Source organism: Dendrobates tinctorius, unplaced genomic scaffold (assembly GCF_039654945.1).
Source record: "Dendrobates tinctorius isolate UK_male_01 unplaced genomic scaffold, ASM3965494v1 ptg000160l, whole genome shotgun sequence".
NCBI lineage: Eukaryota > Metazoa > Chordata > Amphibia > Anura > Dendrobatidae > Dendrobates > Dendrobates tinctorius.
Genome location: NW_027361827.1, coordinates 9,353,449 through 9,641,806, shown reverse-complemented (window position 1 = coordinate 9,641,806; position 288,358 = coordinate 9,353,449). Strand labels below are relative to the sequence as shown.

General features: G+C 45.0%; 1 protein-coding gene and 1 long non-coding RNA gene across 2 annotated transcripts in view; both read left to right on the top strand.

The window, feature by feature from the left end:
- LOC141052424 (uncharacterized) overlaps window positions 1-17,681 on the top strand; it is a 19,463-nt gene extending 1,782 nt beyond the window's left edge. Inside the window, exon 2 of the long non-coding RNA XR_012220811.1 lies at window positions 16,568-17,681. This is a non-coding gene — a long non-coding RNA (uncharacterized lncRNA). The remainder of the gene's footprint in view (window positions 1-16,567) is intronic.
- Window positions 17,682-146,011: 128,330 nt separating this feature from the next.
- Window positions 146,012-265,188, top strand: TRIM14 (tripartite motif containing 14). The gene is made up of 6 exons (XM_073549652.1): window positions 146,012-146,826; window positions 211,096-211,191; window positions 228,295-228,528; window positions 235,139-235,301; window positions 254,887-254,979; window positions 263,730-265,188. Exons 1-6 carry the CDS (start codon window positions 146,218-146,220, stop codon window positions 264,263-264,265), a joined length of 1,731 nt encoding a protein of 576 aa, XP_073405753.1. The 5' UTR covers window positions 146,012-146,217; the 3' UTR covers window positions 264,266-265,188.
- The last annotated feature ends 23,170 nt before the right edge of the window (window positions 265,189-288,358 follow it).

Here is a 288,358-nt window from a genome sequence, read left to right as displayed (position 1 = left end):
TCACAATTTCTTCCTGCAGAAAGCTTTCAGTTGTCACCTGAGTATCTTAGTCATCGTTCTTCACCTTGCAAACCATCTAAGCAGTGTGAGCCCTAAGGCTGGAGTCACACATAGCGACTCACCAGTGATCCTGACAACGATATCAATGTATCAGGATCGCTGGTGAATCGCTATGTGTCAGACAGCTTCACCAGCGATCAGCACCAGCGACGCCGAGCGCCCAGCGTCGCTGTGCACGTTAGTAACCAGCGTGCTGATGCAGGGAGCTGGTAGATACCCGATGTGTACGTTAATTAAGGGACGTGCGTCCCTAGATACCAGATGTGTACGTTAGTTACCAGCTCCCTGCATCAGCGCGCTGGTAACTAACGTACACATCGGGTATCTAAGGGACACCCATCCCTTGGAAACCCAATGTGTACGTTAGTTACCAGCAGATCGCTGGTCTGGCCTGTCACACGCAGCGATGCGTGCTGGCCAGCGGGAGACCAGCGACCAAAAAAAAAGTCCTGGCCTTTCCTGCAGCGATCAGCAATACCGGCAGGGTGGTGGGTCGCTGATCGCTGTCACACACAGCGATCTCGCTGGTGAGATCGCTGTTGTGTCACAAAAATTGTGCTATGTGTGATGGGGCCTTAAGTCATGCAGCAGTCTCTTCTCCTGCTTGGTGAGTCTGCTGACTAGGGTTCCGTGGCCCATCTAACTGACCTTGCCTCAGAAATAGTAGAGACTGAGTGCACTGATGCCCAAACAAGCAATCTGTTGGAGGATGAGTATGTGGGAGGGCCAGTGCACACAGTCAGTGTACCATCGCAGCACATTTCTGGGGCTGATTTAACCCAATAACCAACTGCTGTGACATTCTGCAGTGTGCCAACCGTGAAGAAGGGCAGGGGTCAGGACTGGGCGGAAGATGATGCAGGGGACGATGAGGTCCTAGACCACGCATAGATTCAAGGCCATCCGAGTGACGTGGTCAGTTTGGAGGACGAGAACGTAGTGACACTGGCCCAGCAGCACACCAAAAGGGGTAGCAGGGTGGAAAAGCACAGCGACTGGTCCATAGCCAATACATCATCTGCTACTGCCGCCTGCACCTAGGGGATGAGCCCCCAAAAGCCAGCTCAAAGGCGCTCCTGGGTGGGATTTCTTCACACAATGTACTGACAGGCGGTTTGCAGGCTGTGCCATCAGAGCTTCAAGCCAGGCATAAATATTCTAAACCTGAGCACCAACTGTATGATGAAGAATCTCAAATCCAAGCATGAAGTGCAGTGGAGAACACATTTTAAAAAGCATGACAAATCTGAATCTCCTCCTGCTCCTGCTGCGCTCTCTACCTCTTCCTCTCGGTTACATTCAACATGTCCACCTGTCTCCCGTTTAAGAGAGGATGTGACCTAAACACCATCACCACCACCAGCAGTGTGACCGACTATATCCACATCGTCACACGGAAGTTTTCATCTCTCCATCTCCCAAACCCTAGAGAGAGAGAAAATTTCACCCTAATTACCCACAAGTCATGTGCCTGATTGTCAGCATGCCAGCATTTCTAAATGACTGGCTTTTGAAATGATGCCATTCGGGCTGGTGGAGACTGGCAATTTAAAAAAAAAACCCAAAAAACTGATGTTGGGGACTTCCAGCAGTACAGTGTTCCCAGCTGCTACTACTTTGCTGGGCATGCTATCCCTGCCCTGCACACACATGTTTCTGACCAGATAAGATGTGCACTGCACAACGCCATCACTGGCAAGGTCCATGTTTCAACAGATACATGAACCAGTAAACACGGGTATTGAGGTTACATCTCCCTAACTGTCCACTGGGTCAATGTAGTGGCGGCAGGGACAGAGATGGAAAGCATTCAGCAAATGTCCTACCACAACTGAGGATTTCTGGACAATTCCCTGTCCATGTTGCCTCCTCCTCCGCTTCCTCCACCACCTCTTCATCCGGTCACAGTGAGCCCTGCACCATCAATTTCAGTACAGCAAGGGAGAAATGCCATTAGGCTGTTCTGCCCCGCATTTGTTTGACAGATGCGCACGCTTTTGGCGTTCTCACCCTGCTGCTGATCGCCTGTCTGAGCTGCTGCGTCACTTCTGCCTTCAAGCTCACCACCTCATATGTGACATATCAACAAGGTGGAACTCTACCTTGCATATGCTGAAGAGACTGTGCAAGCAGAAGCAGGTAGTAGTGGAATTTCAGCTGCAGCACGCACGCTAAAGTCGCTTGGTGGAACACCACTTCACTACAAATGAGTGGGCCATCAAGCTGGACATGTGTGCCATGTTGTGCTGCTTCGAGTACTCCAAAAACATGACCAGCGCTGAGGACACCATCATCAACGTTACTATACTACTTCTATGTCTGCTTTAAAAAACATTTCAGGCAATGATAGATGAGGTGGTGGCACAGGAGGAGGAAGAGGTGTAGGAGAGGACTAGGCAATGTTCACACCTTTATCAGGCCTATCATTCACACATGGCTTGGAGGGTGGTTTCCAGTACCCACAGCGACCTGGTATGCAAAGGTCCAGCCAAAGGGCAGTTTTGGAGGATGAGGTGTAGGAGGGGGAGATTGAGGAACCGTGTTTCCAGCAGGGTGGCACTCCAAGTTGCTCACGGGCATCACACGAGCGTGGCTGGAGTGATACAGAAAACCTCTCACTGTCGCTGCCTCTCGGCAGCCTGGCACACATGAGCCAATATATGCTGCAGTGCGTGCGCAAAGACCACCGAGTTGCCCGTATTATTACGAGTTCTGATTACTGGTTTTCCACCCTGCTGGATCCCCGCTACAAGGACAATCCTTACTTCCTTCCTTGGATAGGGATTGCAAAATGTGTAATTATAAGCGCATGCTGTTAGATGCACTACTTACGGAGTTCCCACCAGACAGCGGGGGCTTGGTGGAAAAACAAGGAGTAGGAAGAAGTCGCCATGCAATTGGGGCACTGCCATCACCTCGGAAGACAGGGTTAGCATGGCCAAAATGAGGAAACCATTCCTCCGCACTCCACAACATCCGGCCATCTGATAAGGCCCATATAAGCAGGAAACAGTGTTTCCACAGCATAGTCGAAGAGTACCTGTCCACACATCTATTTCTGCTCTGAGAGGAAAGGTCTCTTTCCCTTGCTTAGTGCTAAATTTTTGACTCCTGCATAGACCACAAGGACACATGGAAGTAGGGAGAGGAATGGACTATTAGGCCGGGATCAGACTTGCGAGAAACTCGCACGAGTCTCGCACGTCAATACCCGGCACTGCTGGTGGCACTTGGATCAAAGCGTTCAGCTGCATGTATTTCTATGCAGCTGAAAGCTCCGATTCCAGTGGTGGCGGCAGTGCCAGGTACTGACATGCGAGACTCGTCCGAGTTTGTCGCAGATGAGTATGAGCCCTATCACTGATGGTTCTGCCCCATTTAACTTTTGGACACATGGGCTGAGCTTTCCCTTTACGCCTTGGATGTGCCGGCCCGCTCTGAGGCAAGTGTACTGTCGGAACATGTGTTTAACACGGCAGGGGGTGTCATCACAGACCAGCGCATCCGCTTATCCATAGCCAATGTGAGCAAGCTCACAATTCTAAAAATGAACCAGGCATGGATCACAAAGGACTTGTACACACAGCCTGAGCTTGCCCTTTACACCTTGGATTTGGTGGCTTGCCATGAGGCAAGTGTAATGTCGGGACATGTGCTTTGCATGGCAGGGGGTGTCAGCACAGACCGGCGCGTCTGCCCATCCACAGCCAATGTGACCAAGCTCACATTTCTAAAAATTAACCAGGCATGGGTGACAAAGGACTTGTCCGTCCTTTTGGGTGATGGCTAGACAACTATACCAAGCTGCACACAGCCATGGTTACTCTATTTGCCACTCACTTAATTTTAGGGTCTCCCCCACCCAAAAAAAAACCCTAAATCTAAAAAATGTGTTGGCTACCTCCTCCACGTCCTCCTCAACTTGGACTCTGGCCTCCTGGTTCAAGATAATACTTTGTATTTTATTTAATTTCTGTTATTTTCATTAGTTCCCCTTATAAATTAAAAAAAAAAAATACAAAATTAGCAAAAAAATAAAAAAAAAAGTGTTGGATAACTCTCACTTAAACTGTTAAGTCTACATAACAAGATCTACCTCATCTTCCACTTGGACCTCGGCCTCCTGGTTCAAGATAATTGTTTTTTATGTATTTTATTCTTTATTTCCATCTGTTCCCCTTAAAAAAACTAAAAAGAAGATAAAAATAAAAAAAATAAAAATTTTGTTGGCTAGCTCCTGCTTAGCCACTTACACATCACCAACTCCACCTCCACTTGAACCCTGGCTTCCTTTTTCAAGATTATTATTTTTTTAATTTATTTTAAGTCAGTGCCCTATCCCCATTTGTAAAGGGGTGCAAGAACCTTCGTCTCCCTCATCACAACAGAACCCAGCCTGTTGTGAACTCATTTTCTGGTCTGTCTCTGGTTTCTTGTGAGGGAGCTGGTTGTGCTGACAGAGTTGTTGTGGGTCCTCTTTCAGGGCTCCCTCTGGTGGTGGCAGGAGGTAGTGAAGCTGATCTAGTTAACAGAGACCTGCCACCTGATAATGAGGAAGAGGATTGGACATCTGGAGTCTCAGACTGGATTTAAGGCAGCCGACTCCCTATTCCCATGCTGGTGATTTTTTTCCTGCCTCCTGAGGTCTTAGTTTCCAGCTCTGTTGCTGCCTTCTCAAGCTAAGTTGCCTTTGCTAATGTTCACATTTGATTTGGTTTGGTCTATTCAGTTTTTTGTGTGGTCAGCCAGCCCTGGCTGGGGCTGTGCTGAATTTCCACTCTTATGTCACTGTATGTGCCAGTTTGCTTTTTGTCCCTTATTAGATTGGCCTCTTTTTGCTCTGTTCTCAGAATATGCCAGAGTGCTGATATAGTGGGAGAAGTCTAGTGACTTCATGGTATTTTGTGCTATCAGAAGTGTTGGACATTTTTGCAGGATTTTTTAGCATGATTGCAGACAGTATCTTTCCTTTCCTGTCCTTTCTAGCTAGTATGGGCCCCATTGTTTGCTCAGCCTATTTTTCTACCTGTGTTCATGTTTTCATCTTGTCTCACCGTCAATACATGTGTGTGGGCTGTCTATTCCTTTGGGGTCTGCTCTGGGGCAGTTTTAGATTTCCCCTTTTCTTGCTTTAGGCTTATTTAGTCCTCCGGCTGTGACGAGGCATCTAGAATCATCGTAGGTACGCTCCACGGCTGCTGTTAGTTGTGTGGTTAGGATCAGGGGTCTGCAATCTGCGTAGTTACCAACCTCTCTGGTTTTCTGTGACTTGGCTTGGTCTTGTTTTCCTCCTTGGTGACCCATTCATAACACCAGCCCCTTTAAGTAGTATTTCGCTATCCACATTTCTTTGCAAGGCAATTGTCCTGTTCTTACCCCCATTTTGCCTCCTGTTGCAGCACCTTACCCCTTACTACCACCATTTTACAGCACAAATTTTCAGGCCCCCATTACCTCTAGGGGTGAAATTTGATTTCTCCTCTGTGGTGGTATTGTTCTTCATGCTCTGGGGTTTAAATTTTAAAGGGCCCAACAAAAATCTTTTGTGGGGGTATTGTCCATTTGGAAGACCCATTTCCGCCCAAGCTTTACCTTCCTGTCTGGTGTCTTGAGATGTAGCTTAAGTATTGCCACATAATCTTCTTTTCTCATGATGGCATCTATTTTGTGAAGTGCACCAGTCCCTACTGCAGCAAAACCACCCCAAAACATGATGCTGACACCCCCATGTTTCACAGTTGGGATGGTGTTCTTAGGCTTTCAAGCTTCACCCTTTTTCTCCAAACGTAACGATGGTCATCATGCCCAAAAAGTTTCATTTTACTTTCATCAGACCACAGGACATGTCTCAGAAATGAAGGTCTTTTGTTCCTGTGTGCATTTGCAAACATTAATCTGGCTTTTTTTATGTTTCTTTTGGAGGAATGGCTTCTTCTTGACAGAGTGACCTTTCAGGCTATGATGATACAGTACTCATTTCACTGTGGATATTGACACAATCTTTCCAGCTTCTGCCATCATCTTCACAAGGTCTTTTGCTTTTGTCCTTGGGTTGATACGCACATGTATGATGGCTGGACATTCCCATCTTGTTTGTACTTGCCTGTTTGTACAGATGAATGAGGCACCTTCCGGTATCTTGAAATTGTACCTAAGGGTGATCCAGACTTGTGCACCATTCTCTTCTTGATTTCTTGTCTGATTTCTTTATACTTTCCCATGATTCTACACAAAGAAGCCGTGTGTTTCAGGTGTGCATTAAACTACATCCACAGGTGTGTCTCTAATTAACTCAGATGTTGCCGAAAAACCTATTAGAAGCTTCAAGCACATGACATCATCATATGGGCAGTCCAGAATTGTTTAAAGGCATAGTAATCTTAGTGTATGCAAACTTTTTACTTTGCAGTAAGTAATAAAAATGTCTTAAAACATTCTCTCTCTCTCTCTCTCTCTCTCATTATTCTGGCATTTGGGAAATATTAATAATTAGGATTAACATAATTGACCTAAAACAGGAAAGGTTTATTCTGATTTCATGGCAGATATTGTGAAAAAAAATGTATATGTGTCTTTTTATATAGTGTATGTAAACTTTTAGTTTCAATTGTATCTCCCCTCACCTACATTACCATTGACCCTGTCACAGTCTGTATAATGTTTTTGAATGTTTTCTATTGTCTGGTTATATTACCCACATAAGTAAGTAAAATATATACAGTGAGTTGCATACTGTAGGAGTTGTTTTTTCTCGCCTGTGACTCCACTGTATCCTGAAGAACACTCCTCGGTACACGACTTACATGCTAAACTAACCCCTTGCTAGCTAATTCACACGCTATTTGCATTCTTTACTCCAGAAATCTTATTCAAGTCCATTACTGGAGGAAATCTAGTGGTGAGGCACAGACCCTCCTAATTCATTAAAAGGCATGCACATGTGACTCCAACACCCCCCCCAAAAAGACCACTATAACCAAATGCCGGTCTTGATTAATTGGGGCATATGTGTCTAAAACACATAATAAATGCAGTGCATAGAATTTGCGCCACATTTTTTGTGCATGGTTCTCTTATTAAATCTTCTCCATAGTTTGATAAATAGCAATAGTTGCATATACTTATACAATAATTCTTAAGTTATGTCTTTATCGGCTGGATATCATAGTTACATAGATAAATAGGTTGAAAAAAGACCTAGGTCCATCAAGTTCAACCTTTCTCAACTTATTTTACATTTCGTCACTAATTTACCTTTAATCCGCAATGTTATGTGTATCAAGGAAATCATCCAGCCCTTTTTTAAAAGCTGTTATAGTGGCTGCCATTACTACCTCTTGTCTTAGGGCATTCCACAGTATGACTGTTCTAACTGTAAAGAACCCTTTCCTATTTAGCTGTCGGAAATGCCTTTCTTCCACCCGTAATTAGTGCCTCCTAGTACAATTTTTCCAATCTTTCATCAAATGAGAGGCCTTCAATCCCTTGTAATAATCTACTTGCCCATCTTTGAACTGATTCTAACTTTTGAATATCCTTTTTAGAATATGAAGCCCAAAACTGGATTCCATATTCTAGATGTGGCTGTCACAACACAGCTGTCGGGTGACCCGGGACCAGGGGTTCCTTCCTTATTGTGCCTGACACTAGGGGGTGCCCTAGCTCGCCTTATTCCCCAGGATACTTCTGAAGGTGAAGATGCCGGGGCCGCCACCCTTGCCTTATCTCCTGAGTTATTCCACCATCTGTTCTCTTCCCCCACCCAGGAACAATCAGAAGCTGCTGTCTTCTGGCTCCTATCTGTTGCGGAACTCCTTTGACAGTACCCACCCTTCTACGAGAGACCTCCGGAACTTCAGGACTGGGTTTATCGGGGTGTGCCATGTGACAAACCGGACCAGTCAGGCAGCATGAACTTCAAATGCTGGTACCTACATCCTCTTCTCAGGACCGTACCCCCTCCAATGTACCAGATACTGAAGCGACCGACGGACTAAACGAGAATCCATGATTTTTGCTATCTGAAACTCCAAGTTTCCATCGACAATGACAGGAGATGGTGGTAGTGATGATGGTATTGAAAAAGTAACACATTTTTTGAGGAGAGATTGATGAAATACATTATGCGGCAAAACAAGGCAGAATGCTACGGGATTGACGACGGCTATGGTCTTAAAAGGACCGATAAACCTGGGTCGCAGTTTCCAAGATGGAACCTTCAACTTAATGTTCCTAGAGGACAACCACGCCAAGTCACCAACACACAGGTCCGGACCCACCAAATGTCTTCGATCAGTCACACTCATATCTGGATCCCATCTTCCTCAAAATTATTAATAACCCCCTGCCATGCTGATGTAATAGTTGATAAAAACCGCGCCTCCTCAAGTAATCCAGAAGGACAATTTTTATTCAATGAACTGAAATGAGGATGGGAACCCATATGCCCCGAAAAAAAAGGGACTTACCAGTAGATTCATGACAACGATTATTTACAGCAAGTTCGGCTAATGTAAGTAAGTAGCCCAATCCTCCTGATTTTCAGACACAAAACACCTGAGATACGTATCCAGATTCTGGTTAACCCGCTCAGTCGATCGGTGATACAACTGACCGACAAGTGAGTCCAAGGTCTTCTGGGATTCTCCAATGGTTGGAGAGCCCCCCCGACGGACGAGTATGAGAGATCTTGGAACACGCACAGACACTGCAGGCGGTTATATACTCCTGGACATCCTGATGAACACTTGGCCACCAAAAACGCCGAGTAAGAATGTCACGGGGTCCTTCTCTGGTATCATACAATCAACAGAGCAAGGGAAGAACGAACAATCCCAAGACCTTTATTTTAAGCAAAAATACGAAAGGTCCATATACAATCCACCACACAAAGAATAAGAGAGTCCAGAACCCGAATGCAGTTCAGTAACAGGATAAAAGCCCTGGAAAATTAGAGTCCAACAATCCAACAGAGGATAAAATAGTCCATATACTCTCTGAGGTGCTGTGTTCACATCATCGTCCCACACAGGGTCTGATCTCTTCTCTCCCCTCCCTGATAATTTAAAAGTCCCTCTCCTCATTCCATGGTCAGGGAGGGAAGATTGCAGTAGCTCATTGTTTCAACATGCTAGTTCAATATGTCATTATCATATTAGCCAACAGCATTATTCAATGACCCTGTGGAAAGATAACAGTACAGTACTGTGGAGGCTGATATCAGATGGCAACAACATCCATTCATCAATTAGCAAATAACAGCTCATCCTACAAGGAAACACCATGAAAATCAGTAAAATATTAATGCAAACAAAATGATACCCACATACCATATCCCACCATCACAAAGAATATCAGAGAGGTGGCTTTATTACCAGGATGTTCAGCCACAACTGAATTGTGTGTTACAAGGTAGCCTGGGGTGGTAGTCCCAGCCGAGTCAACTAATCCACAATCAGTAGACACCCCGGTTACCTTGCGCAGAGATGGACCGGACAGACACAATCCTCAGGCACAGCTTGCAGTCGAACAGGGAACAAAGTTTAATAAAACAGATGAGAAAAAAAGGTACAACACTGGCTTCCTGCTCTCTCCCTAGCAAAGTCCATGGCCATACCCACGACAGCCACGGTATCCGAAATTAAGCAGTAGTCCACATGCTGGAATCTGGATGCTTCAAGTCCCTTTGTCGTGGGGCCAATCCGTAGTCCTGGGGCCTGTGCTATGGTTCTTAAGTCCTTGAATCCAAGGGCAACAGTTCCTCTCTCCTTCTGAGGTCTGGCAATGCCCTCGTTAGTGTCCTTCAGCAGGGGCAACATAGTTTCTCTCCTCCTGAGGTCTGGCAATGCCCCGGGTGCTGCTACACTCCTACCCAGGGCCAACGTGCCGGGGCTACTCTTGGAGCAGCAGATTCCTGCCACCCTTTTCTGAGCTGCTAATCCAGCCCACTTTTAACTACCATATATACTCGTGTATAAGCCAACCAGTATATAAGCCAACCCCCTATTTTTGCCATAAAAAACAGGGAAAACTTATTGACTCGCGTGTAAGCCTAGGGTGAAAAATGCAGCAGCTACTGGTAAATTTCAAAAATAAAAATAGATACCAATAAAAGTAAAATTAATTGAGACATCAGTAGGTTAAATGTTTTTGAATATCCATATTGAATCAGGAGCCCCATATAATGCTCCATACAGTTCATGATGGCCCCATAAGATGCTCCATACAAAATACGCTCCATATAATCCTGCACAAAGGTTAATAATGGCCCTATAAGTTGCTATGCTCCATAGAATAATATGCCCCATATGCTGCTCCATAAATGTTATGGCTCGATAAGATATTCCATAGATTATACCCCATATGCTGCCCCATAAAATGCTCCATAGATTATGCCACATATACTGCCCTATAAGTTGCTCCATAGACTATGTCCAATATACTGCCCCATAAGATGCTCCATAGATTATGCCCCCATAAAATGCTCCATAGATTATGCCCCCATAAGAAGCTCCATAGTTTATGCCCCCATAAGATGCTCCATAATTTATGCCCCTCATAAGATGCGCCATAGTTTATGCCCCCATAAGAGGCTCCATAGAATAGACCCCATATGCTGCCACTGCTGCTGCAATTAAAAAAAAAATGACATACTCACCTCTCATCGCTGGGAACCAGGTGCCGGTGTCCCGGCACTGGCGATATTTACCGATCCCCGCTTCATCGCTGCGCGCCTCTGTCTTCTGGCTTCCTCTGTCAGTGACTGTTCAGGCAGAGGTCGCGGCGCGCACTAACTACGTCACCGCGCTCTCTGACCTGAACATCACAGACAGAGAAGGCGAAGGACAGAGCAGCAATGGACCAGGGACAGGTGAATATCGCATATATATAGTGCCTTGCAAAAGTATTCGGCCCCCTGGAACTTTTCAATCTTTTCCCACATATCCTGCTTCAAACATAAAGATGCCAAATGTAAATTTTTGGTGAAGAATCAGCAACAAGTGGGCCACAGTTGTGAAGTTGAATGAAATTTATTGGTTATTTTACATTTTTGTGGAAATTCAAAAACTGAAACGTGGGGCGTGTAATGTTATTCGGCCCCTTTTACTTTCAGTGCAGCAAACTCACTCCAGAAGTTCATTGTGGATCTCTGAATGATCCAATGTTGTCCTAAATGACTATTGATGATAAATATAATCCACTTGTGTGTAATCAAGTCTCCGTATTAGTGCATCTGCTCAGTGATAGTCTCAGGATTCTGTTTGATGTACAGAGAGCATCATCAAGACCAAGGAACACAACAGGCAGGTCCGTGATACTGTTGTAATAATAATAATCTTTATTTTTATATAGTGCTAACATATTCCGCAGCGCTTTACAGTTTGCACACATTTTCATCACTGTCCCCGATGGGGCTCACAATCTAAATTCCCTATCAGTATGTCTTTGGAGTGTGGGAGGAAACCCACGCAAACACGGGGAGAACATACAAACTCCTTGCAGATGTTGTCCTTGGTGAGATTTGAACCCAGGACCACAGCAAGGCTGCAGCGCTAACCAATTAACCACCGTGCTGCCCTAGTGTTGTGGAGAGGTTTAAAGCCGGATTTGGATACAAAATGATTTCCAAAACTTTAAACATCTCAAGGAGCACTGTGCAAGCGATCATATTGAAATGGAGGAGTATCATAAAACTGCAAATCTACCAAGACCCTGCCGTCCCTCTAAACTTTCATCTCAAACAAGGAGAAGACTGATCAGTGATGCAGCCAAGAGGCCCATGATCACTCTGGATGAACTGCAGAGATCCACAGCTGAGGTGGGACAGTCTGTCCATGGGACAACAATCAGTCGTACACTGCACAACTCTGGCCTTTATGGAAGAATGGCAAGAAGAAAGCCATTTCTCAAAGATATCCATAAAAAGTGTGGTTTAAAGTTTGCAACAAGCCACCTGGGAGACACACCAAACATGTGGAAGAAGGTGCTCTGGTCAGATGAAACCAGAATCGAACTTTTTGGCAACAATGTCAAACGATATGTTTGGCATAAAGGCAACACAGCTCATCAACCTGAAAACACCATCCCCACTGTCAAACATGGTGGTGGCAGCATCATGGTTTGGACCTGCTTTGCTTCAGCAGGGACAGGGAAGTTGGTTAAAATTAATGGGAAGATGGATGGGGCCAAATACAGGACCATTCTTGAAGATAACCTGTTGAAGTCTGCAAAAGACCTGAGACTGGGACGGAGATTAGTCTTCCAATAAGATAATGATCCCAAACATAAAGCAAAACCTACAATGGAATGGTTCACAAATAAACGTATCCAGGTGTTAGAACGGCCAAGTCAAAGTCAAGACCTGAATCCAATCTGTGAGAATCTGTGGAAAGAGCTGAAAACTACTGTTCACAAATGATCTCCATCAAACCTCACTGAGCTTGAGCTGTTTGCCAAGCAAGAATGGGCAAGAATTTCAGTCTCTCGATGTTCAAAACTGATAGAGACATACCCCAAGCGACTTGCAGCTGTAATCACAGCAAAAGGTGGTGCAACAAAGTATTAAGTTAAAGGGGCTGAATAATATTGCACGCTCTACTTTTCAGTTTTTGAATTTCCACAAAAATTTAAAATAACCAATAAATTTCATTCAACTTCACAATTGTGTCCCACTTGTTGATTCTTCACCAAAAATTTATATTTGGTATCTTTATGTTTAAAGCAGGATATGTGGGAAAGGGTTGAAATGTTCCAGGGGGCTGAATACTTTTGCAAGCACTGTACTTACCCCCTCCTGGCGATGTCTCTGCAGCCTCTTCTCCCATGGTCTCTGGCAGCTATGGTATTCCTTCCTTTAGCAGTCACATGGTACCTCTCATTAAAGTCATGAATATGCGCATATTCATGACTTCAATGAGCGGTACCATGTGACCGCTGAAGGAAGGAGATAAGACCTTGGGAGAAGCAGGGGGGCTGCAGAGACCGCACCAAGGGGTAAGTACGACTTGACACCCCCGCTCTCCCTCCCTTGCCGACCCCCTGGCATATGTATAAGCTGAGGGGGGGGGCTTTCAACCCCCCAAAAATGGGCTGAAAATCTTGGCTTATACGCAAGTATATACAGTATCTCTATCCTACATACAAGCACCAGTTACTACAAGGGACACATTAGCAATTAAAGGGAACTCACACCATGAACCAGTGTTTTCATAATACAGCAATATACGGTAATTTGATGAAATTACATGGCATCTACACTACAAGTTTTACCATATACAGTAAGAACAATGTGAACATGACACATCAAGAACATTTTTGTGTCAGGCGCTTGGGAGGCCCCCACAGCAAGGAGAGAGGGAGCACAGAGGTCCTCCGCCACCTTCTTACAATGTTCACTAAGGACTCTAAGACGAAGATTAACAGGAACAAATATTTTACCAAGTGGACAGGCAACAGGGGCGTCCCCCTGAGCGTCGTCAACCTCTTTTTCCAGATCGGAGCATATAGACGCTATAACCACCCTTTTTGAAGAATAGGTACCAGTTCACACTTATCTCTTCCCCAGGAACACAGCGAGATAAGGCATAAGCCTTAATTTTTTTGTTCCCTGGCCTATATGTGACAAAAAAGTTAATCCTGGTAAAGAACAAAGCCCATCTTGCCTGTCGAGGCATTACACCCCCTCCAAAAAATAATGCTACTCTTCAAAAGCCCACTTGATTGCTAAGAGTTCCCTGTTAACAATGTCATAATTTTTCTCAGCAGATGACTGTTTTTTTTAAAAAAATGCCTTCAAAAATTTTGCACACTACTGATGTCAGGCTTAGTGCACACACTGCGGATTCGCAGCTGATTTGGTCCTGCGGATCCGCAGCAGTTTCTGCTCCGTTGTACAGCACCATTATAATCAATGGAAAATGAAATCCGCAGTGCACACGGTGCGGAATTTTCCATGGTTTCAAGTCCGCAGCATGTCAATTCTTTGTGCGGATTCCGCTGCGGTTTGGCACCTGCTCCATGGCAGGTGTTAAAGTGCAGGGGAAACCTGCAGGCTAAACCGCAGAAAATCTGCAGATAAACCGCAGGTCTTTTGACCTGCGGTTTTATCTGCGGATTTACACAAATCTGCGCTGAAAATTCCGCAGCACAATCCGCAGCGTGTGCACACACCCTTACCGGACGGTAATTGCTTGGATCCACCTTCTTACCTTTCTTAAATATCGGTACCACATGAGACATCTGGCAATCCCATGGCACCAACTCTGTTACAAGAGAGTCTAAGAATAAGGCCAGAATCACCCTAGCGAGAAATACGGATGAGTGCTATGCGATAAAACATCGCATTGCACTCGGACCGCTGTTAATCTATGGGGCAGCTCCCATCACCGTTTTTTTCTCGGCCGTATTATATGTGCGAATGAAATCGCAGCATGCTGCGATTGTACGCGTATATCGTTCGAGTCTCGCCAATGCAAGTCTATGGGTGCTTGAAAAAAATCGGACATCACACAGACTATCTGTGTGACTTGTGAGAAATATGCAAGCATTTTCCAGGTGACAGGAAATTGCCTCATCCATTATCAGGAAGCTTTGGCATGCAAATTTCCCTGACAACCACTATAAAAATCCTGGAAAACGCCTCTACGGAGTCCAGCAGCATGGCCAGACACATCATTGTCGAGATGCTGATAGTTCTGGTTCAGGAGAGGCCAGAACTATGGGACCAGGGTGACACACATTATTCTGTCCGTGCACGTAAGGATGCCGCATGGAAGTGAATCTGCACCCAAATGTTTCCCAATTTTGAGGAAAGCCCTTGTGAGGTCCAGCAAGAAATTGTACTTACCGTATATACTCGAATATAAGCCGAGATTTTCAGCCCGTTTTTTTGGGCTGAAAGTCCCCCTCTCGGCTTATATTCGAGTCATATACACTGGGGGTCAGAGGGGGAGGGGGGCGGGGGTGTCAGGTCATACTTACCCGTCCTGACGCTGTGTCTTGAGCCCCCAGCTTCTCCCCGTGCTCTCTCTTCCTGCCTTCAGTGGTCACGTGGTGCCGCTCATTAAAACTCATGAATATGCGCATATTCATGAGTTTTAATGAGCGGCACCACGTGACCGCTGAAGGCAGGAAGAGAGAGCGCGGAGAAACTGGGGGCTCAAGACACAGCGTCAGGACGGGTAAGTATAGCGATACTCACCTGTCCTGCGTCCATGGCTGCTTGCTGCTGTCTGTCATCGGTCAGTGACTTCAGACAGCAGAGGGCGCGGTGACGTGATTAGTGCGCGCCGCGCCCCCTGCAGTCTGAACGTCACTGACCGATGACGTGGCAGATAGCGGTGAGCAGCCATGGACGCAGGACAGGTGAGTATCTGACACCCAGCGACGGAGAGGTGAGTATGTCATTTTTTTTATTTTTACATGCAGCAGCAGCAGCACATGGGGGCATAATCTAAGGAGCTTCTTATGGGGGCAGCATATGGGGGAATAATATGGAGCTTCTAATGGGGGCAGTATATGGGGGAACAATATGGAGCTTCTAATGGGGGCAGTATATGGAGCTTCTAATGGGGGCAGTATATGGGGGAACAATATGGAGCTTCTAATGGGGGCAGTATATGGGGGCACAATATGGAGCTTCTAATGGGGGCAGTATATGGGGGAACAATATGGAGCTTCTAATGGGGGCAGCATATGGGGGAACAATATGGAGCTTCTAATGGGGGCAGTATATGGAGCTTCTAATGGGGGCAGTATCTGGGGGAACAATATGGAGCTTCTAATGGGGGCAGCATATGGGGGAACAATCTATGGAGCTTCTTATGGGGGCAGTATATGGGGGAATAATCTATGGAGCTTCTTATGAGGGCAGCATATGGGGGAATAATCTATGGAGCATTTCCCACCCTAGGCTTATACTCGAGTCAATAAGTTTTCCCAGTTTTTTGTGGCAAAATTAGGGGGGTCGGCTTATACTCGGGTCGGCTTATACTCGAGTATATACGGTACTAATCATAAAAAAGTCATATAAAAAGTTAAACATGAAGCAACAAATGAACATAACATAATCATATGCAGGCTCAGACTGGCCCCTAGGCTAACAGGGGAATCCCCTGGTGGGCCCCTACGCAGAACTAGGCCCCCAACCCCACTGTATGTGCCAGTACTTGGCATAGTTCACTTGATTCACTCTGTACAGAAAAAAATCAGCATCTCATTCATTAACCAAACTACCCAGTTTATTATTATAAACTGTAGAGATATAGGTAAATTTGTGAACAAGGTTAGTGTAATATTTGTATGCAGGTGAAAAGTGGGCCCCTCACAGTCAATATTACAGGTGGGTCCCTAGCACCCCAGTCCGACACTGATTATATGCGATGTTTTTAATTTCTGTCCTATTTCAGACATTACACTTGGCAAGTAGCATTCCACATTACACTATAGCCTACATTTTGCTAGCCAAAAAGTGTTTGAAAGTAAAAATCTTTATTGTGTTACTTTGCAGTGTCTGATGTAACTAGACAGTTGCGCAGCTGCCAAGACCAGTACCGGCATGAGCGCCAGCAGCAGGCCAGGAGTGGTGATACAGCCCCCAAAAAATGCAAATATCTACTGTATATTATGAAAGACTTATTTTTCTGGCTCCCGTTATGGATCTCAGACCGTAAGTGCATGCATGACCCCACATTTTACACATTGGCTTAAAGCCAAATCTTAATATGTTTTTTTACCACATTGTGCTTAAAAACAGAAAAATAGTTTCCCGACTCAGAAGTGAACATTGACCCAGTTGGTGAAGGTGACGAAGTGGCTGGCCCATCTTCGGCACCATCATCCAGCACCCAACCACTACCACCAGCAGCACCTTCGGCACAAGAGGAGGCCAATCCAGAGGACAAAGACCGGGGCCACAGTAGCAGTCCAACATTGCCACTGGATACATCACCCCAGGCTGCCGCAAACCCACGCCGTGGCCGACACAGGAGGGAGCTTTCTTCCACAGGCAACAGGAGACGAGTGGACACTGGGGTGTTAGACTATCTTTCGCAGACTGTGAATGACGATGGGAAGGAAGCTTATGCACTCATTCTGGCAGGCTACCTACATCCAATTCCATGTGAGGTGAGGCTGCGGGACAGAGGGGTGATCCAAATTTTGATTGATGCTTGCACACCTCCAAATAATCCCATCCAAGTATTTGTATTCCTCGAAAAGTGGCAAATGTCAAGCAGTAACCAACTTCAAATGCCTGGAATACAAGATGATAAATCCAAAGGGAGTTCGTAGCTATATTCCGCGCTGCCGCTTTAGACAAATTCCAGGAGAATGCTGTATGATTGCAGTGGTTTTATTCTACGCGTTTCAGGGGTCTCATGCCCCCTTCATCAGGAAGTACCACAAAATACATACAGGTATCACAGACATAAATAGGTTTGAAAGGACGCTGGATTTCAAAAAAATGAGCGCCAACAAGTCAGATGATGCAGTGTCAAAGTTCAATGACACCACATGGTTAACAGTTCACCTAGGATATATTACAAAAGTATGCGTATTTTAGAAGATTTTTTGATTAAATTTACATTTCCAAAAGAGACAAAGTCAAATTTATGATTTTAACATGGAAAAAAACTGAAAGAAAAAAGAAAGAACTGAACATCTGCTCAGGTGGACACGAACCTGCAAAAACAAGGGGGGGTTATTCCTGTTCAGAGGTGGATGCCTTACAAGAGGACTACCATATGGAAGCAGCAAGCTACTTTTTCTCAAGGAAAGCATTGCAATCTTTATAAAAAAAAGGGAGAAAATAAAAGCATAATTTTAATTCTTTACCAATAAAAAATATAATATAATTTTAGTTAAATGCTGAAAAATTAAATATGAAGTTATTTTTAAGTATAAAAAAAGGAAAATGGGTTTAAAAGATGCTCGATGCAGCAACACACCAGAAACTGTACAGCAGCAGCTCAGAATGAGAACGCAGGACAAGCCGACAAAATAGATTCATTGCTTCATTGATTCACTGTCACTGATATATTAACCCTTTTTTATGTGCCTCATACTAAATATAAAATCTGCCCACGATCCTTGTATCAATGAAGCAATGAATCTATTTTGTCGGCTTGTCGTGCGTTCAGGATTACTCAGGATTACCACCATCCATACCCTACTTCCCAGTACTATGCTCCCCAACAGGATCCTTCCTTGGTCCATATTCCTGGGTCATCATCAGCCATGTCCAGGGTCAAAGTCAGGTTGGACCACAAAATAGCCAAACCTTCGCATGCTGGTCACCCGCCATCACCACCCCCAAGCTACCATAACTTGTAAGGCAAAGTGGCATCGTCACATTTTTTTTTTCTTTTATATAGGCCGTTTTATTGGCCCCACATGCCATATGCTGAAAATATGGTTTATTTGTTATCCCAAAACGTGTTTTGATTAAAACAAGTTAAATCAATGAGTGTTTTTTTGTGTTATGACTATATTGATGATGTGTTTATTTTCAAATTTTATCATTATTAGCCCAACTCAACAGACACTGCAAACATTAACATAAGTTTATTTATGGCCTGCAAAATTTACAAAATCACAACATAGAGACTGCATTGTCTTGCCATGGAGTGTATCCCTCTGGTGAAAGAAAATAATTAGTAAACACATTCCGCAGGGTCTCATGATGCTGCAGATTAATTGAAAGGCCTCATCAGCAACAATCACATAAGGCACCACATCTATTGTAGAGCCTGGGAGCTGACGTGGGGGTGACAGGTCCAACTCATTATTGCGCAGCCTCCGACCCAATATGGAAGAATTGAAGACTCTGGAGTCTCCAGTTCTTCCATAGGCCCCAATATCTACAATTATAATCCTGTATGTGCTATCGACCAGGGCCAACAGCACTACAGAAGAAAACTGTTTATAATTATAATATTGGGACAATGAGATTGGCGGCTTATGCACACGGATGTGCTTCCCATCCAGGGATCCAATGCAGTTTGGAAACTGGCACGTTTCCTCAAAGCCATGGGCTATCCGCAGCCAGTCTTGTTTTTTTGGCTCAGGCATTACTGATTGATGCAGTTGGGACCATATTTCAGAGCACATAGAATGGACAATGCCAGAAATAGTGGATTTCCCAATTAAAAATTCAAGATGAAGAGCCGCATAGGAAAGCCCAGTGGATAGGAATCTATAAGTGAAATGAAAACAAAAAAACTAGATTAACATATCCAGGCCTCAAAAAAACAGTTTAGGACTTCCTAAAAGTTATGGGCAGTGTAAACTAAGCTCTGTCTAACCAAAATACCACACAATTCAATGCCTTTGGAACACTTACAAACAGCATGGAATGTCAAAGGCAAAACGTGACCAAAAAAGTTAACCAAAAAAGGAAACAAACCACTACAACCAAAGGCTGGGTTCACATAGCGTTATGGCAGTCTGTTCAACGCATGCATTAAACGGACTGCGCTAACGCTACTCAATTTTTTATCGCGTTATGCGATCGCGTTAGGGAAGCTGCTCCATCTGCGCTAGCCAATATGGACCCTCGAACGTTGCAGACCGCGTCCGAGGGTTCATCACAGAATGACGGCACATCGCTAACGCATGCCGATTATGACATGCGTTAGCAATGCACTACGTTATGGCAGTCTATGGCTGCATTAACGGATGCGTTGCATCGCGTTATTGCCGCTTTGTAACACAATACGTTAAACGGACTGCCATAACACTATGTGAACTCAGCAAAAGGAATGGATCAGTGTATTTCCCTAAAACAGAAGTAAAAATCATCATCAACATAGAGGAGTAATACATACCGTGAAGTAAGTAAAAGGCGCTCTTCTGCGGAATTACACTTGCGCATCTTGGTGTCTTTGAAGGTGATCCCAGGGCGCACAGCTGTAATAATAATAATAATAATAAATTTTATTTTTATAGCGCCGACATATTCCGCAGCACTTTACATTTCAGAGGGGATTTGTACAGACAATAGACATTACAGCATAACAATAATCACATACAGTAGATTATAACAAATAACAAGAGGAGTGAGGGCCCTGCTCGCAAGCTTACAGTCTATGAGGAAAGAGGTAGACACGAAAGGTGGGTGGTAACAGTTGCCCTGATTGTATGGACCAGCCATAATGTTAAGTGTGTAACAGTACAGACACAGAGGGCTAATGGATGCATAAAGCATGTGGGAGCATGATGCTGGGAACCTGGTTATGGTAAAACTTTTGGCTCTGCCACACAGGGATAGGTTAGGTTAATGTGTTGAGGCGATAGGCCAGTCTGAATAAATGCGTTTTCAGGACACGCTTAAAATTGTGGGGATTGGGGACTAATCGTATTGACCTGGGAAGTGCATTCCAAAGAATTGGCGCGGCACGTGTAAAGTCTTGGAGACGGGAGTGGGAGGTTCTGACTATTGAGGATACTAACCTCAGGTCATCAGCAGAACGGAGGGCGCGGGTAGGGTGGTATACTGAAACAAGGGAGGAGATGTAGGGTGGTGCTGAGCCATGGAGGGCTTTGTGGGTGAGGGTAATAAGTTTATATTGAATTCTGGAGTGGATGGGTAGCCAGTGTAATGACTGGCACAAGGTAGAGGCATCGGTGTAACGATTGGTGAGGAATATGATCCTGGCTGCAGCATTCAAGACAGATTGGAGAGGGGAGAGTTTGGTAAGAGGGAGACCGATTAGAAGAGAGTTACAATAGTCGAGACGAGAATGAATAAGAGAAACAGTAAGAGTTTTTGCAGAGTCAAAAGTAAGAAAAGGTCGAATTCTAGAAATGTTTTTGAGGTGCAGATGACAAGAGCGAGCCAGTGATCGAATGTGGGGGGCAAAGGAAAGCTCGGAATCAAGTATGACCCCAAGACAGCGGGCATGTTGCTGGGGAGTAATAGTGGAACCACACACAGAAATAGCAATGTCGGGTATAGGTACATTAGTAGCGGGAGGAAACACCAGGAGTTCAGTCTTTGACAGGTTCAGTTTCAGATATAGTGAGGACATGATATTAGACACAGCGTTTAGACAATCGCCAGTGTTTTCTAGAAAGGCTGGCGTGATGTCAGGAGAAGCAGCGTATAATTGGGTGTCATCAGCATAGAGATGGTACTGGAAACCAAATCTACTGATTGTTTGACCAATAGGGGCAGTGTACAAGGAGAAGAGGAGGGGGCCTAGAACCGATCCTTGAGGAACCCCAACAGTAAGGGGAAGGTGAGAGGAGGAGGAACCTGCAAAAGAAACAGTAAAGGAGCGGTCGGAGAGATAGGAGGAGAACCAGGAGAGAACGGTGTCCTTGAGGCCAATGGAATGGAGCATAGTGAGGAGGAGCTGATGATCCACAGTGTCGAATGCTGCAGAGAGATCCAAGAGAATTAGCATGGAGTAATGACCATTTGATTTAGCTGTTAGCAGATCATTAGAGACTTTAGTGAGGGCAGTTTCAGTGGAGTGTAAAGAGCGGAAACCGGATTGGAGAGGGTCGAGAACAGAGTTTTCTGAGAGATAGCGGATAAGACGGGAGTGGACCAGGCGTTCCAGGAGTTTAGAGATGAAGGGAAGATTAGAGACAGGTCTATAGTTAGCGGCACAGTTTTGGTCGAGGGATGGTTTTTTAAGTAGTGGATGTATGATGGCATGCTTAAATGAGGAGGGAAAAATACCAGAAGAGAGAGAGGTTAAATATTTTAGTTAGGTGAGGGGTGACAGCAGGGGAAAGGGACTGGAGGAGATGTGACGGAAATGGGTCACTGGTGCAAGTAGTTGGGCGAGAAGATGCAAGGAGCCTGCTTACTTCTTCTTCTGTGACTGGTTCAAAATCAGAGAGTGAGTTAGATGCAGTGGGGGAGGGAGGACAGTGCATGGTATGAGGGGATTTGGAGATAATTTCCTGTCGGATCTGGTCAATTTTTTCTTTGAAGTAATTGGCCAGATCGTCAGCTCGGAGCTCCGTGGTTGGGGCCTGTACTCTTGGATTGAGTAGAGAATGAAAAGTGTCAAAGAGACGTTTCGGGTTATTGGACAGTGAGGTGATGAGGGTGTTGAAATAGGTTTGTTTGGAGAGGTGAAGGGCAGTGTTGTATGTTCTAAGCATAAACTTAAAATGGATGAAATCTTCGTGTAGATTGGATTTTCTCCATAGACGTTCGGCGCACCTGGAGCACCGCTGCAGAAAACGTGTTTGCACCGTGTGCCAGGGTTGTCGCCGTCTGTGTTGTGGTGTTCTATTTATAGGGGGTGCAAATTCATCCAGGGCACTTTGAAGTGTTTCATTGAAATGCTTCAATGCAGAATCAGACCAGAATCAGAGGTCTGAATAAGATCCAGTGGGTCACAAACTGAGACAGAGAAAAATGAGGATGAATGAACTCATGGAGATCAACATCCAACACTGCCGAGACACCATCACATGTTTCTCAACGCAGTGATTCTAAAGCAATGCCCCCATCCCTTATGGGAAATATGCAAAAACATGCAAAACACAAGCCGCGGAGACATCATCACGTGTTTCTCAACGCAAGCAATGACTAGCCAGGTCTTTCCCCGGGAAGGAACAACCACGGGAAGGGCAGTCTCCAATGAAGGAAACCACCTATGCCAAAACATGGTATCCATCCACAGACAGCTGTTTCGGGGTATTGCCCCTCATCAGTGTGGAGTAGGAAACTGGCTAGTAGGAGCAATGCCTAGTAAAAGACTGTGAAAAATGAGGATGAATGAACTCATGGTCAACATCCAACACTGCGGAGACACCATCACAAACTGAGACTGAGGCAGAAATCCTAAAAGAGTCTTTACTCAAACAGCAGATAAAGTAGAACTCAGTATATGGAAGAAACAAATTGAATACCCTTATGCAGTACACTCACTGAGACGGAGCTGATATCACTATGCCAATCCAAGGTTCCCTGAAGAGTGTATTACACATGGACTTGAAATAAATTTACCTATCAGAAAGGTGAATTCAGGTGCTTGGATAACATGTGTATATCAAATTAAGTGATATCATGGGACCCCCTGGAATGGCACACTGAGAATAACCTACAAAAACCTACAATAACAATACATATTATTATTATTTATTTATATAGCGCCATTAATTCCATGGTGCTAAACATGAGAAGGAGGGTTACATACAAAGTTATAGATATCGTTAACAGTAAACAAATTTACGACAGACTGGTACAGAGGGGAGGGGACCCTGTCCTTGCGGACTTACATTCTACGGGATAGTGGGGAAGAGACAGAAGGTCAGGGGTGCAGCAGCTCTGGTGGTTTTGAGGCGGCGGCTCGGGCGGTGGTGAGGCGGCAGAATGGTTATGGCAGGCAGTAAGCTTTCCTGAAAAGATGGGTTTTCAGGTTCCGTTTGAAGGATCCGAGGGTGGTGGATAATCGGACGTGTTGAGGCATGGAATTCTAGAGGATAGGGGATATTCGGGAGAAATCTTGGAGGCGGTTGTGTGAGGCACGAATAAGGGTACCGTTACACATAACGATGTCCCAGCGATCCCACCTACGATCCGACGTGGATGGGATCGCTGGGACATTGTTAGCTGATCGCTGGTGAGCTGTCACATAGACACCCCCTCCAGCGATCAGGACCAGCGAGCACGCTGGTTACCAACATAAACATTGGGTTTCTAAGGGCTGCGGGGCTCTTAGAAACCTGATGTTTACCATAGATACCAGCTTGCACTGCAGGCAGGGCGGGAGGTGGAGGCAGAGAGGCGCAGACAGACCGGCGTAGCTCTGCTATCTGCTACTCCGGTCTGACTGTTTACGTTGGTAACCAGCGTGCAGCGTCGCTCATTGCTGGCTCCTGCTGCCACACGCAGCGATGCGCGCTGACTAGGGATGGGCGAATCTACTCGTTAGGACTCGTTACTTTGCGAGTAGTAGGGGACTCGCAGGAGTCGGTACTCTGCGAGTTTCCAAGCGATTACTCGCACAGTAACGAGTCCAATACAAATCAATGGCAATCCTAGTTTTTTCAGAGTTTAATACAAGCAATTCTAGTTTCTTAGTGATTTTGTGTCCCCCTGCTGACACAAAATCGCTAAGAAACTAGAATTGCTTGTATTAAACTCTGAAAAAAAAAAAATAGGAGTCTTAGGCCTCTTTCTCTTTCTCTCTCCCTCTCTCTCTCTCTCTCTCTCTCTCTCTCTCTCTCTCTCCCCAGCACAGGAATCGCTGCAATACTCGCATCCCCATTCATTAACATTGGACTCGCTAGACTTGCAACGAATAGCGAGTTTCCGACTCGGACTCGTTACAGTCTAGCAATTCCGAGTATTTCAGGATTCGCCCATCCCTAGCGCTGACCAGCGGGAGACCAGTGATGAAAAAACAGGCCAGGACGATCCAGCACGATCAGTGATACCCCGCGGGGGACCGATCGCTGCTGGATGTCACACACAGCGATATCGCTGGAGAGATCGCTGATGTGTCACAAAATCAGCGATCGGCCCTTAACCGATGTAACCGGCCCTTAAGTGTGGAGGAGAGTAGGAGGTCTTGGGAGGATCGAAGATTACGTGAGGGAAGATGTTGGGAGATTAGTTCAGAAATATAGGGAGGGGATAGGTTGTGGATGGCTTTGTAGGTCAGTGTTAGTAGTTTGAACTGGATTCGTTGGTGAATTAGGAGCCAGTGGAGGGATAATGATAATGAGTTCAGTTTTGTCTACATTGAGTTTTAGGAAGTGAGGGGTGAAAAAGGAGGATATGGCTGCTAGACGCTCCTGGATTCTGGACAGCAGAGAGGTGGCATCTGGGCCAGAGAGGTAGATCTGAGTGTCCTCCGCATACAGGTGGTACTGGAAGCCATGGGACTTTATGAGTTGTCCTAGGCCAAGAGTATAGATGGAAAAAAGTAGGGGCGCCAGGACAGAGCCTTTGGGGACTCCAACAGAGAGAAGGCGGTATGAGGAGGTAGTGTGGGAGTGAGAAACGCTGAATGTGCGGTCTGAAAGGTATGAGGCAATCCAGGACAGGGCAAGGTCTTTGATGCCAAGGGAGAAAGAATCTGTAGCAGTAGGCAGTGGTCGACTGTGTCGAAGGCAGAGGACTGGTCGAGAAGGAGGATGATGCAGAACTGTCTGTTAGCTTTGGCTGTGAGTAAGTCATTAGTAATTTTGGTCAGGGCAGTTTCAGTGGAGAAAAGGGGGCGGAAGCCAGATTGGAGGATGTCAAGGAGGGAGTTAGATGAGAGGTGGGAGGAAAGTTAAGCATGGACACATGCTGTTCAAGGAGTTTGGAAGCAAACGGGAGAAGTGATATGGGGCGAAAGCTTGGCATAGTAGTTGGGTCAAGGTTTGATTTTTTGAGGATGGGTGTTATGGTGGCATGTTGAAGGCAGAGTGGAAGGTACATATAAATATAATACAAAGGTTCTTAAGCGCTTTAACTAGGGATACCCGGGTATCTATGACTATGGTACCTTTAACCTGAGGTGAGTCTCCTCTCAGGCATATAGATTGCATAGGCTGCAGCCAGTCCCAAATCTTCGGCGCTAACCAGTTGCAGCAACACACGGTTCCTCGCCTTGCTGCCTGGGGCCGAGCCCGAACGCCGAGGACGTATAGTTCTGTAGCCTCAAGATGCCGTCTCTCCTCCTGTAGTCCTCACAAATTCTCCTAGAAGCAATACGCCAGTTTCTGTATAAAATGTCTATTCAATATTGCTTCTCAGCTCATCACAACAGGGACTCCACAGAGCTCCACAGTCACACAGCTCTCAGGAATGCTCAGTCTTTGTTCAACAGCAAGGTCTCAGGCTCCTAAGATGAAGGGTTGCAGTACACAGTCTCTTACAGCATTCAATCTCTTTGCTACTCACAAGCTGCTCCAGACACACACAGTATCTCTCAGGGCAGTCTCTCTTCATCTTCTGGAAGCTTCCCTTACAGCTCTAGACAGCCGACACTAAGCTCCACCCCCCCAGCACACACAGATTCCTGAGAACTCGCAGCACCTGCTCTTAGCTGCAGCAGGCAAACACCACAGGGTCCTAGTGCTCTCCTGGAGTAATCACAGTTCACCCTCTTACATGCCACCCCACTAGAGGTTGGCGTCCCCAACATACCTCCAAGCAGCTCAGCTGATGCTCTCTCCTCCGCAGGATCCACCACATTCTCAACACTCTCGTCACACGGGGACAGATTGGTCAAAGGTGGCAAGTAAGCAGGCGCAGGAGAAGGCACACAATCAAATTCAAGATCATTAAGAGTACCCATCCCTTGGGACGCGGCCTCTGGCTCCATGGGATTGGGAGCCGAATCTTCAAACCAGCACCGTTGTAGCATGTCCCCATTGGCCCGACCTCGTACACTGGTATTTCAGGATTCACCTGTTTTTTTTATCAGATACAGAGTCACCTCCCATCTGTCACTCAGCTTTCCTGACCGTCGTTTTGCCCTCACCAACACTCTATCTCTTGGAGAAAACAGTCTTGTTTGCATGGGTCGCGTGTCCCTATGGGCCACCTGCCGAATGCGATCATCCACCACCTGATGCACCACCCTCAACCGCTGCCAGTGTTATCGTACCCATTCGGATGCAGTACGAAGGGAATTGGAGGAGGGATCTGGCATGTTCAAATCCTCAATGTCCCGGTTGGGTCTCCCAAACATTAACATGGGTGGTGAATAGCCAGTAGTGCTGTGTACGCTATTATTTTAGACCCACATCAATTCGGGGAGATACTCAGGCCAGCGTGCCTGCTGTTGACCCTCTAATGTCCTCAACATTTGCAACATGGTCCGATTAAAACACTCACATGCCCTGTTACCGTGGGGGTGATAAGGCATTGTTCTCAACTGTTCAATACCATACCGCTGGTGCAGCACCTTTATCCGCGTCCCCTGGAAGCATGCCTCTTGATCTGACTTTATTCTCTGCGGACACCCGAATACTTGGAAGAAATGTCTACACATGGCCTCAGCCGCCGACTTTGCCGTCTGGTCTCTTGTCGGCACAGCTACAGCATACTTGGTAAAGTGATCTGTGATTACCAGGCAATAGGAGTACCCCGACGCAGAATACCCTATCAAAACGTAGTCAATCATGAGTAGCTCTAGTGGAGCGAAAGTCTTAATAGACTGTGTGGGAGCCCGCTGCTCAGAGCTTTTGTTGAACCCACAGACCGGACACTGCCGACATGCGTCTGCCACCATCTCTCCCAACTCAGGGCAATAGAGGACTCGCTGCAACCACTGAAGTGTCTTTTCACTTCCTAAGTGAGCCCCCTTCTCATGCACCTCACGAGCAACTACCGGACACATCCACACAGGGATTATCAGTTGATACCAGTGCTGCAGCTGAGATGGTAGGTACACCTTACGATACAAAAGGCCCCGTTCCACACACAACTTGCTCCATTGTCGCAGTAGTTTAATTCCTTCCATGGACATTTGAGCCTTGTCCTCTGCACTGGGCCAGACCTTGTTTTGTACCCAACGGCACACAAGTGCAATGTCCAGGCACTTGTCCTGGACCTTTGCCCAATCTGAGGGCATTTTACCCAGGACACAGGGTATCCCAGTGGCCACCCCACTTGAGTGTACCACACTTCGGAAGATAGGTATCTGCCCCAAGGCCGGAGTTTCAGTGTCCTCAAGTTGGTCATCAACATCTTCCCCCGAGGACCCAAGGGGTACCCTTGACAATGCACCTGCATTTCCGTTTTCTCAGCCAGAGCAGAATTTAATGCGACAATTGAACTTGGCAAGGTGGGCGACCCACCTCTGCTCCGATGCTCCCAGTTTTGCATTCTCTAAGTAAGCCAGCGGGTTGTTATCTGTCATGATTAGCATCTCAGCTTCTGTTAGATACTCGGCAAAGTGTTCTGTCATTGCCCACACCAGAGCCAGCAATTGCAGCCGGAATGAGCTGTAGTTAGCTGGATTTCACTTGGAATCTCTTAAAGACCTGCTGCCATAGGCAATCACTCACTCTCGGCCATCCTGCACCTGTCATAGTACCACCCTCAATCCATGAAGACTACCGTCTGTGTATAACAGAAAAGCGGTGTCAAACCGGGCATACGCCAACAACGGGGCACTCATTAGGGCAGTTTTCACTTCATCAAATGCATTTTCCTGCTGGGGCCCCCATTGAATGGGGCGGTTTCGAGGACCCAGCGCTGTCCTTCTTAAAAGTTCATTTAGGGGACTCACCACTTGTGAGAATTTAGGCACAAACCACCGATAGTATCCTGCTGGGCCCAGGAAGGCCGTAGTCCTCACGAATTCTCCTTGAAGCAATACGCCTGTTTCTGTATAAATTGTCTGCACAATATTGCTTCTCAGCTCATCACAACAGGGACTCCACAGAGCTCCACAGTCACACAGCTCTCAGGAATGCTCAGTCTTTGTTCCACAGCAAGGTCTCAGGCTCCTAAGATGAAGGGTTGCAGTACACAGTCTCTTACAGCGTTCAAATTTTTTGATTCTCGCAAGCTGCTCCACAAATACAGTGTCTCTCAGGCCATGGATCCATTATATGTCCATTTTGCAAGGCTGCGATAAAATCACGGCATACGCATGACATACAGATGCCATATGGATGTCACACAGATTCATAGATGCAAGGAAATAGCGTCATAGCATTGCAAGCGGATTACATACGAATCACCATACGAAGAACATTGGTGCGATTCTCGGCTGAGAGAATCGGACCGATTTTTCAAATGGCAAGTGTGACTCCAGCCTAAGAGATACAGTGGTCTGTCAATTATTGAGCTCAATTCCCTCAGTATCCGTGGATGAATGCCATCTGGGCTGGGGGATTTGTCAGTGTTTAAATTGCTCAGACGTAGGTGTACTTCTTTTTGTGCTAAACTAGTTATATCACAAGGTGAACTTTGCTTTTTGCCTTGATGAATGATCAGTGTAACGAACAGTTAATTGGTGAACATGGATGAAAAGTGCCTGTTTAATATCTCAGCCTTTTCTTTGTCCTGTATAATTATCTTGTTATTGTCGTCTTTTTAAGGGGCTAATACCATCTGTTTTTTTTTCTTTTTGGCATTGATGTATTTATAAAAAATGTTGGGATTTATTTTAATGTCGTTGGCAATTTTGTTTCTCTGTGGATAACTTTGCTAGCTTGATTTCCTTTTTTACATTTATTATTTAGAATTTTATATTCCAGAAATGCTATTTCAGTATTCACGTCTTTCAAGATTTTGAATGCCTTTTGATATTGTCTTATTAAACTTTGTACTGTTTTATTTATCCATAATGATTTATTTTTATTCCTTGCCATTTTATTACCTTAGGGTATAAGTTTTCTTCAGGATTCTGGTACTATTTCCTTAAAAATGATCCATTTATGTTCGGTATCCCCAGTTACCATTGCGTGGTCCCAGTCTACATGATTAATCTCTTTCCTTAATTTGTTGAAATCAGCTTTCCTAAAGTTCCAGGTTTTGGCATTTCCCTTTTTGAATGTTTGATTGAAAATTACGTGGAATCTACTATGAAAAGCCAAATTTTGCAGTATTAAAATTCGCAGCACTGGTGAATTTGTTTCTTTTTTATCCGCTCTTTACACTCCACTGAAACTGCCCTCACTAAAGTCTCTAATGATCTGCTAACAGCTAAATCAAATGGTCATTACTCCATGCTAATTCTCTTGGATCTCTCTGCAGCATTCGACACTGTGGATCATCAGCTCCTCCTCACTATGCTCCGTTCCATTGGCCTCAAGGACACCGTTCTCTCCTGGTTCTCCTCCTATCTCTCCGACCGCTCCTTTACTGTTTCTTTTGCCGGTTCCTCCTCCTCTCACCTTCCTCTTACTGTTGGAGTTCCTCAAGGATCGGTTCTAGGCCCCCTCCTCTTCTCCTTGTACACTGCCCCTATTGGTCAAACAATCAGTAGATTTGGTTTCCAGTACCATCTCTATGCTGATGACACCCAATTATACGCTTCTTCTCCTGACATCACGCCAGCCTTTCTAGAAAACACTGGCGATTGTCTAAACGCTGTGTCTAATATCATGTCCTCATTATATCTGAAACTGAACCTATCAAAGACTGAACTCCTTGTGTTTCCTCCCGCTACTAATGTACCTACACCCGACATTGCCATTTCCGTCTGTGGTTCCACTATTACTCCCCAGCAACATGCCCGCTGTCTTGGGGTCATACTTGATTCCGAGCTTTCCTTTGCCCCCCACATTCGATCACTGGCTCGCTCTTGTCATCTGCACCTCAAAAACATTTCTAGAATTCGACCTTTTCTTACTTTTGACTCTGCAAAAACTCTTACTGTTTCTCTTATTCATTCTCGTCTCGACTATTGTAACTCTCTTCTAATCGGTCTCCCTCTTACAAAACTCTCCCCTCTCCAATCTGTCTTGAATGCTGCAGCCAGGATCATATTCCTCACCAATCGTTACTCCGATGCCTCTACCTTGTGCCAGTCATTACACTGGCTACCCATCCACTCCAGAATTCAGTATAAACTTATTACCCTCACCCACAAAGCCCTCCATGGCTCAGCACCACCCTACATCTCCTCCCTTGTTTCAGTATACCACCCTACCCGCGCCCTCCGTTCTGCTGATGACCTGAGGTTAGTATCCTCAATAGTCAGAACCTCCCACTCCCGTCTCCAAGACTTTACACGTGCCGCGCCAATTCTTTGGAATGCACTTCCCAGGTCAATACGATTAGTCCCCAGTCCCCACAATTTTAAGCGTGTCCTGAAAACGCATTTATTCAGACTGGCCTATCACCTCAACACATTAACCTAACCTATCCCTGTGTGGCAGAGCCAAAAATTTTACCATAACCAGGTTCCCAGCATCATGTTCCCACATGCTTTATGCATCCATTAGCCCTCTGTGTCTGTACTGTTACACACTTAACATTATGGCTGGTCCATACAATCAGGGCAACTGTTACCACCCACCTTTCGTGTCTACCTCTTTCCTCATAGACTGTAAGCTTGCGAGCAGGGCCCTCACTCCTCTTGGTATTTGTTATAATCTACTGTATGTGATTATTGTTATGCTGTAATGTCTATTGTCTGTACAAATCCCCTCTGAAATGTAAAGTGCTGCGGAATATGTCGGCGCTATAAAAATAAAATTTATTATTATTATTATTATTATTATCCATAACATATGGATGCAATTTAAAAAAAATGTGTACACAATGCTGGTACTGTAATACACTGCAGATTTTCTATTCAGAAAATCTGCAGCATATTTGATCTCCGTGAACGTACTACTACAAATACTTTTAGATATTTGCAGTGAATCATTACTAGAGATAAGCGAACATTTCAAGGTTCAGTGCTGCGAACGTCCTGATGTTTGCCGAACATGTTCTTTGAACAGTTCATCGAACATACCTGAATCCCATTGAATTCAACGTGAGGCAAAACCAAATGCATAGACAGCACCTTAAAGGGGTGCAAAAAGCTTCCAAAACAATTCAAATTAGGGGCAGACACCAGTTAAATGGCATCAATTGACCCAGAGTACAAATAGTATAATAGGGCAGCATGGATGCTTGGGGCAGGGCTTGGACAAGCATTTCTAGCTGAAACATTGATCAGTAACAGGTGGATGACTGACAGGTGTAGGTAGGCCTAGTGCACTGAGAGGCCTGTCAAATTTAAGCAAGATACATAAAGAGTGCCAACTTGGAGTCCAAACATTCCCAAAAATTAGCAGCAGACAACAGGAAAAGTGTCATCAATAGAAATGTGAAAATGGCAAAGCAGCAGTCAGCCATGGGCCATGCATGAGGTATCATGGTCTGGGCCAGCATTTATGTTTTTTAATTTAAGATTAAATTAAGATAATGTGGATGAGGGATCGGTATAAGCCTTCTTTACTGTGAGCCCTGATACCTTGTGCAACAGCTCCAACTGTTTTTCACTCAGCCACACTCAGGTGCCACAAACATCAGTTTCGTAGACTACTATTGGTAGAAAAATGTAAGGACAGTAACGCAGGTAGTTGACTGATGATTAATTCACCCACCCGTAGAAATTTGTTAATGGCACAGCAGCAGTCAGCCATGGGCCATGCATAAGGTATCAGGGTCTGGGCCAGCATTTACAGGTTTGAATTTAAGTTTCAATTAAGAAGAGGTGGGCGAGGAACTGGTATAACCCTGCTATTCTGGGAGCCTTCATACCTCATGCAACAGCTTAAACTGCTTTTCTGCTCAGCCACACTCAGGCGGCACAAATGTCAGCTTCGTAGACTACTATTCTTAGAAACATTTAAGGATAGTAGCACAGGAAGTTGACTGAAAGCAAAGGCAGGCCTGGCGGTCTGGGAGCCCTACTGCTACAGGCAATACACATGAAGGAGACCCAACTTGGAGTGCAAACATTAAAAAAAAATTTCACCCACACCACTAAAGTGGCATCAATGTCCTCAGAGCAGAAATAGTATAATGAGGCTCTGAGACCCCTTCCACTACTGGCAACCCACCAGATGGAGTCCTAACTTGCAGTCTCCAAATTTTATAAAATTATTGGCACACCCCACTAAAGTGGCCTCAATTTCCCCAGAGAAGAAATAGTATAATGGTGCTCTGAGACTCCTTCCACTTTAGGCAACCCACCAGATGAAGATCCAACTTAGAGTCTCCACATTTAAAAAAATTGTTTATAACATTAGCAGCAGTAGCAACAGCAGGCACAGAAGCCATGATAAAGGTGTCACAGACCGCAATAACGCAAGATCAATGGATCACACTAAAAACGACATCATTGCCAAATCTTCCCTGTCTGCCACTGGGGTGCAATAGTCATTGGAGATCCATGACTTGTTCATCTTGATGAAAGTCAGGCAGTCTACTCTGTCAGGGGACAGCGGGATGCGCTTATCCATCAGGACGCCACAAGCAGTGCTGAATGTTGGCTGCCGGGCATGACAAAATCTCCAAGTTGTGACAGGTGAGCTCAGGTTACTCTTCCGTTTTTGAAGACCAAAAGGCAAGAGGGTCCAAATCCTCCCTGATGGCATTGATGTTGAGATACTCCAGCACCATCCTCTTCAGACGTTCACAACTTGTCAGACTTGTACTCTGTTCTGCTGGTGCATGGGCTGGTCTAAAAATGTGCAATACAACTCACAGAATTTGTTTATGCCACTTACACTGCTGCTTTTAATGTTTTTGCATTGATGATTCCACATTTCAGGGTTTGTAAGTGTATAACTGCGCTGTACACTGTGTGCCTTACTGCTGTCTTGCGGAAAACCACTCTTACGACTGTCTGCAAGAGTGTTTCGTCACTCCAGCATGCGTGTGTCACTTTCCAAGGGGGGAGCATCTGGCAAAACTTACTCTTGTACCGTGGATCTAACAGAATGGCAACCTATTAGTCATCACAATTTCTAATCATAGCCATACTGGCATCAAGTTGCAGATAGTTGAGGAAGAAGGTGCTCATGTGTTGGATGCTCCCATGAGGTCCAAGTCCATGGTGTGTTGGTAGCAGGGTAACACTCAAGCTTGCTTATTCTGTATCCTCCTGTGTCACGCTGAAGGATAAGTGCACAACGGAAGAGGGGAGTGGAGACCCCTAGGCAGATCTAAAATCACCCTGTCTTCCCTAAATGTCCCTATACAGGTTCTGCACCTATAACTGTGCAGGAACCTAATCCCTGCCGGACCCTAGCGATAGACCCTACATAGGAAGGGGAGGGGGTAAGCACTAGTCACCCCACTATACCTGAAAACAGAAAGGATAGATGGATGGGGGGAAACACTTAGCTTGAGAAAACAACAGAGTTGTTACGCCAGCAATCCTCCAATGGTCCTCAGGGAAAACATTAACCGACTGCTAGAGCTTCTAACAAGACTTAGGCAAGTATGAGCTAACACCCGAACCATGCTGAAGCAATTGATTATATTTAAACCTTCAGCACAGGTGTGAGATTAGCAGCAGAAGGTGTAGGCAACTATCGGGTCCTAGAGGGAGATGGATATTTCTTCACAATAGAGATGCAAAAATCAAGAAGGTGCTTGAGCTAAACGCACAGACCTTCTACAGCTGGATCCAGGATGACTGCCAGTCACACCTGACACAGCTGTGGCATCCCACCTACCACGGGCAACAGAGCGGGAATCATTATTCTCTTCATCTCCTGACTGTTTTGTGACCATCACCTCTTCCTCCTCATCCTCCTCCATTTGTTAGTCGCCTTCTGCACCTTCACTAACAATATGTCTGGTACCAGAAGCCCCACTCGATTGCTGTAATCCTTCCTTGCATGGCACCCGCTTGTGCGATGACAGTCCAGACCTTCAAGATATTGTTATCCCTTCCACATCCTCCTCTGCTTTTACCTCTTCTTCTGTGACCACCACCTGCTCTAGCAGACTATTCAAAATATGGTCCAGCAGGTAGATGACCGGAATAGTAATACTGATGACGGCATCGTCAGCGCTAACCATCTTAGTAGCCATTTCGAAACTGTGCAGAAGGGTGCAGAAGTCCTTCATCTGTGCCCACTCTGTGTTAGGGTTGCGAATCGCACTAAATATAAAATATAAGAAAGTGCGATCGTAACCCGGGGTCCACCGTGCAGAGATGGTAACCTGCTGCTCGGTAATGGTGGAGTACTAACTGAACACCGACGGGTTAACCACTGACCCTGTGTGTACAGGAGCAAACTCTGTTACCTCACAGAGCCGCTGGAACAAATGCCAGAGCCTGTTTATCTTCACAGAACTCAGCCGGGGAGCGCTAGTGTAGAGACACAGGACTCTGCCCCAAGGATAAAGGGTTAGAGTCCCTCTAGCCCCACTAGCGTTCAGCACCGAGACTGCGATGCCTGGACAGATGCTTATAGAATGCTGTGCCCTGTTAACAGTCACAGGGTGCAGCTGATAGTTGCTTACCGCACTAAGTGCGTACAGCGCAGCTGTGGCGGACGCCACTAATCAGCCTAAACTTAGGACTGGAATGCGCATAAGATGCACACGGCGCCACTCTAACGGATGCTGCTGTACATGCGGAAGCGTAGTGCCTTAGGAAGAGTGGCACACTCTGGCGCTAGCATGTGTGAGGAGCTGAGAGCACTGTGGCGCTAGGCAGTGCTACAACTTGACGCTGACTCTGACTCTAAAAACCCTATCTCATGCACAACCAAGGGAGGGAGTCATAATGAGTCAGTCACCTGTCACAAGCATTCATCTTCACACACACACACACACTTAGCCATATTAGTCTATTCTAGCGCATGGCTGAGTGGCCATGCGAGACTTTTATAGCAGCGTCCTTCCGGGACCTTCCTGATGGTCCAATCCGAGCTGCTTGAGGACCTGAGAATGTGACCTCTGACCTCCAATGAGAGGTCGTCCCAAGGGCATGCTCCGTAGGCTGCAAAAAGGACTTAGCCTCCGGAGCTGCTCGTTGCTGACTAGTGCAGATTGCTAAAGCTGAGCCAGAGGTGGCAGCAGCAACCAACCTGACAGCACTAGCTTGAGCAAGACATCGGGATCGACGCCTTTGCTGAGCAGTCTCCTCTGTGGTCGGGACAGAATGGGAGACCGCAGAAGGCAAGGCTCGGGATTCCTTCTGTGCAGAAGCAGGAACTCGACACCTAACACTCTGCAAGCATGATTTGTACCACATCCGTACTATGTTGGCTCAGGCTATGCAAAAGAACATACTGCACCATGGCTCGTTGTTGTTGCCACAGTTGCTTCAACATGTGCAGAGTGGAATTCCACCGTGTCGGCACATCACATATCAAATGGCTAACCGGTAGGTTGTAGTGATGTATGTCAATGACCTACGGGGTGCAAACAGTGGAAGTGAGCACACAGCGACTATGCTTTCTGCAGCAGCGCATCCAACCTGGGATAGTGGCAGTGAAATTGCTGTACCACCAGGTTGAGGATGTGAGGCATGCAAGTCACGTGTGTGAGGTTGCCTCGGTGTTGCCTCGCACCGTTTTCGTACACGGCTTTCCGTGGCTCCAGGTTCAATGGAGACAGCCATTGCTCAAACTTGGCCTGGATAGCTGTCCACAACTCTTGAGCAGTGTGACTGCGATCTCCAAGGCATGCTAATTTAAACACTGCCCGAATGCTGTGAGCCCTAGATGCGCAGTACGGAGGTGAGGGTGAATCTTTCTGCACTGTTGGAATGTGTGTCTCATTAAGGGAGAGGTTGAGGGTGCAGGTGGAGGCCCTAGAGGAGGTGGAGGAGTCAGAAGCAGTGGAGGAAGGTTTGTCCCACAAGCCTTAGGAATTCCAAGACTTATGGAGCAGCCGCTTGCCCACCTGCCCCCCCCAGCCACAAGAGTTACCCAGTTTGCTCATCCAGGTGTCAGTGGTGAAATTCACCCTGGAAGACATAGATCTTTTCAAGGAACAGGTGGTGTTGTCTGCGATGCTGGTTTGGCTTTCTTAGAGAAGTAATGGCGACTGGGCAACTAATACTGGGGGACTGAGGCAGCCATTAGTTTTCAGAAACTGACTGTATCCACCAAGGAGAAAGGCAGCATTTCTGGGGCCAACAGATTGAAGCTGGTGGAGTTCAAACTCTTAGCTTTGGCATGACCGAAGCCTGGCTGCTCTGCTCATAGAGGGTGGAGTAGGGTGAACATGACAAACTGCTGGACTGTGAGAGCGTTGCAGGCGGATATGTTATGGTGGATTGAAAAAGATGTGGTGTGCTTGGTGAAACAAAAACAGCAGGCATCTCCACTTCCATATCAGCTGACAGACTCTCACTCACCCTGACTGTTGAGGTTCTGCGGCCAGAGATCTGTGTGAAAACACTTGCCAGAGTGACGGAGGAGGAAGAAGCAGCAGTTGCAGTTGATAGGACATCTGGTGCTTGGCAAGGCCTGCTGGTCTGCATTATAGCACAGTAAGATTCCCAGACGAACACGTATTGATCTCGCATGTGTTGCTTCATGCATGTAGCAGTAAAATTATTTCAATTTTTGCTTCTACTGAGTTGATTTTTGCAAAGTCGGCAGATAACGTGAGTTGGTCATCCCTTGCGGTCTCATTAAAGGTGCAAGCTAGGCAACCCTTGTCACCCCAGAGAATTGCAGACTCGTGACCGCTGCTGGTCACAGCCAGAGTTGTGGCTGAGGATGCAGTGCTTGTCTTGGTTGCATCACTCCATGTCTGTGCGGCAAGCCGCAGGGTAACCTCCTTCTCTTCCTGCCCTCACAGCACAGTACAGTCCGCTTTCACCTCAGGTATCTGAGTCTCATCAGGATCACCTACATCCTGGGGGGTTAGCGTCTGGTGACGAGAGTCTGGATTCTGCTTGGACCATTCTTCGTCTGGCCCTGGATCCAACAGGAAGAAATTTTGGGCATCGATGCAGAAGATATCCTCTGGATTCTTTGAATCTTTGGAGCAGACCGCTGATGTCCATGGAACAGAATTTGTGAACAGTTCTGCAGACTCGCCCATCTGTGGTTCTCCACAGTCAGATGGCTGGTTTGAAAGTTGTGACGCAGGGGGTAACAAGGATCATTGGGGTGCCACCTCTGAGGATTGTACTGTGTGTCATGTCAAGGTGGAGGAAGAGGAGGAGAAGCCAATTGAGGTTGTGCTTGCCATCCACTGGAGCACACGTTTTTTTCTGGCCCTCATCTACAAGGCGTACCGCTGTGCCTGCCATAGAAAGGGAGTCGAGTAGATTGTCCAGTAACTGATGTTATCAGTTGTCTTTGGATAGGATGAGACTGTGATTTTTCAGTAGAACTTTTCAGTAACATTAGCACCTAACCCACGTACACGTCAAACACCCAACCTATTCCCCCTTTCACCACGACCTCACTTTTTCCCACTCATGTTGGATGCACCCTTCCCCTCTGTTAACCAGCTGTTTCACAATCCTAAGCCAAGGCCTGTTAGGGCCCCGTCACACATAGCGACTCACCAGCGATCCCGACAAGGATATCAACGTGTCAGGATTGCTGGTGAGTCGCTTCATGATCGCTGGTGAGCTGTCAAACAGACAGCTTCACCAGCGATCAGCACCAGCGACGCCGAGCGCGCGGCATCGCTGTGTACTTTAGTTACCAGCGCGCTGATGCAGGGAGCTGGTAACTAAGGTACACATCGGGTTTCTAAGGGACGTGCGTCACTTAGAAACCCGATGTGTACCTTAGTTACCAGCTCCCTGCATCAGCGCGCTGGTAACTAAGGTACACATCGGGTTTCTAAGTGACGCACGTCCCTTAGATACCCGATGTGTACCTTAGTTACCAGCTGATCGCTGGTCTCCTGCCTGTCACACGCAGCGATGCGTGAGGGCCAGCGGGAGACCAGCTATCAAAGAAATGTCCAGGGCTTTCCAAGAGCGATCAGCGATACCGGCAGGGGGGCCGGTCGCTGATCGCTGTCACACACAGCGATCTCACTGGTGAGATCGCTGTTGTGTCACAAAACTTGTGACTCAGCAGCAATCTCGCTAGCGAGATCGCTATGTGTGACGGGGCCCTTAGTCACTTGACTAACTAAATTAACAATCAGTATTTATTTGCTGAGTTAGTGTGTCTGCACAACAATATTAGCCCAAACGAATTTGATTAGGAATTGTGGCTTTATGCTTTCACTTCAATATTAGCCCAAACAATTTTAATTAGGAAATGTGAACTCCTGTCTACACCCAGATATTAATCCAAAAGATTTTGATTAGGGAATGTGGCTTGGTGCCTGCACACCATTATTAGCTCAAATGATTTTGATTAGGAAATTTTTGGCTGATTCCTGTGTAATACATGTAAATTGGATGCAGTGACACAGGTGCGGAGCAAGGGTTAACTATTATTTACTTAATTAACAGTAATAAACTCCTTGCAGGGAGATAACAGGGAAAAAGTGGATGCAGGGTAAACAGTATAAATGCTATTCAACTATACAGTCTTTATATCAGGTTTAACTTATCGTAGCTCCTCTGTCCGTTACTTTCTGGAGGTCTAACAGGTGATGAGATACCGGCGGAGGCTGGTGCAGCGTCTTCAGGTGTCCTTGCCCAAAACACCATCTCACGTCTACTGGCAGCAGGCATATGTGCCTTTGAGCAGCCGCAGTCACCTGGATATCCACACTGCGATGCTCTGCCCAGCGAACATCTCCCTGCACGCCTGCTGGTACTTGTGAGTCTTTACTGTGCCCGTCCTGGAACTGTGCTCTGCGGCCCTGAGCCTTTCCCAACAAACTCCAGCTCGGGGTGCTCTGATTTGCACGCTCAGCTATCCCGATGGGAAGCCCCTCTCTTTTCTCACGCTAACCTCCTTATACTCCCTGACTCACCACGCCCCCTCTCTGCTGGTCATGATTCTCTTCTGTCCTTCATAAAACACGTCCCCCCAGCTCATCATACAGCACCACTATCCTAGCCAAAGTCCTAACAGAACCATTAGTGGAAACGCGATCATTTACCAAACTGTGCTCGAATTTTGCTAGCTTTGAGGGAAAATACTCGGGAATCTGAACATAAATTTGAATGAGCTACATTGGAAGTGCATTGAGCAGCAGGGTAGTGTGCTGGTAAAAGGGAAAAGAAAAAAATCTTTTAAATCTTCTGCCTGAGCGAGTGTGAACGAGCTGAGTGTGACCTGAGCGTAAGTGCAAACTGTGGTAAGTGTGTGATTTGTGATTCAGTGAAGAGGTATTTGCAAAACCTATAACAAATACCTGTGTGAGTTGCTGAATTGTAGGTTGCTGAGTGCTTTCTACCTGTTCAATTTTTGGGGGGCTTGGGGGCTTGTTTAACCTATTTTTTCTTTCTACAGGGTTAATCTCTTATTTTACTATCTGTGTTTTTAAGGGTTAACTATATCGCATTTAAATCTAGAGGTGTAACTATATTCACAGGGGGTTAATTAAGGGTGGGAGTTCATAATTAAGGGTTTATAAGGGGCAGCTGGTTGGGGCTTAACTCCTTTTGGAAGTGCATTGAGCAGCATGGTGGTGTGCTGGTAAAAGGGGAAAAAAAATCTTTTAAATCTTCTGCCTGAGCGAGTGTGAACGAGCTGAGTGTGACCTGAGCATAAGTGCGAACTGTGGTAAGTGCGTTACTTGTGATTCAGTGACTTTGGATTCAGGGAGTTTCCATGGGAGGTATTACTGAATTGCTGTTATATTTTATTAATACTTTTTATTTATTTTTGCTTATCTTTTTGTCTGGTGCAATCCCCATTAGGATGTGCTCCACTATTGCCAATGCCATCCAGTGCACGTCTTGCCGCATGTATGAAATCCTTGAACAGCCGGTCGAGGGTGCATACTGCTGTGCGAGATGTGAGCACATTGTGCATTTCGAAGCCCAGATACTGGATCTAAATGTGCATCTGGCAACACTGAGATCCATAGACAATATGGAAAGGAGTCTTCTGCTCACTGAGCAGACGCTCAATGGGATAGATGAGGGGGGTGCTAGGTTGGAGCTGCAGGACAATGAAGCAGCTAGCTGGGTGACAGAAGGCGGGGTAGAGGGAAGAGCACCAGGAAGGCTAGTCCTGATCTGGCACACCCCAATAAGTTTGCTAAGTTGGCAGATGAGGGGAGTAGGGTTGAGTTTTCCGATATTGAAATATCGGAAATCGGCCCGATATTTGCGATATCGGAATTCCGATTTCCGATTCCGATATTTTTTTCATATCGGAAATCGGAAATCCCATAATCTTTCAGCATCTGAGTGCTCTGTGGAGCCAATCAGGAGCTGAAGAATTGCTGACAACATTGTGTAACTCCCCTAAGCTTGGTAGGAGGCGTCCAAACTTGCTAGCTAGGGGCTGCGCTGCGATTGGCTGGCTGGATGGTGTGATCAGGCAGTATAAAAGGCTGCGCCTGCCATTTTAGCCTCAATCTACTGTGAAAGCAGATAGGGATAGGTTGCTGTTGGAGATAGGGAGAGATCTCAGATCTAAAAGCGCTAGAAATTGTTTTTCAGCGACTGTAGCAGCCCCTGTGTGTTACAGAAGCAGTCTTTTTCCTCACTGACCCCGCTCAGTTTCATTTTTTGTGCTGTGCAGGCTCTCAGTGAGGTGCTTAGTGAGACAGTGCAGAGCACATTCACTGCAGCTGCTGCAGCTCCTCTTGCTCCAGCACTGTGTGGTGTGTGTCTCACTGCCTTTTCTTTTCATCCCTTAAATCCCCTTCCCCTATTTTTTCCTAAAAGTTAAACACTATATAGGGATTATGCTGTGAGAGACCCAAACAACCTCTGTGGCTGGTGCCACACAGCACCTGGCCCAGTCCCGGAGAATCCTTTTTTTTTGGTATCACAGCAGTGTCATTTACTGCACTGTGACATCCGACCGTAACATGTACATCAATACCACAAACACACGTTACTCTTTGTGTAGGCCACACTAGATTCAAATAAAGTGTAGCAGACACACCATCATCATACAGTGCCATTAGTGTTTCTTATACAGTACCTGTTTGTAGTCCTACAGGAATAAGCACACTAATTCCTAATAATTACTTTCTTGCTGTTCTGAATCCGTCAATAGAGATGAAGAAGGCAGGGAGTAAGGGACGTCCCCACGGAAGAGGTGCATCAGCAGCTAGACATGGTGCACATCCAGAGCAAGCAGCAGGCCCAAGTCACTCAGCACCTACTTTCAACCGGGAGCAGTCATTTATGCGCAGCTTGTTAGGAGAACACAGGGCCATAGGCTGATAAGAGAGGATCAAGTAGAAACCGTTGTTGGTTGGATGGCAGCTGAGGAATCCTCCTCAATGAGCACAGCATCCTCCCAGGACCTCTCCACCACATCGGGTCAGGCCACTGAAGAGCAGCACCCATCTGCTTCTTCACCGCCCACTAAATTGCCCAGACATTCAGAGGGTCAGGAGCCAACCTTAATCCTCTTCTCAGAATCTGTTGGCATGGAATCTGTGTGCCATCCAGACAGCATTCCTGCAGCTGAAGAAGAGGTAGTGTGCACAGATGCGCAACAGCTGTGTCCGTCTGAGGAAGAAGTGGAGGGTGGGCCAGTGCCCACGGTGACCAGACCCCAGTCAGCAGATGATGATGAAACTCACCTGCCAGTTTCTGCTGACGAAAGTGTATTGGATGACGAGGTCCCTGACCCATCATGGCATGCTGAGGGGCAGCAAGTAAGTGGGGATAGCTCAGAGGAAGAGCTTGCAAGTGTGGCGCAGCGTGGCCATCCACGTGGGAGAGGAAGAGGGAAAAATTGGTTGTCGGCTCCCTCAACTTCAGCACCCGTTAGGAGCAGGGCTCTTTTAAAGAACACAAGGGGTGCGCCCAAGAGTTGTGGTGCATGGGCCTTTTTCGACCAAGTTGCAGATGACGTTACAGTAGTCAGATGCAAGCTTTGTCGACAAACTGTGCGGAGAGGGAAGAATGTCAGTAACCTTAATACCACCAATATGTTGACGCATGTCAGGAAGAGGCACCCTGTGGAGTGGCAGCATCACACCCAAGATGATTCGCCACCTGCAGCTGGTTCCCCACCTTCCACCTCTTCAGCCACAGTGGCCACCTTTTACTCCAGCTCGCAAACAGCTGCTCCCGCTTCCTCGCCAGAATGCCAGGGTGCATCTGCAGGCAGTGTTGTACGGCGGCACACTGTCTGTACTTCGTCAGCATCAGCATCCCAATCGCTGGCATCCTCACACTCCCAATCCAGAGTGCAGCCATCTGTCACACAGGTGTGGGAGAAAAGGCGCCCGTACTCGGCAAACCACTCACGAGCACAGGGCACGAATTCTCGCATTTCCAAACTGCTTGCAGTGGAAATGCTACCATTCTAGCTGGTGAGCAAGCCAGCCGTTATCGATATGTTGGGGTTTGCAATCCCACAATACAGCGTTCCCAGCCACTTCTACTTCAGCAGGCAAGCTGTCCCCGCCCTGCAACAGCATGTGGAGCGTAAAATTAAGCATGCGCTACAAAATGCAGTTAGTAGCAAGGTCCACCTGACCACCGACGCGTGGACCAGTCAGCATGGCTAGGGACGCTACATTTCCATCACCGCCCATTGGGTAAATGTAGTTGAGCCTGGAACTGAAGTAGACAGTGCAAGTGCGCGGGTCCTGCCAACTCCACGAATTGCAGGCCTCTCCTCCGTACAAATTGACTCCTCCTTATACTCCTCGTCAGACTCGCCTGCACCCAGACGTACCACAACAACCGATTTCAGCACTGCATCAGCCAAACATCAACAGGCCGTGTTGAAATTGGTTTATCTGGGTGATGTTAGCCACACCGCAACCGAGCTGTGGAACACGCTCAAGGAGCAGAGCGACATGTGGCTTGCGCCGCTCAACCTCCAGCCAGGTATGGTGGTGTGTGACAACGGCCGAAACCTGGTCGCGGTTCTGGGCCTAGGTGGTCTGACTCACATTCCATGCCTTGCCCATGTCCTAAACTTGGTGGTGCAGAGTTTCCTTAGAAACTATCCTGATCTTGAGGAGCTGCTGCACAAAGTCAGATAAGAGTGCTCTCATTTGCGACGTTCAAGCATGGCTGCATCGCGCCTTTCAGCCATGCAGCGCAGATTGGGCCTGCCCGAGCACCGCATCATTGTTGACCTCCCCACCAGGTGGAATTCGACTTTGCATATGCTGCGGAGGTTGTGTGAGCAGCAACCTGCAATTATGGAGTTGCAGCTGCAGCAGGCGCAAAGTAGGCGACACACACCTCAGCCCTCCCACTTTACAACCACAGAGTGGGCATCCATGAAGGACATATGCACCATTTTGAAGTGCTTCGAGGACTCCACTCTGATGGTGAGCGTGGATGCTGCCCTACTCAGCCTGACTAGTCCCCTTATATGCCTTATAGAATCATCACTTAAAGGACTAAGGGATGAGGTTTCTCTGGAGGAGGAGGAGTATGATGAGACACTTGCACCAACCAGGCAATCTTCATCGGCCCGGTTGGTACAAAGCTCTGTGGGTGCCTCACAAAGGTCCAGGCAGGACACAGCAAGCGAGGAGGATGAGGAGGATGAGCCAGAGGAGGAAAGTACACAGCGCTCTACTAGTAGTCACCAGATAGAGCGTGGATGGGGTGATGCAGTGCAGCCAGAGCACATTCCTCCAGCTGGTGACAGCGATGCATGGCCAGTTGGCAGCCTTCAGCACATTATTGACTTCATGCTGCAGTGTCTGAGAAACGACCCACGCGTGGCTCGTATTCTCCACACAAATGACTACTGGGTGGCCACCCTCTTAGATCCACGTTACCAGGACAGCCTTCAAAGCCTAATTACACCGTTGAACCGGGCGCGTAAAATGCAGGAGTACCAAGATGCATTGGTTAATTCACTCATACACTCTTTTCCACCGCATAGCAGTGATGCGCGTGCACTAGCAGGCACCTCAGTGCGTCCTGGGCCCAGCGGAATCCGTTCAGAAGCCGGTAGCAGAAGCAGTACATCTGCTACTGACAGGTTCAGTATACCCAACCTGTTCCAACGGTTTCTGAACCTGCAAACAGTTCAGGCACCATCAGCACAGACAGTGCAACGCACTAGGAGGCAATGTTACCGTGACATCGTGACACAATACCTCTCCACCCCTGTCAGTGTGCTTCAGGATGGATCTGCCCCCTTCAAGTTTTGGGTCTCCAAGTTGGATACATGGCCCGAGCTTAGCCAGTATGCCTTGGAGGTCCTGGCTTGTCCTGGTGCCAGTGTGATTTCTGAACGTGTCTTTAGTGCAGCTGGCAATGTACTAACAGACCAACGTACCAGACTATCTGCTGCAAATGTGGACCGGCTTACATTCCTAAAAATGAACCAGGCCTGGATTTCTGGTGACTTTTGCTGCCCTGGGCCAGAGTAGACAGGTTACATGCATGGTGGGTAGCAGTATGCATGCTCTGTCATGTGCCTATGTTGCACACAGCGTCATCTGTTATGCCAGTGCTCTGGCCTTTACTACCAACATCTAGCACCTGGTTCTGTGACTGACTCTTTCACCTCATACTGTTTTCCATGGGCTCTAGTACCGCCAGCTAGTGCCCATTTCTGTGACTGCCACTTTCACAGCATGCCGTGTTTCTGGGCTCTAGTATCGCCAGCAAGTGCCCATTTCCGTGACTGCTGATTTCACAGCATGCCGTGTTTCTGGACTCTAGTACCGCCAGCTAGTGCCCATTACCGTGACTGCCACTTTCACAGCATGCTGTGTTTCTGGGCAACAGTAACACCAACTGTATCTCGTTAGACCAAAGTGGAAAAAAAGGACGACAGATGCCAAACACCTATAGGCAGAAGCACAAGAGGTGGGATCCAGCCACGCCGGCTGTTTCCTGGCAGTGAAGTGTGGACACAGGTGCCTCCCCTGAGGGGTAAACCGAGTTCCAGCATCGCCAGCTGGTTCTTGGGAGTGCCCAAGGGCACGGGTACCTCCTGCTCCCAACCGTGTTTCGACAACGCTCGCCGTTACACGGTTGTGTCCGCCGCACTGTTCCACGCCCCCGCCGTACATCATTCTGGCTCAGTTTGCTGTTATCCGTGGTGTCAGCAGTGTAGGAGCCCCCTACGTGGACTCCGGGACCTGGCGCTCAAGGCTGGTCTCGACAGTGCCAGTAGGCACTCCTCCCCTGCTGCGACTGCGAAGTAAAGAAGACTGTGTCCGGGTTGCGGGGGCAAATGTGGCTCTTGCACCTTCTGCCGAGGAGACATTACTCTGGTAGAAGACAGGAAGACAGATGCAGAAGACCCAAGACAGGAAGACAGATGCAGAAGACCCAAGACAGGAAGACAGATGCAGAAGACCCAAGACAAGAAGACAGATGGAGATGTCCCCGGACTCCAGTCTTTTTGCTCTTGAACTTGCGTCTTTGTGGGGTTTGTTTGGGCTTCTCGACAGTGCTTTTGGCTTATGTCACTACTACATTGTGGTATCCGAGCTACAGTATTGTCAGCTGTTGCCCAGGACAGCCACTAGCACTTTTACCTTCTGCTGCTTATCTGGGTTCCAGTAACGTCAGCTGGTTCACAGTAGAGTCAATGGCTTAAGTCCCTCCTTTGTGGTATCCGAGTTCCAGTAACGTCTGCTGGTCCTTGATAGTGCATTCTGGTACAGGTTACCTCCTGCTTAGTTATCGGCCTCCGGTAACGTCAGCTGGTGCCCGTTAGTTCCATTGGCTCTTATGCTGATTTCTGTGGCCTATACGGGTTCCAGACTCACCAGCTGGTTCTCTCAAGTTCCTGTGCCTACTGTTACTTCTGTGTATTTCCTCTGGGTTTGGGACATTCTGCGACCAGCCAAAAGCAGGATAACCATAGACAGAGGTTTAGGAAGCAGTAGGAGCAGATGTACATGAACCAAAAGCAGAATATCAATATGCAGAATTACTGAATAACAGTAATATAATCAGCAGAAGAAGACTAAGCATGGTTTAAAGGGAGTGAATCCGTTCCTCCACGTGGTGCTCCTGGAAACTCCCTGCAAAGCAAGGTGAGCTGAACGCGGACACATGTCAGTCAAAGGGCATATTGACACCACCACCGGCAGTTTTAATTTAATAATGTAAAATCACTAACCCTAACTCTAACTATCCCTAACCCCTAACCGTTACACTAACCCTTACCCTAACCATAACCTCTAACCCTACCGCAACTAATCCTAACCCAAAGAAAAAACACCGCTGTTAAGAAGATGGCGACCAGTTTTCCTGCTACAGCTTTCGCTCTGTGCATTTTCTAGCAATTTTTTTTTGCTCCTCTGCCTCGGCAAACTCCTTCCCCATTATCCTGAGGTGTTTCCCTTCCATTTTATCCATTATATAGCACTGTAGTGGTCATTTTGTAATTCCAATTTTTTTCTCCTATTGACTTGCATTGATATCGGAAATTCCGATATCCGAAATTTTTTCAATATCGGAAATCGGAATTCCGATACGATATCGGGCAATATTGCTCATCCCTAGAGGGAAGTGTTAGTGCAGGAGTAGCACTGCTGCAGCAAGGCATGTTCTCTGAAAGCCGGAGGAGTTTCTGCTCCAGTAAGGGGGGAAATAGGAGAGCAGGGCAGGCCAGACAGGTTCTGGTAGTGGGAGACTCAATTATTAGGGGAACAGATAGGGCAATCTGTCACAAAGACAGGGATTGTCGAACGGTGTGCTGCCTACCTGGCGCTCGAGTCCGACACATCGCTGATCGGGTTGACAGATTACTGGGAGGGGCTGATGAGAATCCAGCGGTCATGGTGCACATTGGCACAAATGACAAAGTTAGAGGTTGGTGGAAGGTCCTTAAAGATGATTTCAGGGAATTAGGCTGTAAGCTTAAAGCAAGGACCTCCAAGGTGATATTTTCGGAAATACTTCCTGTACCACGTGCCAGGAATTGGTGTAGGAAGGAGGGGTTTGGGTTCCTGCAGAACTGGGCAGACTTCTCAGTTGGCCACAGGTTCTACGCTAGGGAGGGCTGCACCTCAATGGGGAGGGTGCAGCTGTGCTGGGGGAGAAAATGGCTAGAAGGTTGGATGAGTGTTTAAACTAGGGACGGGGGGGAGGGTATTCCTTTTATAGGAGGGGAAGACAGTGCAGATGGAGACCTGGACACAAATAATTAAATTGGGGGTGGGGGTGGCATGGGGAGTGGGGTTAGAACAGTTAATAATTTAAGAAAGAATAGAGGTACAGAGAGATACATAAAGTGCATGTATACTAATGCCAGAAGTCTCGCCAACAAAATGGAGGAATTGGAGTTAATGTTGTTGGAACATAATTATGACATGGTGGGGATATCTGAGACATGGCTGGATGAGAGCCATGACTGGGCGGTTAATTTACAGGGCTATAGTCTGTTCAGAAATGACAGAACAAATAAGCGAGGGGGAGGCGTGTGTTTATATGTAAAATCATCCTTAAAACCCATCCTTCGTGATAATATATATGAATCTAATGAAAATGTAGAGTCCCTGTGGGTTTAGATAAGGGGAGGGGGGAAAAATAATAAATTACTGATAGTGGTTTGTTATAAGTCTCCAAAAATAATGGAAGCAACAGAGAATATCCTCATAAAGCAAATACAGTCATATGTAAAAGTTTGGGCACCCCTATTAATGTTAACCTTTTTTCTTTATAACAATTTTGTTTTTTGCAACAGCTATTTCAGTTTCATATATCTAATAACTGATGGACTCAGTTATATTTCTGGATTCAAATGAGGTTTATTGTACTAACAGAAAATGTGCAATCTGCATTTAAACAAAATTTGACCGGTGCAAAAGTATGGGCACCCTTATCATTTTCTTGATTTGAACACTCCTAACTACTTTTTACTGACTTCCTGAAGCACTAAATTGGTTTTGTAACCTCATTGAGCTTTGAACTTCATAGCCAGGTGTATCAAATCATGAGAAAAGGTATTTAAGGTGGCCACTTGCAAGTAGTTCTCCTATTTGATTCTCCTATGAAGAGTGGCATCATGGGCTCCTCAAAACAACTCTCAAATGATCTGAAAACAAAGATTATTCAACATAGCTTTTCAGGGGAAGGATACAAGAAGTTGTCTCAGAGATTTAACCTGTCAGTTTCCACTGTGAGGAACATAGTAAGGAAATGGAAGAACACAGGTACAGTTCTTGTTAAGCCCAGAAGTGGTAGGCCAAGAAAAATATCAGAAAGGCAGAGAAGAAGAATGGTGAGAACAGTCAAGGACAATCCACAGACCACCTCCAAAGACCTGCAGCATCATCTTGCTACAGATGGTGTCACTGTGCATCGGTCAACAATACAGCGCACTTTGCACAAGGATAAGCTGTATGGGAGAGTGATGCGAAAGAAGCCGTTTCTGCAAGCATGCCAGAAACAGAGTCACCTGAGGTATGCAAAAGCACATTTGGACAAGCCAGTTACATTTTGGAAGAAGGTCCTGTGGACTGATGAAACAAAGATGGAGTTGTTTGGTCATACAAAAAGGCGTTATGCATGGAGGCTAAAAAACACAGCATTCCAAGAAAAACACTTGCTACCCACAGTAAAATTTGGTGGAGGTTCCATCATGCTTTGGGGCTGTGTGGCCAATGCCGGCATCGGGAATCTTGTTAAAGTTGAGGGTCGCATGGATTCAAGTCAGTATCAGCAGATTCTTGACAATAATGTGCAAGAATCAGTGACGAAGTTGAAGTTACGCAGGGGATGGATATTTCAGCAAGACAATGATCCAAAACACCACTCCAAATCTACTCAGGCATTCATGCAGAGGAACAATTACAATGTTCTGGAATGGCCATCCCAGTCCCCAGACCTGAATATCATTGAACATCTGTGGGATGATTTGAAGCGGGCTGTCCATGCTCGGCGACCATCAAACCTAACTGAACTGGAATTGTTTTGTAAACAGGAATGGTCACAATTACCTTCATCCAGGATCCAGGAACTCATTAATAGCTACAGGAAGCGACTAGAGGCTGTTATTTTTGCAAAAGGAGGATCTACGAAATATTAATGTCACTTTTATGTTGAGGTGCCCATACTTTTGCACCGGTAAAATTTTGTTAAAATGCAGATTGCACATTTTCTGTTAGTACAATAAACCTCATTTGAATCCAGAAATATAACTGAGTCGATCAGTTATTAGATATATGAAACTGAAATAGCTGTTGCAAAAACCAAAATTGTTATAAAGAAAAAAGGTTAACATTAATAGGGGTGCCCAAACTTTAACATATGACTGTAGATGAAGCTGCGACTCAAGGAGAAGTCATTATTATGGGGGACTTCAACTACCCTGAAATACATTGGGGAACCGAAACCTGCAGTTCCAGCAAGTGTAATAAGTTTTTGACAACTTTGAGAGACAATTACCTTTCACAACTAGTTCAGGACCCAACAAGAGGGGGGGGCACTGCTAGACCTAATATTAACCAACAGGTCAGACCGCATATCAAATGTAAGGGTTGAGGGTCACTTGGGTAATAGTGATCACAAACTAATAAGTTTTCATGTATCCTTTAATAAGATGTGTAGTAGAGTTGTTACAAGGACACTAAACTTCAGGAAAGCAAATTTCCAACGGATGAGAGATGATCTTGATGCAACTAACTGGGACGATATCCTGAGACATAAAAATACACAAAGAAAATGGGAGACGTTTATTAGCATCCTGAATAGGACCTGTGCACAATATATACCATATGGGAATAAACATGCTAGAAATAGGAGGAAACCACTATGGCTAAATAGAGCTGTAAGGGGTGCAATAAGAGATAAATATAAAGCATTTAGAGAATTAAAGCAAGTAGGTAGTGATGAGGCATTAAATAAATACATAAAATTAAATAAATTCTGTAAAAAGCAAATCAAGACAGCAAAGATTGAGACAGAGAGACTCATTGCCAGAGAAAGTAAAAATAATCCCAAAATATTCTTTAACTACATAAATAGTAAGAAGCTAAAAAATGATAGTGTTGGCCCCCTTAAAAATAGTCTGGGTGAAATGGTGGATGAGGATGAGGAAAAAGCCAATATGGTAAATGACTTTTTTTCAACAGTATTTACACAAGAAAATCCCATGACGGATAACATGATCAGGGATAAAAATTCTCCATTAAATGTCACCTGCTTAACCCAGCAGGAAGTATGGCGGCGTCTAAAAATCACTAAAATCCCGGGCCCGGATGGGATATACCCCCGAGTACTGCAGGAATTAAGCACAGTCATAGATAATAACAGGGTCTATACCACAGGACTGGCGTATAGCAAATGTGGCGCCAATATTCAAAAAGGGGACAAAAACTGAACTTGGAAATTATAGGCCAGTAAGTTTAACCTCAACTATGGGTAAAATCCTGGAGGGTTTTCTAAGAGATACTATACTGGAGTATCTGGAGAAGAATAACCTCATGACCCAATATCAACATGGGTTTACAAGGGACCGTTCCTGTCAGACTAATCTGATAAGCTTTTATGAAGAGGTAAGTTTAGGACTGGACAAAGGGAATGCAGTGGACTTGGTGTACATGGACTTTTCAAAAGCTTTTGCCACACAAAAGGTTGATACATAAAATAAGAACAATGGGGATAGGGGAAAATGTGTAGGTGGGTTAAGAGCTGGCTCAGGGATAGGAAACAAAGGATAGTTATTAATGGAGCACACTCGGACTGGGTCACGTTTAGCAGTGGGGTACCACAGGGGTCAGTTTTGGGCCCGCTTCTTTTTAACATATTTATTAATGACCTTGTAGGGGGCATAGAGAGTAGAATTTCAATATTTGCAGATGACACTAAACTCTGCAGGGTAATCAATACAGAGGAGGACAATTTTATATTACAGGAGGATTTAGGTAAACTAGAAGCTTGGGGTGATAAATGGCAAATGAGCTTTAATGGGGATAAATGTAAGGTCATGCACTTGGGTAGAACAAACAAGATGTATAATTATGTGCTTAATTGTAAAACACTGGGCAAAACTGTCACTGAAAAAGACCTGGGTGAATGGGAGGATGACAAACTCACATTTAGTGGCCAGTGTCAGGCAGCTGCTGCAAAGGCAAATAAAATAATGGGATGCATTAAAAGAGGCATAGATGCTCATGAGGAGAACATAATTTTACCTCTATATAAGTCACTAGTGCGAATACACTTAGAATACTGTGTACAGTTCTGGTCTCCGGTGTATAAGAAAGACATAGCTGAACTGGAGCGGGTGCAGAGAAGAGCGACCAAGGTTATTAGGGAACTAGGGGGTCTGTAATACCAAGACAGGTTATTACACTTGGGGTTATTTAGTTTGGAAAATCGAAGGCTTAGGGGTGATCTTATTACAATGTATAAATATATGCGGGGACAGTACAAAGACCTTTCTAATGATCTTTTTACTCTTAGACCTGTGACGGGGACAAGGGGGCATCCTCTACATTTGGAGGAAAGAAGGTTTAAGCATACTCACAGACGTGGATTCTTTACTGTAAGAGTAGTGAGACTATGGAACTCTGCCATATGATGTTGTAATGAGTGATTCCCTAATAAAATTTAAGAATGGACTGGATGCCTTTCTTGAAAAGTATAATATTACAGGGTATATACACTAGTTTCCTTAATATTGCGTTGATCCAGGGGGCTAGTCTGATTGCCATATGTGGAGTCAGGAAGGAATTTTTTTCCCCAATGTGAAGCTTACTGTTTGCCACATGGGTTTTTTTTTATTTCCTCTGGATCAACATGTTAGGGCAAGTTAGGATAGGATATGGGTTGAACTAGATGGTCTTAAAGTCTTCCTTCAACCTTAATAACTATGTTACTATGTTAGTGTTGAATTTAAGATTGGCAAACATTTTCTGAGCTGGTATCCGAAAGGAGATAGATGCAGCACTCTTCAATTTTGTTAAAAAACCAACTCCTTTATTTAATTGTTGGACAAGGTTAACATCGGGCTAGGTACATGAAAACATGCAGTGACATAAAGAGGACTATGGCCATTTCACGTTAACCACGCTTCAACGGGTCCATGTGAAGCGTGGATAACGCGAAACGGCCGTAGTCCTCTTTTTGTCACTGCATGTTTTCATGTACCTAGCCCAATGTTAACCTTGTCCTTGAAAAAAGGACTTTGGTTTTTAAACAGAATTGAAGAGTGCTGCATCTATCTCCTTTCGGATATTGGCTTTTTACTACATGTGGTTTCTTTCAAGCACCGAATCAACCGTATCAAAACCACCCAGGTGTCTGGAATTCAGAAGCCATTACCACTGCTAGTGAGTAGACTGTTCTTGGTGCTGTTCTCTTGTTTCTTTTAAAATGTTCCGATTGATTCTAATTTCCAAGCTGATTTTCTCATTTCTAATCATTACTCGTATGCATGTCCCACTCTTGCTGAATACTTCTGAATTGTGTTCTGCATAGTATTCCATATCAAAGTTCATATTTACACTGTTTCCATGTCACCAGGTGTGTCTAACAATAAACTGTCTACAGCCCCAATAAAAATATGAAATGACTAGAAGCAAAAGGCAATGATTGTCATTGAGATGTCAGATATTACAGTAACTTGCAAAAGTTGGCATTTTTTTGTGCTTTCCTACCTTACAACCTGGAATTTCACTGTTTTTTAATTTGAGGGTTTGCATCAGTTCTTGTAAAGAACATGAGGGGGGGGTCTGCTCTTCTAGCACTTAGGGGCTCTGTATCTGGAATTTGCAAACTATTATAGAAAATTCTATAACAGAATAACAGTACTGCTTAGCCATACGCGAAACTCGGGAGGGAAGGAGTGCTATTTGCCAACATGACTAAGCAGTACTGTACATGGGGAAATGCAATGGAGAAATGTCCCTGGTGTTTTGCGGGGGTGTAACGATTATGTAAAATATCATGTATGATTTCTCTGGAACATTCCAGACCCTTCTATTCACATACTGAAATCTGCTATGTCAGTGGTGAGGGTTTGACCCCCCTGTTCTTTTCCCCCTTGTCACACATTGCAGCTTTGTATTCTCCCTCTGCCTGACTGTAATGTGAAACTCCAGTGTGAGCTCCTTCCCCCCTCCTCCACCATGAATGTTAATTAGCAGAGAGAATTCCCTTTTGTCTGACAACATGTGCTCTGAGACCAAAATGGATATAGTTAGAAACTAATCATTCGATATAACTTGACGCCAGATTATGATAGAAATATGACAATTACATATCTGGGACATGCGCCGACAAGGCTTCGTGGCCCGTGTTTTTCACGGTTCCAGTTCCAACAGAACCAGAGAAATGGATTTGGCGCAATCATTATATGTCCATATATACATTATACATAATTTTCTCTGTCACTGCAGATACATTGCAAATTTTTCCAAGAGAGCAGTCTGGGTAGGTTTTATACCTCCTTTTTTTCTTTTTCACAATTTCCCTTTCTTCCCTTATACCTCAACCCGTCCCACCTATCACTAGTGCACTATTGTAAATTTGTCGTGTTATTCGCTGTATGTTATCTTAAATGACTATACACTATGTAGCCTCTGACTTGTATTGTATATTTGTATCTGATTTGCAGTTTACTGATGAAGGCTTGTTTGTAGAAGTCGAAACGTCTAATTATTGAGACTGCAAATAAAAACCTTCACTTTGCAACAAGTTGAGTGCCAAAAATTTATTATATTATTGATACTGGTGTGGGAACCTTCTTTTGTGCACCAACTCAGTAGTGCCACGATATATTTGTTGAACATGTGCTCTGAGACCAAAATGGATATAGTTAGAAACTAATCATTCGATATAACTTGACGCCAGATTATGATAGAAATATGACAATTACATATCTGGGACATGCGCCGACAAGGCTTCGTGGCCCATGTTTTTCACGGTTCCAGTTCCAACAGAACCAGAGAGGTGGATTTCTCCTGAACCGAGGGGAACAGACAGTCAGTGTTCGGAGTCAGCGGAAAGCTGATTTTAAGATAAGCTAGGTGATGTGTCTGCAATTATTCTGCTAGGTTCTCAAGCCAAGATATGATTAATATAAGTTTTCAGAACCAAGTCTGTACTCTGATAGAAGGGGAGGGCGGCCATAACTCAGCCCCTTTAGTGATGTCACAAGCCCAGACGTATAAGGCTGCGACTGAGCCCCCCCCCAGACAGTTAATGCCTGGACACTGTTGTCTCAAGACCCCCTCAATGCATTGGGACATCTGGGTCCTCCCCCCAGCATGGTTTTGCCTGGAATGATCTAAGTACCATGTGAGTGTTTTCTTCTTTAACCCTGTTTTATTTTTAATTGGCAGTGCATATTTTAATTGTCTCATATTGTAAAATCTTTTTATATCTTCTGTAAACCCTGCCTGTCTTTTGGGAGTAAAATATAAAATTATTAGTTCCGTCTCCTTGCTCTATGACGAATTCACGTGCCTAAAAGTTAATTACGCTACTAATTTGGGTTGGCTTTGGACCCCTTTATTAATTATTATTAATTGAGTAATATTAATATAGAAATTAGAACTTGTGGCGGCGAAGTGTGTTCTGGGCTGGTAGGTACCGCTGGCAGTGATGGAAGGGGTTTTATAAGCTGATTGTGTGGCTGCAGCCAAAGCATTTATGATACCCTCGCTGCAGCACGCCTGGAAGCCAGTCCACATTGAGGCAGCCTGTCCGGCGACTAATTATCGTAGGTGTAGTTCCCTGACTAACCTGAGGGTAAGGGGGGCACCGGAGAGGGGCAAGTTCCAAAGTGGAACTGAAAAGTGGGATATACATAAATCCCGGCAGCTTGTAACCTATTGTGGCAGTGGTGGGATAACCAAAATAAGCCCCCTGTTGTAAATTGTTAGGGCAAGACTAGCTTGCTATTTTTCATCACAGTGTGGCAGTGGAGGGATAACTAAGATAAGCCCCCCTGCACATGTGATGGCTGTGTGCAGCCAAAGGTCACACCCCTGATCATGACAGGGGGCTTCTCATATTTTTGTGTTGCTATGATGCTAAGAATACCTGCATCCTGAGTACTGAGTGTTTGTGGTTACTGGAGTTGTGACCATGCCCTCTGTGATGCGTATACATGTGACCGCAAGTGGTCCAGTCTGATTGGCTGGATTGTACAAGCGATCAAATTGGTTCTGCAGTAGTCGCGTCAGTCTGGGAGGGGGAGTTGTTTATAAATGACAGGCATCTGTGCCGCTGCATGCGGCTCATATCGTGGCTGCCAGGGTCAACATTAGGACTGTAGTACCATATCTACAGTAACAGAAAATGTGTCTCCTGATGTGCCCACCCAACATAGGGTAGGTGAAACATGTAGAGATGACAAATAGTTATAGGATGGTATCACTGCACTGCAGATCATAAGCAGTGTTGCCTATGGAGGTGTTCCTTTAGTATACAGTCTATGAAGTGAGACTCACATTATAGAGGGGATTTTATATATACCTACTAACCGGGATGTGCAATAATATAATATAGTTCGATTGAGTTAAACAGCATTTAAACAGATAGTAGTAAAACAATAAAGTCTGGTCATAACACACTTGAGATCTTTCAGTTTATGTCACAGATGATAGCTGCGAATGACAGCAAAAAGACAATACACAGCAACAATTGCTAATAGTATACCAATAGGCAGTTGTTACTTTCATAGCTGGTGTGGAAAGTATTAATAACTATACTATAGCGAACTGACCTTCACACTTTCACATATACCAATACTATGCAGAAATTATATATATGAGTCTTTATTTATATCTGAAAAATATAAGGAAATATTTAACTCTCTGGACGTGTCCTTTATTGGATATTCAAATGAGTCCAAAAATGGGGGGTAATCAACCTCACAAAATATGTATTTATGCACAAATCTCCAAAATCTGGTACTGGAAAAAATATATAGGCTTACACAAGAAAAAAAATCCAAATATTTTATTTATCATTATATTAAAAGAAGGGTTACATATAAAATTGAAACATGGTGATTGAAATGGGGTTGAGGGTAACAATGTAAAGTAAAACCGGGGACTTGGCAGCTTTAAAATGGATTTTTATCAGAAAATGTAAGTGAAATATCTGCCTGAGCATCAATAGCCTGGGCTAAATGTAGTCTGAAAGTAAAGTGCAATGTGCTGTACTTAAGCAAAGTTATAAGGCAAGTGACTATACATGAGAAAAGTGCTGCAAAGTAATCACATTAGTGGCACAGTACTTACAATAGTGTGTGCCAGGCTTATAGTACCACAACTATCGCCCTGACAGCACCGTTTCACCGACTGGCTTCTTCCAATGGGGGCATGTATGTGAGTGGCATGTAGTACGGGCTTAAATATGGTCACTAACAGCTGTTTGGCATATCGGCAATTCAGCCTCTGCTGTGTGAATAAGACAGCTCTGTGTCACTGATGTCTTCACACAGCAGCAGATTTGGTGCAGTGTATGTGTGAGTACTGTGTCTCTAATGACACAAATACTGCAGCTGTAACAGTGTGAAGTGTTGGGGGGTGTATGTATGTATGTATGTATTGTGCTGCTTTCACAAATACAGCATCACTGCTGTGTTCTTTCCAATGCTGGAATGATGATAAAGATGAGTGCTGGTGCATTTTACTGCCAGCCAATGAGTGAGCAGTGGGTGGTGCTGGTCACTGGAGCTTGCTGGGAGTTTGGTGGAGCTTCGCACGTACACTGCACCAAATCTGCTGCTGTGTGAAGACTTCAGTGACACAGAGCTGTCTAATTCACACAGCAGAGGCTTTGTCACAGAACAGATTACATCAGTGACTGCCATCCCCTGTGCAGATTAGACGCTGCAGACCCCCATCACTGGCCATCACACAGTCTGTTCTCACTGCTGCCAGCAGCCTGGGACAGTGAGGGAAGGAATTACTGATAATGAGTTATGTATTGTAATCATGGAGTGGCCCAGAATACAGGACAATTTTCCCTCCTCACTACTTTCACTTTCCATAGTTCACTGTTCAGTGTGTGTCTGGGGGAGGAGCAGCTCTCTGCTCTCTGCACTGAGGCTGCTGGAGGGAAAGAATTCGTTACTGTGTGATGAGGGCTGCTTCATGTGGATGGGGAGGGCCTGTAGCTATGGAGGGTGGGGTTGTTGCTATAGAGGACATGTTTGGAGTAGAGTAGGAGGTTACGACTAGTTTTCATTCAATGCCATAACACCCCCCCTTGGACGTTCTGTTCAGAATATCTAGAAAACCGTGCAAACTAGTGACAGAAAGTAAATTACTTATTGTCATAATTCTGCAGCCCAGATATGCACTGAGATTATGTGAAAAGCCCGGACAACCCCTTTGAGTAGTACTGTACAGCCACATATGGGGAATTTCTACATTCAGCAGAAATTGTGGCACAACTTTTGGTGCCATTTTTACCCATTTCTCAATATTAAAATCTAAAATCTGAGGCTAAAACAAAATTTTGGAGTTAAAAATGTAATTATTTTTTTCTTCATTGCCCAATGGTATTGTCATGGCCACGCGTGGCTGGACACAGTGCCTCCAGCAGGGCAGATTTAGATGACACGCGTGACCCTGGATACACCGCCTCCAGATGGGCGAATTTAAATAATAAAACGTGCAGCTGGATATGCCGCCTCCAACAGGCCAATTTCGGAAATGCACGTATGTCTGGAAACCCCGCCTCCAGTAAGGCAAATTTAAACAATAAAAGGGAAAACCTGGGTAATAACAATAACAATGGTGGCCCTGCGATAGGGAACGGGGAAGTGGAGACCTCCTGCACTCCCCTGAGTCAGTGTCTCTACACTCCTAACGTTCCCTAGGCCGGTTCCGCACCGGGTGTCGATCAGGAACCTAAAAACCCTGACTCACCCTGCTCCTAAACCCTCACTAGTGAAGTGGATGGTGCAGAAACTAATCCCACCACTGCACTAAAACACACATAAGGAAAAGAGACAAAACAGGGAAACACCACTTAGCTTTGCTCTGTTGCTTACGCTCCCAGCAACAGAGCCCACCACCTGCGTGCATCTTTTCCTCCGACCAGATCCAACACCATAGTGCAGCCTTGGAGCAAACAGAGTCCACCACCTGCGTGCAGCTGTCCAGAAACAGAGTCCAGCATATGAGTCCAGCTTTCCAGCAAAAGAGTCCAGCATCATGAGTGCAGTTCTACACCATAGCTGCCACTCCACCAAGCCATGCAAGAACTCCTTGCTGACACCATAACTGCAACTCCACCAAGCCATGCCAGCCCTCCTCGCAGACACAATAGCTGCCACTCCAGGATTCTCACTGAGCTGCCCGGGACTCTCCTTCAGCTCCATCCTTCACCCAGGCTTGCTTGTAACTGAGGACTATCACCAACAGTGATTACTACACCTGACACTCTTTTATAGAGCAATCACACCTGGTTTATAATTACATGCACAAAACTAAAGTAACCAAAGTGCAATGACCCTAATGGCCACTGGGGGAAAACTAGAACTGAAACCACCACAGTGCAATGACCCTAATGGCCACTGGGTGGAAACTAGAACTGAAACCACCACAGTGCAATGACCCTAATGGCCACCGGGGGAAAAACCAAACTTTAGCACACAGCTAAAGGGGAAAAAAAGGTTACTTGTGCATTTTCTCTGTCATATCCAACCTGGATCATGACAGTACCCTCCCCTTAATGAGGGGCCTCTGGACTCTCAAGACCGTTCCTCATTAGGGAACCACCTACAGCGGGGATGCCCAGATCCAGAGTTCACCCCAACCACTACCTGACACTTCAGGTTAATGACAAACGCACCGCTGGTATATGCAATGTATGTTCTGGAGGCACCACACATCTCCAAAGAGCCGACCTGGGGAACGAGTTATGTATGTGTATGTTCGGTATGAGCTGGTAAGACTCCGCAACACACTTCCACAGGATGTTTTTTGGTGGCCTCCCATACATGCTCGTTCACACACAGGTCCGGACCTGAATGTTTATTGCCACACATTCGTTTGTCATAATTCAGTGAACTCATTCTGGGATCGACAATAGACGCATACCCCTGTGTCACCACACTCACACCCCCGCTATTCACCAAGGGAACACCACCCTCCAACCCTTTACACCACGAGGTCTGCACCTCCCAGGGTTGGCTAATGGCGAGGGTTGAGATTTGCCCCTACTCCCCCCGCAGCGCACCTGCTGCTTACACTGGAGAGGAAGGGGTCTGGGATATGGAGGAAAAATACACTCCCTGGTCACCTTCCTCCACATGACCAGGAGGGGGCGGCTTCTTCGGAGGAAGATTTGGAAGATTTGGAAGATTTGGCATGAGCCCCACGGACTATAACACCAGTCTGCTCACTACCGGGACGTACCCCTTCACCTCGGGGAACCCCAGACAGCACCATGGGGACACCAACTCCATCCACCTGTCTGGGTGCGTCCACCTGTATGAGCAAGTCCCGCTCCCCAGCAGCGACTCTAGGGACTTCATTGAAAGCCACTATTTGATTTTCCGGCTGAGTCAGAGGGAAGGCCCCAGACCCTGATTACTGGTGCTGGAACTGCTTACACACCATGCAGCTCCTCACTCACCTCAGTGAGGCCCAGCAGCAAATGCTCACAGGTCTGAACATGGCCCGAGACTCACCAGAAAAAAAATGTATTGGTTGGTGATAATGTCATGGTTACGCGTGGCTGGACATAGCGCCTCCAGCAGGGCGGATTTAGATGACACGCGTGACCCTGGATACACCGCCTCCAGTTGGACAAATTTAAACAATAAAACATGCAGCTGGATACACTGCCTCCAGCAGGCGAATTTCGGAAATACACGTATGTCTGGAAACCCCGCCTCCAGTAAGGCGAATTTAAACAATAAAAGGGAAAACCTGGGTAACAATAACAATGGTGGCCCTGCGATAGGAAATGGGGAAGTGGAGACCTCCTGCACTCCCCTGAGTCAGTGTCTCTACACTCCTAACGTTCCCTAGGCCGATTCCGCACCAGGCGCCGATCAGGAACCTAAAACACTGACTCGCCCTGCACATAAACCCTCACTAGTGAGGTGGACGGTGCGGAAACTAATCCCACCACTGCACTAAAACACACATAAGGAAAAGAGATAAAACAGGGAAACACCACTTAGCTTTGCTCTGTTGCTTACGCTCCCAGCAACAGAGCCCACCACCTGCGTGCATCTTTTCCTCCGACCGGATCCAACACCATAGTGCAGCCTTGGAGCAAACAGAGTCCACCATCTGCATGCAGCTGTCCAGAAACAGAGTCCAGCATATGAGTCCAGCTTTCCAGCAAAAGAGTCCAGCATCTTGAATCCAGCTTTCCAGCAACCGAATCCAGCATCGTGAGTGCAGCTCTACACCATAGCTGCCACTCCACCAATCCATGCAAGAACTCCTTGCTGACACCATAGCTGCAACTCCACCAAACCATGCTAGCCCTCCTCGCAGACACCATAGCTGCCATTCCAGGACTCTCACTGAGCTGCCTGGGACTCTCTTTCAGCTCCATCCTTCACCCAGGCTTGCTTGTAACTGAGGACTATCACCAACAGTGATTACCACACCTGACACTCTTTTATAGAGCAATCACACCTGCATTATAATTACGCGCACAAAACTAAAGTAACCAAAGTGCAATGACCCTAATGGCCACCTGGGGGAAACTAGAATTGAAACCACCACAGTGCAATGACCCTAATGGCCACCGGGGGCAAAAACCAAACTTTAACACACAGCTAAGGGAAAAAAAGGTTACTTGTGCATTTTCTCTGTCATATCCAACCTAGATCATGACAGGTATGCAATTCTGTGACACAGCTGTGGTGTCAATGTGATCACTGCACCACTAGATGAATTCATGGAGAGGTGTATTTTTTAAAATTTAGTCTCTTATAGGGGATTCTGTTGTTCTGGCACCTCAGGGGGTCTGCCAATGCGACATGGCACCCTCAAACCAGTCCAGAAAAATGTGAACTCCAATATGTTGCTTCTTCCCTTCTGAGCTTTGCACTGTGCCTCAAAAGTAGTTTTCGACCACATATGGTTTATCGGCGTACTCGAGAGAAATTGCACAACAAATTTTGGGGTCCATTTTCTCCTGCTGTGAGGCAACTGGGGGTTCAAGGTGCTCACCACACATCTAGATGCATTCCTTGTGAGGTTTAGCTTCCAAAATGGTGTCAACTGTGTTTTTTTTTTCATTGTTTAGACACATGACGGGCTCTCGAAATGAAACATGAGACCAGCAGACTATTTCATCAGTCTGTGTTTCGAAATGTTACTCCTTTTCTGAGCCCTGCTTTGAGCCTGAACAGTAGTTTACCCCACATATGGGGTATCTGCATACTCAGGAGAAATTTCACCAAAAATGTGGGGGTCAATTTTCTCCTGTTATCCTTGTGAAAATAGAAAAACTGAGGTTAAATATTTTTGTAGGAAAATTAGATTTTTTTTTATTTTCACGGCTCAGTGTTATACACTTCTGTAAAGTACCTGAGGGATCAAGATAAGTGAGGGCACAAGGATCTAGTTTCCAAAATGGTGTCACTTTTAGGGTTTTTTCACTGTTTAGGCACACTAGGGGCTCTCCAAACACCACATGGCGTCCGCTAATTATTCCGGCAAATTTTACATTCAAAAAGTCAAACTGCACTCCTTCCCTTCCGAGCCCTGCCATACGCCCAAGCAATGGTTTTCCCTCACATATGGGGTATCAGCATGCTCAGGAGAAATTGCACAAGAAATTTTGGGGTCTACTTTTTCCTGATACCCATGCAAAAATAAACATTTGCGCCTAAATTAACGTTTTTGTGACAAAAAGTTAAATGTTTATTTTTTTCTTCCACATTCCAAAAATTCCTGTGAAGCACCTGAAGGGTTAATAAACTTCTTGAATGTGGTTTTGAGCACCTTGAGGGGTGCAGTTTTTAGAATTGTGTCACTTTTGGCTATTTTCTGTCATATAGACCCCTCAATGTTACTTCACATGTGATGTGACCCCTAGAGAAAATGTTTTTTGTTTTAAAAATGAGAAATTGCTGGTCAACTTTTAAACCTTATAACTTCCTAACAAAAAAAAAATTATGTTTAAAAAATTGTACTGATGTAAAATTGAGGAAAATTTTATTTATTAGCTATTTTGTGTGATATATCTTTGATTTAAGGGCTTCAAAATTAAAAAGTTTTGCCAAATTTAAATTTTTTCACAAATAAACACAAGTCATATCAAAGAAATTTTACCACTATCATAAAGTACATGGTGGGCCATTTCAATGGATACACCTAAATAAAATGGGAATGGTTGGTGATATCAACTTCCTGTTTGTGGCACATTAGTATATGGGAGGGGGAAAACTTTTCAAGATGGGTGGTGACCATGGCGGTCATTTTGAAATTGGCCATATTAGATCCAATTTTATTTTTTTCAATGGAAAGATTGTCATGTGACACATCAAAATTATTGAGCATTTCACAAGAAAAACAATGGCGTGCTTGGTTTTAGCGTAACTTTATTCTTTCATGAGTGATTTACAAGTTTCTCTTAGTTTACAGCCATTGACATGTCACAGAGGTTAACACGTGAAGAGCGGATAGAAATTGTGTTGATGTCTGGTGAACACAGTACCCTGGTCACTGCAGCAGATTTCAATGCAAGACACCCTACGCAATAAAACTGTCACCATTCCCATTTTATTTAGGTGTATCCATATAAATGGCCCACCCAAAAATGTTTGCCTCATCACTGAGGGTCCAATACCAATTTTTGTTTTGCCCATTCTGCAAATTCAGCATGCCGATCTGGGTCACCAACCATTCCTCTTTTATTTAGATGTATCCATGTAAATGGCCCACCCTGTACAATATGTCTCGAAAATCCATTCTCAGAATCAGTTAGAATTGTTGAAGCGTTACAGAGTTACTTCCACATAAAGTTACACTGGTCAGAATTGTAAAATTTGGCCTGGTCATGAAGGTGAAAACAGGCTCAGAGGTGAAGAAGTTAAACCACTCGAGTGTTTTTTAGCAGTATGCTATGGGTCATTGTCTTGTTGGAAGGTGAAGCTGCGTCCCAGACTCAGACAGTCGGAAACAGGTTTTGCTTAAGAATATCCCTGTATTTGTATTCTGCATCATCCATCTTCCCCTTGACTCAAACTATTTTCCCTGTCCCTGCTGCTGAAAAACATAACCCACAGCATGATGCTGCCACCACCTTGTTTCAAAGTGGAGATGGTGCTCTTGGGGTGAAGAGGTGTATTGGTTAGGTTACAGTGAGAAAAATAAGTATTTGATACACTTTAGATTTTGCAAGTTTTCCCACCTAAAAAAAATGGAGAGGTCTGTAATTTTTATCGTAGGTACACTTCAACTGTGAGAGACAGAATCTTAAAATAAAAACACAAAATTACATTGTGTGATTTTTTATTAATGAAATATCATTTTATTGCATGAAATAAGCATTCGATCACCTACCAACCGGAAAGAATTCTGGTATTTAAGAATACTTCCTGCTCTGCACTCATTGCCAGTATTAATTGCACACTGTAACATTTACAATGATGGCCAAAAGGTTCAATTTTGGTGTCATCTGACCACAGCACCTTCCTCTATACATTTGTGGAGTCTCATACATGTCTTTTGGCAAACTCCAAATGAGCCTTACAATTTTTATGCTTAAGTAGAGAATTTCTTTCTTCCCACTCCTCCATTAAGGCCATCTCTACGGCATGTGCAGCTTATTGTAGTTGTATGGATAGTTACTCCATTCTCTGCCTGGGAACTCTGCATCTCCTTCAGGGTTGCCTTTTGTATCTGTGCTGCCTCTCTGATTAATGCTCTCCTTGCCCGCACTGAGAGTTTTGGTGGGTGGCCCTTTCTTGGCAGGTTTGTTGTGATATTGTAACAGGAGTTGTGGAACTACTGTGCCATTCTCCAAGGACAACCTGGAGGGGCGTGGCTAGGTGAGCACTTGACTTTTCACTAGAGCCCCTGATCACCATCAGGGCTTGGCTTCCGATGATCTCCAGGTGCTACTCCAGGACAGACCCCCAAGCGACTGACAATTGGAACAGCCTGGAGGGAAAGAACAGCTGATACAGGCAGGCACAAGCAGGTGCGGACTGGTACAGCTGGCATGGCAAGTGCTGGCAGTTCCGGCTGATATACAGACTGGCACGGTTGGTGCTGGCAGGTCCAGCTGTTATACAGTTTGGCACGGCAAGTGAAAGCGGGTCCAGCTGATATACAGACTGGCACGGCTGAGGCAGGTGGGTCCAGCTGATACACAGGCTGGCACGGCAAGTGCTGGGTTCGGCTGATATACAAACTGGGATAACAGGTGCTAGCGGATTCAGCTGATGTACAGGCTGGCACGGCATATGCAGGTGCATTTTCCTGATGTACAAACTGGCATGGTAGTTGCTGGCAAGAAGGTTAGGGATGGACAGACACTAGTGGGAACTAGCAAACTAGCACCGGAGAATTAGCAAGCGTGTTTAGGAACAGACTAACAACGTTGCACAGGCACCTTCATGCAGGTGGAGATGCCTTAAATTATAAGTGTCTTCCGCCGTAGGGCATCACGCACCCTTCTTGGCAGCAGACAAGGAAGGAGGAGGAAGATCGGGATGGGGATCGGGACCACAAAAAACTGAGATTTGCCGGAGGATTCACTTACATGGTTGTTCTATGAGAATTCGACCCAAGGCAGGAGTTCAGTCAAGTTATTATGGTGAGCTTTAACGATGTGCCACAGGGAGTTGGTCAGGATCTGATTGAACCACTCTACCTAACCAGTGGATTGGGAATAGTAGGCCAAAGAGAAATCTAGAGAGAGATTCAGTAACTTGCAAGGTGGTTTTCCAGAAGCGAGAAGTAAACTGGATGCCTCTATATGAGACAATATAAAGCTGGAGACCATGGAGGCTGAAAATATGTGAAAATATGTATAATAAACCTCTCTGCAGACACTGAAGCATATTAAAGACTGGAGAGTGGAGTGAAAAGAGCCATCTTGGAAAAGTGATACACAACCACCCAAATGACAATATGCGGGCCGATACTGGAAGAGCAGTGATGAAATCCATTGCAATATGCTGCCAAGGAGCAGATCGTACGGGCAAAGGAAGTAGCCTAGTGGTCGGAAGCTGTTTCAGAGTCTTGTTCTGGGCACAAGAGGGACAGGAAGAGATGAAATCCGCAATATCCTTGCACAGGGCTGGTCACCAATAATGTTGGGAAATGAGTAGAAGTGTTTTCTTCTGTTCAGGATGACTAGTAAAGTTAGATGATGACCCCACAGAAGAACCCACTTCCTATCTGGTCCAGCAACTTAAGTCTTTCTTGAAGGGAGCCAAGACAAATCCAATGGAGTGACCATAATAATTTTGGAGAGTTCAATGATGTGTTGAGGCTCCTCCTGGTCTGAAGACAAAAAGATCTAGAGACCATTCGCCTTGACTTTCCTATCAGCCAACCGGAAATAGAGACTAGAGTTGAAGAAGGCGAAGATCAGAGACCACCTGGCTTGTTGTGGATTAAGCCACTGTTTGGGCTGCAGATAGGCTAGATTCTTGTGGTCAGTGTAGATAACCACCGGATGCATAGCTCTTTCAAGCAAGAATTGCCACTCCTCCAGAGCCAGTTTAATTGCTAACAGTTCTCGATCGCCTATCGAGTAGTTGCATTCTGGAGTAGAGAAGGTTTTGAAAAAGAAGTCACATGTCACCATGCAGCCAGAAGGAGACTTCGAGGTAAGAACGGCTCCAGTTCCAGAGGAAGATGCATCTACTACCAGGAAGAACTGTTTATTATTGTCCTGTCAATGCAGTACTGGAGCAGAGGAGAAGGCCTGTTTCAAAGACACAAAGGTGTTCTCTGCCTCAGGGGTCCATATCTTAGGGATGGCCCTCTTGCTGTCAAGGCAGAAATGGGGGTGGTCTGAGAGGAAAAATGTGGGATGAACTGGCGGTAGTAGTATGTGAATCCGAGAAACCATTGGATAGGACAGGGTCACTTCAAGACGGGATCCATTTTCAGGCCGGTCTAAGAGATGATGTACTCAGGAATGGGAAAAGAAGTCTGCTCGAAGACCCACTTTTCATACTTGGCGTGCAGACTGTTCTTCCTTAACCTCTGCATAACCTGGCAAATATCCCTCTACTGTGTGGGCAGATCGGGAGAAAACCAAAATGTAATTTAGGTAAACCACCACACACGTGTAGAGGAGGTCCCGGAAGATGTCGTTAATCAGTTCTTAAAAGACTGCAAAGGAATTACAGAGACCAAAGGGCATTACACGATACTCATACTGGCCATAACGGGTATTAAAGGCCATCTTCCAGCTATCCACCTGGTGTATTCAGATCAATTTGTACTGTAAGGGAGTAACAGAGGCTGCCATGTGCCTCTCCCTCTCTCAGAGGTGTATCTAGGCTTTCTGGCACCTGGGGCAAGAATTCAGTTCGGCGCCCCCCCAGTACATATGCGATTTCCACACTTAGTCATGTACCAACAAGCTGCTCTCCCTAATTCTCTCAACGTTCAGTGAGAAACTGAGAGAAGCAGGAAGAGAAGCCCGTTGTCAGAGGACCATAAGTATGAAAGTCGCATATGAGTAATGTGTTCATGTGATGACTAGAGTTGAGCGAAACGGGTCGAAAAAATTCAAAAGTCGCCGACTTTTGGCAAAGTCGGGTTTCATCAAACGAAACCTGACCCTAGGATGAGGTCGGCCACGAGGTCGGCGACTTACGCGCCAAAGTCGCGTTTCAAAAGTTTGTTTTGCGCTCTTTTTCAGCCAATCAGGATCCACGGACACTGTGGGCAACGTGATGACATAGGCATGGGTCACCACCATCTTTCAGAAGGGCATGCAAGTGATTGGCTTGCTTTGGTGGGCGTCACAGGGGGTATAAAAGGGCGTGCACGCCGACCGCCATCTTACTTCTGCCGATCTTAGTATAGGGAGAGGTTGCTGCTGATTCTGTAGGGAGAGCGTTAGGCAGGGAAGAAGACAAAAAAACTGCTTCTGCTGCTAGCGATTTGGCCTGCACAACACACCAGTCACTGTGTGTGCAGTGCAAGGGGAGGCTATATAGTGGTGTATCAGTGGTGTTGGTTGTTGGGCTGCCTTTTAAGGCTTCCTGACAGGCTGGCATTGCTGTTTACCCACTGCTCCGCAAACTGCTTTTTTAAAAGCAATCCCAATTTTTTTTTTTGTCCTGCTGAGAAGAAAAAAAAACTGCTTCTGCTGCTAGCAATTTGGCCTGCACAACACACCAGTCACTGTGTGTGCAGTGCAAGGGGAGGCTATATAGTGGTGTATCAGTGGTGTTGGTTGTTGGGCTGCCTTCTAAGGCTTCCTGACAGGCTGGCATTGCTGTTTACCCACTGCTCCGCAAACTGCTTTTTTAAAAGCAATCCAATCTCCCTTATCCTCTAGTCACTTTTGTCACAGCTGTGCCATCGAGCCTGTCACATAGCGCTCAGATATTCATTGGGCCTCACACAATCCAAAAGTGTCCAGTGTCCAAAAGTGTGTGCAGAGATTCAAAATCTCCCTTATCCTCTAGTCACTTTTGTCACAGCAGTGCCATCGAGCCTGTCACATAGCGCTCAGATATCAGTGGGCCTCACACAATCCAAAAGTGTCCAGTGTCCAAAAGTGTGTGCAGATATTCAAAATCTCCCTTATCCTCAAGTCACTTTTGTCACAGCAGTGCCATCGAGCCTGTCACATAGCGCTCAGATATCAGTGGGCCTCACACAATCCAAAAGTGTCCAGTGTCCAAAAGTGTGTGCAGATATTCAAAATCTCCCTTATCCTCTAGTCACTTTTGTCACAGCAGTGCCATCGAGCCTGTCACATAGCGCTCAGATATCAGTGGGCCTCACACAATCCAAAAGTGTCCAGTGTCCAAAAGTGTGTGCAGATATTCAAAATCTCCCTTATCCTCTAGTCACTTTTGTCACAGCAGTGCCATCGAGCCTGTCACATAGCGCTCAGATATCAGTGGGCCTCACACAATCCAAAAGTGTCCAGTGTCCAAAAGTGTGTGCAGATATTCAAAATCTCCCTTATCCTCTAGTCACTTTTGTCACAGCAGTGCCATCGAGCCTGTCACATAGCGCTCAGATATCAGTGGGCCTCACACAATCCAAAAGTGTCCAGTGTCCAAAAGTGTGTGCAGATATTCAAAATCTCCCTTATCCTCTAGTCACTTTTGTCACAGCAGTGCCATCGAGCCTGTCACATAGCGCTCAGATATCAGTGGGCCTCACACAATCCAAAAGTGTCCAGTGTCCAAAAGTGTGTGCAGATATTCAAAATCTCCCTTATCCTCTAGTCACTTTTGTCACAGCAGTGCCATCGAGCCTGTCACATAGCGCTCAGATATCAGTGGGCCTCACACAATCCAAAAGTGTCCAGTGTCCAAAAGTGTGTGCAGATATTCAAAATCTCCCTTATCCTCTAGTCACTTTTGTCACAGCAGTGCCATCGAGCCTGTCACATAGCGCTCAGATATCAGTGGGCCTCACACAATCCAAAAGTGTCCAGTGTCCAAAAGTGTGTGCAGATATTCAAAATCTCCCTTATCCTCTAGTCACTTTTGTCACAGCAGTGCCATCGAGCCTGTCACATAGCGCTCAGATATCAGTGGGCCTCACACAATCCAAAAGTGTCCACTGTCCACAAGTGTGTGCAGAAATTCAAAATCTCCCCTGCCCTATAGACACCTTGTACCTTGTTTTACATTACTATATAGTTTGTTGGATTTTGTCTACATTTCTACCAAAAATGAGGAAGGCTGGTGGAAGAGGCCGTGGAATTGGGCGGGGGTTGGCAGCTGGTAATGATGGTGTTGGTGGTGGATCTGATGGTAGTGGCAAGAGCAAAATAGGACCGAATGCAGGAGGTGCTGACCCTGCGTCATCGTCTGGCTACATAAGGCCTCGAACGCTTAGTTTTCTAGGAGTTGGCAAACCGCTTTTAAAGCCAGAGCATCAGGAAAAAGTTTTGTCTTACATTGCTGACTCAGCCTCCAGCTCTATCGCCTCCTCTTCTTCAGTTGTAAAAAGTAAAAGCACTGAGTCGTCATTGGAGGCTCATGTTCATGAACCACACCTTTCCTTGTGTCCTTCACCCCAACCAAGATTGAAGGATGACGCAGGCCATACTACTGATTACTCCATGGAGCTGTTTTCACATACCATGCCTGGATTATCAAGTGAAATGGTGAATTACCCAGGCCAAGATGAATCTGACATGGAGTGCACTGATGCACAGCCGCTGATGGATGATTCTGCTGGTACATTCACTCAGAGCACTACATTGTCCTCGCAGTGTACAGAGCCAGATTCTGACCCTGATGAGACTCAGGTGCCCCTTCCCGCACACTATACCACCATACACGGTGACACAGAGGAAGGTGCACATGACATAGAAGAGGAGGTGATGGATGACCCAGTTGTTGACCCAGATTGGCATCCATTGGGGGAAGAGGGTGCTGCTTCCAATAGCTCAGATGAGGAGCATCCACAGCAGACATCGACATCGCAACAGCTGTTATCTGGCAGGCCCGGAGCACTCCAAAGACAGGTTCCAAACATCAAAAGAGTTGCTGGACAGCTTGTCCAGAGGGTCAAAAGATCACAGCGTGCTAGGCCGCAAAATGTCTGCCAAAGTAGGAAGAGTGCAGTGTGGCACTTTTTTGAACAAAATCCTCATGATCAGGCCAAGGTTATCTGTAAGAAGTGCGCAAAGACCTTTAGCCGAGGGAAAAATCTGAAAAATTTGAATACCAGTTGCATGCTTAGACATTTAACCAGCATGCACTTGCAAGCGTGGACACAACACCAAACCTCAAGTGCCACATGTGCAACTGATCACAACAAAGGTAGTCAGCAACGCTACATTGTTTCCCCCACTGTAAGCCCACCGGTTAGCACAGCAGCAAATGTTGAGGTGTCGTTGCAAGACCACAGCAGTCAGGGAATCCCACTGTTATATCAATGAAATACTGATTCTAGGCCATCAGAAAGAACACCAACTCCATCACCATCATCAACCCTCTCTCAGTCCGCCCTGTCCACCGCTACTTCCACCATATGCAGCTCTCAAGTCCAGCTCACCCTCCCAGACACTATGAGTAGGTCAAGAAAGTACTCAGTCTCTCATCCGCGTACACTGGGTTTGAACGCCCACATTGCCAAACTAATCTCGTTTGAGATGATGCCCTTTCGGTTGGTGGAAAGCACAGCTTTCCGCGAACTCATGGCCTATGCAGTACCACGCTATGACCTACCCAGTCGCCACTTCTTCTCTCGCAAAGCCATCCCAGCCCTCCACCATCATGTGAAAGACCGCATTGTCCATGCACTCAAGCAGTCAGTGAGCGGAAAGGTGCACCTCACAACTGATGCATGGTCCAGTCGGCATGGCCAGGGCCGTTACGTGTCCATCACTGCGCACTGGGTTAATGTGGTGGATGCAGGGTCCACAGGGGACAGCGGTGGTGGGACAGTGCTGCCTAGCCCACGGTATAGGAAACAGTTGGCTGTAGGCGTTCGACCCTCCTCCTCCTCCACCTCCTCCAGAAGCGAAAGCTCGTCCACAGAGCGCAGTCGTACGAGCACTCCATCTGCAGCTGCCACTGTTGCACACGATGTGTCCCCCTATCGAGCAGCTAGTGGAAAGCGTCAGCAGGCTGTGTTGCAGATGATGTGTTTGGGCGACAGACACACCGCCGAGGTGCTGGCCGAGTACTTGAAGCGACAAACTGAGTCATGGTTGGGCAGTGTACATCTTGAGGCAGGCAAGGTAGTTAGTGATAACGGCCGTAATTTTGTGGCAGCCATAGCCCTTTCAAAACTCAGCCACATACCTTGCTTGGCTCACACCTTGAACCTGGTGGTGCAGTGCTTCCTCAAAAATTATCCGGAGTTAACAGCCCTGCTCCAGAAGGTGCGAAGACTGTGCGCGCACATCCGCCGGTCGCCTGTACACTCCGTTCGTATGCAGAACCTGCAGCGATTGCTCCACCTTCCCAACCACCGCCTCATTATCGACATTGCAACAAGGTGGAACTCCACCCTGCACATGGTGGAGCGGCTGTGCGAGCAGAGGCAGGCCATAATGCATTTGTGGGAGGATACACGGCCAGGCACTTTGAGAGCAGACATGGAGTTGACAGGTGTGCAGTGGTCGAAGCTGAAAGACCTTTGTAAAGTCCTTCAGTGTTTTGAGGAATGCACACGGCTGGTAAGCGCAGACGACGCCATCCTAAGCATGAGCATCCCACTTATGCGTCTGCTCATGCAAACTTTGACGCACCTTAAGGAGCAGGCGTCTGCAGCCAATGTTGATGAGGAGGAAGAGGAGGAGGGAATCCTTGATGACATTCAGCCATTGTCTGCTCAGGGACCTCTCCTGGACGAGGTGGAGGAAGAAGAGGAGGAGGAGGAGGATGATGGGGATGATTACTTAGGGGAGGAGGATGCATCTCGTGGGGCAAGTGAAAATGTTGGCGTGGCAAGGTCTGGTACAGGGTTTGTGCGTGATTGGAGGGATGTGGATTTGCCAGAAAGTGCTCCTCCACCCAGCACTCGCAGTGCATCATTGACACCGGGAACATTGGCCCACATGTCAGATTATGCCTTGCGGATCCTAAAAAGGGACCCCCGCATTGCCAAAATGATGAACGATGACGACTAGAGTTGAGCGATACCGTCCGATACTTCAAAGTATCGTATCGGATGGTATCGGCCGATCTTTAAAAAAAGTATCGGTATCGCCGATTCCGATACCGGAAGTCCCATTCAAGTCTATGGGACTTCTGGTATCGGAATAAGAAAAACCCTTTCCTGCCCTTGTACAGCCTCTCTGGGGTCTGAACGGGCCTTTCGGGGGGCTGTGCCGGCCTGCCAGGGGGTCTGTGCAGGCTCCGGTGGTCTGTGCCGGCCTGCCGGGGGGCTGTGCCGGCCTGCCGGTGGTCTGTGCAGGCTCCGGGGGGCTGTGCCGGCCTGCCGGGGGGCTGTGCCGGCCTGCCGGGGGGGGGCTGTGCAGGCTCCGGTGGTCTGTGCCGGCCTGCCGGGGGGCTGTGCTGGCCTGCCGGTGGTCTGTGCAGGCTCCGGGGGGCTGTGCCGGCCTGCCGGGGGGCTGTGCCGGCCTGCCGGGGGGCTGTGCAGGCTCCGGGGGGCTGTGCCGGCCTGCCGGGGGGGCTGTGCAGGCTCCGGTGGTCTGTGCCGGCCTGCCGGGGGGCTGTGCCGGCCTGCCGGTGGTCTGTGCAGGCTCCGGGGGGCTGTGCCGGCCTGCCGGGGGGCTGTGCCGGCCTGCCGGGGGGCTGTGCAGGCTCCGGGGGGCTGTGCCGGCCTGCCGGGGGGGCTGTGCAGGCTCCGGGGGGCTGTGCCGGCCTGCCGGGGGGCTGTGCCGGCCTGCCGGGGGGCTGTGCAGGCTCCGGGGGTCTGTGCAGGCATCGTCCGATGGGACTACAAGTCCCATCGGGCGATGCCTGCTACCATGACAGTGATTGACACATTAGCCAATGATGGGACAGTAGTAGTCCCATCATCCGGCTAATGTGTTAAATGTAAAAAAAAAAAAAAAAAAATTACATGCTACATACATACAACATGCATACTACATACATGCTACATTCATACTACATACTACATACATGCTACATTCATACTACATAAATACTACATGCAACATACATACTACATGCATGCTACATACATACTGCATGCTACATACATACCACATATATACTACATACATACTACATGCATACTACATGCATGCTACATGCATGCTACATGCTACATACATAACACATATATACTACATGCATGCTACATACATACTACATGCTACATACTACATATATACTACATGCATGCTACATACATACTACATGCTACATACTACATATATACTACATGCATGCTACATACATACTACATGCTACATACTACATATATACTACATACATACTACATGCATACTACATGCATGCTACATGCATGCTACATGCTACATACATAACACATATATACTACATGCATGCTACATACATACTACATGCTACATACTACATATATACTACATGCATGCTACATACATACTACATGCTACATACTACATATATACTACATACATACTACATACATACTACATGCATGCTATATACATACTACATGCTACATACATACCACATACATACTACATACATACTACATGCATGCTTTATACATACTGCATGCTACATGCATGCTACATACATACTACATACATACTACATGCTACATACATACCACATATATACTACATACATACAATACATTCATACAATACATACATAGACATACAGTACATATAACATAGAGTAACATACTTACCAATACTTGTCACATTGTTCCCCGAAGCCATTGTCTTTTCCGGAATAAATATTAACATAACAAACCACAAAAATACTCACCCACGATCCGAAGCAGTCCACGAGTGTGGCCCACGACGATCTTGGGTAGAGAACTGCAGCATCAGATGATGCTGCCGTTCTCTACGGGCTGCAGGAATCCAATGACGGAAGGTAGGTATCCTTCCGCACTGTATTCCTCCGCCACTTAAAAAAAAAAAAAGTCCCTAGTCTCACTTTATGCCATTGCTGTGTGGGAATTTCCCACGCAGCAATGGCATAAAGTGAGACTAGGGACTTTTTTTTTTTTAAGTGGCGGAGGAATACAGTGCGGAAGGATACCTACCTTCCGTCATTGGATTCCTGCAGCCCGTAGAGAACGGCAGCATCATCTGATGCTGCAGTTCTCTACCCAAGATCGTCGTGGGACACACTCGTGGACTGCTTCGGATCGTGGGTGAGTATTTTTGTGGTTTGTTATGTTAATATTTATTCCGGAAAAGACAATGGCTTCGGGGAACAATGTGACAAGTATTGGTAAGTACGTTACTCTATGTTATATGTACTGTATGTCTATGTATGTATTGTATGAATGTATTGTATGTATGTAGTATATATGTGGTATGTATGTAGCATGTAGTATGTATGTAGTATGTATGTAGCATGCATGTAGCATGTAGTATGTATGTAGCATGCATGTAGTATATATGTAGTATGTATGTAGCATGCATGTAGTATATATGTAGTATGTATGTAGCATGTATGTAGTATGTATGTGGTATGTATGTAGCATGTAGTATGTATGTAGCATGCATGTAGTATATATGTAGTATGTATGTAGCATGTAGTATGTATGTAGTATGTATGTAGTATGTATGTGGTATGTATGTGGCATGTAGTATGTATGTAGCATGCATGTAGTATGTAGCATGCATGTAGTATGTATGTAGTATGTATGTAGTATGTAGCATGTATGTAGTATGTATGTGGTATGTATGTAGCATGTAGTATGTATGTAGCATGCATGTAGTATATATGTAGTATGTAGTATGTATGTGGTATGTATGTAGCATGTATGTATGTAGCATGCATGTAGCATGCATGTAGTATGTATGTAGCATGCATGTAGTATGTATGTAGCATGCATGTAGTATATATGTAGTATGTAGTATGTATGTGGTATGTATGTAGCATGTATGTATGTAGCATGCATGTAGCATGCATGTAGTATGTATGTAGCATGCATGTAGTATGTATGTAGCATGCATGTAGTATGTATGTAGTATGTATGTAGTATGTATGTAGCATGCAGTATGTATGTAGCATGTATGTAGTATGTATGTAGTATATATGTAGTATGTATGTAGCATGTAGTATGTATGTAGCATGTAGTATGTATGTAGCATGCATGTAGTATGTATGTAGTATATATGTAGTATGTATGTAGCATGCAGTATGTATGTAGCATGTATGTAGTATGTATGTAGTATATATGTAGTATGTATGTAGCATGTAGTATGTATGTAGCATGCATGTAGTATGTATGTAGTATTTTTTTTTTTTTTTAACATTTAACACATTAGCCGGATGATGGGACTACTACTGTCCCATCATTGGCTAATGTGTCAATCACTGTCATGGTAGCAGGCATCGCCCGATGGGACTTGTAGTCCCATCGGACGATGCTTGCACAGACCCCCGGACATCAGCACAGCCCCCCGGCAGGCCGGTACAGACCCCCACAGGGTGCACAGACCACCGGCAGGCCGGCACAGCCCCCCGGCAGGCCGGTACAGACCCCCACAGGGTGCACAGACCACCGGCAGGCCGGCACAGCCCCCCGGCAGGCCGGTACAGACCCCCACAGGGTGCACAGACCACCGGCAGGCCGGCACAGCCCCCCGGCAGGCCGGTACAGACCCCCACAGGGTGCACAGACCACCGGCAGGCCGGCACAGCCCCCCGGCAGGCCGGTACAGACCCCGGGCAGTCCACACAGCCCCCCGGCAGGCCGGCAGAGACCCCCGGAAGGCCCGAAATGACAGCGCATCATGATGCGCACACACCGCGCATCATGATGACGTCAGTCTGTCAATCAACTTTGAACTTCCGATTCCGATGCCGAATTCCGATATTGAAAAAATATCGGAAGTCGGTATCGGAATTCCGATACAGCAAGTATCGGCCGATACCCGATACTTGCGGTATCGGAATGCTCAACACTAATGACGACTACTGGTTGGCCAGCATCCTGGATCCACGCTATAAAGGCAAATTACAAAACATCATGCCACAGGAGAACCTTGACCTAATATTGGCTAATAAACAAGCAACTCTGGTAAATCGGTTGCTTGAGGCATTCCCAGCACACAGCAGCGGTGATGGTTCTCACACGAGCCGTACGGGCCGGGGGCAGCTTGGCAGAGGTGTTCGTGGTGCACACAGCAGAAGTGGCGTTGGAGACAGGGGTTTCATGACAATGTTGTGGACTGATTTTTCAAATACCGCTCACACAACTGGTAATACTGCATCGATGGAAAGTGACAGGAGACAGCAGTTGTCAACTATGGTAACAAACTACTTTTCCTCCCATATCGATGTTCTCCCACACAGGTCATTCCCCTTTGACTATTGGGCCGCTAAACTGGACACCTGGCCTGAATTGGCCCAATATGCCTTACAGGAGCTCGCTTGCCCAGCTGCAAGTGTGCTATCGCAAAGAGTCTTCAGTGCAGCTGGATCAATCCTGACAGAAAAAAGGACCCGTCTGTCAACCCAAAATGTGGATGATCTAACCTTCATTAAAATGAACCACGCATGGGTTTCCAAGGATTTTGTCCCACCTTCCCCTGATGACACATAGGGTGACAGAAAAATGGCTTGCTTTGGTCCACCTCATCCTGGTACTTCACCTATTTCGCCTTTTGCATCAGCTGAATGTCCAACATCAACATATGCCACTTTCTAAAACTCCCTAACTGTGCTGCCTCCCCCCCCATGGCCGGGGTCACCACCTACCGCATGACACCGTGCGAGTGCCGTTGCCCTGGACAGGTGGGTAGGCCGACTCTTGGGCGCGGGCACTGGCACAGGGTCCCTCATAGTGCAATCAAGTGTCTCTGACGGTGGTGGTGCACACCCGCCGTCAGACACACCGCTGTACTATGAGGGGCCCAGTGCCAGTACCGACGCCCACGAGTGGGCCCCCCTTGCTTGGGCAGGGCCCCAGCATTTGCAATCTTTACCTCTCCCTGCTCCTCCGCTGTGTAATCTGGGCCGTCAAATCCATACTGTGCCTGACACCGTCTGAGCCTGCCTGCTGAGACATATATTTTGAATGTGTACGCTATCCATACATGTTATCCAGGGATACGGTACCCTTTCTAACCTTTGTGCAATCACGTGCAATCCATACTGGGCCTAACACCGTCTGAGCCTGCCTCCTGAGACATATATTTTGAATGTGTACGCTATCCATACATGTTATCCAGGGATACGGTACCCTTTCTAACCTTTGTGCAATCACGTGCAATCCATACTGGGCCTAACACCGTCTGAGCCTGCCTCATGCTGTATAGACATATATTTTGTATGTGTACGCTATCCATACATGTTATCCAGGGATACGGTACCCTTTCTAACCTTTGTGCAATCACGTGCAATCCATACTGGGCCTAACACCGTCTGAGCCTGCCTCATGCTGTATAGACATATATTTTGAATGTGTACGCTATCCATACATGTTATCCAGGGATACGGTACCCTTTCTAACCTTTGTGCAATCACATGCAATCCATACTGGGCCTAACACCGTCTGAGCCTGCCTCCTGAGACATATATTTTGAATGTGTACGCTATCCATACATGTTATCCAGGGATACGGTACCCTTTCTAACCTTTGTGCAATCACGTGCAATCCATACTGGGCCTAACACCGTCTGAGCCTGCCTCATGCTGTATAGACATATATTTTGAATGTGTACGCTATCCATACATGTTATCCAGGGATACGGTACCCTTTCTAACCTTTGTGCAATCACGTGCAATCCATACTGGGCCTAACACCGTCTGAGCTTGCCTCATGCTGTATAGACATATATTTTGAATGTGTACGCTATCCATACATGTTATCCAGGGATACGGTACCCTTTCTAACCTTTGTGCAATCACGTGCAATCCATACTGGGCCTAACACCGTCTGAGCCTGCCTCATGCTGTATAGACATATATTTTGAATGTGTACGCTATCTATACATGTTATCCGGGGATACGGTACCCTTTCTAACCTTTGTGCAATCACGTGCAATCCATACTGGGCCTAACACCGTTTGAGCCTGCCTCCTGAGACATATATTTTGAATGTGTACGCTATCCATACATGTTATCCAGGGATACGGTACCCTTTCTAACCTTTGTGCAATCACGTGCAATCCATACTGGGCCTAACACCGTCTGAGCCTGCCTCATGCTGTATAGACATATATTTTGAATGTGTACGCTATCCATACATGTTATCCAGGGATACGGTACCCTTTCTAACCTTTGTGCAATCACGTGCAATCCATACTGGGCCTAACACCGTCTGAGCCTGCCTCATGCTGTATAGACATATATTTTGAATGTGTACGCTATCCATACATGTTATCCGGGGATACGGTACCCTTTCTAACCTTTGTGCAATCACGTGCAATCCATACTGGGCCTAACACCGTCTGAGCCTGCCTCCTGAGACATATATTTTGAATGTGTACGCTATCCATACATGTTATCTGGGGATACGGTACCCTTTCTCACCTTTGTGCAATCACGTGTAATCCATACTGGGCGTGAGAACGGCTGGCGAGCTGTTAAGCAAGCTACAGCACCTGTCCAGACAAGTACAGGGATTCCCTAGCGAGGAGACTTATTTGATTGTTTTCAATGTTGGGACAGCAATTTTTGGGGAGCACTATACTCTGGAGAATGATAGATGGGGCCCACCATACACTGGAACATTCCAAAGGTGGACATCAGACACTGGAGCAGCATTTACAGGGCCCATTATACACTAGAGCATTAGAAATGGGGCCCATTATGTTTGGAGCATTATTTGGGCCCATAAGACAGTGGAGCTTCATCCATGGGGACCAACATATACTGTAGCATTATGTGGAGCTCATCATATACTGTTTCAAACATTATATGGGACCAATGATTCTGTATGGAGAAATAGATGGGCCTCGTCATGAGATGTAAAAAGTGAGGTATTTTTCATTGTACTATACCGCTATTTCTCTGCCGTATCGGAGCATGATGAGTTGTGGTATGTGTTAAAGGGGCGCTCTTTCGCCCAGGGCACATGAAAACCTGGAGCCAGCCCTCCCCCCCCACAGTTTGTAGCCAAATAACCCCCATTTTTCAGTGCGTAACTTGTATTATGAAGTTAATTAAGGTTGACAAGCTTAAGAAAGAAGAATTGATGCTTTTGGCATTCAAATGGGCACTGTAGGTGTGTTTCCTGTCCTCCTCTCACTGCCGACTTTTATTCCCCATTGACTTACATTGGGTTTCGTGTTTCGGGACGACCCCGACTTTTCCCTATAATCGGACGATCTTGCTCGACCCGACTTTTGGAAAAGTCGGGTTTCACGAAACGAAACGCAACCCTAAAAAACCAAAAGTCGCTCAACTCTAGTGATGACTACTGAAACCTGCAGAGCTGAATCCTGATATTGCAGGCTTCTGAATTCACACAACTAATGCACTGCACACTTTTAGGATTCTCCATTACCGGTGTCAAGAGTACACGGTCATGTCAGCACAAGCATGTGATTTATATACTTCTGGCCACATTCCGACAAGATGTGCCCATCCTCGCTCCGTTCATTTTCATTGAGTGAGTCCACACATGTCTAGTCAGCATGTGATGGCATGTATGTAAATTACCGGCACGATAGAATCTTAACAGTGTTCAGTGAGCACTGTGAGAATTTAGAAGTCTGCAGTCACATAGAATGACTGCAGACTCAGCACAAACCTGGACAACCTCTTTAATGTTCCTAATGTTCCTACATAAATAAAAACATGAGAATAAGTCAGTTTCACAAATAATATTTACATCCAGGTACCTTATAGATGATGTCATCTCTGGAGTAGTTCTTCTTTTCTTCTTCTTGTCCAGACCCCATGATGAGTTTTCTCATCCACATCTCGTCTCTGCAGACTTCCATCTTCTCCGGTCTTCTGCAGCAAATCTCCACACGATGCCCTTAAAGATAGAAGTGTCATTATAATGCTCCTGAATAAAAATATCTACAGTACACTGAGCCCCTGAACAAATAATTGCCCCTCACTATATTGTCTGCACAAAATATGACCAAACACTGTGCCTCTTTTGGTACATGCTCTTCGCACTGACCTCTCTTTTCCAGACTTGGATACCTTTTCACACTGCCGTCTCACACTGTGTCTTCCCTATTGGGCTCACTGTACCTTTTCATCACACTCACCCTCCTTGATATACTGTCCCCTCCTGGCTGTACCCTTACATTGTCCCCCCATACTACACCCCTACTACTCAGTCTCTATTCTGTGCCCACTCACTTTTCTCCCCTTATACTGTCGCCTCACACTATTCCTCTCCCTCCTCATACTGTCTCATTTAACATCCGCCCTGTTCACCATACTGTCTCCTCATAGATTTACCCCCTCACTCTCTATACTGTCTGCTCTCACATACCCCTGACTCCCCATACTGTGTCTGCACACATCCCATCACCTTCACTCTCCATACTGTGTCCATACATTTTTCCCATCGCTACTCATACTGTGTCCACATACATTTACCCGTTTGCTCCCCCTACTGTCTGCACCCATCCCCCCACTCACCATACTGTGTCTGCACCCATACTGTTTCCTCATACATGCCCTCATACATACATACTCTTCATTTTCTGTCCTCAAATCTCCTCACACACATTAAATCCCCCATCTCCACTCACTCCAAATCTCCCCACAGACAATAAATCCCCCCATCCCCAAGCCAAATCCCCCACACATTAAGTACCCGCCATCCCCACTCCAAATCTCCCTACACATTAAATAACCCCCATCCCCACTCTAAATCTCTCCACACATTAAATAATCCCATCCCTACTCAAATCTCCCCACACATTAAATAACCCCCGACCCTACTCCAAATCCCTCACACATTAAATAACCCCCCATCCCCACTCCAAATCTCTCCACACATTAATTAACCCCTATCCCCACTCCAAGTCTCTCCACCCATTAAATAACCCCCCATCCCACTCCAAATCTCCCCACACATTAAATAACCCCCATCCCTACTCCGAATCTCCCCATCCACATTAAGTACCCCCATCCATACTCAAAATCTCCTCTCACATTAAGTACCCTCCATCCACACTCCAAATGCCCCCACACATTAAATAACCCCCCATGCCCACTCCAAATCCCCACACTCATTAAATAACCCCCCACCCCCACTCAATCTCCACACACATTTTGTACCCCCATCCCCACTCCAAATCCCCCCACACATTATGTACCCCATGCATCCCCACTCCAAATCCCCACACACACATTATGTACCCTGTTGTGAATGGGTAACCGAGGAGGATAGCAGGCCCAGGGTAAGCCACAGAAAGCCAGAGAGGTTGGTAACTAAGCAGATTGCAGACCCCTGATCCTGTCCACACAACTAGCAGCAGCCATGGAGCGTACCTACGATGATCCTAGATGCCTTGGCACAGTCGGAGAGCTAAGCCTAAAGCAAGAAAGGGGAAATCTCAACTGCCCCGGAGCAGACCCCAAAGGAATAGATAGCCCCCAAACATATATTGTCGGTGAGACAAGATGAAAACACAAACGCAGGCAGAAAAATAGACTGAGCAAACGATGGGACCCACACTGACTAGACAGGACAGGAAAGGAAAGACACTGTCTGCAATCACGCAAAAAACCCTGCAAAAAGTCCAACACGTCTGATGCACAAAAAACACTGAAGTCGCACGACTTCGCCCCCATTATATCAGCACTCTGGTATAATCTGAATGCAAAGTAAAAAGAGACCAATATAACAGGGGACAAAACAAACTGGCACATGCAGTAACATATGGATGGTGATTTAGCACAGCCCCAGCTGGAGCTGGCTGACCCGCACAAAGCAGAGATAGACAAAACCAGATCAAATGCAAACAGAATAGCAAATGAACCACTTAGCTGAACATGCAGGGAAAGAGCAGGAGACATCAGACCTCAGCAGGCACAAGAAGAAAATCACCAGCAGGGATAGAGGGAGTCAGCTGTCTTAAATCCCAATCTGAAACCTCAGATCTCCAGTCGTCTTCCACATTATCAGGTAGCAAGCCTCTGTCAATCAGATCAGCTCCACTACCTCCAGTAACCACCAGAGGGAGCCCAGAAAGAGAACTCGCAACCCCTCTGTAAATCTGACCAGCTCCACTACCTTCAGTAATCGCCAGAGGGAAGCCAGAGAGAGAATTCACAACAGTACCCCGCAATCCCCACTCCAAATCCCCCTTTCCCCTCCTTCAATCTTTGGTGGTTTCTTCAGCTCCAGAGTGGAGTACACTTACCACCGATGCTCTTCCCTTCTGGTCGCTGGCGAGTGACGTCAGCAGTGTGATCACATGTCTTGATCACGCTGCTGGCATCACTCTGACCCGGCGGTCAGAGCTTCAATTGTACTGGCATCTCTACAGATACCTTCCAATATCGGGAAATATCGGATCGGATTGGATCGGACCGATACCCCAAATATATCGGGTATCACCGATTCCGATACCCGAAACCCATGCAAGTCAATGGGGCACAAATATCGGAATGAAAATAGACCCTTTCTTTCCTTGCACATCCAGTTCGGGATGGGGGAAGAGTGTGGGCGGTGCGTGGGCGGAGACTGTGCGTGTGTGTGTGCGGGCGGGGTCTGTACGGGCCTCTCGGGGGTCTGTGCGGGCCTGCCGGGGGTCTGTGCGGGTCTGCTGGGGGTCTGTGCTGGCCTGCCGGGGGTCTGTGCGGGCCTGCCGGGGGTCTGTACGGGCCTGCCGGGGGTCTGTGCAGGCTGCCGGGGGTCTGAGCGGGCCTGCCGGGGGTCTGTGCGGGCTGCCGGGGGTCTGTGCGGGCCTGGCGGGGATTGTGTGTGTGTGCAGGCATCGTCCGATGGGACTACATTGACAGTAGTAGTCCCATCATCCAGCTAATGTGTTGAATGTAAAAAAACAAAAAAAAATACATACTACATACTACATACATACTACATATATACAACATTCATGCAACATACATACATACATACTACATACATACTTCATATATACTACATTCATACAACATTTATACATACTACATACATACTACATATATACTACATTCATACAGCATACATACATACTACATATATACTACATTCATACAACATACATACTATATACTACATTTATACAACATACATACTATATACATACTACATATATACTACATTCATACAACATACATACCACATACTACATACATACTTCATATATACTACATTCATACAACATACATACATAAATACATACTACATACTACATACATACTACATATATACTACATTCATACAACATACATACGTACATACATACTACATATATACTACATTCATACAGCATACATACATACTACATACATACTACATATATACTACATTCATACAACATGCAAACATACTACATACATACTACATACAGTATATACTACATTCATATAACATACATACATACTACATATATACTACATTCATACAACATACATACATACTACATATATACTATATTCATACTACATACATACATACATACAACATACATACTACATACATACTACATTTATCCACAACTCGGGCCTGAAAACACATGGCACTCCCCAACTGCTGTATATACCAAAAAGATCAAAGAAGCATAATGCCATAAAATGTGATTTACTTTATTAAATGACGTATAACAAAGATAGATACTACATTGTTGTGAGCTCATTTTCTCGTTCACCTTTGATGTCCGATGAACTCCCTCTGCTGGTGAAAGGAGGTGGTGAAACTGATTTGGATGGGAGAGACCTGTCACCTGAACAGATGGATTGCGATTGGACATCAGGAATCTCTGAGTGGATATAAAGCAGCCGACGCCCTGTAGGGTTGCTGGTGATTTCTCTGCTCTGAGCTCTGGCCTACAGTTCAGTTCTGTCTTCCAGTGCTTCATGAATGATATTTTCCAGGGCTTTGTGGATAAATTTTTGATCATCTATCTGGATGATATTTTGATCTTTTCCAGGGATTGGGACTCTCATGTGAAACATGTTCGGACTGTGTTCCGAATTTTGAGGGAGAATTCCCTGTATGTTAAGGGATCGAAATGCCTGTTTGGTGTACAGAGGATTTCATTTTTGGGATTTATTTTGTCTCCGTCAACTATTGAAATGGACCCGGCCAAGGTACAGGCCATTTATGATTGGATTCAGCCCACTTCTTTGAAGGCCCTCCAGAAGTTTTTGGGTTTTGCTAATTTTTATCGTAAATTTATAGCTAATTTTTCTGGTATTGCCAAACCATTGACTGATTTGACTAAGAAGGGTGCTGATGTGCTGAATTGGCCTCAGGAGGCTGTTTCTTCCTTTCAGGAGCTGAAGCGGAGGTTCACTTCTGCTCCGGTTTTGCGGCAACCTGATGTCTCACTCCCGATTCAGGTAGAGGTGGACGCTTCTGAGATTGGTGCAGGAGCTGTTTTGTCCCAAAAAGATCCGGTAACATCTAAAATGAATCCCTGTGCTTTCTTTTCCCGAAAGTTCTGCCCATCTGAACGCAACTATGATGTGGGGAATCGGGAACTGTTAGCCATGAAATGGGCATTTGAGGAGTGGAGACATTGGTTGGAGGGAGCTAGACATCAAGTCGTGGTCCTCACTGACCACAAGAATTTGATTTACCTTGAGCCGGCCAAACGCTTGAATCCTAGACAGGCTAGGTGGGCCTTGTTTTTCACACGTTTTAATTTTGTGGTCTCTTTTCTTCCGGGCACTAAGAATGTCAAGGCAGACACCCTCTCTAGGAGTTTCTTTGCTGAGTCTCCTGTTGTGGCCGAGCCTGTTGCCATCTTAGGTGAGGGGGTAGTTCTTTCTGCCATCTCGCCCGATTTGAGACGTGCTCTGGAAGAGTTTCAGGAGGACAAACCTGAGCGTTGTCCCATTGGAAAATTGTATGTTCCTGACCAGTGGAGGAAGAGAGTGATGTCTGAAGTTCATTGCTCCGCATTGGCTGGTCATCCAGGTATTTTTGGTACTAGAGATTTGGTGAGTCAGTCTTTTTGGTGGTCCGCCTTGTCTCGTGATGTCAGTAATTTTGTGCAGTCCTGTGGGACTTGCTCCCGGTTTAAACCTTTTTCTCGCTCTAGTGGGTTGTTGATGCCTTTGCCGGTGCCCAGGAGGCCATGGACCCATATTTCAATGGATTTTATTTCTGATCTGCCTGTCTCTCAGAGAATGACTGTTATCTGGGTGATTTGTGATAGATTCTCTAAGATGGTCCATCTTGTACCACTCCCTAAGTTGCCATCTTCCTTAGAGTTGGTGCCCTTGTTTTTGCAACAGGTGATTCGCTTGCATGGGATTCCTGAGAACATTGTATCGGACAGAGGAGTTCAGTTTGTCTCTAGATTTTGGAGGACGTTTTGTTCCAAGCTGGGAATTCAGTTGTCCTTCTCCTCTGCGTTTCACCCTCAGACCAATGGGCAGACGGAGAGAGCAAACCAGACTTTGGAGTCTTATTTGAGATGTTTTATCTCTGCTGATCAGGATGATTGGGTCTCATTTTTGCCCTTGGCCGAATTTGCTTTAAATAATAGAGCTAGTTCTGCCACTTTGATGTCACCCTTTTTTTTGTAACTTTGGGTTTCATCCTCGATTCTCTTCAGGGCAAGTGGAGTCTTCTGCCTGCCCAGGTGTTGACACTGTGGTGGAGAGAATGCACCAGATTTGGGACCAAGTGGTGGATAAGTTGTTTCTCTCCCAGGAAAAGGCCCAGCGGTTTTCCAACCGGCATAGGACCATTGGTCCCCGGTTTAAGGTGGGTGATATGGTTTGGTTGTCATCAAAGAATATCTCTATGAAGGTGGCTTCTCCAAAGTTTAAACCTAGATTTATTGGACCTTACAATATTTTGGAGATTCTTAATCCGGTCTCTTTTCGATTGGCTCTTCCTGTTACATTTAAGATCCATAACGTGTTTCATAAGTCTCTGTTGAAGAGGTTTGTTGAGCCAGTAGTTCCTGTGGTGGCAGCTCCTGACCCTGTATTGGTTGAAGGTAATGTGGAATATGAGGTTGAGAAGATACTGGATTCTCGTCTGGCTAGACAGAGACTCCAGTATTTGGTTAAGTGGAAGGGTTATGGCCAGGAGGATAATTCTTGGGTCTCTACATCTGCTATTCATGCCGAAAGATTGGTTTGGGCTTTTCATCGGGCCCATCCTGATCGGCCTGGTGGCGTGGATGAGGGTTCAGTGACCCCTCCTCAAGGGGGAGGTACTGTTGCAGCTCATTTTCTCGTTCACCTTTGATGTCCGATGAACTCCCTCTGCTGGTGAAAGGAGGTGGTGAAACTGATTTGGATGGGAGAGACCTGTCACCTGAACAGATGGATTGCGATTGGACATCAGGAATCTCTGAGAGGATATAAGGCAGCCGACGCCCTGTAGGGTTGCTGGTGATTTCTCTGCTCTGAGCTCTGGCCTCCAGTTCAGTTCCTGTCTTCTAAAGCTAAGTTTTGCTCTGCTATTGTTCCATGAGATTTTGTCTGATTTGCTTACTTTTGTGTTCAGCCAGCCCCGGCTGGGGCTCTGCTGAATTTCAATTTTTGTCCCTGATCAGTTAAATCTCTTTTGCTCTGTCTTCAGAATATATTGGAGTGCTGATATAGGGATTTTGAAGTCTAGTGACTTCAGGGCCGTTTTTCCTATCAGACGTGTTGTTGGGACATTTTTGGTAGGGTTTCTGCGGATTGCAGCCAGCATCTTTCCTGTCCTGCCCTGTCTAGTTAGTTTGGCCCCATCGTTTGCTCTGCCTGTCTTTCTGTCTGTGTTTGTGTTTTCATATGTTTTCAGCGACAATACATGTTGGGGGCTGTCTATTGCTTTGGGGTCTGCTCTGGGGCAGTTTAGATTTCTCCTTTCTTTCTTTAGGCTTATGTATCTCTCCGGCTGTGACAAGGCATCTAGGACCACCGTAGGAATGCTCCACGGCTACTGTTAGTTGTTGCGAATAGGATCAAGGGTCTGCAATCCGCTAGCTACCAACCTCTCCGGTTTTCTGGGCTTAGCTTTCATTTTTGTTTTTTCCTCCTCCGGTGACTCATTCATAACACTACATACTACATACAATACATTCATACAATACATACATATAGACATACAGTACATATAACATAGAGTACATACTCATCATCACTTGTCACTTTGATCCCTGAAGCCAGTGTCATCTGTAAAAAATATTAAAATAACAAACAACCAATATACTCCCTGATCCGCAGAAATCCACGAGTGTCCCACGACGATCTCCCATGGAGAACAGCAGCATCAGCTGATGCAACTGCTCTCTAGGGGCTCCAGGAATACAATGACGGGAGGTAGGTATCCTTCCGCAATGTATTCCTCCGCCACTGTAAAAAAATAGTCCCTAGTCTCACTTTTGGCATTGCTGTGTGAGAAAGTTCCCACGTAGCTTTTGCCATAAAGTGAGACCAGTGAACTATAGTAACCTCTCAGTGATGCACTGCAGGAGATCGTCGTGGGACACTCGTGGATTTATGCAGATCAGGGAGTATATTGGTTGTTTGCTATTTTAATATTTTCTACAGTGAGATGACACTGGCTTCGGGGATCAAAGAGACAAGTGATGGTGAGTATGTACTCTATGTTATATGTACTGTATGTCTATATGTATGTATTGTATGAATGTATGAGCGTATTGTATGTAGTATGTATGTAGTATGTATGTAGTATGTATGTAGCATGTTGCATGTATGTTGTATGTATGTAGTAAGTATGTAGTATGTATGTTGTATATATGTAGTATGTATGTAGTATGTATGTATGTTGTATGAATGTAGTATATACAGTTGGGGCCAAAAGTATTGACACCCCTGCAATTCTGTCAGATAGTACTCAGTTTCTTCCTGAAAATGATTGCAAACACAAATTCTTTGGTATTATTATCTTCATTTAATTTTTCTTAAATGAAAAAAACACAAAAGAGAATGAAGCAAAAAGCAAAACATTGATAATTTCACACAAAACTCCAAAAATGGGCCACACAAAAGTATTGGCACCCTCAGCCTAATACTTGGTTGCACAACCTTTAGCCAAAATAACTGCGACCAACCGCTTCCGGTAACCATCAATGAGTTTCTTACAATGCTCTGCTGGAATTTTAGACCATTCTTCTTTGGCCAACTGCTCCAGGTCCCTGATATTTGAAGGGTGCCTTCTCCAAACTGCCATTTTTAGATCTCTCCACAGGTGTTCTATGAGATTCAGGTCTGGACTCATTGCTGGCCACCTTAGAAGTCTCTAGTGCTTTCTTTCAAACCATTTTCTAGTGCTTTTTGAAGTGTGTTTTGGGTCATTGTCCTGCTGGAAGACCCATGACCTCTGAGGGAGACCCCGCTTTCTCACACTGGGCCCTACATTATGCTGCAAAATTTGTTAGTAGTCTTCTGACTTCATAAAGCCATGCACACGGTCAAGCAGTCCAGTGCCAGAGGCAGCAAAGCAACCCCAAAACATCAGGGAACCTCCGCCATGTTTGACTGTAGGGACCGTGTTCTTTTCTTTGAATGCCTCTTTTTTTCTCCTGTAAACTCTATGTTGATGCCTTTGCCCAAAAAGCTCTACTTTTGTCTCATCTGACCAGAGAACATTCTTCCAAAACGTTGTAGGCTTTTTCAGGTAAGTTTTGGCAAACTCCAGCCTGGCTTTTTTATGTCTCGGGGTAAGAAGTGGGGTCTTCCTGGGTCTCCTACCATACAGTCCCTTTTCATTCAGATGCCGACGGATAGTACGGGTTGACACTGTTGTACCCTCGGACTGCAGGGCAGCTTGAACTTGTTTGGATGTTAGTCGAGGTTCTTTATCCAACATCCGCACAATCTAGCGTTGAAATCTCTTGTCAATTTTTCTTTTCCGTCCACATCTAGGGAGGTTAGCCACAGTGCCACGGCTTTAAACTTCTTGATGACACTGCGCACGGTAGACACAGGAACATTCAGGTCTTTGGAGATGGACTTGTAGCCTTGAGATTGCTCATGCTTCCTCACAATTTGGTTTTTTAAGTCCTCAGACAGTTCTTTGGTCTTCTTTCTTTTCTCCATGCTCAATGTGGTACACACAAGGACACAGGACAGAGGTTGAGTCAACTTTAATCCATGTCAACTGGCTGCAAGTGTGATTTAGTTATTGCCAACACCTGTTAGGTGCCACAGGTAAGTTACAGGTGCTGTTAATTACACAAATTAGAAATGCATTACATGATTTTTCGAACAGTGCCAATACTTTTGTCCACCCTCTTTTTTATGTTTGGTGTGGAATTATATCCAATTTGGCTTTAGGACAATTCTTTTTGTGTTTTTTCATTTAAGACAAATTAAATGAAGATAATAATACCAAAGAATTTGTGTTTGCAATCATTTTCAGGAAGAAACTGAGTATTATCTGACAGAATAGCAGGGGTGTCAATACTTTTGGCCACAACTGTATGTAGTATGTATGTATTATGTAGTATATATGTATGTAGTATATATGTAGTATGTATGTATGTATGTTGTATGAATGTAGTATATATGTAGTATGTATGTAGTATGTATGTATGTATGTACTGTATGTTGTACGAATGTAGTATATATGTAGTATGTATGTATTATGTAGTATGTATGTATGCTGTATGAGTGTAGTATATATGTAGTATGTATGTAGTATGTATGTATGTTGTATGAATGTAGTATATATGAAGTATGTATGTAGTATGTATGTATGTTGCATGAATGTTGTATATATGTAGTATGTATGTAGTATGTTTTTTGTTTTTTTTCCTACATTCAACACATTAGCCGGATGATGGGACTACTACTGTCCCATCATTGGCTGTGTCAATCACTGTCATTGTTGCAGGCATAGCCCGATGGGGCTTGTAGTCCCATCGGACGATGCCTGCACACACACACAACCCCCAGAAGGCCCGCAGAAGACCCCCGGCAGACTGCACAGACCCCCGGCTGGCCCATACAGACCCCCTGCAGGCCCGCACAGACCCCCGGCAGCCCGCACAGACCCCTGGCAGGCCCGCACAGACCCCCGGCAGCCCGCACAGACCCCCGGCAGGTCCGTACAGACCCCGGCAGCCCACACAGACCCCCGGCAGGCTCGCACAGACCCCTGGCAGGCCCGCATAGACCCCCGGCAGCCCGCACAGACCCCGGCAGGCTCGTACAGACCCCCAGCAGGCCCACACAGACCCCCGGCAGCCCGCACAGACCCCCGGCAGGCCCGCACAGACCGCGCATCATGATGACATAATTTCAGCAGCCAATCACAGCCATGCCATTAGTTAACATGGCTAACACAACTGGCTCATTGCACTATGGGAACTTCTGATTCCGGTATTCGATATTGTTAAAATATCGGAACTCAGTATCGGAATGCTCAACACTAGAGTGTTCTACTTGATATCTATCACATGCAACTGACAGGACTTTGTGTTTCCTTTGTGGGATGCCAGGGTGTGGCGAAACAGCAGCTCCTCGCCATGACTACCACCCTGCCCTCCTCACAGTACAACACCCAGAGGTCGAGTTTTGTGAATATTCGAGAGCCTTTAAGATCAAACAGCTCAAAGATGAGGTGCAGAGGATACATATTTTTGATTGTTATTTGGCTGAGACCCCTATAATCGATACAAGGTCTTAACAGAGAAGAATCCTGCTCCGGACAGGAAGGAAGGCTTCTGGATAAATTCCCAGGGTAGATTCTCTTTAATGTACTCAGACATGGCTCGAGTCTCAGCCTGAGACAGGGGCTAGATACGGCCTTTTGAGAAGAGAAGCCAGGGGGAAAGTCAATGAGACAGTCGTATGGCATATGAGGTAGTAACATGTCAGCCTCCTTCTTGTCTAAGATGTCGGCGTACATCCAATAAGCAGCAGGCATGCCAGGTAAATAAGATTGAGAAGACAGGGGTCGAGCAGGACGCATGTGAACAAGGCAATTTTCTTAGCATTCCTGTCCCCAATGGAGTACTCCTTCAGATTTCCAGTACATGACAGGCTCGTGTCTCTGCAGTCATGGCAGACGTAGAAGCAGAGGGTGAGATAGACCTGACAGCAAGTAGAGAGGAATCTTCACTGAGTGTAGTATTCCTACCCAAAGTTCCACGGGCTCGGTAACCAAAAAGATGGTCTCTGAAAGAGGTTTTCCATCCATCGATGAAACCACCTGTAGATCCTGTAGATGTTGGATTGGGATTTTAAATTGCTCCATAGCAGCCTAGTGGATGAGATTACCTGCAGTACCAGAGTCGACAAAATGGATGTTGCCACAGGAGATAGATACTGTCAGAGTCAGCGATGGAGAGGAGTGATTTTTTCCCAGGGTAGCCTCTCCAACAGACCCTAGGCTTTGGATTTTCACGGTTTCTCTGGGCAGGATTGGATTGCATGTTCAGAACCGCCACAATAGAAGCATCTTCCCTCTGCATAATCTCAAGGGGAGGTACCAAAGCTGAGGCTTGCTGAGTGATCGGCCTTTGGAAGGTTGGAGTTAGGTGAACAGATATTCTGTCGCAGGTCACCTCTTTGGAACGCTCCTGAAACCTGATGTCTATCAGGGTTGCCAGGGACACCAGATCATCCAATGAGGTGGGTATATCATGACCGCCCAGCTCGTCCTTGATCCATCCAGAAATGCTCTCACAGAAGGTAACCACTAGAGCCTCATTATTACAGGTTAGTTCGAACAACAGTGTATGAAAACGAACAGCATATTGTCCCACCGTGAGGTTACCCGGGCTTAGCCTGAGTAGAGAAGGTTACTACAAAGGACTGGAGGTTCGACACAAGAGGGTCTCCTCTCTCTCATAGGGGATTGAGCCATGTTAGAGATTTGGCAGTGAGATGGGACATGATAAAAGCCACTTTAGCTTGGTCAGAAAAGAACTGGTGAGCCAAAAGCAAAAGTTCAAAGTGCAGCATGCACTGACTAATAAACCCCAAACATAGGACAGTGTCCCTGCCATAGTGTGCAAGAGCTGTCAAACGGGGTCCAGAGAAGGGCTTATAGTCAACAGACTGTTGAATCACGGCTGAAGTGGTCGCAGCTTGGGTAAGTGCAGGCGCGACCGGAGTTGACAATCCATCAAGATTGGTGGTTACTCTCCACAAGTAGGAGAGAATTTTATCCTGCTGATCTTTCTGGCAGGAGACCTCCTGGTATGGCCGGGATCACACATGCGAGAAACTCGGATGAGTCTCGCAATTTAATACCCGCCACTGCTGCCGGCACTCGTGGAGCGTGCGGCTGCATGTATTGCTATGCGTCCACACACTTCGATCCGAGTGCCAACGGCAGTGCCGGGTATTAACAAACGAGACTCATCCGAGTTTCTATAGGTCAGAATCCAAGGATGCTTGAGAGACATCAGATTCCATGGTCTGTGCAAACTGTAACGGAAGTGGTGGAACCACTGTGCCGTGGTCTGAAAAGAGCCTGAAGGGGCGTGACTAGGTGAGCACCTGACTTTTCACTAGAGCCCCTGATGGTGGGGTTAGGCTTGGCTCCCGAAGAAGAGCAGGTGCTACTCCAGGACAGACCATGGATGCACAGCAACTGACCCCCAATGGACTGGCATCTAGAATGGCCCAGAGAGAAAAAACAGGTGTTGCAGGCAGGCACAGGCAAGTGCGGACTGGTATAGCTGGCACGGCATGTGCTGGGGGGGTACTGCTGATATATAGACTCAAACAGCTGCTGATGGTGGGGATGGCTGTTTTACAGATTGGCACTATTGTTGAGCGATACCATCCGATACCCTAAAATATCGGATCGGATGGTATCGGCCCGATACGAAAAAAGTATCGGGTATCACCGATTCCGATTCCGGAAGTCCCATTCAAGTCTATGGGACTTCCGGTATCGGAATAAGAAAAACCCTTTTCTGTCCTAGTACAGCCTCTCGGGGGTGTGTACGGACCTTCCGGGGGTCTGTGCCGGCCTGCCGGGGGTCTGTGTGGACTGCCGGGGGTCTGTACCGGCCTGCCGGGGGGCTGTACCGACTGCCCGGGGGTCTGTGCGGACTGCCGGGGGACTGTACCGGCCTGCCGGGGGGCTGTGCCGGCCTGCCGGTGGTCTGTGCCGACTGTCCGGGGTTCTGTGCAGGCTGCGGGGGTCTGTGCAGGCATTGTCCGATGGGACTACAAGTCCCATCGGGCGATGCCTGCCACCATGACGGGGATTGACACATTAGCCAATGATGGGACAGTAGTACTCCCATCATCCGGCTAATGTGTTGAATGTAAAAAAAAAAACCATACTACATACATACTACATGCTACATACATACTACATACATGCTACATACATGCAACATACATACTACATACATGCTACATACTACATACATACTACATATATACTACATGCATGCAACATACATACTACATATATACTACATGCATGCAACATACATACATACTACATACAGTATATACCACATGCATGCAACATGCATACTACATATATACCACATATATACTACATGCATGCAATATACATATATACTACATATATACTACATGCAACATGCATACTACATATATACTACATGCATGCAACATACATACATACAACATATATACTACATGCATGAAACATGCATACTACATATATACCACATATATACTACATGCATGCAACATACATATATACTACATATATACTACATGCACCATGCATACTATATATACCACATGCATGCAACATACATACTACATATATACCACATGCATGCAACATGCAAACTACATATACTGTATACCACATGCATGCAACATGCATACTATATATATATACCACATATATACTACATGCATGCAACATACATACAACATATATACTACATGCATGCAACATGCATACTACATATATACCACATATATACTGCATGCATGCAACATATATATATAGTACATATATACTACATGCAACATGCATACTACGTATATACTACATGCATGCAACATACATACATACTACATATATACCACATGCATGCAACATGCATACTACATATATACCACATATATACTACATGCATGCAACATACATATATACTACATATACTGTATACTACATGCAACATACATACTACATATATACTACATGCATGCAACATGCATATATACTACATGCAACATGCATACTACATATATACCACACGCATGCAACATGCATACTACATATATACCACATATATACTACATGCATGCATCATATATACTACATGCATGCAACATGCATACTACATATATACCACATATATACTACATGCATGCGACATACATATATACTACATATATACTACATGCAACATGCATACTACATATATACTACATACATGCAACCTACATACATTCTACATATATACCACATGCATGCAACATGCATACTACATATATACCACATGCATGCAACATACATATATACTGCATTTATACTACATGCAACATGCATACTACATATATACGACATGCATGCAACATACATACATACTACATATATACCACATGCATGTAACATGCATACTACATATATACTACATGCATGCAACATACATATATACTACATACAATACTTTCATGCAATACATACATATAGACATACAGTACATATAACATAGAGTACATACTCACCATCACTTGTCACTTTGTTCCCCGAAGCCATTGTCATCTGTGGAATAAATATTAAAATAACAAACCACCAATATACTTACCCCTGATCCACAGAAGTCCACGAGTGTCCCACGACGATACTTACATGTATGTTGCATGCATGTAGTATATACGTAGTATGCATGTTGCATGTAGTATATATGTAGTATATATATATATATGTTGCATGCATGCAGTATATATGTGGTATATATAGTCTCACTTTATGGCATTGCTGTGTGAGAAATTTCCCACGCAGCTTTTGCCATACAGTGAGACTAGGGACTTTTTTTTTACAGTGGCGGAGGAATACAGTGCGGAAGGATACCTACCTCCCGACATTGGATTCCTGGAGCCCGTGAGAACGGTAGCATCAGCTGATGCTGCTGTTCCCCACGCAAGATCGTCGTGGGACACTCGTGGGGTAAGTATATTGGTGGTTTGTTATTTTAATATTTATTCCACAGATGACAATGGCTTCGAGGAACAAAGTGACAAGTGATGGTGAGTATGTACTCTATGTTATATGTACTGTATGTCTATATGTATATATTGTATGAATGTATTGTATGTAGTATATATGTATGTTGCATGCATGTAGTATATGTAGTAATAATAATAATAATAATAATCTTTATATAGCGCTAACATATTCCGCAGCGCTTTACAGTTTGCACACATTATCATCACTGTCCCCGATTGGGCTCACAATCTAAATTCCCTATCAGTATGTCTTTGGAATGTGGGAGGAAACCGGAGTACCCGGAGGACACCCACGCAAACAACATACAAACTCCTTGCAGATGTTGTCCTTGGTGGGATTCGAACCCAGGACCCCAGCGCTGCAACGCTAACCACTGAGCCACCGTGCTGCCCTAGTATATATGTAGTATGCATGTTGCATGCATGTGGTATATATGTAGTATGTATGTTGCATGCATGTAGTATATATGTAGTATATATGTAGTATGCATGTTGCATGCATGTGGTATATATGTAGTATGTATGTAGTATGTATGTTGCATGTAGTATATATGTAGTATATATGTATGTTGCATGCATGTAGTATATATGTGGTATATATGTAGTATGCATGTTGCATGCATGTAGTATATATGTTGTATATATGTATGTTGCATGCATGTAGTATATATGTTGCATATATGTATGTTGCATGCATGTGGTATATATGTAGTATGCATGTAGTATATATGTGGTATATGTAGTATGTATGTTGCATGCATGTAGTATATATGTAGTATGCATGTTGCATACATGTAGTATATATGTAGTGTATATGTAGTATGTATGTTGCATGTAGTATATATGTAGTATATATGTATGTTGCATGCATGTAGTATATATGTGGTATATATCTATGTTGCATGCATGTGGTATATATGTAGTATGCATGTAGTGTATATGTAGTATGTATGTAGTATGTATGTATGTTGCATGTATGTAGTATATATGTAGTATGTATGTTGCATGTAGTATATATGTATGTTGCATGCATGTAGTATATATGTAGTATGTATGTTGCATGTAGTATATATATATGTTGCATGCATGTAGTATATATGTTGTATATATGTATGTTGCATGCATGTGGTATATATGTAGTATGCATGTAGTATATATGTGGTATATATGTAGTATGCATGTTGCATGCATGTGGTATATATGTAGTATGTATGTATGTTGCATGCATGTAGTATATATATGTAGTATGCATGTTGCATGTAGTATATATGTATGTTACATTCATGTAGTATATATGTGGTATATATGTAGTATGCATGTTGCATGCATGTAGTATATATGTTGTATGTATGTTGCATGCATGTAGTATATATGTGGTATATATGTAGTATGCATGTTGCATGCATGTAGTATATATGTTGTATATATGTATGTTGCAAGCATGTGGTATATATGTAGTATGCATGTAGTATATATGTAGTATGTATGTAGTATGTATGTTGCATGCATGTAGTATATATGTAGTATGTATGTTGCATGTAGTATATGTTGTATATATGTATGTTGCATGCATGTGGTATATATGTAGTATGCATGTTGCATGCATGTAGTATATATGTAGTATGTATGTTGCATGCATGTAGTATATATGTTGTATATATGTATGTTGCATGCATGTGTTATATATGTAGTATGCATGTAGTATATATGTAGTATGCATGTTGCATGCATGTGGTATATATGTAGTATGTATGTTGCATGCATGTAGTATATATGTAGTATGCATGTTGCATGTAGTATATATGTATGTTGCATGCATGTAGTATATATGTTGTATGTTGCATGCATGTAGTATATATGTTTGTTGCATGCATGTGGTATATATGTAGTATGCATGTTGCATGTAGTATATACAGTATGTAGTATATGTAAGTTGCATGCATGTAGTATATATGTGGTATATATGTAGTATGCATGTTGCATGCATGTGGTATATATGTAGTATGTATGTTGCATGCATGTAGTATATGTAGTATGTAGCATGTAGCATGTATGTAGTATGTATGTTGCATGTATGTAGCATGTATGTAGTATGTATGTAGCATGTAGTATGTATGTAGTATGTATTGTTTTTTACATTCAACACATTAGCCGGATGATGAGACTACTACTGTCCCATCATTGGCTAATGTGTCAATCACCGTCATGGTAGCAGGCATCGCCCGATGGGACTTGTAGTCCCATCGGACAATACCTGCACAGACCCCCGCAGCCTGCACAGACCCCCGGACAGTCGGCACAGACCACCGGCAGGCCAGCACGGCCCCCCGGCAGGACGGTACAGACCCCCGGGCAGTCGGCGCAGGCTGGCACAGACCCCCGGCAGGCCGGCACAGACCCCCGGGCAGTCGGCACAGACCCCCGGCAGGCCGGCACAGACACCCGGGCAGGCCAGTACAGACCCCCCGGAAGGCCTGAAATGACAGCGCATCATGATGCGCACAGACCGCGCATCATGATGACGTCATTTCGGCAGCCAATCAGAGCCACAACAGTGGCTCATTGCATTATGGGAACTTCCGATTCCGATATCCGATATTGAAAAAATATCGGTACTCGGTATCGGAATTCCGATACAGCGAATATCGGCCGATACCCGATATTTGCAGTATTGGAATGCTCAACACTAGTTGGCACTGCAAGATGATATACAGACTGGCACAGCTAGTGCAGGCGAGTACGGCTGATATACAGACTGGTACAGCTGGTGTAGGCTGGTCCAGCTGATAAACAGGTTGGCACAACAAGTGCAAGTGGGTCCAGCTGATATACAGACTGGCATGGCTGGTGCAGGCGAGTCCGGCTGATACACAGGTTGGCACGGTAAGTGCAGGTGGGTCAAGCTGATATACAGATTGTCACGGCAGGTGCAGGTGGATCCAACTGTAACACATACTGACAAGACAAGTACTGGCAAGAAGGTTAGGGATGGACAAATGGAGAGTCCGCCAGGGCCGTGGGGATATTCAGTACTGGGCTGGTTCTTAAGGGGATGTGTCACAGCAGCAGTGACCCAGTCCGTGGCCCTGGGCATCCAATGAAAAATGATGATTAAAGGGGAAATAAAGTTTATAAGAGATGGTTTGTGATGCCACCTGTGGTACTCAGCCAACGATGGCCGACGCTGCTTAAAGAGACCGCTGGGGCTGATGGTGATGCAGCAGAGTTGATACAGCTCTCCACAGGTAGAGCTTAGTCCCAGGGCAATTATATTGTTAAAGATGGTGATGATGGATGTAGTGCAGGGTGGATGGCGCAGTAAATTACTCCAAGGACACAGCAGGGTGCAGTTTCTACACTTTTAGTCACGGTTTCAAGTGCATGCCGGGGCACTAGTTACAGATGACAATGGAGGTCTGGGGAGCCTGGAAGCAACTTAGGATCCACTAAGCCAGATGGGTTTTGAGGCCTCCTTATTGCGTTGTCCTCTGAGGTCCTTGTTGCCTAAAGCTATGCTCAGTCCTCTTTTCCTTATTGTTTTGAAGTACTTGCCCATATGGCAGGCAGCTTGAGCCTATTGCAGGTGTCGCTCCTTTATGGCGGCTCCGGGTTCTGGTCTGCTGCTGTGCCTTCAGGTGTTTGCTGGTCCAGGAGACCTGCAATCCCCTGCCCTCCAGATTTAGCTGCTGGGACTGCTGTACTCTGGGGTGAGCTTGGTCACAGCTCCACTCCCCAGGTTCTCTTTCACTTCTCCTCTCTCCTCTCTTCACTCCTTTCAGTGCCAGACACTATCTGACTAGTGATGTGTCATTGGTGAACGAACTGAGACAAAGAGCCGGCTCTTTCATGTGACCGACGGGAGTTGGCTCACCACTGGGAGCTGAGCCAAATTTTTTTTTCCCCTGCTGTTTGGGTAGCTTCTTCCTGCCTGGCTGGGGGCTGGGAGTGTCACGGAGTCAGCATTCGCTGAGTCGTTTTCTTTAGAGTGGACCCCTCTGGGTCATGGCACCCACCCACCTAGGGCGAGTTAACCTTGTGAGGAACCACCCACTATACAGGGAGTGTCAGAGCCATGACCAAGGGGGTGAGCCACCACGACTGCTGGAACCAGACGGCCGGCTCAAGGAAGACACGAGTGTCTGATGACAAAGGACATGCAGGAAACAAGACAAGACAAGACGTGAATTCAAGGTATCTTCATTAAGGCAAACTCAGGGTAACAACGGGGCAAAACGTGATAACAGAAAAACACAGCAAGGTGCGTGAATGGCACGCCAAGGTCCATGGCATAGTACGTGCTAGATGGCACGCCTAGGTACAAGCAAGGCTCAATGGCATCTGACTCCGGACAGCTGGCAATGATCGATAGGATCAGGGCATCAGGCTGCGGACATCAGCTCCGGACATCAGGCCACAGTCGTCAGGCTTACGATCTCTGGCAGCGATCGTCAGGTTCCGGGCATCCGGCAGGCAAACCAGGGTTCAGGCAAGGAGTCACGACAGATCTCCAGACATGGTGTGTGTTAGGGAACATGCCAATGTCCAAGGCAAAGTTCCAGGAAGGGTGCGTGCTAGGGGCACACCAGGGTCCAGGGCAAGGTGCAAGGCAAGGTGCGTGTGTAGGGGACACGCAAGGATCAAAGTACAAAACATGGTGCGTGTGTAGGGGACACGCCAGGGTTCAAAGTTCAAAGTACAAGACATGGTGCGTGTGTAGGGAAACGCCAGGGTTCAAGGTCCAAGGCAAGGTCCTGCGCGTGACGAGGGACACGACAGGGTCAGGGTACAAGGCAAGGTCCTGCGCGTGCCAAGGGACACGCCAGGGTCAGGGTACAAGGCAAGGTCCTGCGCGTGCCAAGGGACACGCCAGGGTCAGGGTTCAAGGCAAGGTCCTGCGCGTGCCGAGGGACACGCCAGGGTCAGGTTCAAGTCAGGGTGCATGCTAAGAGACACGCAAGGGTTCAGGCTAGGGCCTGTGCATGCAAGAGGGCACGACAAGGTACAAGCTAGGGCCTGTGCGTGCAAGAGGGCACAACAGGGTATAGGCTAGGGCCTGTGCGTACAAGAGGGCATGACAGGGTACAAGGCAAGACCTGCGCGTACTTTTACAGAAGCACGGGGAGGTATGCCAAGGAGCAGGCTAGGGCCTGCGCGTGCTATTAGAGAAGCACGCAAAGCACAGTGCAGAGACAGCGTGGGTACAAGGAAGCACAGAGAGCACGGCTGAGGCACTGGCTAGATGGTCGGGCTGAGGCACAAACAGACGGGCAAGACTGAGGTGAACGAGGCTGGGGCATAACAGGCGACACATCCTGTCTCTGGCCGACGAGCACGGCTGAGGCACAAACAGGCGGGCACGGCTAGGGCGGGCACGGCTGAGGCACAGACAGGAGGCTAGGAAGGCCAGGCGCATGCAAAGGGCACACGAAGAAACAAGGCAAGGCAAGAAACAAGGCAAAGCTAGACTAGGTACAGAACAAGGAGCAGAACATAGGCAGAAGCACAGAGCGGGGTCAGAGAGAGAAAAGGGCTAGCAGCAGAGCGTAGGCCAAAGCCCAGAGCCGGGTCAAGGGAGAACCTTGAGACTAGCCATGAAATGTGGTAGAGAGCACGATAGGACAGAGTCTAGCAGCGGAGCGTAGGCCGAATCCCAGAGCCGGGTCAAGGCAGAACCTTGAGACTAGACATGGAATGTGCAAGAGAGCACCATAGGGCAGAGTAAGGAAAACCAGGCAGTGACAGAGAACGTGGAAGTACTACGAGCCTCAGAAAAGCAAAGGCCAGACATGGCGAAACAGGCAAGGCAGAGAACAGAGGAAGGACTACAAGTCAAAGAATAGCTAAAGCGAGACATAGCAAAACAGGCTAGGGCAGAGAACACAGGAAGAACTACAAGTCTAAGAATAACAAGGACAAACATGGCACAAAAGACAACACAAGACATGGCACGAGACAAGAGGCAGAATACAAGCACAGAGCGTGTGCAGAGAAGCACTACAGGGAAGAGTGCAGGGGCACAGAATACAGGGAGCGACCGAGCAGACCAAGCAGCCATGCAGGGAAGCAACACGATACTCAGGACCTGACCATAAGGGGCGGTCTGATATAGCACCATAGCACCTGCACTTCCGGGTCAGGACAAGGGACGGACTTCTGGTTCAGATCCTCCAGGATCATAGAGAGCGTTGCTAGATCAGACTGGGCTGGACCATAGAGAAGGTCACATGATCAGGGGCTCCAGAAACACTGAGAGGTTAGCTGGGTCAGACAGTGCTTAACATAGAGAAGGTCACATGATCAGAGGCAGAACCACAGAGGCAACCACAGCAGGCAGAGCAGAGACGGGCGCGCACACAGCAACGGCGTGCAGCCATGAGGTACGCGTGCGCTTACACACTGCTCCAAGAGTCACACGGCACAGCAGTCATGAGGTGCACATGCACACTGCTCCAGGGATCTTGCAGTATAGCAGACATGAGGTGCGTGTGCACACTGCTCCAGGGATCTTGCAGCATAGCAGACATAGCGGGCATGACAGGGAGGAGCTGAGGAGGAGACTTAGAGCAGTGAGTGTGAGGCTGGAGCGCTCCAGGAGTTGAACCCTCAGGACCACGACGATGAACCTCCCTCTGGCGAGCTGGCCAGGTGTACCACCCCCTATACAGGGAGCGTTAGGGGCAGGCCCAGGGGAGACTATCGCCGCGGAAGCTGATACGTGGGGACAGCTGGAGGGAAACACAGGTGGGGAACATGCTGGCAGGCAGAAGGGAGAAGGTGACGACCACAGGGGAGACTGCTGTAGCCGCGGGGACGGAGGTAGATGGCAAGGGAGGAGGCAGGAACGGGCTCTGGGGAAAATGCTGGAACAGGCGGACACAGGCTGGAACGGTCTGGACCTAGAAGGGAACACTGAGAGGTCACAGGTGGAGGACCTGCGGGAGCCAGGAGAGGTACAAAGTGCAGGAACAGAGGAAACGCAGGAGAACGTGGACCCGAGATCAAGCGTGAACCACAATTGATAATCAGGCTCAGAGCATGGGGTGAGATTGCCTGATATAGGGCACGCTACAGGACTTCCGGGTCAGGGTGAAGGCCAAGGGATAGGACGGCACAGTCTAGGAGAGGCGTGCCTAGATGTGCACCTGCGTACCTGACAGGGGGGCAGAGGCCGGCCGCAGGACAGGAAGGGAAGCTGATTGACAGGCCCCTGCAGTGGGGGTGGGCCGAGAGAGCCGGGAGCGCTGGGAAGCCCTGGGCGGCGTGGAGACATGGGAGGCTGCAGGAGCCGCCGGCGCTGTGACAGGGGAAGCTGCGGCAGAAGCGGCCAGAGCAGCGGCCGCAGGAGCAGGGACAGCGGGAGCTGCGGCAGAGGCAGCCACAACAGAAGCCGCGGGGAGAGCGGGAGCCGTGGAATGGAAGGTAGGCATCACAGTACCCCCTCTTACACCTCCTCTTCTTAAGACAGGAAAGGAATTTGGCTAAAATACCAGGAGCCTGGATGTTCTCCCGGGGTTAGCAAGATCTCTCCTCAGGACCGAAACCCTTCCAATCGATTAGGAAGAGAGTTTTACCTCTAGATCTTTTCATGGCGAGAATGTCTTTAACTTCAAAGACATCCTGTGCGGACACAGGCGGAGGTGGGCAACCAGCGGAAGGATGAAAGCAGTTAAGTATGACAGGTTTTAAGAGGGAAGCAAGGAAGGAATTTGGAATCCGTAGGGAGGCGGGAAGTTTTAACTCGTAGGCCACATCATTGATACGAGTTAAGACCTCAAACGGACCTATGCACCGAGGACCTAGTTTGTACGAGGGTTGCTTCAGACGGACAAATTTTGAAGATAGCCATACTTTATCTCCGGGATGGTACAGTGGAGAATCCAGGTGTTTTTTAACGGCATGTCTCTTGATCCTGCCTTGAGCTCGTTCAAGCACGTTTTTTGTCTCCTGCCATACCCTGGAGAACTCCTCGGTCTGAAGATCGGCCGTCGGCACACCCGAGACAGGAGGTACCAGCAGAGGAACACCAGGATGTTGCCCGTAGACAATAAAGAAGGGTGACTTGGAGGAGGATTCACTGGTGTGGTTATTGTAGGTGAATTCGGCCCAAGGGAGCAAGCTGGACCAGTAGTTCTGGTGGGCGTTGGTAAAATGCCGGAGATAAGTCACAAGGATCTGATTTGTGCGTTCTGCCTGACCGTTGGTCTGGGGATGGTAGGAAGAGGATAAGTCCAACGTTACTTCCATCATTCTGCACAGGGCTCTCCAAAACCGCGAGGTGAACTGAACTCCTCTGTCGGAAACAATGTACTTGGGGAAGCCGTGAATCCTGAAAACATTGGTGACGAAGATCCTCGCCAACTCTGGAGCAGAGGGTAAACCTGGCAGAGCAATAAAATGGGCCATCTTGGAAAATCGATCCACCACAACCAAGATGACGGTGTGGCCAGAAGACCAAGGCAGATCAGTAATAAAGTCCATTGCGACATGCTGCCAGGGGGCCGAAGGAACCGGAAGCGGGTGCAAGAGACCAGAGGGTAAGTGCCGGGGGACTTTGCTTCTGGCACACGACGGGCAGGAGGCGATAAAACTTCGGACATCTTGAGGAAAAGATGGCCACCAATAGAAACGAGAGATGAGAAGGAACGTTTTCTTGAGGCCCACATGGTCGGCTAGCTTGGATGCATGACCGCAGCGTAACACTCGCTTCCTTTCACTTTCTTGCACAAAGGTCTTACCCGGCGGTAACAAAGTCAAGCTGATGGGAGCGACCACGATGACTTTATTGGGGTCTACAATGTGTGATGGCTCTTCCTCATTATCGGAGACCAGAAAGGACCTGGATAAAGCATCTGCTTTGAGATTCTTGTCACTGGGACGGAAATGAAAATCAAAATCGAACCGGGCAAAGAATAGCGACCACCTGGCTTGCCGGGGATTAAGTCTCTGTGCTGACTGGATGTATGCCAGGTTCTTATGGTCGGTGTAGATTTTAAATGGATGCACAGCTCCCTCCAGAAGATACTGCCACTCTTCCAAAGCCAATTTGATGGCGAGTAGCTCCCTGTCACCTATGGCGTAGTTTCTCTCTGCGGTGGAGAACATCTTGGAGAAGAAACTGCAAGTGACCAGTCGACCGGAGGAAGATCTCTGGGAAAGAACCGCCCCGACTCCGATGGCAGATGCATCTACCTCGAGGATAAAGGGTTTGTTAACTTCAGGATGATGGAGGACGGGTGCTGTAGCGAAAGCTTGTCTCAAGGTTTGAAAGGCATTTTTGGCTTCTGGGGACCAGAGGTGCGGGTTAGCTCCCTTACGGGTTAAGGCGGAGATAGGAGCAGTTAAAGTGGAAAAGTGTGGGATAAACTGCCGGTAATAATTAGCAAAACCAAGGAATCGCTGGATAGCCTTGACTCCCTGGGGACGTGGCCACTTGAGCACGGCGGACACTTTTCCAGGGTCCATACATAGGCCAGAGTCAGAAATGGCATAGCCCAAGAATGGCAGGGAGGACTGCTCGAAGGCGCACTTCTCGAGTTTGGCATAGAGATGATGCTCTCTCAAATGCAGTAAGACTTGGCGGATGTCCTTTCTGTGGGTAGCCAGGTCCGAGGAAAACACAAGGATGTCGTCCAAATACACCACTACACAGGAGTAGAGAAGATCACGAAACACGTTGTTGACGAACTCCTGGAACACTGCGGGAGCATTGCACAGGCTGAAGGGCATGACCAAATATTCATTGTGGCCGTCTCGGGTATTGAAAGCGGTCTTCCACTCGTCTCTGGAACGAAAGCGGATTAGATTATAGGCCACTCAGAGATCCAACTTCGTGAAGACCCGTGCTCCCGGTAGATGGTCGAACAGCTCTGGAATGAGAGGCAGCGGATATTTGTTTTTGATAGTGATATCATTGAGACCCCGGTAGTCAATGCAGGGATGGAGAGATCCATCCTTCTTCTTGACAAAAAAGAAACCCGCTCTTGCAGGCGACCACGACTTGCGAATAAAGCCTCTGGCCAGGTTTTCTTGAATATATTCGGTCAGGGCCTGAGTCTCGGAGGGAGATAGTGGATAGATCCGACCCTGGGGTAGAGTAGAACCGGGAACAAGGTCGATTGGGCAATCATAGGGCCAATGTGGGGCAGGGCCTCTGCCTCCTTGTTAAAGACGTCAGAAAAAGCCCAATAGGCTGAAGGTAAATCTGTAGAGACTGAAGTGGGAGGAGAGGAGTTCTTTAGCTGGATGGAAAGCAGACATTTGTCTTGACACAAGGATCTGATTTGTGCGTTCTGCCTGACCGTTGGTCTGGGGACCGAAGCAATCTGCCGAGGAGTCTCCAGGGATCGGACAGGGATACAAAGTCTCTTAACCGCTTCGAACTGAATAAAGTTGCCAGCTGCACCCAAATTAATGTAAGCCCACTCAGAAGAACGTTTGGAGCCTATATGCAAAAGGACGGAAAGAATTAAGGGATGAGAGGAGCCACAATTACCTAGGGAGACCTCTCTTACCTGTCCTAGGCAGAGGCATTTCCCGGGCGTATAGGACAGGAACGAAGGAAGTGGGATGCACTCCCACAATAGAAGCAGAGCCTCTGTTCGACCCTCTCTCTCTGGCGCTCCTCCACTGGCTTGAGACGATCTACTTTCATGGGTTCCGGTGCAGGGGCCGCAGAAGCGACACTGGGCGGGAGCGGGGCGGACTACGAGCGGCCAGAAGAAAACGAGAAGGTCTTCTCTTTCTAGCTACCTCTCGGGATCGCTCCTGAAAGCGTAGGTTGATGCGAGTGGCCAAGGAGATCAGATCCTCCAGGGAGGTTGGTGTATCTTGACCCGCCAACTCGTCCTTGATTCGACCAGACAGGCCCCGCCAAAAGGCTCCCACCAAGACCTCATTGTTCCAACCCAACTCTGAGGACAGGGTGCGAAATTGAATGGCATACTGACCTACCGAGAGCGTGCCCTGGTTTAGATTAAAAAGCGCCTCGGTAGTAGAGGCCAAGCGACCTCGTTTATCGAACACTTAACGAAAGGTGTCCGAAAAAATAGAAAGTTGGGAGACAATGGGGTTGTCCCACTCCCAGAGAGGGTTTACCCAAGCTAGGGCCTCACCCTCCAAGTGGGACACAACAAATGCCACCTTGGCCTGTTCAGTGGGGTACTGCTGAGGTGACAGCTCGAAGTGTAGCTGACATTGATTTAGGAACCCCCTGCACAATTTGGGATTGCCATTATACCGTGGGGGTTTCACCAAATTGGGTTGTGGGTGGGAGGTCGCAGCCAGGGCTGGAGCGGAAGCCACGGTCTGGAGGGCCAGGAGGCAGTTATCCACTGATGCCATGTAATTTAAAATATGGGCCTGAGTGTCGCGCTGCTGTGCGAGCTCCTGCTGGAGACCTGCCATCTGGGGAGCGCTAGCAGGGTCAGAGGCCTGTAAGGATGACAGACGGGATTCCATGAATTTGAGGAAGGACATTATCCTCGTCTGATTCTCCCGTAAGAACGGGAGTTCCTTTTGAGTCGGGGATGAGGTACCAGCGGGGTCCATGGCCTGATAATACTATGAGGCTGGAGTGCTCCGGGAGTTGAACCCTCAGGACCATGATGACGAACCTCCCTTAGGCGAGCTGGCCAAGTGTACCACCCCCTATACAGGGAGAGTTAGGGGTAGGCCCAAGGGAGACTATCGCCACGGAAGCTGATACATGGGGACAGCCGGAGGGAAACACAGGTGGGGAACATTCTGGCAGGCAGAGGGGAGAAGGTGACGACCACAGGGGAGACTGCTGTAGCCGCGGGGACGGAGGTAGACGGCAAGGGAGGAGGCAGGAACGGACTCTGGGGAAGACGCTGGAACAGGCGTACACAGGCTGGAATGGTCTGGACCTAGAAGGGAACACAGAGAGGTCACAGGTGGAGGACTGGCGGGAGCCAGGAGAGTTACAAAGCGCAGGAACAGAGGAAACGCAGGAGAATGTGGACCCGAGATCAAACGTGATCCACAATTGATAATCAGGCTCAGAGCATGGGGTGAGACTGCCTGATATAGGGCACGCTGCAGGACTTCCGGGTCAGGGTGAAGGCCAAGGGATAGGACGGCACAGTCTAGGAGAGGCGTGCCTAGATGTGCACCTGCGTACCTGACAGGGGGCAGAGGCCGGCCGCAGGACAGGAAGGGAAGCTGATTGACAGGCGCTTGCAGTGGGGGCGGGCCGACAGAGGCGGGAGCGCTGGGAACCCCTGGGCAGTGTGGAGACACGGGAGGCTGCAGGAGCCACCGGCGCTGTGACGGGAAGCTGCGGCAGAAGCGGCCAGAGCAGCGGCCGCAGGAGCAGGGACAGCAGGAGCCGCGGCCAGAACAGAAGCCGCGGGGAGAGCAGGAGCCGTGGAACGGAAGGTAGGCATGACAGTGAATACAAGTGGGGAGTGACTGGCAAGGCTTTGACTTGCGACTGGGCTCCTCCCACATGAACACATAGCTGTACTGTGATTGCCTGCTCAGTGCAGTGAGTGCACACACATGATCTGTGATAGATCACAATGTGCAGTCACACAGACTGTCACTGTCTGACATAACAGTGGATATCCGGCAGCTGCAGGATGAGCAGAGGCACTGCTCTACATTGGGAAAGTAATAATATAAATCTGAGGCAGAGAAACTCTGTGGACAGATCCGGGGTATATGTATAATATAATGCTGTAAGCATCACTCTGTCCGAAGCCTTTATAGACTGCACAAGTGCGACGCACCTGCGCAGTCTGGCTCCAGACAGAGTGACGCACCCCCCCACGAGTTCACGGTAGATGCACTCCCCCCAGGAGATTGCGGTATGCGTAAGCACTGAACGCATACCGTGATCTCTGGCACAACACCTTACCGATTCGGTGTTGCCGCGGGGTCTTGCGTCTGGCAGTGATGACAGGAGAGGGCGGGTTGTTGGGCGCATGCGCAGTCTGCGCTTTCCGGCACCATCTTGTGGAAGACACACTGCAGTGTGTCTTCAAGAAAGTGTCGCCAGAAAGAGAAGAATGTGCAGGCGCCAATTCCGGCCCAACAACCCGCCCTCTCCTCACATCACGGCACAAAAGATTATCGATCGGGTATTCACTGTGAAGTCAGTAGAGGGCGGGTTGTGGCGCCATGCATACCTGGATAGGGGGGTTAGAGGACCGTGCATACCAGGATTGGGGGGTGAGGGGTAGCATGCATACCAGGATAGGGGGGTGAGAGGATCATGCATACCAGGATAGGGGGGTGAGGAGACCATGTATACCAGGATAGGGGGATGAGGGGACCATGCATACCAGGATACGGGGGTGAGGAGACCATGCATACCGGGATAGGAGGGTGAGGGGACCATGCATACCAGGATTGGGGGGTGAAGGGACCATGCATACCAGGATAAGGGGGGTGAGAGGACCATGCATACTAGGATAGGGGGGGTGAGAGGACCATGCATACCAGGATAGGGGGGTGAGAGGACCATGCAAACCAGGATAGGGGGGGATGTGAGGACCATGCATACCAGGATAGGGGGTGAGGAGACCATGTATATCAGGAAAGGGGGGTGAGGGGACCATGCATTCCTGGAAATGGGGTGAGGGGACCATGCATACCAGGACAGGGGGGTGAGAGGACAATGCATACCAGGATAGGGGGGTGAGAGGACCATGCATACCAGGATAGGGGGGTGAGAGCACCATGCATACCAAGATAGGGGGGTGAGAGGACCATGCATACCAGGATTGGGGGGTGAGAGGACCATGCATACCAGGAGAGGGGGGTGAGAGGACCATGCATACCAGGATTGGGGGTGAGGTGACCACGCATACCAGGATTGGGGGGGTGAGGTGACCACGTATATAAGGATTGGGGGATGAGGGGTACCATGCATACCAGGATTGGGGATGAGGGGACCATACATACCAGGATTGGTAGGTAAGGGGTGCCATGTATGGTGCAGATATCAGAGTTACTCTGTAAGAACCTGGAACATGTCTCCAAGGATTTACTTATAAGTGTATGTGCACATGTTGCGGATTGCTGTGTGGAATTTTCTGTGCGGAATCTGCATCTCTTGGCAGAATCCGCAGGTCTAAATCCGTGAGGTTTTTATGCAGATTTATTGTGGATTTTGTGTGGATTTGGCCTGCGTTTTTACACCTGCGGATTCCTATAATGGAATGGGTGTAAAAGCGCTGCGGAATCCGCACAAAGTATTGACATGCTGCGGAAAATAAACTGCTGCGTTTCAGCTTGGATTTTTCTGCAGCATGTACACAGCGGTTTTTTTCCCCATAGAATAACATTGTACTGTAAATCACTTGTGGATCCGCAGCAAATCCGCAACGTGTGCACATAGCCTTAGAATAATCAGTGCCGGCAGTTGTCACAGCACTGACTAATGTAGAACACATGGACAAATATCAGATATTACAGGAGAACACAAATCAGCAATACGGACAGGTGTGAGGACCTGATCCCAGGAGCTTACACTCTGAGAAAATGGCTAAAAAGCCTTCACTAGACCCCTGTACAGCTGTATAATGAGGCCCAGGCTTTATAGTTAAGAGACTGGAGTGATAAAAGTGGGGAAAGTAGCACTTTTTGCAAGAAGAGACGCTTTTTGAGCTCTTTTTTGGTGCGCGGAGCCAAGTGAGCCAGATCACCAAAAAGAGCCGGACTGCCCATCACTATACCTGACTGACCCCACCTCCAGGCCAGAACTAATAGAGAAGTTCCTCAGAAACCAGGTTTAGAGCTCCCCCTTCTGGTCTGGAGTCAGGAAAAGTGTTGGGTGTAAGTGTTGTCCGGTTAGGGAACCCCTCCTTACTTCTTACTTCCAGGCATGTCATCACGCTCCCCCACCCCCCCGTGAGGGAGGCAATGCCACTGTGGCAACCAGACTCCTGGGGTGTCACATCAATATTTCACATCAGCATCTGTAAGCAAAAACCAGGAGTGGGTGATAAATTCAGAAGTGGTGACGTGTATCTATTATACTTTTCCTCTGATTGTTCCTCTTCTGATTTTAGCTTACACATACTGAGGTAAAATACTGACCAAATACTGAATGTGTGAATGGCCACCAGTTTTCATGAAATCAAGTCACGTCCACTTTTCTTGCACAGATAAATGCAACAGATTTTCTGCACAAAAAATGCAGCAGAAATAACACAGTACTTATATGTGGGAACATGGCCTAAGAGGTTAAGAATAGTATTTCAAACCTTCCTGTTTGATTTTTTTCATATTTTAGTATGAAGCTACCCATTCAGAATTCAGTTTCACCCAGACAATTAATTTCTCGCTAGTCCTGTGTGTACAATCCTTTTTTTTACACACCCATAGATTTGAACAGATGAGTGTTACCCGATTTCCAGAAGGAACTAGAGCATGCTGCGAGGTTTACCAGATTCTATCAGTGAAAAAAACCTGCCCTGCCCTATTAAAGTAAATGTTTGTGTGGAACTACTTTCCAAAGAATTATCTAGCTATCATTTTACTTCACTTTTTTCAGCTTATTAAATATCAATTTAGGCAGTTGGTAAAATGAATAATAAACTATTAAATCTATGGGGACTTCTTTACAATCCTGGTCACCGGGCGCACTTATTCTGCTTACATCTGAAAATGTACTTATATGATCAGTGCGCTGCATATTCCAGAGATGTGAACTTTACTCTTTTCTTATCTTGTTGTGCTGCTTTTTCTGATGTTGAAGCCAAGACTATAAAAAGTTTTTAGTTTGAACTACATAGTGAGAGGCACTATGTAATATTATTTATATAGCATTATTAATGTTGCTTATAAAATATGCTGAAATATACCAAGTGACTGAATTCAGTTCAGGGCATTTTCAATAACGCTGTGAGAAATAACTCCCTTATCTGCCATTGCTTGTGTACATTCCAAATTCCAGTGTTATGTTTTAGGAGTACACATACTGTAGAAACAAACCGAGATGAAAACACTGATCTTTGCGTGACACTGGTATTGTCGAGGTATTGTGGAAGTGAAGGGATGAAACAATACCCAACACCCCTTTACCCCAATTAAACTCACCATTACTTAATAATACCACAAATATAAACAGGGACAAGGATTTTCTTTGGAATGTTATGGCCACAGCAGCCTTTATTTAATACAACAAACAATAAAACATTGAATTTTGAATAACATTTTACCCACTGCGAGGAGTCCTTGAAGCTCCCAAGAATCTGGTGATTAACAAAGCATAAAGTGAACATAAAATACCACCAATTTACCCCCAGCCATTACTACACTGGCTCAGGAACACCAAAACCACAAGGGTTCCACTGTTTACCATAAATTCCAGGGGATCCCACCACCCCTGCCGAAACGCCCCTCCATATTTCACCAGATCCACACCATGTTGAACTCCAAAAACAGAGGAACCATATGCCAATGGATCCCCCCGACCAATTTTCACCAACTTCAAGGACTCCCCCAACCGCCACGAGGGCCCTTTGAACACCTCAAAGGCCTGAGACCCCCCCAGACCGAAAAGCTATGGCCCTTTCGATGCCTTCCTAGATACCAAGTGCCCACCCCTGTAATACATACGGGGGACAGATCTGTTGTATTCAGCCTCTAGGGGGCGCTACACTACATACAGGGGCACAGATCTGCTGTATTCGGCCTCTAGAGGGAGTTACACTACAGCACTACTTACAGGAGACAGGACTGCTGTATTCCGCCTCTAGGGGGCGGTACACTACTGTACTATATACAGGGGGTAAATATGCTGTATTCAGCCTCTAGGGGGCGCTACACTATAGTACTACAGTTGCAGATCTGCTGTATTCAGCCTCTAGGTAGCACTATACTACAGCACTACATACAGGGGGCAGACCTGCTGTATTCGGCCTCTAGGGGGCGCTACACTACAGTACTACATACAGGGGGTGGATCTGCTGTATTCAGCCTCTGGAGGGTGCTACACTACATATAGGGGACATATCTGCTGTATTCTGCCTTTAGGGGGCGCTACACTACACACAGGGGGCAGATTTGCTGTATTCAGCCTCTAGAGGGCAGTACACTACAGCATTAGAGGGAGTTGCACTACATACAGGGGCAGATCTGCTCTATTCAGCATCTACTCTACACTACACTATCACTACCCACCATGTTCAAATGAACCCCATCAGCTAACCAAAAATCATCCTCCCTTTTTCCAATTCAAAATGCCTCACAGCAACGCCCGCATTCCTGGACACGAAAGAAGACACCGCCCTATTAACCTTTATTCTGGCCTTGTTAATCTTTACCAGCGACCTCATGTTCTGCCAGCGTTTACGTGGCACTATTTCAGACCACACGATGGTCATTCCCAGGTACAATACCAACAGCCGTAACAAATCCTGTTTAACATCTTTAACCAACTCTCTAAAAGGCCAAACATCCAAAATCGTTGCCACCCTCATGCAGAACCAAAATATCTGGACCTCTGTCCAATCGAACACTGTTATGCAACTCCCGCAAGACCCTGTTCCAGGCCATCCCCCTGAAGCTGAGCTACCGGATCAACGCCATCTTTCTTGGAAAGCCAAGATGCCTACCATCCTTCCTCACGTCAGCTCGCAAGGCCCCCCAATGGAGATATGAATAGCCGAAAATCCACACCAGTAATGATGAAGAACCTGAAAACACAAACACTAGGCTCTAAACAAACATGATAAACACCACATTTGGACAAAAAAACAACTGTCAGATATTAAAAGTCCCCAACCACCCCTAGCGGGCTAACATAACTATGATACCGTTTGGACCGCCACCTCCCAATATGCTGAATAGCATCAGCCCCTAAGCTTCTCAAAGCCGCCTCTGTTACAGCCGCGATCCGATAAGAGTGAGGAGAAAAACGAGACTCATCTAAACCCAGCAAATGAACAGCCCTCTTAAAAATCACCGTAAACTGATACCTGCATATAAAAAAATCCATCCGCATGACTTAACAATGAGCCCTCCCGGCTGTGCTGAAAATTCCAAAAACACATTAGACAGTTCACCGGACACATAAAATAATCTTTGACAGAGCTTAACACGACCTACCTACCTTTCCCCTCTTGGTCTGATTTTAACTTATGCAACCAAAACTCCACCCGTCTGGATGAAACTGACACATTTCTAGCCAAAAGCCCCCCATCACCTTTTTACTTGGCAAAACAAGTTCCTTCACTCTTAATGCTCCAAAAAATGCAAAAGAAAAGGCCAACCTAAACAGTCAGAGTTCAAAATCCGGCCAACAAAATGATTCCAAACCACCCCAATCTTTCCAACAGACTGAAAGACACTGGACGCCTCAAATCCCCTTGACAATGTTTCCTACGAAAACCTTTGACAGCTTGCTTCAGCAAAAAGGCCTTTGACAAATCCAGCTGGCCCCGTAACTTAAATCCAGAGCTGCCATAACAAGTGACACCTTCGCAGATGACCAACCATCCGCCACCCCATGACTCATCCATGACAACAAAATTCCCACCTGCTCGTCCACTCCCGGACAACTGGAGCACGCTGCTAACAAACCCTCCCAAGAAGACCATATTGCTGGGAACCAACGACGACTTTATCATCAGCGTCCCGGATACCACATTCCAGAGCTCCGCAGGGCACTCCAAGCCTATGACCTCCGCCTCCGGAGCCAACAACGGAGAGCGATCAAACTGTAAACGAGAAAGAGAGTCAGCAATAGCATTCCGGATCCCCAGCATGTGAGATGCCGTGACATAAGAATTCAATGCCAAACATGTCAAGACCAGCTGTTTCAGCAAACAAACAACTAAGGGTGACGACGCAGTCAAATCGTTAATTGTGCATACTACCTCCATGTTGTCACAGTTAAAACGCACTCGCCTGTCCCGAAACCTGTTTCCACAAATGTACCGCCACTAGAATGGGAAAGATCTCCAACAGCGCAATATTACGGAACAAACCCGAAGAAACCCAAGCCTCCGGCCATTTAGCCGCACACCACTGGCCCTTAAAATAAGCTCCAAAACCAATCCCTCCAGCTGCATCCGTGAACAAATCCAAAGTACCACTGTCAATCACTTCCGCCATTAGCAATGAACGGCCATTATAATCCTCCAAAAACATACTGCACACAGTCAAATCCTCCCTATGCTCTGCTGACAGTCGGATAAAATGATGAGGATCCCGAACCCCGCCCATGGCACCGGCCAACCTCCTCAAAAAGACCCTCCCCATCGGCATAATCCGACACGCAAAATTCAGCTTCCCTAACAACGACTGAAGATCCCGCAGAGACATTTTCTTCAACCGAGGTGCCCGTACCACCTCCTCCTTCAACGCGACCACTTTCTCATCCGGCAATCTGAATTCCCAATTAACAATGCCCAAGAAACGTAAACACGTGCTCGGGCCTTCCATTTTACCCGGAGCCAAAGGAACACCAAAGCGCTCAGCCACCAACTCAATCGCTCTCAAAATCCTGTTACAAAGGTCTGACCCTGCCGGGCCAACACACAAAAAGTCATTCAAATAGTAAATGACGGAATCAAAACCAGAGATATCCCAAACCACCCATTCCAGAAAAGAGCTAAAAGCCTCAAACAGGGCATACGATAAGGAACAGCCCATAGGCAAACACCTATCTACAATAAACCCCCCATTCCAATAACAACCCAACAATTTAACACTGTCTGGATGAACTAGCAACAACCGAAGCGCTGATTCAATATCTGTCTTAGCCATGAGGGCCCCTTTACCAAACTTCCTAACCCAAGCTACGACTTCATCAAAGGATGCGTAAACCACAGAGCAAAGCTCCGGGTCAATACCATCATTCACAGACAACCCCCAGGGATAAGACAAATGATTAATCAAACAAAACTTCCCCGGTTCCTTCTTAGGCACTATCCCCAAAGGGGAAACAACCAGATCCTCAAAGGGTGGCTCAGCAAAGGGGCATGCCAATGCGTCCCAAAGCAACCTCCTTACCCAATTTCTCCGAAACCACCTCTCCATACAACACTGTAGGCCGAAGATTCTTAATACCTTGGGGAACAACAAAAGGAGGAGCAGGGATTAAAAAACCTTCCTTAAAACCCGAAAACAACAAGTCCGCCTTTTGCCTATCTGGATATCTATTTAGATAAGGGACCATCCTTTCCAGCTTCACTGGTGTCTCACCCTTGCATATTACTGCCCCCTGATTTTGACTTGGCCTTCTTAAAACTTTTTGCGGGCCCCATGAGAGGAGCCATTGCAATGGGAGCAGAGATGCTTAAATTTGCAGTTGGCTCCACACCTACTCTGTCCATCATTGGTCTGCCAACTAAAGCCCAATTTATTGTCACTACCCTGTCAGCGTAGATGACTTATCGTGGCTGAACAGGGTAACTCACCTGCAGCTACAAGTGGGCCCAAGGTCTGGTGTCACGGAGGTGTGTAGGTGGACAGGACCTGGGGGCCGGGGCATGCTGGGATGTCGTGAGGTACCGGGTGCCGGCAGGACCTGCGATCACATGACAGCGCGTCAGAGGAAGGAGCGGGATTACCGCGAAGCACTGCTGGGAGCCGGCTTTCCCGGAGATATGCGGTGATGGAACAAGAGGACAGACTCAGGTCAGACAAATTGAGGGGTCATGCACAGAAAGGGCAGCGCAGTACAGAAGGGACAAGCAGAACTCTTAACGGAGGCATAACCAAATCAGAACCAGACAGACGTATAGCAGCACAGGCACAAAGCACAGGCACAACAGGGTCAAACAAACTCGGCCAAGGGTCAGAGTATAAGCGACAATGAATGGCCCCACAATGAGGCTATAAGAAGCCTCCCAGAATCCCAGAGTGAGGCTCATGCAGGTTAACCCTAAAACCACCTAATCCCAGAAACTCAGCAGTTTCAAGTACAGGGCAGAGTCAAAGGTTACTCCGAGGCAGCGGACTTCTAGTATGGGGGGGAAAGTGTGATGTCGTTAATTATGATAGATAGGTCAGGTAAGCAAGATCTGTGAGAAGGAGGAAAGATGAGTTCAGATTTGTCCACACTGAGCTTAAGGAAGTGAGAGGAGAAGGAGGATATGGCTGATAGACACTCCAGGATTCTGGACAGCAGAGAGGTGATGTCTGGGCCAGAGAGGTAGATCTGAGTGTCATCAGCATAAAGGTGGTACTGAAATCCATGGGACTTTATGAGTTGCCCCAGGCCAAGTGTATAGATTGAGAAGAGTTGGGGTCCTAGAACAGAGCCTTGGGGGACTCCAACAGAGAGAGGGTGGAATGAGGAGGTAGTGTGGAAGTGGGAGATGCTGAATGTGTGGTTGGAAAGGTATGAGGAGATCCAGGATAGGGTGAGGTCTTTGATGCCAAAGGAGGAGAGGATCTGTAGTAGGAGGCTGTGGTCAACTGTGTTGAAAGCAGATGACAGGTCTAGAAGCAGAAGTATAGAGTATTGTCCTTTTGCTTTGGCTGTAAGTAGGTCGTTAGTAATTTTAGTCAGGGCTGTCTCAGTGGAGTGATGGGGGCGGAAACCAGAGTGTAGATTGTCAAAGAGCAAGTTAGATGAGAGGCGGGAGAAAAGTTCAGCATGGAAGTGCAACTCCAGGAGTTGAGAAACAAATGGGAGCAGCGATATTAGGCGATAGCTGGACATAGCGGTTGTGTCGAGGGTTGGCTTTTTTAATGTTAGACGTGATTGTGGCATGTTTGAAAGCAGAAGGGAAGGTACCGGAAGTTAGGGATAGGTTGAAGAGGTGGGTTAGGGATGGGATAAGTGTGGTGGTGAGGTTGGGGAGGAGGTGGGATGGGATGGGGTCGAGTGCACAAGTTGTGAGATGCGATTTGGAGAGGAGACAACTAAGCTCCCTTTCAGTGATGTTGGAGAGGTAGGTTATGGGGTTTGTGCATTGGTCTGGTAAACAAAGGGATTATGGTGGTTGAACAATGAAGACTTGCATTGTTTGGTCGATCTTATTTTTGAAGTGTGTGGCAAAGTCCTCAGCAGAGATGAGGGAGGTTGGAGGGGGCAGTGGTGGGCGGAGGAGGGGGTTAAAAGTTTTGAATAACTGTTTGGGGTTGTAAGATACGGAAGACAAGAGGGTTGTGAAGCAGAGGTGAGGGCAGATTTGAAAGCGAGTGTTGCCTGTTTGAATGCGGTGAAATCATCTTGCAAATTTGTTTTCTTCCAATGTCACTCTGCAATCCTGGACACTTGCATGAGCTTTTAAGTGGTGTTATTGTGCCAGGGTTGTCTGTTGATACGTCGCACTCTGCCATGAACGAGAGGAGCAACTGTATCAATAGCTGATGCGAGAGTGGCATTGTAGAAAGCAGTGGCACTGTCTGTGTCGTGGAAAATGAGGATGATTGACCTCATGGAGATCAACATCCGACACTGCGGAGACACCATCACGTGTTTCTCAACGCAGTGATTCTAGAGCACTGCCCCCATCCCTTATGGGAAATATGTAAAACATGCAAAAACAGAAGCCGCGGAGACACCATCACATGTTTCTCAACGCAAGCAATGACTAGCCAGGTCTTTCACCGGGAAGGAACAACCACGGGAAGGGCAGTCTCCAATGAAGGAAACCACCTATGCCAAAACATGGTATCCATCCACAGACAGCTGTTTCGGGGTATTGCCCCTCATCAGTGTGGAGTAGGAAACTGGCTAGTAGGAGCAATGCCTAGTAGAAGACTATGAAAAATGAGGATGATTGACCTCATGGAGATCAACATCCGACACTGCGGAGACACCATCACGTGTTTCTCAACGCAGTGATTCTAGAGCACTGCCCCCATCCCTTATGGGAAATATGTAAAACATGCAAAAACAGAAGCCGCGAAGACACCATCACATGTTTCTCAACGCAAGCAATGACTAGCCAGGTCTTTCACCGGGAAGGAACAACCACAGGAAGGGCAGTCTCCAATGAAGGAAACCACCTTTGCCAAAACATGGTATCCATCCACAGACAGCTGTTTCGGGGTATTGCCCCTCATCAGTGTGGAGTAGGAAACTGGCTAGTAGGAGCAATGCCTAGTAGAAGACTATGAAAAATGAGGATGATTGACCTCATGGAGATCAACATCCGACACTGCGGAGACACCATCACGTGTTTCTCAACGCAGTGATTCTAGAGCACTGCCCCCATCCCTACTAGCCAGTTTCCTACTCCACACTGATGAGGGGCAATACCCCGAAACAGCTGTATGTGGATGGATACCATGTTTTGGCATAGGTGGTTTCCTTCATTGGAGACTGCCCTTCCCGTGGTTGTTCCTTCCCGGTGAAAGACCTGGCTAGTCATTGCTTGCATTGAGAAACATGTGATGGTGTCTCCGCGGCTTCTGTTTTTGTCTGTGTCGTGGAGTGAGGATATGGATGCCAGTGGTAGAATTAAGTCAGAGAGCGTGTGGGTGTCTAGGTGTGCAAGGTTTCTGTGGGGGTGCACATGTTGTTGGACATGGGTGACAGAAGAGGAGGACAGGGATGAGAAAGTGAGTAGATGGTGGTCGATAGAGGAAGCGGGGAGGTGGTGAAGTTAGAAAGAGAGCAGAGGCAGGTGAAGAGCAGGTCTAGTGTATGTCCGTCTGTGTGGGTGGCTAAGGAGGACCACTGAGTAAGTCCAAAGGATGAAGTAAGGGACAGGAGTTTGGAGGCTGCTGACTGAAGGGTATCAGTGGGGATGTTGAAGTCACCCATGATGATAGTAGGGATGTCAGTTGAAGGAAAGTGAAGAAGCCAGGTAGAGAATAGGTCAATGAAGGCAGTGGTCAGGCCTGGAGGTCGGTATATGATGGCCACTTGGAGGTTGGAAGGAGAGTAGATGCGGACAGAGTGGACTTCAAAAGAGAGGAGCATTAGGGAGGGAAGAGGTGGGATTAGGTTGAAGGTGCAGTTGGAAGAAAGGAGACGACCCAATCCTCCACCGTGTCTGTTGCCAGAGCAAGGAGTGTGGGTAAAGTGGAGGCCGCTGTAACACAGCGCAGGAGCGGAGGCGGTGTCAGAGGGTGTCGGCAAGGTTTCTGTGAGGCCTATGAAGGCAAGATTGTGAGAGAGAGTGTCACCGTCCAATTCTTGGATCTGTGTGAGATTCGGGATTCCCTCATTTAAACCTTTATTTCCTTTCAGGTCTCTGGGGCTTTAATATGGGTTTTTGCCCCCGTGGTCACTGGGGTTATTACATGTCTGTTGCTTTCCCTGCTGATGTGACCACTCCTTCTTTGCTATATAAGGTCACATGGTGTTATCAGCTGGGGTTGGTTAGAGCAGGTCCTTGGTGGATTCCAACCACGGTGAAGTTAGCAGCTGGATCTGAGGTGTTTAGCCATTGCTGAAAGCTGATCTGGTGCTGAACTCTGCTGCCCAGTGTTTGCAGCAGAGATAGATGGTGAAGGCAGCAGCTGGCTCTGAGGTGTCGAGCCACTGCTGAAAGCTAATCTGGTGATGAACTCTGCTGCCCTGTGACTGCAGCAGAGAAAGATGGTGAAGGTAGCAGCTGGCTCTTAGGTGTTGAGCCACTGCTGAAGATGGTGAAGGTAGCAGCTGGCTCTAAGGTGTCGAGCCACTGCTGAATGCTAATCCGGTGATGAACTCTGCTGCCCAGTGACTGCAGCAGAGAAAGATAAGTCTTTTGTTGTTTTCCCCCGTTTGGTGTATTTTCCTTTGTGTGTATTAGTACAGCGGTGGGACCAGTGTCCGCATTATCCAGTTCCCTAGTAAGGGATAGGTGCAGGGCTAGTGAGGGATTCAGGTATCCTGGTCAGCGACAGGTGAAGAGCCTGTATAGGGAATCTTAGGAGTGTTCAGGGACACTGCCTCAGGGGAGTGCAGGAGGTCTCCACATCCCCGTTCCCTATTGCAGGGCCCACTGTTGTAACTGTTTCCCCGGTGTTCCCTTTTGTCTTGTTGTTTCAGTTACCGACCCGCAGGTCGTGTCACACAGGACAGGTACACATGACAGTTTTGTTGTTTCAGTTACCGACCTGCGGGTCGTGTCACACAGGACAGGTACACGTGACAAAGAGGTCATGAATCACATGAAGCTTATTGCAGATGTAGCGGGCATTCCAAAGTGCTCCAGAGAGAGGTAACAGGGGGATGGGTGTCAATGGCATGGTTTTTACTTTGAAAAGATTGCTGTAGTTCTTATTAGATAGGGAGTGGTAGGAAGTGGTAGTAATGGGGGGTAGGAGCTGGTGGGGGGTCCAGGATTGGGAGATATGTCTCCAGCAGTGAGGAGAAGCAGAGAAAGGGAGAGCAGATGAGAGAAGGAGAGTGGACGGCTTGTTTTATGTTTCATTAGGACGGATTTTAGGTTGAGGAGCAGGTCAGCAGAGGAGGTCAGGTGGGGAGGAAAGAGAGAAAAGGAGATGATTATTTGGTTAGAAGGTACTGGTGTTTGGGGATAGCGAAGAAGAGTGAGGATTAATGGAGCAAACACTGTGAGGGCATATGTAAACATGGTGAAGGAGTAAGATGGTTAATAGAAAAGATAGATCAAAATAATAATAAGTGCTTACTCAGCAGACATGCACAAAAGAGACAGGTACATAGTGTGGTGTCCTTACTCCTGCCGTGACTAACAGCCGTTGAAATAACTGCAGCTTCAAGATACTTATGCTGCAGAAATACGCATGCCAGACCCCAAACGCGTACCCCTTTAGGATGCTACTAAATATATAGGACTGAGTAGAGGATCAGGTGAGATGGATTATGGGAACTCATTTGGGATAAATTAGCAATTGGCTAGCACACCACGGTAGGTTAGACAATCAAAGGCACAGGGCCTGGCTACATCCATATGCTGGTAACACCTTGCACCTGTTAACATCTCTACTGGCCCCAACATGGATATACAGCAGTAAGTATTGAGTACAATACAACAAATGAATTTAGCAAATATTCAGCAGGCACTGTTATATACCATTAAATGAAATGTTGCAGCAGATGACAGCAAGCAGGGATTGCAGCAGAGATTGTACCATTAAATGAAATGTTGCAGCAAATGACAGCGAGCAGGGATTGTAGCAGAGATTGTACCATTAAATGAAATGTTGCAGCAGATGAAAGCAAGCAGGGATTGTAGCAGAGATTGTACCATTAAATGAAATGTTGCAGCAGATGACAGCAAGCAGAGATTGTATCAAAGATTGTACCATTAAATGAAATGTTGCAGCAGATGAAAGCAAGTAGGGATTGTAGCAGAGATTGTACCTGTGTGAAGAAAGGAGATGGATGTTAATTCTCAGCTGTTGAAATAACTGCAGCTTCAAGATACTTTTGCTGCAGTGATACATAGGCTGGTTTCACATTAGCATTTTTTAGCGCAGCGCATCGTGCGCGTCCATGCGCATGTGCCATGCGCCCCTATGTTTAACATGGCGCATGGTCTAGCGCTTGCACGTGCACGTATGCGTTTTCACGCGCATGCATTTTTTGTAGTGTGCGCCTAGGCACGGCCGACGCAACCTGTTGCATTTTTGGGTCCTTCCAATGGTGTAAAAAAAACGCATGCGCACGCTAGTGCACGAAATGCACAAAAATAACACATTGTAGTCTATGGCAACGCAGGTGTGCTCATGGACGTGTGCACGCCTGTGTTTGAAATCGCATGCGTTTTAAGAGTTAGCATGGCTACAAACTGGTTAAAACGCATGTGCCTAATAAACGCAAACACGTGCAAAACGCATGATGCGTTTTTTTGCATGCGTTTCTATTGCGCACGAAGCGCAGTGCTAAAAACCGCTAATGTGAAACTAGCCTTATGCTGCAGATATACGCGTGCCAGACCCCACACCATATAACTATAGGATTTGTAATTGACTTGAATGGATGGTGAAAAAATGCTGCAAATACGCAGGTTGACTTTTCTTGCAGCGTATGTGCTGCAGAAAAGTCAAGGACAGCAGAATGTGACTTCACAGTCAGCTCCACTACACCTAGATGGCAAGCTGCATAATGTGAACATACAGCCTGTCATCCAGCAAAACGGACCTCAACCCCATTCACTTGAATAGGGGGCCCAACAATACAGTGTTTGACACGCTGTCATATGCATGACAGCGCAGCAAACACAGCTTCTGATCGGCGATCAAACCATCCCCGCCAGTCAGAGAGGTGCGATTCCCATGGTGCGGTTCCATGCTTAGCTGTGATCGGAGGTATAAAGTTTACCTCCGGTCACTGGTATCAGCTGATGTCAGCTGATGGGACAACCGCTCCCATCATCTGACACCTGCTGCCATTAATAACAATGAGAGTAGGAACGGATGAGTAGGGTATGTAATGAACCGGGGGGGGTGTAGTTGACCCAGTTCATCAGGGATATAATATATCTCACTTTCCACTTCCGGTTTGGAACTTGCAGCTCTCTGGTGCCCCCTTACCCTCAGGACAGTTAGGGAACTACACCTAGGATAAGTAGCTGCCAGAAAGGCTGCCTTGCTGTTTGCTGGCTATTGGGCACTCTGCAGTGAGGGCGGTATGTATATGTATATCCCCAGTCTCAGGCTGGAAATACACATGTAAACCCTCCGTTCCATCATGGCCAGAATCCCAAATACCCCAGAACACACTTTGTTGCCAACAGCTCCTCGTTCTACAATAAAATCAATATCGGGTAAGGAGCCAACCCACACGGTAGCATAGTTTTAGCACGGAGGACGTGGCAATATGTTTACAGAACAAGGAAAAGAAACTAGTAAATTTTATAGATTTACTCCAGAAAATATAAGCAGTGTTTATAAAAATATAAAAGGTGTTACAAACGAGACAAGTTACATTATATACAGGAAATTACAAAATAAAAATGTATTAAAAGATGGGCTTACATTTATCAGTCAATGGCATGCCATATGGAGGAGGGAGGATGGGTTCCCAAAGGCAAAGATTCAGTCCACAGCATGGATGGTAATCCTCCCCCAGGTACTGAACACCCAGCAAAAGGGCTGTTCCTGTTTTATAGTTGGCCCATAAACTTAGGAACTTCCCATGTGTTGACCTCACCAGGTGGCTGGGTACGCCCACTTTGGAAAGTTATGAAAAACCTTCTATTGGCCATAACTCTTGGGGGGACGCTTATAGAGGGACGACGGAAGTATTATATGTCTGCTTACAAAATCATCTTTCATTTGAGACTAAACATCATATTTCTAGGTATTACAGGGAAGCATATACCCATTTCTCAGTTTCTCGTGAGTGAGGAGATCGCAAAACCTGGTGAATAGCTTTGATCATGCAGATTCCAAATATATATGTTTCCTGCGTCTATGCCCTATCTGCATTATTATATTCAAGTTTGAGGGAACAAAGGAACTTCCAAAACCATGTGTGTTTAAACAAAGGCTGGTTTAGCTGGTACCAAACCACATTCCTGAGGAAGGGGGAAAGAGTGGTATAGAATTATACAGGCAGACAGAGGGGGCATGCAGCTGTGAAGGGGGATGTTGGTGAGCTCAGTGTACTTTACAAACCAATGGGGGGAAGGGGCCACATGTCGTTCAGAAACCAAGGAGCTGCAGCCAATGCTCTGTAGGTGTAATTGGAAAGGAGTACCCTATGGCCAGGGTGAACATTGAAGAGGCACTTGGCACCGAGTCCCATGAAGTTGGCATCGTTCGGGACTTGCTGCATCCTATAATTATAGGCTGGGATTTCAGTCTGTTTTGGGATCTGTGGGGTAAGGGTTCTAAGATTGCTAGCAACAGCAGGGAACCAATGAACCCTAATAAGGTATCGCCACCAACAGAGGCAGACAGGTTTCCTTTATGTGTCCTTGTGTGGGAAGGGTCCCCTGTATCTGACATTCCGGAGTTAGGGGTGGTCGGTGAGAATTTTGGGACTGCACAACATAGGGACCCAACGCTGAAGAAGCCTTCAACAATGTCACCATCATTAATGGGGTTGCACAAGAGCCGGGAGCAGACACAAGGTTTCCCTATTTTATGATGAGGGGGAGTTGTTATACCAGGTCACGCAAATAAGGGAGGGGTTGGTAGAGCAGTTAATCGTACCAGGCCCATATAGACGGAAAGTGTTGGACATGGCCCATTCACACATCTTGGGGGAACACCTGGGGGTGGAAAAAACGCAGGAACGGGTTGTGCAGAGGTTCTATTGGCCTGGGTGTCACCGGGAAATAGTAAACTATAGGGGGTTTTACACATAGCGATATTGCTAGCAATATCGCTATAATGTCACCGATTTTGTGACGTTATAGCGATATTGCTAGCGATATCGCTATGATCACTCCGACCGGCTCCCCCCGCTGTCTGTCGCTGATCGCGCGAGATCGTCCGACTCCATTTCTCGTCGAGCACTTCCTGCTGGGCTTCCTGTGGCACCGTCGAGCGACGTGTGGAGGCGGACGGGAAGACGTCATGATCGTCGCGTCTGAAAGGTAAGTATGATCCGCTGTATCGCTGCTGCATCGCTGTGAGATCTGCCTGTGTGGCAGCTCACTAGCGATCATTTAGCGATGCACCAGCGATCCTGACCGGGTCGTATCGTGGTTGGGATCGCTGGTGCATCGCTAAATGTAAAAGGGCCTTATTGCAGGTCCTGCCCTACATGTCAGTTAACTGCCCCCACCCCTCATTTCTGGAGCCCCCTTGTGCCATTGCCCATTATTGAGGTGCCATTTGAGAGAATTGCCATGGACTTGGTCGGTCCCTTAGTTAAATCAGCCCGGGGCCATCAGTATATATTAGTCATCCTGGACTATGCCACACGCTATCCCCTGAGAAACTTCTCCACGAAGAGTATAGCTCACGAGCTGGTCCATGTGTCTTGCCGGACGAGTTTGCCGAAGGAGATCCTGACTGACCAGGGGACACTTTTTATGAGCAAGGTGATGAGGGAGTTGTGCAAGGTTCTGCAAATCTCCCAGCTGAGAACTTCAGTGTGTCATCTGCAGTCAGATGGCCAGGTTGAAAGATTTAACAAGACACTGAAGAGCATGCTAAGAAAAGCCATAGAGAAAGAGAGTAGAGACTGGGATTGTCTCTTACCGTATCTACTGTTTTCTATCCGTGAAGTTCCCCAGGCCTCCACGGGGTTCTCGCCCTTCGAGCTGCTGTATGGCCGTCATCTGTGAGGTCTCCTAGAGATAGCCAATGAAACCTGTAAAGCCGAAGTCACGCCCCACAGAAGCATCATTGAGCACGTGGCACTGATGCAGCAGAGGATTGCAAAGGTGATGCCCATCGTAACAGAAAACCTCCGCCAGGCACTAGAAGCTCAGGCCAGGGTCTACAACCGGACAGCAAGAGTGAGGCAGTTCAATCCGGGAGACCGAGTTCTTGTACTGGTGCGGTCCTCATGTGAACCAGTTTCTTTGTAACGCTTGATGGTTTTTGCCACTGCACTTGGGGACACTTTTAAAGTTTTCCCAATTTTTCGGACTGACGGACCTTCATTTCTTAAAGTAATGATGGCCACTCGTTTTTCTTTGCTAAGATTACTTTCAGATTTGCGTTTGGAGGCGCAGGCAGGGCCGTCCCTAAGCTCTGCCCCAGCCGCGCCCCCTCCGGTCAGCTCCTCCTCTGATCGCATGACGCTGCATGCGATCAGCGTACCCTATAGTAAGCGTTGGGTATGCTGGTTGTGCGCTGGGCTGATTTTGCCGGCGCTTGCGCCCTTTTGGCGCTGCACCGAGTGCACAAAAATGCAGCACAGTACATTTTTGTGTGCTCTGCGCAGCGCCAAAAGGGTGCAAGCGCCGGCAAAATCAAAGCAGCGCACTGCCAGCGTACCCAACGTTAACTATAGGGTACGCTGATCGCATGCAGCGTCATGCGATCAGAGGAGGAGATGACCGGAGAGGGCATGGCCAGGGGCGGAGCTTATCATCGGCCCTGTGCTGCGCCTCCGAACGCAAATCTGAAAGTAGCCTTAGCTGCCTTTTTCTTGCTATAATACAAATTCTGTCCAAACTTTTGGTCTGTACTGTATATATGTGTCTCACTGACATATATATATATATATATATATATATATATATATACAGTGTGTGTGTATATATATATATATATATATATATATATATAGTGGTGTAGTTACCACTATGTCAGCTAGGGGGCGCTGTGTGGGTGTCCCAGGACGGGTGTACAGGCACATTCAGTGTTGTAACAGGAGCAGGGTCCTAAATGACCATTATGGGTCTCAAGGTGGGTGGCCTTGGGATGCAGGCTCCAGGGTGTATTGATCAGCAGAGGTACTGCTGATCTTTCTGTTACACTTTGTCAGGGAAGCCTGTGTGTGTCTATACAACCTTTAGTGATGTCATAGCCATGTGATCACCTGTGGGTGTGGTTACAGGGCTATGTAATTGAGGTGTTTGGCACATGTGTGAGAGTGAGTCTGTCTGAGTGTGGACAGACTTCCATGTGTCCAGGTGGGACACTACAGAGAGTGTATATGGGGAGGACTACAGCTCCCAGCATGTGCTGAGACTCTCAGTCCGAGTCTGAAGCCACGGACATTTCTGTTCCTTTGCCTGAAGTGAAGGTTACATTTCAGTGTTATGCTGTCTATGGTTTATGGAGTAATAAACCTGGTGAAATTTTAAAGGAACGTGCCTCATGTTTGTCTCCCACTGCACCTAAGCGAGTCGAATCCCTACAATTGGTGGAGACTGCGGGCAGCGATTCCCAGAAGCACGTGTGGCAGCGCTGGCGATTCTGAGCCAGGAGAGCAGACGGTCTGACAACCGTGAGTAATACTGACCGAGGTCAGAGAAAGTGACTGTATTAAAATTTGTGGGATACCTCTGAGGAGAAGAGGCGTCCAGGAACCTGTGTGGCCGACACAGGTAACAGACAGGAGTCTGTGTTGCACTGGGGTCAGTGAGAGACTGTGTTCCTGGAGGGGTCAGTGAGCAAGGTCCTGGAGGGTCAGTGTTGGGAAGAGCCCTGAAGCACGTGCTATGACCTTGGACCTGGTGAGGCGTGTGTTGGGCAGTCTCAGGTGGAGACGGATGTCCTGAAGAGCACTCGCTGAGCCCCTGGACCTGGTGAGACCGGTGTGTTGGGAAACCCTGGGAGGAGGGCTGCTCCCTGAATAGCACCCGGTGTGCCCTGTGTGTTGGACGGTCTCAGGTGGAGACGGTACGTCCTGAGTGGCACACGAACAGGACATGTGAGAGACTGTGCATGTGTTTTTTTTCTTTTCCTCTGCAAAACCTGAAGGTGCTTGCTGTGGCTCAGTGGGGTCACGAAGGTCTCGCAGCACAAGGACCTGGTGTTTTCTTTAAGGGATCTGCCCTGGGAGCATTGGTAGCAGACGCTGTCTGTCTACACCATCCTGCTGCAGCTTTATTGCATGTGACTAAGCGGGTACAGTAGTTGTGGCTTTACACAACTATTAAGGGTGAGTACCCTGTATTATTGCTGCATAACCCATTATACCTGCACTGGTAAGGCCCTATGGGCGCACTTTTGTGGCTTTTTTATCTTTGAGGGTGACAAGCGGCTTCCAGTAACCCGGCGGGGTTACGAAGGTGACAAGCGGCTTCCGGTGGATCGGCGGGTCCACGAAGATGGCGCAGCAGGAGCTGCAGTGACACCAGCCGCTGTGTATGTGTGTGAACAGCAGCCGGAGGTGCCAGTGATCAGTGACAGCAGGAGCTGTGGTGGTGCCAGCAAAGACTTGTGTGGTATCGTTAAAAGACAAACTGTACTGTGTGAACTGTGGCCTAAGAGGTTCTGCAGGACGGACATGGGGAAATCCCAAAAGGGGGCGGTGACCCAAAAGGGGGCGGTGACCCAAAAGGGGGCGGTGACCCAAATTGGGGGCGGTGACCCAAAAGGGGGCGGTGACCCAAATTGGAGTGGTAACCCAAAAAGGGGTGGAGTCCCAAAAGGGGGCGGTGACCCAAATTGGAGTGGTAACCCAAAAAGGGGTGGAGTTCCAAAAGGGGGCGGTGACCAAAATTGGGGTGGCAACCCAAAGCGGGGTGGTGGTCCAGAAAGGGGCCAAGTGTGAAGAAGTGACAGCACTGGGTGTCTCAGTAGGTATGTCTGGAGTACCGCAGTGTATGTGCAGGTCTTTTTCAGAATGTGGAATTTCATTTCCAGGTAGTAATGACGGGCCACAGATGTGTACAGTGATGCTGCACCGGGAAGGAGCCTTTGGTCGGCTGGACTCAGAGAGTCAGGTGACTCTGACAGGAACGCCTCTCATTTTCTCTCTGACCGAGAAAAACGTCAGGGTTCGCTGTAAACACGGGGTCACGGTGAACCACGCAGTAGACACAGTAGTGTTTGAGGGGACCAAAGGTGGTGAGTGCCAAGGTAGAGGGATACCACGGGACTTAGTCTATGCCTGGGAGAGGGGCCGGGACTTTCTTTTGTTTGATGACATTTGGTCGGATGATGGAGATGCTTCGACTGTGGGGCCAGCGGACACTGAGACAGTGACGGCTCCTGACATGGACAGGTCAGAGGTAGAACTGACCAGAGGAAGAAGTACATCTGCCCAACTGACGGACCTGACGTCTCGTGATAAGATAGATGGTGGGCTGGGAGATGAGACTACTGGACTAGACACATTGGTGCTGGACGGTAACTGGAGGGTTCACTCGACTGGTGTGACTGACCCAGTGGTACCCTTTGATGATATAATTAAAGAGGTAGTGGTGAGACACGTGCTGGCCAAAAGAGAACAAGATCATGAGATACAGCTGATAAAGGAGACTGTAACAGAACATGTCGAACAGGAAAGAGTCCTAAGGCAAGCAGCTGAGCACAGAGTGGATGAGCTGGAGAAGGAAGTCTCTGAGCTCAGAGGTCACCTGTCAGCATGTAAAACCATGAACAAGACCCTGTTGGAAGATATGGAGGTGCTCAGAGAGGCCCAAGAGAAGCATCAACAGGAGATTCTCAGGAGAGAGGATCAGCGTCGCTACCTGGCAGAGGAGCGAGATAAAGTTCTGCAAGAACTCAGTGGAGTAGTAAAAGGTCTTCTGCAGAAGAAGTGGATGGGTGAAGACGTACAGCGGCCGTGCCCGACTGATAGCAAGGCAGAACTGCCAAAGCCCATCTTGGAAAAGGGTCCTGAAGACTGTAAATCTCAGGAAGATGGTGAACCAAGAGCTGCACAAGACAGTCACCCGGTCTTGGCAGATACCTTGAGGGAAGTGTCCGTGGGGAACCCAGAGCCATCTGTCCAGGATGAGAGCAAGTCCATGACCTTCAAGTGTGTGATGGAGGTACCCGAAGACGTGCGAGAAGCGTGTGCCAGTGAAGGTGTGCATGAGACCTTTAAAAAGGCAGTGTGAGCTGGGCACCAGAAACAGACCAGTTGGTGATACTGGCAGAAACGGAAGACACAGAGAGAAGGGTGGCTGTCCTGAAGGAGATGCACCTACAATGTCTTCGCACGAAACAGATGCTCGTGAAGCGTAATTGGAAAGCCGCTCGACGTCTGGAGCTTGCAAGGGAAGCACAAAGTCGGCTGGGCTTTGTGGAAGACATAATTCTGGTGCCCAGAAATCTGGTGGGGAAAGTCGTTGGCAGACTTGGAAAGGTTATGCAGGAGATGGTGAATCGATCCTGTGTGAAGAGAGTGAGGATCCCACCTGCTGGTGAAATCCAAGTCGTTATTGAAGATGACATGGTTCCTGTCATTGTGGTTGGTTCGGTGGAAAGCATTGGGAAGCTTCGCATGCTCCTGGAATATCGGGTAGCGTACCTGAAGGAGATTGAGCAGCTAAGACAGGATCGACTGCAGATGAATGAGCAGATAGAGAACGTCAGGTGGCGTCCCCCTCCAACCCAAGGTGTAAGGACCCGAAGGGATCCTCCAAGGAATGAAAGGACAGGTAGTCGAAGGCAAGAACGTCGAGAGTCCGCAAGTGGCCGTTCTAATTGTAGTAACATAGGCACGAGACCCGGTGGTGGACATAGTGACAGAGGGTCAGACTCAGACCAGCCAGTTGGCCCAGCTGGATGTGGGACTCATGACCGTGTGAACTGGGAGAGCCAGCCAGTGAGAGAAAGGTCGCGTGATGAAGCACACTGCAGACAGGTGGAGACTAAAGAGTGTCTGGTCACACTGATGGACGTTGACGGGAAGGCCAAAGCCCAAGGCCGAGATACTGACCGCTGGGGGCAGGGGAGGCCTAACGTAAATATGCAGTATGACTACCGAAACAGACGGAGATGGTCCTCCCGACTGGTAGGGCAAGGTGACATGGGTGCCAGGTCTCAAGATCCCTGGGTGATGTCATGTGTTCAACCCCACAAGTTTGAACAGAGGGGGGAGGTATGTGGTGTAGTTACCACTATGTCAGCTAGGGGGCGCTGTGTGGGTGTCCCAGGACGGGTGTACAGGCACATTCAGTGTGGTAACAGGAGCAGGGTCCTAAATGACCATTATGGGTCTCAAGGTGGGTGGCCTTGGGATGCAGGCTCCAGGGTGTATTGATCAGCAGAGGTACTGCTGATCTTTCTGTTACACTGCGTCAGGGAAGCCTGTGTGTGTCTATACAACCTTTAGTGATGTCATAGCCATGTGATCACCTGTGGGTGTGGTTACAGGGTTATGTAATTGAGGTGTTTGGCACATGTGTGAGAGTGAGTCTGTCTGAGTGTGGACAGACTTCCATGTGTCCAGGTGGGACACTACAGAGAGTGTATATGGGGAGGACTACAGCTCCCAGCATGTGCTGAGACTCTCAGTCCGAGTCTGAAGCCACGGACATTTCTGTTCCTTTGCCTGAAGTGAAGGTTACATTTCAGTGTTATGCTGTCTATGGTTTATGGAGTAATAAACCTGGTGAAATTTTAAAGGAACGTGCCTCATGTTTGTCTCCCGCTGCACCTAAGTCGAATCCCTACAATATATACATATACACCTATTCTATATACACCTATTCTATGTGTACTCAATCTTGTGTATTCTAACATGTCAGTGTAATTTTAGTGTATAGCCGCATATGAATTACCGGCTTTTCATCTATCTATCTATCTATCTATCTATCTATCTAATATAAATACATATATGTGTGTGTGTCACTGACATGTATATATGTATGTATTCTATGTGTATATATCTATTCTATCTATTCTTTTCTGAGCTGTCAGTGTGATTTTACAGTAGCCGCATATGAATTGCCAGCTTTTCAAAGGACACTGGTGCATATAAATCGGACAGCACTTGCATGGTGCGAGTGCTGTCTGATTTTTTTTATCGCACCCATTGACTTGTATTGGTGATTTTCATCTGAAAATCGCAGCAATACGCAGCATGCTGCGATTTTTTTTCTCAGTCCGATTTCAGCTGAGAAAAAAAAAAATCGCAAATGAGAAGTAATCTATTGAATAACATTTTTTATCGGATTGCACTCGTCTGTTTTTTTCTCCAGTGAGTATGAGCCCTTATACTGCTTATTGAGAGAATGTCAGATTCGATATACAGTGGGGAAAAAAGTATTTAGTCAGTCAACAATAGTGCAAGTTCCACCACTTAAAAAGATGAGAGGCGTCTGTAATTTACATCATAGGTAGACCTCAACTATGGGAGACAAACTGAGAAAAAAAAATCCAGAAAATCACATTGTCTGTTTTTGTTTCATTTTATTTGCATATTATGGTGGAAAATAAGTATTTGGTCAGAAACAAGCAATCAAGATTTCTGGCTCTCACAGACCTGTAACTTCTTCTTTAAGAGTCTCCTCTTTCCTCCACTCATTACCTGTAGTAATGGCACCTGTTTAAACTTGTTATCAGTATAAAAAGACACCTGTGCACACCCTCAAACAGTCTGACTCCAAACTCCACTATGGTGAAGACCAAAGAGCTGTCAAAGGACACCAGAAACAAAATTGTAGCCCTGCACCAGGCTGGGAAGACTGAATCTGCAATAGCCAACCAGCTTGGAGTGAAGAAATCAACTGTGGGAGCAATAATTAGAAAATGGAAGACATACAAGACCACTGATAATCTCCCTCGATCTGGTGCTCCACGCAAAATCCCGGTGTTGCCAAGCGAAAAGCCAAAAACATCACTGCTCTAGAGGAGATCTGCATGGAGGAATGGGCCAACATACCAACAACAGTGTGTAGCAACCTTGTGAAGACTTACAGAAAACGTTTGACCTCTGTCATTTCCAACAAAGGATATATCACAAAGTATTGAGATGAAATTTTGTTTCTGACCAAATATTTCTTTTCCACCATAATATGCAAATAAAATGAAAAAAAAAACAGACAATGTGATTTTCTGGATTTTTTTTTCTCAGTTTGTCTCCCATAGTTGAGGTCTACCTATGATGTAAATTACAGACGCCTCTCATCTTTTTAAGTGGTGGAACTTGCACTATTGCTGACTGACTAAATACTTTTTTCCCCACTGTACCAATTACACTATGTACCAAAGTTTTGTCCCTTGGACAATTTTGAGTGTTCCTGATAGATTTTTTCATGCTGATTTCAGAAATGACTTCAGATTTTTCCTATCACATTAGGTTTTTGAGAAATGATATGAAACATTATAATATTCTGTTATAATTCTAAAAACTCATATGTTTTCTGAAACAGTATATTCAGAATTTTCCACTGAAATAACATAAATCGCTGTTCTACGCATATGCAAGCACTTATGCGAATTTCACGCAGGCGTAGTCAATCATTCGGCTGACCGAGTAAGGAGGATACTACATCTCCTGGGCAGGGGAGGAATCAAAAGACAATACTGACATACTTAGAGCATGGCTGAATGGATCACGACCTTCAATGCTGTTCGCTGTCCCAATGATATGGAGAGAGCAGAGAGATCATGTAACAGATTGCTACTTCTGCCTTACAAATGTAACAGGATAGTAAGCAAAGAACAAGAAATCAATAGAATAACCTAATCTTCCTTCAGCCATAAGACCAGTGCCACACAATGAAAGTCTTCGTGTTCCAAAGCCGCCCAAAGTATGGACAATGGAAGATGACGAAGATGAACTAACAATGTCAGTCGAAAAAGAAACTGCTGCAGACCCAGACTTTGAACCTTCTATATCTAATCCACATCTGCTCAGTCAAGCTGATCTGAGTGCCTTGGTCAGAGGTTTGAAATTGACAAAGAGGCAGGCAGAATTATTGGGATCAAGGCTACAAGAACGAAATCTCTTATTACCATGAACAAGAGTTTGTTTTTCGCAGTCATTAAGAAGACCTTAATCATTTTTTCAACCATGTCGACAGTTTAACCTTTTGCAATGACTTCTTGAGGTTGTTTGGTGCTCTTGGATGCGAACATGACCCAAAGGAATGGCGACTGTTCATTGACTCGTCAGTTTTAAGTCTGAAGGCTGTTTTACTACACAACGGAAATATCTATCCTTCTATACCTATTGGACATGCCGTACACATGAAAGAAATGTAGGAGAATATGGAGTTACTGTTGACCCACATTAATAGAAATTATAACTGGAACATATGTGGTGATCTAAAAGTTGCTGTACTTTTTGGACTGCAGCTTGGATATACCAAGTATTGTTGTTTTATTTGTGAGTGGGACAGTCGTGCACGAGAAATGCACTATTTCAGAAATGACTGGCCACTCCGCAAAAACCTGGTTGCTGGACAGAAGAATGTTAAACATAATCCTCTTGTTAAGCCAGCAAATATATTTCTCCCTCCTTTGCATATTAATCTTGGGCTTATGAAGAATTTTGTCAAAGCAATGAAAAAAGAATCGGAAGCCTTTTCTTACTTGTGACAGAAATTTCCAAGAATAAGTGATGCAAAGATTAAAGAAGGTATTTTTATTGGCCCACAGATCAGAGATACAATGAATGACAGTAGCTTTGATGGTCTTTTGTAAGATGCTGAACAAGTAGCATAGAGAGCCTTTAACCCCTTAAAGTCCAATGACAGACACAGTCCGTCATTTGACGTCTCCCCCACTTTGATGAGGGCTCCGGCGGTGAGCCCGCATCAAAGCCGGGACATGTCAGTTGTTTTGAACAGCTGACATGTGCCCACAAAAGGCGCAGGTGGAATCGAGAACCAGCCACGCCTATTAACTAGTTAAACACCGCTGTCAAATGCTGACAGTAGCATTTAACCAGCACTTCCGGCTACGCGGTCAGAAATATGCGCATTACTGACTCCGTCACGTGATCAGGGGTCAGCGATGCTTTGACATAACAGCCAGAGATCTGAGCATTGCCTATATGTAGCAGGGCCAATCAAGCTATGGCAGCTTCTAGCCTCCCATGGAGGCTATTGAAGCAAGCCAAAAGTTAAAAAAAAATGTTTTTAAAAATATGAAAAAAATAAAAAAATATAAAAGGTCAAATCACCCCCCTTTTGCCCCATTCAAAATAAAACAATAAAAAAATCAAACATACACATATTTGGTATCGCCGCATTCAGAATCACCTGATCTATCAATAAAAAAAAGGATTAACCCGATCGCTAAACGGCGTAGAAAGAAAAAATAATCAAAACGCCAGAATTATGTTTTTTTGGTCACTGTGACATTGCATTAAAATGCAATAACGGGTGATTAAAAGAATATATCTACACAAAAGTGGTACCATTAAAAATGTCAGCTCAGAGTACAAAAAATAAGCCCTCACCCAACCCAAAATCATGAAAAATTAAGACACTACGGGACTCGGAAGATGGTGCAATTTTTTTTTAAACAAATTTTGGAATTTGTTTTCACCACTTAGATAAAAAGAATCTAGACATGTTTGGTGTCTATGAACTTGAAATGACCTGGATAATCATAATGGCAGGTCAGTTTTAGCATTTAGTGAACCTAGCAAAAAAAACAAGCAGAAAACAAGTGTGGGATTGCATTTTTTTTGCAATTTCACCACACTTGGAGTTTTTTTCCCCATTTTGTAGTACATGAGATGGTAAAACCATTGGTGTCGTTCAAAAGTACAACTTGTCCCACAAAAAATAAGCCCTCACATGGCCACATTGACGGAAAAATAAAAAAGCTATGGCTCTGGGAAGAAGGAGAATGAAAAATGAACATGCAAAACCAAAAATACCCCTGGTTGTTAAGGGGTTAAAGATGTGTCCTTCAACTTCCTTGGCAACAGCAGGGCACCGAACTTTGAACAATTCATGGACAACTTGCTCACAGCATATCATTTGATGAAATGCAATATGTCACTAAAAATGCATTTTCTACATTCTCACTTGGACTTTTTTCCAGCCAATCTTGGTGCCGTTAGCGATGAACACGGTGAAAGATTTCACCAAGACATTGCGCTGATGGAGAAAAGGTACGAGGGAAAGTGGCGTACGTCAGTACTGGCTGATTATTGCTGGAATCTTATTCGAGAAGCATCTGACACGGATTATAAATGAAAGTCATCTGCAAAACACTTTGGAACAATTGCTTTTGCTACTGACATCGATGCACATGTGTGTAGTGTCTCGGACGTCATAATGTAGACTATAAACTGTTGTTTCTTAAAAACCTTACGTGATAGACTTTTGGAGCACATATTCGTGTTCAGCATATCAAAATCTATGAGACACAATAATATTTTCTCAGGGGACAAGAACTTCCCTGACATTTGTTGCACAGTGTTATAAAATTGCAACTTGCGGAGATTAGCTACAGCACACCAGCAAGCAGTAGTATGCAAAATAATTACGGTAAAGTAACACGGGCGCTACCTATCCAAAAAACTCAGATGCAGCTGGTGAAGAGACAGGACTGTGTCGGCTCCTGTTATAAAGTCTGAGCGAACCGTATATTTGTGTGATTCACCGCGCTATGCTGAGCAGATGTATACAAAAAAAAAAAAAGGGGAAATAAATACTTAACAGCAGTTATACGTACTTACTTAAAAATGAAGTTGATGTAGAATATTCTGTGTAAGTTGAGATGTCTACATGGTAAGTAGTTTGCAGGTTATCTGATGGTAGAGATCTCGTTTTTATAGCTGCTGATGCTATTGGAACAATGATATATTAAGGTACCAATAAAACATACAAAAGGTCACACCACTCCTTGCATGTCCACCATACTCACTGGTTGTATCTTAACGTTTATATTCTCTTCGGAGTGTTCCCTTTATGGTGGATCAATTGATACAATACTAAATATGAAGAGAATTTCAATTACTAACAGTGACCACAACCTTGATATTCAGTCCCAGTTCCTGGGGTACATATGCACTTACTTGTGCTAGATTTGTTATGCTACCCAGGTGTAAATCCTGATAGACTCTCTATAATGGTCTTTGTTGGCTTTATTTAGAGCCAGTGCAGGGACGATATCCACTGTTGAAAAAAATGACAAAGTGCTGGGTAAGGAGGGATCCACTAAACCCACAAATAGTGCTAGCGTTCCAGTAGCCAGTTAGTCCTGGTAGGACTTCTATGCACTTACTTCTGGTAATTGCTCTGTCGCAGTCTGGCTGAGGCAGCAGCTGCTGATAGAGTGATAAGTGATGCAGTGTAAGGAGGGATCCACTAGACACCCTAATTATGCTACCGTTCCAATAATCAGTTAGTCCTAATAGGACTTCTATGCACTTACTTCTGGTGATTGCTCTGGCGCAACCTGGCTGAGGCAGCGGCTGCTGATGGAGCGATAAGCTATGCAGCGTGTAGTAGGGGAGCGGGGAGACGCCAGCACCTCGTGTACTCCGGCCGGAAGTATTGACGAGGACGCGGCGAGAGTGGGGGGGGGGGGCGGAGCTACTGTGACGTCACAGGCAGGGAGGAGGACAGGTGCACGAGAGGCACAAACCAACCAACATGTTTTGAGGGGGGCTTCCCTCTTCGTCAGGGCTATGCTGAATGCCTGTCAGCCCGTCCTTATATAATAGCTCACCCAGCTGCAACCCATACCAATCATTAGTCTTGGGCAGAAATGTATGGGTTTTTTTTTTCTCTCTTTCTTTCTCTGTGTGTATTGTTGCCTCAAGATACGCCTTGCTGTTATAATTGCAATATTATATTGTTGATTTATTAAAATGGATAGTCCGCTTTGTCTCCTAAATAATAAAAGTATACCTAACTTGTGTGCATAATATACTAAACTAAAACATAACTTTTATTTATACCAATTTTAAGATAATTTCAAATAATTTTACTGGAACTAAATAAATAAAACATGAGAACGGAGGGTTACACGAGCAGATTGACCCTCCGCACGTTAATAAAATAGATACCTATATTTTCTAAAAAGTATATGTGTGCTACCAGCACTTTAGCAAAAAAAAAAAACGGAAAAAAGGATAGAAATGGAAGGGGGGAAAGGACTAATTTGACCATATGGTACTCGTCGTGAATCTCTATATAAAGGAAATATGATAAAGACGAAAACTGACGCACGGATGTAGTATGTACATCCTTAATTGTATGTTTCATAAAATGTAGATAGAAATAACAATAAGTGTATTAAAAATAAATAAAAAATAAAAAATAAAAAAAAAAATTATAAAAATAAGATTAATGTTTTAATAATTTTATCTAAAAAGCATATAGCTCAATCTCATGGTTGAGGCATTTTGGGGCCAGGCTGTCAAGAGTGTAAATCCACTTTGACTCCACTCTTGATATAGCTTTCAAATAGTTGCCCTTCCTTGGATTTTGGGGGACCACCTGGATTCCACAATAGGATACCCCCTTGTAAGACTGATTATGTTTGTCCAAAAACTGACGCAATAAGGGGTGACCTTTGAATCCTTTTTTAATGTTATCCAGGTGCTCCTTAATCCTATCCATTAAACGTCTCTTGGTTCTGCCTACATAGATTTTATTGCAAGGGCACCTGAGTATATATATCACCCCCTTAGTTTGGCATGTTATTTCATCTCCAATACTAAATTTATTTTTTGCCATATCTGTGAATGTCGTTTGTAACTTCCTTTGTGTCAACGTTCTATTGCAACATAAACATCTCCCACATGCCAAAAGCCCAGATGGTTGTGTATTTGAATTAGTAAGGAGTGTTTGGCGTAAGGATGGCCTTGTTATGGGTTTGATCATTTTTGTGGTGGGTGCCACTTGAAGCCCTAAATTCTGGGCTCTAGTGTAAACAAATCTAGGACGTTGCGGTAGCAATTCTCCTATGTGTTTATCCCCCTGTAATATCGGCCAATATTTCCGAATAATGTTATTGAATCGTTTATAGCCCGCATGAAATTGTGTAATAATAGGTAATTTTTTAATTTGATCTTGAATATTAAGTGGAGTGTTACTATTCTGAGATTTGTATATTAGAGATGTTCTAGACATGTTTTCCACCTCTTTCTTGGTTTGGTTCAATTGTTGAGGATCATAGCCTTTTTCCATGAACTGGTCTGTCAGACGTTCTGTTTCCTTATGGAAATCCTGGGTATTTGTACAATTTCTTTTTACCCTCATGTATTGGCTTTTGGGTATATTTGTTAACCACACCGGTAGGTGACAGCTATTAATGTGAATATAGCTGTTTGAATCCACTTCCTTGTGGTATCCCTTGGTGATTAATTTATTGTGTTCTAAACAGATCGTTAAGTCAAGGAAGTTCACACTAGACTTGCTATATGAAGGTGTAAATTCCAGGCCGTATGAATTTGTATTTAGACTAGCAATGAATGTTTGTAAGTCTAAGAGTGCGCCATCCCAGACAAAAAGTATGTCATCGATAAAACGCTTCCATAATCTCAGGCCTTTATGAAGGCTGTTGTTTTGAAAGATCAAATCATGTTCCCACATGCCTACGTATAAATTTGCAAAACTGGGCGCAAATCACGTGCCCATAGCAGTGCTGTGTGTCTGTAAATAATATTGGTTGTCGTATGAAAAATAGTTGTGCTTGAGTATAAATTCAATACACTCAACAATGAACGCTATTTGGGAATTATGATATGTTCCCAGGGTGTCAAGAAAAAATTGGGCTGCCTGGCAGCCTTTCAATGGGTCTATGACTGTATAAAGAGACTTAATATCTAATGTTCCCAGAATGGAGTTGCTATTCCACTCTAGCGAATTTAAAATTTGTAAAGTGTGTGTAGTATCTTTTAGGTAGGCTGGTATTAGTGGCATGCATTTTTGTAAGTGTGTATCCACATATCTTGATAAGTTGGCAGTCAGGCAGTTTATGCCGGATATGATTGGCCTGCCTGGTGGTTTTTGTATGTCCTTATGAATTTTTGGGATATGGTAAAATACTGCTATAGAGGGAGTTTTGTTACTTATCTATTGGTATTCTTTTTTATTTAGGATCCCTACAGTTTTACCTTTTGTTGATAACCTATTCAGTTCCTTCATAAACTGGATGGTAGAGTCAGAGGGTATTCTTTTATATGTGATTGTGTCCCCTAGGAGTCTCAAGGATTCTTCGTGATAGAATAAACAATCCATTACTACAATACCCCCACCTTTGTCCGCTGGGCGGATTACAATTTGGTTATTTTCCTGGAGTTTGATGATTGACTGTCTTTCTCCCAGGCTTAAATTATGCATAACCATTTTAGTTGATCGGTTATTGATCTTTCTTATTTCTGCTGTTACTAGGGTCTCAAATGTTCTGAATTAATTTGAGTATTCATTCAGAGGGTTGAAAGTTGAAGGTAGGGACAAGCTGGTGTGGATGAAATTTGTGGGCATAGAATTAACACTAGTGTGAGTGGATTGTTGGTGATTGTCCCCTTTTTTTAAAAAATATTTTTTAAGGGCAAGGTTACGGAGGTATTTCTTCATACTGATATATAGATTAAATGGTTTAGATGTGGCAGTTGGAGCAAATTTTAGACCCTTTTGGAGTAATAATCTCTCATTCACTGAGAGTTTATAAGAGCTTAAGTTAAAGATTTTTTGTGTACTGATTGATTCTGTATGGTTCAATTTATTTATTTTCTTTTGGGAGAGTGACCTACCCCTTTTGCCTCTTTTTGTTTTGCATTTTGTACCTGAAAAAAATCCTTAATTGGTGGATGCTTCTGGAGACCTCCTTGTCTTTTGGGTTTTGTCAATTGGTTAGTGGTTATTTTTGATCTATAATTAGGTTTATAATTTAAACCATAGTTTGAAACTGGTTGCCTGCATGCTGGGTTTTTCCCATTTGAGGGTCTATTGTTAGACAGGGTTTTTCTATATATTGGATTAGTAGATCGTGTCCCTTTGGCCAAATTTGACAGTGTGCTCATAGATCTGCTGGATTCTTGTGTCCGTAATCTATTGCTCCCTGAGGGAGTATATTCTTCCCAATTACTAACATTGTCTGGTTCCTCCGCCAATGCAGCTAGTTCCGAGTACCTGTTGGTGGTAGGAATGTTATCCGTATTCATGAAGGGAGAATCTGTGATAGTGGAGGGATCCTCCTGGCATTGGAGGTGATTAGGGGTATCATCCACCTCCGGAGAATGGTTTTGTACCTGTCTTGAATGAGTGCGAGTTGAGACAGGTGTATATTGTGTTGAGTTACTATATGTAGAAAATACCATTGATATTTCTGATGGATTTTGTATTGTAGACCGATTATATTCATCCAAGGTTATAAGATTGTTATTGTCAATTGGGCTATAAACAGAATCCTCATTATTAATAGGATGATTCTGTTTATATGTCTCGTTTATAGAGATATTATCTCTTGCAAATTTACGTACAGTGGGGCAAAAAAGTATTTAGTCAGTCAGCAATAGTGCACGTTCCACCACTTAAAAAGATGAGAGGCGTCTGTAATTTACATCATAGGTAGACCTCAACTATGGGAGACAAACTGAGAAAAAAAAATCCAGAAAATCACATTGTCTGTTTTTTTTTCATTTTATTTGCATATTATGGTGGAAAATAAGTATTTAGTCAGAAACAAAATTTCATCTCAATACTTTGTGATATATCCTTTGTTGGCAATGACAGAGGTCAAATGTTTTCTGTAAGTCTTCACAAGGTTGCCACACACTGTTGTTGGTATGTTGGCCCATTCCTCCATGCAGATCTCCTCTAAAGCAGTGATGTTTTTGGCATTTCGCTTGGCAACACCGACTTTCAACTCCCTCCAAAGGTTTTCTATAGGGTTGAGATCTGGAGACTGGCTAGGCCACTCCAGGACCTTGAAATGCTTCTTATGAAGCCACTCCTTCGTTGCCCTGGCGGTGTGCTTTGGATCATTGTCATGTTGAAAGACCCAGCCACGTTTCATATTCAATGCCCTTGCTGATGGAAGGAGGTTTGCACTCAAAATCTCACGATACATGGCCCCATTCATTCTTTCATGTACCCGGATCAGTCGTCCTGGCCCCTTTGCAGAGAAACAGCCCCAAAGCATGATGTTTCCACCACCATGCTTTACAGTAGGTATGGTGTTTGATGGATGCAACTCAGTATTCTTTTTCCTCCAAACACGACAAGTTGTGTTTCTACCAAACAGTTCCAGTTTGGTTTCATCAGACCATAGGACATTCTCCCAAAACTCCTCTGGATCATCCAAATGCTCTCTAGCAAACTTCAGACGGGCCCGGACATGTACAGGCTTAAGCAGTGGGACACGTCTGGCACTGCAGGATCTGAGTCCATGGTGGCGTAGTGTGTTACTTATGGTAGGCCTTGTTACATTGGTCCCAGCTCTCTGCAGTTCATTCACTAGGTCCCCCTGCGTGGTTCTGGGATTTTTGCTCACCGTTCTTGTGATCATTCTGACCCCACGGGGTGGGATTTTGCGTGGAGCACCAGATCGAGGGAAATTATCAGTGGTCTTGTATGTCTTCCATTTTCTAATTATTGCTCCCACAGTTGATTTCTTCACTCCAAGCTGGTTGGCTATTGCAGATTCAGTCTTCCCAGCCTGGTGCAGGGCTACAATTTTGTTTCTGGTGTCCTTTGACAGCTCTTTGGTCTTCACCATAGTGGAGTTTGGAGTCAGACTGTTTGAGGGTGTGCACAGGTGTCTTTTTATACTGATAACAAGTTTAAACAGGTGCCATTACTACAGGTAATGAGTGGAGGAAAGAGGAGACTCTTAAAGAAGAAGTTACAGGTCTGTGAGAGCCAGAAATCTTGATTGCTTGCTTCTGACCAAATACTTATTTTCCACCATAATATGCAAATAAAATGAAAAAAAAAACAGACAATGTGATTTTCTGGATTTTTTTTTCTCAGTTTGTCTCCCATAGTTGAGGTCTACCTATGATGTAAATTACAGACGCCTCTCATCTTTTTAAGTGGTGGAACTTGCACTATTGCTGACTGACTAAATACTTTTTTGCCCCACTGTACTTTCTTGGTTATTATCTCTTTTTCTTTTTGCTGCAATCTATACATGATGTTGTCGGTGAGGTTCTCCAGCCCCTCTAGATCATTAAAGGTATTTAATTGATCAAAAAGTGCATTGATTATGCCGCTTGTTTTTTTAAGATTAGCTGCTCTTTTAGCAATAATAAATTGTAGTATTTGGTTGGAAAATTTTACAAAGAGATTATCCCATTCTATTTGTATATCGGGGTTTCCAAAGTCGCCTGCTAGTGTTTTATAGACTACCAGGCCTTTGGGAACCACACCTACTTGGGCATACTTTTCCAAAGATGCAATTTCCCACATATCCCGCATTTCAATGATTAACTGTTTCTCCAGTGATTTTAAAAGGTCCTTGGCTATGTCCAGTTCTTTCCTGGAATTATCATATTCTGGGAATTGTTTATTGATAAATGTGCGGCGAAAGTTTCTATCTTCTCTAAGAGCCTCAATGGCCATAATGGTGCTGCCAACGTGTAGTGACACAGTGGAAGTGAAAAATAATTACGGTAAAGTAACACGGGCGCTACCTATCCAAAAAACTCAGATGCAGCTGGTGAAGAGACAGGACTGTGTCGGCTCCTGTTATAAAGTCTGAGCGAACCGTATATTTGTGTGATTCACCGCGCTATGCTGAGCAGATGTATGCAAAAAAAAAAATAAAAAAGGGGAAATAAATACTTAACAGCAGTTATACATACTTACTTAAAAATGAAGTTGATGTAGAATATTCTGTGTAAGTTGAGATGTCTACGTGGTAAGTAGTTTGCAGGTTATCTGATGGTAGAGATCTCGTTTTTATAGCTGCTGATGCTATTGGAACAATGATATTAAGGTACCAATAAAACATACAAAAGGTCACACCACTCCTCGCATGTCCACCATACTCACTGGTTGTATCTTAACGTTTATATTCTCTTCGGAGTGTTCCCTTTATGGTGGATCAATTGATACAATACTAAATATGAAGAGAATTTCAATTACTAACAGTGACCACAACCTTGATATTCAGTCCCAGTTCCTGGGGTACATATGCACTTACTTGTGCTAGATTTGTTATGCTACCCAGGTGTAAATCCTGATAGACTCTCTATAGTGGTCTTTGTTGGCTTTATTTAGAGCCAGTGCAGGGACGATATCCACTGTTGAAAAAAATGACAAAGTGCTGGGTAAGGAGGGATCCACTAAACCCACAAATAGTGCTAGCGTTCCAGTAGCCAGTTAGTCCTGGTAGGACTTCTATGCACTTACTTCTGGTAATTGCTCTGTCGCAGTCTGGCTGAGGCAGCAGCTGCTGATAGAGTGATAAGCGATGCAGTGTAAGGAGGGATCCACTAGACACCCTAATTATGCTACCGTTCCAATAATCAGTTAGTCCTAATAGGACTTCTATGCACTTACTTCTGGTGATTGCTCTGGCGCAATCTGGCTGAGGCAGCGGCTCTGGCTGATAGAGTGATAAGCGATGCAGTGTAAGGAGGGATCCACTAGACACCCTAATTATGCTAGCGTTCCAGTAATCAGTTAGTCCTAATAGGAGTTCTATGCACTTACTTCTGGTGATTGCTCTGTCACAGTCTGGCTGAGGCAGCAGCTGCTGATAGAGTGAAAAGTGATGCAGTGTAAGGAGGGATCCACTAGACACCCTAATTATGCTACCGTTCCAATAATCAGTTAGTCCTAATAGGACTTCTATGCACTTACTTCTGGTGATTGCTCTGTCACAGTCTGGCTGAGGCAGCGGCTGCTGATAGAGTGATAAGCGATGCAGTGTAAGGAGGGATCCACTAGACACCCTAATTATGCTACCGTTCCAATAATCAGTTAGTCCTAATAGGACTTCTATGCACTTACTTCTGGTGATTGCTCTGGCGCAATCTGGCTGAGGCAGCGGCTCTGGCTGAGGCAGCAGATGCTGATGGAGCGATAAGCTATGCAGCGTGTAGTAGGGGAGCGGGTAGACGCCAGCACCTCGTGTACTCCGGCCGGAAGTATTGACGAGGACGCGGCGAGAGTGGGGGGGCGGAGCTACTGTGACGTCACAGGCAGGGAGGAGGACAGGTGCACGAGAGGCACAAACCAACCAACATGTTTCGAGGGGGGGCTTCCCTCTTCGTCAGGGCTATGCTGAATGCCTGTCAGCCCATCCTTATATAATAGCTCACCCAGCTGCAACCCATACCAATCATTAGTCTTGGGCAGAAATGTATGGGGTTTTTTTTTTCAAGCAGTAGTATGCACTTTTGTTTTCACCTGCATGTGCTTGTTTGATATCTGCCTATATTCTGCAATATGGACTTTATTTAATTTGTACTGTCACTTATGATTTGATATAAAACCAACAAAATGATGAATTTTTTTGTAGCAATGATGTGGATCACCAATGATTGATTGTTTACACCAGGGTTCCCCAACTCCAGTCCTCAAGGCCCACCAACAGATCATGTTTTCAGAATTTCCTTTGTATTGCACAGGTGAAGCAATTATCACCTGAGCAACACTAAGGAAATCCTGAAAAGATTACCTGTTGGTGGGCCTTGAGGACTGGAGTTGGGGAACCCTGGTTTACACTGTACTAATATACACCTTAAATCTTATGCACTAAGCAACTCTATTGAATGTTATTGCTGGGGGAATTTATTATATATCCCTCTGTAGAACAGATTGTATGATCCTATAATTGTTGGTGAGTACATCAATTTATTTGGTTTATTCCTTACCTTATAGCTCATGTCACTCATTTCATTCAGCAATCCTGTCTAGCTTTAAATATGTTTTTATTCTATCAATAAAATACAGTATATTTTTACAAATAACTTTAATATTACTTCTTTATTATCATGGTAAAATAAGATACTTGGTAGTTTGTGTTAAAACTTATTTTATCTTATGCTGACTCTTGTCAGGAATTTTATTCATTTCATGTTCCATTTTAACATGAATTATTTCTTGCCCAGTTGCAGTACAGTTTGTCCATCTGAACTTGATAAAAAATGACAGACTCATGATCAGAATAATGAAATAATAACTAAACAAAATAAATGTATCATTTCTGCATAATAAGCGGCCCAGTTCTGCCCTATAGGTTTCTGTAATGATAATTATTTATGCAAATTGTATTACAAATTGAACAAAAATAAGTGTATCTCCTCTTATAGAACATATTATAAATATCAAATAATCAATATCCCTATTTTATTACCATGGTAAAATAAGATACTGGGTAGTTTGTGTTAAAATTATTAATTTTGGAAGTGTTACCCATGAATTAGGGTGGTTCTTTATACAATTAGGACTTTTCTTTGATATAATCAGACGATGAAGTAAGTAGCAAAGTAAAACTTTGAGTATTGGCCGTTAAGCATAGCACATTTTTTTTTTTCCAATGGAGTCTGGGTATTAAAGGGTTAATCAATGTAACATGTTGTCACGTGCGAGAGAGAATCTAGTTTCATTTCCTGGTGACAGAAATCAGTCGTCTTGTCTTCAGAACAGCATAAAGACAAAGCCATCATCGTTTTCGAAACACGAGTGGATACAGGTTTTACAAGACCACCCAAGACTGCAGAAATTGGAAGCCAACACTGACTGAGGGTATTGGTTTAATACAGCAGACATTCACAATTTTGTCACTTGTAGAAACAGGTGAGTGAGCAGAACATTCAGCACAGGAGCGATAATGGACATTGAAGAAGAAGGTGACATGTTGCAGCAGAGTTTGATGTGCAACACTGAGTCCCAGATGATGCCCACAGCTGCCTCTGGCTTGTGCCCACCAGTTTATCAGTGTGGTATTTGTGACTCTAGGTGCCCAACACCTGTATTAATGGTTTCTTGTGGGCACCGCTTCTGTCTTCGCTGCCTAGAGCATTTTTGGCATAATCTTCCTAATTGTGAAAGAACATGTCCTTCTTGTAAATCACAGAGGCAAGAGAATGCGACAGTACACCCACAGCCAATACAGTGTGACCTGTGTCCACCTCATAGCCCATGCATTGCCCAATGGAGCTGCTTGACTTGTGCACAGTCATATTGTCCTGAGCACTTTCAGCCACATATATTGGAAGAGAGTAGAGCTAACCATCAAGTATGTAACGCAGAAGAAGAAGAGTCCAGGAAGATGAGGGAAAGGAGGAGAAGGACTCATTGGTGTGTGGAGCACAGGGAAAGGCCGGTGGAGCTCTTCTGTAAGGCATGCAGAGTATGTGTATGTACAGTCTGCCCCCTTGTTGGCGCACACAAAGGTCATCCGGTGACATTTATACAACAAGAAGTCACATACAAGAAGGTACCCTATTTTAGTTAATGAATATCATTGCTTATATTGTATTTTAAAATGACTCTGACATCTGGGCACTATTAATCAGTGTCTGGCTGAGTTATTGTAACCGTATGTATTTTACTCTGGCATTTCACAGAAAATATACATGATTATCCTGGCTGAAGACCATGTGTTTCGAATGACTAGTACGTGGCAGGTCCCTGATGGCTTTTGCCTTCCCGAATCTCTTTGTATACCCAGAGGAGTGAAAAAAGAGAAGCCACACATGGGACTTGCATAATACTAGTCATTCAAGATGTCTAATGCCCAGGCAGTTTTTCAAGGTATGTTTTCTCTGGAATGCTTCAGTATTTCAGAGTAATACATATACAGCTGCAATAATTCAGCCAGATTCAAATTCATGCTGATCGTGGTTCAGGCAGCGTGTCAGGTTTCCTTAATATTTTATAATAACAGTTATGCTAATCAATACTGGTATATACACGTTATACTTGGAAAAATTTTAAAAGTATATGGCCAAATAATGCCATGTACACTATGAAGTACTTTACTGGTTTACTGGGCCTTAAAAAGCTTGTCCACTTTGGGGACATTTTCTCTTTTACTTAAAAAGGAACTGTACTTCTAACAAACTTTGCATAAATAAATAATACAGATACATGTCAAAAACTTTATAATGTTATCAGAGAAACAGAACTTCCATCTTCACTTATCACACCCTTCTTGTGCCTCTACCTATTGAACGTATCACCTTCAGTATGGCAAATAAGTACTTGATATGCTGCCAAGTTTGAAAGTTTTCGCACCTACAAAGTATGGAGAGGTCTGTAATTTTTTATCATAGGAACACTTCAACTGTGAGAGACAGAATGTAAAAAAAATCTAGAAAGTCACAAAGTATAATTTTTACATAATTAATTTGCATTTTATTGCATGATAAGTATTTGATACAATAGAAAAACAGAACTTAATATTTGGTACAAAAACTGTTGTTTGTAATTACAGAGGTCAAATGTTTCCTGTAGTTTTTGACCTAGTTTGCACACCCTACAGCAAGAAGTTTGGCCCTCTCTGCCATACAGATCTTCTCCAGGTCTTTCAGGTTTCATTGCTATTACTGGGTAACATTGAGTTTCAGCTCCCACTAAAGATTTTCTATTGGGTTCAGGTCTGGAGACTGGCTAGGCCACGCCACAACCTTGAAATGTTTCTTATGGTGCCACTCCTTAGTTGCCCTGGCTGTGTGTTTCTGTAACGGGCGGCCAGGGTGTCAGTCGTGGTGAGGGGCTTTAACTCGTCCACACCCTGACACTCCGCTACTGTAAAATCAGATTGTCCATTTTGTAATGTGCTGTGTGTGGTGCTGGTCTGCTGACCAGTCCTTTAACTTGTCTTGAATGTCCAATTGTACACAACGGGTCCACTTGACCCCGGTCAATCTCCTGATGGGACCCGGACACACAGACAGTTCACCACAGAGCTTTCCAGGTGCATTAACCAGTCCTTTCGCCTGTCTCATGTGTCCACACCAACGTCATGGCCCACGTGGCCAACTTACTGCAGCTTCACCAGTCCAGGAACATACAGCCCACACTTCTGACCTGACTTCCTCATCAGGTCCTTCCATTTCAAATGGGTTTCCTTGTATATGTCCCCCCCCTCCCTCCTATTTTCAGACCACTGTCCCTTTAAAAATATGTGAGCTGCATTTAACCTCCTGCAAATAAAATTCAGGTTAAGCAAAGACATTTCCACATTTGTTAAAACACTTTAAAGCAGCCACACACAGTCCACAGGGCACCGTCTCTTCAGAAGGGTCTGAGTCCTGCAATCCAGTCGAAGGGATGTAACAAAAACTTGGAGGAGAAAAAAAATTTTCATCTTACTCAACTGCGGCCACCTTGACTGCATTAACTTCTGGGCTCCTGCTCAAGGGACGCAGAACAGTCCCTCACAGCATTACAGGGCTCCTACCCTCAGGGATGTGGAACAGTCCCACTTTTCATCAGGACTCTGTGCAACTAGCACAGCTTTCACTTTAAGGACCAGTCCATATTACTGTCTTTGATCAGCATCATCATCATCAGCTTCAGGGCTCCGTGCCCATGCTCCAGCTATCGATGAAATCCTTCTGGCCACCGCATCCTCTGGTGCGCTAGAGCAAACAGACCTAGGCCTCACCGATTCTGTAGGCCTCAGATGGAGCGCTTCCGCATCCGATTCCATTCCAGGAACGTCTGAATTTCTGCATCATCCACCTTTCCTGCCACCCAGGCCGCCTGCATGGAGGATGAAAACAGGCCCACCTCTTGCTGCCGCTGAGGTGAGGGTCCAGCATGGTGGGTTCGGCACTTAGGGGTTCGGAGCCGTGGGACACTTACTGGCAGTTCCGCTACTGCTGCTCCGTCATCTTTGGTGTCCTCCTCCTCTGCAGCGACCTTTTCCTGAACAGACTGGCTCAGCGTCAGCTCCTCCTTCTGGGAGCTATCTTGCTCCACCCATAATGTCATCGCCCAGCCCGACATGTCTGTTTCTTTCTCCTGGCTCCTTCCGGGCCAGGGCGGCGTGGGCTCTAGCCGCTCCTTCCCTTCAGCATTGGAGGATCTTCTGCTCTTCAGGAATCTGCTGTAGGAGGTGGGATTTCTTTTTCCTTTGCCGTGCCCACCGTGAGCGGGTACCGCTCACAAGGGGATGGGGCCGTGGCAAAAGGCACCCTCCCCACCAGCCGGATTTTCGCGCATTTTCTTCATATGATGCCCACGATGAGCGGAGCTATCGCCAGTCTCCGTGCCACTTTCCGCCATTTCAGTGGTACTCACGGCCACCATTTTTGCCGCTTCACATAACAGGTTTTCTCCAGGGTGTCAGTCATGGCAAGGGGCTTTAACTCTTCCACATCCTGACACACCGCTACTGTAAAATCAGAATGTCCGTTTTGTAATGTGCTGTGTGTGCGGTGCTTCACCCACCTGAAGGCCAGCATTCTCCTCAGAAGACAGGGTTCCTTTTCTTCTCACGCACCCACAAATATTGTCAGAGTCTCTGTTCACTTTCTGCGAAACTTTACTTAATTCGTTCAAACTTGCAGCAGTTACAGTCCAGTATCTTCCACATGACACAGAAACTTCCTTCTCTAGACTCTCCCTAATACTGGCACAAGATTTGGTTCCCAGGTACCCAGTACCACAGCTAACTGAAATGACGGTCCCGCTTCTTCCAGGGGCTCCCCATGCCTCTTCCATTCAGAAATGTCTCGGAAGTTGCTCAAAAGCCTCACCGTTTGTTCCCTCAGGCTGCTCTGTTGTGAGTTCATTTTCCCCTTCGTCACTGGGGTCTGGTGAACTCCCTATTCTGGTAAAGGAAGGTAATGAGTCTGATTATCAGGCACCTGAGTCTAATGAGGATGACTGGCTGAGTGGAGTCACGGACTGGATATAAGGCTGCCGACGCCCTTCTGCCCTGCGGGTGATTTCTCTGTGGACTTCTAGGACACCAGTCTGATTCCTGCTCCTCTCAAGCTAAGTTTTTTGTTTTGCCTGTTATGCTTTTGGTTTTGTTTTTTGTTTTCCTTGCTTTTCTGTATTCTGCCATTCCCTGCTGGGGTGAGCTGAATCTCCTTTTGCCTGTAGCTCTGTCTTCAGTATATTCCTGAGTACTGACATAGCTTTTTTGAAGCCTAGCGTCTTCAGGGCCTTTTTCACTGTCAGTCTGTTGGCTCTTATTTTTATAGGGTTTTTCACGGATTGCAGACAGCAGCCTTCCTGTCCTTTTCTGTCTAGTTAGCTTGGGCCCCTCTTTGCTCAGTCTATCTTTCTGTCTGTGTTAGTATTTTCATCTTGCTTCACCATCATTATATGTTGGGGGCTGCCTATTGCTTTGGGGTCTGCTCTGGGGCAGTTTAGATTTCCCCTTTCTTTCTTTAGGCCTATTTAATTCTCCGGCTGTGATCGAGGGGTCTAGGGCATCGTAGGAACCCCCCACGGCTACTGCTAGTTGTGTTGATAGGTTCAGGGGTCAGCAATCCGATAGCTGCCAACTTCTCTGGTTTTCTGGACTTAGCTAGCATTTCTGTTTTTTGCCTCCTACGGTGACTCAATCATAACAGAATCACCCGCCATACCACAGATCCTAGGGTACTCAATAGCAGGAAAGAATTGTGTTTAAAAAAAAAAAAAAGTGTGTGTATATTCTTTCCTCTATATCTCTGAGGCCGTAGGGGGAATTTTTTTTTTCTCTCTCAATGGAGATAAAGCAATTGTCTGATCGTGTGGAGCAGCTCGCTGCGGAAGTGCGGGGAATTTCCGCCTACCTTGCTCGTTCGCATGCTGTTGAACCAAAGATCCCTACACCTGATGTATTTTTTGGGGATCGATCTAAATTTTTGAGTTTCAAAAATAATTGTAAATCATTTTTTGCCTTGAAGCCTAACTCGTCAGGGAGCTCCGTGCAGCAGGTTAAAATTGTCATCTCTTTGCTGCGTGGCGATCCCCAGGATTGGGCGTTTTCTTTGAAACCAGATGATCCTATTCTGACTAATGTGAACGCATTCTTTCAAGCTTTGGGGTTGTTGTATGACGAACCTAATGCTATTGATCAGGCTGAAAAGACCCTCTTGGCATTGAACCAGGGTCGAGATTCTGCAGAGTTGTACTGTCAAAAGTTCCGAAAGTGGGCGGTCCTTACTACCTGGAATGATAATGCCTTGGCTGCTCTCTTTCGGAAGGGTTTGTCAGAAGCCGTAAAAGATACTATGGTGGGATTTCCTGTTCCCTCTGGTCTGGACGATTCTATGTCATTAGCCATTCAGGTTGATCGGCGTTTATGTGACCGCAGGATTGCACGAGAGGTGTTGCCACCGGTTGAACAGACGTCTGAACCTATGCAATGTGATAGAGTTTTGTCTAAGGCGCAACGTCAGGAGTTCAGAAGGCGTGATAGGCTGTGTTTTTTCTGTGGAGATGCCTCGCATATTATTTCTGTTTGTCCTAAACGAGAGAAACGCTTTGCACACACGTTTTCTGTTGGTGGTGTTCAACCTAAGTTTCTTCTGGCAATTACTCTGATCTGCTCCCTGTCCACATTTTACGCCAAGGCTTTTGTGGATTCGGGAGCAGCGCTAAACCTAGTGGACTTGGATTTTGCTAAACGTTGTGGATTTCCGATGACACCTCTGCAGACGCCTATCCCTTTGAGGGGGATTGATGCTACTCCTTTGGCTAAAAATAAACCTCAGTTTTGGACCCAGGTGGTCATGCGGGTCGCCCCAGACCATCAAGAAAATTGCAGATTTTTGGTATTGCATGGTCTGCATGATGCCATTGTTCTGGGGTTTCCCTGGTTGCAAATTCATAATCCAGTTTTGGATTGGAAATCTGTGTCTGTGGTGAGTTGGGGTTGTCGGTGTGCCTTTAGTGAGGCTCCGGTTTTTTCCACCTCTCCTCAGTCGCATGATGTTCCTGACTATTTGGCGGACTTTTATGATGTATTTAGTGAGTATGAGTCTGCGTCCTTGTCTCCTCATAGGAGTTATGACTGTGCAATTGAACTAAGCCCGGGGTGTAAATTTCCCAAGGGTCGGCTCTTCAATTTATCTGTACCCGAGCACGAGGCTATGCGGTCCTATATTAAGGAGGTGTTGGAGAAGGGTCATATTAGACCATCCTCTTCACCCTTAGGTGCCGTTTTTTTTTTTTGTGGCCAAAAAGGATGGTTCTTTAAGGCCTTGTATTGATTATCGTGCCCTCAATAAAATTACTATTAAATATCAGTATCCGTTACCCCTGATTTCGGATCTATTCTCTAGAGCTAGAGGTGCTTGCTGGTTTACCAAGCTTGACCTCAGGGGGGTGTATAATCTTATCCGCATTAAGCAGGGGGATGAATGGAAGACGGCGTTTAATACTCCGGAGGGACATTTTGAGTACCTGGTGATGCCTTTTGGGCTCACTAATGCCCCTTCTGTCTTCCAGTGCTTCATGAACGATATTTTCCGAGACTTTGTCGATAAATTTTTGATTATCTATCTGGATGACATTTTGATCTTCTCCAAGGATTGGGATTCTCATGTGGAACATATTCGGACTGTGTTCTGGATCTTGAGGGAGAATTCCCTGTATGTCAAAGGATTAAAATGCCTTTTTGGAGTACAGAGGATTTCATTTTTGGGATTTATTTTGTCTCCGTCAACTATTGAAATGGACCCGGCCAAGGTACAGGCCATTTATGATTGAGTTCAGCCCACTTCTTTGAAGGCCCTCCAGAAGTTTTTGGGTTTTGCTAATTTTTATCGGAAATTTATAGCAAAATTTTCTAGTATTGCCAAGCCATTGACTGATCTGACTAAGAAGGGTGCTGATGTGGTGAATTGGTCTCCTGAGGCTGTTGCTTCCTTTCAGGAGCTGAAGCGAAGATTCACCTCCGCCCCGGTTTTGCAGCAACCTGATGTCTCACTCCCGTTCCAGGTAGAGGTGGATGCTTCTGAGATTGGTGCAGGAGCTGTTTTGTCCCAAAAGGATCCTGTAACATCTAAAATGATGGTGTGGTTATCATCAAAAAATATTGCTATGAAGGTGTCTTCTCCTAAGTTTAAGCCTAGATTTATTGGACCTTACAAGATTTTGGAGATTATTAATCCGGTCTCTTTTCGTTTGGCTCTTCCTGTCACATTTAAAATCCATAATGTGTTCCATAAGTCCTTGTTGAAGAGGTTTGTTGAACCAATTGTTCCTGGGGTGGCACCTCCAGACCCTGTATTGGTTGAAGGTAACATGGAATATGAGGTAGAGAAAATACTGGATTCCCATCTGGCTAGACGGAGACTCCAGTATTTGGTTAAGTGGAAGGGTTATGGTCAGGAGGATAATTCCTGGGTCTCAGCCTCTGATATTTATGCCAAAAGATTGGTGCGTGCATTTTATCGGGCTCACCCTGATCGCCCTGGTGGCGTGGTTGAGGGTTCGGTGACCCCTCCTCAAGGGGGAGGTACTGTTGTGAGTTCATTTTCCCCTTCGTCACTGGGGTCTGGTGAACTCCCTATTCTGGTAAATGAAGGTAATGAGCCTGATTATCAGGCACCTGAGTCTAATGAGGATGACTGGCTGAGTGGAGTCACGGACTGGATATAAGGCTGCCGACGCCCTTCTGCCCTGCGGGTGATTTCTCTGTGGACTTCTAGGACACCAGTCTGATTCCTGCTCCTCTCAAGCTAAGTTTTCTGTTTTGCCTGTTATGCTTTTGGTTTTGTTTTTTGTTTTCCTTGCTTTTCTGTAGTCTGCCATTCCCTGCTGGGGTGAGCTGAATCTCCTTTTGCCTGTAGCTCTGTCTTCAGTATATTCCTGAGTACTGACATAGCTTTTTTGAAGCCTAGCGTCTTCAGGGCCTTTTTCACTGTCAGTCTGTTGGCTCTTATTTTTATAGGGTTTTTCACGGATTGCAGACAGCAGCCTTCCTGTCCTTTTCTGTCTAGTTAGCTTGGGCCCCTCTTTGCTCAGTCTATCTTTCTGTCTGTGTTAGTATTTTCATCTTGCTTCACCGTCATTATATGTTGGGGCTGCCTATTGCTTTGGGGTCTGCTCTGGGGCAGTTTAGATTTCCCCTTTCTTTCTTTAGGCCTATTTAATTCTCCGGCTGTGATCGAGGGGTCTAGGGCATCGTAGGAACCCCCCACGGCTACTGCTAGTTGTGTTGATAGGTTCAGGGGTCTGCAATCCGATAGCTGCCAACTTCTCTGGTTTTCTGGACTTAGCTAACATTTCTGTTTTTTGCCTCCTACGGTGACTCAATCATAACACTGCCCAGTCCCACTTGTTTCCTGTTGAGTTTCCATCTTTTCTGTAATGAGAGCCTTCACTTCCCTGTGTCTCCCCCTCTGGCACTGCTTCTGTTCACTTCTCTCTTTATCTCACAACTCTCCACAACTCTTTCTAGAACAATCCAGTTACCACAGAACTAACTCCTCCCATTAGCTAGCTTCCTATTGGGTTAAACATTTAACTATTACTACTCTGGTTAACTATCTTATCTTACATCTAAATCTACATCCCTGCCTCTGTAGTGCCCCCATTGCACTATACTTCACATAATCTCACAATATGCTAAACATTAGGCCTAACTATGTTATTAACTGTCCCTACCTTAATCCTTAACACAGTACAGGTATATAAACATTAGATCACATGTAAATGTATACTATAAATGACATTTACACATAAGCACATTAGTAAAACATCCACAGCCTACCTGGTTTGATCCAGCAGATATGCATCGAGGTGCAGGGGTGAAATCAGCCACATGCACACCCCTTACATTTCAATGCTCTTACTAGAGGAGGTGGTTGGCCAAAATCTCGTGAAACATGACCCCATCCATGCTCATTTCAATATGGTGCTGTTGTTCTGTCCTCTCTGCAGAAAATCACCCTCAAAGTATTATGTATCCCCCACCATGCTTCATGGTTGGGATGGTGTTCTTGGGGTTGTACTCATCCTTCTTCTTTCTGCAAACATGGCAAGTGGAGAGGATACCAAAGAGTTCTATTTTGCTCTCAACCAACCACATGACCTTCTTCCATGTCTCCTTTGGATCATCAAGATGGTCAATGAAGAACTTCAAAAGGGCCTGGATTTGTGCTGGTGTGAGCAGGGGGACCTTGCGTGCCCTTTGGGATTTTAATCCATGACAGCGTAATGTGTTACTAGCAGTAATGTTTGGGTCTGTGGTCATAGCTCTCTTCAGGTCATTGACCAGGTCCTCCTGTGTAGTTCTGGGCTGATCCCAGCCTTTTGGAGGTCTACAATTCGACAGCTCTTTGGTCTAGGCCAAGGTGGAGAAGTTGGCGTGTGATTGATTAAGTGCATTGACAGGTGTCTTTTATACAAGTAATGAGTTCAACTAGGTGCAATTAATACAGGTAATGAGTGCAGAATAAGAGGGCTCCTTAACCCCTTTCTGACATGTGATGTACTATCCCGTCCCCGTGACCCGGGACCGTGGACGGGATAGTATGTCACCGCGATCAGCGGCGCTCACAGGGGGAGCGCCACTGATCGCAGCTGGGTGTCAGCTGATTATCACAGCTGACACCCGGCACTATGTGACAGGGGCGGTCATGGTCCACCCCCAATAACCCCTGGTACACTGCGATCAAACATGATCGCAGTGTATCAGGGCATAGGGAAGAATCACGCAGGGAGGGGGCTCCCTGTGTGCTTCCCTGAGACCCTCGGAACAGCGCGATGTGATTGCGCTGTTCCGAGGGCCTCCTCACTGCAGACCCCCAGATCCAATATGGCCGCAGGGGCCTTCGGGGTCCTGCAGGGAGGAGGCTTTCTCAGTGCCTGCTGAGAGCAGGCACTGTGAAAGCCTTGCTGATCTGACACTTTATAGTAATGTTCCACACTGGTAAAATATAATAAAGTATATAAAAAAAAGTGTAAAAATAATTTTTTAAAAACGCCTAAATACATTTTAAAAAAATCCCAAATTTCTTTTTTGTAAATAGAAAAAAAACAAAAGTACACATATCTAGTATCACCGCATCCGTAATGACCTGCCCTATAAAACTGTCCCACTAGTTAACCCCTTTAGTGAACCCCTTAAAAAAAAATAAAAAACAAAGCAAAAAACAATGCTTTATCATCATACTGCCAAACAAAAAGTGCAATAACGCGCGATCAAAAAGACGTGATTTAAGGGCATAAAAATTCAAAATTGGAAAATTGCGAAATTTTCAAAATTTTCGCCAAATTTCCATTTTTTTCACAAATAATCGCAAGTTATTTGAATGAAATTTTACCACTAGCATGAAGTACAATATGTCACAAGAAAACAATGTCAGAATCACTGGGATCCATGGAATCGTTTCAGAGTTATTACCTCATAAAGGGACAGTGGTCAGAATTCTAAAAATTGGAAAAATGGAAATAAAGACATTTTCTTTTAATTTTAATATTTTTCCCTAACTAAGGGGGTGATAACGGGGGGGTTTGATTTACTATTTATGGCGGGTTTTTATGTTTGGCAGCTGACACATGCTAAAAGACACTTTTTATTGTAATGATAGTTTTTGCATCACCACATATTGAGAGCTATAATTTTTCCGTATTTTGACCCACCGAGTCATGTGAGGTCTTATTTTTTGTGGGACGAGTTGACGTTTTTATTGGTACCATTTTCGGGCACGTGACTTTTTTTATTCGCTTTTTATTCCGATTTTTGGGACGCAGAATGAACAAAAACCAGCGTTACATGAATTTCTTTTGGGGGGGTGCGCTTACACCGTTCCGCGTGCGATAAAATTGATAAAGCGGTTTTATTCTTCGGGTCAGTACGGTTACAGCGATACCTCATTTAGGTTTTTTTTATGTTTTGTCGATTTTATGGAATGAAAACTATTTTATATAAAAAATAATTATTTTTGCATCGCTTTATTCTGCGAGCTATAACTTTTTTATTTTTTCACTTATGATGCTGTATGGTGGCTCGTTTTTTGCGGGACAAGATGATGTTTTCAGCGGTACCATGTATATTTATATGCATCTTTTTGATTGCGCGTTATTGCACTTTTTGTTCGGCGGTATGATAATAAATCATTATTTTTTACTTCGCTTTTTATTTTTATTTTTTAAGGGTTTCGCTAAAGGGGTTAACTAATGGCACCGTTTTATAGGGCAGGTCATTACGGACACGGCGTTACCAAATATGTGCACTTTTATTGTTTTTTTTTTTATTTCCAAAAAATGAATTTATTGGGGGAATATTTGTTTTTTTTTCTAATTTATTTGGCGATTTTTTAAAAATTATTTTCACACTTTTTTTTTTTTAACTTTATTACATTGTCCCAGGTGGGACATCACTGTCCTGTGACAGATCGCTGATCTCTCACATCACAGATCACTGTGACAGATCAGCGGTCTGTCACAGGCAGTGCAGCAGGCTTCCTCGTGCCTGCGCTTTGCAGGCACTGAGGAAGCCGGCTCCCTGCAGGCCCCCGAAGGTCCCCGTCGCCATCTTGGATTCGGGGGCCTGCAGGGAAGGAGCCCCCCGCAGCAGCGCTGCACATTGCGCTGCCGTGGGGGGGCTCAGGGAAGCACTGAGGGAGCCCCCTCCCTGCCAATGCTTCCCTTTAACCCCTGGTACACCACGATCGTGTTTGATCGCGGTGTGCAAGGGGTTAACGTGTCGGGGCGGTCCGTGACCGCCCTTGACACATTATCACAGCTGACACCTGGCACAATCAGCTGACACCCGGCCGCGATCAGCGGCGCTCACCACGTGGGCGCCGCTGATCTCTATGACGTACTATCCCGTCCCTGGGAATTAAGTCCCAGGGCACATGGACGGGATAGTACGTCATATGGGATTAAGGGGTTAATCATACTGCTTGAAAAAAAGTGGAATAAAACGCGATCAAAAATTTGAATGTATATAATTATTATTATTATTTATTGTTATAGCGCCATTTATTCCATGGCGCTTTACATGTAAGGATCGGTATACATAATAAAAACAAGTACAATAATCTTAAACAATACAAGTCATAACTGGTACAGGAGGAGAGAGGACCCTGCCCGCGAGGGCTCACAATCTACAAGGGATGGGTGATAATACAGTAGGCGAGGGTAGAGCTGGTCGTGCAGCGGTTTGGTCGATCGGTGGTTACTGCAGGTTATAGGCTTGTCGGAAGAGGTGGGTCTTCAGGCTCTTTTTGAAGGTTTCGATGGTAGGTGAGAGTCTGATATGTTGTGGTAGAGAGTTCAAGAGTAGGGGTGATGCGCGAGAGAAATCTTGTATGCGATTGTGGGAAGAGGAGATAAGAGGGTAGTAGAGAAGGAGATCTTGTGAGGATCGGAGGTTGCGTGCGGGAAAGCACCGGGAGATGAGGTCACAGATGTATGGAGGAGACAGGTTGTGGATGGCTTTGTATGTCATGGTTAGGGTTTTGTAATGGAGTCTCTGGGCAATGGGGAGCCAGTGAAGGGGTTGACAGAGGGGAGAAGCTGGGGAATAGCGGGGGGACAGGTGGATTAGTCGGGCAGCAGAGTTTAGAATAGATTGGAGGGGTGCGAGAGTGTTTGAGGGGAGGCCACAGAGCAGGAGGTTGCAGTAGTCAAGGCGAGAGATGATGAGGGCATGGACCAGGGTTTTTGCAGATTCTTGGGTGAGGAATGAACGGATTCGTGAAATATTTTTGAGTTGAAGTCGGCAGGAAGTGGAAATGGCTTGGATATGTGGTTTGAAGGAGAGATCAGCATCAAGGATTACTCCGAGGCAGCGAGCTTGTGGGACTGGGGAGAATGGGCAGTCATTTACTGTAATTGACAGGTTCGTAGGGGGGGTTACGTGAGATGGGGGAAAGATGATGAATTCTGTTTTGTCCATGTTGAGTTTCAGAAATCTAGCGGAGAAGGATGAAATAGTGGACAGACATTGAGGGATTCTGGTTAGTAGGGAGGTGATATCTGGTCCAGAGATGTAGATCTGTGTGTCATCAGCGTAGAGATGATACTGAAAGCCATGAGATTTTATGAGCTGTCCCAGGCCAAAGGTGTAAATGGAGAACAGCAGGGGCCCAAGGACTGAACCTTGTGGGACTCCGACAGAGAGGGGGCGAGGTGAGGAGGTGGTGTGTGAGTGGGAGATGCTGAATGTCTGGTCTGTTAGGTATGATGAAATCCAGGATAGGGCCGAGTTTGTGATGCCGAGGGATGAGAGAGTCTTTAATAATAGGGAATGGTCCACTGTGTCAAAGGCAGCCGACAGGTCCAGGAGGAGGAGGACAGAGTAGTGTCGCTTGCTCTTGGCGGTTAAGAGGTCATTGGTGACCTTAGTAAGGGCAGTTTCAGTGGAGTGGTGTGACCGGAAGCCAGATTGTAATTGGTCGAAGAGGGAGCAAGAAGAGAGATGGGAGGACTGTTCAAGGTAGACGTGTTGTTCCAGGAGCTTGGAGGCGTAGGGGAGAAGTGATATAGGGCGATAGCTAGATACAGAGGATGGGTCAAGAGAGGGTTTTTGAGGATAGATGTGATTGAGGCATGTTTAAAGCTTGAGGGGAAAACACCAGTTGTTAGTGATAGGTTGAAGAGATGGGTTAGGGTTGGGATGAAGACTGTGGTGAGGTTTGGTATGAAGTGGGATGGGATCGGGTCAAGTGCACAGGTGGTGAGATGTGATCTTGAGAGTAGAGTGGAGAGTCGATCTTCTGTAATGGTGGAGAAGTTGGTTTTGAAGGTGGAGGGCTGGGAACTTGGGAGGAAGGGCTCTGGGGGTAGTTGACCAAAACTGTCTATTATGTTATCAATCTTCTGCTTGAAAAATGAGGCAAAGTCTTCAGCTGAGATGAGTGGGGAGGGAGGAGGTGCTGGGGGGCGGAGGAGAGAATTGAAGGTGTTGAATAACTGTTTAGGGTTGTGAGACAGGGAGGATATGAGAGATGAGAAGTAGGTTTGTTTAGCTGTGGCGAGTGTGGTCTTGAAAGTAGTGAGGGACTGTTTGAATGTGATGAAGTGCTCGTTGGAGTGGGATCTTTTCCATCTGCGCTCAGCAGCCCTGGAAGCTTGCCTCAGCTCTTTGGTCAGGCTGGTGTGCCAGGGCTGTCTGTTGATTTTGCGAGTTTTGGTATGTGTAAGTGGGGCAGCGGATTCTAAAGCTACAGCTATTGTGGTGTTATATAGAGCGGCAGCGTCATCCGCACTGTGTAAGGAACTTATATCTGTAAGAGGGAGGAGGGATTCAGAGAATGAGTGTAGGTCAAGGTGTTTAAGATTTCTGCGAGGGTGTGAAAGTTTGTGGGGTGGGGATTGTAGACATGGAGTGAAGAGGGAAGAGAATGTGAGAAGGTTGTGGTCAGAGAGAGCAAGAGGTGAGTTAGAGAGGTTAGATAGGGAGCAGAGGCGGGTGAAGATGATGTCCAGTGTGTGGCCATCTTTGTGGGTGGCTGTAGAAGACCATTGAGTGAGGCCGAAGGAGGAAGTGAGAGATAGAAGTTTAGTGGCAGCTGAGAGGAAAGTGTCAATGGGGATGTTGAAGTCGCCCATGATGATAGTAGGGATATCTGCGGAAAGGAAATGAAGTAGCCAGGTGGTGAAGTGGTCAAAGAAGGTGGTGGCTGGCCCTGGGGGGCGGTAGATGATGGCCAGTTGGAGGTTGGAGGGGGAGTAGATGCGCACAGAGTGCACCTCAAAGGAAGGTAGGGTAACAGAGGGTGGCAGTGGGATTGGGGTGAAGGAGCAGGTATCTGACAGGAGAAAACCAACTCCTCCGCCATGTTTGCTGCTGGGGCGGGGGGTGTGAGAAAGGTGGAAGCCACCATATGAAAGTGCAGCAGGAGAGGATGTGTCAGAAGGGGTGAGCCAGGTTTCGGTGATGGCGAGGAAGGAAAGTTTGGTAGTAACAAAAAGATCATGGATGTAGGAAATCTTGTTGCAGACAGAGCGAGCGTTCCACAGAGCTCCTGTTAGTGGGACTGGGGAAGCGGGGGCTGGGTGAATGGGTATATGGTTGGAGAGGTTACGGAAGGTTGTGATAGAACGTGGATGGGAGGTAGAAATGACTGTGGGAATGTGGTGAGGAGGATCAGGATTTGGAGAGATATCACCAGCAGTGAGAAGGAGCAGAGAGAGTGTTAGCAGGTGGGAGCAGGAGAGGGCATGAGAGGGCTGTCTGTGTTTGGAGACAGAGGATTGTATGTTAAGGAACAGTTTTGAGGCAGAGGTGAGGTGGATGGGGAGGATTGAAGAAGAGATGAACAGTTCCTTACTAGGAGTAGGGGTTAGGGGAATTAGCAGAAAATGAAGGATTATAGGGGTGAAAGTGAAAACAAACAGAAACATTGTTTACAGTGACTGTACAGTTACCTTCAGTTCATAATAATGGTGTTGCTGAAAATGTCATCTTGATCGGCAAAAGACAAGCTGTCATACATCTCCATCATTGCAAAAATAAAAAGTTATAGCTCTCAGAATCAAGAAATGCGAAAACAATTATGGCATTTTTTCTATAAAAATGTTTTTATTGCATAAAAGCTCCAAAATACAGTATAAAAAATATAAATGTGGTATCGCTTTAATCATACTAACCCGAAGAAGAAAGCTGCCTTATCACTTTTACCATACGTGGAACGGCATAAAAAGCCCCCCAGAAAACAATTACTGAATTGCTGTTTTTTGTCCCAAAAATCGGAATAGAAAGCGTTCAAAAAAAGTTATGTGACCAAAAATGGTACCAATAAAAATCTCAACTTGTCCCACAAGAAACAAGCCCTCACTTGACTCTGTTAGCAAAAATGTAGAAAAATTATAGCTCTCATCTCAAAAAATGAAGATGCCAAAACTTTGCTTTTCAAAAAAGCTTCTTTTGGTGTATGACAGCAGCCAAACATAACAAACGGTAATAAATCTGGTATCTCTGTAATCGCACCAACCTAAAAAAATAAAGTCATTTAATCACTTATACAGCATGAGGAACGGCGTGAAAAAATAAATAAAACCAATCCTTCACCTGCTTTTGATTGGTTTATTTTGTCTCCCAAAGATCGCAGTAAAGCTCAACACACATTTATCCTGTGCTCTACGCTGAGCGCTTACTGGGTTTTCCATGTAATTCTCTGAAAAATGTGATTCAGACAGAACCCCCGAAGGAAGATTCAATATAAGGAAACAGATGGAGACACTGTGGATGCTGTCTGTCCTAAGATATGGCGGTGTCTGTCTTTTTAGGCATGCATAAAAGCAAGGTCCCCCATAGTTTGTGCACCTCTGAAAAGAAGGAAACCACTAAACAGAGGCCAGATGGAGTCCAGTGTAACTGTGCTGCCTCATTATAGTGAGTGGATCCATCGGGGATTTCATCTGAATCACGTCACTCTGAGATTTAGATAGAAACCCCAATGTAAGTCCTCAGTGTACAACGCAGGATAAATGTGATTCTAAATATTATGTAAAATGTTCCCAACAAAAGCTTCAACTCAATTCCACATTATTGGTAGCAGAAAGGCCCTGGAAAAGCGAAATGGTTCCTTGCCCCCCAAAAGCAATCCAGCAAATTCTGCGCTCCCAAATACAAATGCCCTCCCCTCCCTTCTTAGCCCCACAGTATTCCAAAACCACAGTTAGCGTCCACATCATTGGCATTTCTGTAGTGATGAGAGCCCTCCTAATTTACGGGTGCGCTTCTCCATAAGCATGAGCTGGGCACAATGTATGGGCACTACAATATACTGAGCACTACACTGGCAGATTTGCAATTTTCACACAGCAACATTCACTGCTGCTTGTTTCTGTAATACACCCACGGAGTCAATATCATCACTTCATCTGTAGATAAATTCCCAGAGACGTGTAATTTCCAAAATGGGGTCACTTGAATGGGGATTATGGCACTGGGGGCTCTGTATATGGAGCCTGCAAACTCTTCTATGACATTTTGTTCTCCAAGAATTAAATAGCACTCCTTATCTCCTTGCCATGTGGCTAAGCAGTACTGTACAGCCACATATGGAGTACTGCCACATTCAAGAGAAATTGTATGACAAATTGGGCCATTTTTAACCATTTGCTCTTGTGACAATGTAAAATCTGGGGCTAAAACAACATTTTTGTGGAAAAATGTAATTTTTTCTTCACCGTCCAATGATGTAAGGTTCTGTGACAAACCCATGGTGTCAATGTGCTCATTGCACCCCTATATGAATTCATTGAGAGGTGTAGTTTGTAAAATGAAGTCAGTTATAGAAGATTCTGATGTTCTGGCATCTCAGGGGCTCTGCCAGTGTGACATGGCACCCTCAAGTCATTCCAGCAAAATGTGCACAACAATATGGTGCTGCTTCCCTTCTGAGCTTAGCACTGAACCTCTAAAATAGTTTTCGACCACATATGAGATATTGTCACACTCAGGATAAATTGTCTAACATACTTTGTGGTCCATTTTCTCCTATTATCCTGTTTGAAAATTGAAACTTGAGACTAGAGATGAACGGACTTGTTCGGCAAACATTCGCCAGTTTCAAATTCGGCATAAACGTAGCACATATGGATTTGTGTTCGCGTTCACGAGTATTTTTAAGTAAAGTCAGCAAAAGTCGGTCACAGTTCGATAAATCATAGCGTTTCCACTAATGGTTTTGTTATTACTTTAGCTAGTATAGTGGTACTATATGATGAGTAGGGGTAACAAGGGGATGTGTTTGAAGAGGGGAGGGGCTGTGGAGAAGTTAGAGGAGCGGCGCACTCTTTTTTTCCCTCTTCACTTTATGTGTTTATTCCGGCAGCCAATCAGGGCGCAGAAACCATCCACAACGTCTAGACACAAGGGCTTGTGTCATCAGCTGCCAAAGTCACATGTCCCTCTCCATATAAAGAGTGGACATGTTTTAGCGCCATTTTGTCAGTGTAGCAATGCAGAGAGGCCGCTCGTGCTGCTGCTACAGGATAATCAGAAAGTTATCTAGGTGGTTGACAGTCAGTCAGCTAGTTCAGATACATAGGATCCTGTGTGACTGTGAAACCAACCTTCCAGCAGATCAATCTTTTTTGCTCATTGCGTGTGACACCAGGGTACATTCCAGCATATAACTCTTTTATGCTGCTAGTATTGTGCTTGAGCCAGGAGTCCACATTAGAGAATCTAGTTTGTTTCTTGTAATACTGTCTTCCAGAAAGCAGGCCACATTTCAGTATGTAATCTTTTGTTCATATTTTGGCTCCATCCAAGAGTCTAAATATAAAAATCTACATTGTTTGTTCTAATACAGTGCTCCAGAACGCAATGTATATTTCAGCATCTACTCATGTTGTGCTGATATTTTTGCTACGTCCTGGAGTCTAGATTTGAGAATCAAAATTGTTTGTTTTAACAGTGGGCTACAAAAGGCATTTTTGCAGAAAAATATTTTGTGCTGGTAATATTTTTAGCCATGCATGAGTCCACATTTGAAAATACTAATTGTTGTGCTAATAGCATATTCCTGAAACAAGGCCACATTTCTGGAAAAAAATATTTGGCGCTGTTAATATTATGGCCGAGACAGAAGTTCACATTTGAAAATATAAATTCTTTGTGCTAATATCGTTGTCCTGAAGCAATGCCACATTTTGCCAGAATAATATGTTGTGCTCGTAATATTTTGACCTAGACAGGAGTCCACATTTGAAAATATAAATTCTTTGTGGGAATGCTTTGGTCCAGAAATAAGGCCAAATTTCTCCAGAGAAATATTTTGTGCTGGTAATTGTAATTTTAGCCATGCATGAGTCCACATTTCAAAATACAAATTGTTTGTGCTAATAGCATGTTCCTGAAACAAGACTACATTTCTGGAAAAAAAGTATTTTGTGCTGGTAATATTTTCTCCTAGGCAGGAGTCCACATTTCAAAATACAAATTCTTTGTACTAATATAATACAGGAAAGATGTATATCTTTGTACCGTGTTAGCCAGTAGATAGAAAAATATTCAGAATTGAGAGTTCTCAGTGAGGACTCTCAATTCTGAATATTTTTGTACTAATATAGTTGTCCTGAAACAAGGCCACATTTTGGCAGAAAAATATTTTGTACTTGTAATATTTTGTAAATTCTTTGTACTAATACCGTGATCCTAAAACAAGGCAACATTTAAGTATATAAATATTCAGTACTAGTTTTTATCTAGCCAGGAGTCCACATTTCTGAATCTAAATTGTTTGTACTAATAATGTGCTCCAGAAAGCAGGCTACATTTCAGTATAGAAATCCTTTGTGCTAATTGTGTGGTCCAGCCAGCAAGCCAAATATCTGCATGGGACAGGGCTTGGACCAGCATTTCTAGCTTAAACATTGATCAGTAACAGGTGGGTGAGTGACAGGTGTAGGCCTGGTGGTCTGAGAACTCTGCCAAATTCAGGCAAGACACACGAAGGAGATCCAACTTGGAGTCCAAACATTTTGAAAAATTACTGACAGACACCACTAAAGTGGCATCAATTTATTTTAATTATTTATTTTACTCACTTATATAAAGCCAATAATTCCACAGTGCTTTACAGACATTATCAATTAGAATAAAATAGTATAATGTGGCTCTCACACCCCTTTCACTACAGGCAGCCCACCAGATGGAGACCAAACCCAACTTGGAGTCTCCATATTTCATAAAATTGTTTGTAAAATTAGTAGCAGTAGCAGCAGCAGGCACAGAAGCCATGAGAAAGGTGTCACATATTGCAATTATGTGAGATCAATGCAACATACTGAAAACAACAGCATCGCCTAGTCTGCCAAGTTTGCGACTGGGGTGCAAAAGTCATTAGAGATCCATGACTTGTTCATCTTGATGAAAGTTAGGCAGTGTACACTTGCAGAGGACAGGCGAACCCACACAAACACAGGGAGAACATACAACCTCCTTTCAGATGTTGTCCTTGGGGTTTTAATCCAGGACCCCAGTGTTGCAAGGCTGTAGTGCTAACAACTAAGCAACCGTGCTGCCTCTGCCACTTACACTGCTGCTGCTAATGTTTTTGCCTTGACAACTTGATGTTACCAGGGTTGGAAGTCTATAACTGCAATGCACATTGTGTGCCACGCTGCTGTTTTGGGAAAAATCACCTTTAAGATTGTCTACAAGCGTGTTTCGAACTTCTTCATGCGTGTGACCCTTTCGAGGGGGTGAAGCATCTGGCACAATTTTCTCTTGTATCATGGATCTAACAAAGTGGCAACCCAGTAATCAGCACTATCTTTAATCCTAACAATATGGCCAACAATTATGTTGTAAATAGTGCAGTAAGAAGGCACTCATGTGTCAGGGGCTTCCATCAGGTCCAAGTACATGGTATGTTGGTGTCAGAGAAAGACTTAAGCTTGCTTCCACCATCCTCTCCCGCCAACCATGGACAACAGAGAGAATCATTATCCTCTTCATCGCCTGACTGTTGCGTGCCCATCACCTCTTCCTTGTTGTCCTCCTCCATTTGTCCCTCAGCTCCTGCACCTTGAGCTCCCCTCTCAATCACTATAATCCACCCTTCCTCGGCACCCGCCTGTGCGATGATAGTCCAAAACTTAGAGATATTATCAATTCAGCATCCTTCTCTGCTTCGTCCTCTTCCTCTGTGCCCACCACCTCCTCCAGCAGACTATTCAAAGTATGTAGATGACCATAATAGTGACCAGCAGGTAGATGACCGGAATAGTGATGCTGATGATGGCAATGTCAGTGTTAACCATCTAAGGCTGGTTTCACACTTGCGTTTTTTTCGCGGTATTTTAGCGCTAAATAGCGCATGCGTTTTTTTTCCTATACTTTGCATGGGATGCGCTTATGTGCGCATACACATGCGTTTGTACGCGTTTTACCGCGCATGCGTTTTTTTGCGGTATGCGCTCGGGCGCACAAAATGCAACCTGTTGCATTTTTTGGTGCGTCCGACTTGCCTCAAAAAAACGCATGCGCGCGCAATGCGTTTTTTTTACAGCAAGACACCCATTATAGTCTATGTCTGCGCATATGTGCGCATTGGCATGCTTATGTATGCGTTTTTTTGCACATGCGTTTTTTTTTGTTAACCATGGAATTTAGGGGTTTGGGTTAGAGTTAGGGTTAGTTAAGGGGGTTTAGGGTTAGGGTTAGGGTCAGGGTTAGGGTTAGGTTTAGGGTCAGGGTTAGGGTTAGTTATGGTTTAGGGTTTGGGTTAGGGTTAAGTATGGTTTGGTTAAGGGTTAGGGTCAGGGTTAGGGTTAGGGTCAGGGTTAGGGTTAGGGTTTAGGGTCAGGGTTAGGGTCAGGGTTAGGGTTAGTTAGGGTTTAGGGTTTGGGTTAGGGTTAAGTATGGTTTGGCTAAGGGTTAGGGTCAGGGTTAGGGTTAGGGTCAGGTTTAGGGTCAGGGTTAGGGTTAGTTATGGTTTAGGGTTTGGGTTAGGGTTAATTATGGTTTGGTTAAGGGTTAGGGTCAGGGTTAGGGTTAGGGTCAGGGTTAGGGTTAGGGTCAGGGTTAGGGTCAGGGTTAGGGTCAGGGTTAGGGTCAGGGTTAGGGTTAGGGTTAAGTATGGTTTGGTTAAGGGTTAGGGTCAGGGTTAGGGTTAGGGTCAGGGTTAGGGTTAGGGTTAGGGTTAGGGTTAGGGTCAGGGTTAGGGTTAGTTAGGGTTTAGGGTTTGGGTTAGGGTTAAGTATGGTTTGGTTAAGGGTTAGGGTCAGGGTTAGGGTTAGGGTTAGGGTCAGGGTTAGGGTCAGGGTTAGGGTTAGGGTTTGGGTTAAGTATGGTTTGGTTAAGAGTTAGGGTCAGGGTTAGGGTTAGGGTCAGGGTTAGGGTTAGGTTTAGGGTTAGGGTTAGTTAGGGTTTAGGGTTTGGGTTAGGGTTAAGTATGGTTTGGTTAGGGTCAGGGTTAGGGTTAGGGTTAGGGTCAGGGTTAGGGTTAGGGTTAGGGTCATGGTTAGGGTTAGTAAAGTCATGGTTTGGGTTAGTGTGAGGGGCCACCTAATGTTGGAAAAAACCGCAAACGCGGTAAAAACGCACTAAAAACGCATACAAACGCATAAAAACGCAGCGTTTTTTTCATGCATGCTCATAAAAATGCTTGAAAAAAACGCAGCAGTTGTATGCTTATGTATGCGTTTTTTCAATGCGTTTTTTTGCGGGAAAACGCGCTGCAAAAAAAAGCAAGTGTGAAACCAGCCTTAGTAGCCATTTTGAAACTGTGCAAGAGGGTGCAGAGGTCCTTCATCTGTGTTCACTCGGCAAGCGTGATATGTTACACATTTGCACTGCATTGGGCCAGACCATGCAAAATGTCATACTTTACCAAACTTTTGCAGAGTGGAATTCCACTGTGTCAGCACAGCGCATATCAACCAGTTAACCGGTAGCCCGAAAGACCTCTCTAGCAATAAAAGTCGATGACAAGAGTGGTGTAGATGCCAGATATGAGCACACAGCAGCTGTGCTTTTTGCAGCAGCGCATCCAGACTGGGACAGTGACGTAGAAACTGCTGTACCACCAGGTTGAGATGTGAGCCATGCAAGGCATGTGTGCAAGGTTGCCCTGGTGTAGGTCAGCCACCAGGTTTGCACCGTTATCGCACACGGCTTTCACTGACTCCAGGTTCTGTGGAGACAGCCATTGCTCAAACATGGCCTGGATAGCTTTCAACAAAGCTTGAGCTGTGTGATTGCATTGTCCAAGGCATATTAATTTAAACACTGCCTGTTTGCAGTTTTCACTGGCTACGCAGTACGAAGGAGAAGGGGGATTGTCTCTTAACTGTTGGAAAGGGTGTTTCATTAAGGAAGAAGTTGAGGGCAAAGGTGGAGGCCCTACAGGAGGTGTTGGAGGCATAAGCAGTTGAGGAAGGGTTAGATACAGAAGCCTTGGGGATTCCAAGATTTGCTGTCTAGTGACACCTTGCTGTCTAGTGATTTTAGTTTACCATCCCTTGGTGTGTACTGGTTTACTTCTCCATCTTCTGGTATGTAGTAGTTTAGTTATCCAACTTTAGGTGTTTAGCAGTTTATTTCTTCAAGCCCTATTGTCTAGTAGTTTAGTTCTCCATCTTTTGGTGTGTAGTGGTTTAGTTATCCTACTTTAAGTGTGTAATAGTTTATTTCTTCAAGCCCTGTTGTCTGGTAGTTTAGTTCCCCATCTTCTGGTGTGTAGTGGTTTAGTTATCCAACCCAGGGCGTTTAGTAGTTTAGATCTCCAACCCCTGTTGTCTAGTAGTTTAGTTTCCCTTCTTATGGTGTTTAGTGGTTTAGTTCTCCATCCCCAAGCACCCTTCAAGCCTTAGGGATTCCAAGACTTGTGGTTCAGCTCCTTCCCCACCTGTCCCCACAGCCACCACAGGCACCCAGTACCCAGTCAGTGAAATATAATGCCCCTGTTCTTGCTTGCTTGTCCAGGTGTCAGTGTTGAAATGCACCCTGTCAGACATATATTTTTTTCATGGAACAGGTGATGTTGTCTGTGACATGCTGGTGTAGAGCAGGACCATCTTTCTTAGAGAAGTAATGTTGACTTGGCAACTGGTACTTGGAGATTGTGACGGCCATCAGCTTTCGGAAACCACTTGTATCCACAAGGCAGAAAGGCTGCATGTCTGTGGCCAACAGATTGGATTGACCAGCCAAATTGTCAAGGATTTCAACCAATTATCACAGAGATCACAGACCAGGAGTCAGGCAGAACCACCTGCTGTGATCTTTTGAGTGAACAGCTTTCATCTGGCCCCTATCGTCCAGACAATTACTCGATTGGACGATGATCAACAGAGGAGGCCCGCAGGCTGTTCCCAATAATTAGTTAGTGGAAAACTAACAGTGAGCACACGGCATATACACCTCTGGATTACAAAGCATGGAATATGTGTATATACCTCACAAAAAATGAGGAAAGTAGCATGCAACAGTGATCACAGCTTAAATAGTATCAAAAGAGTATTTACTCAAATGACAATAAAACATCACTGCAAAGTTAAAAACACTTAAAATTGCATAATGCAAAAAACTATACAATGACCCGCAATAGGGCTGTGCCTTTGCCCATCCCCTAATAACTTGTTCCCTTCTAGCTACACCAAAAGCACATTAATCATAACAAATTTGATCAAAACAAAAATAGCACAAATAGATAATGAAAATACACACACTGATACTACACAAATACAGCTGTGTAATTCAAAAGGTGCTCAAAAAAGGACAGAACAGAATGAGGGGGTCAAAGGTGGCCCACCAACGACTAAAATGGTGTAGCAATAACCTCTCCCAGGACACAGGGTGAGCTTGTACTAAGCAATACAAATTACCCAAATGAGTGGCCAAAGAGTCTCATACAACCTGGACCTGGAAAGAGTGTAACCCACATGGAGCAAAATGCCGATAGAGGATGAAACGAGTGAAGGAGGCAAGGGCAAAGGAATGCCCGATGCGTATTGCCAGAGGGACTGGCTTCTTCAGGGGCACTGACTGCAGTGCGGTTTAGAGTGTCTTATATACCTGTATATAATCAGGAGGCCGTGAACAGCTGGGGACAAAGGACCCAGGTGCATTCGAAAGTCCGGAAATGACATGTGCGTGCTGTAGTACCGGAAGTAGGCAGAGCGCATGTATGAATGTGCACACGCGCTATGAAGGTGGTAAGGTTTACAAGAGCGGTGCACAAATATGGCCACCGGAAGACACACTGCGCATGTGCGAGTCGGCAGATGGCATGTGTGTATTATAGTACCGGAACTAAACAAAGCGCGTGCGTGAATATGTGCACTTGCTGTGATGGTGGTGAGGTTTAAGAGCGGTGCACAAATATGGCTGCCAAGCACACACAGCGCATTCGCGGGTCGACGCATGCGCAGTGGTCATAGATTTATGGAGGCGGCGCACCATTATAGCCGCCAGACATCGCCGTTCTGCACATGTGCAGTAGCAATGATGCTGTCCCTTATACAAATGAAATAGTAATGGTGGTCCAGACATTACGCTCATAATAACAATAGAACGGGGCCTGGAAAAAATAGGGCCAAAAGATGGGACTCAATGGGTAAACAATAGAATTCACAGATGGAACCTAAGGAAAAAGAAGGGAAGTAGAAATGAAGATAAAAAATCATAATAATAATAAAAATAATAATAAAGAAAAACTAGTGTGAAATACATATACATAAACCACTAATTGGTAAGGGAAATATACATATGTATAAGAATAAGAGAAACAAAGTAAAAAAAAATGGAGTAATAACACTGGTAACATAAGTAATAATAATGAAAAATAATACAAAACGAGTAAAAAGTTTTTGAAAAACATGAGGGGGGGGGAGGAGAAACTGCGCAAGATGAAAGACCTCATCAAAAATATGAAAAATTGTTATGTCAACATTTATGTCAGTATCATGTGCAGGAGACCATGGTCTAAAGCAGATAAAAACCAGTTCATCTGCTATGCTAATGTCAGAGTATATACATGAAAAATGACTGTGGAAAATAAAGGGGGGGTTAGTACAGCAGACACACAAAGGTATGCAAAGAAAAACAAACATACAGACTTTGCAAAAAGATTTTATTGTTAAAAAAGTGACTGAAATAGTCACCAAAAGATTGCAAACCCAAAAGAAGGGGGGGGGGGAGGTCCCAAATGTACAAAACTTGCCACGATATCAAAAAATGGCCAACGATAAATAGAAAAAAAGGTATCAATCAAAATGGCATTCCTATAGGTAAAAATATACACCCGCAATAGGCCACAAAGGTGGAAGGGAGTAAATAGAGAGTCCCAAAGGGGCACCAAATACAAATATTATCAATACCAGACTACAAGTAAACACATGAATAAAAGAGGAGATGGATAAAATTCGAATCACAGATTCAGTGATAAAGAAGGGGAGAACTGAAGAGAGTGGTCCAGATCAAAATAGGGTATGTCAGGATATCTCGAGGCTCAGGAAACCAAGATCGCACCAGAATAGTGGGGTTAATCCAAGGTTCCAGAGGATACTTTTTGGATTTTTGAATCTATGAGGAAGGAAAAAGGTGAAAAAATGGAATAAAGGCCAAACATAGTCCAGAAACTCTTGCCAGAAGCAAACAAACAAAATTAGGTTTGTTTATAAAAGCCTGTAAAAAGCAGCTCCTCCTTGAGACCATGGGGAGCAAGGCTATTCAGGTCTTGGATCCATTTAGATTCACATCTAAGTAGTTAAGTAGATTCTTAACCACGTCCCCCCTCTGATATTCAACGGGACCTCCTCCAGACCCATCACTTTAAGTCCTGTAGAGCGACCATTATGAGCATCCAAAAAAATGCATAGCTACTGATGTTATATTTTTCCCCTTTTCAAGGTCCTTTTTAGCTGTAGAGATGTTGGAGAGATGTTGTTGTGTCCTTCTATGCAGCTCCTGTGTGGTCTGTCCCACGTAGACATTGGGGTGATCACAAATCAGGGCGTACACAAGGCAGCGAGTCTTGCAGTTGAAGAAGGTCCTCTTGGGCCTGATCTGGAAAGGGAAGATGGTTAACGGAAGCCCATCCTGGGCAATCATGTACTGGCACACATTACAGCTCCCACACGGAAAAGTGGCAACAACCCTAGTACCTATATTCAGTTTTATTGTTGGGCGCACATAATGGCTATGACATAGCAGGTGTTTGAGGTTTTTAGCTCTTCTCGCTATCATACTTGGTGTCTTAGAAATGTGGGGTACCAGTTTGGACTCACTCAACAAGATTCCCCAACTGCGATTCAGCATTTTGCCATTGATTGTTGTAGGTGGTGATAATGCCCAGAGGCTTAGAGGACTCATGTGTGTCTTTGGAGAAGTTCTGAGCGTGTGCTGGTTCTAGCCCTTTGATAGGCGGAGGAAATGATCCTCTTAAGGTAGCCATGATGTCTAAAGTGATCCGTCAACTTTTTGGCTTCAGACTGGAAATCAGACATGACACTGCAGTTGCGCTTCAGCCGGAGGAATTAGTCTGTGAGGATACCATTTTACAGGTGTCTAGGACGGAAACTGGAGCAGTGATTAGTAGCTGTTGGTTTACGGTATAGGGTGGTAGAGACATACGAACCCTCCAATGTTAGTTTGAGATTCAAGAATTCCACTGAGGTGTACAAGATATTTTAAGTAAGCCTGATGTTAAAGGAATTGTTATTCAGATCAACAATGAATTGTTTACAATCCTCTACCTGTCCAAAGCAACAAAATTTAATCGATATACCTGAGCCATTTAAGTGAATGTGTGTCAAAATTTTTGTGCTTGTAGACCACCGTTTCCTCCCACTACCCCAAAAAAAAGTTTGCATAAGAAGGTGCGCAGCATGCCCCCATAGCAGTACCAGTGACTGCCTGTAGAAATTTCTATCGAAGACAAAATAAGTTTTGTCCAGGACGAAGTGTATAGTTCCGGTACTATAACACGCACATGCCATCTGCCATCTGCACAGTGTATCTTCCGGCAGCCATATTTGTGCACCACTCTTGTAAACCTTGCCACCTTCATAGCACGTGCACACATTCATGCATGCGCTCTGCCTACTTCGGGTACTACAGCACGCACATGTCATTTCCGGACTTTCGAACACACATGGGTCCTTTGTCCCCAGCTGTTCACGGCCTCCTGATTATATACAGGTATATAAGACACTCTAAACCGCACTGCAGTCAGTGCCCCAGAAGAAGCCAGTCCCTCTGGCGATACTCGTTAGGCATTCCTTTGCCCTTGCCTCCTTCACTCCTTCCACCCTCTACTATTGGCATTTTGCTCCATGTGGGTTACACTGTTTCCAGGTCCAGGGTGTTTAAGACTCTTTGGCCACTCATTTGGGTCATTTGTATTGCTTAGTACAAGCTCACCCTGTGTCCTGGGAGAGGTTATCGCTGCACCAGTTTAGTCGTTGGTGGGCCACCTTTGACCCCCTCGTTCTATTCTATCCTTTTTGCAGCACCTTTTGAATTATACAGCTGTATTTGTGTAGTATCAGTGTGTGTATTTTCATTATCTATTTGTGCTGTTTTTGTTTTGATCAAGTTTGTTATGATTAATGTGCTTTTGTTGTAGCTAGAAGGGAAAAAGTTATTAGGGAATGGGCAAGGGCACGGCCCTATTGCGGGTCATTGTATAGCTTTTTGCATTATGCAATTTTAAGTGTTTTTAACTTTGCAGTGCTGTTTTGTTGTCATTTGAAAGACTCTTTTGATACAATTTAAGCTGTGATCACTGTTGTTTGCATGCTACTTTCCTCATTTTTTTGTCATGTATCATTTTAGAATGTAACGGGAGATCCCTATTAGTGGTGCCCTCCAGTTCTTGTGTTCATGTGTATATACCTCTGGATGATCACTGCTAATTCCACGATAAACCTACACTACACGCTGCCACCACCAATACATTTTTTTAAATAAATACAGGCCGATTGGATGCCATATTTCCTTTGAGGTCTTCACCATCAGGGTCTTCCATTCCTCCATCTCTTCTCTCTCAGAGTAGTAGTCATATACCGTCCCCCAAGCTCACCCACCCACTTCTTTGACCATTTTTCTGCCTTGCTGCCACACTTTATGTCCTCAGAATTGCCAACCATTATCCTGGGAGACATCAACAGCCCCAACTTCCCAACTGCATCCCAGCTTCTGTTTCTACCCACTTCTCTTGGCCGCTCACAACTTTCAACCTCTGAGGCACACAAATACAGTAACACACTTGATCTGGTCTCTGTCCAGCTCTGGTCAATCTCCTACCTAGATAACTCACCTCTTCCCCTCTCTACCTCAAGAAATTAGGACTAACCACTAGTTACACAATTTTAGGCACTGCCTACTAGAAACACATCTGTTTAGGGCAGCCTGTCACATTCTCTAATCATTTTTATATATAGCCCATTCTCTACTTCTCTGAACATAATTCTCCATCAAACTCAACTGAACCAAAAGCACTACAACTATTATTATTACTGTTATTATTTATTTATATAGCACCATTGATTCCATGGTGCTGTACATAAGAAGGGGTTACATACAAATTACAGATATCACTTACAGTAAACAAACTTACAATGACTGATACAGAGGCGAGAGGACCCTGCCCTTTCGGGCTTACATGCTACAGAATGGTGGGGAAGGAGACAGTAGGTCAGTGGGTTGCAGCAGTTCCGGTGTTGGTTGAGGTGATATCTCCAGTAGTGGTGAGGAGGTAGCGGGGTCATTGCAGGCTGTAGGCTTTCTCAAAGAGGTGGGTTTTCAGGTTCCGTCTGAGGGACCCGAATGTGGTTTATAGTCGGACATGTTGGGGCAAAGAATTTGAGAGGATGGGGGCTATTCGGGAGAAGTCTTGGAGCCGGTTGGGTGAGGAGCGAATAAGTGTGGAGGAGAGAAGGAGGTCTTGGGATGACCATAGATTACGTGAGGGAAGGTATCGGGAGATTAGTTCAGAGACATATGGAGGAGACAGGTTATAGATGGCTTTGTAGGTCAGTATTAGTAATTTGAACTGGATACGCTGAGGGAATGGAAGCCAGTGAAGAGATTTGCAGAGGGGAGAAGGGGAGGAGTAGCGAGGAGAGAGATGAATTCGTCGGGCAGCAGATTTAAGGATGGACTGGAGAGGTGCGAGGGTGTTAGCAGGGAGACCACAGAAAAGGATGCTGCAGTAGTCGAGGCGGGAGATGATGAGGGCATGCACAAGCATTTTAGTAGATTGAGGGTTGAGGAAAGGACGGACTCTGGAAATATTTTTGGGTTGGAGGCGACAGGAGGTAGAAAGAGCTTGGATGTGTGGTTTGAAGGACAGGGCAGAATCAAGGGTTACTCCGAGGCAGCAGACTTCCGGTACTGGGTAAAGCGTGATGTCATTAATTGTGATAGATAAGTCAGGTAAGGAAGATCTGTGAGATGGAGGAAAGATGATGAGTTCAGATTTGTCCACTTTGAGCTTGAGGAAGCGAGAGGAGAAGGAGGATATGGCTGATAGACACTCCAGGATTCTGGACAGCAGAGAGGTGACGTCTGGGCCAGACAGATAGATCTGAGTGTCATCAGCATAACGGTGGTACTGGAATACATGGGACATTATGAGTTGACCCAGACCAAGGGTATAAATTGAGAAGAGTAGGGGTCCTAGAACAGAGCCTTGGGTGACTCCAACAGAGAGAGGGTGGGATGAGGAGGTGGTGTGGGAGACGCTGAATGTGCGGTTTGAAAGGTATGAGGAGATCCAGGATAGGGCGAGGTCTTTGATGCCAAAGGAGGAGAGGATCTGTAGTAGGAGACAGTGGTCAACTGTGTTGAAAGCAGAGGACAGGTCTAGAAGGAGGAGTATAGAGTATTGTCTGTTTGCTTTGGCTGTAAGTAGGTTGTGAGTAATTTTGGTCAGGGCTGTCTCAGTGGAGTGATGGGGGTGGAAACCAGATTGTAGATTGTCAAAGAGCAAGTTAGATGAGAGGTGGGAGGAAAGTTCAGCTCGAGAAGTTTGGAAGCAAATGGGAGCAGTGATATTGGGCGATAGCTGGACATAGCCGTTGGGTCAAGGGTTGGCTTTTTAAGGATAGGCATGATTGTGGCATGTTTAAAAGCAGAAGGGAAGGTACCGGACATTAGCGATAGGTTGAAGAGGTGGTTAGGAATGGGATAAGTGTGGTGGTGAGGTTGGGGAGGAGGTGGGATGGGATGGGGTCAAGTGCACAGGTTGTGAGGTGCGATTTGGAGAAGAGGTGATTAAGCTCCTCTTCAGTGATGTTGGAGAGGGAGGTTATGGGGTTTGGGCATTGGTCTGGTATACAAAGGTGTTGTGGTGGTTGAACAATGAAGACTTGCCTTGTTTGGTTGATCTTATTTTTGAAGTGTGTGGCAAAGTTCTCAGCAGAGATGAGGGAGGTTGGAGGGGGCAGTGGTGGGCGGAGAAGGGAGTTGAAAGCTTTGCATAACTGTTTGGGATTGTAGGATAGGGAAGATACGAGGGTTGTGAAGTAGGCCTGTTTAGCAGAGGTGAGCGCAGATTTGAAAGCGAGTGTTGCCTGTTTGAATGCAGTGAAGTCATCTTGCGAATTTGTTTTCTTCCAATGCCGCTCTGCAGCCCTGGACACTTGCCGAAGCTTTTTAGTGGTGTTATTGTGCCAGGGTTGTCTGTTGGTACATCACATTCTGCCATGAACGAGAGGGACGACCGTGTCAATAGCTGATGCGAGAGTGGCATTGTAGAAAGCATTGGCACTTTCTGTGTTTTGAGTGAGGATATGGATGCCAGTGGTAGAATAGTCAGAGAGCGCGTGGGTGTCTAGGTGTGCAAGGTTTCTGCGAGGGTGTGCATGTTGCTGGACATGGGTGCCAGGAGAGGAGGACAGGGATGAGAAAGTGAGTAGATGGTGGTCAGAGAGAGGGAGAGGGGAGGTGGTGAAGTTAGAAAGAGAGCAGATGTGGGTGAAGACCAGGTCTAATGTGTGTTCATCTGTGTGAGTGGCTCTTGAGGACCACTGAGGAAGTCGAAAGGATGAAGTAAGGGACAGGAGTTTGGAGGCTGCTGACTGAAGGGTATCAGTGGGGATGTTGAAGTCACCCATGATGATAGTGGGGATGTCAGTTGAAAGAAAGTGAAGAAGCCAGGTAGAGAATTGGTCAATGAAGGCAGTCGTCGGGCCTGGAGGTCGGTATATGACGGCCACTTGGAGGTTGGAGGGAGAGTAGATGCGGACAGAGTGGACTTCAAAAGAGGGGAGGATTAGGGAGGGAAGAGGCGGGATTTGGGTTAAAGGTGCAGTTGGAAGAAAGGAGAAGACCCACTCCTCCACCGTGCCTGTTGCCAGGGCGAGGAGTGTGGGTGCAGTGGAGGCCGCCATAACACAGCGCAGCAGGGGAGGCGGTGTCATAGGGTGTCAGCCAGGTTTCTGAGAGGCCGAGAAAGGCAAGATTGCGAGAGAGAAAGAGGTCATGAATCACATGAAGCTTATTGCAAATGGAGCGGGCATTCCAAAGTGCTCCAGAGAGAGGGAGCAGGGGGCTGGGTGTCAATGGCACGGGTTTTAGGCTGGAAAGATTGCGGTAGTTCTTATTATCAGGGCTGGCTGTTGTGCTGACAGAGGGTTGAGAAGGGTGAATACGAAAAACTGCTGGACTGTGAGTGAGGTGCAGGTGGGGATGTTATGGTGGGTTAAGAAAGATGTGATGTGCTTGGTGTCTGAGATCGGTCAAAAACAGCAGGCATGTCCACCTGTGTAACAGCTGACGGGCCCATACTCACCACCACTGGCTGGTAAACAAGTGAAGGTTCTGCCTGACGGAGAACTGTGCGAAAACACTTGCCATATTGATGGAGGAGAAAGAAGCAGCAGATGTGGTTAATGGGGTTGCCAGTGGTTGGCGAGGACCACTAGTTCTGATTTTAGTGCAGTGAGATTCCCAGACTAACACATATTAATTGCGCATGTTCCGGCTCATGATCTGCTGTCATATCTTCAGTTGAGCAGTACCCCAAATTTAGGATTCCTTGTTCCTGTTGATCTCTCAAGAAGTGAAACTTAAAATCAATGTGTTTATTTCTTGGATTAACTCTTTCCATCTGAGCAAGGACTAGACATCCTTGATTGTCCTCATACATATTTGTTGGTCCCAATTGTTGTTCTAAGTCTGTTAGCAGTTGTCTTAATCATAGAACTTCTTGACTGGCATGTGCTGTGGCAACATATTCTGCTTCTGTCGACGACAGTGTTACTATAGATTGTTTCTTACTAGTCCACTTAATTGTTCCGCCTGAGATCAAGAAAAGATAGCCACTGGTAGATTTCCTGTCAATTGGATCTCCAGCCCAGTCTGCATCAAGGTATCCCATTAAAATGCATTTCTCACTTGCAGGTAGTGTTAGTTTAACCTCTTAAGGACCAAGCCACTTTGTAGGTTAATGACAAGGCTTTCATTTTGAAAACTGATTGTCACTTTATGTTGTTATAACTCTGGAAGGCTTCAAAGGATTCAACTGATTCTGAGAATTTTTTTTTCGTGACATATTGTACTTCATGTCAGTGGTAAAATTTCTTTGATATAACTTGTGTTTACTTATGAAAAAAATGGAAATATGGTGCAATTTTCAAACTTTTAATTTTTATGCCATTAAATCAGAGCGATATGTCACACAAAATATTTAATAAATAACATTTCCCATATGTCTACTTTACATCAGCACAATTTTGGAAACAAAATTTTTTTGTTAGGAAGTTAGAAGGGTTAAAATTTGACCAGCGTTTCTCATTTTTTCAACAAAATTTACAAAATCATTTTTTTAGGGATCACGTCACATTTGAGGAGTCAATATGACAGAAAATACCCAAAAGTGACACTATTCTAAAAACTGCACCCCTAAAGGTGCTGAAAACCACATTCAAGAAGTTTATTAACCCTTCAGGTGCTTCACAAGAAGTGAAGCAATGTGGAAGGAAAAAAAATGAACATTTAACTTTTTTTTCACAAAAATTTTACTTCGGACACAATTTTTTTTATTTTGTCAAGGGTATCAGGAGAAAATGAACCACAATATTTGTTGTGCAATTTCTCCTGAGTACAACGATACCCTATGTGTGGAGAGAGGCCACTCTTTAGGCGCACGGCAGGGCTCGGAAGGGAAGGAGCGCCGTTTGAGGTTTTGAACGTAAAATTGGATGGAATCGAGAGCGGACGCCATGTCGTGTTTGGAGAGCCCTTTATGTACCTAAACAGTGGAAACCCCCCAAAAGTGACATCATTTTGGAAACTAGACCCCCACCGAAACTTATCTAGATGTGTGGAGAGCACTTTTCACAGAAGTTTATAAGGTAGAGCAGTGAAAATAAAAAACATTTTTTCCACAAAAATGATCTTTTTGCCACCAAATTTTTATTTTCCCAAGGTTAACAGGAGAAATTGGACACCAAAAGTTGTTGTGCAATTTGTCCTGAGTATGCTGATACCCCATATATGGGGAGGAACCACTGTCTGGGCGCATGACAGAGCTTAGAAGGGAAGGAGCGGAAGGAGCGCCGTTTGACTTTTTCAACACAAATTGGCTGGAATTGAGATCGGACGCCATATTGCGTTTCGAGAGTGCACCTGATGTGCCTAAACTGTGGGAACCCCCCCACAAATTACACCATTTTGGAAACTAGACCCCCGATGAACTTATCTAGATGTGTGGTGAGCACTTTGAACCCCCAAGTGCTTCACAGAAGTTTATAACGTAGAGCTATGAAAATAAAAAATCTTATTTTTTTTTTTTCCATAAAAATGACCTTTTTGCCCCCAAATATTTAGTTTCACAAGGGTAATAGGAGAAATAGGATTCCAAAAGTTGTTGTGAAATTTTTCCTGAGTATGCTGATACCCCATATGTGGGGTGGAACAACTGATTGGGCGCATGGCAGAGCTTGGAAGGGAAGGAGAGCTGTTTTAGATTGCAGACTTTGATGGAATGGTCTGCAGGCGTCATGTTGCATTTGCAGAGCCCCTCATGTGCCTAAACAGTAGAAACCCCCCACAAGTGACTCCATTTTGGAAACTAGACCCCCCCGAGGAACTTATCTAGATGTGTGGTGAGAACTTTGAACCCCCAGGTGTTTCGCTAAAGTTTATAACGCCCGGGCGTGAAAATAAAAAAATTATATTTTTTCCACAAACATGATCTTTTAGTCCAAAATTGTTTTATTTTCCCAAGGGTGACAGGAGTAATTGGACCCCAAAGGTTGTTGTCTAATTTGTCCTGAGTACGCTGATACCCTATATGTGGGAGAAAACTACTGTATGGGCACACGTCAGGGCTCGGAAGGGAAATAGTGACGTTTTGGAATGCAGATTTTGATGGAATAGTCTGCGGGTATCATGTCGCATTTGGAGAGCCGCTCATGTGCCTAAACAGTGGAATCCCCACACAAGTGACCCCATTTTTTGTAGAGGCAGAATGAACAAAAACCAGCAATTCAGGAATTGTTTTTCTTTCTCTGTTGTGCGTGTGGTAAAATTGATAAGTCAGTTTTATTCTTCGGGTCAGTACGATTACAGCGATACCTCATTTATATTTTTTTTATGTTTTGGTGCTTTTACACAATAAAACCTTTTATAGAAAAAATTATTTTTGCATCGCTTTATTCTGAGAGCTATAACTTTTTTATTTTTCTGCTGATGGAGCTGTATGGTGGCTTGTTTTTTGTGGGACAAGATGGCATTTTCAGTGATACTATTTTTATTTATATTTATCTTTTTGATCGCGTTTTGTTCCACTTTTTCCAAGCGGTATAATGATAAAGCATAATTTTGTACTTTTTTTTGTGTTTTTTTATGGCGTTCGCTGAACGGGTTAACTAGGGTGATGCTTTTTTATAGATTGGATTTTTATGGACGCGACGATACCAAATGTGTACTTTTTTTGTTTATTTTATTTTTTACATAAAAATGTGCATTTATTAGGGAATTTTTATTATTATTAATAATATTTTTTATTTTTTTCCAGCATTGTAATGTATTATAAATGGAAGAAATTCTCCAGCTCCACAATGTTGTGAAAAACAGACTTCTTTATTCACATCAGATCATTACAAAGTGGGAGTAAAATGCCAGCATAGGAAATGCAGATGCTTGCGTTCTCAACATGTTTCTGGTGTCTAGGCACCCTTAGTCATGATACCAAGCATCACTAAGCACAGCGCTTTTAAGCTATGTCCGGTCGGCACACCGGTAAAATGATTAAAAAGCACTGAAATAGATATGACCTCAAGTGCAGCCACAACAATATACAATATATACATTATAAGTATAGCACATTTACAAAGGAAATAATATCTATTTCAGTGCTTTTGATTTTAATTCTGTTCAGTCACATATGTTTTTACTTGCTTGATTGTTAATCATTTTACCGGTGTGCCGACCGGACATAGCTTAAAAGCGCTGTGCTTAGTGATGCTTGGTTTCATGACTAAGGGTGCCTAGACACCAGAAACGCATTGAGAACGCAAGCATCTTCATTTCCTATGCTGGCATTTTACTCCCACTTTGTAATCATCTGATGTGAATAAAGAGGTCTGTTTTTCACAACATTGTGGAGCTGGAGAATTTCTTCCATTTATCGTCCAAGTGCCCTGACACGGCGTCTCCGTGCTCTGATAAGCAAGATGCCTTCGCTGGTGAGCTGGTTTTCTTTTTGATTTATTGCAATGTATTATACCTATGGAGGAAGCTTCTGAGACCATGCTGTGAGCATGGTCTCAGAGGCTTTCCGTAGCTTGATGACAGGGGTTGTCATGACAACCCCGGGTCATCATGGCAGAGATCGAGCCCCGCGATTACTTCACGGGGATGCTGATCAGAAGGCAGAGGGAGCTCCCGTCCCTCTGCCTCCCCCTGAACGCTGCGATCGCGCTCTATCACAGCAATTAGGGGGTTAACAGCCAGGGGCAGCGTGGTTGCCACTCCTGGCTGTTAGTGCAGGAAGTTCAGCCACTGGCAGCACTGAGCTTCTGCACTGACCGGGCGGGAGAAGCTAAAATTTTAGTGTCTCCTGCCCGATCATGCTGTGATCGGTCAGTCAGATTGACTGACCAATCACAGCATTCTGGGTAAAGGGACCGACAGCATGGGTCATTGCACCTCTTCCCCTGCCTGTTAGCTGTCTATGACAGCTGTCAGCACTGAGCTACCACTGCGTGTTTACATGCAGTGGTAGTTCAAATGCATGAAGGACACAGTTTGTCATGGTGCGGGAACCTACACCCGGCCATGACGGACTGTGTCCGTCAATGGACGTTAAGGGGTTAACACTGTTAGTCCCTTTCAAATAATGGATTACGCTCTTCATTGCATTCCAATCCATTTTGCTTGGCTTTGACACCTTCCTGCTCATAATTCCCGCTGCTGTTGCAATGTCTGGCCTTGTAATAGTTGCAAGATATAATAATTTTCCCATTCCCATAATTTTCCCATTGCCTTTCTGTATTGTTCATTATTCGGTAAGGCTACTTTCACACATCAGTTTTTTGCCGTCAGGCATGATCCGGCTTTTTTTAGAAAAAACGGATCCGGCATAAATTTTGGAGAACTGTAGAAACGGATCCGTTTTTTTGCTGGATCCGTCTCTGTTCCTGGAGGCTGGCCAATTGGATCTGAGCATGCGCAGACTTAAAAAAACCGGATCCGGTGGCTGGATCCGTCTTTTTCTGGATCCGGCGCATTCCGGCGCCCATAGACTTTCATTGTAGCAAAAAGCTGGAAGCGCCGGATCCGGCGCTTCCGGCTTTTTCGCCGGAGACAAAAAACGTTACAGTAGACGTTTTTTCAAGACGCCGGAATGAGACAAGTTGCCGGATCCGGTAAAAAACGGATGAAACGCAATGCCATCCGGCACGATCCGGCGCTAATGCAAGTCAATGGGGAAAAACCGGATCCGGCATTGCATTTTGCCGGATCCGTTTTTTCCAAAAAAAGCCGGATCGCGCCTGAAGGCAAAAAACTGATGTGTGAAAGAGGCCTAACAGATTCCGTTCATTATTTATTTTTTTCAGATAGTTGGTTTCCATTGGAGACTTTACTGGTTTTGCATCTTTCAATCCAAATGTTTTGATTATGTCTTGAATCATGTGATTTTGATTAAGAAGGAAACTCCCATCTTCTTCTCTTTTTATCTGTATTCCTAGGTACTGTTTCACATTTCTCAGATCTTTGATCTCAAAGTGTTGATCCACAATTTTCACTATCTCCGCTTCATCCCTTTCTTTTTCAAAACAAACTAAAATATCGTCCACAGCACATAGATCCATATGTCTGTCTGTCTCTTTGTATATAGACAAGGATTTTCTCTGCTTCTCTGAAAATTTTCATTTATGAGTACTTCTGTGACTTTATACTTTTCTGTAGCTTACAAACCATGTTTGGTTTCCTTTTATCCTTGGATCCTGGGAATTGTTCCATGTAAATGTCTTCTGTTAAGTCTCCATTCAGAAATGCTGCCTTTACATCCAGATGTTTCGTTGCTCCAACTGCCAACACAATTCTGATTGTGGTGTGTTTGACAACTGGATCAAATGTCTCATCATGGTCTTCAGCTGTGCCATCTGCTTGGTATTTTACTTTAAAAACTCATTTACATCCTATAGCCTTTTTTCCTTTGGTAGTTCTGTCAGTGTCCATGTCTTTGAATCATGCATGGATTTTATTTCTATTTCTGCAGCCTCTATCCATCTGTTGGCCTCTTCTTCTGAAAGTTGAGATGTGTCCTCCCAAGATGTAGGTTCATAAATTTTATTTGTACTTGCCTTGTATGAAAGATGTTGAGGTTGTCTTCCCTTGTTTTCTCTTATTGAGCGTCTTGATTCTGTATCTGTATGGAGCTGTATCTCTTGACTTTCAGTTTTTTGATTTTCATAGGTTTCCACTTCTTTCTCATCAGATGTTTCTGCAGTTATATCACCGTCGTTTCTCTCATTTTTCGTTTCCAGTTATGTCATTATTTCATCATTTAGATCTGCAATGAATGTCACACTGTTACTCACTATGATTCTGTCTTTCTTGGGATCTAGGATTCTGCATCCTTTACAATTGTCACTATATCCGACAAATATTCCTTCAATGGCTCTATATTGAAGTTTGGAGCGTTTTTCTTCTGGAATATACACAAAAACTTTGCAACCAAAAACTCTTAAATGATTCACACTTAGTTTCTTACCTAGCCACAGTTCATATGTTTTTTTTTTCAATTTTCTTAAAAAAAAGTCTGTTTTGTAGATAAGTAGCTGTCATTGCTGCTTCACCCCAGTATTTCTCTTGTAGTTTGGAGTCTGTTAGCGTACATCCTATCATTTCAGTCAGAGTTCTGTTTTTTCTTTCTGCTACCCTGTTCTGTTCAGGTGTGTATGGAACAGTCTTTTGATGCTCTATTCCATTCTGTCTTAAGTAGTTTTCTATTTGGTGTCCTGTAAATTCACCTCCATTATCACTTCTGATCATGACAGGCTTCCTCTGAAACTTGTTATTTGACTTTGTCACATAGTCTTATAATTTTTCAAAAACTTCACTTTTGTTCTGACGTGACTGTGTATCTTGAGTATCTTGTGTATCTTGTAGTCATCTATGAAGGTCATCATATATCTATTACCTCCTGATGTGGTCACTTTCATGGGTCCACATACATCAGTGTGTACCAAGTCAAGTTGTCTTGTGCTTTCTGTCTCACTCTCTTTAAGTATAGATACTCTTGTAGCTTTAGATTTCATACAACATTCACATTTTACGGTAATTGAGGAATGAGATATCAATAGGTCTTTTGTCAAATTCTTCTTTTGTAGCACCATTATACTCTCAGGATGTCTGTGTCCTAAACGTCTATGCCACATGTGAATACAATTCTCGTGATCATGTGTACATAACTTCATCTGTTCCTTTAATGTGTCTAGATGATATAATTGTCCACCTGCTTTGACATCAATTATACCTTATCTCCTGCTAGGATTGTACAATTATCATCTTTGAATTTTACAGTAAGTCCTTTGGTTGTCAGACTCTTTACGGATAACAATCCTCCTTCTAGTCCTGGAACATATAACACATCCTTTACTAGTAATTTTTAATTATGCCCAAATCTATCAGGACAAATTAGCATTCCTTGTCCAATAGCTTCTGTAGTTATTTTACTCCCATCTGCAAGATAAATTGCTTCCTTCTTATTTTCATCAAGTTCAGTAGAGAAGCTTTTATCACTAGTCATGTGACTTGTTGCTCCTGAGTCAATTAACCCGCCTGTAGATGACTCTATATCAGTTACTTTAAATGTACCGTTCCAGTGATCTGCATGTGGGTTAGAAATTGTGCTTTTTACTTTCTGTTTATTCTCACCAAGTCCTTTTATTCTTCTATGCTGGGCCCATAACCTGTTGCATAGTTTGGTTGCAGAAGAAACTTGTAAGAGTAGATTATATGGTGTTATTCAACTTTTATCTTCACAGAACATGAGGTACATGCATCAGCTTCTTAATACAGCATAACAGGAAGCCTGAAACAACCTTTTACCAGAGAGAAAATGAAACCAAAGTACAACAAGTATATGTATTACATTCAACTAAGCATATAACAGTAACAACATCGCCATCTACTGTCAGAAAAGTGAAAACTCCTCCTGCACACAAATAAGTCTGTATCTGTTGCATATCTGCCAACAATGATGCGGGGTAGCAAGGGTAATTCAGGTGCCAATTATGAGGACTGTACTGTGTGTGATGCTAAAGTGGAGGAAGAGGAGGAGAGGTCACTTGATGCAGAGCTTGCCATCCACTGGAGCACATTCTAGCCATTAACTACAAGGCATACCCCTGTGTGGCTGCCAAAGAAAGGGATTCGAGTAGCCCGTCCAGTAATAGAAGTTGTCTAAATGCTGCACAATTACTCACTGCAGCAAAACAAATCTGCTTCTCATCTCTCATATCATCCCTGTCTCACAACCCTAAAGAGCTATTCAGTACTTTCAATTCTCTCCTCGACCCCCCATCTCACACCCATCTCCCCCTCACTATTCACTCATCTCAGCTGAAGTCTCATTCCTTAAGCAAAAGATTGACATCATAAGACAAAGCTTTTGCCTAAAGTCCCCACAGCCCTTCCTCATAACTACTCAACTCTCCTCCTCCAAAAACAACTTCTCCACCATCATGAAAGATCAGCTTTCCTCTTTACTCTACAAATTATGTCTTACTACCTGTGAACTTAACCCAATTCTCTCCCACCTTATTCCAAACCTTACAACAGTCTTCATCCCAAAACTAACCCACCAGTTCAACCTGTCACTAACAATTGCCTTCCCCTCATGTTTCAAACATACTTTGATCCCATCCTTCCTCAAAAAGTCCTCCCTTGACCCTTCCTTTGTGTACAGCTATTGCCTCATATCACTTCTCCGCTATGCCTGAAAACTAGTGGAACATGTCCATTTTTAACTGTCCTCAAACCTCTCTTCCTGCTCCCTCGTTTACCTACTGACCACCAAATCTAAGCAACACTACTTTTTCCTCCTCCTTCTGGACTGGCCATCTGCCTTTGACACAGTGGTCCCATTTGCTCTTACTACAGAATCTCTCATGTCTTGGCATCACAGACTTAGTCTTATCTTGGATTTCCTCATATTTAACACAGGACATTCAGTGTCTCCCACTCACGTACCACCTCCTCATCTCGTCCCCTATCTGTCAGTGTACCCCAAGGTTCAGTTTTAGGACCCCTGCTCTTCTCCATCTACACCTTCTTCTTGGATTCTCACGGCTTTCAGTATCACTGCTATGATGATGACACAGAGATCTACCTCTCTGGACCTGATATCACGTCCTTGCTAACCGGAATGCCAAAATGTTAGTCCTCTATTTCATCTTTCTTCTCTACTAGATTTCTATAATTTAACATGGACAAAACTGAATTCATCATCTTTCCACCTTCTCATTCAACCCCCCAACTGATCTATCCATCCAAATCAATGGCTTGACTCTGATCTCTCCTTCAAATCTGAGATCGAAGACCTTTCCTCTTCATGCCGACTACAACTCAAAAATATCTCCCGAATTCGCAGATTCCTCAACCAGGAATCTGCAAAAACACTAGTGTATGCCCCTCATCCTCTCCCACCTTGACTCCTGCAACCTCCTGCTCTGTTGCCTCCCTTATACTATCACACCCATCCAATCTATTCTAAACTCTGCTGCCAGACTAATCCACCTGTCATCCTGTTATTCCCTGGCTTCTCCCCTCTGTCAAAAAACTGTGAAATTATAATATTTCTACTCTTGGAAATTGATGACATGTGTGTCAACAATTTTAGGAAATGTTTATACTCCAAGAATAGCAGGGTTACACTGGACTTTCACCTACCTTGTCTTAACTCCTTAACACCCAGCGTCTGTCATAGGGTGCCTCTCCCTTTTTGGTGTGGGCTTCGGCGATGAGCCTGCACCTTTTCCGGCACATGATAGCTGATCTGATCATGATCCACCCGCAGCTGTTAACATTTTAAATGCCATAGTCAATCTCTGACAGCAAACAAACCAGAACAAAACAAGGACCCCTAGAAAGAAACTTTTATTAGAAAGTTGTCCAAAAATATCGCTGAATAGGCCAGAATTAGAGATGAGCGAATTTGTTCGGAAAACAATCACCAAACATAAATTCGGCACGAATATGGCACATTCGGACTCGTGATCGGAAACACAAGCAAAATTTTATAAAACCAGGAAAAATCAGTAACATTTGGCAAAAAGTGCGGGAAAATATTTTCGTTGCCACAAAAGTATTTTCAGCACTTTAGCAACGATAATGATGGTGTATCACGAACGTGTCTGATGAGGGTCGGGGGTTTGCAGAGCTCAGAGGCATGGCAGTAATTTTTTTTCCCCTAACTTTGTGTGCACATTGCGGCTAGCCAATGAGGGAGCAGGAAGCACCCACAATGTCCTGACACAATGGCTTGTGTCACTGGCTGCTCAAATCACATGTCCCTCTCCATGTAAATAGTGGACATCTTGTTTTAGTGCCATTTTGACTCTGTAACAGCCCAGAGAGGCTGCTCCTGATGCTGGCACTGTTACAGTGGAGAAAACAGTATTTAGTCAGCCATCAATTGTGCAAGTTCTCCCACTTAAATAGATGAGAGAGGCCTGTAATTGACATCATAGGTAGCCCACAACTATGAGAATCAAAAAGAGAAACGAAATCCAGAAAATCACCCTTGTCTGATTTGGCAAGATTTATTTTGCAAATTATGGTGGAAAATAAGTGTTTAGTCATTACCAAAAGTTCATCTCCGTATTTTGTTATATATCCAGCTGAGGTGGTTCTGCAGCTGATAAGGCATGTATTATGATGTTCCTCTGCTGCTGAGGTGTGTATTCTTTGGTTCTACAGTAGCTGAGGTGTGTTATGTGGTTCTGCAATAACTGAGGTGTGTATTATGATGTTCTGCCAGTAGCTGAGGTGTGTATTATGTGGTTCTGCAGCAGCTGAGGTTTCTATTATGCTGTTTTGCAGAAGCTGAGGTATTCGGAGGTTCTGCAGATGCTGAAGTTTGTATAATATGGTACTGCAGTGGATGAGGTGTGTATTATAAGGGTTTGGTGCAGCTGAGGTGTGTATTATGTGGTTCTGCAGCAGCTGAGGTTTCTATTATGCTGTTTTGCAGAAGCTGAAGTATTCGGAGGTTCTGCAGATGCTGAAGTTTGTATAATATGGTACTGCAGTGGATGAGGTGTGTATTATAAGGGTTTGGTGCAGCTGAGGTGTGTATTATGAGGTTCTGCAGGAGCTGAGGTGTATTATGAGGTTCTGCAGCAGCTGAGGTTTCTATTATGCTGTTTTGCAGAAGCTGAGGTATTCGGAGGTTCTGCAGATGCTGAAGTTTGTATAATATGGTACTGCAGTGGATGAGGTGTGTATTATAAGGGTTTGGTGCAGCTGAGGTGTGTATTATGAGGTTCTGCAGGAGCTGAGGTGTATTATGTGGTTCTGCAGCAGCTGAGGTTTCTATTATGCTGTTTTGCAGAAGCTGAGGTATTCAGAGGTTCTGCAGATGCTGAAGTTTGTATAATATGGTACTGCAGTGGATGAGGTGTGTATTATAAGGGTTTGGTGCAGCTGAGGTGTGTATTATGAGGTTCTGCAGGAGCTGAGGTGTATTATGTGGTTCTGCAGCAGCTGAGGTTTCTATTATGCTGTTTTGCAGAAGCTGAGGTATTCAGAGGTTCTGCAGATGCTGAAGTTTGTATAATATGGTACTGCAGTGGATGAGGTGTGTATTATAAGGGTTTGGTGCAGCTGAGGTGTGTATTATGTGGTTCTGCAGCAGCTGAGGTTTCTATTATGCTGTTTTGCAGAAGCTGAGGTATTCATAGGTTCTGCAGATGCTGAAGTTTGTATAATATGGTACTGCAGTGGATGAGGTGTGTATTATAAGGGTTTGGTGCAGCTGAGGTGTGTATTATGTGGTTCTGCAGCAGCTGAGGTTTCTATTATGCTGTTTTGCAGAAGCTGAGGTATTCGGAGGTTCTGCAGATGCTGAAGTTTGTATAATATGGTACTGCAGTGGATGAGGTATGTATTATAAGGGTTTGGTGCAGCTGAGGTGTGTATTATGAGGTTCTGCAGGAGCTGAGGTGTATTATGAGGTTCTGCAGCAGCTGAAGTCTGTATTATGTGGTTATGCACTAACTGAGATGTATAATGAGGTTGTTCAGCAGCTGAGGTGTATTATATACAATGCATTGTATATTTTTCTGTGGATTTCAAATCATTGACTTTTTTTTCTTTTTATAACACACAAGAAAGTCAGACATATCTTCCCCAATATCCACATGATTCGTCATGGATTTGTTTTACAGATTTCCTGCAAAATTATTTACAGCATTACACACTGGTGTGAGCCCAGACTGATTAATAGCGGCTTATTTGGGATAAACATGGCAAAGTTCTTCTCTAAACAGCTCCCCTGCCATCAAGTTGTGTATTTCAATGCAAATCAGCCTTTTCAGGCCAGTGGAAGTGAGAGGTAATGCCAGATGTAACCCGAGGACACTGTATTTTGCAGGAAAGCAGAGATTTTTTTTCTAATTTTGTACACACCCCTTTAATATTTGTATTTTAGCCTTTTTGGCCCCCAGATACATCACGTTTCATCTGGCATTCCCATCCTGTACATTCATGGCATACCCATAGGATTTACCAAAAGTGTATAGTAGATGCCGATCACACCAATGGGGCTGACTCGCTCCCAGAGGCCGTGGGGTACTTGGTGCCGGGCCTGTTGATGTCAATGGGAGATGTCACAGTGGCAGTGACCCGGTCCGTAGCCTCAGGCGGTCAGTGTAAAAGGGGTAGAGTGATGAGGATAAAGTTGTTGAGATGATTCGTGACGCCACCTGTGGTTTCTGGTCAGTTTGACCAGCGCTGCAGGGTTGCTTCTTTGGGACAGATGGTGTGGTGCAGCAATGATGTTGAAGCTCCCCACAGGTGGAGCTGTAGTCCCAGGGCAGTGTAGATGAGGTTGGCAAGTGGGGAGATGGTGTAGCTGAGCCGGGTGTAAGGCGCAAGAATAAGTGGAGGACACAAGGGCATGTAGTTCCAAGGCTTTACTCACAGTCTGGTGCACACAGATGCCCGCTTCGGAGCCGTGTCCTCCAGGTCAGGGGCTCAGCCAACTCCCAGGCAAGGTAAAGTAAACCTTTCCAGCACTCCTCCAACATGTGCCTTCTCTGAACGTCTCCACACTAGCGCCTAATCTGAAGTACTTGTAGTTGCGTATTAAACTCAAGTTCCTCCTTCTTGATGTTACTTAGAACTCTACTTGTACGGCAGACAGCTGTAGCCTGCTTCGGGGATTCCTCGCTATCATGTCCCGGCTCACCAATGTTGCTGTTGTGCCCCCAAGTCTTAGAAGGGAATAAAGTGGTGATGACTTCTATTCCTCCGGTTTCTGCTGCAGGAACATCAGTATCCATACAACCTTGGGGTCCGGACCCCGGCCATGCGCTTCAAACTTGAGGAATGGCTCTGCTCTGACCCTAGTCCTTAGTTCTCTTCTCCTCCTTAAGTTCCATACTAAACTATCCTCCTTCTGAAGAATCGGGCTTTCTATGGCTCTTTCCTGTGCCAGCAGCTCCAGGTCACAGGAGTCTGTTGCAGCACTTCCTTCACTCCATCCCTCTCAGGGGATCTTCTCTCACAGACTGACCATTTCCTAATATTCTCCCACTCTCTTGTGCAGTCTAAGCGTCACCCACCTCCCAGCACTCTTCATGTTCCAAGCAGGGAGCCACAAAGGTTGCTCTGCTACACTACTGGTGAGCGAGTGGGATGCGAGTGTTGGAGTGTGGTCAGGTGTCTCCACCTTACCTGGATAGTGGGGTACCACACCTCAGGAGGAGGTGCAGTACCTCTGTGGTGACTGAACCCTCAGGGGCGCCACATACCCCCCATTAAACACAGCACGTCCGCGGTCTGCAAGTGAAACAAAGATTTTAAATAAGGAACATAAAATGCATTTTAAAAAAAATTTGTAACAGGTAAACAATTTTTAAACTAAACTTCCCAATATGGGAGGCACTGACTCTTAAACATTGCAGAACAAGTTAACAGGCTACCTATAATCTAACATTTTACTTAATTTAAAGTGCTATTGGTAGTAACCATTGCTAAGAATTTCACTACCAGTTCAGAGCCTACTATCCCCGCTGCAATGTATTTTCCTTTATCATTCACATTTTCACATTCTGCTGTTTCTTCTAGACCCATAGGTGACAACCGCTGACTCCTGGTTCGTCACCTGGATTCAAATTTTTATTCAAAACTTTTTTTTTTATTAAGCATAACTATGAGGCTAAATTCTGCAAAGTATTCACTCCTAATACTGCAGCTAAACATTGCTATCAACATTTTCAAAAGGCACATTATAAAATACTTCACAGTAAGACAACAGTAATTCTTGCAAGGGCTGGACACCGCTCCCAGCCGGGATTTCTTGCAGTGTCTCTGTAGCTGAAGTTGAACTCGGTCTGAGGTAGTCCTTGTTGAAGATTGTTCATGTAAAACCAAGAGAGAGCACCTTAAGAGGCGCAAACTATTTACAACAAAGTTTTTGGATCACTCCAAGTTCATGATCGCTCAGTTCAATAAAATGGGTGCCAACTGAGCGAACTGGGAAAAACAACGAGAAGCAAAAAACAATAAGGGCACAACGGTGCCCATACCCTCCTGGGTAACAGTTCAATTAGAAATGTACTTAGTGGTGGTCTTGTTGCTTGCATGAGGAAATGCGAGGATAACGAATCTCAGGTAGGGGAAATCCGTGATGCATGGTAACACCCATCAGCTGCTGAGGCTCCTCCGCCGAGATCAGAAGACGCCAATGGGCCACATCTGCTCCAGCTTTGCTCTTTTCAGCAGGGACTTCTTTCACTTCTCCATCGCAGTCAGCTTAGCATCTTGGAATTGAGAACACAACTCCTCCATTTGTTCCATGCGAAGTACCGGCCTGTTGCACGTGGTGGACGGAAACTCAGGGGTGAAACCGGTTGCAGGGGCGGCGGTCGTACCTGATGTTTCCTGACGGTGTTGTTTTGGCTCCGGTGCAGGCACTGGATGGCAGCCGGCAGCAGCGGTAGTTGCTGGAGCTGCCTGATCAGCGGGCGTTGACTGGAGTGCTGCAGGTGCTGGTTCAGGGTCTGTTGAGGCCTCCAGTGGGACCTGCGCGGCCGCGCCAGGTCCAGGCAGGAACACGGTCTCTGCTTCACATTCAGCTCCCGGGTCCTCAGGTAACTCCTCCTGGCAGACAGCGCCCAGCGGTGGCAGCAGCGTGGAAGTGGTGACAGGCGCTGCCGATGGCATAGCAGCGGTCGCGGGTTTCACAGGTGCTGCCTGGGGTGGAACTGGTGCAGCGGTGGAGGGTACCAGTGGTGGAGGTACCGTTTCTGCAGGCCTCTCCTGGGTGCGCTGCCGGTCCAAGGTCCGCAGGGCTTCCTGCTTCAGCCACAGACTGCGGTTCAGCATGGCGATTTCTTCCTCCAGCTGCTGACGGTCCATCACGGAAGCAGGGCCAGAGCCTTCGACTGGTGTGCCGGGGAAGGCAGGCTCCTCTTCTTCGCGCTCTTCAGGTCTCTGTCCTTCTTCCATCATGGCATCCTGGCGTTTCAGCTTCTCTCTGGGCTCCCTTCCCGCCACGGGGCTTTGCTCCTCCTTCCTGGGGCAGCGCCTTCTTCCTCTTCCTCCATACCAAGCCAGTATACGAACCCCTCTGGGGGTAGGCCATGTTGCTGTTGCATAGAAGTTCAGGCAGGGAAGGCCCAGGACAGTTTGTGCTCTTTTCTTAGGGCCACCCATGTTGTCACGCAGTTCTTCACCGCGCCGGCGGCCATTTTGAGAGTCCATTTTACAGTCTATCATTTTGGTTGTTTTGCACATTTTCAGCAATATCCAATGTAATAAATCTTCAGCACACAGGACCCGGTGGTACCGGGCTTTGTCATCCTGTTCGTGACGTCAAAGTTGACTCGCCCCCAGAGGCCATTGGGTACTCGGTGCCGGGCCCGTTGATGTCAATGGGAGATGTCACAGTGGCAGTGACCCGGTCCGTGGCCTCAGGCGGTCAATGTAAAAGGGGTAGAGTGATGAGGATAAAGTTGAGATGATTCGTGACGCCACCTTTGGTTTCTGGTCAGTTTGACCAGTGCTGCAGGGTTGCTTCTTTGGGACAGATGGTGCAGTGCAGCAATGATGTTGAAGCTCCCCACAGGTGGAGCTGTAGTCCCAGGGCAGTGTAGATGAGGTTGGCAAGTGGGGAGATGGTGTAAAGAAGTAGATGTAGCAGAGCTGGGTGTAAGGCGCAAGAATAAGTGGAGGACACAAGGGCATGTAGTTCCAAGGCTTTACTCACAGTCTGGTGCACACAGATGCCCACTTCGTTGCCGTATCCTCCAGGTCAGGGGCTCAGCCAACTCCCAGGCAAGGTAAAGTACACCTTTCCAGCACTCCTCCAACATGTGCCTTCTCTGAACGTCTCCACACTAGCGCCTAATCTGAAGTACCTGTAGTTGCGTATTAAACTCAAGTTCCTCCTTCTTGATGTTACTTAGAACTCTACTTGTACAGCAGACAGCCTTCTTCGGGGACTCCTTGCTATCATGTCCCGGCTCACCCACATTGCTGTTGTGCCCCCAAGTCTTAGATGGAAATAAAGTGGTGATGACTTCTATTCCTCCAGTTTTTGCTGCAGGAACATCAGTATCCATACAACCTCGGGGACCGGACCCCGGCCATGCGCTTCAAACTTGAGGAAGGGCTCTGCTCTGACCCTAGTCCTTAGTTCTCTTCTCCTCCTTACGTTCCATACTAAACTATCTTCCTTTTGAAGAATCAGGCTTTCTATGGCTCTTTCCTGTGCCAGCAGCTCCAGGTCACAGGAGTCTGCTGCAGCACTTCCTTCACTCAATCCCTCTCAGGGGATCTTCTCTCACAGACTGACCATTTCCTAATATTCTCCCGCTCTCTTGTGCAGTCTAAGTTCCACCCACCTCCCAGCACTCTTCGTGTTCCAAGCAGGGAGCCACAAAGGTTGCTCTGTTACACTACTGGTGTGCATGTGGGATGCGAGTGTTGGAGTGTGGTCAGGTGTCTCCACCTTACCTGGATAGTGGAGTACCACACCTCAGGAGGAGGTGCAGTACCTCTGTGGTGACTGAACCCTCAGGGGCGCCACAGGGCCATGACATGCTCCGCTGTCAGTCAAGAGATGGCAGAATTCCCACTCATGTGTAAAGGAGGACTTTATGCCACCTCTCCATGAAATAAGCAGTGCCTCTTTCTCCAGACAGATGTGGGTCCCATCGGTGAGATCCGCATGTACTATCCATTACGTAATATCCTGTGGATATATCATAAATGTACAGGATCAAAATAAACCATTAAGGGTGAGTTTAGATGTGATAGATGGTGGATTTGAGGTGCAGGTTCCACACCACATATTCAGACCAGCTTATGGTACAATACAGATGCGTAGGTCATATTATGTCAGGAAAAAAAAACTGAAGAAAGCTAAAATCATTTTTTTTAGGGCTCCTGGCCTTATTCATGTTCTGGGAACCTGGGAAAAAAACACTTGGTTGGGGACAGCAAAAGTATTTTTGCTTAGGGCACCACTTAGGCTAAGGTCCTGCCCATGTGTATGTGTATATGTCAGGCCAAAGGGTATAACCAGATTCTCAAAGAGACCCTCAGATGTGAGAAATGCCATCAATCCACTGGTCCCCCTCCTGAACCCTTATCAAGTTATAGGTTCCCTGTTGATCCAATTTAGAAAACCACTTAGCCCCGGACATTTGGTTACACAAATCAGGAATGAGAGGGAGTGGGTATATGTTTCTCACAGTGATTTTATTGAGTTCCTGAAATTCGAGGCAAGGACACAAACCACCATCTTTTTTTCTTTACAAAGAAAAATCAGGCTGCCACAGGAGAAACAGAAGGGCAGATATGCCCCTTACAAAGACTCTCGGAAATATATTCCTTCATAGCCAGCCGCTCAGGACCTGAAAGATTAAACAAATGGGCTTTGGGTAATTTAGCCCCAGGAATTAAATCAATGGCACAATCAAAAGACCGATGTGGTGGTAGAACCTCAGCTTCACTTTCGGAGAGCACGTCCTCAAAGTCCTTCAGGTACTCCGGAATACCCTCCAGACCGACAGACGTCACAGATACAGACTTTACACATTTAGTCATGAACACGGAATTGCAACATTGGTTAGTACAATTTGACCCCCATTGGACAATTTTCTCAATCAATAATGGGGTTATGACGTTGCAACCAAGGCATTCCCAAAACCAACCCCGCAGGTAAATTATCCAAAACAAAACAACTTATGTGTTCCATATGTGCATGTCAAACCTTGAGCAAGAAAACCTCAGAGACATAGATGATCCCCTCTTTGGTGAGAGGAGAAGAGTCAACAGCAACAATTTTAACTGGAGTCTAAAACCTGACTGTCCCTATCTTACAGTGAGTCACCAAGCGAGAGTAAATTAAGTTGATGGTAGAGCCACAATCAACAAAAGCTGTGGTGAGGGATAGACCACAGTCAACTTCCAACTCCACCTGGAGTGGGATTTTAGAAAATGAGGAAAATTGTACCTGAGGGTCTGGGTAACTTCCTCGACTGTTACCCAGACCTTGACGTTTCCCGACATCTTGATGGACGGAGGGCAAGAAGGGCAGTCCTTTTTCCAGTGTCCTGGAGCCCAACAATAAAAATACAGCTTGTCTTCCTTGCGGTGTCTCCTTTCCTTCTCCTTAAACGAAACGGCTCCCACCTCCATGGGTTCAACAGACTACAATGAAACCACTTTGCTAGAATACAAAGGTGTCTCCTGCTGCATCACTCCCTGAGCACGGAGTCTATGGTCCATGCAGAAGGCCTGTGTCATAGCTTCCTCGAGGGTGTCCAGTGGAGTATGTAATGCCAAGGCATCTTTCAGGTGCTTGACAGACCTTTACGGAACAAACCCCTGAGAGCCGAGTTGTTCCATGACACCTCTGCAGCCCAACGCCTGAAATCAGAACAAAACCACTTGGCTGAGTACTTTCCCTGCACCACACTCATAACCATGTCTTCAGCCAGACGCACATGTTCAAGTTCATCATATATATGTCCAAGGGCCTCAAGGAACCGATCCACTGACATTCTTTCAGGGGCCATAGGGGAAAGAGAGAAAGCCCAAGCCTGTGGAGCCTCCCTTAATAACAATATAATCACTCCCACCGTCGCCTGAAGAACGGGGTCGCAGGGAGAAAAACAGCTTACACCCCTCTTTAAAGGCCCGAAATTTCTTTTTATCCCCAGAGAAGGTGTCAGATAACTTAACAGGTGGTTCAGGAGAAATTAAAGAAACATCATTAACCCCCTCACCCTGAGCCCTAGAGGAAAAAGCACCCTGTACTGCATCCGCAACCTTCCTTTTAACCTGCTGCTGGGATTGAGCCAGGGTTCTCTGCTCAATAGACAACTTTTGCATCATTTGAGTGAGACTATTGACCTGCTCTGACAGAGCATGAAGAGGGTCCATAACAACAATACACTAATTTCGCAAAGCCCCACGCAAGAGAGGGAAAGATTTTTTATTGGTCAGTGATAATCTAATGGACACAGCACCAGAGTCAGAATGTGAGCCCGGGGAAGTGTGGAGGAAGCCAGAAGACTCCTGCAGTAACGTGCAGCCGCAGCTGTGAGTGCGCCGTAGGGTATCAGGACCTGCAACACTTGATAACAGGGGGAGTGGCTGGAGGTGGGGCAAAGCCTCGTACTCCCAAGAATGGCGACGGGAGAGTTGGCGGATCTGAGAGAAGCGCTAAGCAAGCCGAGGTCAGACCAGAGGGTAACACGGTAACCAAAGGAGTAGACAGACAGCGTGGTATAATACAAGCCGGGGTCAGAAGCCAGAGAGGGTAACGCGGTCACCAAGGGCACAAACGAGAGAATAGTCAGGGACCTTTAGCCAAGGTCAAAACCAGAGATAAGACAGAAGGTACAGAGTCTAAGTGCAGATACAAAACGAGGGATGGGCCAGGTCATACAAGGTACAAGCATACAAGAACAGGCAGTATACACAGGTATCATAAGGGTCAACTGCTCAGCCGAGAATGGAAGTATCACTGACGACGAGTTCAGCACAGGGGCGGGTAAATATAGCCTTCCCCAAACCAAAGGGAGGCCATGCAAAATTAACCCTAGAAGGACAGTGAGGGAAATCCCATCCAGAGCCATGACAAAATATATACAGTTGTGGCCAAAAGTATTGACACCCCTGCAATTTTGTCAGATAATACTCAGTTTCTTCATGAAAATTATTGCAAACACAAATTATTTGTTGTTATTATCTTCATTTAATTTGTCTTTAATGAAAAAACACAAAAAGAATTGTCCTAAAGCCAAATTGGATATATTTTCACACCAAACATAAAAAAGAGGGTGGACAAAAGTATTGGCACTGTTCGAAAAATCATGTGATGCTTCTCTAATTTGTGTAACTAACAGCACCTGTAACTTACCTGTGGCACCTAACAGGTGTTGGCAGTAACTAAATCTCAACCTCTGTCCTGTGTCCTTGTGTGTACCACATTGAGCATGGAGAAAAGAAAGAAGACCAAAGAACTGTCTGAGGACTTGAGAAACCAAATTGTGAGGAAGCATGAGCAATCTCCAGGCTACAAGTCAATCTCCAAAGACCTGAATGTTCCTGTGTCTACCGTGCGCAGTGTCATCAAGAAGTTTAAAGCCCATGGCACTGTGGCTATCCTCCCTAGATGTGGACGGAAAAGAAAAATTGACAAGAGATTTCAACGCAAGATTGTGCGGATGTTGGATAAAGAACCTCGACTAACATCCAAACAAGTTCAAGTTGCCCTGCAGTCCGAGGGTACAACAGTGTCAACCCGTACTATCCGTCATTGTCTGAATGAAAAGGGACTGTATGGTAGGAGACCCAGGAAGACCCCACTTCTTACCCTGAGACATAAAAAAGCCAGGCTGGAGTTTGCCAAAACTTACCTGAAAAAGCCTAAAACATTTTGGAAAAATGTTCTCTGGTCAGATGAGACAAAAGTAGAGCTTTTTGGGCAAAGGCATCAACATAGAGTTTACAGGAGAAAAAAAGAGGCATTCAAAGAAAAAAACACGGTTCCTACAGTCAAACATGGCGGAGGTTCCCTGATGTTTTGGGGTTGCTTTGCTGCCTCTGGCACTGGACTGCTTGACCATGTGAATGGCATTATGAGGTCTGAAGACTACCAACAAATTTTGCAGCATAATGTAGGGCCCAGTGTGAGAAAGCTGGGTCGCCCTCAGAGGTCATGGGTCTTCCAGCAGAACAATGACCCAAAACACACTTCAAAAAGCACTAGAAAATGGTTTGAGAGAAAGCACTGGAGACTTCTAAGGTGGCCAGCAATGAGTCCAGACCTGAATCCCATAAAACACCTGTGGAGAGATCTAAAAATGGCAGTTTGGAGAAGGCACCCTTCTAATATCAGGGACCTGGAGCAGTTTGCCAAAGAAGAATGGTCTAAAATTCCAGCAGAGCATTGTAAGAAACTCATTGATGGTTACCGGAAGCGGTTGGTTGCAGTTATTTTGGCTAAAGGTTGTGCAACCAAGTATTAGGCTGAGGGTGCCAATACTTTTGTCTGGCCCATTTTTGGAGTTTTGTGTGAAATGATCAATGTTTTTCTTTTTGCTTCATTCTCTTTTGTGTTTTTTAATTTAAGACAAATTAAATGAAGATAATAATACCAAAGAATTTGTGATTGCAATCATTTTCATGAAGAAACTGAGTATTATCTGACAAAATTGCAGGGGTGTCAATACTTTTGACCACAACTGTATATACTGTCTATATATACACTGCTCAAAAAAATAAACACTCAAATAACACATCCTAGATCTGAATGATTGAAATATTCTCATTGAATACTTTGTTCTGTACAAAGTTGAATATGCTGACAACAAAATCACACAAAAATCAATAGAAATCAAACTCATTAACCAATGAAGGCCTGGATTTGGAGTCACACACAATATTAAAGTGGAATGTAATGTCCTTAAAACAAGTCATGCTCCTGATGAGGTTGCAGATTGTCTCCTTAGGGATCTCCTCCCACACCTGGACTAAAGCGTCCACCAACTCCTGGACAGTCTGTGGCGCAACGTGTCATTAGTGGATGGAGAGAGACATGATGTCTCAGATGTGCTCAATTGGATTCAGGTCAGGGGAATGGGCGGGCCAGTCCATAGCTTCAATACCTTCATCTTGCAGGAACTGCTGACACACTCCAGCCACATGAGGTCTGGCATTGCCCTGCATTAAGAATAACCCAGGGCCAACCGCACCAGCATATGGTCTCATAAGGGGTCTGAGGATTTCATCTCGGTACCTAATGACAGTCAGGCTACCTCTGTCGAGCACATTGAGGGCTGTGTGGCCCTCCAAAGAAATGCCACCCCACACCATTACTGACCCACTGGCAAACCGATCATGCTGAAGGATGTTTCAGGCAGCAGATCGCTTTCCACGGCATCTCCAGACTTTGTCACGTCTGTCACATGTGCTCAATGTGAACCTGCTTTCATCTGTGAAGAGCACAGGGTGCCAGTGGCAAATTTGCCAATCCTGGTGTTCTGTGGCAAATGGCAAATGCCAAGCGTCCTGCACGGTCTTGGGCTGTAAGCACAACCTCCATCTGTGGACATCGGGCTCTCAAACCATCCTCATGGAGTCGGTTTCTAACCGTTTGTGCAGACACATGCACATTTGTGGCCTGCTGGATGTCATTTTGCAGGGCTCTGGCAGTGCTCATCCTGTTCATCCTTGCACAAAGGCAGAGGTAGTGGTCTTGCTGCTGGGTTGTTGCCCTCCTATGGCCCCTCCACATTTCCTGGTGTTCTGGCCTGTCTCCTAGTAGCACCTCCAGCCTCTGGACACTATGCTGACAGACACAGCAAACCTTCTTGCCACAGCTCGCATTAATGTGCCATCCTGGATGAGCTGCACTACCTGAGTAACTTGTATGGGTTGTAGAGTCCGTCTCATGCTACCACGAGTGTGAAAGCACAACCAACATTCAAAAGGGACAAAAACATCAGCCAGAAAGCATTGGTACTGAGATGTGGTCTGTGGTCCCCACCTGCAGATTGTGTGAGGGCCACTGATATCTGAGCGCTATGTCACAGGCTCGATGGCACAGCTGTGACAAAAGTGACTAGAGGATAAGGGAGATTGGATTGCTTTTAAAAAAGCAGATTGCAGAGCAGTGGGTAAACAGCAATGCCAGCCTGTCAGGAAGCCTTAAAAGGCAGCCAAACAACCAACACCACTGATACACCACAATATAGCCTCCCCTTGCACTGCACACACAGTGACTGGTGTGTTGTGCAGGCCAAATCGCTAGCAGCAGAAGCAGTTTTTTTTTCTTCTCAGCAGGACAAAAAAAAAAATTGGGATTGCTTTTAAAAAAGCAGTTTGCGGAGCGGTGGGTAAACAGCAATGCAGGAATGTCTGGAAGCCTTAGAAGGCAGCCCAACAACCAACACCACTGATACACCACTATATAGCCTCCCCTTGCACTGCACACACAGTGACTGGTGTGTTGTACAGGCCAAATCTCTAGCAGCAGAAGCAGTTTTTTTTTCTTCTCAGCAGGACAAAAAAAAAAAATTGGGATTGCTTTTAAAAAAGCAGTTTGTGGAGCAGTGGGTAAACAGCAATGCAGGAATGTCAGGAAGCCTTAGAAGGCAGCCCAACAACCAACACCACTGATACACCACTATATAGCCTCCCCTTGCACTGCACACACAGTGACTGGTGTGTTGTGCAGGCCAAATCGCTAGCAGCAGAAGCAGTTTTTTTGTCTTCTTCCCTGCCTAACGCTCTCCCTACAGAATCAGCAGCAACCTCTCCCTATACTGAGATCGGCAGAAGTAAGATGGCGGTCGGCGTGCACGCCCTTTTATACCCCCTGTGACGCCCACCAAAGCAAGCCAATCACTTGCATGCCCTTCTGAAAGATGGTGGTGACCCCTGCCTATGTCATCACGTTGCCCACAGTGTCCGTGGATCCTGATTGGCTGAAAAAGAGCGCAAAACAAACTTTTGAAACGCGACTTTGGCGCGTAAGTCGCCGACCTCGTGGCCGACCTCATCCTAGGGTCGGGTTTTGTTTCATGAAACCCGACTTTGCCAAAAGTCGGCGACTTTTGAAATTTTTCGACCCGTTTCGCTCAACTCTAGTCCTGAGTACGCTGACACCCCATTTGTGGGAGAAAACTACTGTATGGGCACATGTCGGAGCTCGGAAGGGAATTAGAGACGTTTTGGAATGCAGACTTTGATGGAATGGTCTGCGGGTGTCATGTGCGTTTGGAGAGCCCCTGATCTACCTAAACTATTGAAACTCCCCACAAGTGACCCCATGGAACTTATCTAGATGTGTGGTGAGCACTTTGAACCCCCAAGTGCTTCACAGAAGTTTATAATGCCCGGGCATGAAAATAAAAAAATCATATTTTTTTCCACAAACATGATCAATTAGTCCCCAATTATTTTATTTTCCCAAGGGTAACAGGAGAAATTCATCCCCAAATGTTGTTGTCCAATTTGTCGTGAGTACGCTGACACCCCATTTGTGGGAGAAAACTACTGTATGGGCACATGTCGGGGTTCGGAAGGGAAGTAGTGACGTTTTGGAATGCAGACTTTGATGGAATGGTCTGCGGGTGTCATGTGCGTATGGAGAGCCCCTAATCTACCTAAACTATTGAAACTCCCCACAAGTGATCCCATTTGGGACACTAGACCCCCCACGGAACTTATCTAGATGTGTGGTGAGCACTTTGAACCCCCAAGTGCTTCACAGAAGTTTATAACGCCCGGGCGTGAAAATAGAAAAAATCATTTTTTTCCACAAAAATGATATTTTTGCCCCCAATTTTTTATTTTCTTAATGGTAACAGGAGAAATTGGACCCCAAAAGTTGTTTTGCAATTTGTCCTGAGTAGGCCGATACCCTACATGTGGGGGTAAAACACTGTTTGGGCGCATGGCAGAGCTTGGAAGGGAAGGAGCACCATTTGACTTTTTCAACTCAGAATTGGCTGAAATTGAGATCAGACGCCATGTTGCATTTGGAGAGCACCTGATGTGCCCAAACAGTGGAAACCCCCAATTCTAACTCCAACCCTAACGCCAACACACCCCTAACCCTAATCTCAGCCCTAACCCTAACCCTAGCCCTAACCTTAACTCTAGCCCTAACCCTAGCCCTAACCCTAACCCTGGTCCTAACCCTAGCCCTAGCCCTAACCCTAACCCTGGCCCTAGCCCTAATGGGAAAATGGAAATAAATACATTTTCTTTTAATTTTATTATTTTTCCCTTACTAATTGGGTGACAATGGGGGGTTTGATTTACTATTTATGGCGGTATTTATTTTTGGCGGCTGTCGCACGCTAAAAGACGCTTTTCATTGTAAAAATAGTTTTTGCATCACCACATATTGAAAGCTATAACTTTTCCGTATTTTGACCCACCGAAGTCATGCGAGGTCTTATTTTTTGCGGGACGAGTTGACGTTTTTATTGGTACCATTTTCGGGCACGTGACATTTTTTGATCGCTTTTTATTCCGATTTTTGGGACGCAGAATGAACAAAAACCAGCGTTTCATGAATATCTTTTGGGGGGGGTGCGTTTACACCGTTCCGCGTGCGGTAAAATTGATAAAGCGCTTTTATTCTTCGGGTCAGTACGGTTACAGCGATACCTCATTTAGGTCTTTTTTTATGTTTTGTCGGTTTTATGCAATGAAAACTATTTTATATAAAAAATAATTATTTTTGTATCGCTTTATTCTGCAAGCTATAACTTTTGTATTTTTTCACTGACGATGCTGTATGGTAGCTCGTTTTTTGCGGGACAAGATGACATTTTCAGCGGTACCATGGATATTTATATGCGTCTTTTTGATCGCGCGTTATTGCACTTTTTGTTTGGCGGTATGATAATAAATCATTTTTTGCTTCGTTTTTTATTTTTATTTTTTAATGGGTTCGCTAAAGGGGTTAACTAATGGGATAGTTTTATAGGGCAGGTCGTTACGGACACGGCGATACCTAATATGTGTACTTTTATTGTTTTGTTTTTTTTTTATTTAAAAAATGGATTTATTGGGGGAATATTTTTTTTTTTTTTTAATTTATTTGGCGATTTTTTTTAAAATTATTTTTACACTTTTTTTTATTTTTTTAACTTTATTCCATAGTCTCAGGTGGGACATCACTGTCCTGTGACAGATTGCTGATCTGTCACATGACAGATCGCTGATCTGTCACATCACAGATCACTGTGACAGATCAGCAATCTGTCACAGGCAGTTCTGCAGACTTCCTCATGCCTGCGCTTTGCAGGCACTGAGGAAGTCAGCTCCCTACAGGCCCCCGAAGGCCCACGTCGCCATCTTGGATTCGGGGGCCTGCAGGAAAGGAGGCCCCGGCAGCAGCGCTGCACATTGCGCTGCCGTGGGGGGCTCAGGGAAGCACGGAGGGAGCCCCCACCCTGCCGATGCTTCCCTTTAACCCCCGGTACACCGCGATCATGTTTGATTGCGGTGTTCAAGGGGTTAACGTGTCGGGGGCGGTCCGTGACCGCCTCTGACACATAGTGCCGGGTGTCAGCTGTGATAATCAGCTGACACCCGGCCGCAATCCGCGGTGCTCACCACGTGGGCGCCGCTGATCGTGGTAGACATACTATCCCGTCCATGGGCATAGGGGCCCGGGTCCCATGGACGGGATAGTACGTCTGATGTCAGGAAGGGGTTAAAGACAGAAAATCCACAATGGTGACAGAAATAACTTGAATCTGACAAAAGTGATAATAAATAAAAAATCTATGAAATTGAACAAATGAAGGTCAGACATTGCTTTTCAACCATGCTTCCACAGAATTAAAAAAAATAAAATAAAACTCATGAAATAGGCCTGGACAGAAATGATGGTACCTTTAACTTAATATTTGGTTGCACAACCTTTTGAGGCAATCACTGCAATCAAACGATTCCTATAACAGTCAATGAGACTTCTGCACCTCTCGACAGGTATTTTGGTCCACTCCTCAAGAACAAACTGCTCCAGTTGTCTTGTGTTTGAAGGTTACCTTTTCCAGACGGCATGTTTCAGCTCTTTCCAAAGATGCTCAATAGGATTTAGGTTAGGCTCACAGAAAGCCACTTCAGAATAGTCCAATGTTTTCCTCTTAGCCATTCTTGGGTGTTTTAGCTGTGTGTTTTGGGTCATTATCCTGTTGCAAGACCCATGACCTGCGACTGAGACCAAGCTTTCTGACGCTGGGCAGCACATTTCTCCCTAGAATACCTTGATTGTCTTGAGATTTCATTGTACCCTGCACAGATTCTAGACACCCTGTGACAGATGCATCAAAGCAGCCTCCAAACATAGCAGAGCCTCCTCCATGTTTCACATTAGGGACAGTTTCTTGATATGCTTCATTTTTTCATCTGTGAACAGAGAGCTGATGTGCCTTGCCAAAAAGTTCCATTTTTGCCTCATCTGTCCATAGGACATTCTCCTAGAATCGTTGTGGCTTGTCAAATTTCAGTCTGGCTTTTTTATGATTTTTTTCAACAATGGTGTCCTCCTTGGTCGTCTCTCATGAAGTCCACTTTGGCTCCTACAACAAAGGATGGTGCGATCTGACACTGATGTTCCTTGAGCTTGAAGTTCACCTTTAATCTGTTTAGAATTCTTTCTTGGCTCTTTTGTTACCATTCGTATTATCCATTTCTTTGATTTGTCATCAATTTTCCTCCTGCAGCCACGTCCAGAGAGGTTGGTTACAGTCCCATGGATCTTAAATCTCTGAATAATATGTGCAACTGTAGTCACAGGAACATCAAGCTGCTTGGAGATGGTCTTATAACTTTTACCTTTAACATGTTTGTCTTTAATTTTCTTTCTAATCTCCTGAGACAACTCTTTCCTTCGCTTCCTCTGATCCATGTTGAGTGTAATACACACCATGTCACCAAAAAGCACAGTGAGTATCTGTAGCCCTCTATACAGGCCAACTCACTGATTCCATGATTGTAGGCACCTGTGATGCTAATTAGTGGACTCCCCTTGCTTTAACATGTCCCCTTTGTCACATTATTTTCAAGGGTACCATCATTTCTGTCCAGGCCTATTTCATGAGTTATGAGTTATGAGTTTCATGGTTGAAAAGCAATGTCTGACTTTTATTTGTTCATTTTCATAGATTTTTTATTTATTACTTTTGCAAGATTCAAGTTATTTTTGTGACCATTGTGGGGTTTTCTGTCATTAAAAGAGGGATACCAACAATTTTGACCACGTGTCTAGCAGTATACTGGCTCTTCACACAACATGGGGTTACATCACTAGACAATTGATGTTCAGCTTTAAAGGGTACTTTGGCATACAAATGTGACACCCCAGAGTCCAGTTGTCACAGTGACATTGCCTCCCTCTAAGGGGTAAAGTCATGCCTGGAGGCAGGGGGGGGCCCCATGCCAGGTAACAGATTACATTACAATTCCAGCTGCAGCTCAGAAAGGGGAGCTGCCTTATAATTTCTGGCCAGCAGAGGGGGTTAGTGAGTCAGCAAGCAGTCAGCTGTGGGAGCAAACAGAGAAGTTGTCATGGAAACGAGAGCAGCCTGAGCTGATGACAACACAGTTAAGCCTGAGGTAAAGGATCTTTCTGGAAGATCCAGTCAGTTGGTGAGGGACAGTTGATCTGTGAAGAGGGAAAGGACAGGAGCGAGAAGAGAGGCTCTGAGGAAGCTAAAAACTGTGTATAGCAGACCCCAGAGCGAAGTGCTAATAGAGAGAAAGGGACGCCAGAGTCCTGGGTGGGCAGGAGCTGTATGTCTTGACCGCCGAATCTGGAAGTACAGGGGTCTGCAAGTTCCTGAGTGACATTGAACACATGAGGGCATGGCAGCAGATCAGGAGCCCGGGGCTGACGGTGAAAAGGAAAGTACCTGTGGAATAGGCTCACGCTGACAGCCATACAGGTTAGAGAAACCATCACGCACTAGAGGGTCGCAGCTTAGTTACAAACAGCAGAGACCCGCACACAAAGCGCAGAAGGAAAGTCCCAAACCCCGACCTGGCAGGGTGGATCCCCTGAATGCCTCCAGGCGAGCCGGACTCAATCCATCACCTGTATGTGGTACTCCAGATTGCAACCACTTGCCAGTAAAAGGTAAAGAAACTGCACCTCTCTGTGTCCTCTTATTTCTCTGCACCCCAACGTTCACCGCCATCTGAACTATTAATCAAATATATTTGCCCTGGGACCCTCGCTCTACCCGTGGGGAGCTGAACCATCTTGGCTGCGTCACCATCAGCCCCAGGAGACCAAAAACCGCAGCGTCAGCTATTAATTGCTGAACACCACAGGTGGCGTCACACTTAAATACCACACAACTTTCCCCTATTTTATTACTGGACGCCTCAGGGCCATGGCCCGGGTCACTGTCGCTATGACATCCCCCGCTGATGTCAACGGGCCCGGTACCGAGTAACCTAAGGCCCTGCGGGGCGCGCCACAAACAGTAATAAAGTGATGTTGGCAATGATGCAGCAGCAGGTCTTGTCCATTCTGTGTAACAGTTTTCGGAAGGTCTGTGGAAACAGAATGATGTTCTGTAGGTCTCAGCAGAAATGCTATTATGCCGAGCCCTAGCTGTCTACTGACATCTGCTGGAGCTTTTAAAATATGAAAAACAAAGGTATGAAAGATCTGGCACTTAAGCTGAGGAAAGTATTGGCAATTTGCCATCGTCTCCCATTATTATTTAATTTTAGGTTTGTAATTAATGACTGCCACATGCTAAAAAAGAAACTCGCTTAAAAATGCTGACAATTGTGCAGCGGGATAGCAAAACTACTCCTGTTAATTGGCATCCTTAGCGTACTTTCAGGACAAGTGTGTTCGTTAACACAGATTATCTATAAAGAAAATGCAAATACAGCAATCTCTTTTACTTAGAAGCTATTTTAATGTATCTCCTCTTATCAAAGATTACAGAAGACTTTATATTTTTATAGATGAAGTTTACTTTTTGATTTAAAGTTTAAGTCCAGTAATGTTCTATGGAGGCTCAGTGCCCTCTCACCTCCGCAATGAAAGGGTCTTAAAAATCAAAATGGTTTCCTATAATGGGATAGATTCCTTAGTATAACATTAGATTAAAGTATAATATAAATATATTATAAAAGAAAATACACCTGATACTTGGATTTGTTTGGAGGAAAGGAGCAATGTATAACATTTTCTGGGGTGGGAAAATTTGTCATTGGGTAATGGATTTTTTTTGCATATTTTTCATCCCTTTACAAAATTGCACACAACCCAGTTACAGGATATCGCGGTTGGTCAAGGTTACTGCATGATAATTGGCACCAAGTAACAGCAGAAGAGAACCCCATTTAGGTCGGGATCACACATGCAAGAAACACGGCCGAGTCTTGCATGTTAATACAATAGCAATACATGGAGCCGCACTCCCCGATCCCGAGTGACGGCGGCAGTGTCGGGTATTAACATGCGAGACTCGGCTGTGTTTCTCACATGTTTGATCCCAGCCTTAGGGTCCCGTTACATTTAGCGATGCACCAGCGATCCCGACAACGATATGACCTGGTCAGGATCGCTGGTGCATCTCTAAATGGTCGCTAGTGAGCCGCCAAACAGGCAGATCTCACTAGCGATGCAGCGACGCAGCAGCGGTCGATACTTACCTGAAAAACGTGGCGATGAAGACGTCCTCCCGCCCGCGTCCATGCGTCGCTCGTCGGCGCCAGCAAGAAGCCCAGCAGGAAGCTGCCGACGAGAAACGGCCCAGGACGTTCTCGCGCGATCAACGATAGCCAGCGGGGGAGCCGGTCGGAGGTAAGTATCACATATAGCGATATCACTAGCGATATCGCTGCTGCGTCACAAAATCGCTGACACTTTAGCAATATTGCTAGCGATATCGCTATGTGTGAAGCCCCCTTTAGAGTTGAAACTTACAGTTAAGAAAATACGTGTGGTTTAATTCACAAATAACTTGTTAAAATGTATTATTCATATTATCTATGTGCCACATAATATGGCCTCATTCAGATGTCTGGGTTTTTAGCAGGGTATGGGAAAAAAAAAGACCATTTTTATCAGTGTGCTTGATCCCTTTTCGATCCGTTTTCATTTTTACCATCAGTGTGGCATCCATTTTTCCAATATTTAAAAAAACAAAAAATTCTCATACCCATTGCACAGTAATAAACTAACAGCAGTAGGATGACATATGGATGGTATTCATTTTTTATTTCATGGACCTATTAACTTGAATAGGTGAGTTTGATCTGCAAATCGGATCAGACAAAAGACTCATTTTTTTTATAGAAAATTAATCCATCAGAAAGAATAAATGTGTGATCGTGTTGATAGACTATAATGGATAGATGTTTGACCTTTGAAATATGCAAACTGCCTCTTCAAAGAGAAAGAGGACTTGAATTCTAGCATCACCTATCAGAAGTAGCAATCCTAAAAGCCAATATGAACCCTTTAAGAGCCTTTCCATATGACTTATAAAGGACAAACCAGAATCTGAATTTGCAGGCATGTGTTTCAGGGTGTTGCACCTCCTCACAGTATGAGATTTTATTTATTTGCATTGAGAGACCTCTGACTGGGGTCTAAAGAGTAACATGTCATGTGGCAAGGCTCGTTAAAGGGTATTGACTTTTATGCCGGGATCACACTACCGTGTGTGATGCGAGAAACTCGCACGAGTCTCTCGCATCAACACCTGGCACTCAGGACCGGAGCTGCGGCTGCATGTATTTCTATGCATGTATTTCTATGCAGCCGCAGCTTAAGTCCTGAGTGCCGGCGGCAGCGCCAGGTGTTGATGTGAGAGACTCGTGCGAGTTTCTCGCATCACACACAGTAGTGTGATCCTGGCCTTATTAGGATTGCTACTTCCAATAGGTGATGCTAAAGTTAAAGTCCTCTTCCCCTCTAAAGAGAAAGTTTGCTTATTAAATTTCCCAGAGGAGCATTGCATGGTCTATAAGTCTCCTTACAATGGTCATATCAGGCGTGTCACTTTCTATAAGGAGAAATGTTACCTCTTAGACACTTATCTGTGAAAAACATGGATGGAACGTATACATGGAAAACAAATGTCTGAATGGGGCCTAACAGCATAATTTTAAGAGCAAATGGATGCTGATCGCTGAAAATGTTTTCATGTAATGGGTGCAGGGAACCCTAGTCCTACACTAAGGGAATGCAGTGTAAAATGGAGAATGAAATCTGATTACTTGTATTGTCTCCATGTGAATCATCAAGTTATAAAAGTGTTTAAGTATAAGCCCATCCAATACAAAATATGTCCACCATAACAATGTTTTTAGATCTATGCTGACTTCTATAGAGAAAGCCCAGACTTATTTTTGATGGAGCATAATTAACTTTTCACCATAATACAAAAATAATGTCATGTAAATTTCTATTGCAAGTGGTTTCAATATCTATAGGAAACCTTATGGGCATCCTGACCCACTGTGCATTAGCCCTAAAGATGTATATTTAAACTCTAACCTATATATGAAAACCTACACGGGACACTAGGATTCTCGCTCAGTCGCTTTGCTACATGAAAAGTCAGGAAAACTGACTAGCAAAATATTTTGCTATGCTAATAAACTTCTTCCCATTTCTTGCAGAATCTGACAAGCAGATGCCTGGAGCAGCTTGATCAAAAGAAAAGCGATGTACTTGGCAACATACATCATATTGAGCAAGCTGCCACAGATCTCAAGGTATGAGACGTATCTAAAAATCAAGAAACACTGCAGGGTTACGTTCGATACACAAATATTGTAAATGCTGCTTGTTTAGCACTGAGTTGAGGGATTCGTATTCCGCAGCTTTCGAATACAATCAGTAAAATCCATTGGTTGCTCCTGACACAATTCATAATTGGATGTAATGAATGGTAGAACCTCAGAGTGCAATTCTTCAATCTCTTTCAGACAGTTCTCTGCCAATACATGTCAAAATGCAATATTTCTGATTATAAAAGTAAATATTCAGTAATTTACAAAAATGCATAGCAAAAAAACAGCAACAAATTGTAATATATCCTCATGGGTTGTTCTAATGCTGTATCTTCAGGAGTGCAACCCTCCTGACTCCTGGCTTCCTGGCTGCCAGCTTCTTAAGATTGACAGTTGGACCAGCGGCATGGTTATGTCCAAACTGTGCACTCTCCGAGGCTGCTAGCAAGGACTGCTTTACCTCTGCAACAAAGGCATTGAGGCTGGTTAGATCCTGCAATCCAGCCAGCTGCAGAGCACTATGAGCAGTGTCTGACTGGGGTGAGAAGGGCCCACCACAACCAACTCCAGGGCCCCACTTTTCAGCCACATACAAATGTGACATTATCATCAATCACAAATTTATATAACAATGAACTGGGCAGATTGTTATATGAATAAGATGCTGCATTTGTACATAGTGATTCGTGTATATTGTGCCAAGTGCTGCTCATATAAGAGGATGGTGGTCCACTCTTGCACAGGGGTCCGCTGGAGAATTCTCCTGTTTGCCTGTGAGCCAGTCCAAGCTTCACTATTAGCATGCTGCAATTTATAGAGCTTCCGTGCAGCACTTGCTCCTTCCTTATCTAGGTATTCTGCCATTCTGTGACTGCAGGATAGCCGGTAACTTTGACAATAAAGCTGGAGTCACACTAAACGAAAGTAAAATCGGTCCGAGTCTCCCTGCCGAGAGTCGCACAAGTGTAATGCGAATGTCATCTGAGTACAATCTGATTTTTCACATGTAGTATTCGATTTACATCCCAATGCAGTGTGATTGCTATCCGATTGCAATGCGATTTTAACATGAGTTTTGACATAGAGCAATTCTCTGTGATTTACACATCGTTTTCAAAGGAAATAGTCTTCAAAACACACACACACATAGAGAGATAGAATAAAAACCGGCAATTCATTTTCCCACTGCACTCGCATTGGCGTCAGAAAGGTGAAGTGAGTTCATTGGCTGTGAATTCTCATGGCCTGTCTGACAGCACTGCGAGTAAGAGAACTTTCCCACACTTGCGATGCCCTCAGACAGGAAGAAAGAGTTCAGAGGGAGACACTGAGCACATGTTGCTCAGTGTCTGCTGGATGACATGCTGTATGGTTTCATCATGCAAGCATGCAGCCTGCCATCTAGATGTAGCAGAGCTAGACCCGTCTTGCAACAAATGAATTAGCAGCATCTCTGTGGAAAGGTGAGGAATATTGTTGTTTGCTTTTTTAACTCTTTTGCAGATGACAAGGGCATCGGGGGAATGGGCGAGGTCGTAAGTATGGTCTAATTTAGATTATTAAAGAAGTATGTGTTATTCTTTCAATTAAAGGTCTTTATTCTGGGTGTCTTTGTTTTCATACAATGTGGGGTTAGTAATGGGGTGTTTTATTGACACCTCTCCATTACTAAACTCAGGGCTTGATGTCATCTGACAATACAAAGGTGACATCAACCCCCTCAACTATCGCCCCACTTACCACTGCTACAGAGCAAGTGGGAAGAACGAGGCTAAGTGCCAGAATTGCCATCTTAGAGATGCATCTTTTCTGAGGTGGCTGAGAGCTGATGTTTTTAGCCTGGGGGCAGTATCCATGGCCCCTTCCTAGGCTATTTGTCAAGAACACTGCACTGCACTTGCTCCCTGAGCCAGTGCACATGTCCTGAGTACAAAAACAGTGCTCAAAGATACCTGAGGAGCGGGACAGCAGCGGTGATGATGCATGCTTCAGACTATCAGGACCTGAAGCACGTGACTGCTGGGGGCGTTACCTAAGCTCCACAGAGCTAGGAGCTGCAGGGAAACTCCTAGAAAGGTAACTATGGGACAAGTTACCAAGGGGCATAGATAGAGACAGAAACCAGTTCAAGCCGGGGTCAAAGCACGAGATAGCAGGACAGTACCAAAGGGTTAGACAGAGCGAATAGTCAGGATGTAGCAATAGATTAGAAAGCCAGAACGGGCAATGGACGGTACAATAGGGACAAACTGTAACGGAGTAACAATAGCCAAGCCAGGAGGTCAGAACCGGAGAAGACAATAGTACCAAAATGAGAGACGGAGTTCAGAGTGAGGGGACAGACCGGGTTATACACGGGAATCAAACAAGCAATGCAGTATCCACGCACACCAGGGGGGTCAGACACACAGCCAGAATAACAGTATAGCTGACAGGGAATCCTAGTCTGGAGTGAGTATAAATACCCCTCCTAGATCCAAAGAGAGGCCGGCAAAAGTTAACCCCATGAGAACAGGACATTAACCATGTCCTAACCATGACACTATTAATATCATTCCGAAGCTTTCTGCATAGCCTTTGCTGGTTATTAATTATAGGGGGACCCTACGTCTTTTTTTTAGGGTCCCTCATTTTAATAGCCAGTAAAGCTGATATTAAAAGCCTGGAAAGCTCCATGGGTATTACCCCTTTCTTTCAACATCGACCCCCAGCCATTGGCTTTCTCTCTGCTGGTTACAAAAATAGCAGGGGAGCCATTTTTTTTCCAAAAATTAATCTTTTATTAATTAAATCCCTGTACAGTAAGCTGCACACACACTGTAATAATTGTATTTGTCACAGACATCTGTATATCTTCCTATTCAATTTGTATTTACTGTATGTAATGCATCTTTTCTATCCTGTCGGCTCCTGCAGTGATTTTACAGTACACGGCAGATGACTTACCGACTTTTCTTCTATCTATCTATGTAATATATATACATATACTGTATATGTGTGTCTGTGTCACCTACATCTATATACTGTATCTATGTATTCTATTTGTATATATCTATTCTATTCTAACCTGTCACTCTGATTTTATTGTATGCGGCACATGAATTGCCAGCTTTTCAAAGGACACCGGTGGGTAAAAATCGGATAGCACTCGCATGGTCCAAGTGCTGTGCGATCTTTTCTCACACCCATAAGCTTGCATTGGTGAGTCTCAGGTTAGTCTCGGTGACAATTGCAGCATGCTACGATTTTACACGGAGGTAGAATACACCCGAGAAAATAAATGGTGATGTGAGCTGCCCCATAGATTAATACTTGGCCGAGTGCTATGCGTTGCTTTTTTGCATAGCACTCACCCGTTTTCTATGGTAGTGTGTCACCGTGCACTATAAAACTAAAAATCCTTCCATTCTTGAGAACAAAGATGATTTTTAATAAGAGGTAAATTGCAAAATGGCTTGTTCTGACAAGCACTTTGCAATGTTATTTTTTTAACAACTTCACATAACCCTATTGTATTATAAAGGCTGTACATTAACTCCAACCATAACTTAATTAAAATATGAGACATGAACCAAGTGTTGGGAAACGGACCGCAATGTTTTATAAATAATCAGTAATAAATAATAAATTTAGTAAACAGCATCTCAGTCTTTAATTGACTCAAGGCGTAGCACAAATATTTAAATACAACCAACACCACCCAGCCACAAGTCTGCGTGTAACCTCTCTCTAATAAAACAAGCAACAATTAAAATAAACAAAATGAAGAACTTCAATCTTCAAGTTAGCAATAGGGATGAGCGAGTAGTGAAATACTCGGACTCGCTGTACTCGTTACGAGTAGCTCCTATTACTCGGGTACTCGTAATGAGTAGTGAGCCCAATGTAAGTCTAAAGGGCATGTCACACTAAGAGATATCGCTAGCAATATCGCTATAACTAGTGACGTTATAGTGATATTGCTAGCGATATCGCTGTGTCTGATACTTACCTACGACTGGCTCCCCCGCTGGTTATCGCTGATCGCGCGAGAACGTCCAGGACCGCTTCTCGTCGTCAGCTTCCTGCGGCGCTTCCTGCTGTGAGGACGAGCGACGCGTGGAGCCGGGCGGGAGGACGCAGGATCGCCTAGTGTGACAGGTAAGTAGCGACCCCCGTCCCCAGCGATGTCGCTGGTGAGATCTGCCTGTGTGGCAGCTCACTAGCGACCACTTAGCGATGTACCAGCGATCCTGACCGCGTCATATCGCTGGTCGGGATCGCTGGTACATCGCTAAGTGTGACAGTACCTTAAGGGAAATGCGAGTAATGGGCAGATAATGTGTGTGGGTGGAGAGTGTGTGTGGGCGGAGACTATGTGTGCGGGGGTCTGTGGGGCTGTGTGTGTGTGTGCGGGGCTGTGCCGGGCTCTGCTAGACCTGTGCGGGGCTGTGCTGGCCTCTGCCGGTCCTGTGTAGGGCCTGTGCCGTGCTGGGACGCTCCACGGCTGCTGTTAGTTGTTGTGGTTAGGATCAGGAGTCTGCAGTCCGCGTAGTTACCAACCTCTCTGGTTTTCTGTGACTTGGCTTGGTCTTGTTTTCCCCCTCTGTGACCCATTCATAACAGTTAGCAATGCTCTGTCACTAGCCATCAATGGGGTTAAATATCAAAATTCACCACCTCCTTCCAGCTAAGCCATCAATCCTGGGATTCCTGGATTCTGGCGGGAAAAGATTCACCAGGTGTTCCTTATCTGCCCAGTGACAAGATACCACCAAAAAACTCAGCAGGGTTTACCCTTGAAGGAACTTAGAAAGCAAACAATATTAGTCACACTAATCTTATCCCTTTATACACCCAAAAAAACTTATAATCCCATGGACCCCCTCAGTTTACTACACGGGGGCTAACATGGGATTATAAAAGTATACATTAACTACAACCATAACTTAATTAAAGTAAACCATAATGATCAATAATAAATAATCAATTATGTAAACAGTGGAGAACATGATAGAGGGCAAGGTATGGAGAACATGGTGGGCTCTGTGTTAAGAACATGGGTGGGGGCTCTGTGTGGAGAACATGGGCGGAAGGGCCAGTGTTAGGGGCAGGCAGAAAAGGCAGTCACCTAGGGCCCTCGCTCATTCAGGGGCCCCCAGCCAGTGGTGTACTGCTAATAGCACAACACACTACTGCTATGGGGCCCCTGAATAAGAGGGGCCCGGCATTGCCCTCCCCCATTGTACATTCAACTTATCGGCATCATATATACATAGATGCCGATGCAATTGAAAGCAGTGATGGATGACAGAGCGTCAGCTGACGCTCTCTCTCCCATCACTCCCCCTCTGCCTCTGACTCAGCATGTGCCAGCATTGGAGCTGATGATACGCTGAGACACTCTGCAGAAGCTGGAGCAGCAGGGGAATGAGGAGGAGAGGTAAGTATTGTGTGTGTGTGTCTGCTGCACTATACTGTGTGTGGGGGACTGCACTATACTGTGTGTGGGGGGGCTGCATTATTCTGTGTGTGGGGGGGGCTGCATTATACTCTGTGTGGGGGGCTGCACTATACTGTGTATGTGGGGGAGGCTGCATTTTACTGTGTGTGGGGGCTGCACTATGCTGTGTGTGGGAGGACTGCACTATAATGTGTGTGTGGAGGAGCTGCATTATACTGTGTGTGTGTGGAGGGGCTGCATTATACTGTTTGTAGGGCTGCATTATATGCTGAGGGGGCTGCTTTATTCTCTAAGATACTTTGAGAGGGTTGCTTTATACTCAGGGGGCTGCATTATATTGTGTGTGGGGCGCTGCATTGTGCTCTTAAGGAACTGCATTATACCCTGAGGGGGCTGCATTATACTCTGAAGGGGGTGCATTATACTGTGTGTGGGGGGCTACATTTTACTGTGTGTGTGGGGGCTGCAGTATACTCTGAGGGGGGCTGCAGTATATTCTATGTGGGGGGTTGCAGTATACTCTGAAGGGGGCTGCATTATATTCTGAAGGGGGCTGCAGTATACTCTGAGTATACTCTAAGTATACTCTTACCCCCTCTAAAGGTGGTTTGCACGTTAATGGCCAGGCCAATTTTTACAATACTGATGATTGTCACTTTATGATGTAATAACTCAGGAATCCCTACAATGGATCCCACTGATTCTGAGATTGTTTTTTCATGACATATTGTATTTCATGAAAGTGGTAAAATTTCTTTGATATGACTTGCATTTATTTGTGAAGAAAAATGGAAATTTGGCAAAAACTTTGAATTCTTATGCACTTAAATCACAGATATATGTCACACAAAATAAAAAATAACATTTCCCACGTGACTACTTTACATCAGCACTATTTTTTGTTATTAGGAAGCTATAATCTTTGATCTTTGATTTGCGATTAACTTAGTGACTGTTTCTTACAGTGCTGAGAACACCGCAGTTCAGCTTGGCTGGGAACGCAGCCTCAGTGACCGTCGATAACCTTGAAGAGTTTACTGCTAGTCACTAATATATATAACACAAATCCCATGAAAAAATAACATGGAACAAAGAAGAGATCCCAATAATAAAAAATCATTTTATTCAAGAATTATATTAAAATGACAAAAGCATAATGCCATGTAGGGGACGCCATGAACACTCAAAAAATCATCAGGAGGAGGAAATAATACATAACCCAGACTAGAACATGTGGAACAAATCACATGACAATACATGTCAATTATCCAGATTTCTATATATAAACGACCATAAGTAATGTCTAAATAGATAATATTAAAAAATTATTATTATCCCTCCCCAATACCCCAATAAGTGAGAAAAGTCTCTCCGTGAACTCAAGGCATAAATACTATAAGACCGTGTGTAAAGGAAGTCACCATGTAAGGCAATACCTAATCAAGAAAGCGCCACAGTGCACGGAGAAAATGATATATAATTACCTCTGTAGGAGAGTGTAAACCAGCGTCCCCTCACAGGGGCCCGGAAGAGGCAGGCGGCGAAACGCGCGTCGGGGTGAGGGGACGCTGGTTTACACTCTCCTACAGAGGTAATTATATATCATTTTCTCCATGCACTGTGGCGCTTTCTTGATTAGGTATTGCCTTACATGGTGACTGTGTCATTTACACACGGTCTTATAGTATTTATGCCTTGAGTTCACGGAGAGACTTTTCTCACTTATTGGGGAGGGATAATAATAATTTTTTAATATTATCTATTTAGACATTACTTATGGTTGTTTATATATAGAAATCTGGATAATTGACAAGTATTGTCATGTGATTGGTTCACACATGTTCTAGTCTGGGTTATGTATTATTTCCTCCTCCTGATGATTTTTTGAGTGTTCATGGCGTCCCCTACATGGCATTATGCTTTTGTCATTTTAATATAATTCTTGAATAAAATGATTTTTTATTATTGGGATCTCTTCTTTGTTCCATGTTATTTTTTCATGGGATTTGTGTTATATGATTGTGTGAAGTGCCCTTCGTATTAGGTTTTGGACATTGCGGTTATTGTTATGCTAGTCACTAATGCTGTGCTCACAGCAGTTCATTCATCAGTGGTTCTCAGCATGAACGGTCACATCTTGGCACCATCCAGGTTGAAAGCTGTTTATGCCCAGACATGGATTACGGCATGTGACAGGATGACGTACAGATGAGGGATATTGTTTTTTTTTTTGTTTGTTTGTTTTATTACAGGAGACAAGGGCTTCAATGGAATGGGCATTAGGTGAGTATACTGTGTTTGTTATTTTTAAATAAAAAAGGAAAAGTGTGTTTTGTTTTGATTTTAAATAAAAGACTTCACTCTGGTTTTGTCTTTATTTACCATATATCTATAGGATTAGTAATGAATAAGTATCTGTAGATGCCTATCCATTACTAATCCGTGGGTTTGATTTCACCAGACAATACAAAGGTGACATCAATCCCACAAATATTACCCCACTTGCCACCTTCACAGGGCTAGTGGAAAAAGCCAGGCAAAGCACCAGAATTGGTGCATCTAATGGATGTGCCTTTTTTGGGAGGGTGCAGGCTGCTATTTTTAGGCTGAGGGCGGTCAATAACCATGGCCTCTTTCCAGCCTGAGAGTACCACCCCTCATCTGTCTGCTTTAGCAAAGCTGACTTTTCAAAAATGGGGGGCTACTCCACACATTTCTTTAAATTATTTAATTAAAAAAATGTTTAAAAAAAGCACGGGGACCCCTCTATTCTTGAAACCAGCCTTGCTAACGCTGACAGCTGAGGTTTGCAGCCCACAGCTGTCAATTTTAGCTGGCTGGTTATCAAAAATACAGGGGTACCCACGCTGAATTATTTATTTATTTATTTATAGCTCAGGTGGTGGGTGATGAAAACTTCCATAAGCCACCACCTGTTCTCACTGTTGTTAGCTGCAACAGGTTTAGGTTAATGGGAGTAATAGTCCCATCAGCCACCGCCTGCTCTCACTGTTATCAATTGAATATAACTCTTGACATTCTCCCTTGATAGTACTGATCACCAGCAGAGCAGGGGAGAATGATGCGAGCGGTCTGGGAACACCGCTACTGCACCGCTGCTTCTCAGGTGTGGGTACATGTCACACAGATGACATCCCTGTGTGTCATCCATTTGCACGTGTGTGGGAAATTTTGTGGTTTGTGCTGCTGTTAAAAAACTGACATTTCAGCATATTTTGCCCATGAACACATGGTCCATGGAAACACACTGACATGTGCACATTACATGTGTAAGTGTCTCTGGTACGTATGAAAAGTGTCACCACATGTACCGGAGGCCTTAAGGCCCTTTTATATTTAGCGATGCACCAGCGATCCGACCAGCGATACGACCCGGTCAGGATCGCTGGTGCATCGCTAAATGATCACTAGTGAGCTTCCACACAGGAAGATCTCACAGCGATGCAGCAGCGACGCAGCGCACGATACTTACCTTTCACACACAGCGATCCTGACGTCCTCCCGCCCGCGTCCAGCGTCGCTCGTCTCACACAGCAGGAAGCCCAGCAGGAAGCAGACGACGAGTCCTCCTGGATGGAGAAAGAAAAATGTTGTGAAGAAGAAACGGAGAGTGGTGGTCATGGGGGATTCCCTGTTGAGAGGAACAGAGGCCGCTATCTGCAGACCGGATATAACTTCAAGAGAAATGTGCTGTCTTCCAGGTGCAAAAATTAAAGATGTGTCTGACAGGATATCAGGACTCTTCAGACCTACAGATGACTACCCATTCCTGCTACTACATGTGGGGACAAATGACACTGCAAGAAATGACCTGGAAACCATCTGCAGAGACTTTGAAGACTTAGGCAAGAAAGTGAAAGAACTGGGAGCGCAGGTGGTCTTCTCTTCCATCCTCCCAGTGGATGGCCATGGAACAAGGAGGTGGAATAAGATTCTGCAGGTGAACAACTGGCTACGTCGATGGTGCCGTCAGCAACGATTTGGATTTCTGGATCACGGAGTGAACTACTTATACGATGGACTACTTGCTAGAGATGGGGTGCACCTTACGAAGACTGGAAAGCATGTATTTGGAAGTCGCCTTGCTACACTTGTAAGGAGAGCTTTAAACTAGAACAACATGGGAAGGGAAGCAAAAGACCAGAAAAAGCCATACACCAGACAAATGCTATTGAGAACTCTGCTAATAGAAGTGGAAAGGAAGAACAAAGACGAAAGAATCTAATTAATAAAAATATTGGAGAAAGAGAAACCAATCACAAACTAAAATGTTTCTATACTAATGCACAAAGCATGGGCAACAAACAAGGAGAATTGGAACTACTAACACAGGAAAAGAAATATGATGTCATTGGAATCACTGAAACTTGGTGTGACGATACACATGATTGGAATACAAGACTAGAAGGATACAACTTATTTGCAAGAAACAGACTTGATAAACGAGGAGGGGGTGTTGCATTGTATGTTAGAAACGCATATATCTGCACAGAGATTGAAGCTTCAGAGACTGGGAGTTCTGTGGAAACTGTTTGGGTAAGAATACAAGGACAGAACAATGGAAAGGACACCATTGTAGGCATTTACTACAGGCCGCCTGTGCAAGCTGAAGATATGGATGAACTCTTTATGCATCAAATGGCCAAGTTCTCCAAAAAATATGACATAGTTGTCATGGGAGATTTCAACTATCCAGACATTTGTTGGGAATCTCTCTCAGGCAAAACTAACAGGTCAAGGAAATTCTTATCCTCTCTTGCTGACAACTTTATCTTCCAAAAGGTAGGGGAGAAAACAAGGGGAACTGCTACCTTGGATCTAATCCTTATAAACAGGGAGGAAATGGTTGAGGAGGTAAAAGTGGCTGGAACCCTAGGAGGTAGCGACCATGCTATTTTAGAATTTTGGATAACTAGAGGCGGAAGACCTGTGAAGACTCAGACGTCAAGGTTAGATTTCAGAAAGGCAGATTTTAAGGGATTCAGAAAGATAATTGGAGGGATCCAATGGCTGGATATCCTTAAAGACAAAAATGTCCAGGAAGGATGGGAAATCTTGAAAAATGAAATTCTCAAAGCACAGTTGTTAACAATTCCGAAAAGAGGGAAGAATAGGAAGCATTTAAGGAAACCAGGATGGATGAACACAGAACTTAAGCACATGCTAAAAAGGAAGAAAAAAATGTTTATAAAATGGAAAGAGGGAGGCATATCTAAAGAAGAATATAATGCTGTCTGCAGAATCTGCAGGGCACAAATCAGATTAGCTAAAGCTGAAAATGAATTGAGGCTTGCAAGAGATGTCAAAAGCAATAATAAAGGATTTTGGGGATATGTCAAAAGTAAAAGAAAAGTCAAAGATGCTATAGGATTTTTACAGGATGAAAATGATGAAATGGTAAGACAGGATGTTGAGAAGGCTGAACTTTTAAATTCCTATTTTGCATCTGTTTTCTCTCAGAAAGGAAATGCAACACCAACTGTTATTCATTGTCCTATTAAGGGAATAGAAGAATCCAGGATATCTATAAACAGAAAGATAGTGAGGAAACACTTAGCTAACCTAAATGAATTCAAGTCTCCAGGTCCAGATGAATTACACCCCAGAGTACTGAAGGAGATAGCAGAAGAAATTTCTGAACCACTCTCCATAATCTTTGAAAATTCTTGGAGAACAGGAGAAGTGCCAGAAGACTGGAGAAGAGCAAATGTTGTTCCTATCTTCAAAAAGGGGAAGAAGGTGGACCCAGGCAACTATAGGCCGGTGAGTCTGACTTCTATACCAGGAAAGATCTTTGAACAAATTATTAAACAACATGTAAGTCAATACCTGGATAAGAATGAAGTGATCAAACAGAGTCAGCATGGGTTTGTAACTAATAAGTCATGTCAGACTAACTTAATTTCCTTCTATGACGGTATCACTGATTGGGTGGATCAAGGAAATGCTGTAGATATAGTATATCTTGACTTCAGCAAAGCATTTGACAAAGTCTCTCATACAATCCTTATTGAAAAAATGACTAAGTATGGAATGGACAAGGCAACTGTTAGGTGGATTCATAGCTGGCTTAGTGATCGGACCCAAAGAGTGGTCGTAAATGGCTGCACATCCAGTTGGAAGAATGTCTCAAGTGGGGTACCACAGGGCTCTGTCCTGGGCCCTGTATTGTTCAACATCTTTATCAACGATTTAGATGAAGGAATTGAGGGTAAACTGATTAAATTTGCTGATGACACAAAGCTAGGAGGGATAGCTAATACTAGAGAAGAGAGAGAGAGGATTCAAAAAGATTTAAATAAACTGGAGAAGTGGGCAGTAACTAACAGAATGGTTTTTAACAGGGAGAAATGCAAAGTACTACATCTGGGCAATAAAAATGAAAAAAGCATATATAGAATGGGAGGAATAGGGCTAAGTGACAGCACATGTGAAAAAGACTTGGGTATACTAATAGATCACAGACTGAATATGAGTCAACAGTGTGATGCAGCAGCAAAAAAGGCAAATGCAGTTCTAGGATGTATTAACAGAAGCATACAGTCTAGATCACGTGAAGTCATTATTTCCCTCTACTCCTCTTTGGTCAGACCTCATCTGGAATATTGTGTCCAGTTTTGGGCACCACATTTTAAAAAAGACATCAACAAACTGGAGCAAGTTCAGAAAAGAGCGACCAGAATGGTGACCGGTCTGCAAACCCTGTCTTATGAGGAAAGGTTGCAGGATTTGGGAATGTTTAGTTTGCAAAAGAGAAGACTGAGAGGAGACTTAATTGCTGTCTACAAATATCTAAAGGGCTGTCACATTGTAGAAGGATCAACTTTATTCTCATTTGCACAAGGAAAGACTAGAAGCAATGGGATGAAACTGAATGGGAGGAGACACAGATTAGATATTAGAAAAAACTTTTTGACAGTTAGAGTGATCAATGAGTGGAACAGGCTGCCACGAGAAGTGGTGAGTTCTCCTTCAATGGAAGTCTTCAAACAGAGGCTGGACAGACATCTGACTGGGATGATTTAGCGAATCCTGCTTTGAGCAGGGGGTTGGACCAGATGGCCCAGGAGGTCCCTTCCAACTCTACGATTCTATGATTCTATGATTCTATGAAATGGAGCCGCCCAATCTCGTGCGATCAGCGATGGACAGCGGGGGAGCCGGTCGGAGGTAAGTATCTCACATAGCGATATCGCCATAACGTCACAAAATCGGTGACGTTTTAGCGATATTGCTAGCGATATCGCTATGTGTAAAACCCCCTTTAGTCTGACTGATCAGTAGGAGGCGTGAACACTTAAAGTGCCTAGGGCAGCATGAATACCAAATAAGGCCCTGCAAATACCAAAGCTCCTGGCCTGGGGAGGAAACAAAAGAAAGTTTACAAAATTGACAGCATGGGATCCCAGCTGATTCTTTTTGTGAGGCAAAACATTTCACTGTAACCAGAACGCTACAGGGGGAATATAGTTAATTTTCTCCCTGCAGTCTTCCGCTAAGTGTGGTGGCTGGGCAGGTTAATAACACTATTAACTTGCAGATTAACCCCATATCTACAGGTTAATTATGTTTTTTTCTGGTGACAGGTTCCCTTTAATGTATAAGAATGATGCGGACTCCGGCAGTGAGCCCTAAACTTTCCCCGCACATGACAGCTGATTTGTCTTTTTTTTTTTTTTAATCGCAGCAGCAGCATATGGGGCATATATATCTATGGAGCATCTTATGGGGCAATAACCTTTATGGAGCAGTATATGGGGCATATTATTTTATGAAGCATCTAATATCTTCACTCCACAACACGGACAGTGCCACCGCTTCCTACAATGCCACCCTCACATCAGCCATAGACTCAGTAGCTCCTCTCATGCATGGCAAAGTGTGACAAACCAATAGGCAACCCTGGCACAACAACCTCACCAAAAAACTTCAACAAGCATCCAGGGTCACGGAGCGGCTTTGGAAGAAAACACACCTGCCAGACGACTTCACTGCTTTCAAACTAGCTACTCTGAGAATCATGTGGGAATAGTGGATGAGGGCAGGTATATCTCGCCCAGATACCTTTCCTATGTGGCCTAGTCTGGTCAGTATATCACCTGGTTACTAATGAATAATGGGAGGCGGATATAAAAGGATGCCAGGTGGTTGTGTGAGTGTCTCAGCCTGGGGACACAGAGAGCCTGTCTGTGTGAGAGACACACGTGAATGAAAGCAGTGCCCACGGTAACTGTGGTTTGGCTGGACGGGAGAAGCCCGCCAGTTGGTAGTTAGGTTGTACCTTGTTTAGTTAGTGCCGGACAGGCAAGGATTTGATTTATGTTTTTTTTCCTTTATGCATTGCTTTCACCTTTAATAAACCTGACCCAGTGTCAGTTATACCCGGACCCCGGCTGTGCGCCTGATTTTCATGCTGAACACACGTGACCTTTGACCCCAGCAAAGGCGATCCCGGAGTGTTTTATCACACTACACTTGCCTTTAAATCAGCCCTCACCTCTGGTAAACAGACCTATTTCTCAAACCTTGTATCTTCATTATCCCACAACCCAAAACAACTGTTCTTGCCCTGTCCTGGATTTCCTCATACCTTTCTGACCGCACATTCAGCGTTTCCCACTCCTACACTACCTCCTCATCCCACCCCCTCTCTGTTGGAGTCCCCCAAGGCTCTGTCCTGGGGTCCCTACTTTTTTCCATCTATACTCTTGGCCTAGGACAACTCATAAAGTCCCATGGCTTCCAGTATCACCTGTATGCAGATGACACTCAGATCTACCTCTCTGGCCCAGATGTCACCTCTCTGCTGTCCAGAATCCTGGAGTGTCTATCAGCCATATCCTCCTTTTTCACCTCTCGCTTCCTAAAACTCAACGTAGACAAAACTGAACTCATTATCTTTCCTCCATCTCACGTATCTTCCCTACCCAATCTATCTATTATGGTAAACGGCATCACGCTCTCTCCAGCACGTGAAATCCGCTGCCTCGGAGTAACTTTCGACTCTGCCCTGTCCTTCAAACCATACGTCCAATCTCTTGCCACCTCCTATCGCCTCCAACTCAAAAATATTTCCAGAATCCCTCCCTTCCTCAGTCCTCAATCTACTAAAACTCTTGTACATGCCCTCATCATCTCCCGCCTTGACTACTGCAACACTCTCCTCTGTGGCCTCCCTGCTAACTCTCTTGCACCACTCCAGTCTGTCCTCAATTCTGCTGCCCGACTAATCCACCTCTCTCCTCGCTACTCCCCTGTCTCCCCCCCTCTGCAAATCCCTCCATTGGCTCCCAATTCCCCAACGAATCCAGTTCAAACTACTAACACTGACCTACAAAGCCATCCACAACCTTTCCCCTCCCTATATCTCTAAACTAATCTCTCAATATCTTCCCTCACGTAATCTTCAATCCTCCCAAGACCTTCTACTCTCCTCTACACTTATTCATTCCTCACACAACCGCCTCCAAGATTTCTCCCGAATATCCCCTATCCTCTGGAATGACATGCCTCAACGCGTCCGATTATCCACCACCCTCAGATCCGTCAAACGGAACCTGAAAACCCATCTTTTCAGGAAGGCTTACTGCCTGCAATGACCATTCTGCCGCCTCACCACCGCCTGAGCTGCTGCCTCATCACCACCAGAGCTGCTGCACCCCCGACCTTCTGTCTCTTCCCTACTATCCCATAGAATGTAAGTCCGCAAGGACAGGGTCCTCTCCCCTCTGTACCAGTCTGTCATTGTAAATTTGTTTACTGCTAACGATATCTATAACTTTGTATGTAACCCCCCCTTCTCATGTACAGCACCATGGAATTAATGGCGCTATATAAATAAATAATAATAATATTTTTTTTTAATTGTTTTATTTTCAATTAGTCAAAAGGATAGTGATTAGAACTTTTGTGTTTTTTTTTAAATATTTTCTTAATACTTTTTTACTTTCTACTGGCTTTGATATCCCCTTTAGGAGACTTGAAGCAGCGAGTTTTGGGAAATTCGACTCACAGTTGATTCACAACAGACTGATCTACTTATCTCTAGTACAAGGAGCTTGCATGTGAAAAAAAAATTACCATTTGTAAAGCATTTGTTATTTACCCTTTGACTTACAGCCAATATATGACTGTAGCATTTTTTGTGCAAAAAACACTAGCAATAATCTCAGCAATAACTGCAGCATTTTTTGGGAAGCCTGTGTGTGAAAGCTGCGAGATTTTATGATGTGTGTAGTAAAAGGTGCAATCGCTAAGAATAATTTTTAATGTAGCAGAACATGTAACTATACTGCTCCGATATAAAGTAGCAATCCCGTATGTATTTGCATTACTAAATTTGACATAGGAGATGTGAAGAGAGTGGTGCAATGGAGGAAATTCGGTAAAACGTGGCAGCATAAAGTATAGTCTTAGAAAATGCATCCACTCTATTTCATTGTGTTCATTCTAGTAATTACAGCGGAAATTTCAACGTAATTACCCAGATGATATAGAAAGAGAAGTTGTTCAGTGCCATATAAAGCACCATGGGGGTGCCTAACAACCAATTTAAATGCCACCCTGTGTGTCACTGACTACTTTCTCACTTTACTTTCAGATATCCCCATCGAAACCTGGAATTTTCCTTTGCTTGTTTATCCAATCACAATAATTGAAGTACATATGTCCGTTTACTACCTTCAAATTTAAAGGGGCTGACCTCTTAATTGTTATTTTAACAAAGCTTTTGTGGTACTTACTAATATATAAGTATTACAAGTTTTTGTCCCTCTTGGTAATGCAGACTGCACTGCTCTAGGGTTCTCAAAATGTCTGCTGATGAAGGAGTATGCCCCCAGACCTGTCCATCAGCCTCCTCAAATTGAAAAACACTTCACATCAATGTTGTTTTTTCAAATGGAGGGAGTTGATGGACAGGTCTGGTCACATACTCCTCCATCAGCAGCCATTTTCTGTACAGGAGAGCAAGGGGGAGAATCTGTAATAATAATGTATTTATCAGTGTTATGATAGGTGCACATAGGCCTACTGAGCTTTTGGTGTGGCAATTCTATGTATAATGATTATCGTAACCAAACTATCCCTGCTCTGTGTCCGACGACTCTTCCCAAGACTGCAGATAAGCCCTTTGTATAGGAGTTTATCGGACTAGCCACTTGGCTGCTATGGCTCCCTTGGAAAGAGGGTGTCCAGCCTGGTAGGGCCGACTCATCACTAGACTTCTATCCATAGGCACTACAATAGAGGGGTCTTCTTTCATTATGGCAAACTATAATGCGTTAGATTTAAACTATTTGGCTAGGAAATTCTCTGATCTGTGAAAAGAACATCAGTGCAAGTCCTTAGAATGAGAACCATTTAATTTACATGAAAAGAAAATACTGAAATAATGTCGTTCGCGGTTTCTCCCACACGGCACCTTGCTGTCACTGCCAGACATGACATTGTCGACTTGTCTGGTGTACTCAACAGGCAGTGAAGGATTTTTTTTTAGGTAGCCTTATCAGCACAAGTCAGCTGAAAAGCTTAACAAAGCTCCAACCTCTGCTGTGAATGAAACATTATATGCTTCCTTTTGATACCTGACACTTTCGTGACACTCCCATCTGTGCTTCTAGGCCCACACTTTGGCAAGCAAAGATATGCTGACAGTGAAATTTACCGAGCTACGACTGCTCCTGGATGAGGAGGAAAAATCAGCAAAGAAATTTATTGAAGATAAGGCAAAGTTGGCATTGTGGGCGTATGATGGTCAGACAGAATCATGCCATGCCCAGATAAGTGAGATCGACAAATTTAAAGATCATATTAGAAGAATACATCATCAAACTGACGCTGTACAACTACTTCAGGTAATATGGCTTTGCTTAAACCACAACTATGGAAAGTAAAATGTAGGCTAACACCGCACTGCTTCTGCACACTAAGCCACACATATGCGCCAGGAAAAGTTCAGTAAATTTTAATGCTGCCCCCCACTCACCCAATGGTAGCACTTTTTTGTCCACTGTTTGGCCACTATGCATCTGCATACCAAATATTTCATTGCATAAGAAAGCACAACAAACTGCTGCCATAGACTGCAACACCTCTCTGCGGTATGCAATTATTTTGCGATGGTGGACGCCTGCACCCCTCTACACTGTGGACACTTTCGGATATGCACCACTCAACATTGAAACTGTAAAACTAAGAAGGAATAGTTGTGGAATTGTGAAAATCATAGGTAGAAGCGTTAATGGTGTGTAAATGATAAAAAAATGGAAACAAAAATTTCAAAACATTTTCATTTATTCCGTATCGAATATGAGAGGTGCACACAGAAACACATGTACTTACACGCCTTGCTATACTATCATTGATGCTATTAATGGTTGTCTGGGGAATATTTTGCTACACTGAATGCACAAATCATCAAGATGCACTGCTGGCAGCTCCATCTGTAATTGCTGACAAATTAAACCTCACATGTACAAGATGGTAGACAAGTCCTTAGATAATGCAGGCCATTGTAGTCCAGGTTCCCTACAAGGCTGGCAATACATTGATTAGGTTGTGGAATCAGTAGTAAGGCCACTTCTCCCAAGTGTCCCAGGAGACATTTTTCTACACAAAATCAGACCGTATGTTGCTCATGCTACTGAGTGCAGCCTGCATTGCCTAAGCATACTACCATGGCCTGAAGTGTCTATGGGCTTGTCTCCCATCAAGCACATCTATGACGTCAATGCTCAGCAATTGCAGAGAGAGCTGCCAGCAGTGCATCTCGATGATTTGCCCAAGTTAATTTAACATGGCAGAATATTCCTGAAACAGCTATTAATAATCTCACTGATAGCAGCGAAGGTGTGTAGTGTATGTACTTCTGCCCGTGGCGCTGTTACTTACCACATAATAAGCGGTGATGTTTTAAAAACTTTGTTTCAGTTGTTTCAGAATTTGCATATCATTATCATAATCCTATGAATTTCATAATTTCATGATTTTTTTCTGCTTGGTGTTGCATGTTCACTATTGAAAAATGAATAAGCCTGACAGCAGTGAAAAACACAATGTGTGCAGTCTAATCCATCCATTATATACAGATGCTTCTGACAAAATTAGAATATCATCAAAAGTTAATTTATTTCAGTTGTTCAATACAAAAAGTGAAACTCATATATTATATAGAGGCATTACAGAGTGATCTATTTCAAGTGTTTATTTCTGTTAATGTTGATGATTATGGCTTACAGCCAATGAAAACCCAAAAGTCATTATCTCAGTAAATTAAAGTAATTAACAAAAAAAAACACCTGCAAAGGCTTCCTAAGCATTTAAAAGGGTCCCTTAGGCTAGTTTCACACTTGCTTTTTTTTGCAGCGCGTTTTTCCCGCAAAAAAACGCATTGAAAAAACGCATACAAAAGCATACAACTGCTGCGTTTTTTTCAAGCATTTTTATGAGCATGCATGAAAAAAACGCAGCGTTTTTATGCGTTTGTATGCGTTTTTAGTGCGTTTTTACCGCGTTTGCGTTTTTTTCCAACATTTTTAGGTGGCCCCTCACACTACCCAAACCATGACTTTACTAACCCTAACCCTGACCCTAACCCTAACTCTAACCCTGACCCTAACCCTAACCCTAACCCTGACCCTAACCCTTAACCAAATCATACTTAACCCTAACCCAAACCCTAAACCCTAACTAACCCTAACCCTAACCCTGACCCTAACCCTAACCCTAACCCTGACCCTAACCCTAACCCTAACCCTGACCCTAACCCTAACCCTGACCCTAACCCTTAACCAAACCATACTTAACCCTAATCCTGACCCTAACCCTGACCCTAACCCTAACCCTAACCCTGACCCTAACCCTTAACAAAACCATACTTAACCCTAATCCTGACCCTAACCCTGACCCTAACCCTTAACAAAACCATACTTAACCCTAACCCTGACCCTAACCCTAACCCTGACCCTAACCCTAACCCTAACCCTGACCCTATCCCTAACCCTAACCCTGACCCTAACCCTAACCCTAACCCTGACCCTAACCCTTAACAAAACCATACTTAACCCTAATCCTGACCCTAACCCTGACCCTAATCCTTAACAAAACCATACTTAACCCTAACCCTGACCCTAACCCTAACCCTGACCCTAACCCTAACCCTAACCCTGACCCTAACCCTTAACAAAACCATACTTAACCCTAATCCTGACCCTAACCCTGACCCTAACCCTTAACCAAACCATACTTAACCCTAACCCTGACCCAAACCCCAACCCTAACCCTGACCCTGACCCTAACCCTAACCCTAAACCCCCTTAACTAACCCTAACTCTAACCCAAACCCCTAAATTCCATGGTTAAAAAAAAAAAACGCATATGCAAAAAAACGCATACATGAGCATGCCAGTGCGCACATATGCGCATCCATAGGCTATAATGGCCATTTTTAGCGCAAAACGTGCGCATATGTGCGCATGCGCTTTTTTGCAGGGCCAAAAAATGCAACATGCTGCGTCTGGAAAATACAAACGCACACTCCAAAAAAACGCAGCGCATGAAAATCGCATACATGCGCTTACAAGCGCGCAGGTATGCGCACCCATGTTAAATATAGGGGAAAAAACGCATGCGCACATATGCGTTTTTTTCCAGCGCTAAAAAACGCAAATGTGAAACCAGCCTTAGTCTGTTTCAGCAGGATCCACAGTCAAAAGGCAGTCATTGACACACTCCACAAGGAAGGAGTGTAAGTCGCAAAAGTTCTTTGCTAAAGAAGCTGTATCCAAGCATATTAATGGAAAGTAGAGTGGAAGGAAAAATTGTGGTAGGAAAAGGTGCACAAGCAACCTGGAAAACAGCAGCCTTGAAAGGATTATTAAGAAAAGGCCAATCAAAATTTTGGGGGAGACTCACAAGGAGAGGACTGCTGCTGGAGTCATTGTTTCAACAGGCACCACACACAGCCGTATCCAGGACATGGGCTACAAATGTCACATTCTTTGTGTGAAGCCACTCATGACCAATAGACGTGTCTTACCTGGGCAAAGGAGAAAAAGAACTGGACTGTTGCACAGTGGTCCAAGGTTTTGTTTTCAGATGAAAGTAAATTTTTCATTTCATTTGGAAATCAAGGTTCCAGAGTCTGGAGGGAAAGTGGAGAGGCCACAATCCAAACTGCTTGAGGTCTAGTGTAAAGTTTCCACAATCAGTGATGGTTTGGGGAGCCATGTCTTTTGCTGGTGTAGGTCCACTGTGTTTTATCAAGACCAAAGTCAGCGCAGGCGTCTACTAGTAAATTTTAGAGCACTTCATGCTTCCCTCTGCCGACAAGCTTTTTGAAGATGGAAATTTCATTCTCCAGCAGGACTTGGCACCTGTCCACACTGCCAAAATTAACAAAACCTGGTTCAAAATCAACAGTATCACTGTGCTTGATTGGCCAGCAAACTCACCTTACCTTAACCCAGAAGAGAATCTATGGGGTATTGTCAAGAGGAAGATGAGAGACACCAGACCCAACAATGCAGATGAGCTGAAGGCTGCTATCAAAGCAACCTGGGCTTCCATAAAACCTCAGCAGTGCGACAGGCTGATTGCCTCCATGCCATACCGCTTTGATGCAGTAGTTGATGCATAAGGAGTCCCGACCAAGTATTGAGTACATTGACTGAACAAAATCGTTTTTCAAGCTGGTGTCATAAAGTATTCTAATTTACTGAGATAATGACTTTTGGGTTTCCATTGACTGTAGGCCATAATCATCAACATTAGCATAAATAAAGACTTGAAATAGATCACTCTGTAATTACTCTATATAATAGTTTCACTTTTTGTATTGAAGAAATCAAATAAATTAACTCTTTGATGATATTCTAATTTTGTGAGAAGCATCTGTGTGTATCTTATGCCATTCATGATATTTTTGAATACTGCAAACAATAAGCACCATAGATTTGTATAATAGATTGTATGGTACTGGTCAGAAATTAATGAACTGTAACACAATTTTGGAATGATTAAAATTGGCTTATGCATGAAATATTATGTCAGATTTTCACTAGCAGGAGGGGCTAAAGAGAATATGTTACCGGGTATGAGCAGCAGAAAAGTAGTGACAGGTACTATAATGTTGGCGCTTTATTGCATAATGGATTTCTTACTGTGGCTTTGATACAAGACTTTATCTGCTGCAGCCCTGTCAGTACTCTCAATAATGAGCATATTCATGAGCTCCATCTATCACCACTCTGAAGAATGATTGGCAGTTTTCTGTGTGCAGGTAGGGCAGATAGAGCTCATCCCTGAATGATTTTATGAAAACTACATCAGGGTGTCCAGTAAGTGATACACCACTGGAATCAGGGTTTCTGTCTTTATTTTTTGCTGCCCTCAGACTGAGAAGCATAAATCTGGTGACAGATTCCCTTTAAGAGTCTCCTTATTATGGCAATCAGTGGTGGTCAAAGATCACAAGTGGGACATTGCTGTAATTCCCTGCATTACTGCTACAAATGAAATGGCGTCCAGGAATGCCAAGAGTTTGACCCCACTGTTGTGATATTAATGGCTTATCTTAAGGATACACAATCAAAAATGTAATAAAAAAAATGCTTTGCAATATTTGCAGCAATGTCTTTTTGAGACACAACCTCTTGGGTTTTTCAAGAAGAAGACGCTTCAGGAAATGCTTTAGTATAGTTTTTTTTTTTTGATAATTGCCTTAGTGTTTTTTCTATGTTTTTGTCTGCCAGAATTTCTTTCAGTGTTTTTCCTTGTTTTTTGTGCTGTCTTTTTTTACTGACATTTTCCTTCCCAGTTTCCGAGGTAAAAGATACTGGCAAAAGCCTAAAACAGGGTCACACTTGCGAGAAACTTGGATGAGTCTCGCGTCTCAATACCCGCCACTGCCGTCGGCACTCGGACCGGAGCGCTCAGCTGCATAGAAATACATGCAGCCGCACATTCCAGTCCCGAGTGCAGGTGGCAGAGCTAGGTATTGAGACGTGAGACTCATGCGAGTTTCTCGTAAGTGTGTCCCTGGCCTAAAAATGATGCTCGGGCATCTTCCTTGTGTCTTTTCAGCCCTCCCATTGGCTTGTAGTGTAAAGTGTATAGTGTCTTCCAAATGGAAAACTGATGAAGAATGGTCAATTCCTTAAACCACTTGGTATCTTCGGAAACCTGAAGCGGTTAAAAGATGCTCAAACATTTGATCATATGCACAGAGTGGTTTTTTATGTTGAAATATATATGTTATATTTTTTTTAGTGTTTTCTTTCAGCTTTTTCAGGTGGTTTACGGAGCGGAATTCCCCTGAAAAAGATTTTGTGTGCACACTTTATCTAACAAATGTGTTAGGGACATGATTTTGAAGTACTTCCCAATATAGAGGTGTTATTGGCTCTTTTGTGAAGCACTGTCAAGTTGTTGGGCAGGTTTCTTCACAGACTGCACAGCTCTCCAGTTTACAAAATAACTGATGATTGAGGAACATGTGAATACACCTGTATATCAGCCAAAAGAAAAGCTGCTTTGCTATGTGTAGCAGGAAGCCGATGGTCATTGCCCTTCCTTTAAGTGCCAGTTTGAGAACTATAGACCTGTGCTGTCTTCCAAGTGCGAGAGGAGACCCTGCATTATCTATAGAACAGGTATATAATAATAATTACTGCAAAATCATGTACCCAAGACATCTAGTAAAATATGAATTGGACATCCCCTTTAAGGTTCCATACAAAATGTAAAATCAGCATGCAGTATTCTAACATCATGTCATTTTGTACTGCCATTCTTTCTAAACTTAGATCCTGATTAATTGCGGTTCTTTTTAATCACTTTTTTTTTGTCATTCATTGCTGTTTTTTGAGCCAAATGCTTAAAATTGGCTGCCACAGTTCACTATTTTTGCGCAAAGTCAAAAATTGTTTTTTTTTAATTTTGCCTTTTACCTTTTTTGTTACTTTTTAGGACAAAAAGTCACACGTTTTGGAAAACTGCACAAAAATATCTGACTAATTTAAAATCGCTCCATTCAGGGGGTGGAGTACATTTGCGACAACTGTGTCTTTTTGAAAAGTCACAAATGATGAATAAACCAAAAACATCTGAAACTCTTAAAATCCACCCACAGTGGTGAATTAATAACAAACAAATGAACACGTATAAAATAGGCTTAGAAAAAGGTGCAGTTGTAAAGATGATATGACGGAAAACACTACAAATCGACAAAAATCAGAGACTAATGCAATAATGAATTGGACCCTATGATTTTTACAAATAGTCATCAAAAAATGTGTCTTCTCTGTTTTAAATTATTTTGAATAAATCATCTTTGTCTCTGTAATGATCGGGAATGAAGATGACAAACTTGATATATGATGTGGCTACAAAGCTTACTGGTGTTTTGCAGCAGACTGTGTTATTCCGCTGTTAGCCATCATATAAATGGCCTATGCTTTCATTTAGGATTTCTCCTCAGTTGAAAGAGAAATGAAGAGTCAGTCTGTTCCGGCTGAGCAACTGCATCCAGTCCCTGTCAGATTTGAGCACATCGAGGAATACTATAGTGCCTTCATAGAAAACCTCAAATCTTCAATCAAGGAGCCGCCTACAATCCGCTTTCAAAAAGGTAGGGATCACTTCTTAAAACAAACACCTCTTCTGTGAAAACCATTCCTGATTTAGACCATATTTTAGATTTTTATCATGGATTTTTTGTCTCCTTATTTCCTTATGTAATGTATGCTGGTCCTCTTCTGTGAGGTTTCTCACACTTTCTGAATGGTAGTGTAAGGGGGTGGAATAATACTATTTCATTGCTCTGCCTCCTTTAGTGTTCTTAATGTTTTGATTATAGTAATCCGGTGGTACTGCTACATGTCGACTCGTCATGTATTACCACCCGGAATCAATGGTATTGCCACACTATTATATGTGTTACCATTTCCTGTAAATATGTTGTGTTCCATCGTATAATGCTATGTTTTAGATAGGGAAAGTGTAGTGCACCCTTTGGACTCTAGACGGGGGAACTTTAGTATATAGTGCTCTTAGTAGGATAGGGTTAGGTGTAGGAGGGGCTGCCGGGAATTAAGGCTAGGTTAGAAGGAAGTTAGTTCAGACGGGGCCAGGGTGCCTGAAGTGTCCACATGGGCAATAGGCCCAGGATGGATTGGCAGCCATGCAACGTTAAGTAGCGAAAGTCCAAGTTATCCACGGCTATTGGACATCAGTACAGTGAGCCAGAACAGTAGAGATGATGTGACGACTCGTAGCCTGGGCGGATGCTTTTAGGGCTGGAGTCGGATGGAGTGAGGAACAGAAGGATGCTGAAGCTTCACAGGGAGCAGTACAGACGGGTCAGATACTTTTCCAGAAGCAACTAAACCAGGTGGCGGATGATTTCGAGACTGGGGCGAAAGAGGCAGAAGGAATTGTCATCATGGTAAGGTTAGGCCAGGAAGAAGCTGGGAAGCAGTCTAAGACGGTCCGGTCCAGGTACGTGCCGTATCAAAGTGTCAGCAAAGTAGGGAAAGCTGAGGAAGCAAGTAAAGACGGATGTGTTATCAATGATGTGCCAACTGTGGATATATTGTGTGAAGTTGTCAGTAAAGAAACCGTTTAAGTTACAATGGACTGTGTCTCAGTTATTGGGAGTTGCCTTGGAGAGGGGCCATCGCCACTTGGGAAGTGCCCAGGGGGACCCGAACCTGGAGATGCAGGTACGTCAAATGGTGGATTGTACTTTTCTGTGAGGGAAGGCCTTGACACTGATGCTTTAGTGTCTCTGGCCATGACTATAGTCCTGATAGACCCTTACAGTAGCAGAAGCATGGCAGCAGTGAGCAGGTCACGGGGCATTCTCATGGAGCTTTACCATGCACACAATCACAAACTATAGTTCTAAAATTAAATGGAAAATCCTATACGAGTCTTCCGAAATGTATAGGAGCAAACTGCTAGACTGATGGTTAGAGCTCCAAAAACATTTTTTTTAACTAGAATTCTAGTTCTCCAGAAGACACCAGTATTATAAATGGCACATGGGGCATACACTGTGATCATTACCATTCATCAAATAAAGTATTTACGACCAAATGTAGGTTGCCACTGGCCACCTCAAATTTCATTAAGTCCTGAATAGTCTCTGAAACATGATTCAGGCACATGAATAGTCCTTGGGAGCACTGTATAAGTATGTCATGCTTTTTTGAAAAGGGTCAAAAAACCCCTCTGGGAAAATCTTTCAAGCTAATTTTGATGGAACCTTGTGTGTCTACTTTTATGTAGGTTTTCACACCCTTTCTTCTTTAGGGTATCTCAGCAAAGAACGTATTTGATTCATTGTCTGCATGAAATACAGGGGCCATATTGGACAAAATTTTCTCTAAATTAGGTTTTTTTTGTCAAGACAACTGTATATGCATTAAAGGGGTTGCTTGAAAACTGATAGTCTATATCTAACTAATTGTTTAAAAAAAATAATAACTTTGGAATTTAAATAATTTGAAAGTTACCTACCATTTCCTATCTGCGCCAATGTATGCTTACATTTTTTTTTTTCACTTCCCAGCATGCGCTAGAGAGTCTCAAGATTATCATCAAAGGTTTGGGACTGCGGTCACCACCCTTGCTTCTTTTACCACCCTGAAATGAAACATGTTTCAAGGGTTGGTCTCTGCTCTACTGAGCATGAGCTGGGTCTCGTTTCTGTCACATGCTGAAACAGAAAACATTGATGATGTCCCATTTTAGGGTGGTGGAAACAGGGTGATGGCAGGGTCAGCTCTCCGATGTTGTCTGTTTCAGGGCACTAGAAGCATCAGGGTAGACTGGCTGCAGTCCCAGAACCTTAACAACGTTCCGTTTGATGCATGCTGGGAGACTCAAATAGAACGTTACCGGAAGTGAAAAAAAATTATAACAGAACGGTGGCATAGAGAGGGAATAGTAAGGAATAAATAAAAGTAAATTACACAAGTAATTAGCTTTTAAAATAAGATAGTTAGGCTGGGTTCACATTACATTTAGGCAGTCCATTAGGCGGTATAATGCGGTGTAACGCAGTCCGTTAACGCTGCCATTCAGCCCCATTGTCGGGCGCATCGCAATGCATGCCGTAAAGCGGCGCACTTTTGCGATGTGCCATCATTCACTGACGGAGCCTCGGACGCGGGCTGCAGCATGATGCGATTGTCAGCGTACTACGCCCGTAATACGCCAATGCAAGTCTATGGGTGCGCAAAAAATACGGATTACACACTGACCACACGTGTCACTTGCAAGAAATACGCAGGTCTTTTGGCTGCTGACAGGAAATGGGCCAATCCATGATCAGGAAGCCTAGACATGCAAATGAGCTAAAAAAGCACTCCAGACATCCAGGAAGTCAGCCTCCACGGAGTAAAGTAGCGTCATGGCGCCATATTTCCTTAATGTGGAGATGCTTATAGTATTAGTGCAGGAGCGGCCAGAACTTTGGGACCAAAGGGATGCCAATTATGCCAACCACGCAAGAAAGGAGGAGTCATGGAGGTGCATATGTCGCCAGATGTTCCATGACTTTGGTGATCGGCCACGTGAGGAGCAGCAGAAACTGAGTAAGTACAAGGCCCAAAAATTATTTAAAATACCTCACAAACAAAAATGATTACAGATTCTGCCCCTATCCCCATCCTGTCCTTCTCCTTTTTGCCTCATGAGGCGGGTAGATTTTGATGTGACACATAGTTTCACACTGCCATAATTTTGCCCAGGCCACAAGCTCCTCTTCCTCTTAGCCAACCAAGTTATTAAGTGTAGTTACTTGATACATAAACTATTCTGACCCTGTGTATCTGGCCTGGATGGGCCAATTAGATATGCCAGCCTGGCTACAAAGCACACCCCGAAGGTCACATGCCTAGACTACTGGTTGCAAATGTGACCAATCAAATATGTGAAATTGATAATATTTCCTGTCACATTGCAGTGGAAGATGTGATGAAACGCTGGCGAAGCATCCGGGACCAATACCGCCGGGAACGTCAGCAGCGGTCCAGGAGTGGGGATGCGGGCTACGTGAAACGCAAATATGTGTATTATGACCACCTCTCCTTCCTCGCCCCAATTCTGGATCTGAGACCGTAAGTACATACCTCACACCACATTACACCAATACTTTACAGGGCCAAAAATATTGATGTATTTTTGCCTCTGTTCTATTTCGTAACAGAACTCAATCCAACCTTACGGATCGAGGAACAGACTCAGAGACAGAGTTCATAATTGATCCTGTAGGGGATGAGGAGGCTGGCCCATCTTCTCCCCCTACAAGAAGCATGGGTGAAGATGAGTCATCACAGGAGAACCCATTGGCTGCCCAACAAACCACACCACCAGGACGGTCTGCTGCTGCCCCATCACCAATCCTGGAAGAGCAGGGCAACTTGAGCAGCAGCCCAACTGCCCAGATCCGGGGATCCCCACAGGCTGCTATTACATCCCGGCGAGGCCGAAGAAGGCGCCAGGTCGCTGTTCAAGAGAACAGGACCAATATGGACACAGGGGTCCTAAATTATTTATCTCGAGTCACTACAGATGATGGGGAGGAGGCCTACTCACATAGCCTGACCCTTTATCTTCGTGCCCTTTCCCGTGAGGTCAGGCTCCGTATTAGGGGATGTTTTCAGATCCTGCTTGATGCAAGCACCCCCCCCAATACCCCATATGAGCTTTTGGAATATCTGGAGAGGTGGCAGCTTTCCCCCAGAAATCTGATGCGCATGACACCACCCACACAGATGCTTGCTCAAGCAGGGTCTGAATATCCTCTAATACATGGGCCTACACCTCACCCCCTTCCTCCCCCTACACAACCTTCCCAACAGCAGCAACAGATTTATGGCTATAGCCAACCCCACCAATATGGCCACTTTTTCCCACCCAGTGTTGGAGGCTGGTCCCAACCTGGTTGGGGACGACATGGCTATATTGGTGGGTATGAGACACGGGCCTACCCGCCACAACAAGATGCCCCTCAGCAGTATTACTATGGCCACTACCCCCAACAAGCACAGGAGGAAGGTCAGTACCAACAGCATGGGCAACAGTATGCACCCACACAGGGCGATGTTGCTCAAAGTAGTCAGCAGCAACCACAGGCTGCTCCTCCGCCTTCTCCTTCCCAACATTCCACAATTTATAATTGGCTAAAAACATGGAAATTGTAAACCCATACTGTACGAGTGTTCTTAAGCGGTCTGATGGGAGAAGATGTCCAGTGTGTTTGAACTGGTGGTCAAAATCCCAAGCCAAAGTAAAAAAGAGGTTTTCTCCATCATCAAAATGAGCTAAAACAGATAATACTAACATTTCTTATGACGGTTTTCAAATCATATGATTAAGACACCATGACAGGCAAGGCTACCTTATGCGGTGCTATACTGGCAAAGTCAAAGGATCAAAATAGAGTACTCACTTGATAATGCATAGAAAAGGCGTGCTGTCCATATTCACTTAGTCAAATTTAGGCCAGCTAACTATATTCCAAAATCAAGGCAAACAGCCTCAAGACCATCACGCTCTCTCTATGTATTATCAAGTCAGTCTTCTAATTTGATCCTTTGACTTTCCCAGTATAGTGAGGTGAAATATTGTGTTTATTACAGACATGTAATACCGTTGTGGCCAAAAGTATTGACACCCCTGCAATTCTGTCAGATAATACTCAGTTTCTTCCTGAAAATGATTGCAAACACAAATTCTTTGGTATTATTATCTTCATTTAATTTGTCTTAAATGAAAAAACACAAAAGAGAATGAAGGAAAAAGCAAAACATTGATCATTTCACACACAACTCCAAAAATGGGCCAGACAAAAGTATTGGCACCCTCAGCCTAATACTTGGTTGCACAACCTTTAGCCACAATAACTGCGACCAACCGCTTCCGGTAACCATCAATGAGTTTCTTACAATGCTCTGCTGGAATTTTAGACCATTTTTCTTTGGCAAACTGCTCCAGGTCCCTGATATTTGAAGGGTGCCTTCTCCAAACTGCCATTTTTAGATCTCTCCACAGGTGTTCTATGGGATTCAGGTCTGGACTCATTGCTGGCCACCTTAGAAGTCTCCAGTGCTTTCTCTCAAACCATTTTGTAGTGCTTTTTGAAGTGTGTTTTGGGTCATTGTCCTGCTGGAAGACCCATGACCTCTGAGGGAGACCCAGCTTTCTCACAGTGGGCCCTACATTATGCTGCAAAATTTGTTGGTAGTCTTCAGACTTCATAATGCAATGCACACGGTCAAGTAGTCCAGTGCCAGAGACAGCAAAACAACCCCAAAACATCAGGGAACCTCTGCCATGTTTGACTGTAGGGACCGTGTTCTTTTCTTTGAATGCCTCTTTTTTTCTCCTGTAAACTCTATGTTGATGCCTTTGCTCAAAAAGCTCTACTTTTGTCTCATCTGACCAGAGAACATTCTTCCAAAATGGTTTAGGCTTTTTCAGGTAAGTTTTGGCAAACTCCAGCCTGGCTTTTTTATGTCTCGGGGTAAGAAGTTGGGTCTTCCTGGGTCTCCTACCATACAGTCCCTTTTCATTCAGACGCCAACGGATAGTACGGGTTGACACTGTTGTACCCTCGGACTGCAGGGCAGCTTGAACTTGTTTGGATGCTAGTTGAGGTTCTTTATCCAACATCCGCACAATCTTGAGTTGAAATCTCTTGTCAATTTTTCTTTTCCGTCCACATCTAGGGAGGTTAGCCACAGTGCCATGGGCTTTAAACTTCTTGATGACACTGCGCACGGTAGACACAGGAACATTCAGGTCTTTGGAGATGGACTTGTAGCCTTGAGATTGCTCATGCTTCCTCACAATTTGGTTTCTCAAGTCCTCAGACAGTTCTTTGGTCTTCTTTCTTTTCTCCATGCTCAATGTGGTACACAGTAGGACACAGGACAGAGGTTGAGTCAACTTTAATCCATGTCAACTGGCTGAAGTGTGATTTACTTATTGCCAACACCTGTTAGGTGCCACAGGTAAGTATCAGGTGCTGTTAATTACACAAATTAGAGAAGCATCACATGATTTTTCAAACAGTGCCAATACTTTTGTCCACCCTCTTTTGTATGTTTGGTGTGGAATTATATCCAATTTGGCTTTAGGACAATTCTTTTTGTGTTTTTTCATTTAAGACAAATTAAATGAAGATAATGATACCAAAGAATTTGTGTTTGCAATCATTTTCAGGAAGAAACTGAGTATTATCTGACAGAATTGAAGGGTGTCAATAGTTTTGGCCACAACTGTATGTGTCAGAAACGCGTAAGGTAGCCTTGCCTGTCATGGTGGCTTATTAATATGATTTGAAAACCTTCAGAATAAATGTTAGTATTATCTTGTGTAGCTCATTTTGATGATGGCTAACTCCTCTTTTTTACTTTGGATTACAAATGTGTAAAGTTGCAATGTTGTTATTGCACTATGTATGTTGTAGGATATGTTTGTAATTTTGTTTTAACAACAATGTTGAAATATGCCAAAAGGCCAATTTGGGCCATTGCCCAAGTTTTTCATAGGGCAAGAATATGTTTGCCTTACAAACTAAAAAAAACAAACAAAACAAAAGTAAAAATTTGGCAACTACACTTTAGTCTCTGTCTTAATTGTCCAAACCCCTATCAAAATACGCTTACCAAATCAATTCAACAGTCATAGATTCAGAAGGGGTAGAAATATATATATTTTGACACACATCAAACCAACATTGCCAACATAGATCCAGCATGCTCTTGCCAAGAAGGTTCCCCCTGAGGTGCCATAAAGTAATTAGTGAAAAGATCACGCACTTTGAGGCCAGAGATCGGTGTACGTTGATGGTTGATAGGTGGTCTCACCCTACGCACATTGTCCGGCCTACGCACAACACCAGCAGAGGAGGAACAATCATGTATCCTCGTGAAGTTATGAAGAACCACACAGGCTTTCACTACTTCATTAACATTTTGTTCACTCAGCTGAATGGCAGACTGGAGTACCCACCATTTGGCACAAAGAATGCCAAAGGAACACTCCACCAGTCGCCGAGCACGTGATAGGCGCAAGTTAAATATCCTGCGCCTGTGGTGAAGGTTGCGCCGGGGATATGGCCTTATGACATTGCGTGTTAACTGAAAGGCCTCATCTGCTACAAGGACATAAGGGACACATTCTTGAGTGGAGCCTGGTAGCTGGCATGGTGGTGGTAGATCCAACTTGCTGGTGCATAGCCGCCGAGCCATAATGGAAGCATTGAAGACTCTAGAGTCTCCCGTCCTTCCATAGGCCCCAATGTCAACAATTATAAACTTGTATTGAGGGTCGGCCACAGCCAACAATACAACAGAAAAGTATTGTTTATAATTGAAGAATTGGGAGCCAGAGTTCGGCGGCTTACGCACCCGGATATGTTTGCCATCAAGGGCCCCAATACAATTTGGAAACTGGCATTCTTCCTCAAAGTCCCTTGATATCCTCAACCAGTCTTCCATCCTGGCCTCGGGCATGACGACTTGATATAGTCTTGTCCATATTTCAATACATGTTGACCTGACTATGCCAGATATGGTTGATCTTCCAGTCAGAAACTCATGGTGGAGGGCAGCATAAGACAGGCCAGTGGCCAGGAAGCTGAAGAACAACAGAAAAGGATGATTGTTGAATGCACAAATTACCCAAAAAAACAGGTACATACATACCAAGCTTGGTAAGATTTCAGAGCAAATAACACACACATCTTGCTTTGCACAATGAGTAAGTGATATTCAGTACATATTCCACATAACATTCGGGTCTGTAAGTTGAAACATATGTGGACTAAGATGAGGGCCTAAAACTTACTCCAAGAAGGCAAAAATTCAAACTTTGCCCAACACATCATGAACATAGAGAATGTGGTTGTGTAGTACATACCGTATTGTGAGTAGAAGTCGCTCCTCTGCAGATATAGCTTTGCGCATCCTTGTATCCTGAAAGGTTATTCCAGGGCGCACTGTCTCCAAGAGTCGATCAAATGTTGCAAGGCTCATGCGACAGTATTGGTAGAATTTGACAGGATGCTCCCGCAGAGAAGAATAGAGGAGGTGAAAATTAACTCTTGTGAGTCGTTGCCTTAAAAGTGGATGTACCCACATGCGTCTCCTCCTCCGCGGATCCACTATCACTGGGTATGGTTGGCCAAAGCGGCGTGACAAAAGCCAGTTGAAGAGAACCTGCTCAGTTGTGTTGAAAGTCAGAGTGTTTGCCATGTTGCACATACAACACCAACACACCTAGTGAAGGCAAGGTGACAAATGGACAGAATGGAGGCTGCCACCTGTTCCTGAGCCAATAAATAGAATGCAGGCTAATGATTAAAATAGTTAGCAGGCCTCAAAACCGTTAAATGTCCATTTTGCAAGGCTGCGAGAAAATCTCGCCATACGGATTGCACACGGATGCCATACGGATTACATACGGATGCTCACATGCGCAAAATACGCGACCGCACCTTGCTTACGGATGACCTACGGAGCACTATTTAGGGGTCATTCATCCTTATTACGTCGTAAACTACGGACCGTATTTTGCGCCGGTTAGTGTGACCCCGGCCTAAGGGGCAAAGTGTAATTTATCCAGATTCCGTGTTGTTATCAGTGCACACAGAGAACCTACAACTTTCTGAATTTTTTCCAGCACTTAAATAAAACAAAAGCTATGCATGTATGGTATCTTTGTAATTGTCAGACCTGTAGAATTATATTGCCAGGTAATTTTTACTGTAAAAAAAAAAACAATTGGAGAATTGTGCTTTTATGCTGTATATTGCATAAAATGCCAATAAAATCCATTTAAGTTTATAGGTGTACCGTGAAAAAATGTGGAAAAGTTCATGGGGTATGAATACTTTTTCATGGCACTATAGAGAGGATTGCTTGCTGGAGAAACTATAATAAATTGGTTGCTCTGAATACATCTTATGGTAGCATAAAGTTATAGCTTAGTATACTTTTAAGGATGAAAAAGTACCTCAATTAAGCTGAATATCATGCACTTTGGTTCCAGAGGAAGATAAAAATCACCATGAAGCAAAAGTCCAAAACAGTTTTCCTGCTCCAAATAGCAGAATAAAAATTAGAGCTAAAGTGGCATAAATCTGCCATGGATAAATAGAAGTTCATTAATATCTAGGGGTGTTTTCATCGTCTAAAAGTTTCAGGGGTACAAGCCCTAACACATAGGTACTAACCCCACCTCTTCACGGCACAGGCAAAGCAAATTTCACACACTAGGCCTAGATTCACCAGTCCAGCAGTTCAGCCAATGAATAGATATCACTTTTTAAAATAAAAAGAGGTTGGCCATTTTTCTTCAAGAAAAGTATCACAGATTCTCCTCCTGTTGGCATTAAATCCTTTCTCACAGACTGCACAGCTCTCCTGCATCCCAAAATGGCAGATAATGATGATAGACATGTGACCAGAGTAGACCTGTCCATCATTATTCCACACACAGTGATTTTACAGTGGATGAGACCATTGACAGGTCACTTTCCTTCTACAGCCTTGATGTGGCGCTATTACTGGCTGCAGAATGGGTTATCGGAGAATCCATCTGTGAGCTCTTTATTATTGTCTAATGCAATGTTTCCCAAATTCCAGTCCTCCCAGTCCCCAACATGTATTGTTTTCAGGATTTCCTTAGTATTGTACAAGTGATAGAAGAGTCATCAAGGCATCAGGAATTCTCTCACCTGTGCAACACTATGGAAATCCTGAACAACAAATAGCCAAACTATTGTAAAGCAGTTGGCCCAACGAAGAGATCCATAGATAAAACTTAATGTTTTATTGAATATAACATGTAAAATAGAAAATATTAAAAGACACAGATCAGTCATACACAAAATACCCAGTAGGGGGAACTCCATCACTATCCAACCAATGAAATAATATGAAATAAATGACAAACACGCTTATAAGGCCCTTAAATTTAATGGATGTCCTGAAATGCACAATAAGAATAGAAGGTACGGGTTCCAAAATAAATCATAATGGAAAAAACTGTGCTAGGTCAAGGGCACTATAAAATAAGGTGTAGAACAATAGTCTAGCCCGGAGGGCAAAGAAGAAAGGGTAAATAAAGTGAGTGAGTGCCTTTAGCATCTCTTAACAAAAGTTCCTTTTATAGATACAGAGAGAGGACAAAGTAAGCCCCGCCGACAACATACATAAGTATAGTGCAGCTTGATCAATAAAAGGTTACAATACCTTGACTCTAGGACTACAGAGGTGGTAATGGTTGGTAGCACGGTCAACCCCCTCACTAAGATACACATTTCGCCCTGAGCTTCTCCCCAAGAAGAAGTCATTTTTCATTTTATCAATGAAATTTACAAAACCTATTTTCTTAGGGTCCTATTCATCTTTTGAAGTGACTTTGGGGGTCCTATATATTGGAAACCCCCAAAAGTGATACCATTTTGAAAAAGAGCACCCCTCAATGTAATCAAAATTGCTTTCAGGTAGTTTATTAACCCTTCAGGTGATTTTCAGGAATTAATGCAATGTGGCATAACAGGATTGAAAAAAAACAGAAAACTGACCGGCACATCAAGAACTAGTCTGAACAAGTGCATACTAAAAAACAGCCGACATATCAAAATAAGGAAATGGTTGTGCTCAGTTGCATTAAGGCGTGTCAATGTGAAATACATGAAGTGTGAATAGCGTAATGGCTTTTGAAATTTAGGAAAAAACACATGAGATGCTTAGCACAAAATTTGGCCAAAAAATGTGAGCCCATTCACCAACGTCAAGGTAATCTCATGAATCGGATGGGTCCCTGACCTAACTGCCCAGTATGAACACTTACCTCTGGCTAATCTCTTGGTAAAGCCTACATTTATGGGTTATTTTTACCATCTGAAAGCTGATAACTTCTGAACAGGCCACTGATGCCGACAGACTCTAAAGGGGGTTTTACACTAAGCAATATCGCTAGCAATATCGCTAAAACGTCACTGGTTTTGTGACGTTATAGCGATATTGCTAGCGATATCACTATGTCTGATACTTACCAGCGACCGGCTCCCCTGCTGTCCATCGCTGATCGCGCCAGAATGTCCGGCTCCATTTCTCGTCGGGCGCTTCCTGCTGAGACTTCCTGCTGTGACGTCCAGCGACGCGTGGAGGCGGGCGGGAGGACGCAGGATCGCTGTGTGTGAAAGGTGAGTATCGTGCGCTGCGTCGCTGCTGCATCGCTGTGAGATCTTTCTGTATGAAAGCTCACTAGCGATCATTCAGCGATGCACCAGCGATCCTGACCGGGTCGGATCGCTGGTTGGATCGCTGGTGCATCGCTAAATGTAAAAGGGCCTTAAGGCTTCTTTCACACATCCGGCTTTGTGTCTCCGGCGCCATGCGGCGAAAAGCCGTAGGGGCGGATCCGGGATGTGCCGGAGACACCGGATGCCTGTGTGGCCGGATACGGTGGCACCCACATTTAAAAGAGCAGCGCAAGACTCACAGTGTTCGCGCATGCACTGTGAGAAAAACCGGTCTGGCGCTGTCAAAAAACGTTGCAGCGAACGTTTTTTGCAGACGCCGGACGGCTACTTCTTGCCGTATCCGGCAAAAACCGGATGCGCCGCATACCCGTCCGGCACGGTGCGGCGACAATACAACTCTATGGGACAAAACCGGATCCGGTTGTTCCAAATTTCGCCGCATCGTGCCGGATTCAAAAAGCCGGATGTGGAAACTGATCCAAATTACAGCAAGACATAATGCAAAAAAAAGAGAAAAAATTAAAACTATACAAAAACAAATAAATTCAAAGGAAAATGATCTCTCTAAGACTAACATAAAATCTCAGCAAATTTACAGGGAAATACTTAACTTGAGACAAGAATTAAATAGGGCTATTCTTGACGACTTTGATAAAATCGTTAAAATATCAAAATTTAAAGTATACTCTGAAACGAACAAGCCAACGAGATTCATGATGTCCAAACTGAAGAGTGAGAGAATCCGTAGCAGAATATACAAAATAAAAAATGCAGCCGGAGATATAAAACATCACCCAACCGATATTGTAGAGGAATTCGCATCTTACTATGGGAAACTATATAACCTAAAGAACGTAACTCCTCAACCAGACCCCCAAAAAATAAATGAGTTTATTAAGAAACTACAACTTCCTAAAATCGACCCTCCAGACCTATCACAACTTAACTCACCTATACCAATTTCAGAAATTATAGAAACGGTAAACTCACTAAAACTACAAAAATCACCGGGCCCAGATGGACTAACAAATGAATACTTCAAAAACTTTGCAGACGTACTCGTCCCGTATATGGCTAAAATTTTCAATCAAGTTTCGGAGGGTGGCTCTTTTCCGGGGGAGATGTTGGAGGCAATTCTCATTGTGATACCCAAGACATTAAATAACCTAGAAGAAGTGAAAAATTTTCGCCCAATTTCCCTGATAAATTCAGATATAAAATTTTTTTCCAAAATGCTGGCTACAAGACTAAAGGGAATACTACCAAAACTAATCAATGATGATCAATCAGGCTTCATTGAAGGCAGACAAACTTCTGATAGTACTAGGAGACTTGTCAACATTATTAACAGAATTAACTCTACCCGAATTCCTTCAATACTCCTAACACTTGATGCCGAAAAGGCGTTCGATAGGGTCAATTGGTCATACCTAAAAACTGTTCTCCTAAATTTTGGTTTCAACAACAAATGGATAGAATTGGTGTTCAACCTATACTCCCAACCAAGCGCCAAAATTTACATAAATAACAACTTATCCAAATCATTTTATATAAATAATGGGACAAGACAAGGGTGCCCCCTCTCGCCACTGCTGTTCGCCTTGGCGATAGAACCTTTAGCTGAAGCAATTCGCATAAACGAAAAAATCACAGGGATCAACACTCCATCTAAACAATTCAAAATAAGCCTGTTTGCAGACGATATGCTGCTCTCACTCACAAACCCGACACAATCCATTGCAACACTGCTCGAGATAATAGAGGAATTTTCACAAATATCAAACTTTAAAATTAACAATAGTAAATCGAAAATCTTGCAATTCTATCTTTCAGATACTACAATAAACTCTATTAAAAATGTTTCAGAGTTTGGTTGGGAGGAGGACCAAATATCACACCTGGGGATTGTGTTCAAAAAAACATTACGCAATACAGTTAAAGCAAATTGCGAGACTTTTCTAGCCACTATCACAAATGACCTCCAACCCTGGAAAAACATAGGCCTGTCGTGGGTGGGCAGAGTGCTAGCAATAAAAACAGTGATACTCCCGAAACTTTTATACATTTTTAGGGCTCTCCCTCTTTCCTTTCCAATAACATTCTTTAATAGCTGCAACAAAAAAATCTTCTCCTTTGTCTGGGGAGAGAAGAGAGCTAGAGTAGACAGAACAATTCTCTATAAACATAAATATAACGGAGGAATGGGGATTCCAAACATTCTAACTTACTACCACGCCACTCTTATCAAACAAAGCCAATATTGGATGAGTGAGACTGCCGAACCATCTTGGAGGATGCTAGAGAGAGACCATAGTCCCTCAAACCCACTCAAAAATCTTCTCCTCAATCATATATTCCATATAAAAAGATATAGACTAAATCACCCAATTTTTCTGGCGATTACCCAAGCTTGGGATCATTTGGCCTCACCGAACAAAGCTGAGAAGCCAAAACTGAAAGAAAATTTCCCAATATCCCTGATCGCGTCTATTTACGGATTTACTGTGCCTGAAATATGGTCAAAAAATGGCATTCGAAAGTTGGGAGACGTTCTTGTAATGGATAAATTACTCAGTTTTTCCGAGATTAGAAACAAATTCAACCTACCCTTCTCAGACTTTATGCAATATTGCATAATCAAGGAGTATATACAAAAATTTGTCAGCTTGGTCCCTCCGAAAACAGAGGTGGTTCACCTTCTTCTAAATAATCCAAACCATAAAATTTTCTGGAGCACTAAATTCCTTTGCCGCTCTCTCAATAAAGATGGCGTCTTCACAAAAAACAAATATATGTTCAAGTGGGAGAAAGACTTCCAATTCTGCGCAACAAAAGGTCAATGGGAAAAGGCAATAAGAGACTCATACTCTTCCAACATATCAATACTACTTCACGAATCATTCTACAAAATATTAACAAGATGGTACCTAACTCCTTCTAGAATATCACATTTCAAAACAGATTCATCCCCTTTGTGTTGGAGGGGGTGCGGGCTCAAGGGAGATTTGAAACATATTTTCTGGTCCTGCCCAGCTCTCACAGAATTATGGAATAAGATTTCCATATATATTGGTGAACTTCTCGACAAGAACTTTACACTTTCCCCTCAAACAGTTTTTTTTTCCTTGGGCTTGGAAGAGGTACATTGCTCAACTAAAAAAGTTATAATACACCTTTTACTGATAACTAAAAATATGATAGCCTCCTTCTGGAGAAGAACTGACATACCAAGATTTTCTGACATTGTGGATAGACTAAAGACGCATAATACCTTAGACCTAAAATTCTCAATAACAAATGGATGCTTGCATAAATATGACAATAAATGGAGCATATGGAACACTAAATACCAAGATTTAGTTTAGTTTAGCTAAGACTTTTCTTGTTAATAAGTTTTTTTTCTTACTCTTAAACTAAAAGTAGCTTTCTAGCTATTTTCGATGTACATAGTTTGAACATGGAAATTCAAAGAAGATTATCTTACTAAGACAGATAAATTTTTTTGTAGTAGATATAAAAATATGTACAGCTCTGTCTATGTTACTATCAAAACTACTTTCTTTCCCTTCCCTACTCCTATCCCTTTCCTTCCCCCCTTTCCCTACTTACCAATGCGAATTACTACATAAACAAAGAGCATGTTTGTAAATTTTGCTAAAATACCTAATAAAAATATTTGAAAACAAAAAGCCGGATGTGTGAAAGCAGCCTAAGGCCGGTATTTGGCCATGGATTGACATGGCAAACATCAGGACCACACAATCAAGATCTCAGGGTGCAATGGGGTTAAAGAGGGAGCCCCCACACTCTGTTAACCATCTAGATGCTGAAGTCATTATTGACAGCAGCATTTAAGGGGTTAAACGGCTATAGTCGGTACTAACACTGATCGTGGCTGATGCAGCAAGTTGTCAGCTAATAGTGTACAGCCGACAGCTGCTGGATTGTCACCCATCAGGGCATGCTAGTCTCTTATATTGCAGGTCATTAAAAAGATGTATTGGCGGTCGCTATGGGGTTAAGGAAACCCAAATGCATGAATGATTTTAGATGAAAATACAAGTATTTAAGTAAAAAAATATATATCCCCTGAGGTGGTCAAACAATCATGTCCCAACACATTTGGTAAAATAAACTAAAGGTACAGTTGTCCTTTAAAATAATTACCATAGTATAGAGCATAATAGAGAGTACAATGCCACATAAATACTGCAATATACTGTATATAGTGCCACCCAAGAGAATTGTAAATGGACATTTTCATGATGGAAATTTGTGCCACACATAGCACCATAGAACAAAACTGTGAACAGATAGTGTTTGCTTACCAGTAAAAACTTCCAAAAGTCACACAATTTTGGCACAACTTGAGGATGTGCTAAACTTTTGCGACTTTCAGCATTCTCACGCTATTTTTGCCCAGCTTCGACAAAGTGGGTGGAAGTGTCTTGGGACGGGAGGGTAGTGATCACAGCTCATCAAGTTCATGATGAGCAGCGGCTTTTAGTACGCTGCAAATCTTACACCAGCAGGGACTAGAGTAGGGTTTATGGCTAGGTGCACACACAAGATGCACACTACTCGTCTTTCTGGCCTTCCTGATTCATGAAGAGGCATTTTTACTCAGTTTCAACTATTCCCACTACAAAGTTTTCCCATCACAGACTATATAAACCCCAATTGATTGATGCCTTTTTGTCTATTTTCTTTGTCTAGTTTTGTGTGTTTTGCATCTTTTTTTGTTTGCATCCAATACATTATTCTATTTGCACATTTTTTTTCAGTTTATTTTATACTACTTTTTTTGTTTTCAGCTTTGTGGACAGAGTCTAGCGATTCCAGATGTTTTGGCCTCATTCAATTGCGACTTCTTAAAATCTCTGACAGTGGTGTTTAAAGGGAACCTTTCAGCTGAATTGTGTACAGTAACCTACATACAGTGTCAGGTCAGCGCAGTTACACTGATTACAATGATGAATCAAAATAGTATGGCCTAAAAAATGGCACTTCTACATAAATAATGTTTCAGAAACGATGCAAGAAGCTAAATACCATAAAATTAACAAACTATTGTGACACTTCATGAATAAAAATTGTATTAAAAGAAGATACATTCCAATGTCTGCAAACAACTGGTTAATGTGTCCTAAAAACATCCAAGATAAGTTTCTTTAAGCTCACAGAGAGTCATATGAATAAATATAGCCTGTAGTAGTGCCAGTGGTGAAAAGCTACAACATATAGACGCCTATGTGAGCTTACAAATAAGTATATGCTAACAGGTCCACAGGCTAGAAAAATATATATATGTCTCCATAGTAAAAAGCAAGGTTTCATAAAGTATCCCCCATGTGTATGGTAGAAACCCAAAAGGCAATGAAAATTTAAGATATAGAGCAAAGTTGCTCCCAAGTTGTGGAATAACCCAATTCAAGACACTTGCACTATATATGGCAATATGAAAATATCGACATGAACATGCCTGAATGGTTCACAATAGAGTTACCCAGACAGTTAAAGCCGTGCTAGCTGCAGGGGATAACAGTTAATACAAAGTGCATGTGTATGGTTCCGTGACCACTGTAGCCTGTCAATAATCGCCACAGCATCATAATAGGGCAACAATGAAGACAATGAAAACAATATAGAAAAGAGAGGTTAATTAGGAGCGGGCATATGACCTGAGTATTACAGCGTGGATCCCCAACGCGCATTTCATGTTAGCTTTTTCCTAACGAAAAACGGCAAAATGCACGTTGAGGCTGCAGGCGGGGGTCAATTTTCATCCACATGTAAGTTATCTAATTTTAGGCCTATTTGCTTTGAGTACATCATGATATGCTTACATGTGGTCCAAATTGGACAAAACCTTTGTGCACTGTCACTTTAGTCTTTTGGACCAGGGCATTGATGAGGGTATTGTTGATCCTTAGTTGTATGCACTAATAGGCACTTTTGCATTGCCATCAGCAAAGTTTTTTGTGCACTGTCACTTTACTATGTATTTACTATGATATTTGCAATCCTATGTTGTTGGCACTTTAAATCTTATAGCAATTGCACTTTATTTAGAATTATATGAGGCATAAAATCCCTTCTTGGTCCTTAAAAAAGGTTTCATTTATACTTCTGGAAGCCGGTTATAACCATTGTGATGAAATTTTCCCCTTTTGCCTGCTTGGTTAGCTGTATTCTTTGTTTGATTTTGTAATTTGTTTAATTAATAAAATTATTTAATATATAAAATAACTCTTTACCTCCCTTTTTTGCCTAAATTTGACATTGGTGGATGGTTTGTGTGTTGTTATATGCTATCCAGAGTTGGGGATTTCTTTTGGCCATTAATTGTAAATTTATGTGTACCTATAGTTATATGTTAAATAAACATACAGCCAGAATAAAGTCCTTTAATTGAAATAATCACACAAACTCCTTTATTGAATCTTAATTTACCATACTTACTGCATTGCCAAATCCCTGAATCCCTCAATCTCCTGCAACAAAAATAAAATAATAAACCAACAGAAATACTCCCTGTCCGATGTAGTCTATTTACTGAGTGTCCCACGATGATTTCACAAGTAGAAGAGTCACATCGGGAGATGTGACTGCTCTACCTGGGCTCTGGTGATACACTGCAGGAGCTAATTGCTCCTGCAGTGTATCACTGAGAGTTCACGGGATTTCGTGCTCTCACTTACGGCACTGCTGCGCTTGAAATTTCTCATGCAGCGGTGCTGCAAGTTACATCACAAACTCCAGTGAACTCTCACAGCAGCGCAGTGATACACTGCAGGAGGATCACCTCCTGTCAATGTACCGCCGGAGCCTGGGTAGAGCAGTCACATCTCCTGATGTGACTGCTCTACACGTGAGATCATCATAGGACTCTCGTTATTAAATGGGCTATAGTGGAAAGTATATGTTGGTTTATTATTTTATATTTGTTGCAGGAGATCGAGGGCGTTGGGGATTAGGTGTTTGGTGCGTATGAAGGGTTTTTTTTTGTTTTACAATTGAACACAGTCACCAGATGATGGGACTACTGTCCCATCATTGTCTCATACTGTCATTGTTATATGTGACAGCAGACATAGCCGGATGGGAGTAATAGTCCCATCAGACGATGCCTGCACACACATACACCTGCAGACAGACACAGACTGACATGCAAATATTCACTGCTCACACATAGTCTCCGCCCACACACTCTTCCTCCTTCCTTTCTGCAGTGTTTTTGGCACGCAAATCCGCAGACCTTTTTACACCTGCGGTTTGGCTGCGGATTTGACTAATTCAGTGTAAGTCAATGGGTGCAGAAATGCTGCAGATCTGCAAAAAGAATTGACATGCTGCGGAAAATAAAATGTCAACTTCTCTTATGAATACGCTGAGTTTTCTGTGCGGAGTTTCCCCGTAAACTAGCATTAGATGCAAAAATTCCACAGTTAAACAACACACATTCATTTTAAGTGCATTTTCACAGCAGAAACACATAAATGCATGCAATCCGCACTTAAGGATATCAGTCAAACCCAAATACCAGGAACCCTAAAACAAAGCAGCTTTACTTAAAGCATTGCACACCAACAAGAGACTAAATCCGCAGGGTCAAAAACACGGCACACAAAAACGTAATGAAAAAAACGCAAGTAGCCTAATTTAAATAAAAGCAGAAATGGTGCAGAAATTCTGCAATGTCATGAACTCACCAAATATTCATTATGGGAACATAGCCTAAAAGTATCCGGCTATTTTTGCTATTTCTTAAATGACCAGTAAACCCCTCCAAATCTCTGGTATTATTTAAACAACTTTGATCCATCTAAAATGTCCAACTAAGAGAAATAAAACATAACGTAGCATCTCCTCCAGAGAAAGATCCCCTTCTTAATCAGCATCTTGTTTTTTTATATCACTACAGATGGAGTTAATGGTCCCAACTCAAGATTGATCCAAAATCCTGGAAAACTAATGATAACAGGATCTCATGGGAACAGGTCAACACTCTTAAAATGTAAGTGGCATTGTTTTTCGCACGTTTGTGGCTCCATAGCGTTATAGGTTTCGTTGTCTACTCCTCCATTAGTTGGAGATACTGCGGTACAATATTGAGTTGCGAGCATTTTTGTCCATCTCCAATTTAGACTCTAGATGTCAGCATTGTAATGCACAGCGTGGCAAAGCACTGAGTAGACAGATGTAGAAGTACATTAATGTGGTGAGCTGTGATTTTTTTCGTAATGGAGTCAAGAATTGATTGCTGAGAAATGTCGTACAGCTGGCTGTACATATTAGATAATTTAATAAGCCGGTTACATAGTTTCCCCATAGGAGATATGCAACATAGATATACTCCATGACTCCTTTAAAATAAAGATTCCTCATAGCAGAGTTATAAAATACCCAACAAGATAATCTGAAAAAAAAGGCCAAAAATAACCAAAATCAGTTTTAAATCCTTTAAGGGGGTGTCCGACCTTAAGATACAAGTGTGCAGTCACTATATGTGACTGCAAACTTGTGAATCCTCACATCACACTGTTAGGATTCTCCAGTGCCAGTGCTGGCAAATGCAAGACCACAAGTATGTGCTTTGCATACATGCAGTCACATACTGACTGGACCTTGTATTGAGCGAAGTCAAAGACAGTCTAGTTGGATTCATAAGTCTGCAATCACATAGAGTGACTGCACATTTTTAGCCTAAGGCCTCTTTCACACATCCGTTTTGCGCCGTCAGGCGAGTTCCGGCTTTTTTTTGTAAAACCGGATCCGGCGAAATGCAATGCCGGATCCGGTTTTTCCCCATTGACTTGTATTAACGCCGGATTGTGCCGGATGGCATTGCGGTTCGTCCGTTTTTTGCCAGATCCGGCTATTTGGCCCATTCCGGTGTCTGGAAAAAACGGCTACTGTAACGTTTTTTGTCTCCAGCGAAAAAGCCGGAAGCGCCGGATCCGATGCTTCCAGCTTTTTGCCACAATGAAAGTCTATGGGCGCCGGAATGCGCCGGATCCAGAAAAAGACGGATCCAGCCACCGGATCCGTTTTTTTTAAGTCTGCGCATGCTCAGATCCAATTGGCCAGCCCCCAGGAAACAGATATAACCTGCTAGATGGATCCGGCAGAAAAATGGATCCGTTTCTACAGTTGTCCAAAATTTACGCCAGATCCGTTTTTTTCTAAAAATAGCCGGATCCTGCCTGACGGCAAAAAACTGATGTGTGAAAGTAGCCTAAGGCCAGACAACCCCACCTGGCCTAATTATTGCTGTTCCTCTGAATCTATAATCATTTTTCTTTTGTTCCTGCGCCCCTCCAAGGACCACTCCACCATGTCTATATGCATATACATGGAAGAGGAGGGGATATCTCGAAAAATTCAGGCCTGGCAATAAAAATATACAATTCTATAATGACAGGTTCTCATTAAGCCCTTAACACAAATGATTGTAGCGGTACATCAGCACTGAGGTGTCCGTGTGTGGATCGGGATCAGGAGCAGAGCCCTCTTTACACGCAGTAGATGCCGCCTATGCTGTCTTATAACAGCAGCTAGAGCTGAGCTAAGCTCATAGCGGACAGCGATTTTCACAATACTTTAGTATTGCAGCATATGGTATAAGGAGACGATCACAGCTTCAAGTCCCCTAATGGGACTGAAAAAGTAAGGTAAAAATAAAGTTTATAAAATATAAATATATACAGTGGGGTAAAAAAGGATTTAGCCAGACACCAACTGTGCAAGTTCCCCCACTTAAAAAGATTAGAGAGGCCCAAAACATCACTGCTTGAGAGGAGATCTGCATGGAGTAATGGCCAACATACCACCAACAGTGTGTGACAACCTTGTGAAGACCTACAGAAAACGTTTGACCTCTGTCATTGCCAACAAAGGATATATAACAAAATACTGAGATAAACGTTTGTTAATGACCAAATACTTATTTTCCACCATAATTTGCAAAATAAATGTTGTCAAATCAGACTAGGTGATTTTCTGGATTTGTTTCCTCATTTTGATTCTCATAGTTGTGGTCTACCTATGATGTCAGTTACAGGCCTCTCTCATCTTTTTAAGTGGGAGAACTTTCAGAGTTGGTGGCTGACTAATGCTTTTTTCCCCACTGTAGATACAGGGTGGGCCATTTATATGAATACACCTAAATAAAATGGGAATGTTTGGTGATTTCAACTTCCTGTTTGTGGCACATTAGTATATGGGAGGGGGGAAACTTTTCAAGATGGATGGTGACCATGGCGGCCATTTTGAAGTTTGTCCATTTTGGAAATGCTAGTCTAAGGGTGTCAGATTCCTTGTAGCAATGCTCGGACCTGACAATGTGGTGCTGGAAAATCTCACGGAACGTGCCATCTTCAGTGCATAAAGAGGGCAACACATCATGATGTAGAAAATTCAGATATCCAGTGACATTGGGGTTTCCATTGATGAAGAATGGCCCCACTATCTTTGTAACCCATATACCACACCATACCATCAATTATGGGTGTCAGGTCCGAGCATTCCTACATGAACAGTTTCCTGGAAAGTGGATTGGTCATCATGGGCCAGGTGAATGGCCACCAAGGTCTCCCGATCTGACCTCCTTAGACTTCTATCTTTGGGGTCATCTGAAGGCAATGGTCTATGCTGTGAAGATATGAGATGTGCAGCATCTGAAACAACGGATACTGGAAGCCTGTGCTAGCAGATAAGTACAATTGTATCAACAGGACCTATGTGTCCTTATGTGTTATCTGATATTATCTTTATTCATATTGATTAATGTGGTGCTCTGGTATGCAATTTATTTGCTGAAATATTAATTTATTCTTGTGAGAGCTTGCCATGTGAGCACCATGTGTGGTCTCTTTGTGGTAAATCCTCTGTTTATCATGTTGGTTTGGGGATAATGACATGAATATAGGTATTGTGCTGCATTAGTACCTAAACACCAGCACTGTGTGTCGCTTAATAATATCAGTGGTTATCGTGTATTCGAGTGTTTTTTTTTATAAATGATTAAACTTTTCTCACATTTATACTGTATACCCTATATATATGTTAAATATCTGCTTTCACTTACTATTCAAGCATTCATTAAACAAGTGGATCCAGGCCATCTGGCCCTCTGTTTCTGACTTAACGTCTTATAGGGTGAAGTAGGAGAGAAGCAAAAGCCGTCGGACGAGCGGGGGGGCGCCATTCTCGTTTTTCTTAGGGTGCCAACCTCTGCACCTAGGTAGGCGTCCAGACAGTTGTGTATCTAAGGTCAGATCACTTTTCTGCACATCGGCTGAGTGAGACTGATACTGTCTTTGAGCACTATTAATCACTTTTTACTGTCCATTTAAGAGACTTTAATATTGGTGCCTGTTTTTTTGTTGAGGTATTTGTATGGGCTTATCTCTGCGATTTTCATTTTTTAAGCAGAGGTGGACATTAGCCAGATTGACAGTATACTGGCAATTTAAATAGACAAAAGGATTCCAATGGTTGTTTTTCCCTAGTACTTTTTGTAGCCCATTGCATTGAGGCATTTCCAATGGTGGTATCAAGACCTTTTTGTTTTGTTTTATTATTACACTTAATAAAAGTTATATTTTAAACCAGTTTTTTTTCTAGTAAGCTCACGGTGTAGATGGAAGAGCGCTGGAATACATGCAGCCCAAAATAGCGGCTGGAAGATTCTAAGATAGTGACAGTGGCAGTGAACAGAAGGAACACCACCTATCATGGCATTAAAGGCGCCCAAGAGTATGAAAATTTGCTCAGCCCCACGAATGATGGCTGAAGAAGAATGCCCAGCAGCCAGAGTTGATCCCAGAATGGGAGGTACGTTCCAGAGCAGGGCGCGGCGCAGCGTAATGCGCGGCCCATCAAGTGGTAGATTGCAATGGAAGGAGGCACAGCTGAAGGCAGAGCCCCCAAGAGTGAAGCGTGACACAGCGGTCGCATCAGAAGTTCTGTCTAGGAAGAGGTGAAGCTAGATGCGCAGGTAGCTACTGGCGCCATTTTTTCTTCAATACATGAGTGAGAAGCGACGCGGTGAACCTTGAGCAAGTATGGTGCAGAGCAGGCGGAAAACTAGCGAGTCTCCTGACTGCTCTATGGACATTAGCTAGGAAGAGAAGAGATGGAAGTGGAGCAAGAGATGTCCTCTGCTCAGGGCCTCACAACACTAATACCCAGCCAGGACTTACAATTGTCTGTAACATGCTGGGGTGTCAGACACATGACACTCACCTGCGGCTACCACCATAAGCATCTTTACAGTACGATGCTCCCACAGCCCCAGATACGATTACTGGCTAACAGAAGTGGAAAAAAAACTACTTAGCCGTTTACACCCCATGCGCTGCAGGCTCCAAGCAACAGGTGCGATCCAATAATGTCATCATACTTGGCAACAGGCCCCCGAACTCACGGACCCCATAGCAACCATGTGGTCTGCCACTGCCTTACATCCTAGAATCATGCAATGGATAATACCATTTTATAGGGGTTGTTTGATTAACTAAAAATAACTTAAAATTCTATGAACAGTAGTAATTAGCAAGTATGCTCGTTGCTCGGGTGATCTCCGAGTATTTGGAAGTGCCCGGAGATTAAGTTTCTATTGCCGCAGTTGCATGATTTGCGGCTACTTGACAGCCTGAACACATGTGGGGATTGCCTGTTTGTTAGTAAATTCCCATATGCATTCAGACTGTCAAGTAGCCACAAATCATGCAGCTGCGGCGACAGAAACTAAATCTCCGACCACGCCAAAATACTCGGAGATCACACGAGCATACTCGGAGAACCCTGAGCAACGAGTATACTAGCTCATCACTAATGCACAGGCCTTTTTTCAAATGTGTTTTGGTGGTCCACTGTGTACCCTGGGCACAAGGCTGGAATAATGTGGAGATGCCTGCATTATCATGCCATTTCAACTGAAGATCACATGGATTAAACTCCTACTAGCCCTGCCTACTTAAACAGAAAGCAATTTGCATGTCATCTAATTTAGCTTGGCTGTTTAAGGGTTGGGGGATGAGTAATTGCTTACAGTGCACCTGCGTTTGAGGAGACATACATCCAACTCAGCATTTATCTAGATAACATGTATAGAAAATGACATTTTGTCCAAAGAGGTGGGGCTAACAGGAGGGGAAACCAAGTGATTGGCAGATGGAACATTATACAGGTATAGAAAGGACTGCAATAATGCAGAGCTATCAACAGATTTCAAGATTTCAATCAGCAAATTTCAAACACAAATTTGAGAAAGACCCCTATGGGTATGTTCCTCTAATCCTTCTGATGTAGTAATTAAAAGCTCTTCAACTTGGCCCAACAACCTCTTATAATGCATTAAACCTCATAGCTTATCTACTTTTCAAACATATCTGTTTGCTTAATATTGTGCGCTATGTTAGGGAGGCACAATACATCTACAGCTCTGCATTCATAGTAGCAGAAACTGCCCAGAAAATAATTTGCCATTCAGATACTGGAAGCACTGAATACCCTGGACTCATAGGCCCCGACAATTCATCAAGAAATTTTCGATAGGATCCTGGTGTAAATTATGAAATTTTGAAAAGTTGCAAAATTGCACCAAAATTTTGCAACGTTTTGTACTTTCACGCCAGTTTCTCCCAGTTCTTCCAAAATGGGCGAACGGGCGAGATCATGACACCATACTGTAGCTCAGATCTCTATTTCATGACAAACTATGGCGTTTCAGGGACTGGAGTAAGATTTTTGGCATTGCGCACAAAGGGACACTATTCTTCAGATTCTCCTGAATCTTGTAGCGGAGCAAACCTCTTCATGAATCGGAAGCTTCTGACTCCACCATGCCTCTCATCAATATGGGTGAGAAAACCACCAGTCTTGATGAATCACAGCCGTAACCCATAATTCAACATTGCTGTTTCTCCACTTTTCATAAGTAATTTGTGCCTTATTCTCCATAAGTTTTGCAACATTTTTTAAGCTAAAGTCTTTATTTTTAATGTCTTTTTTTTTTTTTTAAATATTTTTGCTAACAACTTTGCTTATCTAGATATTTTAGAAAGATTTTTGGAACATCTTACTCCAGATCCTGCCTTCTGGCATATTTTCAACATTGAAATCACCTATGCAACATTTTAAAGGATTACCGTACGTGACATTTTGCGCTTAAACAACTGCAAAAATGGCTGATGTGTAAATGTCCTTTTAAATTTTATTTCAGAACTCAATAAAACACCTGAAAATAAGTAACTTTGTAATATATCTTATCAGAAAAATCCGCTTTTTCGCTAAAAGAACTGATCATTCATTCTCAACATTCTCAATCCAGGGGTAAAATCTGTATTCAGTGAAGACAAACTTTCCCATTAGATTAGGAAATGACAGCTACTGCAGATACAATTCTATGTCTACAGCTCCTCCTTGCGCCTTCCCTCTCTTCTACATAGAGTCTTATCAGTAGTAGCGGTCATCTCCAAACTAAGTAATGGGAGTGTTTCTCTTCACTGAATACTGACATTTTATACGTGAATTGTGAATTTTAAGAGTGAACAATCAATCCAGAAGAAGAAAAAAACAGATTTTTCAGAAAAGACACAATTGTGTGAAAAAGTGTTTGCCCCCTTCCTGATTTCCTATTTTTTTACATGTTTGCTGAGCAAGTTTTGCCAGAAAACATATTGATGATCCCCAAGACTTTTGGGAGAATACTCTTTGGACTGATGATGAGACAAAAGTTGAACTTTTTTGAAGGTGTATGTCCCAGTACATATTGCATAGAAGTAACATAGCATTTCAGAAAAGGAACATCATACCAACATTAAAATATGGTGGTAGTGTTATGACCTGGGTCTGTTTTGCTGCTTCAGGACCTGGAAGACTTGCTGTGGTAAATGGAACGATGAAGTCTGCTGTCTTCCAAAAATTCCTGCAGGAGAATGTCTGGCCATCTGTTCATGACCTCAAGCTGATATACACTTGGGTTATGCAGCAGGATAATGATCCAAAACACATCAGCAAGTCCATGTCTGAATGGCTTAAGACAAGCAAAAGACTCTGGAGTGGCCTAGTCAAAATTCTTACCTTAATCCTATTGAGATGCTGTGGCATGACCTAAAAAGGACGGTTCATGCATGGAGACCATTCAAAGTGTCTGATTTACAACAATTGATGAGTGGGCCAAAATTCCTACAGAGCCTTGTAAAAGACTCATTGACAGTTATCACAAATGCTTGATTGTAGTTGTTGCTCATAAGGGTGGCTCAACCAGTTATTAGGTGTTAGGGGCAATCACTTTTTCACACAGGACCCTGTAGGTTTGGATTTATTTTCCCCTTAATAAGAAATACCTTCATTTAAAAACTGCATTTTGTGTTTACTTGTGATATATTTGTCTAATATTTAAATTTGTTTGGTGATCTGAAGCATTTAAGTGTGACAAATGTGCAAAAGAATAGGAAATCAGGAAGGGGGCAAACACTTTTTCACACAACTGTATATTGTGCTGTTCCATCTAAGTTTATGATTGTATGCTTATATAATTGTGTTATGTTACCTTTCTTTGTATTCAGTTTTGCATTTGGTATGCTGCCACCTGCTGTCCTTTTCTGTATAGCTGACGGCAGCTAATTAATTCTAGTACATGCCTCCCACTTCCAGGTTAGGTGACTCCTTCTCTTCCTGCCGGTGGCCATTACTAGTTTCCTTTTCACCTGGGAGAGACATGCTTACCAGGCTGTGGAAGGCATCAGTTTTTTGACCACACACACACAATTTGCTAAATTTGCTGAATCATCTTGCTGCATACCTTGCTGCACACATCTTGCTGTACCACCTGGGTTGTTACACCTGCATTTCTGGAGAAGTACTGCATTACCAATCATACGCTGTATGTCCAGATTTCCAATAAACAAGTCTGGACTTCACAATATCTGGTGTGTATCATCTCTCCGGACACATGAACAGCAAAACAGCAACAATGGTCCTTTCTGCTCTGCATCGAGGAAACGGAAGGTAAGAATCTCTCCCAGCCCCACTCAACTACACCTCCATTCGCCTCATGTGGGGACAGAACATATATTACAAAGGTGCTTATTTTCACTTGTGCTATTGATTTAGTAACTAAAAATTAAAATGATGGTTACTCTTTAAAGACATGAATAAAAAGTATTTTTAACATTGACATTCATGAATTGCGTGTCTCATTTTGATGGAAAAAAAATTGGCAAAGGTCACAAGACAAAAGGAAAGTAACAACCCCCCCTTTCACCACATAATGTTAGTGTTCCCCTGCCCCTCTCTGCAGAGATGGTCACACTTATGAATGCACAGGACTCAGTGTAAGTTATTTCTTTAACATTTTAGTAGCCAAATGGCATATTTAGCTATTAGAGCATTTTTTTGGTTAGTTTGACTACTATGGGTACAGCTCCATAGTTACTTTATGCTACCTTTTAGGTAGGGGGATCTTATTAAAGGGGTGGTTCACTTTATCCTCCAATTGAAAAAAAACAGTTGTATTTCTCACCTGGCATCTGCTGATAGACATGTCTGCTCACATATTCTTACATCAACTGAAATTTTGAGAACAGTAGAACTGTGTAGTCTGTGAGGAATTCTGAACTAACAAGTGCTTCACAAAGTACACCAGCTCTAAACCTGTGTCATCTATATTTTTGTTAAAATAGTGACAAAGTGAATGACCCTTTATGCTTTAACCTTTCTTCTTAAACTCTGCATTTTTATTCAAATTCTTTACAGATGCCAGAACCCCCACTTTAGATGCGGACACAATGCACCCAAAACTGAGGCTCTCTGAGGACTTACTCACAGTGCACTGTGCGTGGTTAGGAAAATTTAACTCTAACCACCCACCAAGGTTTGATAAACTCATGCAGATTCTGAGCAGAGACTCTTACTTCTCTGGCAGTCACTATTGGGAAGTAGACGTTCTCCAGGCAGGACAAGGATGGTGGATCGGAATCACGTACCCATCTATCCAGAGGAAAGGAGACACAGAGTTGAGTCGTCTTGGTTGGACAAGCGGATCATGGTGCATTAAAAGATATGATTATGAGTACTGGGCCTTCCACAAAGGAGAGAGGAAAGCCATTCATCTAAATAAGCCTCCAGAAAAAGTTGGGGTTTTCCTCGACTATGAATCTGGAGTGATATCTTTCTTTGATGTGACATCTGGAATGAAGCATTTGCATACTTTTCGCTGTAAATTTACAGAAACTTTGCATCCAGCTCTTCGTTTATGGGATGGATCAGTCACAATATGTAGAATGACTTAACATAATCAGAGTGAAGATAAAATGTACAAGTCTGTTCTGCCAGGTTTACATATGACCTTGCCTACGCATAGAGATGTTAATACACAAATTATTTTCGTGTTTTACTTGTGAACATAGGCTTACTTACTTCAAGTTATAAGACGTTCATGCACATTAGAACAATATCATCCTGAAAAACTTGTCTGGGAGACTCCCTAATAGGTAATGATGGAATGAAGGATAAACCATATTGAATATCAACTCCCAATCATTTTGTCTCTGGGAACATAACCCACCCACCAGTTGTATCTTCTCCCTTGATGAGTTGCATGTTTATAGATGGTTCTGGTACAGAAAAATAGTTGCCTGACAAGAAGGCATTTCAGTTGGCAGCTATTGAAGGTGTATCACCTTCACCCTAAAGATCATTGGTTCCCAAATCTCGTACTAATAAGGACTAAGAATCTTTGTGAGAATTAATTAATATAGCTGTCTCTATACTTTAGGTTGAATCTGTGGTATAACCTTCCTTGTCCACATATTCCTATAATGACACTTGAACCTAGCTAGTTCTTCCAGTGCCAATCTCTGCTATCAGAGAAAGCAAGTTTTTCAGGACAGGATCATAGATGTATTGAAATTAAAATTTGGGACTCCGTAAACCCACATTTATTTGCCAAAGATTGCCTAGCAAGGAGCTTTCTTTCCTAACCTTGCAAGTGGAGGTAAGGAGTACTTTTTTTAGTAGTACCAAATATTGCCATACAAATATGGGACTTGTTTCAGGTGAAAGTAATTTATATTTTTTCTTTGTACATTTTTTTTTTGGTGAAAAACTAAAACACTTTGCTTTTTTATAGGGTCATCATGATCACTAATAACTTAAAAAAATAAAATACTTAAAATGTTAAAATTAAATTAATGAATAAATAAAAATCAGTTAAAAAAAACGTTGTTGTTACCACTTACTCTGAATTGTATTGTTAGGGATGACAATACAGTTTTTATATGCAAAGGTTATGAAATATGAAATCATAAGTGACTTATTTGAGGATTTTCCTAATATATTGATGCCTGTCCTTGGATTCAGCCATCAGTGTGTTACTGGTGACAGCTGATCAGTCTTTACAAGTCTTGATGGAATGCCCAAACACTTTGGGGCCAATACATCAAAGTGTTTACAAGGAGTTTTACACCAGTTTTCCGGTGAAAAACACTTTGCGTTTAAAACATTTATGACTTTACCAATTTGCCCCAAAATTATACAATTTATGAAGTTTTCATACCAGCTCTCTGAAACTGGGCATGGCTTGGGCAAGATGCCACAGCTCACCTAATTCATGACCAGACCTGTCAAATCTTACCTCAGTCCGTCTAAAGTAAAATTTCTGGCAAGGTAGCCACCACTTTTAATGTATCGGATTAAACGGTGTTTGCCAGTTAATGAATCAGGCTTCTCTTGCTCCACCACATCCCTTCATTAAGGCTGGAATGTATGCCACCAATCTAAATTTATCAAGGCCCAAAGGAAAGGAAACTGTACAGGATGTAACTACACATCATAATTTATGGATATGGCAGTGGCATTTGGACAGATGTTAATTAATAAGGAAGTCTCCATAGAAGTTACCAGGAAAACACCCCACCAAACTACCTGAAGTTGCCTTTTCTTTGAAGCAACAGCCTTCTAGAGACTACCACATATCAAAATAACGAAGACACTGCTGCACTTACAGCCATTCACCAGTGGTACCTGACACAGCAATGTCTGTGTGTAGACCATGTACCAGGGTGGTCTCTCCCAGGATACAACGGGCCAAGGACAAAGAACATGACCAGGCAATTTGTTGAGGAACTAGTTTTTACTAACAACGAAAACTGTGTTACCCTGGAAACAGCAAGAAGGAAACACAGTTAACTATCACACACATATCTAGCCCAGATCAGCTAGGACCCCTGCACTGCACAACCGATAGTCCCAGTATGTTCTATTGGGTACACTATAATTTGCCTGCCTTGTGGTTCTGCCTAATGCGGTAACCGGGAGTTACCCAGAGCAAGGGTGTAGCTAGATGAGTGCAAGAGGTGGCCCCTGCAGTGGTGCAGCGCAGATTCACAAACTTAATTCTCTAAAATGACAATTCTGTTATGCTATCTATACACAAGCTCACCCATTGAGGGGAGTATCTATCTAAGGGTCCCATTACACATAGCAACGCTCCGGCGATCCTTACAACGATATGACCTGGTAAGGATCGCTGGTATGTCGCTACATGGTCGCTAGTAAGCTGTCAAAAAGGCAGATCTATTCCACGACGCAGCAACAATACAGCGATCCCTTGGTGGTCGTTGGGACCTTGTCACACAGCAGCTATTCTGACGACTCAGACCTTGATAGGCGTGATTCAAAGAGGTCGCTCGTCGTTGTTATGGCATCAAACACAGCGATGCATGCTGGCCAGCGGGATGCCAACGATCAAAAAATGGTTTAGGACATTCCAGCATGAATGAATGAAAGCATTATCAGCGATATCGCAGCGGGGGCCAGTTGCCGCTATGTGTCACACGTAGCGAGATCGCTGGCGAGGCCGCTGTTGCGTCACAAAACCTCTGATGTTTCAGCGATCTCACTAACCATCTCGCTATGTGTGACGGGGCCTTAAGGGTCACACAGTCCTCTTATCAAACAATGTCTCTGAGAATTTAGGTTTGGTGCCAAACTCTCTCTAAAGTCTGCGTACACGCTCCCACTGGGATCCCTGTGGTGAGGCCTGAGCTAAGGACTTACCGGCCGTTAACTGAACACAGAAGTGGCTGTATAATCGTCTGAATGGCCGTTTAGCTGGGAGACCGTGGAGTGGATCCTGGGCTTGTCACCTGGAGTGCAGTTTTTGCCTGACAGGCTAGCAGTGTATCCAACCGTAGTCATCTCCCCAACGTGATTCTCCTTCTTTGACTGAAATCACAGGAACAGTAGCACACTGCACACAACTGTTCTTATTAACTCTCCTGTGCCCCTGTCACATCGGTCTCTCTCTATCTGCACTCCGAGGTGACCGCCAGCAACTCTCAGCCATCCTTCAGTTTTTCAACTGATGCTGGGGCGCTTCAAACTGGTTATCTCCCTGTGTGCCAACTGACATGCAGGTGACAGTCATATGAATCTGCAAACAGCTGCCATCTACTGGCTTAAACACCAATAACATATTTTATGTTTACACAGGTAAGCAGTTGTGGAGTGGGAATCTTGAGCCACCAGCTCACATGTGTACAAGGTGGATTCTGGTGCTGAAGCTCAACCCATTCGAGTGAAATCAGATTGACGAGTGTTATCACGTCAGTAGTACAGTGCAGGGGCCATAGCATGACACAAGGGCCAATAAAGGGCAGTCAATGTACAATACTTGCCACAAACAGCTAGTTATTTATTATTAATAATCTCAAAGGGATTTTTATGCTTTCAGACAATTTTGAATAAGCTAAAAAAAAACATTCACAGCTGCTTCCTGCCGCATAGCATGTTCTAAATTTACTGCATAGAAGATTAATCCGCCATAAAAATAGCAGAGACCTTAAAACTCCTTTTTGGAAAGGATAGTTTATTCAGAAAGTATCCTGTTAACAAAGTGCAAGAGTTCAGTAACAATTTGAAAAAGAGCAGCTTCAAATATTACAAGGCATTTAGCAAAGACATTAACCCCTTCGCACCCGAGCCTGTTTTTGCCTTCGTGACCGGGCCAATTTTTTCAATTCTGACCAGTGTCACTTTATGAGGTCATAACTCTAGAACGCTTCAACGGATCCTGCTGATTCTGACATTGTTTTCTCGTGCCATATTGTACTTCATGATGGTGGTAAAATTTCTTAGATATGAACTGCGCTTATTTGTTAAAAAAATCAAAATTTGGTGAAAATTTAGAAAATTTTGCAATTTTCAAACTTTTAATTTTTATGCCCTTAAATCAGAGAGTGATATCGCACAAATTAGTTAATAAATAACATTTCCCACATGTCTAGTTTACATCTGCTCAATTTTGGAAGCATAATTTTTTTTTTTAGGAAGTTATAAGGGTTAAAAGTTGACCAGCGGATTTCTCATTTTTACAACAAAATTTACAACACCATTTTTTTGGGGACCACCTCACATTTGAAGTGAGTTTGGGGGGTCAATATGACAGAAAATACCCAAAAGTGACACCATTCTAAAAACTTCACCTCTCAATGTACTCAAAACCACATTCAAGAAGTTTATTAACCCTTCAGGTGCTTCACATGAATTAATGGAATGTGGAAGGAAAAAAATAAACATTTAACTTTTTTTCACAAACATTTTACTTCAGAACCATTTTTTTTTATTTTCACAAGTGTAAAAAGAGAAAATGAACCACAACATTTTTTGTGCAATTTCTCCCGAATACGCCGATACCCCGTATGTGGGGCTAAACCACTGTTTGAGCACACGGCAGAGCTCAGAACAGAAGGAGTGCTGTTTGACTTTTTCAATGCATAATTGGCAGGAATTGAGATCGGATGCCATGTCGCATTTGGAGAGCCCCTGATGTACCTAAACAGTGGAAACCCCCCACAAGTGACCCCATTTTGGAAACTAGACCCCTTAAAGAACTTATCTAGATGTGTTGTGAACACTTTGAACCCCCAAGTGCTTCACAGAAGTTTATAACGAAGAGTCATGAAAATAAAAAATCATTTTTTTTCCACAAAATGACCTTTTAGCCCCCAATTTTTATTTTCACAAGGGTAACAGGAGAAATTGGAACCCAAAAGTTGTTGTCCAATTTGTCCTGAGTACGCTGATACCCCATATGTGGAAGAAAACTACTGTTTGGGCACACGGTGGGGCTCGGAAAAGAAGTAGTGACGTTCTGGAATGCAGACTTTGATGGAATGGTCTGCGAGCGTCATGTTGCATTTACAGAGCCCCTGATGTACCTAAACAGTGGAAACCCCCAATTCTAATTCCAACCCTAACCCCAACACACCCCTAACCCTAATCCCAACCCTAACCATAACCCTAACCACAAACCTAACACCAACACACCCATAGCCCTAGCTCTAAGCCTAACCCTAACCCTAGCCCTAACCTGCTTGCCTGCTTTTTTTTTCTTTACTTTTTTTTTCTTTTTGTGACAAGATCGCTGCCCTGCGATCTGACTCATAGTAACGCCACTTCTCCTCTGATCTCACACTGACAGATGATCAGAGAAGCAGCATTACTATGTGACAAGATCGCTGCCTGGCACATAGTAACGCGACTTCTCCTCTGATCTCACACTGACAGATGATCAGAGGAGAAGCAGCATTACTGTGTGACAAGATTGCTGCCTGGCACAGCTGTGCTAGGCAGCAATCAGCTGTGCCAGGCAGCGATCTAGTCACACAGTAACGCTGCTTCACCTCTGATCATCTGTCAGTGTGAGATCAGAGGAGAAGTCACATTACAATGAGTCAGATCGCCGGGAAACAAGCAGCTTTCCCAGCAAGCGCTCTCATTGGCTGCTGTGACGCTGACGTCATCAGGACCTGAACCAATCAGGTCTCGATGACGTCGGGGGTCCCAGCATGCATTGTGCACCGGGATCCCCGCATTATAAGGTATGTGGGGGTCCCGGGGGTCACAAAACCGCCGACAGTAGATAAACGTCGGCGCTGCACAAAGCCCAGCAAGCGCCAACGTTTATCTACTGTGGGCGGTCGGGAAGCGGTTAAACATTCAGAGAAACTGCATTTCAAAAAGGACATTTCCCCTGGATGGTACCTCGTGCACTATGGATTCCCTTCAAATAAGGATCAAATTCATAAACCAAGGATTGTTGTCAATGGAGGTGGTGATGCAATAGATGTAAACATGCCAGGAAAATATAGTAAAATAACTAACCAATATACAGATACACAGGCTGTCAAAATCATAGGTGGATTATAATGAGGGCAATCTGGACTACTGCCAGGGGACCAAGGCTCAGGGGCCCATCACCAGATTGCCTTCACTACAATGATTTGTGTTCCACCATTGGCGCTGTGGTGCAGTGACCACTGTGTCCGCTAGGTGGCACTGTGTGGGTGCTCCAGGACAGGCATACAGGCATGTCCATTGTGGTAATGGAAATAGGATGAACGGCAGGATGGTAAATGACCGTTATGTATCCCAGGGTGGGTGGCTCTGGGATGGAAGCTTGAATGTGTGTTAATCAGCAGAGGTACTGCTGAGGTTTTTGTTACAATGTATCAGGGAAGGCTTCCAGGTGGCTGGTGAGATGGGTGGAACCAGTTACCAACAAACCCACCCAGGGGCGTGTGTCTGAAGTAAAGCCTGTGTGTGTGGTTGTGAATCTGAAGGACCTGCAATGAGGTCATAGCCATATGATGCTGTGGGTGTGGCTATGGACCATAAAAGGTGACCTGGGTAGGTCACATGAGGCAATGCCTGGATCTGATTGGTCCGTGTGGAAGGTCCCGGAAGGCCGACATACTAGAAGGTGTGCTGCCTTCCGGAAGCGCACATGTGGACGCCGCTGACCGTGTGTGGCCTGTGTGTAATAGCCTGTGAGTACTGGACAGTCCCCAGGAGGGAAGGGATGTCAGGACTGAGAAGCAGTTAAGAGGTAACCCCGGACAGGGGGAATTAACTCGACGCAGGCAGTGACTAGCCAGGTCTTTCACCGGGAAGGAACAACCACGGGAAGGGCAGTCTCCAATGAAGGAAACCACCTATGCCAAAACATGGTATCCATCCACAGACAGCTGTTTCGGGGTATTGCCCCTCATCAGTGTGGAGTAGGAAACTGGCTAGTGGGAGCAATGCCTAGTAACAGACTATGAAAAAAGGAGGATGATTGACCTCATGGAGTTTCCTACTCCACACTGATGAGGGGCAATACCCCGAAACAGCTGTCTGTGGATGGATATCATGTTTTGGCATAGGTGGTTTCCTTCATTGGATACTGCCCTTCCCATGGTTGTTCCTTCCCGGTGAAAGACCTGGCTAGTCACTGCGTGCGTCGAGAAACATGTGATGATGTCTCCGCGGCTTATATATTTGCATGTTTTACATATTTCCCATAAGGGATGGGAGCAGTGCTCTAGAATCACTGCGTTGAGAAACACGTGATGGTGTCTCCGCAGTGTCGGATGTTGATCTCCATGAGGTCAATCATCCTCCTTTTTTCATAGTCTGTTACTAGGCATTGCTCCCACTAGCCAGTTTCCTACTCCACACTGATGAGGGGCAATACCCTGAAACAGCTGTCTGTGGATGGATACCATGTTTTGGCATAGGTGGTTTCCTTCATTGGAGACTGCCCTTCCCGTGGTTGTTCCTTCCCGGTGAAAGACCTGGCTAGTCACTGCCTGCGTCGAGAAACATGTGATGGTGTCTCCGCGGCTTATATATTTGCATGTTTTACATATTTCCCATAAGGGATGGGAGCAGTGCTCTAGAATCACTGCGTTGAGAAACACGTGATGGTGTCTCCGCAGTGTCGGATTTTGATCTCCATGAGGTCAATCATCCTCCTTTTTTCAGGGGGAATTAACTGAGAGACTGTAGAGCCTGTTTGCTGGACAAAGCGCAGCTTGTGTGACCACAGGGCTAAGAGAGCGGAGCTCTACATTGAATCTTCATTTTGTCTGATGTAAGACTGTTGCTGCTCTATGGTTTATGCTGCACAATAAACCAGATGGACTGATTTATGTGAACAACCCATGCCTGGCGTGCTTAATCCGCTGCCGAGTGAGTGTCCCTCAACACGAACACTGGGTGTTACCTTACAATTGGTGGAGAATGCTAGGGGCAATGGACAAGGTCTGCAAATCTCGGTTGCTAAGCGCAACGGTTCCAAGAAGCACATGTTGCAGTGCTGACGACTCTGAGCCAGGGGAGCAAACGGTCGTGAAAACCGTGAGTTATGCTGACTGAGGTCAGACAAAGAGATTGTTGATAATTTATGGCATACCATTGAGGAGAAAAGGCATCCGAAAACTTATGTGGCTGACACCAGCAGGTAACGGACAGGCGTCCGTGTTGTACTGACCGGGGTCAGTGAGAAAGACTGTGTATCTGAATGGTTCAGGTTGCCAGGTCCTGGAGGGTCAGTGTTGGGAAATTCTGGGAGAAGAATCGGATCCCTGGAGCACGTGCTGCGACCTTGGACCTGGTGAGGCGTGAGTGTTGGACGGTCTCAGGAGGAGACGGACGTCCTGAATAGCACCCGCTGAGGCCCTGGACCTGGTGAGGCCGATGTGTTGGGAAATCCTGGGAGGAAGGTCGGATCCCTGAATAGCACCTGGTGACGCCTGTGTGTTGGACGGTTCCAAAGTGGGGATGGACGTCCTGAATAGCACACAGACAGGCCACGTATGTTTTTGTGTTGTGTCTTTTTTCTCCCTCTCAAGTCTGCTTGCGGTGGCTCAGTGGGATCACGAAGGTGACAAGTGGCTTGCTGTAACTCGGCGGGGTTACGAAGGTGACAAGCGGCTAGCTGTAACTCAGCGGGGTTACGAAGATTGCTGTGGATCGGCGGGTCCACGAACACAGGACAGTATGAGTTGTAGCAGTGCCAGTAAGAGTTGGCATGGTGTCGTGCTTAAAGGGCCAGTATAAGCCCAAAAGACAAAAACTGTATAGTGTGAACTTTGGTCTAAGAAGGCCTGTAGAAGGGACATGGGGAAATCCCGAAAGCGGGAGGTGACCCAAATCGGGGTGGTAACCCAAAAAGGGGTGGAGTCCCAGGGTGAAGCGAAGTCCAAAAAGGGGATCGTAGTCCAAAAAGGGGCAGAGTTTTCAAAAGGGGCAGCACTGGTTACCTCAGTGGACATGTCTGGGGAACAGCGGTGTTTGTGTATGACTTTTTCTGAGTGCGGCAAATTCTTTCCAGATGACAATGGGCCACAGGTGTGTATTGTGATGCTACACCGTGAAGGAGTCTCTGGATGGCTGGACTCAAAGAGTCAGGTGACTCTGACAGGAACTCCTCTCATTTTCCGTCTGACCGAGAAAAAGGTCAAGGTTCGCTGCCACCATGTGGTCACTGTGGACTATACTGTGGACAGAGTAATGATTGAAGGGTCCAAAAGGGTTGAGTGACAAGGTGACAGTATACCACCAAACTTAGTGTATCCCTTTGAAAGGGGCCGGGACTTTATCTTGTTTGAAGATGCAGGGGAAGTGGATGAAGTGTGGGGTGGCTCAAAGGAGGAGGTAGCACCACCTAAGGTTGAAAGTCCAGAGCTCCGGGTGACCGAGAGAAAGTGTGGGTCTGACCAACTCGGGGATTTGGCTGGGGTGACCAAACGTGTGACCGTGGGAAACGGGGTACCTCCAGAAAAGGGGTCCAACACCTGTGTGAATGGGGGCTTGCTGGTCCTGGATGACAGGTTGAGTGATGACTCCAATTTGACTGCTATCACCCTACAGCTAGAGGGTCAAGTTGACAACCTGACCAAGGAAGTGTACATGTGGAAAGAGCGAGTTGACAGTTTTCACCAGGTTGAAGCGCACATACGAAAATCGGAGAGAGAGCACCAAGAGATCTGTCAACAGCTGGTGAAGGAATGTTTAAAGGTGGCGAGTATGGAAGTCCGAGCTCTCGGCAGTCAAGGCCCTGAGACAAACGGCCAAGCACAGAGTAGATGAGCTTGAGAAAGATGTCTTGGAGCTCAGAGGTCACCTGTTAACGTGGCAAAGTATGAATAAGACCCTCAGAGAAGATGTGGAAATGCTCAAAGAAACTGTAAGAGGTCTTCTGCGGAAGAAGTTGGTGGACGAAGACTTACAGCGGCCGGGCCCGAGTGATGACAAGACGGAACTGCCAGTACCCATCTTGGCAAGGGGTCTCAAAGAGGTAAAATCTCCTGAAAATGTGGAGCGGAAAGCTGAACAAGATATTCCCCCGGTCGGGACAACTGTGTTGAGGGAAGTGTCCGTGGTAAACCCAGAGCCTTCTGTCCAGGAAGAGAGCAAGTCCACACCCTTCAAGTGCGTGATTGACATACCCAAAGATGTGCAAGAAGCCTGTACCGATGAAGGTATGCATGAGGCTTTTAAAAAGGTGGTCAAAGCGTGTAGGGTGCACTGGGCACCTGAGACTCGGCAGTTGGTGGTGCTATCAGCCAGGGAAGATACAGCAAAACGGGAAGCTGTCCTGACAGATATGCATCTTCAATGTCTCCATGCTAAACAGATGTTCAGGCGGAGTAATGTGAAAGCTGCTCGACATCTAGAGCTGTCAAGGGAAGCTAAGAATTGGCTGGGATTGGGGGAAAATATAATTCCGGTACCCAAATATCTGGTAAAGAGTCGTTGGAAGGCTCGGTAAAGTGATGCAAGACCTTGTGGATATCTCCGGTGTGGCGAGGGTGAGGATCCCTCCTGATGGTGAAATCCAGGTATCTGGTGAAGAGCGCATGATTCCCATCATTGTGGCTGGCTCCATGGAAAGCCTAAGGAACTTCCGGATGCTCCTGGAATACCGAGTGACATACCTGCAGGAGATAGAGCAGTTGAGACTGGACCGACTGCAGGTTAATAAAGAGATGCGGAACATCAGATGGCAGCAGCCTGCATCCCGGGGTATAAGGACCAGAAGGTACCCTCGAAATAATGATATGACAGGTAGCCAAAGACTTTCTGCATGTGGCAGTTCTACTCATAGTATGAGACAGGGAGACCTTAGCTCCTGTGAGACACTAAACGGGTCAGACTCAGGCCAGACAGTTGACGCGACTGTAAGTGGGACTTCTGACTGTACTTAACTGGAGTGCCGGCCAGTGAGAGAAAGGTTGGGTGATGGAGCACACTGCAGAAAGGTAGAGACTAAAGAGTGTCTGGTGACGCAGACGGACTTTGACTTTAAGACCAAAGCCCAAGACCGATATACTGACCGCTGGGGGCGGGGGAGGCCTAACGTAAAAATGATGCTGTATGATGCCCAAAACAGATTGAGATGGTCCTCTCGACTGGTAGGGCAAGGTGACATGGGTGCCTGGTCTCGAGACCCCTGGGTGATGTCATGTGTTCAACCCCACAAGTTTGAACAGAGGGGGGAGGTATGTGGTGCAGTGACCTCTGTGTCCGCTAGAGGGCACTGTGTGGGTGCTCCAGGACAGGCATACAGGCATGTCCATTGTGGTAATGGAAATAGGATGAACGGCAGGATGGTAAATGACCGTTATGTATCCCAGGGTGGGTGGCTCTGGGATGGAAGCTTGAATGTGTGTTAATCAGCAGAGGTACTGCTGAGGTTTTTGTTACAATGTATCAGGAAAGGCTTCCAGGTGGCTGGTGAGACGGCTGGGACCAGTCACCTACAAACCCACCCAGGGGCAAGTGTGTCTGAAGTAAAGCCTATGTGTGTGGTTGTGAATCTGAAGGACCTGCAATGAGGTCATAGCCATGTGATGCTGTGGGTGTGGCTACGGACCATATAAGGTGACCAAGATAGGTCACATGAGGGAATGCCTGGATTTGATTGGTCCGTGTGGAAGGTCCCGGAAGGCCGACGTGCTAGAAGGTGTGCTGCCTTCCTGAAGCACACATGTGAACGCCGCTGACTGTGTGTGGCTTGTGTGTAATAGTCTGTGAGTACTGGACAGTCCCCAGGAGGGAAGGGACATCAGCACTGAGAAGCAGCTAAGATGTAACCCCGGACAGGGGGAATCAACTGAGAGACTATAGAGCCTGTTTGCTGGACAAAGCGCAGCCTGTGTGTCCACAGGGCTAAGAGAGCAGAGTTCTACATAGAATCTTCAATTGGTCTGATGTAAGACTTTTGCTGCTCTATGGTTTATGCTGCACAATAAACCAGATGGACTGATTTATGTGAACAATCCGTGCCTGGCGTGCTTAATCCGCTGCCGAGTGAGTGCCCCTCAACATGAACACTGGGCGCTACCTGGCAGGCACGGCACTGACTAAGGAACGTGTCTCTGACTGCGTAGCCCCCATTGATTTAGCTAGAGGGTAAGATTATGGTGCCAGAATTCCCCCCTCCCACTATTCCCTCCAGGTAATGCTCTATTGGGACCCCCTAATGACCAATGGGGGATAGAGGAAGGGGCGGCCAGCCACACCCACAGGGGTAAAATCCAGGTACCAGGGGTCTGGGACTCCTCTTTCTCCTCGGCTGACCCTTGGTAGCTTTTCTGGATCATACATGGCCGATTGTGGGGCACGGCCAGTATATATATGCTTTTGTGTAATACGTGTGGCGGATCTACAAATATTTTACATAATGCATTGCTGATATATCAGATAATTCAGTATAGTATGTGGTACAGTTATGTATATGCTACAACATAACGCCATTACTGAGAAGATGCCATTACTTATAGCTTAAAGGAACAAAGAGATTTCCAGCCATGTGCCCCCCCGAAACCTTTACTGTCGGCTTCATGTCACCATTTTACCAGGCTGTTGCAGGGGGGATTACACACGCACACACGCAGGAGGAAAAGGATAGAATTACACAGACCTGGCAGAGAAAAAAGGGGGGCTACAGGGGGGGAAGCTGTAAAGGGGGATGATAACTGCTGCTTGGAAGTCACACGCCAAGGAAATGGTGAGATTATTTTCCTCCTATGTAGTACCTACAGTGGGTCAAAAAAGTATTTAGTCAGTCAGCAATAGTGCAAATTCCACCACTTAAAAAGATGAGAGGCGTCTGTAATTTACATCATAGGTAGACCTCAACTATGGGAGACAAACTGAGAAAAAAAAATCCAGAAAATCACATTGTCTGGTTTTTTTTCATTTTATTTGCATATTATGGTGGAAAATAAGTATTTGGTCAGAAACAAGCAATCAAGATTTCTGGCTCTCACAGACCTCTAACTTCTTCTTTAAGAGTCTCCTCTTTCCTCCACTCATTACCTGTAGTAATGGCACCTGTTTAAACTTGTTATCAGTATAAAAAGACACCTGTGCACACCCTCAAACAGTCTGACTCCAAACTCCACTATGGTGAAGACCAAAGAGCTGTCAAAGGACACCAGAAACAAAATTGTAGCCCTGCACCAGGCTGGGAAGACTGAATCTGCAATAGCCAACCAGCTTGGAGTGAAGAAATCAACTGTGGGAGCAATAATTAGAAAATGGAAGACATACAAGACCACTGATAATCTCCCTCGATCTGGTGCTCCACGCAAAATCCCACCCCGTGGGGTCAGAATGATCACAAGAACGGTGAGCAAAAATCCCAGAACCACGCGAGGGGACCTAGTGAATGAACTGCAGAGAGCTGGGACCAATGTAACAAGGCCTACCATAAGTAACACACTACGCCACAATGGACTCAGATCCTGCAGTGCCAGACGTGTCCCACTGCTTAAGCCTGTACGTGTCCGGGCCCGTCTGAAGTTTGCTAGAGAGCATTTGGATGATCCAGAGGAGTTTTGGGAGAATGTCCTATGGTCTGATGAAACCAAACTGGAACTGTTTGGTAGAAACACAACTTGTCATGTTTGGAGGAAAAAGAATACTGAGTTGCATCCATCAAACACCATACCTACTGTAAAGCATGGTGGTGGAAACATCATGCTTTGGGGCTGTTTCTCTGCAAAGGGGCCAGGACGACTGATCCGGGTACATGAAAGAATGAATGGGACCATGTATCGTGAGATTTTGAGTGCAAACCTCCTTCCATCAGCAAGGGCATTGGAGATGAAACGTGGCTGGGTCTTTCAACATGACAATGATCCAAAGCACACCGCCAGGGCAACGAAGGAGTGGCTTCGTAAGAAGCATTTCAAGGTCCTGGAGTGGCCTAGCCAGTCTCCAGATCTCAACCCTATAGAAAACCTTTGGAGGGAGTTGAAAGTCCGTGTTGCCAAGCGAAAAGCCAAAAACATCACTGCTCTAGAGGAGATCTGCATGGAGGAATGGGCCAACATACCAACAACAGTGTGTGGCAACCTTGTGAAGACTTACAGAAAACGTTTGACCTCTGTCATTGCCAACAAAGGATATATCACAAAGTATTGAGATGAAATTTTGTTTCTGACCAAATACTTATTTTCCACCATAATATGCAAATAAAATGAAAAAAAAACAGACAATGTGATTTTCTGGATTTTTTTTTCTCAGTTTGTCTCCCATAGTTGAGGTCTACCTATGATGTAAATTACAGACGCCTCTCATCTTTTTAAGTGGTGGAACTTGCACTATTGCTGACTGACTAAATACTTTTTTGCCCCACTGTATGTTGGCATCCTGCCCTGAGATATACACTTAACATGCAGTGTATACAGATTCAATCTATCCATGCCAGGCCAGTGCACCCTGAAATATATTCACTTCACCTATATAGGTTGTACCCCTGAGTATAGCTGCACCTCAGTATATATACGGCTGTATAGCACCCATGTATATGCACCTCCTGAGCTATAGCAGTACCTTAGTACGTATGGCACTTCCTCTATATATATAGTTGTACCCGGAATTATAGTGCTACATGGTGTATACATGATATATCAATACTCCAGAAGATCAGTAAATATAGCTTTACTCCTCTTGGACCTTTATAAGCCTGTATAGGGCTGTCTCCTGTATATATGGAAGCATTTAGCTTTTGTAATGTGCTTTGCTGGATGTCTCCCCCTAATGGTGCTGCATTGTCATTACAGCAGGTCAACAGTCATGCCATATACCCATTATTTATTTACCCACATTGCCTTTGATGGGGTACCACCGGATAGTGCGGCAGGGAAGAGTTTACCTGAAGGCCATAAACACAAGTGCCAGCCATTACTGAGGGCGGGCAGAGCTAGAAACACAAGTGCTGGCTATTACTGATGGCAGGCAGAGCCATAAACATAAGTGTCGGCCATTACTGAGGGCAGGCAGAGCCATGGATACAACAGTCCTGGCCATTAATGAGGGCTAGCAGAGACATAAACACAACAGTGTCAGCCATTACTTAGGGTGGGCAGAGCCACAAGACCACTTGTTAACGCTCTTCTGTTCTCCGATTTTGCAGGTTTTCAGACTCCTTCTCCCCATGGCATAGCTATTTGGCACCCAGTGTCTTCCATCCCTTTGGGACACGGTGGCCAATCATTGATGCCTTTGATCCACGCTTTGGTTACACCAGCTACTTGGCAAGGCTACGGTAAGGTGTGGGAGGAGTGGTGCTCATAAATTCGGGGTAAGCCAGTCGACAAGTGCGACCGTGCGAGATGCGAGGTTTTGGTAGAATTTTTAAACCGACTTACACTAAGAGGCGCTTCAGGTACAGCTGCGCAACACAATTTATCAGGCTTAGCGATCTTTGCTAATGGGATTTTTCATTAAACAGGCCTTTAAAGGCAGGATAAGACTACAACCTAGTCTGGAGTGTCTTTGTCCTATCTCACTGAGCCTACTGCGCGATATTATAACTATTTCCTCATCAGTGAGCAAGTTGCAATTCGAAACTGCCCTGCTAACAGTAGCTTTCGCTATTGTTTTTTTTGGGGGGCACTTTACATTAGTGAGCTAGTGCCCCGTCAAAATCAGCGGTGGAAGGCGGTATTAATCAGCAATGATTTAGTGATATGCAGCGGCGCTCTGTGCTTTCGCGTGCAGAAATTCAAGCCCGATAAAAGTAGTCAAGTGCTACGCGAATTTAAAACAGGGAAGCAGATTCTTCCTCGTGCACACAGACGGGTCCACCCTTACCAAGTACCAGTTAGGGCATTCAAAAAGTTGGCGCTAACCCAGCAGAATACAGTACACATTCCTTTCCAATAGGAGATGCCACCGAAGCAGCCAGAGCAGGAGTATCAGAAGCAGAGGTGCAGAGGATGGGTCGCTGGAAATCCTCGTGCTTCACCAGGTATATAAGACCAGATTTGCTCTATTAACACACTTATCGTTCACAGGAGTCTGTAAGCCCACGGTGTGGATAATAGGTCACTCATATGTCTTCTGGACGAGGAAAAGGGCCGAACTGCGGCAAGGCGGTTTAAGCCTGGGCTTGCCTGGGCTAAAAGGTCAATCAGAGAAGAATCAGAGGTCTAATATGGCAACGAAAGCAAAAGGGTCGATGATATTGGTATTGCATGCCGGTGGTAATGACCTGGCTTACCGGGGATAAAGGTCAATTGGAGAGGAATCAGAGGTCTAAAATGGCAACAAATGTTCCCAGAGGTGCTGGGCATCAATATAAAGGCAAAAGGGCCGAACTGCGGCAAAGCGGTTTAAGCCTTGGCTTTCGTGGGCTAAAGGTCAATTGGAGAGGAGTCAGAGGTCTAAAATGGCAGCAAACGTTCCCAGAGGTGCTGAGCTTCGCTATAAAGGCAAATGGGCCGATGATATTGGTATTGCACGCCGGTGGTAATGATCTATGCACAAGAAAAAGTGCTGAGCTTTGCACGGTAATGGCTACGGACATAGAGCATTTTACGTATCTGTTCCCACACATGATGTTGGTATAGTCGGAGATAGTACCGTGAGCGGTATGGAAAAGAGTGAACAAACCAAAGGCCATTGAAAGATCAAGGAAAAAGGTCAATGCAAGGATGGCTAAGATCGTGAAAGGAGGTTTCGTCATCGTGGTCCGACATTACCAATTGGAAGGAGGCTGCCCAGGACTCTTAAGGCCGAATGGAGTCCATCTTACGGACATTGGGCTCGATATATTTTTGTCTGGTTTGCAGGATGGGGTTGAACAGGCTCTAAGCCTGATGGGTGGGGGTCGGAGTCCTGTGTAGGTCATACACAGGATCCTCCGTGGCGGTAATGCCGGGAGGGGCAAGGGTTCGTAACCCTCATTTGGCCGGTTCGCATGTCTATCACAGATGGGGCCTACGGCGATTGAGCCAGTTGCGGAACGTACTTTGCCCCTCCCCGCGTGGTGTAATTTAATTAATACACTGTGACCGACCTGTTCAACCCATCCCTAGCCTGTTTTTGTTTTTATTGGAGGGTCTAGCGGGAGGGAGGAATGCACCGTCTATGCCAAACAGGTCTACGCAGTCTGGCAGGCACGGCACTGACTAAGGAATGTGTCTCTGACTGCGTAGCCCCCATAGATTTAGCTAGAGGGTCAGATTACGGTGCCAGAATTCCCCCCTCCCACTATTCCCTCCAGGTAATGCTCTATTGGGACCCCCTAATGACCAATGGGGGAAAGAGGAAGGGGCGGCCAACCACACCCACAGGGGTTAAATCCAGGTACCAGGGATCTGGGCCTCCTCTTTCTCCTCGGCTGACCCCTGGTAGCTTTTGTCCCACCCTCCCTCCCTTATGTATATATGTCGTTGTTTTGTTTTCCTTTTATTTAAAAAAAAAAAAAAAATTCCTGCTATTGTTTTTTGTTTTAAGTCACAGCGGTAATGCCGGGAGGGGCAAGGGTTCGTAACCCTCATTTGGCCGGTTCGCATGTCTATCACAGACGGGGCCTACGGCGATTGAGCCAGTTGCAGAACGTACTTTGCCCCCCCACATGGTGTAATTTAATTAATAAACTGTGACCGCCCTGTTCAACCCATCCCTGGCCTGTTTTCGTTTTATAGGAGGGTCTAGTGGGAGGGGGGGGAATGCACCGTCTACGCCAAACAGGTCTATGCAGTCTTACAGCGCATATATCCCAGCAAGGAGCTTTCATGACACTGCGTTGCTGACATTGCAAAATGGCAGCGCAGCTCCAGGGGAGCTCCCATAGCCTCTACCATGATGTGCCAGCATGACGTCATCACGCTAGCAAGCACTGGCCAGTAGAAGGGGAGCCTTGGGGACCACAGCAGAGCGCCTGGGGAAGGGGAGTGAGGTATGTCTGTATGCAGGGCCGGCTCCAGGTTTTTGAGAGCCCCGGGCGAAAGAGTCTCAGTGGGCCCCCCCCTTTAACACATACCACGATTCATGATGCACAAATACAGCAGAGAAATATAGGTATAGTACAATGTAAGATTTCACTTCATATTTGAGTAATAGCTATTGAAAATTTAAAAATACCATACAGCAGAGGGGCTTTATATAAGTCACCCCCTTATATGCCAATTTTTGTTACCTACTCAAGAGGCATGAGATCATTAGCAACCGACTAACATACAAAGGGGCCTTATGGAAGATTCAGTCTGTCGGATCCATCCTCTCATTCTCTGGCAGGGGTGGTGTACTGAAATTTACGGTTGGCTTAAAGGAGTATTCCATTAGAAGAAGTGGTCACCTACCCATCGGAGAGATCGGTAGGGGTCGCAATACTGAAAGCTGTACTGATCACTAGAAAAGATCATCAATTCAGTGAAGCTACCATATCTCGGACCCCCATTGATTACCAAGTTAGCACCTGCCGCTTTAAGTGCATCACCACAACTTAGAAACTTCCGCCCAACTGAGCCGCGATCAAAAAAATCCTCATGAGTCAGAGGAACATAAGAGAACAGAATGCACGTTGCCGACGTTTCCTGTTTAATCACCAAGAAGAATCATAACAACATAACAATAATAAAGAAAACGTGTGAAGAGGTGACAGCGAGGAAAAGACCCTGACTAGAGGGGGACAAGACCAGGGAGAGGAGCACAGGGAGCTTATAGGGAACTGTGAGGAGAGGAGGAAGACGATGCAGTAGCAGAGATGGGGTTATGTTATGCTGCACAACAGAAAGGGAGCTGAGGCTTTCACCGAGCTGCTGAGACGTCATGGGCAAAATCAGCTCTGCTGCATCTATGTGGAGTAGTGAGGCTGTAGTTTATTTGGTGCAAGACATAGTGGTGGTGGTATGTCTTACGGAGGCAGACGAGCGCACACGCAGAGAGGCGGATACGGAGGCAGATGCGCGCAGAGGCAGATACGGAGGCAGACGGAGAAAGAGACAGACGAGCGCACACGCAGAGGCAGATACGGAGGCAGACGGAGATAGAGGCAGATGAGCGCAAACGCAGAGGCGGATACGGAGGAAGACGGAGGAACACGCAGAGGCGGATACGGAGGCAGACGGAGCCACACACAGAGGTGGATACGGAGATAGATGTGCGCAGAGGCGGATACAGAGGCAAACAGAGATAGAGGAAGACAAGCGCACACGCAGAGGCGGATACGGAAGCAGATGCGCGCAGAGGCAGATACGGAGGCAGACGGAGATAGAGGCAGACGAGCGCACACGCAGAGGCGGATACGGAGGAAGATGGAGGCACACGAAGAGGCGGATACGGAGGCAGACGGAGCCACACACAGAGGTGGATACGGAGGTAGATGTGTGCAGAGGCGGATACAGTGGCAGACAGAGATAGAGGAAGACAAGCGCGCACACACAGAGGCGGATGTGGAGGCAGATGCGCGCAGAGGCAGATACGGTGGCAGACGGAGATAGAGGCAGATGAGCGCACACGCAGAGGCGGATACGGAGGAAGATGGAGGCACACGAAGAGGCGGATACGGAGGCAGACGGAGCCACACACAGAGGTGGATACGGAGGTAGATGTGTGCAGAGGCGGATACGGTGGCAGACGGAGATAGAGGAAGACAAGCGCACACGCAGAGGCGGATGTGGAGGCAGATGCACGCAGAGGCGGATACGGAGGCAGACGGAGATAGAGGCAGACGAGCGCACACACAGAGGCGAATACAGAGGCAGATGTGCACAGAGGTGGATACAGAGGCAGACAGAGATAGTGACAGACGAGCGCACACGCAGAGGCGGATATGGAGGCAGATGCGTTCAGAGACGGATACGGAGGCAGACGGAGATAGAGGCAGACGAGTGCACACACAGAGGCGGATACGGAGGCAGACGGAGGCATACGCAGAGGCGGATATGAAGACGGACACAGGCACACGCAGAAGTGGATACGGAGGCAGACGCAGAGGCGGATACGGAGGCAGACGCAGAGGCGGATACACATTATATAGACATACACACACATGTTACATAGAAATAGACACACACATCTGTGGTGCCATCACACGGAGACATATCACTATACTGACACATTGCAGCCCCCGTGTCACGCACACATCCAGCTCAGCTACATCTTGCAGCTTGCACCGCGCACAGCCCGCCACATCCTCTCCCGGTGCAGGTCTCGGTATCTCACTTCCCGCAGTCACCGGACAGGTGGAGCGGTGATGCAGTCAGAGATCAGCCCGGGCTGTATTGGCCTCAGGTATCAGTGTGCGGGGCCTGGTGGGGCTGCAGGTATCAGTGCGCAGTATCCGGCGGGGTGCAGGCTGGGCAGCAGAGCCCTCCGTGGTGTTGTTGCTGTGCTGCATAATCCCAGACAGTGTGAGTGGGCCCCCCCCCCCGTCTCGCCAGGGTCCCGGCATTTGCCCGGGTGCGACAGGTACTGACGTCGGCCCTGTCTGTATGTGTTGTTTTATTTATTAACATCTCATATGACATGTGAGGACTCGTACTGTATATAGGAGGCTCTATGGGGACTCACACTATATATAGGAGGCTATGTATGGCTTATAATTTATATGAGAGGCTATATAACGGCTCATATTGTGTATATAGAAGGCTATGTCCGGGCTCCTGCTGTATATAGGAGGCTATGTGTAGGCTCATACTGTATATGGGAGGCTATATGGGGTTCATACTGTATACAGGATGCGATGTACAGGTTCATACTGTATATAGGAGGCTATATGGGGGCTCATATTGTATACAGGAGGTTATGTTCAGGCTCATACTGTATATAGGAGGCTACATGAGGTCACACACTGTATACAGGAGTCTATGTGCATGCTCATACTGTATATAGGGGATATATGGGCTCATACTATATAAAAGAGGCTAAATAGGGGATCATATTGTATATAGGTGGCTTTGTGTGGGCTTATCCTGTATATAGGAGGCTTTGTGTAGGCTCATACCGTATACAGGAGGCTAAGTGTGAGCTCAAACTGTGTACAGAAGGCTATGTGCAGGCTTATACTGTATACAGGAGGCTGTATGGGATCATACTATATACAAGAGGCTATATGGGGGCTTGAACTGTATACAGGAGGCTATATGCGGGTTCATACTGTGTATAGGAGTCTATATGTGGGCTTACACTGTATACAGGTGGTTATGTACTGGCTCATAGTGTATATATGAGACTATATGGGGGATCAAAATCTATACAGAAGGCTATGTGCGGCCTCATACTGTATATAGGAGGCTATATGGAGGCTCACACTGTATACATGAGGTTATGTGTGGGCTCATACTGTATATCGGAGACAATGTGCGGGCTCATACTGTATCTAGGGGCTCATACTATATGAGGCTATATGGGGGTTCACACTGTATACAGTAGTTTATGTGAGGGCTCACACTGTATATAGGAGACTAAATGTGGGTTCATGCTGTATATAGGAGGCTATGTGCAGGCTCATGCTATATATAGGAGGCTATGTGCAGGCTCATGCTATATATAGGAGGGTATGTGTGTGCTCATACTGTATACAGGATGCTATATGCGGTCTCATAATCTGTATTGGAGGCTGTATGGAGGCTCGCGCAGTATACAGGAGGCTATGTGTGGGTTCAAACTGTACATAGGGAGCTATGTGGGGCTTATACTCTATATAGTGTATATTATATAGTGTATATATATATATATATATACAGGGGTGGGATTCAGCGGGTTCTCCCCGGTTCGGTGGAACTGGTTGTTAAAAAAGCAGCCGGTTCCCGAACCGGGGAGATCCAGAGCCGTGATCCGGTCCTCTGATGTTGCTGGCGGCGCTGCCTGCAGGCAAGGAGCAGAGGAGGACTCTTGCTCTGCTTCCTGCCGGATACCACGCGCGCATTGATACTTGACGTGCTGCTCTCTGTCTGCTGACTACTGGACAGAGCAGCACAGCACACCCCGGCGGCCCCCGCTGCCCATGCACTGATTCCTGCGGCGCAGTGCGGCTATAATTGGCTGGTAACTAGACTCTGGAGCTCGCTGGACTGGACTCAGCAGTTACCCGCCGCTGTGGCTGCCCAGTAAGCTGAGCGCCTGAGCCTGGACAGGAGGACACTAGTCTGTGTGTGGTGACCGTGGCCCGCCGCCCGCCTGCCTCACCGCGGGATTATTTACTTTAGTCATCAGTTCAACTTCAGCCTATGGTACACACAGGCCAACACCAGGTCAGTTGTATATGTGCAGTGCTGCTGATTATTGGGGACCTGTGCTGTGCAGTGCTGCCTATTAGGGACCTGTGTGCCTGCCTATTGGGGGCCTGTGCTGTGCTGCCTACTAGGGACCTGTGCCTGCCTAATGAGGATATGTGCTGCCTATTGGGGACCTGTACTGCCTATTAGGGACCTGTGCCTGCCTATTGGGGACCTGTGCAGCACTGTGCTGCCTATTGGGGACCTGTGCCTGCCTTTTGGGGACCTGTGCTGCCTATTAGGCTGGTTTCACACTTGCGTTTTTTTTCGCGGGATTTTAGCGCTAAAAAACGCATGCGGTTTTTTTTCCTATACTTTGCATGGGATGCGCTTATGTGCGCATACACATGCGTTTGTATGCGTTTTTCCGCGCATGCGTTTTTTTGCGGTATGCGCTCGGGCGCACAAAATGCATCCTGTTGCATTTTTTGGGCGTCCGACTTGCCTCAAAAAATGCAACAGGATGCGTTTTTTTACAGCAAGACACCCATTATAAGTCTATGGGTGCGCATATGTGCGCATTGGCATGCTTATGTATGCGTTTTTTTGCGCATGCGTTTTTTTTTTACCATTAGTTGGACAATGGAATTTAGGGGTTTGGGTTAGAGTTAGGGTTAGTTAAGGGGTTTAGGGCTAGGGTTAGGGTTAGCTAGGGTTTAGAGTCAGGGTTAGGGTTAGGGTTAGTATGGTTTGGTTAAGGGTTAGGGTTAGGGTCAGGGTTAGGGTTAGTATGGTTTGGTTAAGGGTTAGGGTTAGGGTCAGGGTTAGGGTTAGGGATAGGGTCAGGGTTAGGGTTAGGGTCAGGGTTAGGGTTAGGGTTAGGGTCAGGGTTAGGGTTAGGGTCAGGGTTAGGGTTAGGGTCAGGGTTAGGGTTAGGGTTAGGGTTAGTAAAGTCATGGTTTGGGTTAGTGTGAGGGGCCACCTAATGTTGGAAAAAACGCAAACGCGGTAAAAACGCACTAAAAACGCATACAAACGCATAAAAACGCTGCGTTTTTTTCATGCATGCTCATAAAAATGCTTGAAAAAAACGCAGCATTTGTATGCGTTTGTATGCGTTTTTTCAATGCGTTTTTTTGCGGGAAAAACGCGCTGCAAAAAAAAGCAAGTGTGAAATTAGCCTTAGGCACGTGTGCTGCCTATAGGGAACAATACTGCCTATTGGGGACCTGTGCCTGCCTATTAGGGAACAATGCTGCCTATTGGGGACCTGTGCTGCCTATTAGGGAACAATGCTGCCTATTGGGGACCTGTGCCTGCCTATTGGGGATTTGGCACTTTGTAGTTCTGATGTGATTTTATAAGTACTATATATTAATAAATTATTATTACTCTGTCGATTATACTTGTGGTTGTGATATTTTCATAAACCATTCTTTTTGTGGTGTTCTAGTTGTGGAAATATGCCAATTTAACCCTGCAATTAAAATCATCATTGACATAGATGGGACTTGAGTAACACCAGTTTGCAAGAAGGGTATGGTGATTTTTACTTTTAATTTCCATTAGGACGCAGACATGTAGTGCACAGCCTGGCCAGCCGGACAGTCAAGTGAGACAGCTGCATAGAAATATATGCAGCTGTCACACTCGGGTCAGGAGAGCCGCTGGCCAGAATGTGCACTGTTCTGATCTCATTCCAATTTATTTTTTTTTCAACTGTTTGACTGCGCCCCTACTTGTATATGCTTGAGGAAAAGGTGCGTGTAAATGGGTGTGGCTTAATAATGGGGTGGTTTTCCTACACACAAACACAGAACCTGTTGCTAAAAATTTGAATCCCACCACTGTGTGTATATATATATATATATATATATATATATATATCCTGTGTATATATATGCTGTATATACACAGTACCTGGAATAACAAAAGAACCATATTCTATAACTCTCCAAATAATACAATTAAAGAATAAAGAACATTGGGAGCTTAAATACCCTGAATTGAGATAAATGGATGTGACATCGGGTATACTCTAAGGGTACCTTTACACTTAGCGATGCACCAGCGATCCCGACAACAATATGGATC

What these genes read in the sequence shown, in the direction of transcription:
- TRIM14 (XM_073549652.1), top strand. Translation starts at nt 146,218, where the DNA reads ATGGACATTGAAGAAGAAGGTGACATGTTGCAGCAGAGTTTGATGTGC. An exon ending in AAGAAGTCACATACAAGAAG is followed by an intron (nt 146,827 to 211,095) that starts GTACCCTATTTT and finishes CATTTCTTGCAG; the next exon opens with AATCTGACAAGCAGATGCCT. An exon ending in ACGCTGTACAACTACTTCAG is followed by an intron (nt 228,529 to 235,138) that starts GTAATATGGCTT and finishes GCTTTCATTTAG; the next exon opens with GATTTCTCCTCAGTTGAAAG.